This window comes from Panthera tigris, chromosome A1, assembly GCF_018350195.1.
Source record: "Panthera tigris isolate Pti1 chromosome A1, P.tigris_Pti1_mat1.1, whole genome shotgun sequence".
NCBI classification, from domain to species: Eukaryota; Metazoa; Chordata; class Mammalia; order Carnivora; family Felidae; genus Panthera; species Panthera tigris.
The window spans coordinates 98,292,914-98,581,271 of NC_056660.1; the positions used below are offsets into that span (position 1 = coordinate 98,292,914).

A 288,358-nucleotide genomic window follows, 5' to 3' on the forward strand; every position below is an offset into this window, starting at 1 on the left:
CTAAGACTTGAGTGAAGCTCGCTTTGGGAAGCAAGAACAATTTAAAAATGTCAGTCTTTAGGAGGGGCCTGGGTGGCTCAGTTGGTTGAGTGTCCGACTTCAGCTTAGGTCACGATTTCACCTTTTGTGAGTTCGAGCCCTGCACCAGGCTCGCTGCTGTCAGCCCTGAACCCTCTTCTGATCCTCTGTCTCTCTCTTTCTGTCCCTTCCCCACTTGTACACACGTTCTCTCTCTCTCTCATTGTCAAAAATGAATGCACATTAAAAAATGTTTAAAGATAAAATATCAACCTCTAAGTGTGAGAAAAAAATCAAGGTATGTGATCCAATTAAAGTGTGTATGGTGGATACCTATTTTTCCCCCCAGGGGCACACCTCCTCTTTTGGAGGAGAAATAGGGCATAGGTACAGACGACTTGATTGAAGTTGGGCCAGTCACTGTACTTTTTTGTCATCAGTTTCTCCCCAAACAGTGCTGATTCATATGGGGTCTTTCTTTGTGTGAATCTGAAAATGATTTTACTTCCTGAAAACACTTTACTTCCATATAAGAAAATTATCATAATATACAGATTTTGTTAGAATAACTTGTTTTAGTGCCACCTGCTGGAAAATCATGGTAATAAGTATAAAAATGTAAGTCTTTTCTATAAAAATGGCACAACTCTGGTAGCAGCTTTGCACCAAACTCAGTCGCAGTGATTGGCTCATGTGTCCATAGCCTAAGCTAGACCTATCAAAGTCGTCTCCTGGGCACTTGCCGTGATGATCTTTTTCTTTTCTAGCTGCAAAAGTTGTGAAAATGTGAGCCTTGACTTACCGGTGACCATGTTTTAACTTTATGTAGGAATGAGCTTAAGAGAAAGAACGCACGAAAAGAGGGTGGGATACAGGGACAGAAAGACATAGTCTCAGTGGTCTCAGAACTTCTGACTCCAGTCCTACTCGAAGATATTTCTATCCATACTTTGCTTTGGCTATGAAATAATTTCCTTTGTTGAGTTAAGCAAAAGTTCAGTTTCTGTCACATGGATAAAAAAAAAAAAGCCAAGTATATATTGACTTTGGATGTCAAGTAAAATAAACTGACTACAGTTGGGAAAGAGGGCAAGATTAGATACTTTGAGTTAATCTCGGTTTTTATATTAGAGTCATGTGTGGAGTTAATCTAAAGTTGTTCCTGCTGGGACTGTGTCGTGCTAAACCTAGTCGTACATATCCTCCATAGTGTAGAGTCGTGCCTAAAGTAGCCATTTAAAAAAAATTTGTTGAATCAAAGTCCATTGACTTTAAAGACTTCCACTGAAACTTCCAGATCACGTTTGTTAAACCAGTATGCATTTATCTATAGTAGGTAGACATCATGCCAAAAGCAGTTGATAAAAAGGAGACATTTCTCCAGACAAATGGAGACCACTCCACAAGATGTATGAGTCAACACAGAGTTCTAGCTCTTAATTTGTATTCCCTAGATATGAAACATTGATGTACCATTTAACTGCCCAAGGCCTTGGTTTTCTCACCTATAACATAAAGAGATAGAACTAGATGACCTTTAAGGCTTACTCTGGAAAAAAACAAAACAAAACAAAACAAAACTCAAGTTTTCTTTTAATCTCTCCAACCAATGATTTTCAGAATGTGGTCCCTTTCCAGCTGCCCAGAAACATGTTAAAGGCAAATTTCAGACCCCACCCCAGACCTACTGGATCAGACACCCTGGAGGTAGGATCTAGTAATCAGTGCTTTAACCAGTTAGAGAACCTCTGCCCGGACATATGCAATATACTTATTTAATAGTCAACATATATATGGAGAACTTTCCTAATTTCTCTCAGCTGTGTTTCAGTGACAACATTTTGTCCTTTAGACATCCGTGTCCTTCTCCACCACACTCCTCCTCAGTCCCCCAGTGAAAACTGTTTTGGTCAGAGCAGTGTCGCCTTCTTTTTTTTTTTACATTTTCAAATATCTCTAATAACTTTATTAGATTTTCCAAACAAAAAATAATTTCCTGCAAAAGAAAAAGAAAATCAAAGTCAAAGCATTAAAAGCGATGTTATATTATGCATATCATCCTTTTTTGAGAATCGATAAGCATTGTTAAGGTAATGAGAATCCATAAGAGCTACTGCCAACAAAATGGAACACGGTATTTTGGAATATTCTTGAACTCTTTGTGACTTAAAAATTATGTCAGTGTCATAACATTTCCTACAGGTTAATTATCAGGGACCCTTCGCGATAGATTACACACACACACACGCACACACGCGTGCGCTCAAGAAAACTGATAACTGCTTGTAACTAAAAAAACAACCACTAGATGATCTCCTATAATTATCCAATCCTTCTTGCTGCAAATCCCAGAAAATATAGATAAAGAGACAGAAAGAATAAAATGCTGGGTACACGACCACTTCTGTGAATAAGGCTTTCTTTTTTTGTGTGTGTATCTAAGTGATGAGGTTTGAGTTATGTACGCATTTGCAGTACATAGTGCTAGTACATAAACAAATTTATGGACAGATTGATGGTAAATTTTACTATGTGTCACTTTGCGGTGTGGTCCCCATAATTTGGCTTTAAAACTTCATATATGAACCTCTGAGAGAGTCCAGGGTAAGCCAAAGGAATAAATTATGTTTTTTCCATAAGTGTAAAAAAAAAAAAAAGTAAATAGACTTTATGTGTCCTTTTCATTCTTCTTCCTTCTCTTCAATATTTTTAACTCTCTTTGTAAGAATTTCTTCTTTAGGCATATTTTACCCATACCTGTTTAATAACTGGAAGATCGTGGTAGCCACCCCTGGTGGGTCCTACCAGCCTTCTAGTTTGGATTTGGAAGTCCCCTTTCACTTGACTCTGTATTATATTCAAATACAGATCTAGACAGGTGACAGCCATTATTTAAGAATAAGTTGTGCTATGGATATGGATGTTATGTTTTAGAGTGATAATTATGATTTGATTTTGAGCCAGAATAGTTTAGTTCATTAATACTAATGGATATCTTAGGACAACAGATTTATTTTTTTTTATCTTTAGTGAAGGAGATTCAGAGTAGCATGGATATATTCTTAAGTTGTAAGAGTATTCTTTTGTCAGTGGAAAGGAAAACATCCCTTCTTTTCCTCCTCTCCAATGTTCTTGACACTTTGAGTTTTGTGGGCTTCTGTATCTACCTGCCTATAACTGAGAGTCAACAATTCAAAGCTAGAGAAAAAGCATTTTTCCTTTTTTTTTTTCCTTATGCTCTCCTGCCATTTCTGACCATTTATCTTTATTCACATATAAAATAAAGCTATCATTAAAGATCAGAAATTTCCAGTAGGAGAGTTTGTAAACCTGATAAAATTATTTTTACTGTTACATCTTTATAAAATAAAGAACCTGCAGAGATAAAGGAACTTAGAAAAAAAAAATCTGTTCTCCCTACCTCAGAGACGTTGAGCATATTGCTTATTGAACACTTCTAATTATTTCTTCCTTTTTCTCCTCTCCAATTTTCTTACTGCACACTGCTTCTTTTATTCTTTCCTTATTTTAATTGTCTCCCAGCAGCTCCTGCTGAGGCATCCTATCTAAATGTCTATTTTTTTCTTCCGGTGCGTCTTTTTTCCATATTCATATATGACTTCCAATGATTTTGTCAAGGGAAGGTGTTCAGAATTAAGACAGTGATTGATTATGGAGGGCTTAAGGAACTCAGAAGGGGAGAAGTGCCAAGATTTTTTTCATCTAAAGAGGCTTGTTGGGACAACCTAGGGTGTGAGAAGCAAAAAACAAGGGCCCTGCTAAGGCATGGCCAAAATGGGAAGCCTATTAAAATAATGATTTGGAGTAGTGTGCACTGAAGACAATAAAGTAAAACCATCCTGCGAGGTCAGTAGCTAATAGCCCATGGGTTTGTTACTAAGGAAATTAAAACTTTAGCTAATGAGAATGGGAGCCACCTACTGAGAATGAGACTGAAGGCTTCCTATTAGCTCTCCTCCCTGGATCCTTTGGCAGAACAGTCAGAAAGTTATTTCCTATTTAGTAGCGAAAGGCTTGAAATGGAGATTAAAAAAAAAAATGATGGGGGAAAAAAAAAGTTGGAGGCAAACTCTTCTTATTCAGCTCTTTCAAGAGGAGATCTAGACAGCGTATCTACCCAAACATACATCAGCATAGGTCATGAAAACAGAAAGAATAGTTAGAGAGAGAGAGAGAGAGAGAGAGAGAGAGAGAGAGGACCTGTCCCAGATAAGTACAGCCAAGATGACTCAGTCTCCCTGAGGGATTTTTGGTGTGGGGACGTGAAATTAATACATCCGCTATTAGTTTTGTGGAATCAGCAGGATTAGGCAACCTCGTTCAAGAACTGTGGCTGCATTTCATTATTCCACGGGTGAGGGGTCTTTGTGCACATTTCTCTCTCTCTCTCTCTCTCTCTCTCTCTCTCTCTCTCTCTCTCTTTTTCCTGCAGAAGTAGGAACACCTCTGTGTAACTCCTAGATCAACTAGGAGAATGATTGGAGGCCTTCTGAACATACTTGGGTCCTCGATAAACACTTAGGGTCGCTTTACTGCCCCTAAACGCAACTCCTGGCCCTACCGGGGGGGGGGGGGGGTTCTTTCCATTTTGTCCTAAAGTGTGGTGGGGAACCAGGGCTCTGCTAGCGGGGGAGAAGGAAGGAAGCCGGCTAGGTGTGAGAAGACCCCCCAGCCGGCTGCGGAGACGAGGGCATTTCAGGATGAAGGCCAGGGCCGGGCAGGGCGCGGACTTGTGTCCCTGCTCGCGGACGCCCGCGTGCCGGGCGAGAGCTCCCGGAGCGCCGGGCCGCGGGGACTGCAGCTGACGGCCCGGGGCGCGGCGGCCGGGCGGCCGTCTCCGCGGGCGGGGAGCGAGCGCGTGTGTGCGCGAGAGCGGCGGGCGGCGGCGGGAGGAGGCGCAGGCGCGCTGCTCGCCCGTCTGCAGCCCCGAGCCCAGCGCCGCGTCTCGGGGAGTTGATGGCAGCACCACGGTGCGGCCGCCCTGCCGAGCGCCGAGCGCAGCCTCCCGCCGCTGCCCGGGGAGCGTCCAAGATGCGGGGGGCTCGTGGCGGCAGCGGCCGCAGCAGCGCCAGGGACGGGGGCGCGCAGCAGCCTCCGCTCGCCCGCCTGTGCTGACCTGCCTCGCCTGCCCCCAGAGAATGTCAGCCAAGTCCAAGGGGACCCCCTCCTCGTCCTGTCCAGCCGAGGGACCGCCGGCAGCCTCCAAAACCAAGGTGAAGGAACAGATCAAGATCATCGTGGAGGATCTGGAATTAGTACTGGGCGACCTGAAGGACGTGGCCAAGGAACTTAAGGAGGTGAGAGGCGCGGGGGTGGGGAAGGAGTTCGTCACCTTTCGCCCCCTCGGGGTTCCGGTCCGGTTCTCAGTGGGGACCGCCAGATTTCTTAACTCCTAGCAAACTATAGAAGGACGCCTGCAGACGGACTTTCCTTGCTCCGGCGACTCCTGAAAAGAGTTGCTGCACTTTTTTTTTTTTTCCTTTTTAATCAGGAAGAAATCAACTAGTGTTTTAATCGATGGACCTGGGATCGTGGGAAGGGCGAACGCGTGCGTGTCTCTGTATCTGTGCGTGTATTGTCGGGGAAGGGGGGCTCACTGGGGGTGTGTCGACAGAGGAAGAAATGAGCAGCCCGGCCGGAGCGTGCAAAATGCTCCTGTCCTGCCCTCTTGCTCCCCCAGAGTCCTTTGGCAAGTCGCTCCTTGCCTGGCAGCCTCCCCAAGCCGGGGCTGGAGGGGGGCCGGGTTCCGGGCCCTGGGCCAGGCCGGGGAGGGCAGCCTGGGGGAAGCTCGGCTCTGGCTCCCCTCCCCGCCTCCCGAGCTGCGCTGGGTGGAAGGCGACCGGGGCTGCAGGCAGGGCAGCCCAGACTTGGGGATGGAGACGGGGGTCTGGGACTTTCTCACTTTCGCAGTTCCTGAAGCATCCCCTGCCCTCCTAACGTCGCTCCCCGTAACTCCGGGCCTTCCCGCCACCCCACCTCCTGCGTTGCTCCCATCTTGTAGCCGCTTGGCTTTGAACCGGGGGAGCGGGGCGCGTGGGTGAGCGTGTGCGCGTGTGTGGTGTGTGTGTACCGGGGTCCTGCCACTTGGCGTCCTGGCTCTTGCGAACCCGACTGTTTGGGTTCTTTCCCGCTGCCCCTTCACCCTCACCCTCTGTTCCACTTCTGGCCTCCCACCCCTATCCCCTGTGATCAGGAATGAAAGCAGCCGGGGAGGTGTCGGGGCTGAGGCTGCGTAACTCAGGCGGCTGCTCCAGGCGAGGGGGGTGGGGGAGGGGTGGGGTCGCCCGCGAGCCCGGCCGGGCGGCAGCTGGTGGCTTCGCGGAGCTGGTGGCCGAGTCCCAGCCCGCTGTTCATCTCCCTAAGGACGGCTGGTGCAGTTCTCGGTCCGGGCGTCCGCACCCGCAGTTGTGCGAGAGCTCAGACTGTAACTTCTAAGGTGGTGGCCGCGGCGGGAAGGGAAGGAGTGGGGCAGACGCGAGGTCCAAAATTGTATTCCTGTTCATGAGGCCAAGTGGGAGGAGACTGAGGGTTGTTTGGATGTCTGGCCTCCAGAGATTAACCTCCTGAATCCAATTTCCAATCCAAACGTGAGGAAAGAGACCCTCCCCTCTCCCCCACAGCCCAACTCCCTTTCTCCTCCGATTTCCCATTACCTCTAGGAACTGAACTCCGCGCGTTACCGAATGAAAATCTGTTAAAATGGCCCATTCATTGGCAGGGTTCGGTTTGCCGGTGGCACATGCCATTTCTGTAGATTGTTCCATAGAGCATAATTGCCACTGAGGTCCTGAGAGTGGAGATTGATACAGATGATCGGTGCAAGGATCTAACTTGTTCGTGTTTGCAGGGCTTTTCTGGGATCATTGCTTCACAACTGGTTGACAGATGGCGAGGTTATGCATTGACATTCAAGTCTAAAGATGCTGTTCGTTTCTTTGTTATTCTTTTATTTGACGTCTTTGGCAGGCTGTGTTTTCATCTGAAACATTATGGCGTTTTAAAAAATGAACAAATTTGGGCATGTTCCTTTTGGCAAAATTTTGTAGTAGTTGAGGTTTCTACGGTGGGAAGTGTGGGAAACCTTTGTCAGCAAAGTCATGTGTTTACTGTCAAGGCAGGAGGCTGGAATTAAGAAAAAAGGCAGTCAAAAGTCTGCATTTATGGGCACATGCTTCCTTATGTTACGATGTGTCACTCCACTGTCTATTTTAGACAGAATAAATAAAGAGGAACTGCACATGGGCCTGGTTCTGCTTTGCCTCATTATTCTATAGGCTTTTGGAGACCAGATAGATCTACATTGAAACTTTTAACCTCCCTGAGACTCTTGATTAGAATCCCAAAGAAGGAAATCAGAAAATTTGTGGGTCTCTCTTTCTCTCTTTCTGTGTCTTCATTTATTTGAGGCTTTATAAGGGAAAAAAAAACAAAAACCGGTCGTTTATTAAGAGTATGGGAAAACATAAATAATGTACAACCAAGTAAATGAAAGGATCTATCTTCCAGACAGATCCAGAAATAAAATTTTGACTTAATGCTTTGGAATCTTTGATTGGCTGCCAGGGCCTTTTGTGTAAAAATCTTACCCTGAGAGTGAAATTTATGAATGATAAATGATGTCGTGGGATTGTTAATTACTTCTGTGAGGCTGTCATCATCCTAGGTTTACGCAGGGAGTTGTATATGCTAAGGCTGAATCTCAGAGCATTGGTCATTTATGTAATGTGAATGATAGTTATTTTGAGAACAAATATTTATAGGGCATGTTTAACCTATGACATCTTGCAGTTGTCCAGCATTTATCTTTTGAAGATAACACTGCACATGTGACTGAACGTATCTTTGATGTAGTTTTGTATGGAGGAGTAACTTAAAACTGTAAAATTGCAAACCTTGTTGGTCTCTAGATCTGTGACTTGTAAACATGAATTTCACTGTTCATCATTGGTTAGATTCAGTATTCTGGCAGTTTATCATTGGTATATATTGAACATAAACTGTTATATTTAGAATCTAATTCTTTTATTGTCAATGGTATGCCTTTAGGCCATACTCTATCTTGATATAAATTAGCCAAGAGTTCTTATTAACTTGGAACAGAAATTAGAAATAAAAAAAGTGATTATGACTAGATCACTTTATCAGTCACCATATGGTATTTTTCTTTTCTGCTTTTTCTATTCTAAAAGGCAATATTCTTTTTTGAATATTCCATTTTTATTTTTACATAAACTCTGCACCAACAATACTGGACCTGTGTTGGAGGTTATTTTGAAATTGCTTTTCTTTTCAGAAGTTTTCTGGACTTGAGTCATTTGAAAATTCAGGTATTGGAGTAGGTTCGAACATAGTAGTGACTGCTTGAAACACGTTACTAATTAGGACAAAACTATGATGAGTGTCTTCTATGATTAGTTATTTACTGATCATTGCTTCATCATTTATAATTGGATTATATCTTGGAAGAAAAGGAACAGGATTTCTGGAAACTCTAAGGTCCGTTTTATTCTACCCTCGGTATTCAGTAAAATCTTAAATGATTTTCAGAAATAATGAGGGTCTTTTGATCTTCTATAGTATAATGGAAAAGCCTTACACATAATTCAGTGTATTTACTGAGTACCTACTATGTGCCAAGTACTGTATTATCTTTTCATGGCTACCAAGAAGAAGAATTTATAGTTTCTGGTCTCAGTGACCTCAAAACATCAGTTTGGGATGCATTTTAACTGTCTTTGAACATCACTAGTGTAAAAAGGCATTATTACTGCTTTTAGTGGCCACTCTCACTCTGATCTAATGGGCTTGAGAATAAAAAGCAGAATTGAGAATAAGAATTAGTGTGTGTAGATTTATACAATGATATTTGCTGTGTACTTAGTAATGTAGCAAGACTTTGGTGAAGAATGTCAAAGCTTAAAAAGGATGGTAAGACAGAATTTTAAGGACCTTACAATTTATTCAGATTGTCATGATTGACACAAATGGATCAATGCCACATACAGGAGATCACCTATCCAAGTCTTAAAACTGGATGTATTGAGTTTTTCATGAGGGATTAATCCTTTGGGTGGATGAAGAGTCAAAACAGAAGATTTTAGATCTTTGAGATGTGGTTACAATTTGAATAAGTAGAGAGGAGAAGAAATTAACAGGAAATAGCATTAGGATACAATATTAATCCATGATGCTTTTTTCTACACATTGGAAAAAAGAAGAAAATAGTGGTGAAACTGGAGTTTTAGGGATAAAATTAGCCATCATTGGTTTATTAGGTGTGGGCATATACTTTTTTTTTATATTAAGAAAAATAGAAAAAACTACTTTTTAAAAATAGTTGTCAAATAATCTGACATCTTTGGGTATTGCTTTGCCTCTTATTTTATGAAGATCTCACTGGTAAATTGTTTTGCATCAAATACTGTTGTTAATATGGTATCACAGATCTTATTAGAAAGACACTGAAATATGTAGTAAAGAACCTTTTGATTTAGAAACAAAATTCGTTGCTGCTTTAGCTAATTCTCATTTAGTTTAGACTCATTATAGTTTTGAACTTTTTTGCCATGTTTCACTTTATAATGTGAAGTAATAAGACTGCTAATAGGTTGAATATATGCATATGTTACATATTTGTTTAATAAGTATAATTTATTAAATTTAAATATTTGATAAATATGATTATATATGTGTATTTAGATACACACATTATATATATACATATATATACATATATATATGTGTATATATATATATATAATTTATCTATTTATCTATTTATTTATTGCTAAGCCTTTTAAGTAGATATGTCTCTCATAGAGAACCCAGTTAAGATGAGTTATTCTTTCTGCACCCTGGAATCACTTAGTGACTGGACTACTTAGGTGGGAAGCTATGTCAGTAGTGTGACTGTAGACTGGAAAGCACTCATGATTTTTCTTATGAGGTCATAAAGAGAAATAAATTAAACTTAAGTTTAATTTTGAAAAGTTTGGAACCCCACTGGAAACGGTCCATTTGGACACTGAGGGAAACAGAATTGACAGAATTAACAATTACCTGCAAAATATTTTTGTTCTTTGGGGTACCTGGGTGGTTCAGTCGGTTAAGCACCCGATTTCAGTTCAGGTCATGATCTCCTGGTCTGTGGGTTTGAGCCCAGCGTCGGGCTCTGTGCTGACAGCTAGGAGCATGGAGCCTACTTCAGATTCTGTCTCCCTCTCTCTTTCCTCTCCACCCCTGCTCGTGCTCTGTCTCTCTGTGTCTCTCAAAAATAAACACTAAAAAAAAAATTTTAATATTTTAGTTTTTAAATGTTTTCCTCTTTTCAGATGGCTTATTCACATCAAGTTCTGTAGTTTATTGCTCTAGGAAATCCTACCAAATATTTTTTGGTTAATAAGCCCATGCATGTAAAATTCATTACTAGAACAAATTATAGAGAATGATCTCTGGAATATTTTCCAAGTTCTAAAGTTGTGAATGAATGAAATTTCACAGTTCAATCAATTGTACCAATAAGTATACTTTTACGACACTATGCAACAGTCTGCCTCCTTAAACTCAAGTATATTTACAAAATGCTAAAATGGTTTTTTATTTTTCTTGTGTTAAGCATGATGGCTTAGCATGTTACTGGAAGAACGAATGGTTCTGAGAAAATAAAGATAACCAATAACCATGTTTCACTGTCTCTATTTTCTATGCATTAAAGCCATTCAACACTCAAGGAATTAGCTGATAAGAAACTCAAGCAACCTTAAACCAATAAATAGATAATGTGCTTCAGGCAATAGTGAACTAAATAGATAATAAAACCAATGCGATAGGTTTCATGTTTACCTGGATTATGTTTTTTCTACCTTTGCTGTTTTGAGGATCTCAGGTATTTAAATCAAAATATAGCAAAAGAGATAGAATTGCAAGTTTGAGTAAAACATATTTTATCAAACAAATTAAACTACAGATCCTTCTATGGAACTAGTTCATGAAAAATTTCATGGGCAATTTTTGGGAATTAGAGGGCTCGAATTCTAATAGGCGCTAATTCAGTGCTGTTTGAAATGTGTGTAACCTCATGCCGAAAATAGATTAGTAAACAACAAACAGTACTTTTTTTCTTTTAAAAAAGCTTAAAATTTATTTATGTATTTTATTAAGACTTTCTGGGTTTTTTTTAATCCAGCTTAGGCTCACAGCAAAGTTGAGGTGAAGGCACAGATTTCTGGATACCTCCTGCCTCCACACAATGCATTGTGTCCCCTATTATCAACATCCCCCACTGGAGTGGTGAATTTCTTAACAACTGATGAATCTCTACTGACACATCATAATCACCCAAAGTCCACAGTTCATAACATGGCTCCCTCTTGGTGGTGTGCATTCTTTGGGTTTGGAAAAATGCATAATGACACGTATCCATCTTATGGTACCATACAGAGTATTTTTATGGCCCTAAAAATGTTCCGTGCTCTACTTATGCATCCCTCCCCTAAGCCCAGCCCCATGGGTACTTTGTTTTAAGGAACTAATTTCATTTGTTTTTCTCATTTCAGAAGCAATAGTGTATATGAGTATCATAGAAAGTTTGGAAAAAACTAAAAATTACACAGAAAATTAAAATTATCTTTAATGTCAAATAGAAATAGATATGTTAAACATTTTGCTATATTTCCTTTCAGTCGTTTTGTATGCATATTTTTAACATAGATGAAGTCATAAAATTATGAAATTTTATGCAGTGATATTTTTTGCTTTCTTAAGGAGTATTAGATCATAATGATTATATAGATCTGCTGTAAGTTACTGTATAAATACTCTAATGTTGGACATTCTATCAATTTACGAATTTTTGTGATTGTTAAATATCACTAAAAATTTTTAAACTGCTTTGGCAATGAAAACTGCTAAGAGCTAGATTTTTACTCTCCGCCTTAGTACTCTTTAAGTATATTTAGTTATATTAAATCTTCTAATACTCAAAACAGGCATATGAGAAAGGTACTACTGTTATGCCATTTTACAGATGAGAAAACAGAGGCCAGAGGTAAGTCACTTGCCCAAGGTCACTTGGGAGACTTCAATGCCAGGCATTTTAGTGCTAGAGCCCCGACATTTAACCACTTAGCTCTATGACTTTTCCTAATTTGTTGTTGCTGTTGTTTACATTTTCTTAGAAGTCAAGAGTGTAAAAGTGTTTGAGCATTTGATCCATATTAACAGTTTTCCGGGGAATTTTTACAAATTTTTACTCCCAACAGCACTATATATAGACATTGTTTCTTTTCTTCTTTCTTTAGGTAAAATTAACATACTATGTTATATTAGTGCCAGATATACAATGTAATGATTCAACAGTTCTGTAAGTTTCTCAGTGCTCATCAAGATAAATTTACTCTTAATCCCCTTCATCTATCTCACCTATCCCCTCACCCCTCTCCCCTCTGGCAACCACTGTGTATTTAAAGAGCGTGTTCTTTTGTTTGTCTTATTTGCTTTCTTTGTTTTTTGTTCTGTTTCTTAAATTCCACCTATGTGCAAAATCATATGGTATTTGTCTTTCTCTGACTTTTCACTTAGCATTATGGACCTCCAGGTCCGTCCATGTTGCAAATCACAAGATTTCATTCTTTTTATGGCTGAATAGTATTCCACAGCATATGTATCCCACATCTTCTTTATCCACTCATCTATCGGACACTGCTTTTTAAATTTTATGTGAAGCTAATAAATCTTTTTATTTTTGTTTTGTAGTTAATTATTAATTTGTGGTAACAGTCATTGGTTTTGTGACTTGGCACTCAATTTTGGGCACCAGTCTCAAGTCAGAATTAACAGTGAGTTGATTAGACCTTGAAATTTGCATTATCCAAATAAATATGTGCTGCAGAATTAATCTTGGCCTATTTAGTATTAAAAAATGTTAATAAAATACTACTTCGTTTTTTTTTATATTATGACAGCAAATAAAGGAGCAACTAATATGGGAGCTTACTGATAAATAGTATTGTGTGCTGCTGTTTCAAATTAATTGGAAAACTTTTATTTTCTTTTGATGCTATCGAATGGTCTCAGAAGGGATGCAGTATCCTTAAGTTTTCTGAGATGTTTGGAGTTTCATAGCATTCTGCTATGACTGATGAAGAGAAAAGCTTGTTTAACTCTCTACCAGACACAAACTTATTGACCCGACTAAAAGGTCACGTGTATTTTTATAATTAGATTTCTCATGTTATTTTTGGTGATGTCGATTGTAAGCCACCCCTCTTCCCATGTACATAAGGGATACAAGAAATAACCTTATTCTAAAATCTTGGTTTTTACCAATATAGTATTAATAGAAATGTTTTCATTTTATGCAAAGTTAGTTCATTAGGAAGAACTGCTTTAAACTAAAATTTCCTGTAAGATCTGGGAACCTAGAGTAAGTGCTTCTTTGGCACTAAGTGCTAGAAAGTAACATTAATTAAAAGGAGGAAATAGACATATCTAGGTAATGTCCCAGCAAAGCACACTCACAAGGTGGCCTGTCAACTCAGGACAGATGTAGCCTTACATGGCATTTTTATTTTTGAGAATGAAAGAAGATGCAGATTCTAAAGGAAATGAGCTTCTAGACCCCGCTATAGGTAAAAACATTGCCAATTTGAAGACAAAACTTATATTTATGATTTTTGTCTTCTCTCTTGCTGCTTTGCAAATGCTACTTCAAATTGGCATTTGGGATAAATGCTTACTTGTAGAATAATTGAAGTGAGCCAAATAACATACCTGTGCCCAATGAGTCAGTTATTATCGTGTTTGGCACACTATAAACAGATTCTCAGCTACAGATAATGTGCGCCATACTTGCTTAGAGAAAACAAATTTAATGATTTCCAACAGGTTCCCTTCTCTAGTACTACACAAAAGCTAACAGGTATGTTGGCCTTTATTTGCCTCTTGCCTAGTATCAAATCTTATCCTAAGATTTCCAACTGTATTCATGCTGTGGAAAAATAACAAGTTAATATCTATATCTATCTATCTATCTATCTATCTATCTATAGATATAGATATATATCAAACTAATTACCTTGTATCAGTGATTCTTAATTTTTCCTCCCATATAACAGAGCCCTTTGAAAGTTTGGCAAAATCATGGATATTTCTCCTGGAACAAAAGCTTACAAGAAAATAAGGTTTCACAGATACTGAGGGAATCTTGGGTAGGTGAGAACAACTCGGTGATGAGACAAAACAAATGATTGCTTGTGTGTTTTGTTTTCATTTTTAATTTTCAGGTAGTTACTTGAAACCCAGCTCCGTAATTTTCAAGATCAAAAGTCCTGGGTATATAAAAAGAAAACAAAAGAAATACTGATGGCTGTAATCTGATGGTTTTTGTGCCAGGGAGCAAATGGGTAGTTTTCCACAATTTACTTCAGATACACACACACACACACACACACACACACACACACACACACACACACACACTTCACTACTCTCCCCAGAGTATAGAAAGCTTATGTGTCTAAAGGTTATGTGACAGATATATCATACGCAGGACAAAATGTTTCCAGAACTTATTGTAAATTAAGCATATTCTCTTAAAACTGGTCCCAAAAAAGTATTTTTCCTTTCCTGCATGACATTATTTCATGAAGTAAGAAAGATTTATTGAATACTTGGTTTATGTAAGACACTATGCTGTAGACGATGAAGCATACAATCATGAATAAGCTTAAGGGACTGCACCATAGAAGGTCATCTATCATGGGGAACCACCTCTTCCAGTGTGAAAGAAGGCTCTCTAAAGCAATGTGGAATGTGTAAAGGGCCATAGTGTTAATTCTAGAATGAAGAATGATGGGAGAAACATTCATGTCACTTACCATTTTAATTGATTTCTTTCTGCTTAGGACACTGCTTAGTAAAATGTGTGGTAACTCCTGTAATGATACCTAATAATTTGGGGATATGAGCACAAGCCTTTCCAATTCATACATTTGTCGCTTGGTTATTCCACGTTAGAACAGTATTCTTGGATATGATGTTAATATATTATAACATCTCAATTCACATTACAAACACCAGAAATCTCTGTGAGACAAATCTCTCCCAGTGTTCTCCATTGCCAAGTAAACATATATGTGGTTAGAAACAATCAGCAGCCAGTTACTGTTCTCTGTAAAATTTGTTAAAATAAATCATTAATATTTTACATACATTGGGGCAACCAAACTTATGTTAGTATGTAATTTAAACATTTTAATTAAATTTCAGTAAAACAGCTAAAAACTGTGACCATGGCTGAAAAAACTATCTGGGTAACCATTTCTTTTTTACTTTTGATGATAGTGATAAAACAATAATTGAAAACAACTTGTGATTTTTTTTATTAAAAAAATTGTTAATGTTTATTTTTGAGAGAGGGAAAGAGAGAGAGAGAGAGAGAGAGAGGGAGAGAGGGAGAGAGAGAGAGAGAGAGAGGGAGAGAGGGAGAGAGAGAGAGAGAGCTAGCGAATGGGGGAGGGACAGACAGAGACAGAGACACAGAATCTAAAGCAGGCTCCAGGCTCTGAGCTGTCAGCACAGAGCCCAATGCAGGCCTTGAAGTCACGAACCATGAGATGATGACCTAAGCCGAAGTTGGGCACTCAACTGATGGAGCCACCCAGGTGTCCCAGAAAATAACTTGTGATCTTAAAACTTAAGTATCAGCAATAAGTTTATTCCATTATATAGAATAAAGTTTAAATTTTATTATCCTTTGATTGGATAGCTGGATGTTTTTGACAAATATTTGGAATTACGTTTTTTTTTTTAATAATAGAAAAATTCTGAGGCTCTGTCATACAGGGAGGGTAACATCATGTAGACAGGGAAGTTCTCAGCCAGACCAGTTGATTTCATATTGCTCTGCTGTGCAGTATTGGACATGTTTCTTAATGTCACTCTGACTTAATTTCCTCCTTAAAACAGCAATGGTAATGATAATATTACCTACATTAAAGACTCGGTATAGAGATTGAAAGACTAATTATATATAAATCACTTTATTAAAACAGTTCTCATGAATAGAGTGAGCACTGTATATGTATCTATAATTATTGTTACTATTCCTTGAATTTGAGCCTCTTTATCCATTTACTCAACAAACACTTGTTTGGAACCTACTGTATGCCATGCACTTTTCTTGTTGCTGGGGATATAGTGACCTAGAAAAGAGACAAAATTCCTTCATGGAGCATACACAGAGGTTGGGGAGGGCATGAGGAAGACAGAGCAACATAATTGTCAAGCCACGTCAAATACTCAAAATCCACAAGTCCTGTAAAACAAGAGAAGATTATAATGGGAAGAGTGGTCACAGAGACGAGGTACAGTTTTAAATAGGATGGTCCAGAATAAGCCTGGCTTAGAAACACACATGACGATGTCAGAGGAAAAGCTTGAAGGTGAAGGAATATCCTGTGTGTATATGTAGGGGAGCCCTTCTCCAGGTGGAGGGAACTGCAGTCCCAGGGCCTCACGGGAAGCATGTGTGCCAGGTATTTGCAGAAGAACAAGGACGCCACTGTGTCAGGAGCGTATGTGCAGGTCAGAGGGACACAGGGCAACATGTCTAAGGATTAATACTCTTGGAGTCAGATGGGGGCTTTGTAGTTTTGATCAGAAGAGTGACTGGATCCGATCTATTTCCATGTTTTCCTCTTTACCTTTAATCTTTAGTTCAGGCTTCCTCAAACAAGGCTTTATTGACATTTGGGGCAGAAAATTCTCTGGTGTTGAAGGCTGTCCTGTGCATCGTAGGATATTTAGTAGCACCTCTGGCCTCTACTAACTAGATGCAACCAAACATGTCCGTGTGAGAACTAAAGATGTTCCTAGACTTTCCAAATGTCTCTTGAGGCGGTGGAGGAGGAGTCACTGTGGTTGAGAATGATTGCTTTAGCTCTGCCTTCTTATTCCCTGTTACTTAATATTGCTTTTTATTTATTTATGCTCTTACTTGGTGTTTATCCTTCAAGCATTGGGACTTTGTGTTTCTTTCCTATCTTGTATTCTCTTTCTCACCTTTTTAATGAACCATTATCTCTGGGTCTTTTTTTTCCCCCTAAATTTGCCTGATTCTTTTTTCCTTCCCTGACCTTACTTTTATTTATTTATTTATTTTTATAAAGTTTATTTATTTTGAGAGAGAGGGTATGAACAGGGGAGGGACAGAGAGAGAATCTCAAGCAGGCTCCACACCGTCAGCATGGAGCCTGATGTGGGGCTCAAACCAATGAACTGTAAGATCATGACCTGAGCTGAAACCAAGAGTCAGACGCTTAACCGACTGAACCACCCAGGTGCCCCTCACTAAACCTACTTTTAAAAGGCGCATTTTCATTTCCATTCATCACTTCCCCCTATCTCATTTTCCATTCTTCACAAAGATAAATTAACCTGATGAATTTGAAACAATTGAACGGCATGTCTATTTTACAATTTGGGGAAAGGAAGAGAGACTCAGAAGGGACAATGGCAGTGGCCAAGGCTAAGTGCTCCTATTCTTGCCACTTATAGTTCCCGAGTGAGGTCAATAGCAACCTTGACTGGAAGGAGGGGCTCTTCACCTCAACTGTCAATGTGTTTAGACTTCTGCTGCCTGTTCCACTTCTATAGAAATAGGAGAGGTTTGAATGGTGTCTCAGCTCTGGGGTATAGCACAGATTACAGAATAAATATGGTGATGGTGATGATGATGATGGTGATGATGGTGAAGGAGGAGAAGGAAGAGAAGGAGGAGAATGAGAAGAACAAGAACAAGAACGTGACTGGCATCTGTTCAGGTACCAGGAGCTGTTCTGAGTTAATTCATTGAATCACCCTCATTAGTTAACCTGTGAGGCTATTACAAGGTTACTATGAGGTTGCTCTATGTATGGAGAAGCTGAGACAGAGAGGTTCACTCATGGAGAGCAAATGGTGGAGTTGGACTTTGAATATTTCTCCCTTTAAACCATCGTCCATCATCAGCTCCTCACTTTCCAGCAGGAACACAATTTCTCTTCCGTGATCAGGTTTTTAAGTTCAGTATCATCTCTTTTTCCTTTCCTTCCTCCTCTCCCTTCTCTACTTCATCTCTCGCTTTCCACTTTCTTGTTCTTCCCTTCTGTCTCCTCCTCTTCTCTTCCACATTTTTTTGTTCCCTTCTTTTTCCTTTGGTTTCTGATCAACTTCTTTGCTATAGCCCAAGGTCTTACTCATTTATTCATCAGTTTTCTTTGAATGCCTACTCTAAGCCAGGCAATGGAAATAACATAGTAAGCAACGTATGCATGACCCCTCCCATGTGGAACTTACATGTTAGTAGGGGCCTCATTTCAAATGAAGACATTTCAAATGAAGACAGAACTAATATTTATTAAGGAGCATCAAGGGCACAGAGAGAAAAGTGCATGATGCAACAAGAGCATAACATCACTGATGAGTCTTGTATATTTTTGCTAAACAGGGGATTTCACATTGGCTGCTGCCTTCCTTCCCACGGCCACCTCTCTAATCCCTTTGTGGTAAACTTCATGGATGATGTTTTAATAGCCCTACCACTAATCTCTCTCCTTTGTTCTCTGCCAATTCATCCTCTAAACACAGGCGAGATTAATCTTCTTAATGTGCTGCTTTCTTCGGGCCACTCCCCTGCATAAAAGATCGTACACTATCCTCCTGATACTTAAAATGTAAAATGAACAAACCCAGCCTCCCAGCTTGACATCAGGGTCCCATGTTTCCTATTTGGCTTTATCTCTGGCTTCCCTTCAGTGAGTAACTGGGAGACCATCCCTGACAATCATGACACCATCTCAATTTTTTACCTGACTTGCATTCTATAGTCCTCATGTTTCAAGTCACTGTGTCACTGCTCTGCATCTGCTGGTGTTGTTAACGACTCTTCCTTATTTGTGCCTTTTTCAAAAGATCTAGTAATTTTTTTCTCTTTTAATTACTAACCATGTCATCTTCAGTAAAGCATTTTTAGGGGCATCTGGGTGGCTCAGTCAGTTAAGTGTCTGATTTCAGCCCAGGTCATGATCTCACGTTGTGGGTTTGAGCCCTGCATTGGACTCTGTGCTGACAGCTCAGAGCCTGGAGCCTGCTTCAGATTCTGTCTCTCTCTCTCTCTCTCTCTCTCTCTCTCTCTCTGCCGTTCCCCCTCATCTCAAAAATAAATAAAAATTAAAAATATTTTTAAATTAAAAAAAAAACATTTTTAAAGTCTCACTCTTGTTGTCTGTTGAGGAATTTGAACTTGAGGGTCCATTTCCCAGTAATACTTATTAAAGGTGTTAAGGGTTGAAAGCCAGTCATTCCACATATGCAGGAGAGCCTGCTTCTGATTATCTACTCAAGAGAATCATTAAGAATCTTCCACATATCTTCTATACCTTCACTTTTTCACTCTGGTCCAGAGGATTCCCCTCGGCATACAAATGAAAATAAAGATGATAGTACAATCCTTTCCTGACCTGACTCACCCTGAAAATTACCATCCTAATTCCTAGTTCCCCTTTACGAAACCTGAAGAGTCTTCTCTTCTTACTATCACCTCTTTGTCTAAACTCAGGCTGTTATTGTCTAAATTCAGGCTGATCAGACATATGCTGTAACCACTGGACCACACCTGCCTCTATCTAGGTTGTCAGTGAATCCTCATTTAATCATACTTGATTTCGAATCCTCACTTTATTTAATCTATTGGCAGCATTTGACAGTCTCCTTAATATTCTGTCTTCACTTGGCTTGAAGAATGCTATGCTTTTCTCACCTGATTTTCCTTTTTCTGTTACCTTTACTTATTCCTCCTCTCAGATATCTGAATACAAATTTTGATCCTCTTGAAAAACAACAACAACAAAAAAACTATTTACACTCTTCTTCTTGGTGTTTGTATTCACTCTTGTGGTTAAATTCCATGTACAGGTCCATGATTTCCAAATTCGTATTCCAAATTCCTGAAGCAATAGCTGTCATGTGAGCTGTGCTCATTTAGCAAATTAATGAATAACTGGATCCCTTCAGACTCTTTTTCCATCAAAGTTCTCACAGATCCAACCATTCCCTTTACTTTCCACTGCATATATACTAGTTCCAAAGAAGTGAGTTTATAGTAGATGCTTATTAAACAACTTCTGCATGGATTTTTTCATCTTCCAATTACATGTGCTTATAGTTTGTAGGTTGGCTGGAGGGAGCTTTTGTTTCCCCTCCTTTGATTTCAGAATCTACTTAACCACACTAAATGCATCTCATTCAACTCAACCCACATTCTTAACTTTTGAAATGAACAAAGGACCTCCCAGTAATAGCACATACAGTGAATGCTTACTTTGTGTTAGGCAGGCTATTAAAAAAAATGTTTTTTAAGTTTATTTATTTAGAGGGGGGTAGGGAGGGACAGAGAAGAGAGAGAATCCCAAGAAGGTTCCACACTGTCAGTGCAGAGCCTGACATGGGGCTCAATCCCACAAACCGTGACATCATGACCTGAGCCAAAATCAAGAGTTGGGTGCTTAGCTCACTGAACCACCCAGGCACCCCGAGTGTTTAAAAAATATTAATTCCTCAAGTCTTCATGCTTCTAACCACCCAACCTTTGGTTCCATGTTATCTCTCCCAAACGGAAACTCTGGAAACACCTTGTCTCTATAAAACCCTAAATGAAGTGTAACCTCTGGGCTTCACCACCAGATAAAAAGTCTGGCTCTGATTTGAAAGTGCCCATTATTCCCTTAGGCTCAGAGATGTCATTTTAAACTCTTTGAAGTGATTCAGATATAATTCTGCTCTTTTCTAAAAGAATATGTAGATTAAAATGAGGAGAAAGTATGTCTACTTTTTACAGCATTCACTTTGTTTTGCTGCTTTTTGAATACTGTGTACCTTTCTTCCCAAGAGGCATTTATAAATTTTAAATTAACTGGAAAATGACATAGGAAAAGGGATAATTGATACTGTTTAAAAACATTTTAATCATTCCACCATGTCCATAAGAAATAAGCCAGCAGTTTGTTGCAAAGACCCAATATTATGTAAAACACCCAAGAACTAGGTAATATCAGTGTTTGGCTTCTTCTTCTTCTTTTTCTTTTATGTACTCCCTCTAGTGTTCAAAAGTATGAGTACTTAAAATTAGCCTTTTGAGATACTGAAGGATACACATTAATGTAGAAATAGGGCCTTCTTAACGTTGTTATTGTTGTTGTTGTTGTTGTTATTATTTTGTGCAGGAGGTTATATTGTCCAGTTACTGAACTTTCAATGTATTATATAAAAAACATATTCCCTCTTCCACTTTCCTGTGGCGATCTGGTCTTGTCTGTTTTTTCACGTGTGTATTTTCAGTCCGTCTGCTTCAGTGAAGGGAGAATATTGAACTTCTTGGATTCCATCTTTAAAGACAAGACCATATTGAAAAATTGTCTTCAATTTTAAAACTAAACTCTAGGTTTCAGTTGGGCAATTTGGGTATGAACAGAAACCTTTACACATGCTAAATACAAAGTTAAAAAGAAAACCTATATGAACTAGAGAAATGTGTTTGTACATAGAAATTAAAATACTTAAATAGTTGACATCAGATTTCTTTAATATATTGAAATATTATGTAAATGCAATGGTTTTACACTACCTTAAGAAATAACCACAATATCCCTAGGAGTAACAAATGAATGAAAAGAAGTGATATGTATTATTGTCATTTACTATAAAATATTAATGATTTCTTAACACATATAGAAAATAAGATAAATTATTACTATTTGTCAAGTTTTAAAAATCAGAGACTCTTGTTTGAAGTTAATTTTTTTTTAATTTTTATTTTAATGTTTTTATTTATTTTTGAGACAGAGAGAGACAGAGCATGAGCAGGGGAGGGGCAAAAAGAGAGGGAGACACAGAATCCGAAGCAGGCTTCAGACACTGAGCTGTCAGCACAGAGCCCAACACGGGGCTCAAACCCACGGACTGTGAGATCATGACCTGAGCTGAAGTCGGACGCTCAACTGACTGAGCCACCCAGGTGCCTCTGAAGTTAATCTTTCTAAATTACATATAATTATGTCACTTATATTTGGTTAATGCCCTCCAGTCATTAAAGTACTTTGATACCTACTATTTCAGTTACTTATCATCATATGATATAAAAAAATAGACTAAGTTACTTTTAGTGACTCTAGAGATACTGTTTTCTGTCTACTCTGTGGAATTTATGTTCAATACCTGAGCCTTGTTCATACCAGGCTATCTTGTATGCCCTCGAGGACTTAACTTTTTTTTTTTTTTTAATATGTAGAATAACATGGCACAACATACCTCTTTGGAGTTGTTTCATTACAGACAGTGTGCACCATGTTGAGAGCTTAACATCTCCTTCCTGAATTCACAAATACTCATAATGTCTAATGAATTCCATTGCTCACCAGTAAGTAGCCTTTTAGGTTACCTGGGTTCTCATAGTCTCCGTATTGAATACTGGGTTGGCCAATAACACTTCTAGGGTATTTTTTCGTAGGGGTTGGGGGGAGGGATAGTTATCAAAAAACTGTCCAAATTCTTATCTATAATGCCTTTATTTTTGTCATTTCACTAAAAAGTGGTCATATCTTGTATAGTGATAATTTATTTATTACCAAACACAGTAAACTCCTATGTTGTCATATTTAGCTCTTTCTTAGATTTGAAATGTTTCTGGGGTGCCTGGGTGGCTCAGTTGGTTAAGTGTCCTACTTCATCTCAGGTCATGATCTCATGGTTTGTGAGTTCAAGCCCTGTGTCCGGCTTTGTGCTGACAGCTCAGAGCCTGGAGCCTGCTTGGGAGTCTGTGCCTCCCTCTTTCTCTGTCTATCCCCTGCTCGTGCTCTGTCGCTCTCTGTCTCTCAAAATTAAATAAAAATGTTAAAATTAAAAAACAATTTGAAATGTTTCTAACAATATGATATTATTATTAGTTCTTGATCTTGTGACTTCTTTCCTCAAGAAAATTAATAAAGAAAAAGAAATTTAATGAAGAAGAATTGATACCTGAACATAGTTGCGTAGTTGCATAGAGAAAAGAAAAACAGAGCAAGGGCTATCATTCAATGGAAAATAAAACAAAAAACTTGTGATGTTTAGAGTTACGTAATTATTGTTATAATATTCAGTGAACTTGAAGGTAGACTGTTAATACTAAGTTGACACAGAATGATGATTGTTTTAAATTATGAAGAAATCTAAACCAGTTGGGTATTTTTCAGTCATAAAATTGGATCTCATTTGCAATTATAATACGAAATTGTCTTATTTCATGCTATTACTAACAGTAAAGATATGAGGGCTGATTGAATTCATTTCTTCAAATTCCTCCTCTAAGCCACCCTGTATAGTACTCCTCAACTTCACATTGATCTCAAGTATTTTTTAGCCATAAAGTACATGGCAGACACCACTTTAGCTGACTTACTTCCCTTTGTTATTTGTTAATTTTCAAGATACTTTAAACACACTTTACCAGCCTTTTAAAATATATCATTATAGGGGCGCCTGGGTGGCTCAGTCGGTTGAGCGTCCAACTTCGGCTCAGGTCATGATCTCACGGTCCGTGAGTTCCAGCCCCGCGTCGGGCTCTGTGCTGATGGCTCAGAGCCTGGAGCCTGTTTCAGATTCTGTGTCTCCCTCTCTCTCTGACCCTCCCCCGTTCATGCTCTGTCTTTCTCTGTCTCAAAAATAAATAAACGTTAAAAATAAATAAATAAATAAATAAATAAATAAATAAATAAAATATATCATTATAGATACTTTCCATTATTAGTATAGGAGAAGTATTTAGTACATATGTATGCATGATAACATTGTGTAGGAAGTCTTTGGGAGATTGTTTTTTGAAAGTAGAGTTAAAAATGTTAGTACATTAATATTTTCCCTATAAATTATAGAAAGCATATTAATTTTATAATGTAGGTGGGAAGTGATGCATTAACATTGCTGGGTATATAGTTAAAAAATAAGATGGTTCTGTAAATTTAAGAAAAGCTTCTTAATAGAAGTGTTACTTCCATGCACAGAATTTGGCTGGGGAAAAAAGGAGTTAAAATTTTGTATTCTTACGCAATTAAGTGAAATTTATACCAGTTTGCCTCGAATATTTCTTTTCCAAAATAAATTTTGAAATAGTCTAATGATTATTCAAATAGGTTTTCCTACTCAAATAGGTTTTCATTACTAAAGAGAACCAAGAAATATCCACATTTGATTTAATATCTGATCTGTCATTCTAACAAAAAAGTGAGTAATGGCTCATTTTTTTGTGTATTGCTGTAACTGCCATAATTTTAGTATATTTTAAAATGAAATTTAGCAAGGGAACAGAAATTAGATATAATTATCTAATAAGAAAATTGCCATCCTTTTTTTAATGAGCAGATTCTCCACCAGACATTTTCTTCTTTACAATACAGATGTATGCTCTATGAGAGTAAGGGCCTTGTATGGATTTTATATTACTTTACTTTATTGGTTTAAAAGAGCAGCTCCTATCAGGTAGTAGCCTAGCAAAGTATATTTAATGAATACCTATAAAAGTAAAGTGTAATAACATTTGTTTCTTGATAAGTATATAGAGCTATAAAGAGTGAATAAGGAATTTTCAGTATCTGAACATCTATAATTTAAGTCTAATATCAAGTCTCTTTGCATTGCTGTATTTCAGAATCCAGCTATTGTATTGGCTAAGGTAGGCCAGATTATACTGCAATAATAAATGAACCCTGAAATATAGGTGTAACTCAACAAAAGTTTATTTGTCCAATACACTGTGCTCTCCTATGCAAGTTTAGTTTGGAATCTGATCCAAAGAGTCGCTCAGGGACCCAGGATCTTGTGTTCCTGCTATCTCAGCGCATGGTTCCCAGGAAAAAAATAACGCAAGGAGAATATATTGCATTTAATCTGCAAGTGACACAGATTGCCTATGCGTACAGAATCATAGTAACAACCTAAATCAAAGGAAGTGAACTCTTCTCATAAACCCATGATGAAGAAAATCAGTTGGGATTTGATGAACCCATTGTTGTCTTGGCCACTAGACTCTTTCCAGATTCTTGTGTTTCAGAATAAGGTTTATGGAATGCTCATTTCATTGGATAGGTTTTACACAAACACACACACACACACACACACACACACACACACTCACACACTCTTACATACACGGAGCAGTTGTCAAACTCAATAAATTTGGCATTATTTCCTAAATTTATTGGAGTGAAGATTCTGCTTTTTGGGAGACCATCTGTCAGAATTAGTATTCCATGGCACAGTTTGAGAAAACCCTCTTCTTGATCAAATAGGTTGAATAAATCACAAAATATGTCATAAAATAAGAAAGCTCATTTAATGGATCTTTAGCCTACAGTAAATTTGTGGACACATCACTTGTGAGTGTATCTGTCAATAAAACCTAAATAGAAAAATAATGCACCATTTAGCTTATTGTGAAAGCAACTTTCTGACCATCTCAAGTGTCAGAGCACAACCACGGATCTGAAAATAAGAGAGAAAAGAAATATAGGTCATGGACTTACGTGATTCTTAATTACTTTGTGTAGAGACCATGCACTGAAACAAATTTTTTTTTTTTATTTCAGTCAATGCCAGCTTCCTCTTGGTTGGCACAAAATATTAACATGAGATTGTTTTCAGTCCATAGCAAGTTATAGCTACCAAATTAGAAAGTTTCAGGTTTTCTTTTTCCTCCAGAGACTTGTAAACTGGCAGTAGTGTGAAACAAAAGCATCACAACCAACAATTAGGAAAAACCCAGAAGGCCCATTAAAAAGCAAGCAAACGCACAACGATGACTAACCATATTTTTAGTAGGAGAGGATATCTCTCTATTCCACAATTATTCAAGTTCTCCAAATAAAGTTAAATTACCAGTAGCATGCTCTGTTTTGAAAAGACAGGCAAATACATAAAACATTATAAATGATTGTCATTTCAAGTACTGAAAATAAAAAATAAGTAAGTTTCATTCCTTAAAACTGTAAGCTTCAGAAATAAGAGATGTTCAGAATGTATCTTTGCTTCTGTCAATGTAAATTAGAAGGCAGTGCTATAATGCTGTTTTGAATTTATAGAATAAAATGTGTCATATAGATTTTTATTTCTCATTTTCTCTCTTAATAACATGGCAGTTATGCACTTCTAATTTGCAGTTACAGTGAAATCTTAATTAACTTGCTAAACTGTTACATTTTAGGATAATTTTTAGCCCATTTAGAAGAGTAGATTTTAAAATGTTTCTCTATATCTTGTGTAATAATTGCACTTTTGTATCAATTTGCATCACATTTTTCCTTAAATTGTTTTCCCATAGTTCCCGAAAAAGTATTAAGATAAATAGTGATTATCCTCACTTTGAGACATTTTCTTTGTAAAAAAATTAGAAAAGGACTGTACATATAATTAGGTATACTTTTCATCATATGTTTGTTGGAAATGCATTTTGGATGATGGCAAATGCCATCATAAAGCAGGCATTAATAGGATTATTTACAAGCTTGTAACATCTGCTGTTTGTACCTGCTGTGGATTTCCTGAAGTACTATTAAATGAAAGCAATGATGTATCATGCAAAGTATAGACCAACTGCAGTGAATTGTTCACCATGAGTTACTAGTGAATCTTTTGCATACGTTGGTGTAAACTATGTCTGGATTTAGTATTTAATGTTTTCTACTGTCATATTGAATTTAGCATGATAAGTGACTTGAAAAGAGTGGAAAATGACTAGGTCCAATGATTAATTTTCTTGGAAATCTCTTAGTTTGAAAATGCCTTAGAAATACTTTACCTTAGGAGTGCCTAGGTGGCTCAGTTGGTTAAATGTCTGACTCTTGATTTCAGCTCAGGTCATGATCTCATGGGTTCCTGAGTTTGAGTCCCTTGTTGGATTCTCTGCTGACATCATGGAGCCTGCTTGGGATTCTCTGTCTCCTTCCCTCTCTGCTCTTCCCCCACTTATGTTCTCTCTCTCTCTCTCTCTCTCTCTCTCTCTCTCTCTCTCTCTCTCTCTCAAAAATAAATAAGTGAACACTAAAAAAAGAAATATTGTACCTTAATCATTTTTTTCTTTTCTATATATTTTTTAAGTTTATTATTTATTTTGAGAGAGAGAGAGAGAGAGAGAGAGAGCGAGCGCATTTGGCAAGCCAGCACGAGTAGGGAAGGGCCAGAGAGAGAGGGAGAGAGAGGGAATCCCAAGTGAGCTCCACACTGATAGTGCAGAGCCCGACTCGGGGCTCGAACCCCTGAACTATGACTTGATTGCTCAACAAACTGAGCCATCCAGGTGACACTCTTCTTGCATATTCTATATTAGAAACAAGATCTAAGGGCACACACTTTTTATTTTTATTTTTATTCATTTTCTTTCTTTAGACTATCTACTGTATAAGGTAATGGTGTTTCTTTCAAGATCAGAAAGCCTTGATAGCAAAATCCCTTAGGAACATCCGATTCCAATCAGTGCGTTGGAAAGACAAATTACCAGAGTACATGGTACTACAAAAAATGAAAATGGAGTTAACAAATAGTAGCATTCAGTCTCTTTATTCGGCTTTATTTTTAATTCCTATGTGGAAAACACACAGTGTTCAGTTTTCAAACTTTAAGTTTTGGAACCATTGCTGGTTTTGGTTTGTTGGGTTTTTAGTTGAAATAAACACACAAAAACCTACTGATCATGTGAAGACCACTTGGTACCTTAACTGTTACACTTTTTCCTTATGTCTTGTTCTTCCAAAGTCTTAGGTAAGTGACATTTTTAAAAATCTAAAATGCGTTTACTGTGATGATTTCCCACTCTTGATTCAGGGTGCTTGTAGTGCCCCTTCTGAAGGAGCATCCTTCTGTGAGCCTTGCTTTGCCTCCTGTAAGTTGGCAGAGAACAGCGGAGCAGTGAATACACAAAACTACACATCGCTAGTGACAGTTGTGACTTTATAGCATCCTGGGCATTTCATACCGTGATGTAGGAATTGATGCTCCACTAGGTGCTGCTTCTTGTGTTTCTTCTTTCTTTCTTTCTTTCTTTCTTTCTTTCTTTCTTTCTTTCTTTCTTTCTTTCTTACTATTTTTAAAATTTTAAAAATTGTTTTAATTTTTATTTTTTTAATATGAAATTTATTGTCACATTGGTTTCCATATAACACCCAGTGCTCATCCCAACAGGTGCCCTCCTCAGTGCCCATCACCTACCCTCCCCGCCCTCCCACTCCCCATCAACCCTCAGTTTATTCTCAGTTTTTAAGAGTCTCTTATGGTTTGGCTCTCTCTATATATAATGTTTTTTGCCTTCCCCTCCTGCATGGTCTTCTGTTAAGTTTCTCAGGATCCACATTAAGAGTGAAAACATATGGTATCTGTCTTTCTCTCTATGACTTATTTCACTTAGCATAACACTCTCTTTTTTTGAAAAAAAAGTTTTTTAATGTTTATTTATTCTTGAGACAGAGACAGCATACGAGCAGGGGAGGGGCAGAGACAGAGGAAGACACAGAAACTGAAGCAGGCTCCAGGCTCTGAGCTGTCAACACGGAGCCTGAAGCAGGGCTCCAACTCACAAACCATGTCATCATGACCTGAGCCAAAGTTGGATACTTAACCCACTGAGCCAGGCGCCCCTTGTGTTTCCTCTTATCCTCTTTTAGAGAAGAATGGAGGAAGTCCTTCTCAAGAGTGTATTCTTTTTTAAAAATGTTTATTTATTTTTGAGAGAGAATGTACACAAGCAGGAGAGGGGCAGAGAGAGGGACACCACAGAGGCCAATGTGGGGCTCGAACTCATGAAACATGAGATCATGACCTGAGCCAGCCGGATGCTTAACCAACTGAGCCACCCAGGCTCCCCTTGAGAGAATATTCTTGTGGGGAGGTTGTCACCACCACAAAGCCATTTCAGATAATTTTAGGTTTGAATGCAATGTAAGAAATCATACAGAGATATCCCATGTACTTTTACCCAGTTTGCTCCAGTGGTAGTATCTTGAAAATCTGTAATGCAATATCATGACCAATATATTGACATTGATATAGTCAAAATACAGAATACTTCTCTTACCACAAAGATCTCTCATGTTGCCTTTTTATAGCTCTGCCTACTTCCCTCCTGCTCCCACCTGCCCTCTAACTCCTGCCAGTCACTATTCTGTCCTCCCGTTTCTCCTATTTACCATTTCACAGTTGTTATATAAATGGAATCGCACAAAATACGACCTTTTGGGAATGGCATTTTTCCCTGTTCATCCTCATCCTCTGGAGACCATTCAAGTTTTTTATCAATACAGTTGATCCTTAACAACTAGTAGGTTAGGGATGCTGATCTTCCCCCAAGCCCCATGAACTCAAAAATCTGTATATAACTTCTGGATTCACAAAAACTTAACTCGTAATAGCCTACTATTGACCTGAAGTCTTACTGATAAGATAAACAGTTGACTAACACAAATTTTGTATGTTATATGTATTCTATACTGTATTCTTACAACAAAGTAGCTAGAGAAAATAAAGTCACAAGGAAGAACACATACATTTGTAGTACTGTACTATAAGAAATCTGTGTATAAGGGGACCCACACACTTCAAACCCTTATTTTTCAAGGGTCAACTGTAGTTTGTTTCTTTTTATTGCCCACTAGTATTCCATGGTGTAGATGTATCCACCTCATTTATACCTTAGATGTATACTTAGATGTATACTTTATACTTAGATGTATACCTTATTTAAACACTCACCCATTGAAGGACATCTGGGTTGTTCCCAGTTTGAGCTATTGTAAAGAAAAAAAAGCTGCTATAAATATGCATGTACAAGTTTTTGCATGAACATAAATTTTTACTGCTCTTAGATAAATGTTTGAGAGTGCAATTATTGCTGGACTATTTGGCAGTAACATGTTTAATTTTATAGGACCCATCAGTCTTCCTAAGTTGCTTTACCATTCATGGTTCCACCAGCAATGCATGAGTGATCCTGTTTCTCTGTGTCTTCACCAACATTTGATGTTGTCACAACTTTTATCTTTGCCATTCTGATAGGCGTTTAGTGACATTTATTGTAGTTTTAATCTGCATTTTCTCTGATGGCTTATTATGTTGAACATCTTTGCATTTGCTTTTTTGCTAGGCATATATTATCTTTGGTAAAATGTTATCTCCATATCTTTTGTCTCTCTTTGAATTGGATTGCTTATTTCTTAGTTTTAAGGTCTTTATATATTCTAGATACTTGTCCTTTGTCAGACATAAGATTTGCTACTACATTTTCCCAGTTTGTAGCTTGCCTTTTCATCCTCTTCACAGGGCCTTTCTTAAGGCAAAAGTTTTAAAGTTTGATCAAGTTCACTTGAGCAGTTTTTCATTTTAGAGATCATGTTACTGATCTCTTTTCCTAGGGGTGCCCCTGCGTGGCTCAGTTGGTTAAGTGTCAGACTCTTGATTTTGGCTCAAATCATGATTTCAACATTCCTAAGATCGAGCCTCACATCAAGCCTTGCATAGAGCTCCATGCTGACAGCATGGAGCCTGCTTGGGATTCTCTATCTCTCTGCCCCACCCTCCCCTCGCTCGCTCTCAAAAATAAGTAAACATTAAAAACAAACAAACAAACAAACAAACAAACCTCTTTTCCTAGACCCAAATCCTAAAGGTTTCTCTTATTTTTTCTTAATATTTTATGTTTTTGCATTTTACATTTGTCTGTGATACATTTTGATTTAACTCTTGTATAAGAGGTAAGAGTTAAGTTGAGGTTCATTGCTTTATCTATGGATATCTACTTGATCCAGCCCAATTTGGAAAGAAAGGCTAGCTTTCTCCCATTGAATTGCTTTTGCATATTTCCAGGAGATCATTTGAGCATATTCCTCTGGTACTATCTCTAGATTCTGTATTCTGTTCCAGTGGCCTGTGTGTCTCTTCCTCCAGTGATACACAATATTGATTATTTGAACTATAATAATCCTTGAAGTTGGGTACACGGATTCCTCCCACTTTGTTCTTTTTCCAAATTGTCTTAGAATAGCCAAATCATTCTAATTTATTTGATTTCTATATAAATTTTAGAGTATCTTGTCAATATTTTTAAAAGAGCTTTGCTGGGACTTTGATAGGAATTGTATTAAACTTGAATATCAGCTTGTGAAGAATTGACAACCTTTTAATGTGGAGTCTTCTAGTCAATGAACATGATATGTGTATTTATTTAAATCTACTTAATTTTTTTCTACTAGCTTTTTGTGGCTTTCTTGATGTATTCATATACATGTTTGGTTAGATTGCTACCTATTTTTGAGCGATTATAAATGATATCTATCATGTTTTAAGGGTTTTTTAAAATGTTTATTTATTTTTGAGAGAGACAGAGACAGAGACAGAGTGTGAGTAGGGGAGGGGCAGAGAGAGAGGGAGGCACAGAATCTGAAGCAGGTTCCAGGCTCTGAGCTGTCAGCACAGAGCCCGATGTGGGACTCACACTCATGGACCATGAAATCATGACCTGAGCCAAAGTCAGACGCCCAACTGACTGACCCACCCAAGCGCCCCTATCATGTTTTAAATTTCAGTGTCCACCTGCTTATTGCTAGTATATAAAGATACAGTTGGCTTTTGTATGTGTATCTTAAATCCTATGATTTGATGAACACATTTTTTATTTCTAGGAGATTTAGTTTTTAGTTTATTTTTAGGTTCTCTGGGATTTTCTGACAATTATGTTTCTTGCAAATAAAGACAGTCATATTTTTGCCTTTTTTTTAATTTTTATACCTTTTCTTTCCTTTTATTGCCTTATTATACTGACTAGATCCTCCAATGTGTGCTACAAAAAAGTAGAGAGAGTGGCTGTCTTTTTTTGTGCCCAGTGTTAGGGAGAATATATTCATTTTTTCACCAGCCAGTAAAATATTAGCTGTAGGATTTTGTAGGTGTCCTTTATCAACATAAGGAAATTTCCTTCTATTCCTATTTTTTTTTCTGAGAACTTATGTCATGAATGGATGTTGAATTTGTTTAAATTCTTTTTCTGCATTGATGGATATGATCATAAATGATAATTTTTTTTTCTTTAGCTTTTTAATATGGTGGTTAAACCAGCCATGCATTCCTGAAATAAACATCATTTGGTTATGGTGTATAACTTACATATACATGAATTTTATTTGCTAATAAACTGTTGAGGATTTTTGTTTCTGTAGTCATGAGGGATGTTGGTATGTAGTTTTTTCTTCTTGTACTGTCTTTGATTGATTTTTGCATCAGGGTGACACTAGCTTTATAAAATGAATTGTGAAGTGTTCCCACACCTTATATTTTCTGGAAGAGATTGTGTTGCATTTATGTTAATTCTCTGAATGTTTGATAGAATTCTCCATCTGAGCTTGGAGATTTTTCTTTTTAGGAACTTTAAAATTATTATTTCAGTTTCTTTAATGGTTATAGGATTAGTCAAGTTATCTGTTTTATATTGAACAAGGTTAGGTAGTTCATGTTTTTCAAAGATGTGATCAATTTCATGTCATCTCTCAGCTGTTATGTCTATAGAGCTATTTATGGTATTTTTTATTTTATTGTTTTGGTATCAGCAGGAGCTATGTTGATATCCCCATTCCATTCCTGATACAGGTAATTTGTACTCTCTGTCTTGTTTTCTTGGTTACTCTTTAGAGGTTTGTCAGTTTTGTTGTTCTTTTGAAAGATCAGTTCATTATTTCATTGTTTTTTTTTCTGTTTTTAATTTCATTGGTTTCTGCTCTTGTGTTTATTATTAACTTCTTTTACCTTGTTTGTTTGTTTGTTTGTTTTGTTTGTTTCTCTTTTTTTTTTAGTTTCTTGAGGTAGGAATTTGGATTTATTGTTAGGCTTTTCATCTTCCCTAATGTAAGTTTGTAATAATATATACTTCCCTTTTAGCTCTGCAATAGCTGTGTCCCACATATATTAATATTTTATATTTTTATTTTCATTCAGTTCAGTTTACTTTTTAATTTCTCTTGAAACCTCTTCTTTGACCCATGGGTTATTTAGAAGTGTGCTGTTTAGTTGCTAAGTATTTGGAGATTTTCATGTTCTCTTTTTGTGACTGATTTCTAGTTTGATTTCCATTGAGGTCAGAGAATACACTCTGTATGATTTCAATTATGCTAATTAGTTGAACCTTTTTTATGGCCCAAAATATGATATAGTATGGCATATATTCCACATATAATTGAAAATAAATGTGCATTCTGCCATTTTGTAGAGTGTTCCATGAATGCTGGTTAAATCTTATTGGTTGATGGTATTGTTGAGTTCTATTATATCTTTTTGATTTTCTTTCTGTTTGTACTCTCAATTTCAAAAGAAAGGTTTTAAAGACTCCATCTGCAGCTGTGGTTTTGTCTACTAGGTTTTGCTTAACTTGTTTATAGCTCTGTTTTGGGTGCATACTCAGGGTTGCTATGTCTTTTTGATGAATTGATCCTTTTATTATTGTATAGTATTTCTCTTTCTTTAATGTATACATTTTGCTTTGAGTTCTATTTGATCTGATATTAACATAACTACTCTTGCATTTTTTAAAATTAATGCCTGCATGCTTCATGTTTTTCCATGTTTTTCACGTGTCTGTATCATGTTAAAAGTGAGTTTCTGGTAGACAGTATATAATTGGGTCATTCACATTACTAATCTCTTTCTTTTAATTGATGTTTTTAGACCATTTACATTTAACATGATTATTGGCATGTTAAGGCTTAAGTCTGTCATTTTAGTTTTGTTTTCTGTTTGTTTTCTTTCATTTTCATTTCTCTCTTTTTTCCTAACTTCTTGCATGTTACTTGAATGTATTTAGAATTTAATTTTGATTTATCTATAGTATTTTATGTTTATCTCTTTGCATAGCTTTTTTAGTGGTGGTTCTAGGTATTAAATTATATATGCATAGTTTATCACAGTCTACTGATTTTATCATTTTACAAATTTGAGTGCAGTGTAGACACCTTACCTCCCTTTATGTCTTCACTCTTCCTCATATATAGTACTTGGCTTAAATATATTCTCTACATATATTTAGAATTTTATCAGTCTTATACTTTATTATTTTGCCACCAAACATGAGGCACCTGGGTGGCTCAGTCACTTGAGCATCCGATCTCAGCTCGGGTCATGGTCTCGCGGTCTGTGAGTTCAAGCCCGGCGTTGGGCTCTGTGCTGACAGCTCAGAGCCTGGAGCCTGCTTCGGATTCTGTGTCTCCCTCTCTCTCTGCCCCTCCCCCACTCATGCTCTGTCTCTCTCTGTCAAAAATAAATAAACATTAAAAAAAATTAAAAAAAGAAAAGAAAACTTAAGACCAAAGCAGTATCTGTTGTATTTACCCATGTTTTTGTTTTACTGTGTTTTTTCCTTCCAGATGTTTTAATTATCTTTTTAAATTACTTCCTTTTTATTTATAGAACATCCTTTAGTCCTTTCAGAAGAGGTCTGCTCATGACTAATTCTCTTCACTTTCCTTCATCTGAGAATGTCTTGATTCACCTTTCATTCTGTAAGGGTATTTTCACTGGTTAAAGGATTCTGGGTAAACAGTTCTTTCCTTTCAGCCCTTAAAAGGTGTTATTCTATTGTTTTTTATATCCATGGTTTCTGACATGAAATTTGTTGTAATTCAAATTACTTTTTTGCTATAGACAAGATGTTATTTCTCTCTTACTAATTTCATTATTTTTCTTTGTTTTCAGAGAGTTGCCTGTGATGTATCTTGGTTCGTATTTCTTACTGGATTTATGTTGTTTTGAATTTGCTCATTTTCCTGAACCCAAAGGTATATGTCTTGAAAAATAAGGGAAATGTTCAGCTGTTATTTCTTTGGGTATGTTTTTTGTAACCCTATCCTTTTCCTCTCCTTCTGTGACTTCAAGTGTAATGAATGTTAGATCTTTGGGTAAGGTCTTATGGATCCCTGCAGGTCTTATTGTTGTTGTTGTTGCTGTTTTCAGTCTATTTTCCTCTGTTTTTCAGATTGGATTATATCTATTCTGTCTAGTCCATAATATTCAAATAAATTCACTGATTCTTTCTTCTGTCCCCTCCATTCTGTCATGGAGCCCATTCCATGAGTTTTAAATTTTGATTATTGTATTTTTCACTACTAAAACCTACATGTGGCTCTTCTTTATGTCTCTGATTTCTTTACTGAATATATTTCTACATTTTTTCAATGTTTTTGTTTGTTTCAGCATATTCACAATTTATTTAAGCTATTGTTTTGTGATTTTCTTTAAAATCTTTATCTGATATTTTTTGTCATCAAGGTGTTCATATCTATTGATTATCTTTCTTTTTTTCATCCTCTTTGGAAATTTCTGGTTATTGGAATGATGAGTGATTCCCAACTGAAACCTGGACATTTTGGATATTATGTTATGAGTGTTTGTGAAGAGAATGCTATACATCATTACTGCCAGAGTGGGTACAAGTCCAGTTTCCATACTCAGCTCTGTTGATACCCAAGGGCATGAAAGAAGGGTGTAGGAAGGGGAGGTAGATTTTACTATCCTTTGGGAATGAAAGTTCAGGTCCTCTCCAAACCTAAACTTTTCCAGCATGCCTCTTTATATCCTCTCCAGGGTAGAAGTCTAGGCTCACCACTTGGCCTCTGCTTCTGCAGGTGGGAGTGGGTCCACAGTTTTTTCTGTGGTTGTTGGTTAGAGTAGAGCAGCTATTGTCCAAATTCTCTTGTCCTGTCAGGCTGTTCTTTTCCTAGTGATTTGGCTAGAGGAGAAAACTTTTTGTTGGGCCTTCTTAGTTTGTTTCCCTTTATAGTTCCAGCTTGCTGGTTCCTTCACCAAGAAGTCAAGGATATGTAATACAAAAGGAAAATTCAGGGGACTTACCACCTTTATTCCCCCTTGGGTTTTGAGGTCCCTAGCTATTCTTCCTTCTCTCTTTCTTTTAGAGTCCTATTATGTTCATTTTGTATATAATATCCAGGGATTTTATTTTATTTTTTTATTAAAAAAATTAATGTTTATTTCTGAGAGAAAGACAGAGTGTGAGTCGGGGAGGGGCAGAGAGAGAGAGAGGGAGACGTAGAATCCTAAATAGGTTCGAAGTTCCCACCTGTCAGCACAGAGCCCAATGCGGGGCTTGAACCCACAAACCATGAGACCATGAACAGAGCCAAAGTCAGACGCTTAACTGACTGAGCCACCCAGGTGTCCCTGTAATGTCCAGGATTTTAGTTGTACTTCATGGGAGTAATAAAGTACATCTACTCCATGTTTTTGGAAGCTGAAGTCCTTGATACCATTTGCTTTTCAATGGGAACAGTAAACAAATTCTATATTTGATGATGTAGACATATTGTAAAATTAAAACTTTTTGGCTAAAATGTTAAAATTTCAATCATGAATCTTAAAAAACATGTCATTCACCAAAGAAAAGCATTAATTCTTGATGTCTTGCCTGTTTGTAATTAGATAATAGAAATACCACATGGAGAACTGATTGCCTCTGAAGAAGTTTGTATTTTCTGTCAATCTCATTAAAGAAAATACAAATATAGAAATAAAGTAAAGGCCATGACTTATTCCTATTTTTTTTTATTAAAATAAATGGTCTTTCAGAAGTGGTCTTACAATGCGCTATGCCAGATAAAATAAATCCATGACAAGAGAGTCTACATTATTTAAGTTAGGCTAGATTCTATACATTTTCTGTCCTTTTTGTTGTTTACCTTATAGGTTGATTAGAAATTAATGTTTGGATACCACTCTTTTGTATTTATATTTGATCTTACTATTTTGATCTTACGATCTTAGTACTACATAATAACCAAGAAGTCTTAAAAATAAAGTGAGTGGGGCATCTGGGTGGCTCATTCTGTTAAGTGTCCAACTCTTGATTTCGGCTCAGGTCATGATTTCACAGTTCATGAGTTTGAGCCCTGCATGAAGCTCTGCACTGATAGTGCACTATCCCTTTCTCTTTCTTCCTCTCTCTATGCCCCTCTCCACTCACCCACTTTGGGATTGGGATTCTCTTTCTTCCTCTCTCTATGCCCCTCTCCACTCACCCACTCTTTCTTGGTCTCTCTCTCTCAAAATAAATAAATAAACTTTAAAATAAAAAGGCTATCTTTTAAAATAAATAAAGTGAGTAACTATAATATGAAAGTCAATGGAAATGCAAAACGAAAAGGTAAATTCCTTTCCTCAAGAATCCAGGGAAGAGGCGTTTAACTTCAAATGACAGAAGTCTTAAACTTGTTAATTTGAAATAATATGAAAGGTTCTGCATGAGTCGATAGGGTGAATGTGAAAGACCTTAGGACAGTAAAAATGTGTAGGATAAATTAATAAAGAAACCTTCAGAATTGGTTTTATTATTTGTGGGTGACACACTTCGTTTAATGGCATGAATGAAATTAAATGCACTTTGCTTTTGAATTCTACTGCTTCTCAGTGGAGATGGGTTTAAACATATATTGTGACAGAATTGAAGAGGGATATTATATCCATCATAAGTTTAACTAGATGCCAGATATTTCTTTTGTCTAGAAAAAACGGATGGCTTGGAGATATTAAATCCACACCCACGTGTGCTCACACACACCAAACTGGATCTTGATAAGCAAAGATTAACTTCTAAAAGTAAGTCTAGTTCATGACTGTATGATGAAAAACTAGTTATTTGCTACTCCCTGTTTTTTTGCACTTACTCTTTTAAGGGGACGTCATTAGTAAACAATATCTTCTCTGTGACTGAAAGGACTTTTATATTCAGATGGTGTTTTTTATGTTGGTTCGGGTCTCATTCATAGAAATGAGTGGAAATCTCCAAATAAAAATATGTCAGAGAATCTGATCTAGTAGTTCATAAAATAAAAGAAAAAGAAAAGGCTAGTATACATATGAAAAATTGCTGTAGATAGCGGGAGGTAGTCAGACATTTTCAAAACAAAGCTAATGAAGATATAAATTGAAATAATAGTTCTAGAGGGCAGTTTGTCAGGATATGTGAGGAACCATGCAAACCCTTTGTCCCAGTAATTTCACTCCAAAGAATCTGTTCCAAGAAAAATAATCAGAGAAGCACAGAAAAAATTAAATAAGTATGCATCAAAATATCTCTATCAGTTTTCTGTTGTTTTCACTGTTTATTATTTTTCTTCCTAATCCTGGTACTATTTATCTTTTACATTTGACAGTTGTTTCATAGTATCAATTTCCAAATTGGTAAAGAAATATAATAAATACTATTTTCAAAAGCATATATTAAAATTGTCATAGTTAACCCGTTTCAATCCCATACCGTGGTAGCTAGTTAAGAATTGAATATTCTTCTTATGGTCTTTGTTACTCTTTAGGCACAAAATCCCTTTAATTCTTTCTTGTGTCTGTGACCGAAATGTTTTAAATGGTAGACACCAGAAACTGTAATAAAAAGCCAACCAATAAGTAAGAGGCTCTGTGCTTAAAATGCAGGGCCACCTGGTGTGGAATCCACAGATCTTGTGTTAGATTCCAGCTCTGTTACTAACCTTTGGCAAGTCTGTTAATCCCTCTGGAGGCAATTTTCTTTTTATTACTTGAAACATATGATGTTGTTGTTTTTGTTGGTTGAAACATTTCTATAGTGGCAATTTCTTGTTCAACACAATAAAGTGAATAATAGATTTTCTCCTAGCACCAGTGATCTGTAAGTGTATTGTAGAGTTAAGGCTGAATTGTCTTAAACAAATAGTTTCATCTTCAAAAAGTCTGCTTCAAGAGGCAAAGGAGACTCTGGCCATTCACAAACCTTCACATATTAACTAGTGAAATGGTTAGGTTATTCTTTCATTTAAAAAGTATTTTCCTGGTTCCCAATCCTGTGTTATGTTGAAGCACAAAAATAAAATACTAGGGGCCCACTAGGTTGAAAAGAGTTAATTGGTACATGTTCAATCTTGAAGACACCAAATTTCAATAGTCTAAGAAAGTTTAAGTATAAGTTAGAAAATATCAGAATTGAGAATTTTTTAAAATGTCATAAAAATAATAGGTCAGACTCTAGGTACTAAAGTATTTTGTGTTTGATGAAATGAGGGAAAAGGAGAGAAAATGTAAATTAAAGAAAAATATTTACTTTAAAATGATGTAACTTATAAGAGTATAAAGGTTTTTAAAGAAATTATACAATTCTATTCTTTTACAGTTTCCATGAAGTGACGCAATCTTACATGGTCTCATTTTAAGGGGATGGAAAATGAGTTTGTTGATACAGTATGTATGCTCTAATAGAAATAACAATAGACATGGAGTCATTGCAGGGAAAATCTGGAATCTGATTGCTGTACTCCTAAGAGGGCAGAGAGATTCAGATAACCTCATGAGCTAAAGATATTTATTATCATTCTAGTAAGATTCATGCTTCTTTGGGAAAAGAAACTGTAAAATAATCCACCTGTTGGAAGCAGTGATACTTGGCAGAGGTTCAGGACCCCCCTCTCCCCACCCCCCCCCACCAACACACTCTCTTCTTCCCTCTGCCCTGGCCGTGGTGCTGATTCTGCTGGAAGTAAGCAGCCAATCATGGTGCATTATCTCACACTGGAAAAATGTCACCGGCAACACACCAGAATCAGAACCAGTAGACATGCATTCGGGGTCTTGCAACATATCATATTCTAGTGGAAACAAACCAAAAGGGATGGAGAGAATTTCTTTGAGTTCCTACCAGACGTTTCTTATATACAAAGCTGTTGAGTTAGTAGAGAAATCATGTGGACATGTGCAGTCTTTTTCAGCTACTCCTTTGAGACTTCCTGTTTTGAAGAAGTCTGTCATGTCCTGGCTGACATTTTGAAAAGAAACTCTTTGCTCCAGTCTTTGCGAAGTACTTCAAATTAACAAAGAGAGCAGTGAGTCACTCCTCATAGGGTTCACATGGGCAATGAATATTTGGTCCAAGAAGGGCAGTCTCTGGAAGAAAATGGTGATGTGGTCAGTAGGGAGGCACTCATGCAGGAATTCAGAAGAGGGCACTGAGCCAGTTCCTTGCTGCACAGCCGTACAGTCCCCATTAGCCACAGGGAACCGCTCTGAAGCCAGGACTCTGAAGGGGATGACAGTGGCTGTGGCCTTTCCATGCTGCTTCTTAGGCATATCAGATGAGAATGCCAGAGAGTCACACACTCTGGAATTACCTGCACCTTCACGTGAAATCCCTCAGGGCCGATCATCACAAATCTTAGGCAAAGAAATGTTCTGCATTTTCAAGGGTTTAACCCTACTGACTAATAGAACTGGAAGACATTGTTGATGGTAGAGGGCAGGAGCACGTGTGCTTGATATTGGCAGCTTTCAATATAGCATGTCTCCAGGTTCTTAGAAATTCTCTCAGTTTGGTATTATTTTTTTTTCTCTACACATTTGCAATGTCATCTGGAGAATCAAGCTGTGTTTCTGTAGTGTCAAGAATAAAGCGAAAAAGAATTCCACCTGGTTAATTTAATCCTCTCTCTTTTCTCTTCTCCTGCTCTTTCTCTTCTGCCTTTCCAAATACTTTTCTGACTACTAGAGATGAGTTGCAGGATAATAGAAACTTAATGAGGCTTCTCATAAGTGTTTGAATCGAAAACTTGAATGTCTAAAGAAATACTGATGGGCTCCTTAATAAAGGAACAATTTCTAATCCATTTGGTTATTAAGTGCTCCCAAGCAAGTGTAATAAAAACATCCCAAGTCCTGGATAAGAACTCTAACAGGGGATTCGTTGCTTTCAGTGTATCTGAATACAGCCTCTGCTTCCTGTTTGGGCAGGTGTCCAGTCACAAATGGATTTCTCAAATGGGCTCCTTTGCACCTCGCTTACCAGATGGAGAGGGTTTGAGTAGGTGAAACTGAAATTCCAAATGTGGTTCTCGAATTTTACTTTGAGATTGTTCATCCTAAAAATTATTAGTCTCCCCATCACTGGAGGATAAAGGTTACATGCATTTGGCAGTTGTATTAAGTGTCAATTATTTAAATGGAAAAAGTGGCATGGAATTTTCCATTTTTCTTTTACAACAGATCGCTATGGAGTAAGTTTTAAACAGGTTGAAACCTTCTGTTGTCTTTTCTCTTTTAATAAATCTCAGAAGCTGTATGACATCAAAATTGCTCATGAATTATTTGCACATCTACCTGAAGCTAATATCTACTTTTTAAATTTACTACCTCTCTTCTGAAAGTGTGTATATTTGTGTTTTATGAATCTATGTATACATATATATGTATATATATATACCTGTATATATATATATATATATATATATATATATATATATATATATAAATCAAAATACACTTCCATTTTTGTTAAGTCACACATAAGCTCATATTACATCCTGACAGAGTCATATCATGTAAAAAGAATAAAACTTTGCTTGCCTTGAAAACTTAAAAATACTGGTTTCCCAGTAATGACACTTTAAAAACAGATGAAGAAACAGGCAAACATATACTATGAGACCATACAGTATTTTCATATGAATTACCTATGAGTCATCCCCTGTGTGTCTCTGTTTCCATTTAGAATTTTGATAAAAATTACCTTTTAGGTTTATTTACAATTCTATTTTTTATTCCCTTTTATAAAGAAAGGACAAATATGATCTTATTTTATAAGAAATCCCTGCAAATAAAAAAGGAAACATTAGAATATATATTTTGTTTAGATATTTCTAAATAATGTTTGAAAGTTTCTCCCAGAGATATGGCTTCATGTTCACTGAACACATACGTGCTGTAAGCTGACCTGGTTTGTGTAAATTAGGACTCTGTTAAAAATGCAGATTATAGAAAACCTGATTAAGAGTGGCTTAAGTTTATTGTGGTGATTTTTCTTATGTAACAATTCTGAGGCAGGCAATCCAAGTCTAAAGCAACATATTCATAGTATCATGATGCACTTAGACATTTTCTGTTTTTCTGTTTCTCCACCCATGTCATGTGATTTTTTTTTTTTTTCCTGATGGTGATAAAATGACTGCTGCATGTCCAGCATCACATCAGTTTTCAGGCAGAAAGAAGCGAGGAGAGCAAGAGGCTAATGAGGGCTCAGAAAAGCTTGCCAGCTGTCTATCCTTTAAAAAAGTTTCCTATCTGTTCCATCTCATTGAACATAGTGGGTCCCATGACAGGAAAGGGGGCGAGAAAGGGGAGTAGTTTAGCTTTCTGGCCTCAGAAGAAGAAGGCAACTACAGTGGCTTTGGAGATGTCTGCCAGCCCATTCATTGCAACTGTCAGTGGTCACACCAGGCAAAGCAGTCTAGCTAAGCAGCTACTTCTTTTCATTCTGATCATTGAATGATTTGACTTATAAGTCAGTTTTTATTTTTGAGAGTGTATCCAGAAGCTCTGCAGAAATTAGATACCTAAAGATACCGTCTTTCTGAAGCCTGTCACAACTGCACTTCTATGAGATAATACTCCACATTTAGTCATAGAGATTTACACTCTCTGAGGCATTTTTATGTTATGTGTATATATATATATATATATATATATATATACACACACACACACACACACACACACACACACACACACACACATTTGTCAAAGCTAAAATGGGCATTAAGATTTATTTCTGTTTTTGATGACATTATGTCTAGAGAATATTTACTTCAATTACAAAACAACCTTTTTATTGATTATCATTCCAAATTTATGGGTAGTGGTTTTCAATTTGAAAAATCTTGCAGTTAGCAAAAATGGCAATTGTATGCCTGCATGCAGACAGATGGCATACCTCAGCAATTTAGTTTGTTCATCTTACAGAAAAGTATGAATTCCCTCAGGACCAACATGCCTAGTTCATATCAGCTATGGAGGCAGCAAGAGTAAAATGTGGGACTGACACAATGTGGACATAGTCTGTCTGTAAAGCCTGAAGAATGAAATTCAATATTTTGGTGATTTTTATGATTGTGTTTTGCTTTGTTTTATATATTTTAATTAAAAACATCTTTTTTTCCATTAATAACTACACGCTCAAGTCTATTATTATGATATAACTTGAACTTTGTCAGAGAACACAGATTCAGAATATTTAAGATGTCCGACCTCGGTCAAGTTCCTGAGTGGGGAGTGTGAGCTTCTGTTTTCTTCTTTGCAAATGGGGACATTACCACATGAATCACAGTCATGTTTCCGTGAGATAAAACATGGGATGTGCCTAGCACAGAGCCTGGGCAGAGCAAAGACTTAGTTTCTTTTCCTTCCTTCCTCTTTATTTCTAGCTTTTTACCTTCATACCTGAAAGTGCCTGGCTCTTTTATAATCTTTATTTCAGATTGGGGCGGGGGCAGGTGTGTGCTGGGGGAAAGAGAAAGGTACAATAGTGAACAGAGTTGCAGAGTCATTCTGGAGTGTCCCAGGAGCTTAGAGATTCAGAGGACAGCAGTCACTGCCAGAGAAATCTTTTCCAGAACTTTTAAAACTATGTCCTGTTGGGTTTGTATGGAGACAACTGGGCATCAAAGCTGTGCATTCCTATCAGCAGCGGATACCGCTGGTTGCCTGCCCCCTGCAGATTCCCTCTTCCTCCCTTCATGTCACAATCTTGCTTTGGTTTGAGGTGCTCACGTGTCCACGACATACATATAATTTTCAGCCTCTTTTGCTAAATTGTGATGCAGTCAGGTAGTGACATCTAAATGTAAGGCATTGGTAGCGCTTCTGGGAAACCTTTTAAAAGGGAGTAGACGGTGGCACATACAATTTCTCCTTTTCCTTCCTTTCCTCCCTTCCCATTGCCTGGCATAGGGAGACACAGTTGCCCTTCTAAACCATGAGGATGAAAGCCACACACAAAGATGGGTGATATCTGGAGTATTCTTTCTAGACTTCTTTTGGTTGTGGTATATTCCCTGGAGGGCTTAAAATTGGGCTTTCTATCGCGTAAACCCCTATGTGCTAAGAGCCATGTTATTTATTTATATTTTTTACATGCAGCTGTATCCAGTTTTCAACTGTTGAAATAACTTAAAAGAGAATGTGTGGAGACTAATGACAATTTACCCTCCTAATAGCCCTCTGCTGCCATATGATAAAATCTGCTTCCTTCACTTGATAGTCCAGGAAGCCCCAACTGCTTTAGAAATCACAGTAGAAAGGAAGGGCTTTAGAACAATGGTATTCTCTTTCCGTTCATCATTAAATTCCCATACTCATAGGCTCACACTTCTCTACTGTGTGCAGAATACACCTACGTTATAAAACCTGTTTTTACTTAGCAGCGCCTTAGTGGGTAACATCCTTCCGCAAACATTCTTTTCCTATATACAAGGATCATAGGTTTTATCTATCTATCTATCTATCTATCTATCTATCTATCTATCTATCTACCTACCTACCTACCTACCTACCTATCTAGAGAGATAGCTTGAGCAGGGGAGAGGGGAAGGAGGAAAGAGAATCTCTGCATGGAGCCTGATGCAGGGCTCAATCACATGACCTTCAGATCATGACTTGAGCCGAAATCAAGAGTTGGATGCTCAACCAACTGAGCTACTCAGGCACCCCTCCTCTTAGGTTTTAAAGCATGAATTTGGGGACAGAGCTGCTGTATGATTATGATATGCTTTATCAAACAGTGAAAATGTTAAATATGTAAATGCTGCATATGAGTACATTAAACCATAATGTCATAAGAAGTACTAGGGTTGTCATTGTCTGAATTTAAACATTCATTACTAAATGCTTTTATTCTGTATAACTTGTAAATTCTGTTGGGTGAGGTTGGATGGTGATGATAATTTGCTTAGTAAGATAAAATTTGTCAAACTGGAAATATATAGTGATGGGCCTAGCTTCCTCATAAATGGGCTGTCGATTATATAGCCCTATCTTCTGTTTACGTTACCTGTGAATCTAGATAGTGAATTTCTAATTAGCTGACAAAACGCAGTAGTGTAGTAAATCCTTGTCCTATACATTCACGCGTGTTTTGTGTTTCTTGTATTCATCTTGTAAATACTTTAACTCACATGGTTTATGAGCAGCACAGGCCCACTATGGTGTAATCATACATCTGTGGGCCAGATTTTCCCCTTGGCTTCTGTTGGAGTTTTCTGCCTCCATCTGTAGGACTGTTTACAACCATATGCTTTGGGGATCATGTGAGAGAAAAAAGGGCTGGTTAAGAACACCAGAAGATGGATGGCAAGCCATTCTGGGCTACTGAAATTTTTCAGTTGATGCAGCCGGGAAAAGTATGCCGCTTGCCAAGGCTCTGTTTTCTCAGCGTGGGGGTATAGGGAATAATGGCTGAGAAGCACCCTACCCCCAGGGTTTCTCTATCTATTGACAGTTCCTTTTGCCATTCTTCATAGTTAAATGCAGTAGTATTTAGACATTACTTGGGAGAGAGGGGGAGGATTGAAATTTGAGAAGGAGAGCTATCAATTTTATGCTACTGGTGGCTGTTGAATTTTTGTCATGTTTCAGTGTTAATGGAACTGCAGTTTTCCCCTAGAGTATTGAATTGGAGTGGGAGGAAATTCTTGTGAATTTCAGGCAAATGATAGGTGACTATCAGGGCAGTTCACTTTTCCTTGTGTCTGTTCAATCAGAAGTGTGGACTAACAGGAAATGAATAACCTGAATGTGCTGCTGAATTTTGTGTCAGCATTGAGTCATATTTACTCCATAATAGATCATCAAGACTTTAAGTGCTTTTATCAGGATATTTCTCCAGCTTGACATGTTGGGCTTCTGGTGTATGGGGATTACTGACTCCCTGTTCAGTATACTGCCCTCTACAAGGGGGTGTTTGTACTAGTGTGTCAATAAGGCTTCTTTAACCAAAAAGAGTTTCCAGAAGAGCCAGTGCATGAAAGGTTAAAAGATCCTTATGGTAAAATGTCCCAAACTGGATAAATACCTGTTTTATCCTAGCCAGGCTTACTAAAGTGTATTGTCATTAACTTACTCTGACTTAGTGCTCGTTTCTCAACTGTTGAAGTGGGAGAATGATTTATGCCTGCTTCCCAAGAGATGGAGTTACAAGCAAAGTACTCATGATTGGCACAACACTTGGGGTTCTCAGAAGGCTACTTAAATACTAAATGATAGCATTCAATACGTTACATAGGAGCTTGTTAATGTATGTTAGAATACAGTTCATAATGGGAATATGAGAAATGGATAGGTCTTGACAGTCAAAACCGCTCCTCAGTTGAAACCGCTAAGATGTAAAATTACTCTCTGGCATTGCTTATCATTGTGCAACAGAGCCTGCTATCTTTGAGGGATTATTTTGAACTTCCTATCATTTGTAGAAAAGGATCATGTCCCATGAAATGCCATCTGTGCCCACATATTGGATGTCAGACATGGTATGATACCACTATTTATTTATTTATTTATTTATTTATTTATTTATTTATTTATTTTTAACTATCATAAGCAACCTTATAACATGGCTGATAAAGGGGATAGGATGCACTGGGTGATAGTGAGGGGGAATTTGAAAATCACCTTATTAGATAAATGAATTCTACTTAGTGTGGTCCCCAAATTGGAATACCTAGAGGATTCCTATGTATCCCAAACCCTAGAATTTAGACAGATTTAATAGACAATTAACGTGTCGTATATATCTCTGATGCAGCGTGGACAAGGAATCAGGAGACCCAAATTGCACTCCTAGCCCTGCCTGGTATTGTGCCATGGGCCTTTAGTTATCTCATCAGCGAAATATGTGGGGTGCCTCTTTTTACTTACTTGGAAACACTAATGTCATGTGTTTAAGAGTACAGTACGATATTATGAGATATGGTCTGGTGTTCAGCCTTATGGTTTCAGAAACCTGATTTATTGGCATACTGAATGTGAATCTGTCTCTTAGGATCCCCCACACAAGCTCCCATAAACTAATGAATAAAAGCAGAATGCCAATGTATTAATATATAATGAGAAATAACATTACCAGAGGGGCCATCAGCTTTTGGCTAGCTGATTTTCTTCCTAAAGGCAGGCTACTTGGGAAACCAGAATATAATTAAAAGCCTATACAGGTTGAATGAAATCAGTTTAGATTAAATGGCATCAATCTAAAGTAACTTAATTCGTGCATATAAGGCTTTATTTATCCCTGGGACCAGAGAGAATATATCTTTGGGCCAAAGCATTCCCTCCCTGGGACCATGCCTCTGAGAATGTTCCCTTTCTACATCTTTCTAAATTTCCATTGCCAGCTCTTCTGACTGGTTCATTATTATTGATGATTGCCAGGTTTCCATGTCTGGGAGCCATTTCTGTCTCTTCAAAATGACTTACCTTATCTCTCTCTAACCCATTATGTACTAATTTTATAATTCAATTTTCAGAAGGAAACCTTATCTCTCTTATTTCTAAGTTCTTGGTGGAATTTCTCTCCATAGCCCTGGCCCTCTCCTCACTGCCTATGTTAGGTTAATTCAATATTGAGAGAAGTCAGGTCTAGGGCAACTTTCTACTCACTTAATGCATTTATTTGGGAAGTTCTTGGTGTTTAAGAGGCAGTTAGACTTTTCAGATTTACTCTTATCCTATAGAAAAGAATCAAATTCCTTCGATTTTGACAACAGAGAAGAAAGAATATTACATTTTGGTCCCAGTTTAGTGTCCAATAAAAAGACAAGCACACAAACAAAAACCTAGAAGAACCCCTGTGGATGTGTCATTTCCACTGATTTATCTTAGGAAAGTAAAGGATAGGGGAGCCTGGGTGGCTCAGTTGGCTGAGTCTCTGACTTTGGCTCAGGTCATGATCTCACAGTTCATAGGTTCGAGCCTTGTGTCGGGCTCTGTGCTTACAGCTCAAAGCCTGGAGCCTACTTTGGATTCTGTGTCTCCTTCTCACTTTGCCCCTCCCCCGCTTGTGCACACTCGCTCTCTCGCTCTCTCTATAACATAAACATTAAAGAAAAGAAAGTAAAAGAAAAAAAACCCTGCCCTTACTGGAGGTCTTCTAGGAAAATGAACAACCATTGTTTTTGGAAGCTTTAGTGTAAGAGAAATCTGTTTGAAGTCCCTAAGACCCACAGTTAAATTATTCAGTTTTATTCACCGCACCAATTAGGTCACGCTTTATTAGTGTGGTTAAGGAACCCTGAGAGGAAAGATGCTAATGGAGTTTCAAAAATTTTCCCCCTCACAGCTGTGCTGAATTTCAGCCCTGCCCCAGATTCAGGCACCTACCTGCTTTGTATGCTACCAGCACGACCCAGAACTCTTGATATTGCTGGACTCCCCTTGTGTTGACTTGTTCTCCCTGCTCCCCATGCAGGGGCTAGTGTTTAGGGTACAAGTCTCCTTCCCTCATGCAACTGCTGTCTTTTGCTTTTCCAGGAGGCATAACTTCCTGTTTCTGGCAGGTTTCTGAGCAGCCGGCTTGTGAGGGCTCCAGGGGATCAAATCCATAAAAGATCCCAATTTTTTCAAACTCCATTAGTATCTTTCCTGTCAGGGTTCCTGGCTGTGGCTTCTATACTTAGTTAACAAAATGAGCAGTCATGAGGATGGGGTGGAGGAGTGCCAGGAAGGCTGGAGTACCTCTGGTGAAACTTGGTATATGGAAATCCCTTCCTCGGGGACTCTTGTTCCTGGCCATTCTTCCCACACATTTGGAAGGGATGCATGAATGTTATCTTATAGGAGGTTGGATTATGGCAGCAGAGAAAAATGAGGATGACACTGAGGAGGTATTGCCTATAGGCACTCTCTAAAGAGCCTTTAAGACTTAAATCAGGGACACCTGGGTGGCTCAGTCAGTGAAACATCAAACTCTTGATTTCGGCTCTGGTCATGAGTTCACACCCCCAATATGGTTCTGCACTGACAGCGGTGTGGAGCCTGCTTGGGATTCTCTCTCTTCCCCTTCCCTGCTCTCTCTGACCCCCACCCCCATCCCCTCTCTCAAAATAAATAAATAAACTTTTTTTTTTTTTTAAAGACTTAGGTCATTCTGCTTATATCTTTTCTGTGACTTCCTGGTAAATTTAAATTTTGACATCTCATCATGGCCATCTGTCATAGCCTACCTTTCCAGGCTTACCTCAGACCTCATTCTCCTTTGCTCTTTATACCGTAGCCACACTGCTCCCCCTTCTGGGTCTCAAAACCTCATACTCTATGGGCTCAAAGGCCATAGGTCTTGAGACCTGACCCTGACCCTCCTCTTCTTCAGCTGATTCCTTCTCATTCATGGTGAGATCCTGATTGCTGGCCCTGTCCTGTGTTCCCATTTTTCATAGAACTTCTCATAGGACTTGTCACAGTTTGGACTTTTATATTTATGTGTGTGTGTGTGTGTGTGTGTGTGTGTGTGTGTGTGTTTAATTGACAGGCTTACAAGGCTAGCAAGAACATCCGTCTCATATGTTATCATATGCTTAGCCTTTAGCACCACCTCTAGCATATAGTAGGCGCTCAATAAGTATTTTATAAGTGAATGGTGAATAGATGAATCTTAAGGTTCCAGTCTAATGATGTGCAAGTGGCATCCACAATGCTGGCACAGTCGCTAAATCCAAGGATTCAAAATTAGTTCTGTATAGAACTAATATTAAGATTTGTGATAAAGGAATATTGATGCATTTTCTTTAACTTCCACAGATATGTATACGGAGTGTATCATCTGTCCCCTAATATCTTCCAGGGACTCCTTAATTCTTACTTTTTTTTAATGTTTATTTAAAACATTAGAGAATAAACATTTAATGTTTATTTAAAACATTATTTAAAACATTATTGAAATGAGAGAGAGAGAGAGAGAGAGAGAGAGAGAGAGAGAATGAGAGGGGGGAGGGGCAGAGAGAGAGGGAGACACAGAATCCGAAGCAGGCTCCAGGCTCCCAGCTGTCAACACAGAGCCTGACGCGGGGCTCAAAGCCACGGGTCCTGAGATCATGACCTGATCCGAAGTCGGACGCTTAACCCACTGAGCCACCCAGGCACCCCTCCTTTTTTTTTTTTTTTAATAGAGAGATAAATGTTAAATGTCCTGTTCGGATGAAGTGCCATTCTAACATGATCTCTTTGGTAAATTAATGAAAGAGTGATACGTGATTGATAATACCGGGGATGTAATACCGATGATGATCTGGATGGCAGGAACTTTGTGTAATGTAGCTGATCTTGGCACCTGTCTTTGGAAATTGCTTGGCTTAAACAGCATCAGGGATGCCCTCCCTATGGATCATTGTTCTTTTAAAATCTTTATCTACTCAGTCACTCTAAAAAAACAAACAAACAGGTTAATAGTATGTTGTACTCACACATGTATGTGCATATTCATTTGCACGGTAAACATGTGTTTCTCACAAAAAGCAATGTGTTACAGAACGTTCACCCCTGGGAAGAGAAATATACAGTGTACCTTGTGTGGATTGGGATTATGCAAAGATCCCACATCCATTTCCTTTATAGCATCTATATATTCTGATATTATTTTGATTTTATTCAGTTGGAAGTGCAGTAGTCTACCTTATCCATGGAGAGTACGCTCCAGGACCTCCAGTGGAGGCTCGAAACCATGCATAGTACCAAACACATATACTATGCGTTTTTCTATATGTACATACTTTACGATGAAGTTTATTAATTGGACACAGTGAGAGATTAATAATAATAATAAAATAGAACAATTATAGTGATATACTATAGTAAAAGTTATGTGAATGTGGTCTCTCTCAATTACCGTAGTGTACTGTACTCACCCTTCTCCTGGTGATGATGTGAGATGATAAAATGCCTGTGTGATGAGACAGCGAGGTGAATGTCGCAAGCATTGTGACGTAGCTAATGTAGTCTTAGGCTGCTGTTGACCTTCAGATCATATGTCAGGAGGCTCATCTTCTTCAGACCACAGCTCACTGCAGGTAACTGAACTCTGGGAAGTAAAACTACGGCTCATGGGGAACTTCAGCATTTTCCACATATTATGTTGATACAACTTCTTTCTTCAGTGCCCTCTTGAGACACCCTGACCTAAAACACCTGTCAAATTTAAATTGATGCTGTTTTTGTCCTTATTGAGGATATTCTGGTAGGTGATTTTTACTTTTCTGATTGGCCTCTCTTATTAAGACAGCTGTTTCACTACATTGTCTCCACATTTTGAATTTGAAAATTTTTATGTTAGAAAGTAAAAAAAAAAAAAAGTCTCTTGATGTTATCTCTCAGAAGGGAAGTAGTACACATACTCTGGCAATTAGAAGACATTTACATTGCACTTCAAAATTATCCTATCACAATGTCTGTAGGCCATCACTTGTGCTGAGCCAAGTATGGCCTACATAGGTTCTTGTCTTTTTATACTTTCTTCTTTCAAAATTTGGTTGTTTCAGGCACCAATCAAAGAAGCAAAAAGGAAATCGGCAGAATATATTGAGATGCCATTTGGTGTGTGGCCATGGATTGGTGATACCCCATGGATAGGGGGCATTTCAGAGGCAGGAATGCTTTGCATCATAGACTGATGCTAATTCTACCATGGCAAGGGAAGCTGGTGACTTCAGAGCCTGCTGCTTTATTTCCCATTTTAGCAATTACCATATGGCTCATATGGTACCTACCAGCAGGCTTTGCCAAGCAGGGCCACTGAGTAGCCTGTGGCATTTTGAACATCCCGCTGGGTCTGTATCATAACCAAGAATGATTTCTATTGTTAGCAAAATCTGTGAGCAATCCTCCTGAGGTGAATAGAACCCAGAGAGATGGCTTCTTTGGGGTTTCCCTGAGTCAGAGTCAAAAATTTGTGGAAAGAAATCTTTGGCAGCAGATATTTTTACATCACTGTACTGGAAAAGTCTTGGAGAAAACTGGTATGATGGAGAACATAGGCTGATTTGCTTAACCTAAATCCTTTTAGAAAGTCTACTTTGTTTGTTTCAAAACATCAATTTTGGTGTTTTATTTTTCTTATTATAGTTATACAAACAATGGATGAATTTAATTAATTCCCCTTTAAGAGAAATTGGAACATTATAGATGAAGCAGAAATCTGCCCCACCATCCACCAGCGTGGGCCCCCCCACTTCTCCCTCTGCTCCCCACCCCCACAGACTTTTCTGCATAACTCCTTTTTTTCAGTAATCAATACTTTATTTTTTTTTAATTTATTTTTTTATTTTTTTAAATTTACATCCAAGTTAGCATATAGTGCAACAATGATTTCAGGAGCAGATTACTAAATGCCCCTTACCCATTTAGCCCATCCCCCCTCCCACAACCCCTCCAGTAGCCCTCTGTTTGTTCTCTATATTTAAGAGTCTCTTGTATTTTATCCCCTCCCTGTTTTTATATTATTTTTGCTTCCCTTCCCTTGCGTTCATCTGTTTTGTGTTTTAAAGTGCTCACATGAGTGAAGTAATATATTTGTCTTTCTCTGACTAATTTCGCTTAGCATAATACCCTCTAGTTTATCCATGTAGTTGCAAATGGCAAGATTTCATTCTTTTTGATTGCTGAGTAATACTTCATTGTGTATATATATACATCTTCTTTATTCATTCATCCATTGATGGACATTTGGGCTCTTTCCATACTTTGGCTATTGTTGATAGTGCTGCTGTAAACATGGGTGTGTGTGTGTCCCTTTGAAACAGCACACCTGTATCCCACGGATAAATGCCTAGTAGTGCAATTGCTGGGTCGTAGGGTAGTTGTATTTTTAGTTTCTTGAGGAGCTTCCATAATGTTTTCCAGAGTGGCTGTGGCAGTTTGCATTCCCACCAGCAGTACAAAAGAGGATCTCCATAACCCTTAAGACTTAAGATTCTTAAGACTTTTGGGGTGCCTTTGGTGGCTCAGTTGGTTAAGTGTCTGACTCCTTGTTTTGGCCCAGGTCATGGTGTCATGGTTCATGGGTTCGAGCCCTGTATTGGGCTCTGTGCTGACAGCGTGGAGCCTGCTTAGGATTCTCTCTCTCCGCGCCCCCCTCCCCTTCCTCCCCCCCAACTCTCTCACTCACTCTCTCTCAAAATAAATAAATAAACTTAAAAAATGACTTACAACTGTTGTTTATACTTTCATACACTTCTTTAAAAATCTTCCATATATATATGTGTATATATATATATATATATATATATACACACACATACATATATATATATGCACACACATACATATATATATGCGCTCCCATAGACAAATACAGCTTTCTTTCTTTATAATACATAAATGAAGGGGGAAAAACTTTCTATGTTGAAAATATACCTTAAAAAACCTCCAGGGTCTTTAAAAATATTGCAATTTCACAATTTGCCTTTCCTTTAAAAAGTAGCTAAATTTTTTTTAAGATTGCTCTTTTTTTTTTAAGAGAAGTACTATAGAGTATAGATAATGAGTGTTTGTAGTTTAAACTTGGTTTTCTGTCTGTCTCCCTTATTTCCAAAGAGAAGGGCCAGTGTGCAGTGTTTGACTTTTGTTTTGAGGACCAGGAGAACTGAATTCTAGCGTCTTATCTGCAACTGTTCTCTCTGTGACCTTTCTGGGTGTGATCTCTCTGAGATCTGCAAGGGCTTAACTCTGAAGTTCTAAGATTCCCCATAATGGAGCAGTGTGGTTGCAAATGGATCAGTATGCTTGAATTGAGTACCTTGGCTGGGGAAAATGTTGTATGTCCATACAGTGAAAGATGGGTAGTTTTGTTGAGTTATTGGATCTTGAGTCAAATTGCCTGGATTTGAATTTTTCTTGTCTTGTTTGTGGGTGTGCATGATCCAGGAATGTGGTAATAAAAAGCCTAGTTATCTTTTCTGATATTAACTTTAGCAAAAGTTAAAGATGATGTTTTCATTTATATACTTAAATCTCTTAGTACCTGTTGGATTTCTCACCTAAACCATCTCTTGTACCAACAGTGAAATAGCAGCTGTTTGATTGCTTGTTCTAGGTCCTATTTATTTTATTTTTTTAATTTTAATGTTTATTTTTGAGAAAGAGAGAGACAGAGTGTGAACAGGGGAGGGGCAGAGAGAGAGAGAGGGAGACACAGAATCTGAAGCAGGCTCCAGTCTACATGCTCTGAGCTGTTAGCACAGAGCCCAATGTGGGGCTCGAACTCACAAACCGCAAGATCATGACCTGAGCCAAAGTCAGATGCTTAACCAACTGAGCCACCCAGGCACCCTGGTCCTGTTTATTTCAAAGAGAAAACTGTGCCAGCTATTTTATTGGGCTTTAAGATCTGGGAAGATGCCATAATAAACAGGATTCTTAACTTCCCGGAGCCCTCGACAAACAAACACACACAGCAGCTTCGTAATTACAGATTACAGTTATTATGGAAGGAAAGAATTGGATGCAGTGGAGGAAGAGGACATACCCATTGGGATAGGAATCCTGTCTCAGGGTGAGTTTCTGAGGAACTGACATGGCAGCTGTTTTAGGGATGGGCTAGCTGGGGCAAACCTAAGAGGAGGGAGGAATGCAGATGAACGCATTGAGATAGGAAGACCTCCTCATAATCTAAGAAGTGGAGACAAGGTACCTGCAGCAACATAGTGATACTGGGAAAGAATCGTGCAAGGTAACCTAGAGAGCGTGTAATGGACTCTGTGAGAGTAGGGGCTACATCTGGTATCGCTCACTGTTGTATCTCCAGCCTCCATTCTGCCGAATGAATGAGCAAACGAACGAAGAAAAGTGTGCCTGAGGTGACTGAAAGGAGCTGCCAACAGGTTAGCAAGAAAGACATTTGGTGTGACAGAAGCACGACATTTTTCAGGAAGAAAGGGATACTCCTCCATTGCCACTGAGAAGTGAAGTGAGGTGGCATGAAAGGACCCCAGGTTCTAGTAGCCCTGAGGGGACAGGTAACTCGTGGGAGAGGTTTCATTTGGGCAGTAGACTTAGCAGTCAAACTTGATTGGATTGTTAGGGATAGTGGAGAATGGAGGTGGGATGTATTATAATTCTCTTTTAGAAGCTGAAGGAAATCGTTTCAGATGAAAGAAGAGAGACACCAGAGCCTTTTAGTGCTCTAGGATAGGATCCAACTGAAAACAAAATGCAGATGTAAGAGGTTGTAACATAGTAGGGGAATTGGTATCTTGAGGAATTGCTGAGAAGCAACACATTTTAGATTTTGGGTTTTTATTTTTTAATACCTGGTGACCTCATATCCAGCTTCCCCTTTTTATAGGAAGATATCTAAACTTTTTTTTTTTTTTTAGAGAGAGAACATGAGTGGGAGAGGGGTAGAGGGAAAGAGAGAGAGTGTCAAGCAGGCTCCACACTCAGCAAAGAGCCCACTGTGGGGCTTAATCTCATGGCCCCGGGATCATGACCTGAGCCAAAACCAAGAACTGGGGACTCAACTGACCGAGCCACCCAGGCACCCCAATACTTCATCTTTTTGATTCACTCTTCTATATCTATATCCCTGAACTAATATTTTCTATTGTTCTTTTCTAAACCTTTTCTAGATACAGTTAATCCTGGACATTATTATTAAAAAGCTTATGAAAGGGTGGAATCAAATTTTCTATTTTTATATGATGATGTCCAATATCTTATTAGAATATTTACCCACAGAATTTGATCCTGTTCCTGAACTTACAGTAAACTCAGAATAAAACAGAAGCAAGGCAGAGGGCCTCTACAGACTGATAACCTCTTCCCTTGGAAAGAACTTAGGTTGAACCTGAACTCAGTTCATGTTGGTCCCCTATTCTAACAATAACTGAAACATTCAGTATTTTACTGTCTGTGGTGCCTTAACACTGGGTTTCCTTTGATATGGGTAAATATTTCATCATTTCAGTTTATTGTTCTCCTCAACTGAACATCTTTTGTGAGTTGTCATGTATGTGTTACATTTGAAAAGCAGTCATAAACTAAAAACATGTCTAAGTGAAAATGGTAATCCTTTGTTTAAAACCTTGAAGGTCTTGGGACACTTGTGTGGCTCGGTTGGTTAACCATCAGACTCCTGATTTCGGCTCAGGTCTTGACCTTAAGGTTTGTGAGATCAAGCGCCAAGTCAGGCTCTGTGCTGACAGCATGGAGCCTGCTTGGATTCTCTCTCTGCCCCTCCCGCACTTGCGCACATACACATGTACTCTCTCTCTGAAAATAAATAAATATTTTTTTTTAAAATGAAACTTTGATGGTCTTATTTCTCCACTCGAAATTGTGTGTCTTCCTCCCCTTCCTCCATCTCACATTCTTACAGATTTTATTACACTTTTGTTAATTTCTTTGTTTTCTTTTATTTTTTGTCTCTTTTTTAAAAAAATAATGTTTATTTATTTTTGAAAGAGAGAGAGAGAGAGCACAAGTTGGGGAGATGGACACAGAATCTGAAGCAGCCTCCAGATTCTGAGCTGTCAGCACAGAGCCTGACATAGGGCTTGAACCCAGGAGCCATGAGATCATGACTTGAGCTAAAGTCGGACACTTAGCTGACTGAGCCACCTAGGTGCCCCTCTTTTCTTTTCTCTTTTTTTTATTTTTTATTTTTTATTTTAGAGAGAGAGAGCACCAGAGAAAGGGGCAGTGGGAGAGAGAGAATCTCAAGCAGGCTCCACCCTCAGTGTGGAGCCCAATGTGGAGCTTGATCCCATGACCTTGGGGTCATGACCTGAGCCAAAATCAAGACTCAGACACTCAACTGACTGAGCCACCCAGGCACCCCTTATCTAATTTTTCTTAAAGTGAGCTATAGCAATTTTTCTTTTTTTTCAGCGCAGTTTCATAGATCACATTCCTTGGGAGATGGAGGTTTGTCTTCAAGGGGCTTATTTGGAAGTGCCTCTGGAAACGCCTCTAAGGGAAGAGCAGAAACAGGGTTAGGCCAAGGGAGAAGTTAAAACGTGCTGTCATTGCAGTAGTGGGTTCACCTAGTTCCAGAGGAAGCGCTGAACTCACCATGGTTCTTCAGAGAGGTCCGATGTGAAGCCAGGGCCTTTGTTATCTCCCCTTCAACCAGACCTTGAGTAGGCGGTGCTTCCCGAATGGAATGTCACCTTGGATGGGAGAGCTCCCTTGGTTCAGGGCGATTCCTGGAAAGGACTCAGTTATAAATTGTCAGCAGGCATCTGGTGGTATTATTCTTCTGTTCTGAATGGAGAAAGTAGGCAGCATCCAGAATTGAATTTACAACAATTGTAGTGAGGGAAAGAAGGAAAAACCTGCAATAAATCAGAAATGAGTTTAAGGACAGAGGAAACAAATAATAGGTTTTCAAAGAGTCTTCATTTTCTGTCTTCAAAGTATGTTCAGATCTATACTATATAAAATGTGTGTGGCCTGGGATCATTCACTTTTCTTAGAATAATCAGAGAGAACATATCTTTAGGTTTCAATATTCTATAGATTTCTGGATTTGTTGTTGTTATCGCAATAGCTGTAATGGAATGTGCACACTGTGTTTCTGCATGTTACATGTGCACACTCACACACCCTAGATCATAATCACAAATTACAGTCTGCCTGTCTTTATGAGACTCATTTTTCTGGTGGAACGTTGAGCCTGTTATCTGCCTTTTGACTTAATTTAGAATCAGAAAGCATGAATCCCAACCTCTCTTATTCTAAATTAACTTCAAAGGAGTGACTTGAATGATTTACTTTTTAAGTCTTTTCATTTATTTGTTTCTATTTTAAAGGGGTGGACTTCATAACTTGTGCGTTTCTAGAAAATAATGCATCTGATCATTTCACTTATTTATGACTCTGGTCTAATTAACCATTAGCTCTGTGTTGGGGTGATAAAAACATATGGAACTTTTTTAAGTGCATTTGCCTCTATGATAGATAGATTTCAATAGAATAACTCAGTTATAGCCTGTAATACTGAATGTGTTATTTAATAGCCAACATTATTTTAATATTTATTTACTAATGGGGCAAATGCTGCTTTGAATTTCATATATTAACTTTGCCGTAGCACAGATCCATATAATAAATTCATTTGTATTTGGGAATATTATAGTTAAACACCATTTAGTATGGACATCAGTGAATATGGTTTATTCACTTCATACTGTTTAATTTCTTTTCATTTGTAGCAGTGTTTTTTGAATATAAAAATTATTAATATTTTATGATTTAATGTTTATTTTCAATTGGATTTTTTCTTAGAGCTTTGTAATTTACTGTAGTTATAACCCTCTACAGTGAGTGCTTTATCATGCTTGAATTTATATGCCTTTCAAATTAACAAACATATATTTCCTGGTGGAAATCACACTCTGTCAACGTTTTCAGAGTGAGAGTGTATTCTTCCTGTGACTCATTTATTGATTATTTTGTAACCCAACTGATACCACAAAGATTTGAGATACTATTAAAAAAGCTATCTCCTAAAAGTGGAATAAAGAAGAAATAGATGATTAAAATCAAGAGAAATATAAACAAGTAATAACTGAAGACCAGACAAGAGAATATTCATATGTAGACCACAGGGATCAAAGTGGTTCCTGAAGTTAAGCTTCCAACTTGTCTCTGTGTTTTTCAGAAGTCAAAATAGAAAGGATACAATTTCTCAGTTATGTAGATTCACCAATAGAGAAAGCGATGACATTATTTTCAACTTACAGAGAAGGAAATTGAGACACAGACATTTATGTAATCTGCCTAATATAGCCTGTCCAGTGTGAATCAGGATTCCAGGAGTTAAGCTGAGTTCTGTGCCGCATTCTTTCTTTACCTTTCTCTATGGAATAGTTTTCAACAGCCACCCCTAAAAAAATCTGTACATAACACATAGTACCAGAATCTAGAGTTTCTTGTTGCTGAATTATTGTTCTGAGATCTTACAAGGATAGTGTGTCTTTGTTTATACATCTTCCTTAGTAAAGACATGGCATGTCTCATGTGCAAGCTACAAAATTAAGTGAGGGTGAAAAAATTTGGATACTTGAGAAGATACCACACTTGATTTTCATTGACATCCAAACTATGAGGTTGAACATCTGGAACGGCTGACGTTTAACCAATTTTTAACCCACAAAATGGCAATTCCATTATGGTTTAACTTAATATCAAAAGTGATATCTTAAAGATATGATAGTATAGAAATGTGTTGTCAGTAGGGTACTGTGGAGACTTCCTTTAAAAGATTCTATAATTCTGCTTTTCCAGTCTGTAAGTATCCTTGAAAATATTCCATATTATTGTCTGTATAAGGCAACTTGTCATGGCGACACAGTTTCTTGTGAGACTTAATTTCCTCATTTCTAATGTGGACTTACAGAGATAAGGAAATAAATATGTTTGATGGTCTTTGTTTACTGCAAAGTGATCGGTAAATGTGAGAGGGCTCTATTATATATTTAAATACACTATATGATGTTGCCTTCAAGTTCACGCACTTAATAACTCAAGCTATACCACAAGGCCCTATTATAGCTCCTTATTCCTGACACTTCTTGAACTGTATCTAGACTTAACCTTAATAAATTAAATACAAATTGTAACTCCACCACTGTTTTTCTTTTTTCTTCCCCACTTTTAATGTATGCTGCCTTGCTACACTTTAAGAATCTTTCTTTTTTTTTTATTTTTTTTATTTTTTTAACATTTATTCATTTTTGAGAGACAGAGACAGAGTGTGAGTAGGGGAGGAGCAGAGAGAGAGGGAGACACAGAATCCAAAGCAGGCTGCAGGCTCTGAGCTGTCAGCACAGAGCCTGACAGGGGGGTGGGCTCGAACCCACGAACTGTGAGATCATGACAGGAACTGAAGTCGGATGCTTAACTGACTGAGCCACCCGGGCGCCCCTTTAAGAATCTTTCTAAGCCATCTCAGTTTCTTTCCAGAACATGACTGATTATAAATAAATACATTATTAAGTAGATGTGCCACTTCAAACCATTCATTTGGATGCTCCACTCCGGATATGCAGTAGTGACTTAATTTAAGATCACATGATTTTCCTTAGCGGCAACAGCAATAATGCATTATTTTATTTTATTCTTTTTTATTATTTTTTAAAGATTTATTTATTTATTTTGAGAGAGGAGGAAGTGAAGGGGCAGAGAGAGAGAGAATCCCAAGCAGGCTCTGCACTGTCAGTGAACCCGTGAACCACGAGATCATGACCGGAGTTGAAATCAAAAGTCGGATACTTGACCGACTGAGCCACCCAGGCGCCCCAGTACTGCATTATTTTAGTAACTACCAGGTAGGAAATTCTGCTAGGTATCGTGAGGGCCATTGTCTTGCTAAATCTGCACCCACAAATAAGTAATATAGACAAAATGGATGGACACAGAACAGTTACATGTCAGTGTTTATAAGTTATTAGTGCATTTTGAGAAACAAGCCTTGGCAAAGACTCAATGTGCAGTTCAAAGGGTCAAATTGGTGTAATAGATGTTAGGCATAAACTTTTTTTTTTTTTTTAATGAGGCAATGGATGAATTACTGGGTAATGATAAGTTTTCTCCCTTTTCTGAGAATTTCAAGTGTTTAAGAAGAAGAAACAACCTTTTTGGAAAAGTGTTTCCCCACGCAATCATAAGATCTGAAGAGAATTCTGATTTAATTCATTCTTCTATGGATGGAGCCAGAGGACAGTCAGGTCTGCACTTCTGGACCTAGTCTTTCTGTTCAGAGGGGCAAGGCATCCAGGGAATGACCTGTGAAGAAAGTGTTAAATGTTTCCCAGAGCCTTTGTGGGCCTGGGCAATAAAGTTTCATCCTGTGGCCACCTTCTCATCATTACTGTGAGCCTTGCAGTCTTTCTTCCCTTCATACACTAGGTCCTGCCCAGACCCACTGTTCCCAAGGAGAACACAGATCAGCCCACCCAGTCCCTTGTTATCCCTCAATCCATTTTACAGCTGCTTTCAGATCTGCATGTCTTCCAAAAGCATGCTATTTAAATATAATTACATACCTTTCATTCCATTTTTGACTTCTGGAATATATTTCTGTGCCTTATATATTTTCTCGAAAGGCAACAAATCCGGGAAATAACATGAATCATTGCAGGTGTCCTTCATTTATTCATCTCATAGTCTACACCTTGAGCTCCATTGTGTATTAAACCCTGGGTTGGAGCACATCTTTGGAAATATGGCCAGTGCTGTATATACTAGTTCAGCTCTCTCCCAGAGATTAGTAGTCAGAAAATAATATTGCCTGTAAATGCAATAATTGCTTAAATCACATCTTTAAAGACTTAGAACCATCTGATCTCAGGAAACTCACAGCAAAGTAGCCAATGAAAGAATATGTAGTAATTATTTTTCAGGAATTTACAAACATTTCCAGACTATATCTAGGTTTTTAGTAAAATCGTTATAGCATAAGTGTCCCAACTATTCCAGATGAGCCTTTGAAGAAAATCATTAACGTGTGATCTGATCAGCCAGTATCAGAATCATTTGATCATCTTGGGCCACCATTCAGACAGCATTCTTCTCTAGATTGTGTCACTGTGTAAATGTATTTTAGAACTTTGAAATCATGGAAACATAGAATTGGAAGAAACTTGAGTAATCATCAGAGTAAAAATCGTCACCAACTCGTAAACTCCTGGTTATGTAAAATGAAACCAGTGTCACTCAGCGAGTTAATGGTTGAAGTGGGTTGATAATCTAGGTTTCCCTACTGCTAACACATTGCCTTTCCTGATCAATTAATGTGTACTTCCTGTGATTCTGGATAGGTCTTCACTTTGATGGGAAATGGCTCCCAGGGTTAAAGCCTACTTAGGTTAGTCCCCAAGTGGAAGATGCAGTAAATAAGCTCCCCAGCTCCCTTGATCAGAGCTCCTCACTTCAGGAAAGCACGTCAAGCCTTTGACCCTGGCAGCACCAGCTCATGTGCGTGGTTCTCACTTGGATGTTTGCCTTTGTCCAGAGTTGCATTCTGGACTTTGTGATTTAAAGAAGGTCAGGGTGCCAGAAGTTCAAATTAGCATTGGGACATAGCTGTTGCTACACTTCTAAATCTCCCTGCCAGTGTGAGTGCTTCTGAATGGGGGGTGGGATGGTAGAGGTTCAACAGCATTGACTTGCTACCTGTAGCACCAATGGAAACTGGAGATAGTGAAAGGAAATTCCCCAAAGGAGAGGGTAAACAACAGGAGAAACGCTCTCTGTGACTAAGAATGGGGGTCAGGAGTCAAAGTCAGCTGTGCCTCATACTAGCTCTATGTCTTATGTAAGCTGGTGAGCCTTTCAGGGCCTCCATTTCGTCATCTTTAAACAGGAGCAATGCTTACTTCATGTGGTTGGTGAAGCTCTTCAAGTCTAATAATTAGTAGGTATTCAGTCAGTTCCAGTAATGAGTACTGATTTGAAAATAGTAATACTGTACTTGTTTTAGCAAGAAAGTGCAGGTAGAGGAGTTACCACTTAGAACTTTTACTTAATATGCATTGCAACAAGCAGAAAAACAAATACACATATAAATATACAAATACATATTTGAAAACATACACACACACACACACACACACATATACACACACACACACACACAAACAAAATATATATAGTAACTTGTTCTGCAACTGTTCCACAAGATGAGCAAACATTTCTAATAAATTCTAACTGGATAAACGAGTGATGTCTTGCAATGTGGGTAGTACGTGATGCCAAATGTCACATGATCGAAACTGAGTCAATGGTTCTTGAAATTTGCTTTGATATAAGGTGCTTTGGATTTCAAGCATGTCTCTGGATTGAATTATGCTTACAAAACAAAGTTTAATTGTAGACTGAAACTTCCAGAGTTCTTGCATTAATTAACTACTGTGGAGGTTTTCCTTTGCATTCCATGGAACGTCTCCAGCTGTGTTCCCTTAAAGCGGGATCAGCAAACCTTTTCTGTAAAGGGCCAGATAGCAACTATTTTAGGTTCTGTGGGCTCAGAGTCCAAATCAAGAGCATAATATGGATGCTTATATAACAAACACATTTCCACAAATTTTATTGATGAAATTCAAAATAGAATCATAATTGAGTACAAGTTTTTGCAACAAATCTACTGATAAGAAGTTGAACTCTTTTTTGGGAGGAAACAACGTTTTCCTTAATCATAGTTCAAAGTTATTACCCCTTATCATCAAAGTGATTGCTAACATTCATTGGTAAAAACCATTCTTAGCTAATGGGCTGTACAAACAGGCGGTGGGCTGGATTTGGCTCATAGGTTGCAATTTGCTGACCCCCATCTTAAAGGATTAAAGAAGCAGAAGATCCATGAGAGATTCTGATCAAATCAACGTATTAGCAAGTAACAGTTTGAGTCACCTCTGGCTAATTTTGGGTCATGAAGTGAAAAGTAAAGCTATAATAGTGTCTGAACTTACTTAGATGTAGAGTGCATTTGGAAACAAAACTTGGGACTATGCCATGGGTTCTCTGGTTTCTGGAAGGCTCTAGAATCTACAACTGAGTACTCTTTCTTTTTTTTTATGTTTTCTTGAACTTTCTGCTCAGAGGGTAGGACAGAGTTGACACATACCTTCTTATGTGCATGTTCTCAGATGTTGGGGCCATTTTAGAAGAAGAAGAGAGAAAAAAGACATCGAAGTCAGTGCTGAGGGATGTTTGTTTTATTTTCTGTATTAGAGCAACACGTAGCCTGGAAGTGAAAACAGACAAGAATAAAAATTACCTTTCCCCTTTATGCCTACTGGAGAAACAGTATGAAGAAATGAAGGGAAATCCACAGCTATTTCATAGAACTCTTTGTTAAATGATTTTTTAAAAATGCCAAGTTAAGTTAATGAATATTATTTTAGATAAAAATCAGACAGGAAAGGCATGCAGAAGCCCTAATAGTGATAGAAACCTAGCTGTTCCTGCTGTGCCTTGATGAGTATCTTGTGCACCTGGACTGGTATCTCTTACCTGCTGCTGCTGCTGTAGAAAATTCTAGAATTTAGTTATAATGGTGACGTGATATCAGAAGAAAGAATCCAAATATGACACCAATAGGGACAAAAATACCCAAAGCTTTTTGCACTAAGTCAGCACTGTAGAGAGCCACAAGGGTGATTTCAGAGAACAGTGGTTGAGGAGAGCCAGTTGGAGTATAGTAGGGTTGATGCTGCTCTGAACTGGCCCTCATTTGAGTGCAGCTGAATGGTGACTGCTGGACACATTGCTTTCTAGGAATCAGGACATCAACCCTCTGTGGCAACTTTGCCATATTCTGGGGATGGAGTAGAGAAAAGAGCCTGGAGTGTCAGAGAGCCTGTGGAAAAGCAGACAGCGGGAAAACTGTGGTACCTCAGAGGAAATACAGAGTCCCTCAGTCAGTTAGGGATTTGGGCTCAGTGAAGGCATCTGGGGTTATAGCTCAGCCTTAGAGATCTAATGCAGAATGGGATCCCCTTCAATGCAGAGATGGATGCAGACTGAGAAGGACGGAGGTACAAAGAGGATGGGGTAGAGATGCCGGATCCAGAGGTGACTTACAAAGAATTCACTCGAGCAGGGTAGGGGACACCGTTCTTTCCTCAGAAGTTTGAGAGTGGCAGGAAAATAATGGAGGCAGGTGGAGGCTGCTGTCTGGCGAGAGTTGACAAGTCTCCCCACCAACTGCCCACGTGCTGGATGACAATGGGAATGTCCACGAGGAATCCAGGAAAGTGAAGAGTAGGAGTATGGGTTTCCCCAAATTCCTGAAGAGTTGTGATGTTCTTCAAAGGCTGGCAAAAACAATGAGGCCTTGTGGAAAGAGGTAGGGTTGACCCTGTGACTCATTTACCTGGAGGATGCTGTGGCTTGAACAGAAAATCATTTTTTTACTATTTTGCTAACATATTTTTTTTTATTATTTAAGTGTTCTCTCCTCCCTGAAATTCAATTTAATCTCAAACCAGCAGATATTAGTTCTTACTGTGTATTAGGCCAGTACACTTGATTTCTGAAAAAAAGAGTTGGTGTTTACTGTAATAACTTTCCTCATATCAGCATTTATTGACAGCCTACTAAGTGTCTGGTGCTGTGCTAGTATTATAAAGATGAATTTGATATGCTTTCTGGAGAGGATAGTTTAACAATTATATTATTTCTAACATCACAGTCACTGTTAATGAAGAGAAACATAAAATGGCTGCAGAAACATGGAGGAGGTGGTAAGTTTGTAAATTGCTCACAGTGTTTACCTTTAACAGTGGCTTATTGACCACCCAAATCATCTCTAAGGTTATATATGCACTGAAATAATGTATAGTGAGGCTGTATCATATGCTGCCTTGAATTTAAAATTATCTGTCTCTAAGACAAAAATCCACAGATTTTTCTCTCTTAAATTGGCAAGCACACTAAAATAACCTTCTGGGTTATGTAACAAACTCTTGGCGATATTTATCCATTTGAATTAAGTGGAGAAATTCCTGTTGGGAGTTTACTATCACAAAGTGCCTCAGCTTTCGTGGTTTAAGAACTACTCCTGTTCACATCATTCTGATGTGAGGGGAAATAGGATGGAGAGAAATTCTTAAGCATTCTCTTGAAAATGAAAAGGGAGGAAAGGATAAACTTTACGAGTGAATGCAAATCTCAGGATTCAAGACTGAGGTATTTTTAACCCCTTTGTATTGGTTTGCACTAAAATAGAATAATTGTCAAAGGATCTAGTTACCATGGTGATACATCTTTTAAGAGCATGTAACTAGATAAAATCACTCAATTATAATCCCAGAAAATATTGCACATGGTATTATAGGCTTTCTTTCTTTTTAATATTAACCTTTTTAACTAAATGAAACTAATACAAAATTGGGTTTTGTGTGCTTGAATGAAATGAGAAGAAAAGAATACATTACGCATCATGATATATTTATTTCATTTTTTAGGAAGCTTACTTTTCTTAAAATATTTTTTTCCTGCCATATATCAAGCTAACAGGAACTGACCATCTGAAGACCAAATACAAGCAATTTTTAAGCCTTAAGCAAAAAAAAAATGTTATCTCTGTGAATATGCCATATATATATATCATATATATACATATATATGTCATATATACCGTATATATGACATATATATATACATATATATGTCATATATACGGTATATATGACATATATATATCATCATATGGCCATCATATATGGCATATATATATTGTGTGTATATATATATATATCATATATATATGGCATAAACATTATATATATATGATATATATATATATATATATATATATATATATATATATATATAAACTTAAATACTGCATGGAAAGCAATTAGCACAATGTCTGCTCCAGCCCTAGGTATTTTTGAACCATGGAAATTATTTGCTGGCTGTGTTTCCTTTTTCCTCTGGTTTCTCCTGTCTGCATTTTTTCTTTCCTTTACTTTCATTGTGTCTTTGGCACTTTTTCTTTTGTAACTCCTCTCATTTTCTTAATTCCTTCTTCCTTTACATTCCTGTTTTTTTCTTTCCATTTTTTTAAACTAATAATATTAAAAAAAAAATAAGTATGTGAGAGTAGCGTAAGACTAGTTCCAGGATAACCCCATAGTAGTGAAACGGTGTATTGTTGCAAGGTTGAGTAGCATTGGATTTGGATGCAGTAAAGCGCAGGGGGTATGGGAGAGGTGGGTTTGAGAAATGGACGGCGGGGTGGAATTTGAAGGAACGGGAAAGGAGCAACCTTAGTAGAAGAGGGAGTTGAAAAATGAGTGAGTCTCCTTGGTAGGACTCAGGGTGAAAGCTCTTGTTTTCCCATCTGTGCCAGAGAACTTCATAGAATCTATATAATAAAATTGTAGAAGATTTCAGCAAACATTCTGCACATTGAAATCCCAGTTGTGGGGGTAGGGCCCCTAGGTGTCTCAGTCACATAAGCGACCAACTCTTGGTTTTGGCTCAGGTCATGATCTCGTGGTTTTGTGAGTTCAAGCCCTGGGGTGGGCCTCAGTGCTGACAGTGCAGAGCCTGTTTGGGATTCTCTCTCTTTCCCTCTCTCTCTGCCCCTTCCCCACTTGCACTGTCTCTGTCTCTCTCAAAATAATTACAACTAAAAAAATAATAATAAAAAGAATAAAAAGAAATCCCAGTTAGAATTTTACCTACCTAATTCCATGCATTGCATAGGTTAGTGCAACAGAAGATAGAAACAGAAATAGACATACATTTGGTGAAAAATAATTAAAGATGAACAGAAATGCACAGACAGCCTCCTCCTTCTCCTCCATCAGACATTCTCAGTGCTTGGCTCCCTTTTCTCTGTATCCCCAGTATATTGGCTAGAATAACTAGGAGGTTTGAAAACTCAGAGTCCAAGTTTTCTTTTCTCATTTAAAGGAAGGAAAACTGTCAGGTAAGAACCTTCCTTGAATATAAAGTATCTTTTCATCTTGAGCAGTGGTAGTTTGGTAGCAAATGCTAGGTTGCCATATTTGATCTCAGTTTCACCGTGGAAGCAGTTGTTCGGAGGGAGTGATTTGAACCTTTAGGGTTTTTTTTTAATGTTTATTTTTGAGAGAGGGAGACAGAGCGTGAGCACAGGAAGGGCAGAGAGAGAGCGGGAGACACAGAATCTGAAGCAGGCTCCAGGCTCTGAGCTGTCGGCACAGAGCCCGACTCGGGGCTTGAACTCCTGAACTGAGAGATCATGACCTGAGATGAAGTAGGATGCTAACTGACTGAGCCACGCAGGCGCCCCTTGGACCTTTAAAAGAATACTTCTGGGAGGCTCCTTGACTTCTCCCTCCCTCTACAGTGCTCTAGGGGGCTTGTGCCATTATGACCAGATTGTAGTATGGAGAATGGGTTGTAGTGAGTAAAGTAGACAGAGGTCTAGAATATGCCTGGTGTCCACCTTTCATCCATAATACCAGTAAGCCAATCATTGAATACATGCACTCACTAGCAGCTCATTCCCATATAAGCTTCACTTGGAGTATTTTCCTCTGTGAAGAAGTTTGAATCTTTTGATTTCTGCCTTCTTGTTCATATCTTTATTTACTTAGGCACCTTGCTTGGTGCCACTGTCTAATTACTGCTTTAGAACTCTCTAAACTGACACTCATTTGGTAAAGACCCCAAGAGAAAACACAAAAACAGAAGTAGTATCTTCTGAGCATAGTGCTAAATTATTAATTTTTAATTTATACGTACGTACTAAATATGTAAATATGGTGCAAAGCATAATTAATTTACTGAAATGACTGCTGAGCTATTGTACAATAAGTTGACAAGTCAATGGTGGAAGTTGTTAACAGCATCTAATGAGTTGAAGACATCCACAGTCAACTTGTTAACAGGGAGCTAATTGAAGAGATAAAATAATCTATTAAAACTTTCCTTTTTGAATACCTTGTGTTCTCTCATGTTTCGAAAAATAAGAATGGAGTGAATTTTATATCAACAGAGAAGATGAGAATAAAATGTATTTGATGATTGTATAATGTGGTCTCCAAATCATAAAACCCTATTGGTTGGGATCCAGAGACCCCGTCTTACCCAGTCCCCTCACTCTGGGCAAGATTACACGTAAATCTCATTATAATTATCCAGATATGTCATTTTGGGCAAAGGCAATACACCATTGTTCAGAAATATTTACTATATTTATTACTTATATACAAGTTCTTCAGAAAATCTATTCATAGTTCCTTTGAAGTACATTTCTGGCTTTCTTTAATAGATACAATAAAAATGGATTTGAATATTCTTTGTTCATTCTTATACGAGATCAGATTTCAGAGGAATGGCTAATAATGCTGGTTTGCTCTGGTATTGAGAGTTTTTATACATTCATCATCCAAGTTATTGTGCCTGAAAGGTTAAAAACTTTATAATATGTAATGTTGTATTCAAGGAACTTAGAAAAAATATATGCAACTTTATATTTCAAGAATGTTGACTTATTTTTTATAAGGAAATGTATATAGGATTTTGGAAGAACTCTTATTTTCTGTAGGAATTAACTTTTAATTTTATAAGAATTTTTAGGATGAAAATCCACATACTAGAGAAATGACAGGCAAAAACCCATTCCAGAGCCTGTTCTCCAGGAAAAAAGTTATTGTTACATTCTGCAAAGGTCATTCCCAAAAACTTTCCTGTGTAAAAATAAAATCTGTAGAATGAGTGGGCTGGGGCAATGTCTCCCCAACATTTTTGGTGTTTCCAGGTCACTATAACTCAGAGCAATGTCCCTTATGTCTCAGGTACATGGTTGCATTCCTGATCTTCTACTTCCTTTCCTCTCTGCTGTCTACCTCAGGCGTCTGCTGTTGCTGGAACTTAGGGGCCTGGATAATAGTCACTAGACTAATTTGACCAAGAGTTTACTACTCCTGTGCATGTGGATTAATCTACTGGATTTCTCTGCAGTGATCTTACATATATGCCTTTCATCCACCTGGATACAATGCCAAGGCATCAAATTCAGTAATTCCAAAAACAACCTAATCATCTATACCCCTACTAAGTTTTCTTTTCAATTTGATTTAATTCAACAACTATTTATCAAGCACCTATGATGTGTAGGGCATTGTTGCAGGGACTTGGTGATATATTAGTAAATGAAGCAAAGATCTTTGCTCTTTTGGAGCTCAATTTTTAAAAAGGGAGATAGATATTAAACAGTAAGACGTAATAAATTAGTAAGTTTCATAATATGTTAGAAAGTGATAAGTTCTGTGGAAAAAGAAAAGGTCACCTGTTATAAAGGGATTCTGAAGTATCAGGTTGGAGGTGGGGATAGGTCGCTATTTTGAATAGGATGGTTATTGTGAGAGTGGCATTTGAACCAAGACTTCTAGGGGGTGGAGGAATTGGCCATGTGAATATATTTGTGGAAAAACATTTCAGTTGGTATATACATAAGCCAGGGAAATTTCCCAGCCAGAACCATGCTTGCCTGGTACATTCAAGGAAGCATTTGTGGCTGGAACAGAGGGAGCAAAAGAAAGGGCACCAGGAAGTGAAATTGGAAAGGCGTTTAAAACCTGGCCATTGAGTGTTGTCATTCTTGTCTCTGAGTGAAATAGGAGATTAGTGTGGACTGTTGAGCAAAGAAGCACATGATCTGTGAGCTATGTTTTTTAAAGGATTGTCCTAATGTGTGTGTTGAGAATAGTCTATAGAGTAGAATTGGGCAGAAAGAAAAAATTAGGCTGTCACAGCAGTGTGGGTGACAGATGATGTGATGGCATGGACCAGAAAGGTAGCCGTGGAGATAGTAGCAAGTGGATGGATGTTGGGTATGTTTTGAAAGTAAAACTAACAAGGTATTCTGGCAGATCAGACGTGGGTTATCATAGCAAGAGAGTAGTCATGAATGAATTCAGGCTGTTTTTTTCTTCGTTTTGTTTTTGTTTTTGTTTCTGGTCGGGGGGCAGTGCTAATTATTTGGGGTTATCTCCACTGAGATTTGGAAGGCTTTGAGAGACACAAGTGTAGGCAGATATCAGGAGTTAAGTTTTTGACAAGTGGAGCTCAATGTGATTTTTAGAAATCCAGACAGATTTTTAATAAGCAATTTTGTAAATCATTTGTGAGTTTGTGCCAGGAGACCACCCTGAAGATACAAATTTGGTTGCTTTTGGGCCATAGGTGGTATTTAAAGCCATCAGACTGATTAACTCAATCAGTAAGTGATACGGAGAAGAGGTTCAAGGACTGTGTCCAGGGGCACTCAGTGTTAGAAGAAGGAATCCCGCACACCACATATGTCTGCTGGCTCATGTTTCTGAATTTTTTTCTTATATTTTATGCTTTTTTACATTAAACTCTAATATTCCTTCTTTGAGAACATATACATAGAAGGCATTTTTATGTGTTTTTCACAGCCCCTAATAGAGATGGGCAATTACAACTTAAGCCCAGCTGTCATTGACTATTTTGCCCTTAAAATAATTTGTTGTATCTTTTTTTGGTATCTATCATTTTATTGATGAAATTATGTATCAGCCTCTTTGTACTTAAAAATATATTGTATCTCACCTCTTTCTATGTATCATTTTTTCCCCTTTCCCTAAAGACTGCATACAAAAGGGTCCATAATTCTGTGTGTTTCAGTGTGTTTCCAAAGATTATCTTAAAATAAATCTTTTTAATCCTAGCATGTTTGTTGCTTTTATTTAATTAGATGTGAGCCCCAACTGGTCAAGTTAGAAAGGCGAGAGATATAGTTTTTTAAACAAGCTAGTATGAGCATGTGTATTATGAAAGATTCTTGCATGAACAATTTTTATTTTATTGGTAGTTGAACTCCTTTGCAGTTCTGTAATAACCTTGTAAATGAACCAACATTTTTATCAGAACTTGGTAGTGCCTAATTATTTTCAAAGGTTTCTATTGTGATGAGTAACAGACATGGATCTAGATAATGTAACGAAGCAGACTGTACTGAATTTGGGATTCAAAGTGATTGTGTCTATTTATTTTACATTGTCTGTGTTTCATTTGTGTGGCACACACATACATACACTTCATATACACATGTATATAATGAACATAGATAAAAGCTACAATAGAGTGCCATATCTGTTAGTTTGCTTCTCTTTTCACAGTCGAGAGTAACATTGCAGATCTCTGCATTAAGTCCTTTGAGTATCCTCATGAAAGAAAATATGCTTTGTAAGATGGTTGTAAAACATTGTTTTGTTTTGAAAGAATTTCAGTCACAGAGAGTGTGCACAAATGGTACTCGGAATTCTTCTGTACCCAGATTCCCCAGCTCTTAACATTTTACCACGCTTGGTTTATTATTCCTTCTCTTACCTTACAATTGTTTCCTGAAATCATTGAAAGTAATTTGCATACATGGTGCCCCCTTATTTCTCAATACCTGGTGTTTATTTCCTATAAAACAAGAATGATCACTTAGGTAAACACAGTACAGGTATCAAGACTAAGAAATTTATACTCATAAAGGGCTGTTATCTAGCCTGTAGACTTTGTCACATTTCATCAATTGTCCCATGCTTAGTTGCTCATGTTAGGTCATTTACTTTCATTAAGTGATGTACCTTCATTTATAAAATATCACATCAACCGCTGCCAGTGTTTCCGCTATAAAGTTGTGACAGTTGGCAGAAACAAATGACTTTATGTGTGTGACCTTCCTGTGATCAGAAGAGAATTCTGTTTGAATCTCCTTAGTGGCCTTTTGGTTTAATGGCAGTGATACACTCATTCCCATAATACTGCCTGTGGTCATCTCTTTTCTAGTGGCATAGTATTACACTTTGTACTTTACAAAGTAACTTTTTTTTTTCCACTTAAATATGTGACTATCTTATCCAAAGGGTTCTGCAAATGACAGGTCCCAAAATGTGTCCTTTTTGGAAAAAATGTGGCTAAATTAGTATACGTATACACTGTTTCACTTAAGCAAAACACACCTGAATCAATAGAAAGAAAGATGCCCATGTAAAAGGTTGCAATTTTAAAGTGTGTGCAAGGTTTTTATGTTTACATTTTAGAGGATCTACCTCCGTCCGTATTGGCCACTGATTAAATAAGTTATAATGTTCGGACTAGCTGTTGTCTGCCTCAACCAAATATCAGCCAACATACTTCCCTTATCTCTTAAGATTTATTTAGACTATTGGTTTTTTTGACTATGTTCCTAGCACCATAGTATTCTTTAAGAAGAAATAATTACTTGATTCAAATTTAATTTTATGAAATTAATCACTTAAAAGCTCTAGGATAACACGCATTGATTCATTAACATACTTAAATGTGCTGAAGTTCACCAAGATAGTTAATTTGTTTTACCAAATTGACTCTCAAAATAAAGATTTCCCCACCATCTCTGGACATCTCTGGCGTTTTTGGAAAATGTATTAGTGCCTAGAAGGATATAGTGCTGTATGTGGTTCACTTGCAGTCATATCAGATTTCTCAATTCCTGCAGCATATGCATTGCATATCAGGTGAAACTCAGTGGCTGCTCTGGCAACTATTACACAAACATCACCCATCCCATCATAAATGCAATTTTATCCACAATACTAGTGGATATTGTTAAATTGGAAGGTCCCCTTGCCTCACCCCTACCGTTATAAACAACATGAGCTGAATTTGGCCAAGCAAGATCATATTTTAGTTTCTTTACTGACTCTTTAACTGTAGTTACATGCAAGTGACTGCACTTAAAAAAAAAAAATCAGTAATGGAACTGAAATAAAATGTGGAGTCAGCCTGAAATGAATTGGTTTTGAAATTTTGTATGATTTTTTAACCATAAACAGTTGCCTCTAGATCTTGGATTTTTTTAATGATATTTTTAACATGATAATTTTAAAATATACTTTAAAGTGTACTTTTTGCTAAACAAAGGACATTAAGATGGATTGGGTTGTCTGTTGGCATCCATGTTGAATATTTACTGTTTAGGAAATGGAAGAAAGCTATTAGTAATGTTCCATTTCTAATCTGAACGAAGAAACTTCTACTACCCCTCTTTCAAGCTACCAAATTGGTTTAATTGATAAATAGTCTGAGATTTTAAGAGGCGCTCTTGAGAAAACATGGCAATTTCAGCTCTATTTCTACGTGAATTAGGGTTTTTTCATTGCTCTGCGACTAAAATGAAATCCCCAAGTAATGTGTTTACAAAAGCAGCAGTTGTATATCAACCTCACCTGCAAGATTTTGTGTTGTTAAATATACATCAGTTCGGTTTATGGGGTATACATATGACAATTTTGAACTCGTAAACATTAATATATACTATTAAAATGCCACTTTTAGTGGAGATTTAATGGATTGAATAAAGTCTTCCACTACTAAAAGTTTGATAACCCCATGGTGGTTTGAATTTTGTAGGAAAAAAAAAAAAGAAAGAAGTACAGATCCATAGGGTGCTTTTGAAAGCAGAAAGGATCTTCAGCCTTGGCATTAATACAAAAGAACATTGTCCTTGCTTCTCAGACTTTACTCAAAGCTCCCAAATAAGCTGGTTCCTCTGAAACCTCCATCCTCTGAGTGAGCTCACCATTCTTTTCCAAGAGATTTTAGCCTTGCTTGGAGCCTGGCGAATTTGTACCACCTGCTTAGGACCACTGCTGGGAGAAAGCGTTGGCTGCTGACTTAGCAATTGTAATGTGAGTTTGTTCCCTGGAGGAAGATTGAGAAAAAGTGAGGGAAGTGGAATAAAGAGAAGGAAAATTGGTATGCAGGAAAATGACTAAATCAGGAGCAGTTGACCCCAAAGGCAGGGAAGGCTTTCCCCCCACCCCACAATACCTGCGCTCCTGAGAAAACAGGAAAGAACAGCTCAATATGCCTTTTAGAATCTTGTGCAATTTCTGGCAGGCAGCTCCAAGGCCATTTCTACAACACGAAGAGAAGAATGGATGCAGGTTCTCATGAATATTTCCTAATGACAGAAAAAACGTTTTAAAAAATCATGATTTTGGTAAAACAAAGCAACTATATGTGTTTTTACACAGTATTTTTTTTCCTGGTAGTTTCAAAATTTCTAAGTCAGGACCAGATATTTAAGATTACAATAATAACAGAAGAACTAAGAAATAAGAAACAATGACCATATGTTACTCGAAATGATTTTAATTTAGGTTTTATTCTGAAATTTATAAGATTAATACTAAATAATATTGTGAATAACTGTCTAAGAATCTTACAGCTTTAAATGTTTTTCTGTCACAAAACTTAAATATTTGTTGGCAAAAAGTGTATAGAATAGCATTATGAAGGGGCACCTGGGTGGCTCAGTCAGTTGAACATCTGACTTCAGCTCGGGTCATGATCTCACTGTTCGTGAGTTCGAGCCCTGCGTGCGGCTCTGTGCTGACGGCTCAGAGCCTGGAGCCTGTTTCAGATTCAGATTCTGTTTCAGATTCTCTCCCTCTCTCTGCCCCTGTCCTATTCATACTCTGTCTCTCTCCCTCTCTCGAAAATAAATAAACATTAAAAATTTTTTCCAAAAAAATATAAAAAAGAATAGCATTATGAGGCATAAGATTCTTGTATCATTCATTGATTGAGTGTTTAAGTGATCAGTTCAATATAATGTAATTAGATGATTAATTTTTTAAGAACAATTAATATATCAGCCTCAAGCAGATAAAGTATCTAGATTATTTTGTTTTTGCTGTTGCTTGCAAAGATTGTTATGAAAAGTTTTTACATGTATTAAGTTTTATTTTCATTTTTATGTTTTGTTGATGAGTGGTTAGCATATATAGTGGTAGGAGAGATGACTGGATCATTTGTAGAGTTCATTGTCTTTATATTTTAGGTTCTTTGTTGTTTCAAAATGTCTCTTTGGTCGATATTTGTGCCTGTCACTCGTAAAGCCTGAGAACGTAGCTATTTCTACAGAAACTCATACTTGTGTATACCTGGCCATGGTTTTTGTTTTTTGTTTGTTTTCTGTTTTGTTTTTGTTTTTGTTTTTGTTTTTGTTTTCCATTTTGGTGAACCTTAACAGGGTTGCATATTGTGATGGTTCATTAGGCAAAGAAGACATTAATTAAAAGTGTTGCCTTCTTGAATGAGCCAAGTGTATTCACCCACTATTTCTCCTTTGAGAACTTTTCTTTAGGTCAGGACAGGAAGTCTTAGTAGGGCCACAACAGAGCCCTCTAAGGAGCCACTTTTATCTGCTTGCACACGCCAGCCAGTTTGATCTTTTTTGAACACAAATATGAAACTGGAAAGAGACACAGAGAGAGAGAGAGAGAGAGAGAGAGAGAGAGAGAGAGAAAGAGCGAGAGAGAGAGAGAGAGAGAGAGAGAGAGAGAGAGAGAATCCTAAGTAGTTTCCATGCTCAGCTGGACAAGAGGCTAAATCCACCAACCCTAGGATCATGACCTGAGCCAAAATTGAGTCAGATGCTCAACTGACTGAGCCACCCAGGTGCCCCTGTTGCTTTCCTTGTTAACATACTTTTTATAGGCATGGACTTGCCTTTACCAGAAAATTCAGGGCTCTTAGGATCACAGCCAGATTTCTGTTTCAGTCCTGTGAGACCCTGTGTGACCTGGCCCACCTCTTTCTCTGGGTTCACTGCACACCTTGTGCCCCTGAACAGCCAGTGTTCAGGTCACATAGGCCTCTTTTCTGCCACTTGAAAATGTCATGCCCCTTCTTGGACCTTGGACATACTGCAACCCCCACTCCCTTCCACTGTCCTCTGGTGTTCCCTAACCAATCCTTTTCTGTCCTTCAGAACTCTGCTTATAGGCTTTAGTCATTTGCTGACCCCAGGATAGATTAACACCCTTTGTTTGTTGTTTTCCAACACCGTGTACTATTCTTTTGTAGCATTTATCAACTCTAAATTATTAATTTTGTTATTGGTGCTAAGTTGTCTCCAAGCCCAGATAGAATGTACCTTCCACGTAGGCATGTGGTACAGAGCCATGAATACAGGGCGTGTGTCATAAATATTATTCAGACAAATATAAATGTAATATATAGTTATGTTTTTGTGAATTTATAAAGGGAATCATTTGACATCTTCTAAGTTGCTTTAGTATTTGAGGTAGAGCAGAAGTAGCACAATTTAGACACAAAGACACAGCAATAGGTAACTATTTTTTGAAAGCCTGAATGTTTTCATCTACTTCCCAGCTCGCCATTATTTCTCCTCACAAGCACAGGGTTTTGTTGAGCAGTGTAGATCAAAATGCATGTAGGACTGCATTCTTCTCCTAAGAATTGATGGTAAGAAATTAAATAGTGTCTTCCACCAAAGCAGATATGGGACTTTAAAATGACTCCTTGACGACAATTTGAAGAATTGCCTGTTTCCTAGGATTCTAGTGCCGAGATACCCTCATATCCACATCATTTTTTTTTTTATAACCAACATCTGTCTTTGGTAATAATTGATCTAGACATAGGAGAGTTCCTCCCAGGATAATTGGGGTCACGTAACTTTCAGGGCCCAGATGGGCTATTTTGGAAATGAACATTGTCCATCAACTGAAAAGACATTTCCCCCAGGATGTCTCAACCTCTTCATATTCTCCTGATTGTTCTCTGAATCAGCTAGCAAATTTTTGTCACCCTTTGCTGTTTTTTTTTTAATACTCTTAAGTATTCATTGAAGCCATGCATTAAAAATAAGCAAATACATCTTCTCAGGTGTACCCCTTTAAAAGCAAACCTCGTATTTCTTCTCTCTGGGCTGTTACAAAGAATGTCTGGAAAGGACATGTCTTTATTAGTTAAAACTGTGTGTGTGTGTGTGTGTGTGTGTGTGTGTGTGTGTGTGTGTGTGTTGTATGTCTTAGAGGAACACCATAGTTCAGCATTGGGGCAACTTCTGGGCCTCGTTGGAGACATGACCTTGTTATAAGCCTTGAGTCAGTCTGTTACGAGGTTTTGAGTGGTGACAGTTACGCCGATGTAGTTTTTGTTTTGTTTTGTTTTTGATAAAGGAATGTTTTCTTCAAGAAAAATGTATCCTTTTCTGATTTTACTGCTAAGGAATATGGAAGCCCCATCACATCTTTATTCATGGTTTCTCAATATTTTTAAACAAAGCCTTTATTTTGGAAATGATTTTTGATGTACAGAAAAGTTGCAAGAGATTGTGTGAAGAGTTCCACATACCTTTCAACTCATTTCCTCCAATGTTAACATCTTTGATTATAACCCTGATACATTTGTCCAAATTAAGAAATTAACCTGCCTGGGTTGTTCATATTTTAGAATGTACGTGGTATGCAGTGTTTGACCAACCCCAGCTGTGTGTCTTCAGGTGATATACACTTGGATGCTATAGGTAAGAAAGGCAATGGATGTGAACAGAACCTGATGGCAGTGTGACTCCATTGTCAATCGCCAGTACTTTATTTCCACCGGCAATGTCTTTGTTACTGATAGACCATTTCCACATCACATCTGTATGCCTCCCTGGCATCAAAACTGCCTTTCATTCCTGCAAATTATGCAACTGAAGGCAGCCATGGGTAGTTGAAAGGGCATCAAGATAGAAGTGAGAACTTGGGGCACCTGGGTGGCTCAGTTGGTTAATTGTCCACCTTTGGCTCAGGTCATGATCTCGTGATTCATGAGTTTGAGCCCCGTGTCAGGCTCTGTGCGGACAGCTCAGAGCCTGGAGCCTGCTTTGGATTGTGGCTCTTTCTGTCTCTCTTCCCCTCATAGCTCGTCATGCTCAGTCTCTCTGTCTCTCAAAAATAAATTAAAAAGAGATGTTAAAGAATTTAAAAAAAAAATAGGAGAACTTATTTCTGACCATGGAGCTATTAACTCTGTGACGTTTGGCATTTCACTTGCTGTCTTTGGGTCTCAGTCTTCTCATCTGTGAAATGAAAGGGTTAGAACTCTGTTGGTCTTTACTGTTGGTCTTTTGGCCTAGAGGTAGATAATTTTAGACTTATTCCTTTCATGATCCTGTACGTTCTAGACTCCGTGTCTTTAACATGAGTTTCCTTAACAGTCCCTGGACCTCTGTGATCATTGCCAGAGCACAAGTGTAGACAATTAGGGACACATTAAAATACCTGAAGTTATCAAGCAAGTATATAACACAGAGTGCAAAAGGAAAATGAGGGTTCCTGATGACCGGAGAGCTCCTGCCCTTTCTAGTGATACAGATACTTCTCAGCTCCTGGGGCCTGTGTGTCAGATGGATGCTAGATCTTCTGACCTTCCGAAAGAACCCACATAAACAGCTTTTTATGTGAGCTCTTGCAATCTTTATATATTAGCAACTAATTCAGTGTCAAGGAAGCCACTCTGTGGGCTAAATTAAATATTCAGCTTACTGGAACTTAGCTGTTGCATGCCAGTTTGTGATTTCTGCTTCATTTCAGTGGCTTTCGAACACTGCCCATTGAAACAGTAAGAAGTGACTTTTTCATCACAACATAGTATATACACCTATGTGTGTGATGTATGCAGGTGCATGTGTGTGTATATGAAACTGAAGCAAAATATAATGAAATACAACGTATGATACAATTATGTTTTCCATTTTATTCTATGTAGCATCTTTACTGTTCTGTAATTTCATATTTCATTTCTTGAAAACAGCAGTCCCATTCAAATTAGATCATTTTTATGACCCATCAGTGGACTGACTTCCTAGTTACTGCTCCTCTGAAAAGTTTGGAGGGCAGTACTCTTGATGCCTACATGTGATTTTTCCACCTACATCTCTGAGATCTGAAATATCTTAGACATGGTTTCCTCAATTTGATATCTTCAGAATCATTCCAAGCTAATGTGGAAGATGTGTTGCCTGTTGAGAATGTAGACTTTCTATGGCTCAAATTATCAGCGTAATAGGAGATAATAGTGCCTCTAAGAAAAAAAGGACAAGTAGAGAGGGTAGAAGAGAAGGGACAGAGGTAGGCTATTCAATTTGAACATCGCAACTCTTTTTGGGAAAAGAGATCATTTTCTTCCTTTCAGTTGCCTACAGAGGGCATGTCTTCATGATTATCCACATGCACATAGCTGTGTCCATAAGCATCCTTGCCTCTTTTAAATGTTTTAGTTGTTTCCTGGCAAATAAAAATCTATTCCTAATGAAAAATAAAATGTTCTAATGAAGGGGCACTTGGGTGGCTCAGTTGGTTAAGTGTCTGACTCTTGATTTTAGCTCAAGTCATGATCTCATGGTTTGTAAGTTAGAGCCCCACATCTCTGTCAGCACAGCCTACTTGTGATTTTCTCTCCCTCTCTCTGATCCTCCCCTACTCATGCTCTCTTTCTCTCAAAAATAAATGAATACACATTTAAGAAATATGAAATGTTCTGATGATAATTAGAAATTATTCATGATTATTATAGGTAGTTTTATATATTGGATTCTCTCTATGAGGTTGATATTTTTATTAGACATTATATTTGAAATTAATCAGTGCTCTCCACTTAATGTCAAGCTCATTGACAAGGTTTCTTTCAAATCTAGTAACTTATAGTTTTACAATAGGCAAGTCGTATATGGCAATGACTTTCATGATGTCATAAAGAAGCCTGAGAAGTATTACCATATGCTTTTTTATCCTTTAAGTCATTGGGGCTTATTTTTAGTTATTGGCAAGGAAATTATTAAAACTTCCTTATAAAAATAAGATGTCATATAGTGCTTCCCAAATGAAATTCTTTTAAAAAGTGCCACATGACGTATAAAAAGTTTTTATTCATATATGTGGAGAAATATCCTAAAACCATATATTTTGTCAATGAATCATGGAATATCACAGCCATATCGCACCACTCATAATAAATAATTTCCCTCATTAAAAATAAAATGAAAAGACGTTGGGTACCACTTTTTTGAACTCTTTAAAGTTTAGACCTCACAAAAATACATTTGTCCCTCAATTCCCAAACTTAATCTGAAGGAATACATCATACCCCAACAGCTTGAAAAGGAAGATATATTCATGCCAATTTCTTTTTAGGTAACCTAAAATAGCCTGGAGTCTCTATTTTCTACTGATCGTGACAGTGTAGTTAGATGAAGATACGTTCCGCTATTGAGGTAGACATATACCAGCATTTATTGAGCACCTGCCATGCAAAGTCCTTTTTATACATCACTCCATTAATTCTCAAAGCACTACAAGGAATATTTTTATCATTTCCATTTTATGAATGAGGAAGCTTGAGTTAGTAACAGTGTTGTACAGTTAGTGGCACAGCCCTGCTCTTCACCCGCTGTGTTACATTGTCTCCATATTTAACTAAAAAAGATTTACTTGCAAGCCTGCCAACAATTAATTTTCCACACTCCCTAGAATATAGAGGAGATGCTTATGCATGTAATTATGGCTAATTTCAGTACACAGTGGTAAAGATGGATCAGTAGGACTGAAAATACTGAAATATTTTTGTGTTGTTTGAAAGATAGTTACTGACCCGACCTGGCCTCTCTTGCCTCTCCTCACGTAGCACCCAGGTTTTCTCCCAGAGCATCAATAGATCTTCCATAATTTAGAAATGACCAGACTATTGCTTGGCACAGCAGAAACCTGTTGAGGGCTGCCTCAGTGCTCAGGCCCCTGCTCTTTCTGCTTGGTTGGTATGACTGCTGATTGTGTAATACTTTAGAATCATCCCTACATATCAATACTTAACCTGAGGAAACTGGTGAGGTGCTGTGACTAGTCAATGACCACAGCCTGATCTGTTTAACTGAAAGTCCTCAGTGGGGAAGTGACTAAGGGTTTGGCTACAGATTTCTTCTCTCCTCTCAGGTGTCTTGAAGGTGAACATATAATCCAGTCATCCAAGTGAAGGGGTCTGGTGGTGTCTAAGGAGTTCACACTATAGTCATTTTCCAAGACTGGCAAAAAATTTCCAGATCCTTGGATATTTCTTTATTCCTGGGAAAACAGGCAAGACAAAGAAAGGTAGGGGCAATATGGAAGTTCTTGGGAAGTAATAGTTACTAACTGAGGCAGTAAATGGGATAGCCCATCAAATCCCATCCCCTGTAGCCTACCTAGGCAGGTGGCTGCGTCTGTCTGAGCTCAGAGGCTCCGTTGGCCTGTCCTGAGAGGAAAAATAAAATATCTGGTGACTCTTCTTTCTATGGCTTTCCTCTGTAAACCTTTGATATTCTTAGATGTATTTCGGAGGAAGGCAAATCATCCTCATTATGATGCAATTTTCATTTTTTGTAATATTAATTATCTCTTGGCGTTATCTACAAGAACATAATGGATAAAAACAAAATTTAATCTTTGTTATCTGGCACAGTATTTTAAAGAGGAGAATGTAAGTCACAAGCAAAGCGCTCATCTATTTGAAGCTATTTAAAAATTTCTGCAACAAGTGTTTATTCCCTTCATGCTGTGAGACTTGCAAACATTCACAGAAGGGTAAAACGGGTCTCAGTGTCTAGATGGATATAATAATGTATTCTCTTTCTTTAAAAATCAATTAAAATTCACAGTGAGTGAATCTACCAATTTTTACAAAAGCATGCGTGCATACAGACAATAGATGAGAAATTTTATTTCGTTTAATTTTCATAGGACCTTATTTCAGTGATATGGGAAAAAAAAATACCAGCTAATGAGGATAAAAACACCAGAGCTTTGGATGAGTGAATATGATAAATCACTGATTTGTCCTGGGTCTCCTTCACTTCTGTGTGCTGATTATGATGGCAATAAGTGTAAAGAGATACTGAGGAAAGGTAGAGGGTGTTTGTCAAGTTGCAAATCTTGATTTCAGAAAAGGAAGCTAGGATTGTGTTTCCACATTTCGCAGATACACATGCATGATTGATGTTCCTATTCACTTTCTTTCCTAAATTGCACCTGTTTCTTTTTCTTTTCTTTTTTAATGTTTATTTTTGAAGGAGAGAGAAACAGAGCATGATCCCATAAGGGGGAGAGAGAGAGAGAGGGAGACACAGAATCTGAAGCAGGCTCCAGGATCCAAGCTGTCAGCACAGAGCCTGATGTGGGGCTTGAACTCACGAACCTTAAGATCATGACCTGAGCCAAAGTCAGAAGCTTAACTGACTGAGCCGCCCAGGTGCCCCTAAACTGCACCTGTAAACACATGAGCTTTCTTTGTATTCAGCAATGCTTACCTGAGCCAGATGTAGCCATTATTTCACAGATATAGATACAAGGAGAGAGAGAGGGAGACCGAGAATCCCAAGGGGGCTCCAGGCTGCCAGCACAGAGCCTCAGAAGGGGCTTGATCTCTCACAAAATGCAAGATCATGACTTGAGCCCAAACCAAGAGTTGCATGCTTCACCAACTGAGCCACCCAGGTGCCCTGATAAATGATTGTTTTCCATTCACTTTTTTTATATTAAGTTACTAGTCTTTTATATTTTTTCCCTAAAGCTTAGCTAGCCCTCAGTTATAGCTTTTTATGCAAATTCAATGAAGAAGGCTTGGAAATTCAGGCAGTTAATAAATAGGAAAAAGTCTTTAGTCAATAATAAAGAGAAAATATTTAAAGTATTGTACACTTTTCATTGCTGGTCAAAGGAGAATGTGTCATTTGAATCAGAGTTGCTTTAAATTCTTTTTAACATTTCATTATTTTTGAGAGGCAGAGACAGAGTGCAGGTGGGGGAGGGTCAGAGTTAGAGGGAGACACAGAATCTGAAGCAGGCTCCAGGCTCTGAGCTGTCAGCACAGAGCCCGATGCGGGGTTCAAACCCATGAACTGTGAGGTCATGACCTGAGCTGAAGTCAGACATCCAAACAGCTGAGCCCCCGGGTGCCCCGAATCAGAGTTGTTTTAAAGAAAAATTGTGAAGTTTATAGAAAAATAATGGGTCATTCATTTCAGGCTGTCTGTGCTGGTTGACAGAGTAACTTCAATTTAAAGGGTCAAATGTTATAACTGACCTTCAGGCCTTATGCTTTTTCTTTTCCTGTTGTCCTGGAATTATCTTTTATTGATAGAGCTGGAAATAAGCAAGGACTTGACACATGTTATCTTTTCGTAGACTGACTGCAATGTCACATTGTGTGGCATCTGACTTGCCATTGGCCAAGAGGTGACTAAAGAATTAGGAAACAGACAGTGATATGAACTGTTGCCCGACTGCCATGCTTTCTGCTTTTGGTTAGATTCCACAAATTAGATTTCGATGCACTCAACTGAGTTTAAATGTGTTGATATCTGACTGCTGAAAACATTGAGATTTGATGTTAAAAAAAAAATAAAACAAAATGAACAAGAAACAAAACAAAACTAGGCCCTTTCTCCATCTGTACACACACACACACATACACATGCACATGCACATACCAACCCCCTGTATACATATCTGCTTCTTCTTCCGTAATAAAGCCAAGTTACCATTCTAGAAGAGTGTGTTGACTATTTTCCTTATACCTCCAAGTTTCCTATCCTTGCATGGTTTTCTACTTTTATTCCTTAAAAGATAAACTTGTTAGAATAATTTCCTGAAACATGAATTCCAGCATGTCCTTTGACTGTTAAGAATTGGAAGAGGCTGGGGTTCCTGGATGGTTCAGTTGGTTAAGCGTCTGACTCTTGATTTTGGCTCAGGTCATGTCCCAGGGTCGTGGGATCGAGCCCCATGTCGGGTTCTGTGCTGAGCTTGGAGCCTGCTTAAGATTCTCTGTCTCTGTCTCTATCTCTGTCTCTCTCTCTCTCTCTCTCACTCTCCCTCTACTCCTTTGCCCCACTCACACTTGCGCGCTCTCTCTCTCTCTCTCTCTCAAATTAAAGAAGAAGAAAAAAGGCAAAACATAAAAGGATTAGAAGCAGTACTTTGTGGTCTACCCCATCACCTGAAGTCTTAGGCCTGGTCTGAAGACATTCTTTATTCTCTGGTCTTTCTGCATATGAAAACATTCTCACTGTTTTTCCACCCTCTGCAGGAGTCAAGCAGGCTTCCTTCCCTCCCTTCAGAATAGCTAATGTTTTCCCATTTCTCTAGTCTGGAAGCATCTCCTCTTCTGTTTCAATCTACATTCTGTGTGTTTCAGGCTGAGCACAAGACTCTGAGCCCCTGGTCTGCCATGGGTCCTCTCTGACTCTGGTGGCCTTCAGTGATCTCCCTCTTGGTTACTCTTATTTCATGCTGTCACTTTTTCACTTCCTCAAATTCCTCACAACATATTAGTCAGATACATTATAAATTTTTTGAGAGGAAGAACCACAATCTAGATTTCTTTGTACTTCTGTAGCATGTGTTGGAAGATTCTGAATATATACCTATTGATTCTTTAAAATATACCTTTGTAGTCTTCGTATTGGGAAAAAATGACATACTGCTAAGGACTTAGGAGCCAAGGCAGGCCCCGGCTAACAGAGCTGTGGATGGGACATTGTCCCAATTAACTGTTTCGAATCTGGTAGGCTTTATTGTGTTCCATGGCTACAGATCTGCCTAACCTTAAACTTAGGCAGTTAACCTGCAAATGAGTCAACTCAACAAATACTTATAGAGCACCTACTACTCATAGGAATGTGACAAGCCATTTAGTGATATAGTGTTGATTAAAAGCAGATAAATCCCCATCCTCTGTGTAGTTTATGTTCTTCCCCTAGGACTAGATTTATCTAATCTCTCATCAAAATGTACAAATGCAACATTCATTTTGGGGCACCTGGGTGGCTCATTAGGTTAAGTGTCTGACTTCGCCTCAGGTCATGATCTCGTGTTTATGAGTTCAAGCCCTGCATCAGGCTCTGTGCTGACAGCTCAGAGCCTGGAGCCTGCCTGGGATTCTGTGTCTCCCTCTCTCTCTGCCCCCCCCCTTGCTCTCTCTCTCTTTCTCTCTCTCTCTCTCAAAAATAAATAAACATTAAAGAAAACACACAAAAAACAAATGTAGCACTCATCAGCCCTGTAAAGGACCCAAAAGGGGGATTTGGCAAAAGTCAGGAAAATCAGACAAATTTTCCTATGAGAAGAAACTGAAAAATGAATCCCAATTAACCACCCGATGAGAGGAAGTGTATCAGCACTGGACAGATGGAATGCCCTTCAAATGTTATCAGGAAAACAAAGTATTGCACAGAATGTTCCCCAGCACCTGCTTGTCATGATCACTAGAAGAGCATCTTCAAGAATATAGTCTTCTTTCACTGCGTGATGCCAACTTCAAAAATGAAGCTTAACGGATTCCAGAATTTCTTGAGAAATAATAGACTTGGTCATTAGGTTTGAACAGCTCACCGCATAGGTTTTCTAAGAGGTCCCTTAGTACCGATATGATTTGGCTGCTCTGAAAATGGGAAAGAAAAACGAAGACAAAGGAAAAGTAAGTGGCACATGGTGGGTTTGATTCTTTTCCTGGCACCAGATAGAGGAAGGCTCTGGCTTTGGTGGTGAATAAATGTGAAATAAAGAAATTTTAGAAAGCAGTAATGCTTCCCTTCCACTCTGATCCGAAGTGCTCCTGTGTCCCTTATGCTGGTTGGTGTGACAGAAGGTGTGAGCGGATCTCACTGTATGCAGCAAACAAAACTGAAGATGCGTCGTGTTTGAATCTAACAGCTGTGGATTTATATTCTGGTGCTGCTATTCAGAGACTGATTTCTGCACCTGTGGAAATAGGAACACTATTAGGAGAATTAATTGAGTTAATATTTGTGGATGTACCCAACAAAATATCTTGCGCATAGATGTTTCCTCCATTATTTTTCCTCTTTCTTCATGACACTTACTCCTTTTCTTCCATGCTGTTCACATTACATTTGACCTTGAAACACATAGGTTTGAACTGTTCAGGTCCACATATGGGCTTTTTTTTTTATATGTACACTATAGTACTGTGTTTTTTTCTTATGATTTTCTTAGAAACTTTCTCTTTTCCTTGGCTTACTTTATTGTAAGAATATGTAGTGCATGTAACATACAAAATATATGTTAATCGACTGTTTATGTTATCAGTAAGACTTCTTGTCAACAATAAGCTATTAGTAGTTAAGTTTTTGGGGGGAGTCAAAAGTAATATGTATATTTTTGGCTGCTTAGGGGTGACAGCCCTGACTTCCCCATTGTTCAAAAGTCAACTGTATGTTTTATGTGGTATAGCTTTAAGAAGGGAAGGACGGAACTTGGCAGGTGCTCTGATTATTTCAGTATCTTCATTATTCCTTACCAGCCCTCCATACTGTGTTTCCTCTTTATAAAGGAAGGTGAATTAGCACATGACTTTTAGAGTCAGGATATCTTGGGTTAAAGTGCTGGCTCTTTGACTACCTAAGCTGTGTGAGTGTTAACTCATTCTTAAATTTTGCTTTAGATTCAGATTCAGATTCATTGCCTCTTAAATGTGGATATTAGGAACTCCCTCATCAAGCTGTTGTTGGTTTAGCATATACCTGGTATATAATCAATATACAACAAACGCATGTTAGTTTCTTCTGTATGCCAGAAACAAGTCCTACTTAAGTTTAAACTCTATAAAACATCACTGTATGTTAAGTCCAAGAGTTTTCTGCCAACTTCCAATGCTTTCTTTGGTCAACAAGCAAGACCTGTGCATTCATGTAAAGGTGGGCTATGATAAATATATGAGAAATTATTTTTGATGTGGAAATAATGCCAGTGGGGGGTACAGAAAAAGACATCAGCCATAATGGAAGGGCTGGTCGGCTCACTGGAGGGAAAGTACTAGTGCCTTCTCTGACTTGGTAGAACACATTCTCTTGTGGTAGCGTCATGCCTTATGTACATAATAAATATTCAAATGTATTTGGTTAGATTAGTGGCTATGTCCAACAGGAGTTCAGTGAAGGATGTGTAGAATATCTGCTGGAAGTGAGTCTCAGGCATCCTCTTAGATCCTAATTCATAGTCACCTATGGCATTTGGGGACCAAAAGTGACACGTAGCTTTCACAGTAGCAGTAGGCTATAATGCACTAAGTAGACCATTTCAGTAAGACCTCAGGAGCTTCTAAAGATTATACTGACTTGAAATTCAGTTTGTGTCTTTCACAAACTTCCAGTGGCTTCTGTCATTGTACGACGGAAGATGTTGTCAGTAGGGACTAATGGTAAACACTTCTTTCCTCCATGCCATTCTTCCTTCAAGTGACTGCATTGAGAACTAGATGCTTTATTCTTTCTTATAGATAGTCACTGGTTGTAATATTAATATGACCTATTAAATGCCAAATAATTATAAAGAGAACCAAAACAGTATGGCATATGTATTATTTTGGGCAGTGCTATTGACGCTTGAAATATAGCTGAGGTCAAATGGAAATTGTAAGACACGTACTTAAACACAAACACAGAATTAATTTATCTTTTTACCACTCAGAACCCATGCCATTTATATCTCTTAAAATGAACTTGCAAATAAGAAATATATTTTCCAATTGCATGTGGATTCAAAATAGCTAGCAATAGCCTGTTCTGCAAAATTGGAGTTGGTGTTTTGTTTTGTTTTGTTTTAAGTTAGAAATAGTTTTGGGAAACTCTTGTCATTCAAGAACTATTATTCTGGGGCACCTGGATGGCTCAGTTGGTTGAGTGCCTGACTTTGGCTCAGGTTATGATCTCACTGTTTATGAGTTTGAGCCCCACATCGGGCTTTGTGCTGACAGCTAAGAGCCTGCAGCCTGCTTCAGATTCTCTGTCTCCCTGTCTCTCTGCCCCTCCCCCGCTTGCGCTCTATCTCTCAAAAGTAAATAAAAATGTAAAAAAAAAATTTTTAGGGGTGCCTGGGTGGCTCAGTTGGTTAAGCGTCCGACTTCAGCTCAGGTCATGATTTCACGGTCTGTGAGTTCGAGCCCTGCGTCGGGCTCTGTGCTGACAGTGCAGAGCCTGGAGCCTGTTTCAGATTCTGTGTCTCCCTCTCTCTCTCTGACCCTCCCCCACTCATGCTCTGTCTCTCTCTGTCTCAAAAATAAATAAACGTTAAAAAAAAACTTAAATTTTTTAAAGAACTATTATTTTTTATATGCAAACTAAACCATGTTTCTTGATCTTGGACCATCCTTGTAGAAATAAATTGTGTGCGAATCTCTTCTGCAGCTTTCTCTGTCTAGGCAAATTGGATCTTAGGGCCATGTCAATTTTGCAGAAGAATCTTAAAGAAATTATTGTTGTAAGTATAGCTCTTATTTGCATCAGATGTCATGCCTTAGGCAGTTCTTTAGCACTTATTTCTTATTGATTTTTATAGTCTTCTATTGCATGTTGATGATGAATAAAAGATTATAATTCAGATAAGGAAATCTGAGTTCTCAGTCTGCCTCCTCAACTAACCAGTTTCATCACCTTGACTTCATATGTTCAACCTTCTAGGATCGCACAGTTGAATGGGCCAGGTTAATGCTGCACTCAGACTACTTCTCTCACTTTATAGTGTAGAGATTTCAGCTGGTTGGTCCAAGACAAATTTGTTCAGTTAATGTAACTAAAAAATATAATGCAGTCCCTCTACTCATTTTTGTGCTTTTTCCACAACATCTTGAGATTCCATGAAGAATGAAGAAGATAACAGATTCCAAAGTGGTAAATCATTGTCTTTCATTTAGCAGACAAATAAAATATCACATGAAATGCTTACATAGATTTTTATTCTTGCACAATTCTGTGTAGACTTACTATGAAGCTATGATCTGAGGCCATTAAAAAAGAGCAGTGATAACCAAAGTGTAGTGTATATGCCCTAAAAACCAATTTCATCACACTTGTGTAAAATCTGGTAGACTTACTAAATGGTAAATTCATTGCTCCTTCCTCTGTACCATAGCTTGATTTTAGTAAGGCATCATCTAAACCTGTTTCTGAAAGGTTCCAGTCCAAATACCATCACTTTGGAAGTTAAGGCCTCAATATATGAATTCGATGGAGAGTCGAACCTTCAGCCCACAAACATTCATAGCAGGGCTTATCTATAAAATGAATAACTTTCTGGGTTTCCCAAATTATAGATGTAATTGGGTAGATAACCTGTTAAGGTTTTATCAGTTTCACTTTCTCAGTCCCTTTTTTTTCCTATGTGGGGCGGTAAAATTTTAGCTTCTGAAACGTAATTCTGACCATTGTCACAATTATTTTCCCATCTAGAAAATTGATTTTTTTTTTTTTAATGATGAGCTCTTACTTCCCTGGGCAGGAATTGTATGTCAGCCAAGTCGTATTCTTTGAATATTATCACCAGACTTTTCACCAGTACCACTCTAAGACTAAAATGGAAAATCCATTTTAAATGGCATAAAATAGAAATGTGTCTTAATTTCCATTTTTGTGTGTCTCCTCCTATAGCATACAGAAAAGCATGTGTTTTGAAGGCCCAAGAGAAAATTGAGTATCTGGCTCACCTACAGTCAGTAGAGTTTTAGAGCTACATATGTACATGCATGTATCTATATAAGACATACATACTTTCCAAACCTTCCTTACACTGCTTTATTCTACTTATATGATATTTGATTTTATTGTATCTGCACTTTTTTTTATTTTTTGCATATTGCTTTACGTGATCATTATTGTTATACTGATAATGATGAGAAGAGATACCAACTGCGTTTCAGGAGACCTGGCTGCAAATAATTGACCCTGTTGTTTGTTAGCTTTTTTTCCCACCAGCTTCACTGAGGTATTATTGACAAATAAAAATGCATGTATCTAAGGTGTACAGTGTAATGATTGGATACGTATATTCGTTGTGAAATGGCTACCACAGTTAAGCTGATTACATATCCATCATCTCACATAGTTACCCCTTTGTGTATTTGGTGAGGACATTTGAGATTGATGTCAGCAAAGTTTATGTATACAGGACATTTTTAAAACTAATGGTCATGATGCTATACTTTCAGTTTCTAGAACTTCTTTATATGGTAACTAGAAGTTTATACCATCTGACCAATATCTCTCTTTTTCCCAACCCCACCAACCACCAGCCCTTGTCAACTACCCTTCTATTCTCTGATTCTATTTTTATTTATTTATGTATTTATGTATGTATGTATGTATGTATTTGGATCCGTATGTAAGTGAAATTATGTAGTATTTGTCTTTCTGTGTCTGGTTTATTTTACTTAGCCTAACATCCTCCAGATTCATCTATATTGTCACACATGGCAGGATCTCCTTTTTAGAGGGTAATATTTCAGTGTGTGTGTGTGTGTGTGTGTGTGTGTGTGTGTGTGTGTCACATTTTCTTTATCAATTCATTTGTTGATGGACACTTACCATGTTTACATATTTTGGCTACTACAAATAAGGCTGCAGTACACATGGGAGTGCAAATATCTGTTCAAAATGCTGATTTTATTTCCTTTCATAGACCCAGAAATGACATTGCTCAATCAAATGGTAGTTCTATTTTTAATTTGCTTAGGAATCATGATACTGTTTTCCATAACTGTTGCACCAGTTTATGTTCTGACTAACAAGTACATGGATTGCCTTTTTTCCACAGTTTTGCCAACACTTGTTAGTTTTAGACTTTTTGATACTGGTCATCCTAATAAGTGTGAGGGAGTACTTTATTATGGTTTTGATTTGCTTTTACCTGATGATTAGTCATGTTCAGCATTTTTTCGTATACCTATTGACCATTTTTGTCTTTTTGAGGGAATGTCTAGCCAGGTTTTTGGCCCGTTTTCTAATACAGTTATTTGTTTATTTGTTATTGAATTGTATAAGTTCTGTGTATATTGTAGGTGTTAGCACCTTATCAGAAACAGGGTTTGCAAATATTTTCTCCTGTTTCACATATCGCTTTTACATTTTGTTCACTGTTTTCTTTGCAGAAACATTTTAGTTTGATATAGTTCCACTAGCTCATTTTTTTGCTTTTGTTGCCTGTGCTTTTTTAAAAAAATTTTTATTTAAATTGTTTTTTTTATTTAATTTTTTATTTTTTAAAATTTACATCCAAATTAGCATATAGTGCAACAGTGATTTCAGGAGTAAATTCCTTAGTGCCACTTACTCAGCCCATCCCCCCTCCCACAACCCCTCTAGTAACCCTCAGTTTGTTCTCCATATTTATGAGTCTCTTCTGTTTTGTCCCCCTCCCTGTTTTTATATTATTTTTGTTTCCCTTCCCTTATGTTCATCTGTTTTGTCTCTTAAAGTCCTCATATGAATGAAGTCATATGATTTTTGTCTTCTCTGACTAATTTCACTTAGCATAATACCCTCCTGTTCCATCCACGTAGCTGCAAATAGCAGGATTTCATTCTTTTTGATTGCCAAGTAATACTCCAGTGTGTGTGTGTGTGTGTGTGTGTGTGTGTGTGTATACACACACACACACACACACACACACACACACATATATATATATATATGCACACCACATCTTCTTTATCCATTCATCCATCGGTGGACATTTGGGCTCTTTCCATACTTTGGCTATTGTTGATAGTGCTGCTATAAACACGGGGGTGCATGTGTCCCTTTGAAACAGCATCCCTGTATCCCTTGGATAAATGCCTAGTAGTGCAGTTGATGGGTCGTAGGGTAGTTCTATTTTTAGTTTTTTGAAGAACCTCCATACTGTTTTCCAGAGTGGCTGCACCAGCTTGCATTCCCATGTTGCCTGTGCTTTTGATGTCAAATCCAAAAGAAAAAAAAATCACTTTCAAAACTAATACTTTGGGTAAATCTCTGGCAGTCCTGGATATTCATTTTCTTATGCGAAATAAAGGGTTTGATTATGTATCATTAAATTCTTGTGGTTTCTCTTGGATTCTTGAATGGGATTGTAATATATAATTATATTTAAATTCATTCGATATTTAGTAGAAGAAATATGAACCATATCTGATAATTAGGTTATTGACAATTTGAAATTATTTAGTAGCCCTTGAAATACGTAACATGGTTTTCAAACTTAGAATCCTTACATACAGGTACCTCAGAAGAATCATTTTGGAATTCATTCTATGTGAAACCTGTTAATATTAGAAAATATTTCAAATTTGAAAGGATCAGGGCTATGGTCATTGATTAAAATAAACTACAAAGTATGGGAGATTTTTGTTAGAAATGAGGCATTTTATCATATTCAAGTTTTTAAACTATTTAAGCATTTCCATGTAAACTGTTGTTTAAAATAATCCATTTTCTATGTTAATTAACTCAATTGTGTAAGTCTTTTCACAGTGTGTACTTATATCAAACTATCATGTTGTACACTTAAATATGTTACAATTTTATTTGTCAATTACACTTCAGTAAAGCTGAAAATAAAATAACATAAAATCATCCACTCTTCCCACAAAACAGAATAAGGCCCTGAGATTTTGCCAACTAAAAGGCTGAAAGACCATTAAGAAGTAAGTTGGTATAATGACTTGGAGGTAAATTCTTTATTTATATACATGATATGTAGTATAGAAAGATAACAGATATTTGGAAGGATTATAAATAGGTTATTAACTCTACTTCTCTGTGCTTGATGTAGGAAATTTTGAAACAAAATCAGTATCTTGTCACTAGGCTCTAATGTCAGTTATATACATAACTTTGAATATGATCTTATGTATTTATTATTTTAGGTAACGATTAGTCATATCATTCTGGGAAACATTGAGTGATGATGTTATTTTTAAAACTCCTATATAAATTCCTTTAACAAATAATACTATCTTCATTTCACTATCTTCCAACTATTTTTATACACTTTCTGTAAGGCACTTTACTGGTTACTCTTTATGAATGAGATACAGCTTGTATACTCTATTATGACATCAATAAAATATGAAGGCTTCATTTGATACTTTAGTAATTTTGGTTTTGGTTATTTTTGGATTACAGCACACAACAGTACAAATTAAAGTAAAAATTGTATTGTCATGTATTAGTAATCCACAATGCCCAGATATATCTAATAGCATAATGGGTTGTAACAGTTTCTAGAAAGTATACCAGTGATCCTTTATATGCATGTATTTTGTACTTGTGCTAGAATGCTGGCTCTTTTTTAATTTCTTCATATGTGATATATTAGAAGTTAACTAGAGGCAAAAGAATTTTCAAAATAATATTAAAAGGAGGTATAACCTTGAAATACAAAGTGATACCTTGGTATAATTATACATGTCCTTGAGATGAAATGACACTTTGACGTTCTATACTCTTAAATGTGGAAACTAGCCTATTCAGACTAGATAATCAGATGAACCTTGCCTAAATGCAGAGAAACATTTCAAAACCAGTGGTTTCAAGAAGAACTTGTTCTGCTCTGTTTGATTGGATATCTAATTCATCAACCTGTGATCTGGAAAGATAATAGGTGTTTGAAGTAAAGCTGCATTGTGACCCCTTTCTCTCCCCTTTCCTTCTTGTAAGATCCCTAGCCACTTTCTGGCCTTACACATAAAATAAAAAGCAGTGCTCTCCACTTAAGGGTTTGTGGGATGGAAGAGTGCTGGATAAGAAATATTTTTAATTTTAGCATGCATTATTTTTCTAAATGTTTCTTTACTTTTGAGAGAGAGAGAGAGAGAGACAGACAGAGCACTATCCTGAGAGGGGCAGAGAGAAAGGGAGATGCAGAATCTGAAGCAAGCTCCAGGCTCCGAGCTGTCAGCACAGAGCCCAATGTGGGGCTCGAACTCATGAACTGTGAGATCATGACCTGAGCTGAAGTTGGATGCTTAACCAACTGAGCCACCCTGGCACCCCTAATTTTATATTGCATTGTAATAAGCCTTATGCGTTAGCCTCTTAAAACCCGATACCTGTAAAATATCTTTCTATTTCCTTGTTTTGAGTACTGAGCTTATTATAAGTGCAATTAACTTTGCAATTGCATCACAAATGGATTTCTTTCACAGTATTTTGACATTTCAATTTATCCTGAATCGTTTTTCCCCCGAATTTTGACAGGGCTGATTTAGCTTCTTCACACATGGATCATGGCATATTCTGTGTTAAATGTATAAACAGGTCATGGTTGGCTGTGTGGGTGACTTTACCCTGCCCCTTCCAGTGGATGTCACCAAAACAATACCTTGACTGGCATGTACTGCTTTTGTATCCTACTGAGTTTTACGTATTTTTCTTTTTTTGGTGTTTGTTTTCACTAACAATCTAGGCTTTCTTCACCCTGCAACCATTTGGAAAAATGACTTTTGCTGAGGTATGCTGTCTTCTGAGGGAAGGGTTTTTCCTTTTTTTTTTTTTTTTTTTTTTTGATCACCAATGTCAAAATATGGTTCTATCCATGTATATGAAAAACAAAGGGAGAAATTGAAACACTCATCTCTGGTTGTAAAGTTCATTAACCATTAAATAGTTTCTGGCTCCACATTCTATAAAATTTAAGTTTCAAAAGGGCATTCACTTTACAGCGAGTCTCTTCTCTGTCTCCCTGCCTCTCGCTTCCTTCTCCCAGGAAGCAAAGGCTGTTAACAGTTCCTTGAACTGCTTCCCATACATATTCCAGAAGTAATTCTCTATGAATTCAATCACAAAAGCACTTTTACCCTAACTTAGCCAGCATCATGCTGTGCTTGGGCTTGACTCTAGTCTTTGATATATTACTCTTAAACTGTAAAAAAAATAAAAAATAAAAAATAAGTGATTTTCTTACATGTGTGGTGAAGTTCTATCATTATTTTTTGTTTCTGTTCCTAAGGCAAACTCAGCTTCTGCAAAATTTTTAAGTAAACTGCTTTTCTGTGGTTTGTATTTTGTCTTCTATACTTATCAGATCAGTGTATGTTATGTTTTTATGGTTCTCGTATCTTATAAATTGGTGTAGAGAAATAAATCTGCTATCCTAAGCCAGATATCTCATGCATGCCATTACACCTATAATGGCTCTCTTGTGTCTACCCATGGGCCATATACGCTCTTAATTTCAAAATTCATACTCATTCTGTGTTGCTGGCTTACTGGACTAATTTCTTTTTTTCTGAGATATAATGTACTTGCCTAGGGCCCTGTTATGGATTAAATGTCTGTATAACTCCAAATTCTTTTTTTTTTTATGTTTGTTTACTATTTTGAGAGAGAGACAGAGTGTAAACAGGGGAGGGGCAGAGAGACAGGGAGACACAGAATCTGAAGCAGGCTCCAGGCTCTGAGCTGTCAGCACAGAGCCCAACACAGGTCTCGAACACACAGACTCTAAGATCATGACCTGAGCTGAAGTTGGCCGCTTAATAACCAACTGAGCCAGCCAGGTGCCCCCTATATACCTCCAAATTCTTATGTCGAAGCCCTAACTCCCAATGTAACAGTATCAGGAGATGGGGCCTTTGAAAGGGAGTTTGGTTTAGATGAGGTCATGAGGGGGTAGGGTCCTCATGATGGGATTAGTGCCCCTAGAACGAGGGACCAGAGAGCCTATTGTTCCTCCCCAACAACAGGCCTTGTGCCTTGTAGAAGGTAGAAGGTCGAAGACCATCTACAAAGCAGAAAGAGAGCTCTCAACACACATTAGATCTGCTGGCCCTGATCTGGGCTGGCCATCTGAGCTTCCGGGACTGTGAGATATAAATGTTTTTTGCTGTTTAAGTTACCCAAGCTGTGGTATTTTGTAATAGCAGTCCAAACTGTCTAAGATAGGCCCAGGCAACCTGTTCAGTAGAGCCTCTTACCTGAGGGACTAGACCTTACTTTGCTTTTTCAGTTAACCTTCTTACCACTTTGCTTTTCCCATCCCATTTGCCTGGAGTAGACAGTGTTCATAGAGTCCGGTGGGAAATTACCCTTAAGATAAGTGACTACCTTCTAGAGGACAGTCCTGTGTAACAAATGATCTGTCTTGTTGGACAAGGCCCTATCTAGTCCAAGCCCTGTCTCCTTTCCACCCATCTCCCCTGTGATTCAGAATGTCTTTTGGATGAGGCTACAGACTGTATGACATCTGTATGGATTTCATGTGGTTGCAAGGTAGATTTCTAACATGATATGACACAAGCTTTAGTGTACGTGAATTTACTAGAGCCTTGCATGTTTCCTGTGGTTCTTTGTACGTCACCAGTACTGCTGGACAAGTGATTATGAACTTTGTGCTGTGAGATAATTTCTTCTTTGAGTATTAGTCATTTTTTTAGGAGACCTGGGGAATCCAGAAAAATGGATGTGCATGGAGCCAGGCAGTGTGCAGGCGTCACAGGAACTGCAGAGGGCGACACATTACCCTAATCGGCCTGGCTTCCCAGAAGTCTAGATCTCCAGGTCCACGCAGGGAGATTCTGCATCAATGGGGCTGAGCTAAAACCCAGACAGTATGTACTTTTTAATGCTCCTTAGGTGGCCCAGCTGTGCAGCTAGTGGGGAATCACAGCCCCCAAGAGCCAGAGATGAACTTTATAAGAAAGATCTTTTTTTTTAAGTTAAATCTTTTTTATAATTTTTTAAAAATTTATTTTGAGAGTGAGAGAGAGAGAGAGAGAGAGCACACAAGCAGGGGAGGGGAAGAGTGAGAGCGGGAGAGAGAGAATTCTAAGCAGTCTCTGTATTGTCAGCACAGCGGTTTGTGAGTTCCAGCCCCGTGTCAGACTCTGTGCTGACAGTTTGGAGCCTGAAGCCTGCTTCTGATTCTGTGTCTCCTTCTCTCTCTGCCCCTCTCCTGCTAGTACTCTGTCTCTCTCTCTCTCAAAAGTAAATAAACATTTTTTTAAAATAATGCATATTAAACTTAATATGTGCAGAGCCTGATGCAGGGCTCGAACCCATGCACCGTGAGATTGTGACCTGAGCCAAAACCAAGAGTCAGATGCTTAACTGATTGATCCACCCAGGTGCCCCGAGAAAGACCTTTCTAAAAAAAACAAAAAAAAAAAAAACAAAAAAAAAACCAACCAGAGTCAAATCATCTGGAGGGGGCGGGGGGGGGGGAATGACTTTTTAAGGTTTATATTAAAAAAGAAAAAAAGAATATAAAGAAACTCATTGTTTCCCTCCATCTCCTCACTTTCTCTACCACCTAATCCTAATCCAGGGAACCAATTTAAAACAGAAATTCCTGTTTAATATTTGTGGATTTATTGTCTGTGTTGTATAGCATGGCATACAGGCTACAGCACTTTTCATGTTCATAGCGTACAGGGTAATATAAAAGTGAGAACACATTGTTCGGTAGTGATCGATCCTATAATACCACCAGCTTTTTCTTTGTAAAGTGATTTTGATACTTTTTTGGCACACAGGATTTACACACTAACTGTCTTGATACACTGGGTTAAGTTGTCAGAACCATCTGAGTAGAAGTTTTGTGAAATGAATTTAGCTAATTTTATAACAACTGTGAAATGTTTCTGTAACGCTGTCATCACCGGCTCCTGACAAACACACTATAGAATCACCAGCCACTTCTCAGAGCTTCGATACCAGCTCGCCTGTCTGGTTTCTCAACTCGTGGGGTTTCTTTGTGTTTTTTTTTTTTTTTTCCTTTTTTTTTTATATCTTCCCCTCACTCAAGTGAGAGTATTTCATTTCACTCATGTTTTGACAGCACTGTTCCATACATCCTTCTCATCACTGTCCTGCTTTAGAGGTTGTTTTTCTTTCCATTTATAAATGTTTATAAACATGTTTTAGATGGTCTCAGATTTTCTGTTGTATACTCGTGAAAGACTTTTTAAAATTGTTTACTGTATCCTCCATGAGCATTGGGATGCTTTATTTAAAAACAAACAAACAAAGAAACAAACAAACAAAAAAAAAACATGTGCTCTCAGGGCACACGTCATAATCTCATGGTTCATGAATTCAAGCCCCGCATTGGGCTGTCTGTTGTCAACATGGCGCCCTCTTCAGATGCTCTGTCCCCCTTGCTTTCTGCGTCTCCCCTGCTCGTGTATGCACGCACGCTCTCTCTCTCTCAAAAATAAACATTTAAACATTTTTTAAAAAACAAAATATAAAAAAGGTATTCTCTTATGTGCTTGAAAATACGTGTAAAAACTCTTAAGTGTGCAGAGACTGTTAGAGCATCCCATGTAATGCTCTGGGGAGAGACATTTGGTAGGCAAGGGTTAAGGCAAATTCATTGCTTCAGTTTGAAGAGTGATGAGTTTTGGGGGTTTTCCATTCAACCTGGAATCTTGTGTCTTGGAAACAGAGCAGCTCCAGTAAGAATTTGGCTACCACCCTGAGACAGCATGGACATGCTTTACAGAGTGTGTTCGCTTAATAAGGATTTACTGTCTTGGAAGAGATAGTAAAGTACAAATCATGGTTCCTGAACGCAGCAAGCTTATGAGTTGAGCAAGGCAAGAAGCATCCCACAGCACAGCAGAAGACATCCGTCAGAACAGAAAACGCTCAAAGAGATGCCGAAAACAGAACATTACCCCACGAAGGACAGCAGAAAAGTGCCACAGTGTCCTGTGAAGTCCCAGCATGATCAGGGAAGTGTTCATAAAGACATGGCACTGAAGTATGGGCAGGAATTTGCTAGATGGAAGGTGGACATAATAAATACCAGGAGGGGGCGGGGGGAGGCGGTGTTTGGAAGCAAGGGACGTGGCTGGCAAGAGCTGGGTGAAAGGTTCATAGTGTAAGGAACTCTTGGAGATAAAATGAGGGATGTTTTACAACTTTTATGGGACATGTAACAGAAACTCTAGTTAAAGAAACAAGGAAGTAGTAGGGATTATTGGATCAGACAGCATAAAATTCCAGGGATAGGATTCAGTTTAGATATGGCTGATTGGGGTCTGAAGGTGTGACCAGGACCTGGATTCTCTGTTGTTATTTCTTGACCTTGTGTTCCTAGGGTTTATTCCTTTTTAAGTTTACAAGGATTATATTGTTCATCCAGATGAGTACACCCCAGTCATTTCCATGGACGAGAAATAAAAGCTCCAGCAAACCTCTCTCAATGGTTTCCCTGGCTCCCTTTGAAGGCATTACTGTGGGTTGAGAGGATGGGGTGTATTGAATGGTTCCTGCCAGTCACTTTCATTCCTAGAGCTGACTTTGTCCCACCCGCCTGAACTGCTGAAAATGGAAAAATGCATTCATCAAGGGAACTGTTGGTGGAAGAAAAGGAGTGTAGATGTTGAAAAGGCAAACACTAGCTGTGCTGCTTAGTCAAATATATGGGTCCAGATGTGTAATGTAGGGAGTGAAGAGGCTCAGGTGGTTCATGTTCATGTTCAGTAGAAACATGAAACATGGCCTGGTACAAAGAATAATGGGAAAGCCCAACATTCGAATAACCTACCGCCTGGGCTTTATACTGCTAGGTATTTTACCAATGGAAACACTTGCACATGTGCATAGAGACATGTACAGGCATATTCATAGTAGCTCTATGCAAAGTAGCAGATTTGAAAACCACCTAAATGTGAATCATTACAAGAGTGGAGGAGTCTTTTGTTGTGTATTCATAAAATAACACCATAGGCAAAATGAATAACCAGTAGCAAAATGCGTTGACATGGATTAATCTTAGTAATAAGTCTTTCAGTGAAAAAAAAAAAGGATTCCCAAAGATTACACACATGATCATCTTTTTGCAAGTTTAAAACCAACTGAGTTTTAAAAATATGTAGTTTTTAAGAATCATGCAAATGCAATAGAATTATACACAAAGGGAGGAGACAGAAAAGAAATAAACAAGTGAATGGGTAATATACATGGCGGTGTCACGTGGCTCGGGAAAACAATCCATGTAAGATAATAGAGGATGCTGAAGGGGAAATGTTGGGATGTTATTTAATATGTGATGGTCATCGACGTCTTCTCTTAGAAGATAGCGTTGAAGCAGGGAATGGATGGAAGTGAAGGAGGGGGCCGTGTGGTTGACCCAGGAAGAAACCTCTTCTGCGAAGCGGGGGGAGTAAGTGCAAATGCAGTAGTTACTGTAGTGGAAGTGTGCTTAGGGTGTCCCAGCAGCTTCAGAGAAGCCAGTCCGGATGAAGAACAGCGGTATGGGGTAACATGGTAGGTGCAAAGTCAGGATGGCAGAGGGGATTCGGATCACGTAGGGTTCTCAAAGCCATTATAAAGACCTGGCAATTGACCTCCGTTAGATAGGAATCCCTTGGAGGGTATTGAGGAAGGGAGTGATACAGTAATTTTAAAAGAGTTACTATGGCTTCTTTGTAAAGAAAAAAAAAATTGGGAAGGCCAAGCTTGAAATTGGGGAGATCAGAGATCACTTAAAAGGCTTTGAAGTCATCCAAGAGAAGGGTGATGGTTCCTTGGGAAAACATGATTATTCTGGTTATCTATTACTTTGGAATAAATGACCCTGAACTTAGTGGCTTGTAACAACAGCCAGTGTATAATATGTCACATTTTTGTGGGTCGCACATTGAAAATAACGCCCTCAACTGGAAGTTGTGCTTCATGAGGAGTAAACAAGGATCACTTTGAGGTGTATGGCTGGTGGCTTATCTGGAGGATCCAAGACCACTTCAGACACATACTTGATGCCTTGCAAGGGAGATCAAGAAGGCTGGGCTTCCTTGAATCCCTCTCTCCTTCCATGCAGTTTCAGAACCTCTCCACACGGTCTTTTCCAGTGTGTTATTCAGACTACTTACATAGTGCTTTACAGCTCCAAGAGGAAGTATCGTAGTAGACCAGAAGTGAAAGCTGCCAGTGTCTTAAGGCCTGGATCTAGAAAGTGGGGCAACATCACTGGTGCCATATTCTATTTGTCATAGCTGCCACAGGACCCACCAAAATTCCAGGGACTGGGATTTAAGCTTTATGTCTTGATGGGAGGACTCTCAAAGAATTTGTGGGCATATATAACCTGCCATAGTGCAAGAGGTGCAGATTGTGAGAAAAGGTTGAATTCTAGTTAAGTTTTAAGGGCTTAGCCTGTAGGTTTGGCTAATGGATTAGATGTGCCTTTGAAAGAAAAAAGAAGAATCATGTTTGGCAGTATGATTTTATTTTTATCTAGACACCTGGAGGAATGCGGTTGCCGTTTACTGATACAGGGAAAATTGTGGAAAGCAAAAGCAGAAGTTCCATTTTGCACATGGTAAATTTGAGTTGCCTGGTAGACATCTGAATGGACATATCAAGTAGGTTGCCAGATATATGACTGTGGAGTTCAAGAGAGAGGTTTGAGCAGAGGCTATTTGCATATAGATGGTATTTAAATTAATGGGACTGGATGAGCTTCATTTAGGGAGGAGAGTAGGTGGAGAAGAGGAGAAATCTAATTACGGAGCCTAAGGGAATTTTAAATATTAGCAATTACTGAAAGGAGGAAGAACTAGCAAAGAAGCCAAGAGAGAGTGGGTCATGAAGAACTAAGGGAAAATGATGTCTTAGAAGCCTAGTGAAACTTTCTGAAGGACTAGGAATGATCAAATTAGTTACACATGGCTGATTACGTAGGTGAGGACTACAACTTGAATATTATCTTGGCACCTAGAATCCATTGGTGAACCTTATGGGAGCTATTTGAGTCCTAGCAACAAAAACCTATCTGAGTGGCCCCAGAAAACAGGTAGAGAAAGCGAGCATGGACAAAATCCATATATTATATGGATCCATATATTATATTCCTCTTGTTGGCCCACATGAAATGTCTCTATTCTCAGTCTTGGCCTCTGTGTCTGAACAGAGGGGACACCAAGGGCTCCAGGGATTTGTCTCAGCTTAAGAGCACTTGCTAAATTAGCACCTATGACTTTAAGTTTGTGACTTAAAGAATGTTGGCTAGAATTGTTTTTGGCCATTGAGTATGTTTCTATCTGTCTCCCTCTCACACTGTTAAATATCCAGAAGTCTTCTCCACGTTGAGTTTAAATGCTTGTTTGGAAATGCCTTGTTACTACTATGTCAAAATGGCAAGAGGAATAAATTCTGATTTCAAATCTGTGAGGAAAAAAATGGAATTTGAAAGCCTTTGGGCTTATACTTCTCAGCTGGCCACAGGTCACACCATTATATGCTGTCTTCTTCTTATTTCCCTCTTTGTCTCTGAAGGCATTGGTATGTGAACCGGTGTTTTCACTGTGGCAAGGCTACAACCTGCTTTTGGATTAATTTGGTAAAAGTTTAGGAGCACAGTGAGCCTGGAGGACATTGACCCCACTGGTAGGAACTACTGCTACTCATTGGATGATTTTGACAGCAGTGATGTTAATGATGGCACCATCGCCTCTGCAAAACTACTGCAAGAGAAAGAGGTGCTGTGGTAATTATGTTATACATCCTGTCCCATAGAATCGTTCCTATACATTGGGGTAGGAATTACTATTGTTGCCATTTACAGATGAGAAGTTGAGATTTAATAAGGTTCAATAACTTGTTTAGTGTCATATATCCAGTCTGTGCTGTCAACACACAAAGGTAGGGAGAATGGAAAGCTTTTAAGGTTTGAGTGCTATTTCCCCTTTGCCAGCTTTAATTCAAATTAGTGAAATAAGCTAGCAACTAACCTACTTATGCTTTATTGCGAGAAACAATCAGAATATATATATATATATATATATATATATATATATATATATGAATACTTTTAATCGATAAAACACTATATGATTTTGAGATACATTTCTACAATAAAAGTTGGAACACATTGTTTTAACCCTTTGGCTGACGCCTTTTACCTTGGTCTTTTCTTTAAGTTTTCTGGATTGCTAATTTCAATGAAATAGAGTTTTGTGTTAAATGATTGCCTTTCATATTTTTCTACCTGAAGCCAAATGATTTATATGTGCCTTTTTCTGCAAAAATAAGTCATATATTAATAGTAAATATATTTGTTTTTTGGGTGTGGAATTTTGTGGGTTCTTTATAGATATTGGATACCAACGCTTTATCCAATACGTCATTGTGTGTGTGTGTGTGTGTGTGTGTGTATAGTAACATACATAATATATAATAATATATATAATGAAATACTCCTCAGCAATGAAAAAATATGAAATCTTGCCATTTGCAGCAATGCAAATGGAATTAGAAGATATTATGCTAAGTGAAATAAGTCAGAGAATGAGATATCTTACGATTTCAGTCATATGTGGAATTTTAGAAACTTAGATAGATGAACATAGGGGAAGGGAAGGAAAAATAAGATAAAAATAGGCATGGAGGTAAACCATAAGAGACTCTTAAATACAGAGAACAAACCAAGGGTTGCTGGGGGCGGTAGAGGGGTGGGTGGGGGGTGTATTAAAATGTTGACAGGCATTAAGGAGGGCACTTTTCAGGATGAGCACTGGATGTCATATATAAGAGATGAATCACTGGGTTCTACTACAGTGTATGTTAACTAAATTAAAAATAAAATTTAAAAATAGCAAATATAACTTTTATAGCATTTTTAACAGTATTGATTTACCTAGTTTTTGTCATTATTCTCAATTCAAATAAAAGTCTTTGTTTTTAAGCTGAAAACAGCAAAGCTTAGAGAAGCATAAATAGGACTTAAAGAAATAAAAAGTGTTACCTGATTTTTAAAACATATTTGTATTTATGTTAAACTTATAGGTAAATTACAAGAAGAGAAATCCTGAAACTTTTTAAAAAATAAAATGTTAAGTTCTCTCTTCTTTCTCTGTTAAGTTATGAAAGACAATTTTCTTTCCATTTATTTTCATTTTGATATTATTTCACCCAGGGGAATACAAGTAGAAAGCTATTTATACTTAGTATCTACCAATTTATAAATTCCATGAATCTAATTAATTCATATATCAAAAGGTATGCTGAAACAATACTGCAAAGCATGTTGTCTATTTTCTCTTCTTTTCAAATAATTATAAATATAAGCTTAACATTGGGATTGTTTAGTTTGAAAAATTCAGAAAGGACTGGATTTAAGACAGTTATTCAGTGACCCAGATTATTCCAGATTAATCTAGAGGGAAAACATGACACAGAATTTGATTTAGGCAATCTTGAGATACTCCAAATTCAGGATTTAGTCAGTTCTGAAATGTCTCCCAAACTGCCAAGATCCTAGCATTCCATGGAGTGGAATCCATCATACCATCCTCTCTGTCGCCATCTCTGTCTAGTCACGGTACTGCATCTGTATGGTCACCACATTTGCCAAGAGAAAGCATTTACTTTTCTGGCCAAGTGAATGTATATTCACAAAAAAATTAAGAAATTTATGGAAGGAATTAAATTGAGAGAAGTTTGGGATTTTTTTTTTGTTTTTCTACTTTTCTAATTCTAGCTTTATAATTAACAACAGATAGAAGAGAGCATCCAGCTTTTGCCCCTACAGAGTATTCAAAATGTCTTCTTTTTGAAAACTCTGATAGAAACACTTCTCTTGGAAAACCAGAGGTTTTGATACAAGTTAGACCTTTTGAAAATAACATTTTTTTCCCTATGTGTAAAAACACCATAGACTCGTTGTCATAAGTTCAGCTAATATACTGAAATGTAAAGAAGAAAGTATGGCATACCACAAAATACTGCATATTCAGTTCCAGACCATGACAATAAAGCTAGTCAAATGAATTTTTTTGTTTCCCACTGTCTATGAAAATCATGCTTACAGATACTGTATCTGTTAAGTGTGCAGTAGTTATTATGTCTAAAAAACAACATGCATACCTTAATTAAAAAACACTTTATTGCCAGGGTGCCTAGGTGGCTCAGTTGGTTAAGCATCTGACTTCAGCTCAGGTCTTGACCTCATGGTTCAGGAATTCAAGCCCCACATCTGGCTGTCTGCTGTCAGCACAGAGCCATCTTTGGATCCTCTGTCTCCCCCCCCCCCCGCCCCCCGCCCGCCACTGCTCCTCTGTTCACGCGGACACTTTGTCGTTTTCTCTCAGAAATGAATAAACATTAAAAAAATAGAGATTTTAAAAAAGCACTTGATTGTTTAAAAATGCTAATCATCATCTGAGCTTTCAACAAGTCATAATCACTAATCAAAGACCACAACAAATATAGTAATAATCAAAACGTTTGAAATATTGGGAGACTTACCAAAATGTGACACAGGAAAACAAAGTGAGCCCTGTGGGAAAAATGGCACTGGTAGACTTGCTCGACACAGGGTTGCTACAAACCTTCAATCTATAAAAAACACAAGAGCTGCAAAGTTCAATAAAGTGAAGTATAAAAAAACAAGGTATGCCTTAAAACATAATTCCAGGACAAAAATTGGTGCTCTCACATAGAAATTCTTGTAGTTAATTTCTTCCATGGGACCAGTTTAAAAAATTTTTTTTAATGTTTATTTATTTTTGAGAGAGACAGAGCGTGAACGGGGGAGGGGCAGAGAGAAAGGGAGACACAGAACTCGAAGCTGGCTCCAGGCTCTGAGCCATCAGCACAGAACCCAATGTGGGGCTGGAACTCATGAGCCGTGAGATCATGACCTGAGCTGAAGTCGGATGCTTAACCAACTGAGTCACCCAGGCACCCTGTATGGGACCAGTTTTAAATGTTAAAGTTGTAAGGTAAAGAAAATTTGTTAGTGTTATGGAATTATTTTGGAATTCTTCTTTCATGAAGATACTATGTGTATCTTTTTAAGTTAAAGCACATTGATATTCATAGCTATTTTGAATATGGGTATATATTATGAAAAGCCATACTTACTGGATTTTTTTTTAATAAATGAAGCATCCTGTACTGTTAGGAAAATGTGAAGCGACTTCACTCAACAAACATTTACTGAGCACCTACATGCCAGTTACTATTGTTGATGCTATAAGATCTCCAACTCCTCGTTCTCTAAGAAACTAGTAAAGTCGTAGAATTAGGAATATGATGAGATTATAAGCATTAATTTTTATTTTGTTCCCAGACCACTTTTAAAAAGCAACTGAGTTATCTATAATACTTGCTGATTCATGCTTGTGTATTAACAAAGCTAAATTTAGTACTCAAAATGTCTGTAGCTTGGGGCACCTGGGTGCCTCAGTCTGTTGAGCATCCAAGTCTTGGGTTTTGGCTCAAGTCATGATTTCATGGCTTAAGTCATGATTTCATGGTTCATGAGTTTGAGCCCTGCATTGGGCTCTGTGCTGGCAGCCAGCACAGAACCTGCTCTCTCTCTTTCTTTCTGCCCCTCCCCTGCGCTCTCTGTCTCTCTCTTTCTCAAAATAAATAAAGAAGCATTAAAAAAAAATGTCTGCAGCTGTGGAGAAAGAATTTTTTTTTTGCAGTAAATAATGCTATTTTAATTGAATATATAGACTGGAAATAATAAATGAATTTTGAACCTTCCTGTCATTAAGAAAATCACTGTTAGCATGACTGTAGCTCTAACAGTGAAAGAGAAAACAATATAACTTTTGTGAAAAAATAGAATATCTTTATTACCTTTTAGTAAGCAAAGAATTTTTTAAGAAACACAGGAAGTTCTATCTGTAATGGAAAAATATCAATAGACTGGGCTAAATGCAGTTGAGCTACTATTTATGAAAAAATCACAAAGAGAGTGAAAGGGGAAAACACAAGGAGGAGAATTTTAATACGTATATTTGATAAAGAACTTAATTCCAGAATATACAACTCATTCCAACAAATCAGCAGCAGTAAGAAAAGACAACCCCATGCAAAAAAAAAAAAAAAAAATGCACAAATGGTGGGAATGTCCATTTTACAAAAGCATTTATGTAAATGACCGAAAAACATATGAGAATCTACCCAATTTCTTTAATCAAAGAGAAATGCAAATAAAACCCACTCTATGATATTTATAAACATGCATCACAATGATTAAAATGAAAAAAAATAGTATGAAAAGCTGATGAGGACAAGGAACAACTGGAACTCTTATGTCATTATGTCATTGGTAGACACATAAATTGGTTTGACTGCTTTGAAAACCATGTCTGGAGTCTTCTGAAGCTGAACAGAACATATACAGTAAAAGACAGAAATTCTATTTCTAGGTATATACCAAAGGAACTTGTTCATATGTTTACTGAAAGACATGTAAAATAATGGTATAGCAGGAATATTTAAAATAGCTCCAAAGTAGAAGTAACCCAATTGCACATCAATAATGAAATGGACAGTGTGATATTTTCATACGATGAAAACTACATAGCAAACAGAGTGAAGTTTATGCAACACCATGGATTAATTGTATGAGTTCATAGCATTTCACTTATTATGTTGAGCAAAAGAATCCTGACACAGGGGCACCTGGGTGGCTCCATCGGTGAAGCATTCGAGTATTGAGCTCGGATAAGGTCATGATCTCTCAGTTTGTGAGTTGGAGCCCCACACTGTGCTCTGTCTGCACTGGAGGCGTGGAGCCTACTTGGAATTTTCTCTCTGTCCCTCCCCCGCTCTCTCTCAAAATAAATAAATAAACTTAAAAAAAGAAGCCTGACACAAAAGATTATTTATGCAAAATTAAAAACCAGTAAAATGAATCTGTGGAATTAGAAATAAGGATTGTTTTTCTGGGGAGCTCGTTCATAGTCTGTTTCTTGAGTTATCTGTTGATGTCGTAGGTGTGTTCTCTTGTGAATTCTTTTTTTTTAAATGTTTATTTTTGAGAGAGGCAGAGACAGAATGTGAGTGGCTGAGGGGCAGAGAGAGAGGGAGACAGAATCCGAAGGAGGCTCCAGGCTCCAAGCTCTCAGCACAGAGCCCGACGTGGGGCTCGAACTCATGAGCTGTGAGATTATGACCTGAACCGAAGTCGGACGCTCAACCAACTGAGCCACCCAGGCACCCCAATTCTCTTGTGAATTCTAAATAGTCTCAGTATGCATGCTACACTACAATGAAATGTATTCATAAACACTAGAGAATTGATGAAGGGAAATCTATTTGAAGCTAGTATATTGCTTGGGGTTGACTGCTCCAAGACAAAAACCTTAACCTTGTTAAAAAATCACTTCTGGTAGTAAGGAAAAGTTCACCCCTCTACATGAGAGTTATCATGCTAAATTGAGCTATAATTCCTTATTCATGCTACTGTTCTTGTATTTTTGCCTGGGAAAATCAGAAAATTATCACTAAATTTAAAAAATAGTGACTGTAGCTGGGATATTGTTTTTTTTTTTTCTTCCTGCCTTCAAACTTCAACTGAAATACTGACTTTCCTTGGGTCTTGACCCCACCAGCTTTTGAACTTGAGTCTCTGCCGTTGGTTCTCCTGGTTCTCAGGCCTTTGGACTGGGAATAGACGAACCCTGTCGGATTTCGTGGATCACCAGCTTGCTGACCAAAGCTCTTAGGACTTTTTGGCTTCCATCAACTCCTAAGCAAACCCCTTATAATCTATCTCTTTGTTTCTGTCTTTCTATGCATCCATTTGTTCCATTTCCCTAGAGAACCCTGACTAATACAGAAATGAATTTTTAAAATATTTGGTTTTCTCATACTGACAGCTTTTTTTAAAGCATGCGTGAATTCCAGGAAATGATTCAGAACAGGTGAATAATTGCATATCCTTGTGGGTTCACACTAATATGATTCATGTATAACTATATATAGCAATGTGTACAGACAAAAGCAATATGTGTTCCAAGAATGTACTTTGAAATTTTAACAAAGAAATCCAAACCAGAACATTCTTATATTTTCATCTCGAATGTCCTGTTTAAAGCCCTGCAGTGTTCATATTGAGAAGGCAGCAGCATATTAAACCTCAGTAAGCAAAGGCTATAAACTCTGAAAAATGTAGAAGCTTAAGAGGCACTGTTTTATTGAGGTCTAGAGGATGACCTTAGCCCATCCATCCTCCCTGTGGACAGTAACTTGATTAGCACATTAGTTCAGTTTTGAGGAAATAAAATGGGAGCAAAGAAATAACACCAATGTGTTCTCCAAGATAATTTTTAGTTGTGTGTGTTTCTTCTGTTTTGCAACATTGACATCTTTCTGGAATTTTTGGGAAATACCATTGCATGATCATTGCTTTCTGGGACTTTTGCAAACCTTGCACAAGCCAGTGCAACATTAAACAACACACAGATGTTTAGTTTGGTAATGTTTGCTGTTTTTCTTCCTCTGTTAACAATGCTGGATTTCTGTTAAGGGGGTAAAGAAGGACACACAAAGGGGAATGGCAGGCCATACAGTACAAAGTAGCAACCCTCATTTATTGAGTAATGGCCACGTGGCAGGAACAATGCTGAGAGCTATATTTCTCTTATTTAATTCTCCAGCAGCAGTGGAGATGCTATTATTATACAAATTTTTACAGATGCAGAAACTTAAGGACTTACTAACTCACAGAAATTCACACTATTCTAAAGTGGCTGGGATGTAACTTTTAAAAAAATTTTTTTTAATGTTTTTATGTATTTTTAAGACCGAGAGACAGAGCATGAGTGGGGAGGGGCAGAGAGAGAGAGGGGGACACAGAATCTGAAGCAGGCTCCAGGCTCTGAGCTGTCAGCACAGAGCCTGACGTGGGGCTCGAACTCACGAGTTGTGAGATTGTGACCTGAGCTGAAGTTGGGCTCTTAACCAACTGAGCCACCCAAGTGCCCCTGGGATGTAACTTAAAGCCGGTTCTTTTGGAATCTGGAGCCAAACTCTTAAATGGTATGCTAATTTGTGAATGAAAAAAAGAAAGAATGAGGAGAAAGGAAGAAGACAGGATAATAAAGACCAGCTTAATTTAACAATATTTCATTATTGGGGTGCCTGGGTGTCGTAGTCAGTGAAGTGTCTGAGTCTTAATTTCGGCTCAGGTCCTGATCCCATGGTTGTGGGATCATGCCCCGTGTCATGCTCCCTGCTGGGCAAGGAGCCCACTTAATTCTCTCTGTCTCTTCCCCTGTCTGTCTCCCCCACTCACACACTCCTTCTCTTTAGAATAAAAATGAATAAATAAAATATTCTATTATGAAAGATATTATCTTCCATTATCATATATTAGGTAAAATAACAGGAAATGTGAAAGAAAAAAGTCAGCTAGACACCCACATCTAAGGAACCTCTTCTGTTGCCCATACCAGTTATTATGCTGTGCATACATTTGCTTGATTGTGGTCCTTTGATATATGTGCTTTCATTATTTTCTCACTAAACATTATGCTTTCAGTATTTCCTGTGGTGCTATAAATCTTTGTAAACAATTTAGTGTTGTATAATACCACATTAAGAAAATGAGCCATAATTTAATTAACTGTATTTCTATCTGGGGACATTCATTTGTTTGCTGTGATACATAATACAAGTATGAACATCAGTATTCATAGACCTTTTTCCCAATTTGGGATTAATAGCCTCCTCTGAATATCCATTTTATAGGAAACTTTTTAAATAGTTGGTCCTTGACAGAACATTTATTTTAGAGATGGTGTATTATACCCTTTTCCGCCTGACACTGTGACTTTCCTTGCAATAAATTGTATATCATTGTTTTAATTTAAGTATAATTGACATACAGTATTATATTAGCTTCAGGCATACAACATAATGATTCAGTATTTGTATATATTGCTAAATGATTACCGAAATAAGTCTAGTTAACATCCATCACCACACAGAGTTACAGAATTTTTTTTTTTCTCGTGATGAAAACTTTTAACATCTGTCTTGGTAACTTTTAAATATGTGATACGGTATTATTAACTATTGCTGCTGTGCTGTGTATCACTGATTTTTAAGATAAAGCACCTCAGTGTTATTTTTTTCCTAAAATCTTAGAAAGCTAATGAGCTTCTTTTCCACAACTCTAATACCTGTTTTATTTTTTTTAAACTCTTCCTTAGCCTTCCTTTTAACAATACAAATCAGAAATATTCAAATGGAGATTTACTTTTTCCACAAAGGGTGTGCTGTGTTCATCACCTTTTTATTTTAAGTTATCCCTTATCACCTTCAGGCTACTTAGGCTTCTGTCATAGCATTTATTACTCTATTCTAAATCCCAAGTTGGACCTGATTATCAAAATTATTCATTGACATCAGTCCTTTTGCATGGAGAAAGAGAGATGGCCAAAGCTTTCTGGGGGTGGGGTAGGGGAGGGGCGGGGAGGTGCCTTGTACCTCTTTAAACTGAGAGAAAGGGCCACAACTTTTTTGGGAAAGAGACTGTTCAATGAAATTCTGTCTTAGCAGATGAAGTTCTGGCCATAACTTGGCTTCCTGAATTTGCATGTGTTTTGTCAAAATTAGTAAATTCTACATGAAATATTAGAAGAGGATCATTTTTCTACTTTTATGTCTATGTTGTAAATTGTGGGCACCCCTAAAATTTGAATACGATTAATGTCAGTAAGAAATTTCAAGGTTTAATATCCTGACCTACTCCAAGTACAGATTATCGCATACAATGAATATGATGTAATTGGCTGGACACAGTGACAGTGTGAAACAAAGAACCTGCTGTAAATGTCTTGAATACCATTGTGAAAAGAAGATGTATATATCATAATAATTATGTGTAAACCTGGACCTAGTAAACACTTATATTTTTAATGAATTCTCACAGCAACCTTAGGAGCTAGATGAAACTTTTAGCCTCATTTCAATGGATAGGAACACTGCATTATCTATGAAAAGGCACATGATAATCCAGGAAGGAGATGGGCTTATTTTTATGTGAGCAGTATGTTATTTAGCAGATTGGAGTGAGATCTTCCAAGGGGGGGTGTTCTGTGAACACCTGTAGAATATCTGTAGATGGTGGGTGACTGGGTTGCAAAGGGCTTAAGATGAGCCATAGGTTTAAGGAGAAGTGGGAGAGAATTCTAAGAACAAAAACTGAGTGAATGAAAGCTTGTTTCAGAGGAGTATTTTTATGACTCAATTTTAATAGAGGCAAGGGTTTATATAGATAAACGTAAATTCAGACAAATGCATGAAGACTTCATCGTGAGACACTATGGAGTAGAGGTGTCTGGAGTTTACAGTGTTGTGCATTTTCTGCCAAAGAGAATTCACATGTCATTTCACACAAAAAGAAATAAGTTTACAAAAAAACAACAGTAACAAAACTATGCTCTTCGGGGCACCTGGGTGGCTCAGTCAGTTAAGCATCTGACTTCGGCTCAGGTCATGGTCTCGTGGTTCATGAGTTCAAGCCCCGCATCGGGCTCTGTGCTGATGGCTCAGAGCCTGGAGCCTGCTTCAGATTCTGTATCTCCCTCTCTCTCTGCTCCTCCCCTGTCCCCACGCTCACTCGCTCCCTTTCTCTTGCTCTCTCTCTCTCTGCCTCTCTCTCAAAGATAAATATTAATAAAATTTAAAAAAACAAACAAAAAACCTGTACTCTGCAAACCTTGTTGGAGAAATAGAGTTAAAAACATAGGGAAAGATTGTAGATGGATTTAGAAATCAATCTGGAATCTTCTATCACTTAAGTTAGCATTTTCTGAATGATTTTCTTATGTCTTCCATAATGGTAATATCTGTTACAGGAATGTGAAACTCAGAATGGTTATTTGCAGATAGTCTTTCAATAAAAAAAGAAAAAAAGAAAAGAAAAATTGCCCAAAGAGTATGAGGTCTCAGACTGACTTAAATCTAGTTTGCAAATTGATATTCCAAAGACTAGGCAGCCTGCCAAGTCTATTTTGATTATTCATTGCCTCATAACAAATCATTCCGAAACTTGGTGGCTTCAAACAGCAATAATCATCCATTATCTGTCATGGTTTCTGTGGGTCTCAGCTAGAAGACTCAAATGCTGGAGGTTGGGATTATGTTTACATTCAGTCACAGATCTGGTGGTAGCTTTTGCTATGGCTATTGATTGGAATGTCCACATGGGGCCTCTTCATCTAGCCAGGGATTCCTCACAACATAGTGGCTGTGTTCCAGGAGCAAGTGTCTCAAGTTAGAAGGTGGGCCAATCTGAGGTCATTTTGCTTTTTAATACTCAGGCTCCAAAGTCACATAGTCTTGCTTCTTCTAAAAAATTATTGATTGAGGCAGTTATAAAGGTCCACCCAGAGTTTAGGAGGAGAGAACATAGACCTCACCTCATTTCATTGGAGGATTGCCATCACATTTTAATGGAAGTGTGTGGGAAGGTGTGTGTGTGTGTGTGTGTGTGTGTGTGTGTGTGTGTGTGTGTGTCTGCCTTTGCAGAAAATACAATCTGCCACTCCATCTGAGGGTTCTAAAAATTGCCACAGCCTGGCAAACCAGGTAGGAAGCAATGAGTCACGTTTGTCTCCTGGAGGTATTTTATGAAACATGGCACGGGTTAGGGCAACTCACAAGAAGAGACTTTTATACTGTCCCTCTTAAGTGCATACATTTTGGTATTTGTATTGAGGAATTGGGAATTTTCCTTGTGGAATATGACCAGAAACAGAGCTAAAAATAAAACAACCAGCTCCAGGATGAAGTAACTGTGTCAAGAATGGCATTGAAATTGTTTGTAAACCTCATGAGATTTGGTCCTGTTGTTCTGCCAAAGCTAAGATGAGCTGCCTGACACAAAGGAAACCCCAGACATTGGTAGATGCTTCAGAATTATGCGGTTTGTTGCTTGAATGGTGACTGCCTCCTAAACGCCAGGCACCCTGACTCTAGGCCTACCCTCTGGTCGTCAGTGTTAGGGCACGTTCTCAGCTGCCCTGACGCAGCAGTTGTAAACACGTAGGCATTTGACTCAGGATGTCCCAGGTATTTGAGGGATTTGTTGGAAGTTTCAGAAATTGTCTTGACTCTTTTTTATTGGCCAAGTGTAACACATTAAATATCTGTTGTGGGTCAAGCACTGTTTGCTACAATGGAGATGCTAAAATGTACGAGGTCCTCCCTGTTCAGTAACATACCTAAGAGAAAGAAGGCATGCAAATAGGCCATTTCACCACAGTAAGTGCAGTGCCCTGATACAAGGTCATAGAAAGGGAGGTCTTCTAGGCAGAGGGAAAAGCCCTTGAATAGAGACACAATGTCCCAAGCAATTAATTATAAATTATAGGGTAACGTAGAATGTGATAGGAGTTGAGGCTAGCGAATTAAGGAGCATCTAGGACATAGAGTTTATTCATTTTTTTTTTCTTTTTGAGAGAGAGAGAGAGAGAGAGAGAGAGAGAGAATCCTTAAGCAGGCTTCATGCTCACTGAAGAGCCCGATGTGGTGCTCAATTCTATGAACCTGGGATCATGACCTGAGCCAAATCAAGAGTCAGACACTCAACCGATTGAGCCATCCAGGTGCCCAAGATTTTATTTTTGAGGGGCATTGCCTGAATTCCACACATACAATGTCTTCACTTTTTTGAGTTCTGATTTAGAGTCTGGGTAAGCAGTTTTTACAGGATGATATCAAAAATTATAAAATTCAAGAATCAGAAAGAATCTTAGAGGTCATGCAATAGCTTTATAATTCTAATTAAATGCACAGTAATAATTTGCTCCTTGAAATGTATCATAGTTGATTAATAGAAAAGTTAATTGCTGAATTTTTTTTTCTTACTCTTACTCTTGAATTTTTAAAAAGTATTTTATGAATGCTATTTGGAATTTGTTTTACTGTGTTTATATTGCTTTTTCTACTTAACATGTAGTGTCTGATTTGATGCTCGTGCAATTTTTTTTAGACAGTCACATAATAAATTCTCTGCATTTTACAATGGAGTAAAATGTATTTTTGATGAGTAATGAATAGCCTATGATCAAAATTTAGCAATTACACAACCAGGAGTAATAGTTCTGACTTCTGATTCAAATCACATGTTTAAAATGAAGCTACTTTTGGGGCACCTGGGTGGCTCAGTCACCTAAGTGTCCCACTTCAAGCTCAGGCCATGATCTGACGGTTCATAGGTTTGAGCTCTGCGTCAGGCTCTGTGCTGACAGCTCAGAGCCTGGAGCCTGCTTTGGATTCTGTGTCTCCCTTTCTCTCTGCCCCTCCCCTGCTTTCAGTCTGTGTGTGTGTCTCTCCCTCAAAAAATAATAATAATAAAATGAAGGTACTTTCTTCCAAAATAGCAGCCATCAGTGTTTGTTAAGAGCATACTTTTTAGAAGGTCCTCTGGAAGCAGCTTTCATGTTATCTTATTTAATCCTCCCAGTGATCCTGTGAGACAGACAGTATGCTACAGGAACCAAGACTCAGAGACATGAGGTCGTTTCCATCATGATCAGGACAGGGTGGGACTGAAACAGGTCTCCTTGGAATCCATGTTCCTAGCTTTTCCACCTCACCAGATTGGCTCCCCTGTTGTCCTCAGTCTTTCAAAAGTATTTTGTAAAATAAAACAGCCATGTATTTACCTTCCCCCCCATGGGAAATGAAAGGTTCAACTGTTAAAACAGTCTAAAAATCAATTGACTTCCAAAAGCTAAATAAGAACAAGGGAGGCATGTCAATTTTACTTCTGGACTTGAGGGAAGTACATTTTCTCAGTGAAGTGAGCCTAATTTCTTATTAATCAAATTTTAAGTCAATAAAAAAAGCACCACACATCACTACACAATAGTGTAAGAAAATTGTGCTGATTTAGGAGAATGAAGGGAGAGGATTTTTCTGTTCAGTTAAAAATAAAGCTTAATTTTTGTTTCTCTCCCCTAATATTTACATTCCATTAAGAATGTCAGCTGTGTTATTCAACACATCAAGGTAGTGTTTCCAGCTGAGCATATGTGTTTCAGGTACTTGTTAACAGATTACCTTCAGTTCTGGGATCCCTATTATCCTGGGATTTACTCTCTACATAGAGAAATAAAATACAGAAGTAGATTTTCTTTTTTATTTGTATTTATTATTTTAAATATAAAATTTATTGTCAAATTGGTTTCCATACAGCACCCAGTGCTCATCCCAACAGGTGCCCTTCTCAATCCCCATCACCCACTTTCCCCTCCCTCCCACCCCCATCAACCCTCAGTTTATTCTCAGTCTTTAAGAGTCTCTTAAGGTTTGCCACCCTTCCTCTCTGTAACTTTTTCCCCCCTTCCCCTCCCCCATGGTCTTCTGTTAAGTTTCTCAGGATTCACATTAAGAGTGAAAACATATGGTATGTGTCTTTCTCTGTATGACTTATTTCACTTAGCATAACACTCTCCAGTTCCATCCACGTTGCTACAAAAGGCCATATTTCATTCTTTCTCATTGCCACGTAGTATTCCATTGCTAATACGCCAGAACCCATTGAAGCAGCACCACAAACCTGGCAGTGTGTTATTTATTTATTTATTTATTTATTTATTTATTTATTTATTTATATAATTTATTGTCAAATTGGTTTCCATAAAACACCCAGTGCTCATCCCCACAGGTGCCCCCCTCAGTGCCCATCACCCGGTTTCCCCTCTCCCCTGCCCCCCATCACCCCTCAGATTGTTCTCATTATTTAAGAGTATCTTATGGTTTGCCTTCTTCCCTCTCTGTAACTTTATTTTCCCCCTTTCCCTCCCCCATGGTCTTCTGTTAAGTTTCTCAGGGTTCACATATGAGTGAAAACATATGGTGTCTGTCCTTCTCTGCCTGACTTAATTCACTCGGCATAATACCCTCCAGTTCCATCCACGTTGCTGCCAATGGCAACATTTCATTCTTTCTTGTTGCCAAGTAGTATTCCATTGTATGTATAAACCACATCTTTATCCATTCGTCAGTTGATGGACATTTAGGCTCATTCCATAATTTGACACATCTCCAAAGGTAAGGGAATTAAAAACAAAAATGAACTTTTGGGACCTCATCAAGATAAAAAGCTTCTGCACCACTGTAATCTTGAACTATAATACGTGTAATGACTCTTGATCTGGGATTAAGATATCCATCTCTCATTCTCCCTTATTTCTTTGTTTTAACTATGTTTTTTAATATTTATTTACATTTGGGAGCCAAAGAGACAGAGTGCAAGCAGGGGAGGGGCAAAGAGAGAGGGAGGCACAGAATCTGAAGCAGGCTCCAGGCTCTGAGCTGTCAGCATAGAGCCTGACGTGGGGCTTGAACCCATAAAGTGCGGGATCATGAACTGGGACACAGTCTGACACCTAACCGACTGAACCACTCAGGCACCCCTTTATTTCTTTGTTTTAAAAAATAATAGGAGAAAAGTCCTAGTAAACTTCCTAGATTAGATTCCTGCCTCTACCATTTTCTAGCAATGTGACCTTAGATTACTTAGCCTCTCTGGGCTTCAGCTTTATCTTCAGTAAAATAGGGATGATAATAATAAAACCCACTTTAGACGAGTATTATAAGGATTACATGAGTAACCTTTTTATTTTAATAAAGAATAAAAATTAAGCTCATTAGCCTGGTTTTTAAGGGTTTTTTTCTATTTAATTTAAAGACACTTCATGAAATATATATTAAAAATGTGTATTCCTCTTAACCTGGACAAAGCCTAATTTTCTGAGTGTTTCTTATTGGCTCCTACTTTAACACCTTTCCAGAAGTGACTGTCTTTAACCAGAACACCTCCACCTACTTCCCCCTGATTAGGATCTAATAATTTTTGGTATAACCTAGCCCAGCACAACAATCGTACCTATAAATTCTCAATGTATAGAAATGTCCAACTCGATGCACACTTTGTTGCCTTTTCTCACAGGCTTAATCTGAGGCTGTGGATTTTGGCCAGTGATCTTAGACTATCTGGTCAAAAGGCCACAACCCAAAAGAGACTGGGCTTTGAATTTGCCTGCCAAGAAAGGAACTTAGAACAGAGAATAGCTTCGCTTTATATGTATGATGGTCACCCTGCCTTCCTTTTCTACTGAAAGCATTTCTGTGGTTCACAGTTGATTTATTTAATTTTTTTTAATCCTTTTATCTAGAATCTTCAGCTCATATGTGGTTTTTTTTTTTAACATTTCATGGAGATATGATTGGCATACAGAAAGCTGCACATGTTTATTTTATCCTCCTTGTTGATTTGGGGTTTTCTCCACACCTCTGAGGTGATCACCACAAGCAGTGCCGTAAACATATCCATCACCTCTGAAAGTTGTCTCCTGCCCTCTTTTTATACCATCATTTTTTTTTTGTGATAAGAACACTTAATAGAATATCTACACTTGTCGCAAAATTTTAAGAGATACCTGCACTCCCATTTCAGCTTGTGTTTTGTTCCCCATCTAAGACATGATTTTCAGAAAGCACTGTAAGAATATGTACCCCCCTCAGCAGAAAAGAAACAAAAGATAAGTGATACTGTCAGATGCTCTCTTACCAGGGCCTCATTCCTCAACCTCTTCTCAGCTGGATCCCTCCAGATCCAGCTCAGATTCTTGATTCTTTCTCTTTTACTCCTCTGCCTCTAAGAGCCTGTGGCAAGTTGTGCCCAGCTGCATCCTTGGAGACTTGTGTACTGAAGTCACTTGTGCGCTTCACTTGTCCCCCTAAGAAATAGCCTCTTGAGAGCGGTTTGCCTTGTTACCTGTTTTCTGTAAGGCTTTTTGCCAGTAAGAGTTTCTTAATAAAGATTTCAATTTATACTTAATCTCTAATTACTGTTAGTATTTTTCAGTGTTTATTTTTGAGAGGGGAGGGGCAGAAGGGGAGAGAGAGAGAGAGAGAATGAGAGAGAGAATCTTAAGCAGGCTCTGTGCTCAGCACAGAGCCCCACGCGGGGCTCTGTCTTACAACCCTGGGATCATGACCTAAGATGAAGTCAAAAGTCGGACCCTTAACTGACCGAGCCATCCAGGAGCCCCTTATGGATATTTTATGTTCATTTTGTAAAGACTGGTTCTACATTAAAGTTTTAGAAAATGTTGCTTTCTTCAGAAAGCTGCTGACTTATAAGAAGTAGCTACATGTATAGAATCCTTAGCAACTAACGATACTAGAACTGTGATGGGAACTTGAGATCAGATCGATCTGGGTTTATACCACTGTGAGGCTGCTTCTAGATATGTGACCTCCCCAAGTTCCAGTTTATGTAAGTGTGAAATGGAGAAGGAAAAAATTTTAAATAGTTTAGTGAAGGTCAAAGGAGACCTTGACTGTGAATTCAAGTGCCTGACTCACCAGGAACATCCAATAAAGATTAGGCATTATTATTATTACTGTGAACAAATATGAATATAAATAAATGCATATTCATAATTATTCATCACCATTCTGGTTTATAGTAGTGCACCACAAAGAAAGCTTCTCTGGGGTACCTGGGTGGGTCAGTCATTTGAGCATCTGACTTCAGCGCAGGTCATGATCTCACAGTTCATGGGTTTAAGGCCCACACTGGGGCTTTGCACAGACTGCACGGAACCTGCTTCAGATTCTGTGTCTCCCTCTCTCTCTGCCCCTTCCTTCCCCACTCACACTTTCTCTCTCAAAAATAAAAACTTAAAAAATATATTAAAAAAAGGAAAAAGCTTCTCTGATCTGCATCTGTTACCTATTTTGTATTCTTTAGATTTAATCTGATAGTATTTCAAACTATGCTCACTTATAGTATTTATAGTATTATATTTTTTTATAGTAAGTCCTTCATTAGCAGAGAATATATCTCTTCTTCTCCTGCCACAATCATTGTATTAAAGGCTGTATAAATATTTTTATAAATCGTTATAGCCCAGGATTGATTTATAACAAATAGACAATATATCTCTTTTTTACAGTATTCTGAGAATTTTCTGCACATTATAGAGTAAAATATGAATTTCATTTAGTTAATTTAATAAATACAGTAATTGTTTTGGGAGGTATAGTGAAGTAGTTTGTGTATGCATTTGTTTTCTTTTGTTTTTTAATTATCTGTACAATGACTCCCTCTCTCCCTTTTGTGCTATAATCCCATGGATGGTCTAAGTGCCTTGGGTTTATAAGTTATGTTGGATGCTTTTAATTTTCAGGATTATAGAAATTGCCATATAATATCAGGGTAAAAGTGATTTTAAAATAGTAAAGTTGGGGCACCTGGGTGCCTCAGTAAATTAAGCATCCAATTCCTGATTTCGACTCAGGTCATGATCTCCTGACTGTAAGACCAAGCCCTGCAACAGGCTCCATGCTGGGTGTGGAGCCTGCCTAAGAGTCTCTCTCTCTCTCTCTGTCCCTCTGCCCCTCCCCCTGTTTACACCCTCTCCCTCCCTCTCTCTCTCTCTAACTAAAATAAAATAAAGTAAAAATAGTAAAGCCATAGAGATGAATAGTGTGGTAAATATACTTGCATGGAAGGATTTGGAATTTCTTACCTTGAATCTTTAAAAGGAAAAAATAAAGTGTGAGTTTTAGAATGGTGTATTTCCCAAACGACACTGTAAAACAGCTTTGCAAGTACAGCTTATGTCCCCATTTGATGTGTAAAAGAGAAAAATCCCAGGATTGCCATCAGAGCCTTTGTTTCTTATGCAGTACCATAGCTTAAATCTTTATATGGTATTTTGGACAACTCTCACTTTCATCATCATAGTGTCTAAGAAGATACACCAGCATCATCCAAGCATTATACTTTGTTATCATTTTGTCATATGTAATGATGATGTCATAAATTTTGGTAGCATTCACTTTCCTTGGTTGAAGTTTATATGCTGCTTCCAAAGCACTCTCTTTCAAACATAAATTTTGTATAAAAATAGTCTACTTATTAATGTGAAAAATATATTTGTAGGCCCGGGGAATGGAATGCAGAATAACTCTTAGAGCAGTATTCTGTGTGGTGAATGCTTGGTAAATAGTCTTGACTAAATTGACAGTTGATGTGACCAAGTTGTAAAATGCTATATTCAGGACCAGCCAATTTGTTTCTGTTTTGTTTTGACATATATTGCATCCACTGATATATTACATCTATATGAAGCATATGAATCAGAATAAAGAAGATTTTTTTTTTTTTTTTTTTACTATTTGTGACATTAAGAAGACAGGCTTTTGTGAATAATGGAACTATGATCTTTTGCAGTGGTTTATTTCAGAAGCAATTTGACATAAAACAGGTCTACAAATTATTTCTTTCCTTTTTCTTTGCTGCCCACTCTCTACGTGATTCATCCTTAGAGGAGCATATTTTTTTTTTTTAATGACACTGTAAATTGTCTATCTCAGCCAATAATTAACTTTGGATTTTCACAATAATGGTTATTATTTTATGACACATGAAAATATTTTGTTACACTCAAAATATTAGTATTTTATTAACATATCTCCCATGTAACTTCTAGATGTCTGTATTTTCTGGAATAGCATGAAGTAATTAACGATAACCTCTTTGACACAAAAACCTTAAGATACATCCTTGGGAATTTCCTTCTTTAATTACTAACTTGAGAAATCACTTTATTCTCAGAGTCTTCACATGAACTTGGGATTCTCCTTTAAGCATTTTTTTCCCATCAATTAATGTTTTTCTTTCATATGAATACTTAAAAAGGTTCTGGGTCCCTAATATTGCTTTATCTTAATGGTAGTCCTAATTAGAAGAATTTAGCTTTGTAACTTAAATCAACTCTTACTGTTTCCATCTTTAAAAACCACCCAATGTATTTCCTGTCAAAATGTTATCTTTTGTAAGCACTTTTTCTGGTTGAGAGCCCCATTGCAGGGCACTGGTAGCTACTGTGAAAATTTAAGAGGTGTCTCATCACAGTTAAGGATGGATTTGTTCTCAAGTGTCCACAATTACTTGGCTTGGCTTTGACTCCTTAGAACTGGCCATTGAAATACAGAAAAGCCTTCTCATGACTTGTACTTTTATTTATCTGTCTATCCATCATAAAACATTCCTAACAGATCCCACTTCTTCATCCCTTGTCTTTTTTTTTTTTTTTTCCAACCCATTGTCCATTGTGATTGGTTAATGCACACGGTCTGGCTTGTGCTCATGAGACCTGAGAAAGCATATGCTGAAGCCTGTGGGAAAGTCTCTTCTCTCTGCCTGCATAATGCACCTGAACTTTATCCGGATGTGGTGAAGAGTGTGAGCCCTCCCTTTAACTTTTCCTTCTTGTGACCTAATGGAATATTCCAATCATACTCAAATTGCAGACAGTGAGATAACTCACACCTTTCTATCCCTTGCCTGACTTTAACAAAGCAAATATTTTACTGTATCTGATCTAAAATTTTTATAAAAGTTTTGCTAATAGAATGTCACAAATACAATTTACAACCGCTGTCCAAATCTGCCTAGTCCCACTCTCCTTTGTCTCGTCCTCGGTACCTGGACATAAACAAAATCGTTAATTTGATGTTTATTTTTGTAATGTATTTTCTATATTTTCTGCATATGTATACATTTGTACATAATGGGCATAATTGATTTGAATTCTGCCTGATTAGAGTCATACGCATTGATTGTGCAAAATAGATTTTCTTACAACATTATGCATTATAAAACTTCTGGTTAAAGTTCATACATTTTTACTGCTGGAAAGTATTCCATTATAGAATATAAAGGGCATCCCATTATAAAGATATAGAACAACTTATTTGTATATTCACTCATTGGTGGTTACGGTTTTTCTAGTATTGTTGCTAAGGATATTAAAGTGGTATGTAAGTAATGGTTTTTCTTTTTAATTTTTTAAAAATGTTTATTTACTTTTGAGAGAAAAAGGGAGAGAGACAGAGACAGAGGCTTGAGCAGGGGAGGGGCAGAGAGAGACACAGAGTCTGAAGCAGGCTCCAGGCTCTGAGCTGTCAGCACAGAGCCAGAAAGATGCATGGTTCCAACATACAGACTGCAAAATTGTGACCTGAGCTTAACCAGCTGAGTCAACGAGGCACCCCAGTAGTGTTTTTTGTTTTTAATGTTTATTTATTTTTGAGAGAGAGAGTGTGTGTGCGAGAGCAGAGAAAGGGCAGAGAGAGAGAAGGAGACAGAGAATCTTAAGCTGGCTCAGCACTGACAGCAGAGAGCCTGATGCCTGATGTGGGGCTTGAATTTAGGAACCATGAGATCATGACCTGAGCTAAAGCAGGGCATTTAACTGACTGATCCACTCAGACGCCTCTCTAAGTAATGTTATAATCACTATTTCCATGATTACAAATACTCATTGGCCTTTAGGCTTTCTAATTAACTAAACTTATTTACATAACTTACATTTCTCTACTGGATTATTAGTCTCTTATATATTGATTTATATTAGGTTTTGTTTATTATATTTGAATACTTGTATTTTATAAGATATAAACTTTGAAAATATTTGTTCTTTTGGTTGTTTTGAACATTGTTCATGTAATAAATCTTGTAACTTTTAGTAGAATTTATCAGCATTTTACTTTAGGCTTTGTGTTTTTGAGTCTTGTTATAGAATTTCACTTATATTGCAAAGTCATAAAATGATACCATGTTCTTCTAAAATTGCTCAAGTTTTGCTGTTTGTGTTTAACATATGTTTTCCACCCCAGTATATTTTACCCTATTTTTTTCTAGAAGTGTTAAGGACTTTCACATTTAAAATTTTAATTAGTAAAAATTTACTTTTGTCTGTCATACAAAGTAAGGATTAACTATTCTGATTTTTCCATATTGATAGCAAATTATCAAAAAACATTCATTCTTTGCCCTTACTGATTTATCATGTCAAATCCCCAGAAGTATATTTCTGGACATTTGTTCTTTCACTTAGTCTATGTGACATTATCACAGACCATGTAGCAGTATTGCATTTCTGAGTTGCTATAACTTTATAATAGCCTAAAAACAGGAGGAGGATCCTCCCAAAAGTGTGAAGCTCATTGCTCTTTCTTCTTTTCTTCCTCCATATTCACCTTCTATTTTTTGTAGCGAATATTCTTGGCAAAGCAAAAAAGCAAAAAATAAGTAAGACTATATCAAACTAAAAAGCTTCTGCATACCAAAGGAAACCATCAACAAGATGAAAAAGCAACTTATGGAATGGAAGAAAATATTTTCCAATTACATAACCAGTGAAGTATATTCAAAATATACAAGGAACTCATACAGCTTAATAACAAAAATAAAATAACCAAATTAAAAAATGATCAAAGGAGGGACACCTGGGTGGCTCAGTTGGTTAAGTGTTCAACTCTTGATTTTGGCTCAGGTCATGATCTCACGGTTCATGGGTACAAGCCCTACTTTGGGCTCTGTGTTGAGCCTTTGGGCTCTGTGTACGGAGCCTGCTTGGGATTCTCTATCCCCACTTCTCTCTCTGCCCCTCCCTCCACTTGTGTGTTCTCTCTCTCTCTCTCTCAAAATAAACTTAAAATTTTTTTTCTAAAAAAAAATGAGCAAAGGACCCAATTAAACTGTTCTGTGGAGAAGACATACCAATGGCCAACAAGCCTATGAAAAGATGCTCAACATCACTAATTATCAGGAAAATGCAAATCAAAACCACAAAGAGATGTCATCTCACACCTGTTAGAATTATCAAAAAGACAAGAATTAACAAGTGTTGGTGAGGATGTGGAGAAAAGGACCCCTTGCATGCTGTTGGTGGGAATGTAAATTGGTGCAGCCACTGTGAAAAACAGTATGAAGGTTCCTCAAGAAATTAAAAATAGAACTACCATTTGAACCTACAATCCCAACTCTGGGTGTATGTCCAAAGTAAACTAAATCATTAGATCAAGGAGATATCTGTATTCCCATGTTCTTTGCAGCATTGTTCATCATAGCCCTGAAAGTAAACTTCCAACAGGAGATGAATGTATAAAGAAGATGTAATGTTTTCTAAAATGTAAAAGTACATATTCTCCTTGTATTTATATTAATAATGAAATCTTCAGCCTTAAAAAAAAAGATGAAATCTTGTCATTTGCTCCCTATGGGTAAAACGAGGCACATTATGCTAAGTGAAATAAACCAGGCAAAGACAAATACAGTGTGGTATTAATTCCATGTGGAATTAAAACAAACAAACAAGGAACAAAGAAAAGTCAGACTTATAGAAAAATAGAGTAGAATGGTGGTTGCCAGTGGGCTGAGGGAGTGGGGGAAATTCAAAGAGGCAAGTAAAAGGATTCAGTTTTTTAGTTACAGGATGAATAAGGTCAGAAGATCTCATGTAAAATGTTGGGTGAGAGTTGATAACACTGCATTGTATAATTGAAATTGGTTGTGAGACTAGAACTTCAGTATTCACAAGGAAAAGAAAGAAAGAAAGAAAGAAAGAAAGAAAGAAAGAAGAAAGGAAAAGAAAAAGGTAAATATGTGAAATGACAGATATGTTAATTAACTTGGTAGAAATCCTTTCACAGTGTGTATGTAGATTAAATCATCATGTTGTATACTTTAATTGTATTACAATTTTACTTATCAGTTATACCTCAATAAAAGTGAAGCAGCATACTTTATTTTTTTTAAGTTTATTTATTTTGAGAGAGAGAGAAAGAGAGAGAAGAAACACATGCGTGTGAGCAGGAGAGGGCAGAGAGGAAAAGAGAGAATTCCAAGCAGGTTCTGCACTGTCAGCACAGAGTCCAATATGGGGCTTAAACTCATGAGCTGTAAAATCATGACCTGAGTCAAATTCAAGAGTCAGACGCTTTACCAACCAAGTCACACAAGCTCTCTGAATTGCATTGACTATTGACTTTAATTTTTTTTTTATTTATCACCTGCAATCACTTTATTGACCACCAGTGTGATTCTCTTAGGATAAAGTGTTGTAAACCATATCACATTCTTTACCTAAGATCATGTATCATTGGCCCTAAGAATTTAGTCAAGGAAATATACAAAGCTCTATTAAATAATTTCAAAAATGGAGGAAATGCATTGGAGGATTCCATCAGAAGGGAAAGCCTTTTTATTCCATTTTTCAGTATAGGAATTTCAGATATTAATAAATTATATTTTATTGCTGCCTCATTAAAACCTGAAAATAGTGGTGCTTGGTTCAGTTGTTTAAAAAATGTATTTGCAGCAGCACAACCTTCCCATGATTTATAACAAATTTGTTCCTGGGGCCAGTCGTGAAATGTAGATCTTAGCTTATTCACTTTGCAAAGACAGACCTCTCTTCTCACCTTCAAACAAAAAGTGAAAAGTTCTGGGGTGCCTGGTTGGTTAAGCATTCAATTTCAGTTCAGGTCATGACCTCACAGTTTGTGGGTTTGAGCCCCACACCGTATGCTCTCTGCTGTCAGCACAGAGCCTGCTTCGGATCTTCTGTCTCCCTCTCTCTCTGCCCCTCCCCTGGTCTCTCTCTCTCTTTCTCAGAAATAAATTAAAAAAATTTTTTTTAATCTGAAAAGTTCTCATTTTTTTTTAACATAGTATATCCCAGACCCAATGATGTATGAAATGTGATAATTATTACACTATAATAATATAATAAATATATTAATATATAATATACTATAATAATCAGAACAATCACAATTAATAAAAATAAATTATTACACAAGATAATAATAAATATTTTTATCTTGAGGCACCTGGCTGGCTCAGTTGGTTAAGGATCTGGCTTAGGCTCAGGTCATGATCTCTCAATGCAGGAGTTCACTCTCTACTGTCAGCTCAGAGCCTGCTTTGGATCCTGTCTCCCTGTCACTCTGCCCCACCCCCGCTCGAGCACACTTGCGCTCTCTCTCTCTCTCTTTCTCTCAAAAAGAAATAAAACATTAAAAAATACTAAAAAAAATAAATATTATCTTGTTAACACTGCAAGGAAGAAACTAAAACAAACCTCAGATTCTTTTCACTTTTAGAGATCAATGGGTCGTTTCTTCTACAAAGATATTTTCTACAAAGAGATATCTCTTCTACAAAGAGATATTTTCTTCTACAAAGGAATTTTCATTGGGGATTTACAGAGATTTGTCCACATAGGTGAGCTGGGGACAGTAACTGTGCCCCCACTGTGGATGCTGCTCTAGGGACCCTTGCCCTGTGATTCCTCAGAGTCTAGTACTGTGTTCACTACCTGTGTTAGTTTCAGAGGTCTTTTTTAGTCTGTTTCACAAAGATAGCAGTTTTTCCCTGCACTTCCCCACTTCCCAAGGCATATTAAAGAAGATTTTCACTAACCCCTTTAAATCGTGCCAACAGGGAATTTTCTTTCGGTGTTTGTTTTGTTTCCTTCCGTTTGCCTTGTTTTCCTGGAGCTTATTACCATATCTGTATTTCCCCCCCCCCCCCCCGCCCTGGAAAATTCACTTTAGAAAAAAACAAGGAAAATCTTGTAAGTTTCACACATTCTGATATTTTCCTAATCAGTCTTCTCATGAAAATAAAGACATAAGTAAATAGTAACACACCTTACAGGTAGAGACCTACCTTTTAACGTCTTTGAATCACTCATTCTTTTCCTTCCTTGGAAGGAACTCATCCTTCCATTGGGTAGCACATCTTGGAGCACCTTGGGCAGCATCACTGACATGCCGGCCTGCTTTGGTTGAAGCTCTTCCCTTATGTTTCCTTGAAACATGTCTACTTGTTTCCTTTTGAACCTAAATGGATCAGATGTAATGACTAGAGGCTTTTGCTAGCACAGGATGGAGTAAGATTTAGCCTTCCTTCTATAATCTCCATGTCACCTTACCCTCACCCCCTGGGATGGAACCTATGTTTAAATAAAAATAGTGTTCTTGGGGTGCCTGCGTGCCTCAGTTGGTTAAGTGTCCTGACTCTGGGTCGGACGGACATGATCTCAGTGTGTGAGTTTGATCCCCATGTTGATCCTCTGTGCTGACAGCTTGGAGACAGGTTGGAATCTTCTCTCTCCCTGTCTCTCTGCCCCTACCCTACTCTCTCTCTTTCTCTCCAACTAAATAAGCCTAAAGAATTTTTTTTTTTAAATAGTAGTTTTGGTATGCCAAACAAATTTCTTAGCCCAAGTAGCTTCGACCCTGGCTACAGTTTCCAATTAGATTGCTGCCTCTGAGCCCTTTTCATGCAGAAATATTGAAACCAGTACTGATACTCAGAATTGGAGGGAAGGGTAGATGGTGGCGTAGGAGGACACTGGGCTCACCTCGTCCTGCTGATAGCTTAGATTCCACCCACATTGGCCTAGAAAACCGCCGGAAGACTAGCAGAACGGACTCTCTGGAGCCAAGCATAGACGAGAGGCCCATGGAAGAGGGCAGGAAGGGCGGAGAGGTGGTGCACCTACACGGACTGGTGGGAGGGAGCCTGGGCGGTGAAGGGGCAGCCCACCCAGCAAGGCAGAGCCCCTGAGTCTGGCTTGCAAAAGTGGAGGGGCCGGACTGCGTGAGTTCTGAGGCCAATGGGACTTAATATCTGGAATGTTATAGGTCCACAGCTCTGCTCCAAGAGCAGGACGGTGAGAGGACACCAGGAGAGAGAGATGTTGAGCCCTGGAAGACAGAGCTCAGCTCGGCAGGGAACAAAGGCACTGGGAAGCGCCATTTCCCTCTCCCATCCCCCAGCTGAAACCCCAAAGGGAACCAGTTCACCGAACTTGCTTGCACCACGCAAACACCCAATGCTTCCTCTGACCCGCCTGCCTCCCTCCCTTCCTCCCTCCCAGTGCTGCAGAGCCCCTCCCGCAGGGGACCACCAAGGGCAAAGTGAGCTAAGTCTGCCCCTCCCACCCCTGTGCACCTTGAGGATCCACCCCCGCTAATATGTCAGATCCCATAGAAGCAGCACCACAAGCCTGGCGTATGCAAGCAACCCAGACAGGGGCCACACCACTCCACACTGAGTCCTGCCCCTGGGAGGGGGGAAGATAAGGTACACACCAGTCTGACTGTGGCCCCGCCCACCAACACAAATTTCTCTGGACAGCACAGGGGAAGTGCCCTGCAGTTTGGAGCTACCGCAGGGACTAGCCAAAATGATGAAATGGAAGAATTCTCCTCAAAAGAAACTCCAGGAAGTAGCAACAGCTAAGGAATTGATCAAAACAGATTTAAGCAATATAATGGAACAAGAATTTAGAATAATAGTCATAAAATTAATCGCTCGGCTTGAAAAAAGCATAGAGGACAGCAGAGAATCTATTGCTACAGAGATCAAGGGACTATAAAATAGTCATGAGGAACTAAAAAATGCTATAAATGAGGTGCAAAATAAAATGGAGGTAGCCATAGCACAGATTGAAGAGGCAGAGGAGAGAATAGGTGAATTAGAAGATAAAATTATGGAAAAAGAGGAAGCTGAGAAAAAGAGAGATAAAAAAATCCAGGAGTTTGAGAGGAGAATTAGAGAACTAAGTGATGCAATCAAACGGAACAATATCCATATCATAGGAATCCAGAAGAGGAAGAGAGAGAGAAAGGGGCTGAAGGGGTACTTGAACAAATCATAGCAGAGAACTTCCCTGATCTGGGGGAGGCAACAGGCATTTAAATCCAAGAGCACAGAGAACTCACTTCAGACGTAACTTGAATCAATCTTCTGCATGACATATCATAGGGAAACTAGCAAAATACAAGGATAAAGAGAGAATTCTGAAAGCAGCTAGGGATAAACGGACCCTAACATACACAGGTAGACACATAAGGGTAGGAGCAGACCTATCTACTGAAACTTGGCAGGCCAGAAGGGAATAGCAGGAAATCTTCAAAGTGATGAACAGAAAAAATATGCAGCCAAGAATCCTTTATCCAGCAAGTCTGTCATTCAGAACAGAAGGAGAGATAAACGTTTTCCTAAAACACAGTAACTGAAGGAATTCATCACCACTAAACCAGCCCTACAAGAGGTCCTAAGGGGGACTCTGTGAGTGAAATGTTGCAAGGACATCACTTGCACCAGAGACATCACTTCAAGCATGAAACCAACAGACATCACAATGACTCTAAACCCATATCTTGCAATAATAACAATGAATGTAAATGGAATAAATGCTCCAACCAAAAGACATAGGGTATCAGAATGGATTAAAAAAAAATGAGACCCATCTATTTGCTGTCTACAAGAGACTCATTTTAAACCTGAGGATACCTTCAGATTGAAAGTGAGGGGATGGAGAACTATCTATCATGCTACTGGAAGTTAAAAGAAAGCTGGAGTAGCCATACTTATATCAGACAAACTAGACTTTAAATTAAAGGCTGTAACAAGAGATGAAGAAGGGCATTATATAATAATTACAGGGTCTATCCATCAGGAAGAGCTAACAATTATAAATGTCTATGCGCCAAATACAGGAGTCCCAAATATATAAAACAATTAATCACAAACATAAGCAACTTTATTGATAAGAATGTGGTAATTGCAGAGGACTTTTATACCCCACTTACAACAATGGATGGATCATCTAGACACAGGATCAATAAAGAAACAAGGGCCCTGAATGATACATTGGATCAGATGGACTTGACAGATATATTTAGAACTCTGCATCCCAAAGAAACAGAATATTCTTTCTTCTTTAGTGCACATGGGACATTCTCCAATTTAGATCACATACTGAATCATAAAACAGCCCTTCATAAGTATGAAAGAAGTGGGATCATAACATGCACACTTTCATACCACAATGCTATGAAACGTGAAATCAACCACAGGGAAAAGTCTGGAAAACCTCCAAAAGCGTGGAGGTTAAAGAACACCCTACTAAAGAATGAATGGGTCAACCAGGCAATTAGAGAAGAAATTTAAAAATATATGGAAATAAATGAAAATGACAATACAATAATCCAAATGCTTTGGGATGCAGCGAAGGCAGTCCTGAGAAGAAAATACATTGCAATCCAGGCCTATCTCAAGAAACAAGAAAAATCCCAAATACAAAATCTAACAGCACACCTAAAGGAAATAGAAGCAGAACAGCTAAGACACCCCAAACCCAGCAGAAGAAGAGAAATAATAAATATCAGAGCAGAAATAAACAATGTAGCATCTAAAAAAGCAGTAGAGAAGATCAATGAAACCAAGAGTTGGTTTTTTGAAAAAATAAACAAAATTGATAAACCTCTAGCCAGGCTTCTCAAAAAGAAAAGAGAGAGGAACCAAAAGAGATAAAATCATGAATTAAAATGGAATTATTACAACCAATCCCTCAGAAATGCAAGCAATTATCAGGGAATACTGTGAAAAATTATATGCCAACAAACTGGACAACCTGGAAGAAATGGACAAATTCCTAAGCCCTCACACACTTCCAAAACTCAAACAGGAAAAAATAGAAAACTTGAACAGACCCATAACCAGTGAAGACATTGAATCAGTTATCAAAAATCTCCCAACAAATAAGAGTCCAGAACAAGACGGCTGCCCTGGGGAATTTTACCAGACATTTAAAGAAGAGATAATACCTATCCTTCTCAAGCTGTTCCAAAAAAAAGAAAGGGAAGGAAAACTTCCAGACTCATTCTATGAAGCCAGCATTACTTTGATTGCCAAACCAGAGAGCCAGCCAAAAAACAGAACTACAGTCCAATGTATCTGATGAATATGGATGCAAAAATTCTCAACAAGATACTAGCAAATCGAATTCAACAGCATATAAAAAGAATTATTCACCCTGATAAAGTGGGATTCATTCCGGGGTTGCAGGGCTGGTTCAACATTCGCAAATCAGTCAACATGATACATCACATTAATAAAAGAAAAGATAAGAATCATATGATCCTGTCAATCAATGCAGAAAAAGCATTTGACAAAATTTAGCATCCTTTCTTAATGAAAACCCTTGAGAAAGTCAGGATAGAAGGAACATACTTAAACATCATAAAAGCCATTTATGAAAAGCCCACAGCTAATAACATCCTTAATGGGGAAAAACTGAGAGTTTTCCCCCTAAGATCAGGAACACGACAGGGATGTCCACTCTCACTGCTGTTGTTTAACATAGTGTTGGAGGTTCTAGCATCAGCAATCAGACAACAAAAGGAAATCAAAGGCATCAAAATTGGCAGATGACATATTATACATGGAAAACCCAACATACTGAAGCTTTCACTTTTTGCAGATGACATATTATACATGGAAAACCCGACAGACTCCACCAAAAGTCTGCTACAACTGATACATGAATTCAGCAAAGTTGCCGGATACAAAATTAATGTACAGAAATCAGTTGCATTCTTATACACTAATAGTGAAGCAACAGAAAGACAGAAAAAGAAACTGATCCCATTCACAATTGCACCAAGAAGCATAAAATAGCTAGGAATAAATCTAACCAAAGATGTACAAGATCTGTATGTTGAAAACTATGGAAAGCTTATGAAGGAAATTGAAGAAGATACGAAGAAATGGAAAAATATTCTGTGCTCATGGATTGGAAGAATAAATATTGTTTAAATGTCAATACTACCCAGAGCAACCTACACATTCAATGCGATCACAATCAAAATGGCACCAGCATTCTTCTCAAAGCTAGAACAAGCAATCCTAAAATTTGTATGGAACCACAAAAGACCCCGAATAGCCAAAGTAATATTGAAGAGGAAGACCAAAGCAGGAGGCATCACAATCCTAGACTTTAGCCTCTACTACAAAGCTGTCGTCATGAAGACAGCATGGTATTGGCACAAAAACAGACACCAATGGAATAGAATAGACCAATGGAATAGAATAGAGACTCTAGATTGGACCCACAAAAGTGTGGCCAACTAATCTTTGACTAAGCAAGAAAGAATATCCAATGGAGCAAAAGACAGTCTGTTTAACAAATGGTGCTGGGAGAACTGGACAGCAACATGCAGAAGGATGAAACCAGAGCACCTTCTTACACCATTCACAAAAATAAACTCAAAATGGATAAAAGACCTGAATGTGAGACAGGAAACCATCAAAACCCTAGAGGAGAAAGCAGGAAAAACCTCTGACCTCAGCTGCAGCAGTTTCTTACTCAACAGATCTCTGAAGGCAAGGGAATTAAAAGCAAAAGTGAACTATTGGGACCTCATGAAGATAAAAAGCTTTTTCACTGCAAAGGAAACAATAAACAAAACTAAAAGGCAACCGATGGAATGGGAAAAGATATTTGCAAATGACATATCGGACAAAGGACTAGTATCCAAAATCTATAAAGAACTCACCAAACTCCACACCCGAAAAACAAATAATCCAGTGAAGAAATGGGCAGAAGACATGAGTAGACACTTCTCTAAAGAAGACATCCAGGGGGCACCGGGGTGGCTCAGTCAGTTAAGCGTCCGACTTCGTCTCAGGTCATGATCTCGCGGGCCATGAGTTCGAGCCCTGCGTCGGGCTCTGTGCTGACAGCTCAGAGCCTGGAGGCTGTTTGGGATTCTGTGTCTCCCTCTCTCTCTGACCCTCCCCAGTTCATGCTCTGTCTCTATCTCAAAAATAAATAAACGTAAAAATTTTTTTTTTTTAATAAAGAAGACATCATGATGGCCAACAGGCACATGAAAATATGCTCAACGTTGCTCCTCATCAGGGAAATACAAATCAAAACCACACTCAGATATCACCTCACTCCAGTCAGAGTAGCTCAAATGAACAAATCCGGAGACTATAGATGCTGGAGAGGATGTGGAGAAATGGGAACCCTCTTCCACTTTTGGTGGGAATGCAAACTGGTGCAGCCACTCTGGAAAACAGTGTGGAGGTTCCTCAAAAAATTAAAAATAGACCTACCCTATGACCCAGCAATAGCACTGCTAGGGATTTACCCAAGGGATACAGGAGTACTGATGCATAGGGGCACTTGTACCCCAATGTTTATAGCAGCACTCTCAACAATAGCCAAATTATGGAAAAATCCTAAATGTCCATCAACTGATGAATGGACATAGAAATTGTGGCTTATATACACAATGGAATACTACGTGGCAATGAGAAAGAATGAAATATGGCCTTTTGTATCAACGTGGATGGAAGTGGAGTGTTATGCTATGTGAAATAAGTCATACAGAGAAATATAGATACCTTATGTTTTCACTCTTATGTGGATCCTGAGAAACTTAACAGAAGACCATGGGGGGAGGGGAAGAGGGGAAAAAAGTTACAGAGATGGAAGGAGGCAAATCATAAGAGACTGTTAAAAACTGAGAATAAACTGAGGGTTCATGGGGGGGAGGAGGTAGGGGAAAGTGGGTGATGGGCATTGAGTAGGGCACCCGTTGGAATGAGCACTGGGTGTTGTATGGAAACCAATTTGACAGTAAATTTCATATTAAAAAAAAAGAATTGATGATGATTACATTAGCATTCAAAATAGGAGGCAGAAGTGAACAGTAGTTGGTGCAAAGCTGTCCAACAAGTAGAAACACAAAACTGTAGACATGTCTTCAAGGTGAAGATTTGTTTACTGCTTGAACAGTTCAAATTTTATACACAGTTTAGTAGTTAGAAAAAAATGGCTAGCATACTAATTCATGGTTTTATATCCTGAAAAAAGGCATTTTAATCTATTAATTATAGGGCTGTTTCTATTAGGCTAGAGTTTTCTAATCTATTTTTAATGATAAAACTACAATTCTTGGGGTGCCTGAGTGGCTCAATTGGTTAAGCGTACAACTCTTGATTTTGGCTCAGGTCATGATCTCACAGTTTGTGGGATCAAACCCTCCATCAGGCTCTGCACTGACAACGTGAACCCTGCTTGAGATTCTCTCTCTCCCTATCTGCCTCTCCCCTGCTTCTGTGCTCTCTCTCTCTCTCTTTGTGTCTCTTTCTCTCAAAATGAATAAACTTAAAAAAATTACATTTCTTGGGGCGCCTGGGTAACTCAGTCGGTTAAGCGTCCAATTTTGGCTCAGGTCAGGATCTCACAGTTCATGGGTTCAAGCCCTGCGCCGGGCTCTGTGCTGACAGCTCAGAGCCTGGAGCCTGCTTTGGGTTCTGTGCCTCCCTCTCTCTCTGCCCCTTCTGCCCTCACTCTCTGTCTCTGTCTCTCAAATATCAATAAACATTAAAAAAATTATATTTCTTTCAAAAGTATATTGTGATAATTATTAAGCTTTCCTAAACTTCTAAATGGTATTTCATCTGTTTTTTGTTAATTTTAATTTAATTCAATTTATTTTTTTATTTTTAATTCTGCTGTGATCCAAGGTTCTGTGGTTGTGTTTGACCCATACAAAATAAAATGAGATTAACCCATTTTTGGTTGGAGTTTTGGAGTGTAAACTGAGATCTTCATTCTCATTATCGTCCTGGAATCAGAAAGTTGTCAAAAAGAAGATGTCTGCTGCTGGTCTCGGTATTCTGTGAGGCAAATTAATCCTCAAAACTGCTTATATTCAGAATAGAGCTGACTCTTCATCTTGGGAAGATCATATCTCGCAAAAATATGTGCTTTCCTTTTATAAGAATGGATATTCTTCATCAATTTACATCCCTTGGCTTCCCTTTTCAAACTGTTCAGGGATATTTGTCAAATCATGTGGAAACTGATAATGATAATCTCAGGATGAGGAGTCATTCATCCAGGCTTTTAGACCATGAAAAGTTTCAAGATTAAAATAATAAGAATACAGGCATGAAAGTAGACTGGAAGCAATATAAATTTTGTCAAATCATTCCTGTGTTTCTCTTAGAAAAGCAGTTCCTTACCATTTAGTGTATAGATTTGTAGCCGAGAAGGTTATGGGTTGTGTCCATCATTTTCCATATGTCTGCTAGCCAGGTCAATAAATTCCCTTGCACAACAAAGGTAACTGGTTCAAAATTCACCTGCCTTGAAATACTCTATTTCAATGCTGAACTCTTATTTAAACTCTGAATATCTGATGTGGCAACATGAGTTCTTAATTTTGAGATCAATATTAACTACAGTCAAATATACTTTAAAGCTAAAAAAGCTTCCATACATACATTATTTAATTTGATAATCTTAAAAATATGTTATTTTGGGTTCTAAAATGCTAATACATGCAATTCTTTTATTGCATTATTCAGTGAAGCATGTATATATTACTCACATCCTCCTTCCACAAAACCTTAAAGTCCTTTTCAGCATGGGTATTAATGCCTGTGTTTGTTTGTTTGTTTGTTTGTTTGTTTGTTTTTTTAATTGAGCACTTAGGTGTTTTGATCATACTTTGATTCTGAAAAGTCACATTTTCATTTTACTGAAGTGAGGGATTAGTGATTATATCGCTTTCCTTTCTGCAACTGAGATTCTTACTGGATAAAAACATGAGCGTTGTGCATACCTCATGAAGATTTTAGGCAAAAGCATCCAGTTAGGAGTTCAGCAGTAATTAAAGGACACATAATGCTGTTATTTACCCATGAATTTATACATGGATCATGGATATAGTGCATCTTGCACGAATCTAAATACAGTGAGAGAAACCTGGTAATTAAGCTTGAATTTTAAAATAAGGATCGCATCTTGTGTAATTGCTGGATTTCTGAATAATCATAGAATGTGCAATCATAGCTCGTGTTGGTATACTATAAATGAGGTATGCTAGATTTTATAGTCAGATTTCACCATTGTCTTTTTGGTAGCACTTAAGTTGCAATTGGTTTCAATTTGAAGTTTGTAAACTTTTTTGCTACTTTCTTCTTTCTCTTAAATCTTGAGAAAAAAATCTTCAATCTCCAATTGCCCTATGGAAGATCATGCTCTATATTTTTTCAATAATTCTATAAGCCTTTTATTACTAAAATTCATGACTTAAATCCCCTAAAGGTATTTCCATATCATTTACATGAAATCCAAACCATCATTTTACCTTCCATTTGGATAAAGTAACTAACACATTATCCAAAATTTGAATATTGCTATTATATTTATAATAATCCTGTTATAAATAGGATTGCTTTACACATATGATCTATCACATAATTAAATTCAGTTTTTAAAATGTATTTTTACTGAAGGCTTTTCTGGGTTTCTTGTTGCAATTTCAACAGCATAGTGATATGCTGATATGCTGAAAAATTACTTTTTTCTTTAAGGCAGTCATAGATCCTATAGATGATGGCCACTAAAATGAAACTGAACCCCTGCCACCCCATTTTAATTCTTTGTATCCAGACACATGATTCACTTAAGAAATCTGGACCAAAAGTCCAATAGCGCCCTGAAGCTTAGCCTAAGAGCTGAGTATTAATTATGTTTGTTTGGCCATAAACAAATCTCCTTTGATCCTCAGATGCTAATGTTCTAAACATGAGTAAGAGGTTATCACTTTCCCTCAGGAACTTTCATTGCAGCCAGTTGGATACTGATTAGAATTTGAATGGAGCTTTCCTTAGCAAAGCACACTAGCACACATGGATTCCATTGATGGTTTTTGGGGCTTGTGGGTATGGGTGTGTGTTTGATTCCTAGAGAAACGTGATAGCTTAAGACAGAGACATCTTTTTCTTCGATTACCAGACCATGACCCGGTGCATGTGACACATTTTACAAATGTGTGTGGTTGATCAGAAGGAGACTAGATAATGGGGCCTGCTCAGTGTAAAACCTATCATGCTTTTTGAAAAACCTCTTCGACATTCACTTTTTATCCTGTGGGCTTTTGTCTGCCCCTTGTTGTTGGAAAAATAAGCAAATCCTCAGGACGGAGTTATTAAAACAGATTGTGGATGTTGATTAGTTCTGCAAAAGCCAAAAATGTAAATGCACATTTGTCAAGAATTCAGGTTTGCTGCTTTCCCCCTCTAACAAACCCAGATCATATTCTGTTGTTTCACAGTAGCTGCTTCCAAGCATAGAGTTCAGATGTTTTCCTTCTAGAATGGGAACTGATACTCCGGATAATTGAAACGCGATTTCATGATCTCCTTCGAATGTTTACCAGATAATTTTGAAACCTTTTTCCATTTTGGTTTTAGCCTAGTCTGAGACTCTTTCAGAAATACATGGTGGGGGTTGGGAATGAAGGAAGATATTGTTTAGCTTGTAGTTGGCCAAAAAGTTCTGTTGCTGAATAAGATCACAAATTATGGCTAGAATGGTTTGGTAAGTTTTTTGGGTTTTTTTTGTTTTTTGTTTTTTTTTCTACTGTGCAAAGCCAGACAGTCTCTGCCAGACAGAAGAACGGAATCTATACTGTCAGAATGGAAAACATGAATAAAAGTGGTAGCCTTTATGAAGCTGGTGAGTTCTGGCAGTGAACTTAGAGGCTGGCACTTGTACTTTGCTGTGAGGGGGAACATATGGAGACTCAACTATGGCGGCATGGTCTGCTGCTAGATTGCCCAGAGAATATTTGACACTGAGATTAATGACAAGGCTAAAGTGTCAAGTTCCAAATTGTTTATTTGAAGTGTTCTGGCAACTTCTGTCGGTGAAGATTCTGATGTGTATTGTTTCTGCCGTGCTCTTCGGATTTAATAACAGAAGTGAGGGCAAACACTAATGTGCTTCAAAGAGTATTAAATCCTGTCCATGTATTAGCTCATTTAATTCTTACATTGATCATCTGATGCATGTGTGGTTTGTTTTTTGTTTGTTTGTTTTTTGTGGGGTTTTTTTTGTTTTCTAGGGTTTTTTGTTTTGTTTTGTTTTTGTTTTTGTTTTTAATACCTCCCTCTCAGAGATAAGAAAAGAGAAGCAAATTAGTATCTTCACTGGGCCACATAGTTTAGAGAGTCTGGCCATGGATGCCTTACTTCTACAACCCATCTCCCGTGTGTCTTAATGTGCAGAATGAAACAGTAGTGTTCCATGGGAAAAATCGACATTCCCTGCCTTAGGCCTTTGTTTTAGTGGCCTTTTCATATAAAAGATTTTGGGCACGGGACACCTGGGTGGCTCAGTCTGTTAAATATCCTACTCTTGATTTCTGCTCAAGTCATGATCTCTGGGTTCCTGAGTTTGAGCCCCACGTTGGGCTCCGCACTGACAGTGCACAGCCTGGTTGGGATTCTCTCTCCCTCTCTCTCTCTGCCCCTCCCCTGCTTGCAATGTCTCTGTTTCCCTCTCAAAATAAATAAATAAACTTAAAAACGATTTTGGGGGAAAGGAGGGGAAAACAAAAGTGCATAAATTCCATCAGAGGTATTAATATAGATAGCCTAATTTTTGACCCTTTCTTTGCTTTTCTATTTCAGCGTTATAAGTTTATGAATCTCTGATTATTTTTTAAATTAGTAATTTTTACATTCAAATTTTATAATTATAATTCATTATTAACAGAAATGTTTCCTGTAATCCACATGTATATAATAAAAGTGTGGTCAGGGATTCTGGGTGTTTTATTCCCCAGAATTAGAAGGGCTCCTGGCACATAATTGGTGTTCAGTGAGTATTTCATGAATGAGTGAGTATTCATCATAAGCAGACAAGTGATAAAGTTAACTGCCTTGAGCTTATTCCAAAGTATGATTTTGCATTTCCTCTACTATTAAATATTCAAAGTTATTTTGTAGATAAAGAAAATCAAGACTTGAACAGGAAGAAGCTAGATAATGAGAACATTGTGCCCTTTCTCTTTACCAGTACTGACAAAGCACGGGGCTCTGTAGGTAGTGACAGAATGAGTGAATGATTGGGCAGACTGACATAGTTCATGTCCTTTTGTGGATACCTTTTGTGGATACCTAGTTTGAACAAGGTACAAGTATAGCAACTTCAGTGTTTGAAGAACCTGCTACTGGAGGTTTAAGGCAGGGACTGAGGACTCCATATTTGGGGAGCAGTGATCTAGCATCTCTGGGTTGGGTGCAACCTTATGGACCATCAACTCTGTATTTAGACCTCACAGGCCGTGGGCTCTGTATTCACTACCCTCTGGTACTTAGAGATTTTACAATAGCACTGCCAAACTTAGCCTCTGCTCTAAGTTCATCTGTCGCTCAGATTTAGTGTAGTCTTTTGTTAACAGGCTCTAGGGGATGTTTCTCTGAGGTTGGTTCAGTCCATTAGCCCTTCACACAGCCAGTCTTGGTTTCCTAAGAAAAGGCATCCTTTCAAATATTTGAGGATTGCTCTCTGGTTTCCAGATGCTACTCAACACCACCACACTGCTTGTGGGGTATTTATATTGGTTTCTGGCACTTGACCGAATGCCCCTTCTGTTCCTGATCACTGTCTCTAGAGCTGGTCCTTATTTTTGTACATTAATGACTCATTGGGCAGCAATACAAAAACAGCATCGATTAATGTGTGCAGAACAAAACCGGTTATGTGTTAGTCTCAGGAAAATTTCCAGTGACTTGCTATATAGCAAGCTTTTGTTAGACCAGGTAGTCAGTGAAAAGTTCCTGGACATTTTATTGATTGATCTCTATACCACCATTCTTATGTTTTCAGCCACATGATGTAGCCCCCTGCATGTGCATTTGCTCCTTGCACACACTTCATATGTGAACTTCTCCTCTCTCCCATCTGTGTGCGCATCTCCATTGCTACAGCCAGTTCCTTCATCCTGACTCATGCTTCCCCCTCCCCCCTACATAGTCTCCTGCACCTGTTCAGTTCAGTGTGTTTGGAAAAGTCTAAAGTCAATACGCTATTTTTAAAAGTTCTCTAATTTTTTTAACAGAAGCTCCATAACCTACTCCCACCTCCCCACATGATGAAACAGGGAAACAGTGCAGCAGGCAGACAACAGGATATCAGGAAATGCCCGAGAAGGTCAGCCCCACCCTGACATGACGCTCGCAGGGAATTGGACAACACATACCAGCATTTCTAAGAAACTTGCAAGTCCAGTATATCATTTGTTATTCTAAATGTATACAGAAATGATAATTAACAATTAGATATTTGGATATTCAAGTTATTAAATAATGACCTTGAAAACAGGTAACAATCACAACACTAGTTATCGCCATATAAGTTGTCATATGTCATTTTCACAACATAGAAGTTATGTTTTATGTTTAAATTCCATAGAGGAAAATATCTATAATAATACCATGAAATTAAGCATTGTTTGCTCTGTGGAGCTCCAAAGGTATTTTAAGGAATACTTATACTGTTTATTTAATTGTAGGATTTAACTTTCAAGGTGCCAGGATTAATGGGTTCATGTTAGCATACCTATGCTTTTTATGAACAAAACTAGTTTACATTTCCATAACTTCCCTTTATAATATTGACTACAGACAACTAGTCATTTGGGCCATTAAAAAAACAAAAATCACATACAATGTATGATTATTTAGAACCAATATTGAATTATGCTCATTTTTTCCCCTTAAAAGTTGATTTGTGTTGTTTAGAACTCATTCATAATTCAGGGATAGTCGACCACACCATATGTGACCATAAGAAGGATCATTACCTTTAACAGCTGTGAATCCTTAATGAAGTGAAAACATGTACAGTCAAGGTCAGCAATGTTCGTTTGTTGCAAATTTTTATTTTCCCACGATCAAAGGGTAACAATAAATATTTCATTGGTATCAGTACTTTTCTATATATGAAAGAATACGGGCTTATTACTTATTAAGCTGTGATGCTTCTGGAGTAATAATTTTATTTCAGTGTTCCTATCTATACAGGACTCCAGTTATCCTTTGTGTTAAATATGAATACTAAATTTTTCCACACTAGATAAAATCTGAAAGATGCCATGGTCAGTTAACTATTGAATTTGAAGAGAAAATTTATTATATGTAAAACCAAAAGTAAAAGATGTCTGGATAATGTCAAATATTGGGAATATTTTGACCTGTTTTCAAACAGGTCTATTCAGGTCTAATTCAGACCTATATTCAGGTCTAATATTTTTCTATTTTTCTTTAATCAGTTACATCCTTTGGTTGTGTGTTTGGAAATACCCTATTTGAAATGAATTCCTCTGAGTAGTATCAATTTTGTAGTTGAGAGCCTGTTAATTCGCCTGTACAGCGAATTCAATTAAATAATGTAATTAGTAAACATTTTTTTCAGATATGGAGTTGTAATAATCACACGGTTTTTAACAGTTAGGACTCACACCACGAATTGTCTTCATTTTAATATGTCCTACTTGTAAAACAAGAAGGAATGCTAGTTGGGATTTAGCTATACCTATCTTCTAAAATTCCACTTTTCAGATAAATAAAATACAAGTTATTGAGGTCTATGTAAATATAAAAATACACCCAATGGAAAGTAAAGTTAAGTTTTTGACTAAATCAGGAGAAAGAGATTAGAAAACCTGTCTATATTTATATTGATAGGCAATACTCATGGAGAGATATTTAGAATTGCTTTTTATTTTACTTTTCTTTTTAATAAATAATGTGATTTCACCATAAAACTAAATGACACAACCAAGATCAAATCACATGGTGAAGATAAGGCTAGAAATGAAGATTTCTTAAATTTATATTCTAGCTCTTATATTAACTGATGATTAATATTTTGCAAGTCACTTATTCAATATGAGTTCCTAAGACCTTCAGCTGACCTAGTGAGCCAGAGAATTCAGGGCCTCATTTCCATGTATTCTGTTTGATATGACTTTTACAGAAAAAGCAGAGCACTGCAGGCTTAGCATTTTCCATCAGAATGAAGTCTTGGTAATCTCCAACCAGACAGTGTATCTGCTCTCCAGTGAAGTATTTTGTACCTTTAAGATTTCTGTTGTACTTAACAGACAGTGATAGAACCTCTCCAACTCATTTATAATTTTTCTAGGAAAAACATTCAGGTCTAATATTTAACTCTTTTAGCTGAGGATAGTTCATTGAAAACAGAGAATTCACTGTTGAAATAATTATAAAGTTGACTAGTAGAAATAGTGATATAGAATTTACGGTAACTTTTCATAATGCTTATAAGAACTATAAATTTTACTTTATTTTACTTTAAGGTTTTTATTTTATTTTTGAGAGAGAGAGAGAATGGAGTAAGGGCAGAGAGAGAGGGGGATAGAGGATCTGAAGCAGACTCTTTGCTGACAGCAGAGAGCCCAATGTGGGGCTAGAACTCATGAACCATGAGATCATGACCTGAGCCAAAGTCAGATGCTTAACTGACTGAGCCATCCAGGCACCCCAGGACTCTAAATTTTAAAATACTTCTTCAGAAGTATTTGCCACACTGAACAAAAGAGAAAATCCAACATTTAATGATGCTATTGAGTTCAACCACATTGCTAGTTCCTAAGGCTAAGAAAAAAAAAAATCTAATGTCAATTGAATAGCAGTTGTCACTCAAAATGGTTTATTATACCAGCACACTGATGAAAATTACATATCCAAATTAAAGAAAGTTGGGACAGTTTGGAAGACTGATAAATCTCAGCAATATGAAAATTGAAAATTTCTCTTAAGTGTGTTAATTTAAATATAATAAAGCAGTCCTTTGATAGCTTTATCATTTTTGTCAAACTAAAAAAGAACAGTTTGAACTAATTTAGTAGATTACTTAATTCACGCATTCACTCAACACTTGGTGAAAATGTGCTTTGTACTGGGCACTTTGTTAGAAGTGAGAGATGTGAAGATTACCAAAACATGGTTTTGCCCTTGATAGGTTCAGAGTATGGCAATGTGTGTGTGTGTGTGTGTGTGTGTGTGTGTGTGTGTGTATACATATACATATATACATGTATATATACGTATATATGTATATATGTATATACATGTATATACGTATATATGTATATGCACATATCTACATATATATACGTATATATATGTATGTATGTATATGTATATACATGTGTGTGTGTATATATATATATATTTGTATAAAAGCAATGTAAGTGAAGGGAGTTGGAAGTAAATCAGAGAGAAGATACGAAGTAATAATTCGAGTACAGGAAATAAGGATGAATAGTGATGGTAGAGAGGAACTAAAACAAGTGTGGCTCAAAACATAACATAAGTATTGTTCAGTAGTCCTCAGAATTTTTAAACATGGGATGTGCAACGAACTTGCCAGCCACGGTGGAGTCTCCTTTTTCAGTTAGTGAAGTGAAAAGAAGAATATGAGGACTATGTAGCAGAACTTTTGCAGTATTGTGCAGTTCCATAACAAAACAGTGAATGAAATTGATCTTAAATTTATTCATCCACGCGAATGACCTTGAACATGGTAAGAGCGAAACCTTGTAGAGCATAATGGCAGCAACGTCTCTAGGTGCAATGATGAAGCAGCTCCGTGGCCATGTTGCATTTCTTCACACTTGTGTGCAGTGATTGATAACCTGCAGGAAAGTGTGCTTCTGAGACGGGCTTGTTTGATTTTATTGTTAAATCAAAACACCGTGGAAGTTATTCTGGACAAGTATTGTGTACATTCAACCTTAGGCGGCACACAAGTACTTCTAATGATGTCGGTCAGTGAACTTGCTATAAACGCAAAGCTGTAGGTGAAATAAAGCCAGAATGCTCTCCTCTTTGGTTATTGTTGTGGTACCTGCCAAGGTTCTGGGTGCTGAACTGGTCAATTCATGTTTCCCCTCTGACTGGCCACCCCTCCGTAGTGCTGTTGGCTGAATCCTTCTGGCTTCCTCCACCACTGGATGTTGCTGGGCCCACATATTCAATCTGAGAGCTCTCTTCCTTCCTCCCCTCCATGCTAACCTCATCTAGTCCTTCAAAGCTCCATCAGCAGCTGTATGTGAGTAACTCCCAGATTCACAGCCCTGACCCTCACCTCTCCCCAGAGCCCACGCATCATCTCTGTTGGACGTTTGATTGGTGTTGCAAAATAAACATGTCAAAAGCAGAACTTAAGAATCAATGCCTAGATCTGCCACTCTTCTTTCTCTTTCTTCAGTTTCCTCACTGTCAGTAAATCACTCCATAATCGCACCAGCTGCCAGGGCCCAGAGTCTTGGGATTGTTCTTGCTTCCTCCTTTGGACTCACCGTGCGTGTCTTATCCACTAGGAAGTTTTGTCAAATCTGACTGAAGAACATATCCTGACTCCTGTTTACCATCTTCACTCCCCTCATTCTTTAATTAGACCATCCTTACATGAATTCCTAAGCAGACCTTGCTTCCTCCCTTGCCATCCTACAATCCATTTTCCTCAGAGCACGCAAAGTAGGGGTTGAAGCAGAAAAGAACGACGGGGTGCCTGAGCGGCTCAGTCGGTTAAGCATCCATCTTTGGCTCAGGTCATGATTTCACGGTTCGTGAGTTCGAGACCCGCGTAGGGCTCTGTGCAGACAGCTCGGAGCCTGGAGCCTGCTTTGGATTCTGTGTCTCCCTCTCTCTCTGCCCCTCCCCTGCTCTCTCTGTCTCTCTCAAAAATAAACATTAAAAAAAGAGAGAGAAGGAGTGTCAGCCCATTTTGAAAACTGTGGCCTCCTATTGTCACCAGGGCTCCTTCAGTTTCCTTACCGTGTTTGTGTACCTTGTGGTCAGTCTGCTGTGGCCCCATTGACCCTAGAACTCACCTATCAGTCAGATGCCTCTACCTTCTTCTCTACCAACGCAAACTATTCTTTGGGTTCTTTGGGCTTCCCAGACTCATTCGTGCTTCCAGGCCTTTGCTACTAGTATGCACATGACTGGCCCCTTCCACTCTTTTAGCCCCCAGTGGCTATGGTACCTCTTTCAGACCATCAGCCTGAGCTGTCACTGTCCATATGTGTCTCTGTCACTCCCTATCACACACTCAGCCACTTGGCACACAGTTGTCTCTCTGTAGCTTTTCTCTCTGTAGTTACCAACCACTCTGTGATTTCTCATTTATGCATTTGTTTTTTTTTTTTTTTAATTTCTTGACCGTCTCCTCCCTGCCAAATGGAAGTTCCTTCAGGGTACGGACATTATCATTTCTTTTCACTACAGAATCCTCAACATCTAGGAAAGTAATGGCTCAAGAAGTATGTATGGAGTGAAAGAAAAAGATTCTTTCTACAGATAGGTTTTTTGTCCCCCCCCCCCCATTTTCAGATGCTCTAAAGAGGTCACCAGGGAATGAAGACGCTACGGAGAGCTGCAGAAGTGCCTTACTCATTACTTGTATATTGTCTTCTGAGAACAAAACATGAAAAGTGTGCATTTTTTAGAAGTTGGCATTCCATATTTTAGTAACTTTTTCCGGTCTTTAAATCAAGTGCTTTTTGCATGACTTTCTTTTTGCTTCTTAAAAGTCTATATGTCAAAATAGAATTTGATTTGCAGAAACTTAATGTTAGCACTTTGAAAAGTATGCAGTAGGGAGAAAATGATAAAAAAATTCACACTATTCACTCACAAACACAACATATTTTGTATTTTGGAATTAGGGATTAATGTATGAATAATCCTTCCAAAGAAAAATGAAAAGTAATATGAAATAATTCTTTGACTGCAGAGACATTTTTTTTTATTTTCAGCTCTGTGTAGAATATACCACCATTTGAAAATATGCTGTCACTGCAGTTATTTTTGGATAGGGAAGAAGAAAATAAAAATGTTCCAATCATCGGGCTCCTTCGTAAAGTGAAAGGAGACACACACAAATGGAAAGGTTTTATGGTAACAAAGGTATCCAGACTTGACATAAATTATGGTGAATAAACCCTATTATTTTTCCTAGATTTCCCTGGGTAGTTCTGCATAACAATTACCTATTCCCGAGTTTATTCCTATGACTTGGGATTCTGCATGTGTAAGTGATAGGATTGCCTAGGACACAGTGGAAGGCAGTTCGCTTTAATTACTGGAAGATGAATTCTGGGTTTAAAATGCATGTATCTAAAGTCCAGCTTTGCCTCTTTCTAAGTGCATGCCTTGAGCATATTACTCAGTTTCTTCTGTATGAAACAAGAATCAATAAATAAATGCTTGCCTTTTATGGTTGTTTTGAACATTAAATGAGGTAATCCACGTAGAACATTCAGTGTCTGGAGCACGATAAGCCTCTAATGATGTTAGCGAATATTACTCTCTTTATTTTCATCTTGACAGTTAACTCATGTTGCCATATATTATTAACTGTCATCTGTCTCATGCAGGCTTCAAAGATTGCATTCGATTAACTTTTCATTATGGGGCGCCTGAGTGGCTCAGTCTGTTAAGCATCCGACTCTTGATGTCAACTCAGGTCATGATCTCATGGTTTGTGGGTTCAAGCCTCACATCAGGCTTTGTGCTGACAGTGCAGAGCCTGCTTCGGATTCTCTCTCTCTCTCTCTCTCCCTCTCTCCCTCTCTCCCTCTCTCCCTCTCTCCCTCTCTCTCTCTCCTTTCTGCCCCTCCCCTGTGCTTTCTCTCTCTCTCTTTCTCTCAAAAATAAATAAATAAGCCTAAAAAATGAAGAAGAAATAATTGCATCGATCTGTTATAGACTGGTTAGCCACCTAGGGCATTGTTTTCCAATATAGATCAATAGGTGTTTCATAGGAGAAATGCAAACTGCATTATCTTAACATTTTGGGAAATGCTGCACTAAACAAATTTAGTCAGGTTTCTACATATCAAGACTTTTCAGAGCCTTTATCATGTTAATTAATGTAGGGCTGCATTTCGTTTTTCTGTAGGTTTTAAATTTTACACATATGTACTTAATGCTTATGTAATTAAAAAGTCAAAAGTGTTAATATGCACCATGATCTTCCAGGGAGGGCATAAATTGTGCAACATTTTTCAAAATTGGGAATGTTTTTCCTCAGAGGGTCTATTGCTGTCTCAATTCACAGATAGTGAAAAAGTGATTGGTAAGAGGGAGAATGTTCTTATGGTCAGGATTGGGATCCTTTCTGGCATGTGAAGAATCACATCTTTGAACTTGCAAAGCTTGACTTTTTCAGTATTACATTTATACAGAATGGATAACAGAATTTAAGATGAAACTGAAAGTAGGGTATAATTTAGACCTTTCTTATTTCACTCATCTTTGAAAGAAGCCTTTTCCTGTGGCTTAAAGTAAATCAGATAGTATGATGAAAGGAAATTGGTCTGTGTGCAGAACAAACTGATGATGCTTCTACTTGTCTTTTCTGGGAATATGTCTTGCTTCAGTCACACCTGTCTGTCTCCCAGTAAAATAGATAGCAAAGTAGAATGGTGTGAACTCCACCCTGGAGCTCTGTTTTCTGGTCTGTTACTGGCTTGCAGTGTGACACTGGTCAAATTACTCTACCTCTCTGTGCCTTACTGATCTCATCTGAAATTGGAGGTAATAAATAGATACGCTTTATAGGGTTGTGATGAAGATTAAATTACTATGTTTGAAGGATTAAGAATTATTCCCAGCCCATAGTATGCACTCTATATTTGTTAAACTAATTAAGCTGAGAAAGCTATGTCATTGCCTTTTCTGTTTATTGTCATTCATTCTCTTCTGTGGCGTGTCTAGTGTCCTATTCAACAGGACTGACGTGTTAGCAGGAAGCATGTTCACGGTAGAAATCTAGTTCTGCTACATTGTCTCTGCATCCAGGATGTTCTGGGTTGGTTTTTGGTGTTGTAGTTTTGTTTTGTTTTGTTGTTGTTTTGGGGTTTTTTTTTGAGTATAGTTGACATACAATGTCACATTAGTTTCAGGTGTACAACGTAGTGATTTGACAGGGTTCTGTTTTCTGCTGTATACACCACAAGTGTAGTTACCATCTGTCCTGTTACACTGAAATCCCAATATCATTAGCAGTATTCCTTATGCTGTGCCTTTTTTCCCCCTGTTTCATCCTGCACCCAGAAGCCTGTATCTCCCTCTCTCTTACCCATTTTGCACATCCCGCAACCCTCCCCCCACTGGCACCCATGAGTTTGTTCTCTATATTTCTAGGTCTGATTCTGCTTTTCGTTTGTTTGCTTATTCATTTGTTTTGTTCGTTTGTTTTAATTCCACTTATGAGCTGAATCCTATGGTTTTTGTGTTTCTCAGTCTGAATTATTTCACTTAGCATAATACGCTCTAGGTCCATCCGTGTTGTTGCACATGCACAATCTCATCCCTTTAATGAGTGTGGAATATGGAACATCTATAGAATATCCCCCCCACACACACACACATATATATATGTTTATGTTTCATTTTCCTCATCCATTCATCTGTTGAAAGATACTTAGGTTGTTTCCAAATCTTAGCTGTTGTAAATAATGCTGCAATAAACATAGCGATACATGTATCTTTTCAAAACAGTGTTTTCGTTTTCTTTGGGTAAACACCCAGTGGTGCAATTACTGGATCTTATGGTAGTTCCGTTTTTAATTTTCTGAGAAGCCTCCATACCGTTTTCTACAGTGGCCGCACCAGTTTGCATTCCCACCAGCACTGCACGAGGGACTGTTTTCCTCCACATCCTTGCGAGCCTTTGTTATTTCTTGTCATTGTGATTTTAGCCATTCCAACTGGTGTTTGATGATATCTCACTGTGGTTTTGATTTGCATTTCCCTGATGATTAGTAGTGTTGAACGTCTTCTCATGTGTCTGTTGGCCATCTGTATTTCTTTTTTGAAAAATTATCTCTTCAGGTCTTCTGCCCATTTTTTAATCAGATTTTTTTTTTTTGGTGTTCTGTTGTATTCTTCATATATTTTGGATATTCACCCCTTATCAGATATATCAGTTGCAAATACCTCCAGTAGATTGTCCTTTTGTTTTATTGATCATTTCCTTTGCTGTGCAAAAGCTTTTTTATTTTGATGTAATCCCAATAGTTTATTTGCCTAGTGGTTACTAGAGATTCTTCCCCAGGCCATCACTGTGGGGGTGGCCAGACAGGAAAATAGTTATTTGGCTGCTCTCTGTATGAAAACATACGGTGTTCATGCTTGATAGTGTATTCTATTAAGCAAAGGCGATAGTTGCGTCTCTTAGTGTGAAAATAGATTGAGAAATCTTCTAAACATCTTATTTACTAGCAGTACTAACCTCTTAAAAATTATTTCCATGATGATTTGGTGCACAGCAGTAATGATAATAGTTAATATCTAGTGAGCACTGCGCAAAGCCTGTTCATCATCTAACCTTCACTATAAGCTTATAAAAGAGACATCGTCAGGGACGCCTGGGTGGTTCAGCTGGTTAAGCGTCTGACTCTTGATTTTAGCTCAGGTCACAATCTCTTGGTTTGTGAGTTTGAGCCTCACATCAGGCTCTGCCAACTGTGCAAAGCCTGCTTGGGATTCTCTCTCTCCCTCTCTCTCTCAGCCCCTCCCCTCCTCGTGTTCTCTCTCTCTCTCTCTCTCTCTCTCAAAATAAGTAAATAAACTTAAACAAAGAAATAAAAAAAATAAAAGAGGCATTGTCATTATCCCCATTCTGCAGTCAAGAAAATCAAAGACACTAATGACTTGTCTAACATAGAATTAATACAATGTTAAACTGGTTTACAAACCTAAGAAGTCCACCTCCAGACTCTGTACTCCTAACCACTTTACACTCCTGTTTCTCTTCACCTCAAAACTTTAAAACACTCACAGAGCACTTAGAAAGTCTAAATCAATGGTTTATATATCTCAACACCAACTTCCCCAAGGCTGAGTAAACACTATGGGTATTTGGAACCGTGCACGTGAGCATGGGCATATGATGAGTATAATTCAGTACATACCATGGACTATGATATCCATAGAAGTTAATAATAGCCCAAAACTGGAAACAATCCAAATATCTATCATATGAAATATGATAGATAAATATAGATATTAAATATCCATGCAAGAGACTGTTATTCAGCAATAAAAAGTAACCAACTCCTGATACATGCTACAACAATCAAGAACCTCAAAAACATTCTGCGAAGTGAAAGAAGCCAGATATAAAAGACCACATAGTATAGGTTTCGGTTTATATGAAATATCCATAAAAAAACAGTCTCTAGAGTTGGAAAGTAGAGTATTGGTGGCCTGGGACTAGGGGTTGACTGCACATAACCTTGAGACGTCTTTTTAAGGGGTGATGCAAATCTGAAAGCTAGATTACATCAAAAGTTGCACACATCTGTCAATTTACTGAAAATGATTTACCAGAAAAGAATTGTACACTGAAGTGGGTGAATTTATCATTCATGTTCTTCTGTGATGTGTCTAATGTCCTATTCAAGAGGACTGACGTGTTAGCAGCAAGAGTGTTGATGGTAGTAATCTAGTTCTGCTACTTTGTCTCTGCATCCAGGATGTTCTGGGTTGATTTTTGTTGTTGTTTTGTTTTGTTTTGTTTCGTTGGTGTTTGTTTGTTTGAGTATAGTTGACACACAATGTCACATCAGTTTCAGGTGTACAATGTAGTGATTTGACAGGGTTCTGTTTTCTGCTGTATACACCACAAGTGTAGTTACCATCTATCCTGTTACACTGCTCTTCCAATATCATTAACCGTATTCTGTCAATTTACTGAAAATCATTTACCAGAAAAGAATTGTACACTTAAGTGGGTGAATTTTGTCACATGCAAATTATTCCTCAATAAAGATGTTAAAAAAAAAAAGATACACAAACCTAATGATAGCCCAGAGATTGAGTATTTTGGTCCATAGTAAGTGATAAAGATAAGGCAGACTGAAAATCAAGTTCAACAGTTGATAATACATTGTAATTTTTGTATTCATCTGGCCTCTCTCCATAATTTGTAGAGTAAAAGCTAAAAAAGTCATTTTTTTACAGTTAGCATCAAAATAAGTTGGCAATGAAATAGGAAGTTTTATTTATTTAGAATTCAGTCATACATAATTTCCCTTTGATGTGATAATCTGAGTATCTGACTTTGGAAATAAATTAGGTTTCTGTACCTCATTTAAAGCTCATCACTTGAAATAAAAATGTTTAAATGGAAGTTGCATTATGGTATTAAATTTATGTCTGAAGGAATTTCTGCAAAGTGTAGAAGAAACTCTCTATTTTAGCCTGGATGGCTAATTAATATACTTCTTCAGTCAGTGGCCCAATTTCATTATAGTCTGTCCTTTTATTTTCACTCATTTCTACTTTGTGAGATATGCAGGGTGTTCATTTATCATTTCCCCTATTGTGCACATTAGGCAACAGAGGCATATAGGGATTTAACTTGGCCTCGTACTCAGTGGCCCTGAATACTAGTCGCATATAATCCATATATGATCCCAATACTGTGAACTCATTGTTTCAAATAGCAGATACTTAATAAGTGCCATTTGATGAATTTGGTAGAGCCATGTAGATATCATAACTAGGTTCTTTTTTTTTAAAGTTTCCTTAATTTATTTAAGTACACCCAGCGTGGGGCTCAAACTCACAACCCTGAGATCAATAGTCACATGCTGGGATGCAGGGGTGGCTCAGTCAATTAAGCATCCAACTTCAGCTCAGGCCATGGTCTCATGGTTCATGAGTTAGAGCCCCGCGTCGGGCTCTGAGCTGACAGCTCGGAGCCGGGACCCTGCTTTGGCTTCTGCGTCTCCCTCTTTCTCGCTCTTCCCTCCCCCTCTCAAAAATAAATAAAACGTTAAAAAAATGTAAAAAAAAAAGTCACATGCTTTTCCTACTGAGTCAGCCAGATGCCCCTTATAGCTAGGTTCTTAAGCAAGTTCATGACTGTCATCTTAAAGGATTCTCTGAACATCTTGTAGTAAGTTGGAACTGCAAGCAGTAAGGATTTAAAATATGACTCAGTACCGATGCATTACAATAGTCTTTGTTGTGCATTATCAGGCATCTTACATGGGCAGATGGAGAAAAGTATGATCCCACACAAACTCTGCCCATTTAAAAATAATTTTCCTGAGTGCATCATTTCTCATTCCTGGGCTTCAGGCTTTGTGAAAAAAAATTAGGGAGGTACTATAGATTATTTAACTATTGTACTGGCTCTCCATGCATCAAAACAAAAGAAGAGCGACAGACTACTGGTTTTACAAGTTATTCTTCCCCCAGAAGCATCTTGAATGGCATATTCCCTGACGCTTAAAAGCCTCTGATCTCAGTCTATTTCTTATGAACTCAAGAATTTACTGTTAGAGACAGATTTGTCAAAAGCTCACACATCATTCTCCCCCTCCTTAGGCCCTTTCTTAAAGAAATAAAAGAACCCTTAGTGTGTTTTCTTGTTTTGTTTTAAACAATATCTCTTGACCTGTTCTTAGTTACAATTACATTTCTTAATTGCATTATCTTTCTGTTGTCTTTATCCCGCTGAGTGCATTTCTTCTAGCAGCAACGTGGATCCTATAACCATTTCTTCAATTGTTCTGTTATCTCGTGAATTTATACTCCTTACATGCGAAGGTGGATTGTTCCCTGGAAGGCTGAACGTCAAGCCTGGATGCTTTGTTTGGTATTTGTGGCCCTCCTGTTTTCACTTGATGGTTTTTGTATTCAGAAACTCAGGTGCTAACAGCAAGGGAACAAAGATGGGTATCTTTTTCAGAGAGCAGTAAGCATGGGAGCTATGTAAACGTTTTTCTGGTTACACTCACTTTGTTTTTAAGACACTTGTCTTTTAGATATAAGTGAGTCTGAGTGGGGTGGCCATAACCTAAAGCACATGTATTGGCAAGTTTGCAGACATTTGTTCGAGCTCTCTGAGCACATGTTGAATAATAGATTCTGTTTTTGTTTATATGTTTTTGGCAGCACCCAGCACTGTGCTTTCTAAAGTTTAGGAAACATGTAAGTTTATGGGAACTCTTTGCCTCTACTAAGGCTATAAAGGGGAGAAGATACAAAACGTAGGACAGAGAGGATGAAGCAGATTTTTGTTTCTTTTTTGTTGTAGGAAATTGTAGCTATGTCTTTCCCATGCAAAATTCAGCATCTTAAAGGTGGGAGTCTCTGTTTTTCCTTGTGGAATCCCCTTACCTTGTTTGAAACACACACATTTTTCTACTTTTTAGAGACTACAACTGAAGTTGTTAACACGCCTGCTTGATTTCTCCCAGTGCATGTTTCTAAAATGCAGGTTTTACATGCATACACAGTATTCCTAGATGTCTCTTGACCAATAAAAGGATCTTAGCATGTTTTAACTCTGTTCAATACCTAACTGTCCAATATTTTAGACTCGTCTTGGCTTATATGCCTTACAGTAGTCATTTCTATACTGTTTTATGCTAACGACGCTTATTTAGATTAACTGATAACATGTTCCATTTTTTGCTCACCATTACTTCCCACTCCTTTCTGCCTACATTTCCATATTCCCAAAGTACATCCTTGAGTTTTTTAGGTAAGAACAGCTAGTAGAAGCCTCTCTTTGTTTTTGCTTTGAAAAATATGTATTTGATTCTCCATTTTCGATTTACTGGGCAGAGGATTCTAAGCAGTTATTTCCTCTCAGCCTTTTAATAATATCATCCCATGATCTTCTGGTGTCTGCTGTAGCACTGAGTCCTCTAAATTCAGCTGTTGGCATAAGTATTATTATTTAGCAGCTCATGTGCTCTTCATCCTGCTTGCTTTCAGGAGCTTCTCTCTTCTTTGGTCATTAGCTGTTCCATTATGATGGCCCCCAGCTGTGGATTTTTCCTTGTTAATCACACTCACCTCGCCTTTTATCTGAGGACTCCTGTTTTTCATCAATTCTGGGAAATTCTCGGCCGTTCTTTTTTTAAAATATTAACATATTCCCATTGTCCTTACTTTCATTCTCTCCCCCCTCCCCCCTCCCTCCCTCTCTCTCTGTCTCAGAACTTATGTTTGATTTTTGTTGTTGTTGTTGTTTTTAAGTTTATTTATTTATTTATTTTGAGAGGGTGTGTGCGTGTGAGTGGAGGGGCAGAAAGAGAGAATCTGAAGCAGACTCTGCACTGTCAGCACAGAGCCAGATGTGGGGCTCCCTCTCACGAACTCTGTGATCATGACTGATGAGGGAGCATAAGGTAAGCTGACACTCACAAACACACCACCCCCCCCCCCCCGCCCCAGCCAGGTGGGATATGTGTGACATTCCTCAGGCACTCCTGGCTGCCCAAGAACACAGGAAAGGGGAAAACAAATGGTTAACTGATAAGAAATCACAGTCATGCAGGACATGAGTCTCCATCAGTTTACAAACGTCTTAGTAAGTTACAAGAAAAAGGCAATCTTATCAACCTAATCTCCAGAAACCTACTGACTTAGTTTCCTGGAGCCCCAACATCATCCTTCCCTCCATTGTAATGTGGGAACAAAGGCAAGAAGGAAATGGCAGGTAAAATTAAATTCCTTTATAAGCTGCAGCCCATTGACAAATACTGGAGGCAAATACAGAGTAGAACATTTCTCCAGGAACCCCCTACTGTCCTCACTATAGGAAAAATAACCTTAGCTTGACAATAGCAAGGCCTCCTATCTTGTGAGTCCTCTTTAGCATATCAAAGTCCTTCTGGAGGCCTCCTTTTGTCTTTACCTCCCCCAACTCCATATAATATCATCAGTCACTCTTCACAACCCCAGTGCAGCTCCTGCTCATGGGTCCTGTCCCCCTGCTTTAATAAAATCACCTTTTTGCACCAAAGACATCTCAAGAATTCTTTCTCAGCATGAGCTCCGGACCCCCACTACTCCAAAAACCATCAGTGACCTGACTTGGAATTAAAAGTTGGACACTTAACCGCCTGAGCCACTCAGGTGCTCCCTCAGAACTTCTGTTAACTGTTGTTCCTTCTTATTGTATCATCTACATCACCTAGCCACTTGCTAGTATTTTCAAAATCTTTCTATTACTCCATTCTGTTTCCTTGTCTGTTTTCTAGTTCACTGGTTTTCTCTTCAACTGTGTCTAATTTGAATTTAGCTTGCTTATATGTTTACTTACACGTATATGCAGTATCTTATTCAGTGTTTATTTTTTAATTTATGTCTTTCGTCACTTTAAACCTACTTATTTTACAATTTATCTTTTTTTTTATTATTATTATTTTTAAGCTCTTGGGTTTCTATTCCTGTTGTGTGTTTTCTGTGTTGACACTCAGTCATAGTGGGTTGCTTTCTTATACATTTTGTCATTGCTTATTATAAGGTTATCTAAATCTTCAAAATATTCTAAGAGTGACCTGCCTCTACTTCTTCCAGATGCTTCTGTGCTATTACTAGCCTGCCGCTAGATACGTTTTCATAATTTCCTGGCTTGGGACTGCCACAGTGTGCAGATTCTGACATTTGAATCCCAAATCAGGTAAAGATTTTTAAAAGTTACCAAAAACAAACAAACAAACAAACAGAACACCATTTTCCTCGAACCCACAGTGAACAATGTCCTTAATGCTCTATGTTAAGTGGATATATTTATTTGTTTTCTTGGTTGACCCTTCACAGAGGGTGGAGCTCTTCTAGAGCTCTTTTCTGTTACAGGTATTGCTACCTTATTGTCTGTGGTCCACGCTGAATGTCAAACCTCAAGCTCCTTGATCCCCTAGACCGGCAGTCACCTTCCTCTTCACAAGTTTTGTCTCTGTACTAGCTCGTTGGCTTCCATGTCTGTTCCTGGAACCTGGATGGCCCCTTTCCTTTTTGAGCAAATCTAAATAGGCATTTTAGAGAAATTTCAGGCTCTCTGGTCTGTCTAATCTAGTCTGTTGTGGGACACAGAAGTTTCCAAAATTTCTTAGTGGTATATCTGTTCTCTCTAAAAGTTGACAACTCGCCCATAAATAAACAGATTTTTTAATGTTTGGACTCGACTCTAATCATAAGGAAACAAATGATGATAGGATAAGCTAATAGTGAAGATTTATTTAAAACCTAAAACTTAAGAGGGAATCCAAGGAACTTAAAATAGACATGACCTCCTCTTTGTACATCACCAAAGTAAAATAAGAGCTGATATTTTAACATTCATGATTCTAGGGCAGATTAAGAGCCCTAATTTTATATGCACATGCATAATAGGAACCTGGAACCCTCCTTTTCTGCTGAGCCTGGAAAGAAATAGATTGGAAGGAAAATAATTTACCATTTGAGTATTACTCTTTCTTGATTTTTTTTTCCATTAGATGGATCTCTTTCCTGTCTTTATTTTTCCTATTTTTTGCTGCTTGCAGCTCATTCTCTCCCACACACTTTAAAAAAAGATCTCTCTTGAAAGGAACCCTGATTTAGCAGTTTTGTTGTTGGTTTGCTTTGAAACTCATGCAAAGTAACACATAAAGGCAAAGAAATATTAAGGTACCATAATATTACTATGTCATCCTCCTTGTTAGAAACTTGAGCCAGATTCATTCATTCCTTGTGATCTCCTCCTCCAGTGTTGGCAGGCATCATAGCCACCTTTTTTAAAATGTAGAAGTGACTTCACACATAGCTTATTTCCCCAAGGTCATTCATGGAGGCATTAGTAATTATGATATTTTTAAGCAGAAATAGATCCAAAAGCTCTCTAAACAATGTATTTGACCCAGTATTTTTAGGATAATTTATGACAGGTAGAGGCTAGAAGAACTTCGATAATGGTAATCAATAAGGTAATAAGGCTGTGAACTAGGCACTGTTTCAAGGCTTTCCATTTATTTATTCATTGAATTCTAACAGTCCATGAAATTCTTTTCTGATCCTGTTTAAAGGCCAGGCTTTCTGAGAAGTGAAGCCCCTCCTTAAAGTTATGTAGCCAGGATTTAGTGAAGCTAGGATTTACAATCAGGTCATCTGCAGTGTGGCTCCCACAGTCTATCTGTCTCTTGCTTCACACACACACACACACACACACACACACACACACACACACACATACACACACACACACACACACCCTAGTATATACATACAGGAACACACACATACACACATTCTAACACACACACTCCAACACATACAGCCTGTGGTGTGGTAATTATCTCAGAAATATCTCTACCTTCGTCTGTCTTTTTCTCTCTCTGTTTATCTGTGTAGGAAGAAACAGGAAAAGAAAAAACCTTTCACTATTCAGTTTATATTATGACCCTAATATACTGGATTGTCTGATCACTGGCAAATGCTCCAATCCTATTGGAAAGATGTTATTTTAAAGGCACATATTTCATAGGATTTAGGCTAAGATCTTGTCCTGTGCACTTAATTTAAACGAGCTCTGAAATCATTAGAACTCTTATTTTCTTATTATTGAAAAACAAAAGGTTTTCTTTTGAATTTTGGTATCTAGTGACTTAATTCAGAATATGTGCCTTCTACTAACTCAGAACAAGCAAATGAGTGACACTTATCATTAGTAGGTAACTTATTTTTTGATGTTTATCTATATTATACATAATGATAAACCATTAACTAAGATTAGATATTTAAATGTGATGTTGGATTCAATTAATATATTTTTATTATTTTAATATTATTTAAGGATTTTCTATACTATTGTTTAAATAATATAATTGTTTAGAAAGAAATAAACCTTAATATTATCAGTTTTACAGCACAAAGATTAATAAAATGGAAATAAAGTTCTGATTAATTGGAAGAGCATTTTACTTCCTTGCATGATTTATCAGTGTAGATTACATTCTGTTTACTTCTCTAGTTTGACAGACTGGGCTAAACTTAGTGAAAAATGCTATAGAAATGCTTTGTGTGGCCTCAGAATTCAAAGCCCCAAAAGGGTGGTCGCTTTCCCGATTCTCCTTCTTCTTCACCTAAAAAGAGTCTCACTGTCATTTTAAATCAATATCACTGAATTAAAATGTATGATATGTGAAAGCTACAAGGATTTTTACATTGATGGTACTAACATATTTGATGCCCTGCAGAAAGAAAACATGAGACAGGCACACATAAAGGTTTCATGATGAAAGTCATTGTCATGCTGCGCTAAGACCTTCTAATTCACTGTCAGCACAGTATCAGCTTTGAAGGCAGTCTGTTCTTCGAGACATGGTGTTTTCTTTATACACTAGCCATTCCTACATGAATAGAGAACAGGGATTAAATTTAAAAGGTTGCATGTGCCTGTCAGTGGAGCATTACGTATGGGCCAGAGGTAGAGCATAATTTCCTGCTCTTTTCTTCACAGGATAACTTTTGGCCAACTCTCTCATCTTTATTAAAAAGTAGATGGATAATACTGTCAAATGACCTTACTACTCTCAAAAACAAAACAAAACAAAACAAGACAAAACAAGACAAAACAGAATAAAACCCAGCTCTTCTCTGCTTCTGTGTCTGAGTGTCTGACCCACAGGACTACGACGAAGGCTTTAACCCTTAGGCTGAGCTAGCTTACTCTTTAGGCAGTTTTTGCTTTGCCCTTCTGTGAATTGGCAGTCCTGAACTGGCCGTCAGTGATTTGGCTGACTTGCTGCAGAGCCTGGAGGCAGCGAGTGAGAGAAGTATGCATTGCCTACAATTTAAAAAAAAGAGACCCTTGTAGGGCTAGAGGAGTAGAACAAGTAGGGGTGGAGCTGGACAAGAAATACGAGCAGAGAAACAAACAAGCCAACAAGGCAAGCATCAAGGATTTAAACAAAACGTGCACCCAGTTTAAAATTATCCTGAGGCCGAGCAGATTATGACCACTCTTCTCTAAGATGCAAGGAAAAAAACAAACCTTCTTCCTGATAGATCCATCTAGCAAGTGTCTACTGCAAACTCTGTGCCATGTAGAGTGTAACACGTGGAGAAGTCAACCCTTAAAAATCCCCATACCTGGTCTAGCAGAGCTAACAGAATAATGGCTGAGGCAGACAAGACCAGTAAGTGTAATGCAATTTAATAAGCAGCAACAGAATATGTAAGTACTATGTAGATTTAAAGAAAGGCATAGGATAGAAAGCAAACGGTTTTTTTTTTTCCCTCCTTTTCTTTCACTAGCTCTCCAGCCTTTTATGATGAAGGAGAACTCCACTTTCAGATAGCATGGTCACACTTTCACACTGTTTGCATGAAGTCTGGAATGGTCCTCAGGCAGTGTTCCTGCCCGTAAGCACACCCTTCATGCTCACAGAGAGGAAATAGAATACTACCTACACCTCTAGATGGCCATCCATTTGCCCTTCCTATGTAGGACTACGTCAGGCTTTCTTCTGTTCAAGCTGACCTTCATTCCTTCAAATGAAAACAGCAATTGAGAGAAAATAGTACTGTTCTCTCTGAAACACATGTCAGGGACAAATCATCCATATGTAGCTTCACTCTCCATTACTAAACTGAGCAGAGCATTCACCTGAATCTGCAAGGATGACATCCTTTTGCCTGTTGATTATATTTATCTGCTTGTCCCCAGAACCTTAAACCCAGTATGTGAACACTGACCTCATATGGTTCTCCCTCTCCCTGCCACCTGCCTTGTCAGTTCTTCCCTTGTTAGGTATGCCTTGTATTGTCCATCCATATTCTCCAGCCAGAAATGTTGGTGCCATTCTAAACTTTCCTTTTCTGGGGGCACCTGGGTGGCCCAGTCAGTTGAGTGTCTGACTTCGACTCAGGTCATGATCTCACAGTTTGTGAGTTCAAGCCCCGCGTCAGGCTCTGTGCTGACAGCTCGGAGCCTAGATAGAGCCTGCTTCACATTCTGTGTCTCCCCATCTCTCGGCCCCTCCCCTCCTCATGCTCTGTTTCTCTGTCTCTCAATAATAAATAAATGTAAAAAAAAAATTAAATTTTCCTTTTCCTCTTTACCCTTCACGTATAATCAACCACCAAGTCCCGACTGTCCTACCTCCCAATGTCTCTACTGTTTATCCCTTACTTTGTTCCTTAATTTCTTCATACCATCGCCATGTCTCACCCAGGCGTTTGGGACCACATCCTTACTAATTAACCTCAGCCTTGTCTGCTACCAAATGGTCCTTCCGGTTTTTTTACCTGCAAATCTGAACTTGCAATTTCCCTGTTAAAAGTTCTTCAGCGTTTGCTTACTTCCCATAACGGCAGTTTTCAAACCTGTTTTTACTGGGCAAACAGGACCATCTCAACTCCATGGAGCTGATTCGATGTGAAGTATAATGTGGGGGACAGAGACAGAATAGAGCATTGATCCCAGAAAGGTCCCTACTATCATGGCTTGCTGAGTGGCCTCAGGTACCTAGGTGTGTCTGCAGGGCAGAACAGCGGCTTGAAAATCATCAACCTATAGAAAAAAAATAGAAGCTCCCTTTGGGTTACCTGTAGACCCTGAATGATCTTCCTGTCTAGGCTCATTTCCTGCACTCTGTGTCTTCAGGCTACATCCCCAGTGAACGATTGCTACTTCACAGAAGCGCTGAACACCCGTCTCTCTGTCCAGAGCGTGAGCTCCTGATGAGAACTCCAAACTGGCGACTCTGTTACTTAGCCCACATCATCCGTTCTTTGTCATGTTCCCCCTTGCCAGTCACACTAAACTTTCCCTTTTCTGTAGTTTCCTGCTGCATTACACTTTCACCTCTATAGCGTATTACTTTGTGACTCGTGTCTTACCATCTCTTTCTCCAAGATACTTGTGGTCCATAACCAGGCCTCCATTCTTGATTTCCTAATACCTGGCATAGTCTTTAAGCCTGTACTGGGTCACTAAGAAATACTGGCAACGCGAAGAAGTGGATAACTTGCTTCTTGTATTATTATAATTGGAATTGAAATAATTTCAAAGGTAAATAAACATACTCTTGAAACATTTGCTATGGGGATATGTACCTTTATTTTTTTTTAATGGAATAAAAATTCAGATGTCATTTTGTTGATAAATGTTTGAAAGCAAGAATAGATATATAGGTAAATAATAATGATAATAGTAGTAGTAGTAGTAATAATAAACAAGAAAGAACTTATATTGTCCTATATTGGATGTAAAAATCTCTCTTTTGGCTTCTTTAATTTATTAGTAGTAAATTTAAGGCATTTGAACAGACCTTGCCAAATCCCCAGCCCATTCACAGTTTCTCTTCTCTATATGATTGTACTGGAAACAATACTGGCAGTCAGAAGTCACCGCTCCGGATTGTGTTCTGTCCAGGTTACATTCAGGTAACATGCTGGAAAATGGAAACATGGTTAAAAAAACATCACTCGTTCTTTTGTTTTGGTCAAAATACTAGAAAAATATCTAGGAAAGTGAATTGTAAAGTATACCTTATCATGGTTTATCTTTTTTTTTACCTTAAATTATTAAAATTCATTTTAAATATTCATTTTGAGAACCTGATGAATATTGCATGGTATGTCCTAAAAATGTAAAACCGACCAGTGAAACCTCACTGTGAGCTGAGCAGGTGATCTCTCTTCCAGGTGTGCCTTTGGTAAACCTGGATGAAGTGTGGGGAGGGGGAGTAGCCTTGGGACTAAAGCATTTAGCTGAGGCCATGGAAAGCTCTGGAAGAACTCAGAGATCTGGGTTCCAAATCTGTACATTCTCTTATGAGCTGTTCAGATACTAGAACCAGTCACCTAACTTCTCTCTCGTTTCCACTTCTGAGAAGTAAGAATGAGGACTACCTTATAGTGAATGTCCGCTGCAATAATATACTTAAAGTGCCTAATTTAAGTCCAGGCATACAGTAGGCATCCAATAAATGCTGGCTATTATTTTTATTTGACTCCAATATGTGGAACATTGGTCCTCTGAAAAGCTCTAATGTTTGTAGCAGGGCTACTGAGAGAAAAAGGCAAAAGGAAATGTCCAAGTTTGCCAAGTACAAAGAGCTTAGCAAATGTCAAGCACTGATATTTTAACAAATAATGTTTAATTTTGTTCATTTTCTTAATACAAGGGCCCAGTGGGAGTTAACGACGTATAGGGCAGGTAGATGTGCAGGTTAACGTCGACAGGGAGTGCAAACAGGGATTCCCAGTATGTCTGACAGCAAGCCATTGCATTTACACCTAAGTCAACAGAAAATTGAATCACATTTATATTTTCATTTAATATTGCCTCTTGGGTCAGAATATTTCATACACTTTTGAGCTGAGGGCCAGGCCTACCTCATTTTTTATGATACCTAGTCAAATTCTTCATTTGACCTGGCATTTTGAAAGGCATTCCAGTCCCTTTCTTCCAGTAATGGATGATGCCTGTTTTCTTACATAGAACATTGTCATTGAGGGTATTTCATACAGTGAAATAACATTTCTGGTTTATATACTTCAGTTGGTTCATATTGTGAGTTCATAAACCATAATGGGAATTTAAATAACTTGAAATGAGACCTTTGATAGAGAGCCTTCTTACCTGACTTTCATTTACAGTTAAAAGATCCATCTCGACAACCTATTCATCTAAAGCCAGCTGTTGACTAAAATAAAATATTTATTCCTGTGGCTCTCTCCTGACTAGATGCCTTGCCAACATTTGTACGTCTTGTCATCTCTGGAGAGTGTTCGGTATTTTCAACTTTTCTGACAGCTGTACCTTTTCTATGCTTTTTAAAATTGTAGATAACCTGGCTGTGTTTATGACCTTATTATGTAGGCAAGACATGAATCCTTTATTTAGTAAAGGAAAGATTAATGAAATTGAATACTCTTTGTCTTTTTCTATCATCGTAAGTATCAACCTGTGTATTACAGAACCATAGCAAGCACATTCTAATGGGGCTTGGAATTTAAGGCCAGTAATGTTGAAAAGCATGAATACACACACATACACACACAGTGAGAAAAAGGGAGGGAAGAGGAAGGGGGGGGGGAATATAAGTGAAAAATACTTTAGTTGAAATGCAACTTTAATTGTCCCTACTATTTTTGACCAGTTAATATGAGCAAAAGTCATGCCAGATACTATAGGAAAAATGGAGAGAAAAAGACATACACGCCATCATGAGTGTTTGCAATCTAGTAGTGAAATATATCAGTATTTGCTGCTAATAATTGGCTTAAACAGAAAGGAAAATTCTTGTCAACTTAATAAGGGGTGTACAGATAGGTATGTCTGTGGGTACCACAGGATTGGTGAAATCAGTAGCCCAGTGATCTCATCAAGAACTGGGTTTCTATTATTGCCCCCATTGTGTCATCCTTGGATTTGGTATTATGCTCCCTCTGATGGCTAATTATCTGCAATACTTCCAGGCATTACATCTTGAATATCAATGACCAGAAGAGGAGGAAAAAAACCATACCATGTAATCTTGTGGTTATCTTTCTTAAGACAGAGGAATTTTTTTTTTTCCTGGAAATAGTTCATCAATCTCTCCTCTTACGTCTTTCCGTCCAGTATGGGGACCATGAATGATATAAACTGGTCATCTGAGAGGAATAGGTCTTCAGGAGTTACATCCCCCCAAATAGGAAGATAAGTTAAGATTTCAAATAAGTATTTTACAGGCCAGAGAGTGATACATACTACAGAAATCTTACTGAGATATTACTGAAAGGTGGTAATTATATGGGGGTTAGCCACATGGGAAAAATGAGCACGATCTCTTTGTGGTTGTCAGGTACAGATGAAGAAAGTGGCAAAAATATTCAGTCACATTATTTAAAGATGTTACTACTAACTCTCCCATCATGGCACCTATCACAGTTGCAAGCAATAATTTATAAGATTATTTGTTTATTTTCTGTTGTTGCTTCTGTACTGAAACTTCATGAGGACAGAAAAAATGACCATCGTACTCATCAACGTGTCCCTCTCTATTGAATGAAGCAAAGAATGAATGCATAGCCATGGGGAATACATAGAATTTTTAGCTGGTGCAAGGAGGCCATTCCAGATCAGGGGAACATCATTAGCAAAGTCCTCAGTCTGGAAAGCTCAGCCACCAGCCTGAAACTTAGGGTGAGTGTTGTAGAAAAGTGAGACACTCTCCAGGGATGATAATCAGAGGATGAAATCCATGGATTCTTCTTAGCAGTCATGAAGAAGAACGGAATGTTTCAGAGTTGGCTGATGGTATCATAAGAGGTCTGCTTTTGGAAGAGACACTTGGCAATGGTATGTTATAGATTGACCATAAGAGGACAGAGTGGGCACGGGCCTGACCAGAGGCTGTACTGGGTGGTCAGGAAGCTATTGAGATCCTGATTTGGGCTTAGCAGAGGAACAAAAAAGTAGCAAATGCATTTCTAGCAACATTAAAGATGAGAACTGAGATGACTTATTAACATGTAAGAGAAAAATGAATTAACAAAGGGAAAACCAAGAGAAAGATAACACCACAATTATAGACATCAGACCAGGCATTACATTTTGTTCTGTTTCTGTTTGTAGGGATATGAGGTACCGAGGCAGAATGTGTGGTAAGAACAGGCAGTCACTCCACTAGGGGGATGACTCAGTTACAGACCCCTGAGGCTGCCATGTAGGAGATGTTCAATACCGGACATTGTATAGAATGACAATAACAATAAAAAAGATGCCATGAAATGCTTTCTGAAATAAATTAGAAATAATCCACTGGAATCTCCAGAGAAATTTCAAGGTAAGCGTTAGAATTAGACTATGACAGAAAAGGCCTAGGATGAGAAATTTTAGAAAGAAATATTGACTGTGTTGACAAGCTTTGCCTGAGTCGTTCAGCTATTGACTAATATGTGTCTTGGCTTTAACCATGTATTTGTAGAACAGAAAAGAACTTTGTGGTATCTTCCAGTCTTCCTTCTTGCTTTCAAGTAGATGACAATTAAACATTCCAGATACATGGAAATCTTAATTTTTGAAGAGAGTTCACCCCCAAAAAAGAGGTTTTTAGAAACTGAGTCACTTTATATTTGGGTGATAAATGTCAGTGTCTGCCAGGAGATTTTTCTTGGTGTAATTATCCTTTGATATAATCAATCACTTCTACCAAATGCCTTTTGTTGTTTGGTTTGGGTTGGTTTTTTTGTTCTGTGGATTCATAGACTGCATTTGACCCCGTCATATTGAAGTCTATTATAATTTCAGCCCTTCAGCTTATTTCTTTAATAATTCCAGTCTCTTAGGGCACCGGGGTGGCTCAGTCAGCTAAGCCTCCAACTTTGGCTCAGGTCATGATCTCACACTCCGTGAGTTCGAGCCCCGCGTCAGGCTCTGTGCTGTCAGTTCAGAGCCTGGAGCCTGCTTCAAATTCTGTGTCTCCCTCTCTCTTTGCCCCTCCCTACTCGTGCTGTCTCTCTCTGTCTCTCTCTGAGAAATAAACATTTTAAAACATTAAAAAAATTCCAATCTCTTAAGAGTTATTAACAAGTACAGTTTTTAAAATCTGTAATTGCTTTTGGATGACCTCTGAACCTTTTTTAAAATTTCTTTTATTATTATTATTTTTCTTATTTTTAGAACGAGTGAGTGTGAGCAGAGCAAAGGTGCAGGGTGGGAAGGGAGAGAGAATCTTAAGCAGGCTCCACACTGAGCGTGGATCCCACCATCTTGGGGTCATGACCTGAGCCAAAACCAAGAGTCAGATGCTCAATTGACTGAGCCACCCAGGTTTCCCATCTGAACCTGCTTTGAAAGCTTATATAATCCTTCTAAATTCTGTACAGCCTAGAATAGGTCTTTGTCAAATTATCTGAAAGTCAGACTTTGTTTTAATTTTATTTTCTCAAGCACTTTGCAGACAACTAGTGTTTATAGGTAATATGAGGAAATTACCAGGTTACATACTTTTATTTGTAGGGGAGCAGTGTGGGTTTCCTGATTTAGGGGCTACCAGAGGAATGAAACAGCAGTAAATGCATATTTAGATGTCCTACGGAAGTAGAAGCAAGAGGACTTATTACATTATTAGATCTAGCATTTTGGAGAGGCATGGCTTGCCAAGTCACTGAAATGGGAAGCTCGGGTAAAATATGAAAAGGTTTAGGAACACTGCGAAATGTATTTATTCACGTTCCTTATATGCAGTTCTTTTCTGAGCTTTACAATGCTCATACTCAGTGTATCTATACAAGCAGGGTTTAGAAAAGGCTCATCTACATTGTATTTGTTGGGCATTTATGAATCAAAGCTTCACAGCCAGGGGCGCCTGAGTGGCTCATTCAGTTAAGTATCTGTCTTTGGCATCAGGTCATGATCTCACCATTGGATTCTTGGGTTTGAGCCCCACATGGGACTGTGTGCGGACAGCTCAGAGCCGGGAACCCGCTTCAACTTCTGTGTCTCCCTCTCTCTCTCTGCCCCTCCCCCACTCGCACTCTGTCTCTCTCTCTCTCTCTCTCTCAAAAATAAATAAACGTTAAAAAAATTACATAAAAAAAGCATCATATCGGGGATGCCTTGCTGAACGTAAATGTATGCCATGAAAACAGCTAGAATTTACAGAGAATCTGTGGTAACTTCACATTTATTATCTAACTTTACTCTTCGAAACAAGTCTGTAACATAGGACATTACATTAAAACAACAACAACAACAACAACAACAACAACAACGAGGGGCAACTAGGTGGCTCAGTTGGTTGAGCGTATGACTTAATTTCAGCTCAGGTCATGATCCCAGGGTCATGGGATTGAGCCCCCATGGGCTCTGTGCTGAGTGTGGAGCCTTTTTAAGACTATCTCAAAACGGGAACCCTCTTGCACTGTTGGTGGGAATGCAAATTGGTGCAGCCACTCTGGAAAACAGTGTGGAGGTTCCTCAGAAAATTAAAAATAGACCTACCCTATGACCCAGCAGTAGCACTGCTAAGAATTTACCCAAGGGATACAGGAGCACTGATGCATAGGGGCACTTGTACCCCAATGTTTATAGCAGCACTCTCAACAATAGCCAAATTATGGAAAGAGCCTAAATGTCCATCAACTGATGAATGGATAAAGAAATTGTGGTTTATATACACAATGGAGTACTACAGGGCAATGAGAAAGAACGAAATATGGCCCTTTGTAGCAACGTGGATGGAACTGGAGAGTGTGATGCTAAGTGAAATAAGCCATACAGAGGAAGACAGATACCATATGGTTTCATTCTTATGTGGATCCTGAGAAACTTAACAGAAACCCATGGGGGAGGGGAAGGAAAAAAAAAAAAAAAAAGAGGTTAGAGTGGGAGAGAGCCAAAGCATAAGAGACTGTTAAAAACTGAGAACAAACTGAGGGTTGATGGGGGGTGGGAGGGAGGGGAGGGTGGGTGATGGGTATTGAGGAGGGCGCCTTTTGGGATGAGCACTGGGTGTTGTATGGAAACCAATTTGACAATAAATTTCATATATTGAAAAAAAAATAAAAAATAAAAAAATAAAAAAAAAGACTCTGTCTCTCTCTCCTTCCCTCTGCCCCTCTCCCCTGCTCACTCTGTCTTTCTTCCTCTCTCTCTCTCTCTCTCTCTCTCTCTCTCTCTCTCTCTCAAAAAGTAAATAAAGACTTTGAAAGAAATTCAAAAATTGAAAAAAATGATTCAAGTCTTAGAGATATTAAGTAGGTTTCTAGTGTAATAAATGGTGATGTCAAGATTAAACCCATTTCTGTCTATCACCAGTAGGTTCTACTACCTTCTCTGACATTTAGAACTTAGAAAAGTTGCATAGAAGCTTCAGAATTTGTTAAATTCACATGGTAGTTTTCTCCCTGCAAGAGGGTTTCTTGGTCACACTGACTTTGCTTTTCAATTTTTCTCTCCAAATAATTAAAATCTTCATTATTTTTAAGTGAATTAGTGTTATAGGTACAGCTGAAAGTTTCCCCAGAACAAGTATCCTTAAAGAGAACCAATACTTGGGTACCTCGGTGTCTTAGTCCGTTACTCATCCAACTTTGGCTCAGGTCATGATCTCACGGTTCGTGAGTTCAGGTCCCTCATCAGGCTGTGTGCTGACAGCCCAGAGTCTGAAGCCTGCTTTGGATTCTGTTTCTCCCCGACTCTCTGTGCCCCGCCCCTCTCCCACACTTATCACATTCTGTCTCTTTCTATCTCTCAAAACTGAATAAATGTTAAAAAAATATTTTAAAAAATTAAACACCAAAATGCATTTTATGGGAATGATTTAAAAGGGCATCACGGGTCACCTGGGTGGCTCAGTGAGTTCAGTGTTCAACTTCAGCTCAGGTCATGATCTCATGGTTCATGAGCTTGAGCCCTGCATGGGGCTCTGTGCTGACAGCTCAGAGCCTGGAGCCTGCTTTGGATTCTGTGTCTCCCTCTCTTTGTCCTTCCCCCATTTTCACTCTGTCTCTCTCTCTCAGGAAAAAAAATAAACATTAAAAAAACTACAGTGTTAACCCAAAAATGTAGCATGTAAGTATTGTGTTGTAAAATTCCAAATCGGGTCTAGACTGGATTAGTTATCCCTCCTGTACTCTTACCCAGCTCTTAGAAACTTTTAGTGTTGTCCTTAATGTCATTTTATTGTAATTACCATTTTATATGGCTGTTTGCTTCGATCGAATAAGGTCATGGAGAGCAGAAACATCTTACTGATCTTTTGGTCACTAGCAGGTGACATATGTTCTGACAGGTAGCATGTAGTTAGTAGTTATGACTGGTATACAACGAGTGACAGAATGAATACAGACATACTTAGGTAAGTTCGTCATGAGTATCATCTACTGTTTTGAGATGTGTTCGTGGGTAATGTCTCTGATAATTCTCCTCATTCCTTTCTCCTCTCTGAAATCCACTTTCCTGGAAGCGGATTACAGAATGTCTCAGGTTGATGGCACGATATTTTTTATATTTTCTTACTTATTTTCCACTTCAGTCATTTTGTCCTGCTTTCTGGGACTTTCTCTTCTGTCCCTTTTACTGGATTTTTAAGTAAGGTAATAAAATGTTAAATATGTGGGAGCTCTTTCTTATTTTTATTGCATATTTTCATAGGACAATATCCTTTTTTAGGGGATGCAGTATATTCTGTCTCCCTCTGAAGATATTTATATTTAAGGTTCACTTTTTCTCTCCATTCTGTTTTTTTCTAGATCCTTTTATCTCTGTTTTTCCCTTCCTTTGAGCCAGTGGGGGTAGGCGTAGGCTAAGAAGATTTTCTTCAGCTCTAAACTTTTTCTGAACTTTTCTGCAGCAACTATCACGTGTCGAACAACGTGTTAGGTACTAGGGGGATACAAAGACTATCTTTGTCTTCTAATGAGTCCATTGTCCAGTTTTCCTTGCAGAGGAGTAGAGGGTCGAGTAGAGGTGGGAGCAGAATATTTCAGACTGATGAGCCATCTTTGAGTAATACATAGAAGTAAGAAACAACGTGTGAGGTTGCTCAGGGAAGTGCCAGTTAGATAGAGCTGCCATGTAGAGGGCAACTGTGGGAGTGGAAAAAAAAATGAACTTAAAAGGATAGGCAGAGAGATCAGATCCTATAGCATGTTTTGTGTTCTTTCAGATTAGGATTAACTCTGAGGAAATAACTCTCAAAATAACAGGAGTTTAAATGAGTTGGAAGTCTATTTTTCTTTCGTATAAAATGGGTAGTTCAGGGGTGCCAGGGTGGCTCAGTCAGTTAAGCATTCAACTTTGACCTAGGTCATGATCTCACGGTTCGTGAGTTCAAGCCCTGTATAGGGCTGTGTGCTGATAGCTCAGAGCCTCCTTCAGATTCTGTGTCTCCCCCTCTCTCTCTCTCTCTCTCTCTCTCTCTCTCTCTCTCTGCCCCTCACCTGCTTGCTCTCTGTCTCCCTCTCAAAAGTAAATAAACATTGAAAAAAATTTTTAATTAAAAATAATAAATAAAGGAGGTAGTCCAGTGCCTTTGCCATACTGTGATCCAAAATGGCTGTTCTGGCCATCATGTCACCATTACAGGCAGGAGACAGGAAAGAACATCAAAATCTCCTCCCTTAGGGATGTTTCCCGGAAGTTGTACACATTACCTTCCATCAGTTAAGCCTACATAGTACCTCACATCTACTAGTTACACAAGAGCCCAGGAAGTGTAGACTTTTGGCAGAGGGTGGTCATTTGCCCTGTTAACATTCTTTTAGCTAGGTATTCTTTGGCTGAGGAAGAAAAGGGAATCTGTTAGGGGACAATGCACAGTCTTGTTTAAGAGTTTAGATTTTACCTAGACAGTGGGGAGGGGCACTGAAGAGGTTTTAGGTCAAGGAAATCTCACTTTAGAAAGGTCACTCTGGCTGGGGACGCCTGGGTAGCTCAGTTGGATGAGCATCAGACTTCAGCTCAGGTCATGATCTCGGGGTTGGTAAGTGAGTTCCACCCCACATCGGACTCATTACTGTCACCTTTGAGCCTGCTTCAGATCCTCTGTCCCATTGTCTTGCTCTGCCCCTCCGCCCCCTCATAAATAAATAAACATTTAAGAACAAAAAAGAAAGGTCACTCTGGCTGTGACATCAAGGATAAAGTGACATGAAATTAGTGGCTCTCTGAGCAATTAGGCAACCATGAGAAGTATGAGAAGTCTAACATGTCACAGCTGTCCTTAGGGACTGGAGAGAGAACATCAGTGCTAGTGACATTAAATGACTGAATTGATTTTGTTTTTTTTATCCTCAGGGTTGCACATTTGATTCATAATCATTTATGGCAGTACGGTCACCGTAAACCTAAGCCTAAGTTAAACAGAGGGTGAGAAATACTCTTAACTCCAGATGCCCCTTCTGAATCTTAGAGGATTGTTGTCTTATTTGTAGAGAAGCTTTGTTTGTCTAACACTGTGTACTTTGATTTTTTTTTTCATGGCATATACAATATGGTAAAAATTTAAATACAAAAAGATATGCCAATAAATTATATTTTTATTTACATTCCAAAATCTGAGAACATTATACGTCCTACTGTGTCACAGGTATTTTTTATTCTTCTAGGAAACCTCCGTGTACACACACACATACACATAGACACCCCTTCTTTCTTTAAAATCTATGAGTATTATATGTAGAGGATTTCCAGCATAAATTGGAAGTTCTTCAACTTACAGGATTTAGCTAGGTGTGAAGATTCAGCATAATAAAGGATACTGGGAGGTGGGTTTGACTATGCAATCTGTTCAAAGTCCACATGTTTAAGAATGGGGACATAAATATTCTTCTCTAAACCAAGTCTCGGTGACCCCTAATGCCAACATTGTATAATATAAACATCCCTTTGAATTGAGTGTGATTCTAGTATTTATAAATGTACACATGTGCATTATTATTCTCATTACATATATGATGTGGACTTTAAATGCAAGCTAATTACTTCATCTGGTGCGGAATCAAGTGGTGAATCTGTCCAAAGGCTGGAGGAAAACCTCGCTGTGTTAGAATTATGGAAAAAAGTGTATATCAGTCTCCAACTTAGAATCTTCCTAAGGGCTTTTCAGAAGAACCTTGACCTCACTGTGTGCATTGCACCATATTTTTGCTATTTTTTAAAAATACAACTTCTCAGAGCACCTGCTTGGCTCGTTTGGTTAAGCGTCTGACTCTTGTTTTTGGCTCAGGTCACGATCTCCTGGTTCATGAGATGGAGTCCTGTGTCGGACTCCATGCTGAGAGCACAGAGCCTGCTTGGGATTCTCTCTCTCCCTTTCTCTCTGCCCCTCTCTTTCTCTATCTCAAAATAAATAAATAAACTTAAAAAAAGATATATCCTCTTAATCTTTCCATGTCAGCCATGTCAGCCCCTGCAGAGCTTTGTACATTAGTTTTTGAAGGAGCTGCACTGTGTCAGTTCCTTACTGACAAAATTTTGTTTTGAACTTTTGTTTTTATTTGTGAGAATTTGCTTTTGTTCTTGCTTTTTTTTTACATATAGCTCTTTAACAAATGGTATCAAAATTAGCATTCTTATATTCATGATGACAGTGTAACTCTGTTTATACACATGTCCCTATATAACAAATACTACTTTAGTGAATATGAGAAAAAAATACATATGTATAAATACATACATGCAGATAATGTGAATTCCTAGGTATAGAATTGAGGGCCAAATGGTATGATTATTTTTCATTTTGATTAATTTAAAATTATCCATCAGGACTAGTATGCCATGTGCTCCCGCACAAAGATTTTCATAATGCCCCAGCTAGGTAACATAAATGCACTGAGCAGCCTGTCTTTAAGTTATTTGTACTGACACCAAGTACCCTCTTTATATGCTCTCCTTTTTTAAAAATGTTGTTTATTTTTGAGAGAGTGCAAGCAGGGGAGGGGCAGGGAGAGGGGGATAGAGGATCTGAAGCTGGCTCTGTGCTGAAAGCAGAGCCTGATGTGCGACTCGAACTCACAAACCTCAAGATCATGACCTGAGCCAAAGTTGGACATTCCGCCGACTGAGCCACTCAGATGCCCCTCTTTATATTCTCATTTAAAACGTTGCCCACCAGACTTTCTAAATCAAATAGCCCATTTAGGTTACATGCTTGCCAGGGCTATTATATTGTAAAAATTTTCACTATTGCTATTTTCTCATTGAAAGATGATACTTATTAATGATAAGGTTGAGCAGTATTTATATTTATAAACAATATGCCTGGCTTTGTGAACTTTTATTTTATTCCCTTTGTGAGCCATGACAGTAATAGTGATGAGGCCATAGCTGTTAACTGTTAGGAAAAGAATTGTGGTGAAAATTATACCAAGATATACTGAGTTATCAGTGGAACCTGAGTGTAGACAAAAAGCCGGTACAAGGACAGAAAGCTTCAGAAGCTTCATAAGGAAAAAGAGATGTGCTCCTCTCATTGTTCACGTTTCCCCGATTCTTCATTAATATCCAACCCTCCAGCCTTTCCCCATAACATGCTTATATATTGCTCATGTTAACTGGCCCGTGGCAATGATGAGTGCTTAATAATGTGATACTTAATGACATAAATGCTCAGTTTCCACTGGTGATTGTGTATGTTGTTTTGTTGATGTTAAGTCCATAAAATTGAATGGTACGTAATCAAGTGGTTAGAAATGTATTGTGTTGACAGGAATTTTCAATGGATAGTTTTTCTTGAGTTTAATCACTGAACTTTTTAAAAAGAGATTTTTATGGTACTTAATAGTTTAGTGTATAAAGGAAAGTATAGAAGGAGATGGACATATATGGAAGGTTTCATATAAATAAGCAAAAAGACAGGAAAGAGGAGTAGAAGTAGTAATTTAGTAATACTTGAGGGTCCAATTTATTGCTTCATATTTTCCTCTAACGTCACTTAATTTATAATCTAAAAACTCGGGGAAATGGTCTGTGGGATTATCCATTAAAATATCCTAGGGGGCGCCTGGGTGGCTCAGTCAGTTGAGTGTCCGACTTTGGCTCAGGTCATGATCTTAAAGCTCCTGAGTGCGTGCCCTGCGTCGGGCACTGTGCTGATAGCTCAGTGCCTGGAGCCTGCTTCGGACTCTGTGTCTCCCTCTCTCTCTCTGCCCCTAACCCACTCGCATTCTGTCTCTGTCTCTCTCAAAAAAAAATAAAATAAAATAAACATTAAACAAAATTAGAAAAAATACCCTAGAATCAAACATAATACAATAAAGGCATGCAATTACATGCACCATCATAATGCGCATTTGGGTGGTAGTGATTGAAGGTTGGTTTTCATCCTTAGCCCAACTGATATATTTAAGTGAAGGTGATCAAATGAGAAGGCTGGATATGGAAGGAAGAATGAAACCCCCCCTTGGGGAGGCAGGCAAGTTGAGGAAAGTCCTCATCGTCTTGGTATTCATCCTTCCCAACTCCCTGGATGCGGGATAGGACAGGTGCCAGCTAATTTTAGATGGTACCTCATAGATTTGGATTACACATCCAGACCCATAGCATCCCAACTCCGCTAACTAGTAAGACTTGTCCAGTTTGTTTCATTATCCTTACAGTGTCATTACCGCCTTTTACATGAATGAATCTCTTGGACCCTACATACCACATCATTACAGTTTTATTGTCCTTTAATTTCTGCTGACTGGATGTCTGCTATTATACTACCTCAGCATCATGGAGGAAGAAGTCAACTGAGGAAACTTAATTGTGTAACCAATTTAAAGTTATGTGTTTGCTTCTCTTTGGCTCCATTGTCTGTTCACATCCTATAGCTGTGAAGTTGAAGGGTGGTAGTGATTACGTGAAAAAAAATGTGTTTTTTTTTCATAATCTCTTATCACATTGAGCTCCAAAGAAAGTAGAAAGACTTTCTAATGGTAGTAATGATTCTGAAAAAAAAAAAAGTTTAGATACATATCAAACATACCAGAATAGGGGAAAAATAATTGTGAGTACAGAAGTCAACATCTAAAATCCAGTAATTAACTATAACTGCAAATAAGCTCTGAAAGGCACATATTTAAGTTGACATAGTTATACACCTTGCCAAAGCAGCTTTGTACCGTTTTTTAAGAGAGTCATTTATATAATTTTTGTGTCTAATATAAATAAATAGAATCAATTTAAATAGTCACTCACTTGACTTACATCCTACATTTGTGATATTTTTGTGCTTAATGTTTCAATACTAAACTATTTAGGAATTTATTTCATTCAGTCTGCATTTATTATGGGATTACCATATGTTTGTGAAGAAAGCACATGTAAATGCTTTCAGTAGAAATATTTGAGTTAATAATAAAAGGACCTAATATTTTTATTCCCCAGGGCTTTAGAATGAGCATCATCTACATTGACCTTTGTAGTAGCCAAATGATTTTTTTAATATGAGAGTCTAGATTATTTGCATAAAGGTTGCATAACATGCTATTTTGTATATATGGCAATATCTCTGTACCCTCATAAAATCAAATGTATTCATTCATTTTCATTTTCGAAGTGTTTCATAGGGTTCAGTTACCCTTTTCCTCATGGAGCTATAAGGGTAAATTAGAAATGGTCTCTGTATTGGATCTCTGTATATTTTGGTTGAGGGAGACAAATAATTAGCAGTCCTCTTGCCGACCCAGGCTTTAAACCAATTGAGAAATTCAGCATAAGCAGTTTGAAGCTAAAATATCACCTAAGTTACTGATAAAAGGCAGCTTGAAGACTGTTACTGACATACCTGGTGGCTGGAGCCAGCTTATAGGGGCCATGAGAGCCCAGTGTTCACACACCTTCCCGGCTCGGTGTTCAGTGACACCATGTTGACATAAAGGAGTGACTTTTTTCCTCCTGGAGATCTGGTTGTTAACCCTTTAACAGCATACTACTGTCTGAAAGCATAAATTAGTGTAAGTACTGAATCCCAGGGTGACTCACGCAACACCATGCAGGGGAGGCCAGGAGGTGCCCTCCTGGCAGCTAGAGCTGAATACGTGTCTTGGGTACATATAGCTAACTCACCAGGGGAAGTGAAGAGGAACAATGTTACGTTTGGTCTTTGTAAACCATTCATTCCACATTCCCAAGGGCAGAAGCAGTGAGGATATGAACATCCAGGACTCTACTCGGAAGGAAACATTAGAGGTATTAATGTTCCTCCACCCTCAATAAGTTGCTCCCAATCCTCTGCTTTTTGCTCTTTTGCCTGTTGAATTTAACTATTAAGAATTAACTATTAAGGAATACTGCTGTTCTCTGTGGGGAAGAAATTTCCATTCCATGAGGAGAGTTTTCTTCCTATCTTTATGAGCCTGCTACCTCAATAACCAACCATTGTTTCTTGAGTACCCTCTGGGAAATCCTGGTCCTCAGTTATCTTTTGTTTCCAGAAAGGCCTACCTATCGACCCACATATGAAAATGAAGTATTAATAGATTTAAATTCCATTCTTCTGACTACAGATTGAACTACAGAATTTTCTTGCGCAGTTTTTGTTTTCTGGAACAATACGTGATTTCACAACAGAAGGCATTCCTCACACTATGCTGTAAAGGCTGTGGCATTTTCTGGCGTAATACATCCCTATGTAGTATGTCAACTTTAGCCATGCTTAGGTTTGTAGGATTTGGGCATTTCTGCAGCTGTTGTAGCTGCATGTTGTAGTTTTCCATGGGAGGCCAAGGACCTGCTCTGAGGTTCATTTCTCCCTGAGGCCCACAACCTGTGCCAAGCCAAGATGGAACCAGGTAGAAGATGAGAAGAAGAAATACCTATGTCCATCACTCCAGTGTCTCCAGAAAGTAGTGAGATTGCTCACATAGGTACAACGATTACATCAATTTCTGAAGCTTTCCTACTCAGTCTGAAGATTTATTTGCTTGTCTCTTTCTCCCCCCACAGTATGTCCAAGCACAATGTGTAGCAGAAGCTTTGCAGTTTGGTTAACAGAGAGATCATTCGATGTTAAGGATATGACAGATTTCAGAGCCAGAGCGTCTTCACAGGCTGTTGAGTTGGTCAGTGAAGGAGCTGAGATAACATGCCTATAATCCAGTCACTGTGTCTGTGTTATCACACACATGTTCTCAAGTCAGATTCTTCTTACTCACGTTTTAGATTGCCTCCTCAGCGATCTTGAGTATAAAGTTTGGGTCACAGATGAACACTCCATTACTGAACTTCAAATTACGAAACTAGCATAAAGACAGTACAAATACATCCATTGCTTTAGCAAAACAAACATTTTAGAGTAAATGTATCAACTTTCTTCTGATCCTCAAACATAAATATTATAGTTATTTTTAAATTTGAAATCATAGATCGATCTTCTTAACAGTTTTTGTTGTTTGCAACACATTTTACGCAACATTATGTTAGCAGCAAGATATTTTGTAACTTTTTTTCATTGACAGACATCACTGCAAAAGAAGCTTGCCATGATGCTCTGTTTGTTTTCTTAACATATAATCTACATTTTGATAACTTCACATACTATAGATTAAAAATATTCAGAGCTTCTACATGGTAAAACAAACTAATATACTTCACAGCATTTGCATTTTTAAACATTTTTTTTGAGAGAGGAAGAGAGAGAGAATGAGTGGGGGAGGAGCAGAGAGAAAGGGAGAGAGAGAATCTCAAGCAGGCTCTACACTGTCAGTGCAGAGACCAACGTGGGGCTCGAACTCTCGGACAGTGAGATAATTACCTGAGCCAAAATCAAGAGTTGGATGCTCAACCGACCGAGCCACCCAGGCCCCCCTGTATGTTTACTTTTAAAGATGTGTTTAAGACATCTTGTAGTCTTTTGTGTTCCTATATACTTGAGATTTTCTGTCAGTTCTCTCTGTACTTGAAGGATCATTTTTTAAATGCTGTGGTAATGAATTTTCTCCTTCAGGATGTGTAGACATGGCCAATGAATATTGATCTATTCCTTTCTTCACAGCTATTCCTGTGATCTTTCAGGGTGGGGAATTTTGGTGTTTGGTAGTTTGTTACTGGAGATTTGAGACTACTATGTTGGTTGTCCTTATATTGCACAGCAGTTTTTCTGGGGAGGACATTCTTGGATCACACTTTCTTCCTCCCAGAACTTTATACACATTGCCATTCCATCTTCTGTGATTTGATATTGCTCTGGGAAAGTTCTTTTTTAAATTTTATTTCTTTTGAGAGAGAGAGAGAGAGAGAACACATGCTCAAGCAGGGGAATTACAGAGAGAGAGAGAGAGAGAGAGAGAGAGAGAGAGAGAGAATCCCAAGTAGACTCCGTGCCATGAGCACAGAGCCCACTGTGGAGCTGGATCACGAGCCATAGGTCATGACCTGAGCCAAGAGCAGGAGTTGGACACTTAACCAGCTGAGCCACCCAGGTGCCCCTGCTCTGGGGAAGTTCTGATACTAATTTGATTTGTCTCCCTTGAACTTGCCCTTTCTGCTTGGATGCCTATCCTTACATTGTTGTTTATTTCTTAGAGGCGATTGTGTAGTTTTAATAATCAAGTTAACTAGTTCCTTCCTTTCAGATAAATTAACCTTTTGAATATATTATTTATTTTATTTTACAATAATGGAGTCTATTTACTAAGAAAACCAACATTTCTTATGATGGATATCCTCTATGATTTCCTCTATAATTTCTGCAATCATTAATGCCTTGAGGGGTGCCTGGATGGCTCAGTCAGTTGAGCACCTGACTTAGGCTCAGGTCATGATTTTGCAGTTGGTGAGTTTGAGCCCTGCATCTGGCTCTTTGCTGTCACTGCAGGACCCACTTCAGAGCCTCTGTCCTCCTCTCTCTCTGTCCCTCCCCTGCTCATGCTCTCTCTCTCTCAAAAAAAGAAAATTTTGCCTTGAGATGTAATCAGGATAGACCTTTGCCCTAGACACTGTATTTGAGAGCACCGCACTCTGCCTCCTCTTTCTAACATAGGGGACACAGCACACATGTCCACCTGGAGTCTGTATTTCCCATCTAGATTGCAGTCCAATATCCTAGATCCTGGAATTCCCCAAGTGTCAGCTCCAAACACAGTTCAAGGACTTGTAGTAGCTCCCTGTCATGATCTTTCTTTCTGAGAGCCGACCAAATTCCTGGTATGTTGAGACCCGAGGAGTGCCCAAAAGATGACTGTTAGCAGAGACTATGGATGGAGCTTGGAAGTATGGGCTGGGGTATACACATGTGTCCTTTGAGGCCCCTCGTGGGGGAAGAGGACCAGGTTGGGAAAAGGAGAATGATGTGTTGTGGTTGGGGCTGGGAGGCCAGGAGCTTGTCCTTTTTTTTTCTTTTTAAAAATTTTAATGATTATTTATTTTTGAGAGAGACAGAGCATGAGAGGGGGAGGTACAGAGAGAGAGGGAGACACAGAATCGGAAGCAGGCTCCAGGCTCCGAGCTGTCAGCACAGAGCCCGGCGTGGGGCTCGAACTCATGGACTGTGAGATCATGACCTGAGCCGAAGTCGGACGCTCAACTGACTGAGCCACCCGGGCACCCCACTTGTCCTACTCACTGCCACATCCTGACACAGAATCCTGAGTTGTCAAAGAATTCTGCATTCACACCTGGACTCCAAGTCTTTTTATCAAGGTCCATAATTCAGTTTTGGTAATGTCTCTTCTCTGCCTTGCCGTTTGCATTGTATTGATTAGTTGAGTTAATGATGGTACGTTAGAGCTCAGTTTGTTTCTTTGGCTCTTCAGTTTCTCTTTTACTCTGTGTGTGTGAATATATTTATACACACACAAGATGTCTATATATCATGTGTCTGTGTATCTATAGATACAGACGTAGATATTCTTAAGATAATGGGATAAGTGTATCATATTAAGTATTTCTCGAGCACGGAGCCTTCAGGGCACATTTTCTTCTGTTTCCCCCAAATGGAATCCATCACCTTTTTGGCATGTGTTCCACGTGTCTGTTTTTCTTCCCCCTGCCCTTGCCACAATAGTGTTTATAGAGTCTCTGTGCCAGTTCTTTTCATCTTGCCTAGCTTGAACACGCTCTGCTTGGAACTTGCCCTGGGCGTCAGGCAGTGTGGGTGACTTTTCTCTACCGTGTTCCTATCGTGTTCCAGTCTGATTTATTTTCCCAGGCAAGCCCCGAGGTGAAGACAGAATTCTTTCATGTCCTAGCCACAGTCCCATAGCTTGAAGGCGTGGGGGAAATGGAGCGGAGCGAGGAGAGGCAGGGACGGAGAGGTATCATGAATTACTGCTCTCGTCGTGTAGAATAGACAAATGTCGCGTTCCAATTCATTCTCCGACCGCATTCGGGGGTTTGTCACGGGCGTGCGGGGAAAGGCCTTCTGGGTTGTATTGTTGCTTGAGTTCAGCCTGGCCCCAAGGCTTCTGCTACCAACTCCCTGCCCCTTTTGCTCACTTCCCTTGTTTTACCTTCCACTCCTCTGCAGTCCTGCCCCAACACAGTCACGGTCCACATGTTGTTTTCCTATTTGGTGTTATTTGTGAGAATGTGAGGACTTACATTACTTCACTCGTATCATACCGAGGCATTAAGGCAAATCTGAGGGTCTGTACTGAATCAAGCTAAAACCCTCTTTTTCTTTAGCTGAATGTATTTAAAATTCACCACTTAAAAAAAAAAAGTTTAGTTATTTATCTTGAGACAGAGCACAAGCAGGGTAGGGGCAGAGATAGAGTGAGAGAGAGAATCTCATGCAAGCTCCACACCATCAACACAGAGCCCGATGGCAGGGCTCAAACTCATGAGCTGTGGGATCATTGATCCTGAGCTGAAACCAAGAGTCAGACACTTAACCGACTGAGCCACCCAGGTGGCCCTAGCTGATAGTATTTCAAATTTAAGACCATGAATTGCACCTCTTTTGTTCTGCAGTGTCTGCTCTCAAGAGTTTTTCTTATTTGTTGTTTTATTTGTTACTGCAGAAGGGGATTCTACTTTGGTAAGTTTTCCCTGCGACTTCCCTTTGTATGAGTAAAAGTAATGCATGCATGTGCTAAAAAAGGTTGAAAAGGTTGAACAGGGTTTACAAAGTAAAACAATGAATGGTCTTTTCATTTACATTTTCATTCAGTGCACACCTCCTACCCCCATTTGTTATCACCCAGAAACTTTTCCTTTGTATTGCTTCCGGGAAATGCTGTCTATCTGTCTTGCTGTCTTAAGTAAGTAGATTTTGTTCTTTACCTAGCTCTCATACAGGGGCATTTGAAGGTTAGGAAAAGAAGCATTCTGAGGAGTTTAGAAAGATACACATTAATTAGAAAATCGTATATTATGACGTTTCAAGTTAAACCTTCACTCTTTCCTATCTTGAAAACTCTGCTTTTTTTTTTTTTAATATTTATTTACTTTTGAGAGAGACAGAGTGTGAGTGGGCAAGGGGCAGAGAGAGGGAGACACAGAATCTGAATCAGGCTCCAGGCTCTGAGCTGTCAGCACAGAGTCTGATGTGGGGCTCGAACCCATGAACTATGAGACCATGACCTGAGCTGACATTATATACTGTTCTGAGATGGACTGAAGGTAACTTTTGTTTACCAGTTGCAAATATGGAAGTTGGAAAGTTGACTTACTTTAAACAGTAATGGTATTCAGTAATATATCTATTAGAACAGCGAATGTATGAAGAAGACAAATCCTTGTGTCATAAAATATTCCTGCAACAGTCCTGGTAAGAAAGCCTATATGTGCACATCTTTCTACATGTGATAAGGCCATGACAAGGTTGAATACAAATGTTTTAAGAGATATGCCCTATGTTAATTTATTGTTTGAGAAAGGCTAATTTGGGTATTTTAAATTTTTTAATGTTTTTCTTTGTTTTTGAGAGAGAGAGAGAGAGAGAGAGAGTGCGAGCAGGGGAGGGGCAGAAAGAGAGGGAGGCAGAGGATCTGACGCAGGCTTTACACTGAGAGTGGAGAGCTTGATGTAGGGGTCGAAGTCACAAACTGCAAGATGGTGATCTAAGCCAAAACTAAGAGTCAGCTGCATAACCGACTTAGCCGCTCAGGCACTCCTCGGGTATTTCAATTTTGAGAAAGGTTTGTCCAAAATATTTTTTTCAATTGTGTAGAAAGAGACTAATTCTGGGGTATATCCATGTAATGACACTGAGTCTGTTAAGCCAGAGGTCCCCAAATGATGATGTGTCCGCCGGATAATGCCTGAATATGGGGGATTGGCCTGCACAATTATTTTTTAATTGCACCATTGCTTGAAAAATCTGTAAATTGCACATAAAAATCAATCTTTCTAGCTTCTCTTGAAATCTTTCGGGGCGCCTAGGTGGCGCAGTCGGTTAAGCGTCCGACTTCAGCCAGGTCACGATCTCGCGGTCCGTGAGTTCGAGCCCCGCGTCGGGCTCTGGGCTGATGGCTCGGAGCCTGGAGCCTGTTTCCGATTCTGTGTCTCCCTCTCTCTCTGCCCCTCCCCCGTTCATGCTCTGTCTCTCTCTGTCCCAAAAATAAAAAAAATAAATTAAAAAAAAGAAATCTTTCAAAAAGGGCAAGACAGGGCTGTCTTTCTCTGTTCCCTTTCCACAGTGGTATTCGCTGCTACTCACTATATTTATTGCAGTGTATGCATATGCCTTCCTCCTGTAGGATCTGACCACTCGACTTTGTGGGATGCTTGAAAATGCTGTATTACTTTCTGAACATTCCTCATATATTTCTCATGTTAATGTTTAACCCTAGTCTTCTGCAAAAGAAAATAAAAGTTGAATGGCTAGATCTTTTTTTGTTGCTGTTGTTATTGTTGTTAACTTTCTTAGTGTTTATTTTTGAGAAAGAGAGACAGAGAGAGAAAGAGAGAGAGAGAGAGAGAGACTGGACACCAGTGGGGGAGGGGCAGAGAGACGGAGACACAGAATTTGAAACAGGCTCCAGGCTCTGACCTGTCAGCACAGAGCCCGACGCGGGGCTCCAACTCACAAACTGTGAAATCATGACCTGAGTCGAAGTCTGACAGTTAATCGACTGAGTCATCCAGGCACCCCTGAATGGCTAGATCTTACAAATTACCGGGAATATTTAGTCATCATTCCCTACCTATTGGTTAACATACATGAAAATAGTATGTTCTAAAATCCATATACATAACTATGATTAATTCAAGATCCATGTATTAGATCTTGAAATTACAGAACATATGGTTTACACTCTCATAATTTCATACTACATGGAACGTTCTTAAAAATCCCTTTCTTAATGAAATTAACTTACATAGCACAATTGTTCCATCTTTTCATTAAATTAGACCTCAGGAGAAGAGAGAATCTTACTTTGACAAAACTGCATTTTATAATAACAATGTAACAAATAAGCTAATTAATTTTTTTAATAGTAATAGGGAATTTGGTGATTTACAGAACTACAGTAAAGCCTTGGATTGTGTGTAACTTGTTCTGCCAGCGTTCCACAAGAAGGGCAAACATTTCAAATACATGTCCTGCATGTATTCAAATACATGTCCTTCAAAGAGATGTCCTGCAATATGAGACACCGAATGTGACATGATCACAACTGAGCTAATGGTTCCTGAGATTCGCTTTGATTACAAGCATGTTTTTTGAACAAGTTAATGCTCCCAAACCAAGGTTTTACTATAAATATAATTTTGGCCACTAGGGGGCTTTGCTTTTTTTTTTTTTTTTTAAACCAATGATACTATAATTGTGAAGATAAACAAGGTTTTATGGCTTCCAAAAGTTTAACTGTGTAATTGCAAAGTTTTAAATGTAGTTATATAAAGAATGTAAGAATCTTATCCTAACTGTAAGCAAAATATGTAATATTTGAAACTGGATGTGGGGAAGGCAAGGTTATTGTGAGAAGTAAAAAGTAGTCAGTAATGCAAATTCACACTAATGCAAATTCACAGTAATGCAAATTTCATGTATTCATTGTCTTAATATTTTAAAAGTGTTAGAAAAATAGTCTACATTTTGCTTATCCAAATACCATATGCAGAACATGTAGATGTATAGTACCTTCGCCAACAGTGTTGTTAGAACTAACCCATAGGAATAGCTTTTGCCATGAAAACTATGAAATCTCTGTTTTTGTGAAGAAAAAAATTCACATTGAAGTCTTTCAGGGAATTTTCAACAGAACGGGAACCCTGAAAGATAACTTTCCAAAGTCCTAGCACGTTTAAGTGGCTGCTGGTTCTCTTTGGTGAAAATTTTCATTGTTTTTCAAATTATGTGTAATTTATTCTTATAAAGTATCTCCAGAGCCCTGTGACAATGAAGACAGATGCTCAGAAAGCTAATTCTAAAAGAATTCCAAATTTTAAATTCCTTCTTTCTCTTCCATCTCGTGTATTCTGGTTCATTACATTAGACATGCAGGTGTTATATTTCCAAATACAACTCACCTTATTCCATTAAGAGTGCTCAGGCTCAGGCACAGAGGGGACTCTCAGAATGCTCGCACACCTTTATTAAACCACAGATAATGTCCCTGTGTACGTTCATGCTACGCATGCTCTCATCATAATTGAGTTAGACCGGGTAGTTTCTAGTTAGGAAAGATTTTTTCAGAGATGAGATTTTCACATGTTTTCACTAAGGCAAAAATAATGTAATATAACCTTCCCATTTGCATCATTTTCTGTAATTATCCCTAGGTTTGCTTATGACGAGAGTAATCTTTTTTAATGACTTACTTTATAGCAACGTCTTTCTACTTCCTCAGGGGTCTGTGAAATCATAGATGCTCGCATCAGTTTTCTATTCAAATCTTGCTTTTTTTTTTCCAGATAAAAGCCAAACTCATGGTATTTAGCATGGTATTGAAGGCACTTTAACACATTTTACCACTTCTTCACCTCCGTCATCTTCCCTTTCTGTCTTTACCCATGTTCTTCCTTCCTGTGTTGACCCTTCATGTGTCCCCAGTGCATGCACCCCCCCCCGCCACACACACACACACACACACACACACACACACACACACACACACACCAACACCCACACCCAGCCTCTCACACTTCCAGGACCTTCCCTGACATGTTTTCTCCCACTCTGGTAGAATTCCTTGTTCTTCCCTCTCTCCTCTCAAATTATTTTATCCCTACTTATATTACAGCACTTACCACAGATGGCACAGACACGTCTCCTTCTTTCTTTCTTCTTCTCTCTTTTTTTTTTTTTAATTGACAAAGTTGGGAACTAACATCAGAAAGGAAAGACTCACTTTCACCATTGCATTAATTAGTGAGTCTGCATTAAAATCACATCCAAATGACCTCCCTTCAAATCAAATAGTGGTATCAACATCAACATTTCTAGTACCATTATTTTGAGTGTTTGATACATGCTATTATTTCTATAGTGTAATTATGTGCTTGAGATACCATGGAAAGGAGTACCAGGGTTTTCCTGATGTTTTTGACAAATAATTTCATATTCCACATGGATTCTAGGGGAATTGAGACAAAAAATGATCTAATTTGCTAACTTCTTATTCCTCTGTGTTATATACTAAACATCTAGCTTAGTATCTGAGATGTGCAAACTGAAAACATATGTCAAAATGTCACTTTAATGTATATGTAGATATTTCTTTAGAAGTATCAATAAATGAATTGTTTCAGTAATCTTACAAGTTTATTAATTTGTTTAAATGTTTATTTATTTTGAGGGAGAGAGAGACAGACAGAGCAGGAGCAGGGGAGGGGCAGAGAGAGAAGGAGACACAGACTCCAGGCTCTGAGTTGTCAGCACAGATGCAGCGGTTGAATTCACCAGCCATGAAATCATGACCTGAGCCGCAGTTGGACACTTAACCGACTGAGCCATCCAGGCACCCCACAAGTTTATTTTAATGTGTTCTCTTAGTGTCCTCTCTCCAAGAGAGCTGTGTCTGAAAGTATCATATTTTTAAGATATGCATATATATGTGTATGTGCTTTTATTATTTTTTATGTTTAAATATATATTTATTTTTTATCGTTTTATTATTATTTTTAAATTATTTTAAATATATATTTTATTTTTTATTAATTTTATTATTATTTTATTTTATTTATGTCAGTTTTAGTTTTTATTTTATTTTAAAATATATTTATTATTTTAAATATTTTATTTTTATTATTTTTAAATTTTTATCTTTTTAATATATTATTTTTAATTTTTAAAAACTTTAAAATTATTGTTTTATTATATATATATATAATATATAATATATTAGAAGGAGAGGTAAATGAGAAATCTCATGAATATCATTTTTTTTTACAGTCCAAGTTCATCACCCCAAAACTTTATAAATATGCACCAAACTGCAAGCAGTACCTATGTAAAAATGTTTTGTTCTGGTATTTTTCATTTGATTTTTAAAGTATTTGTTATTTATTCATTCAATAAATATGTCTGTTCCAGACAAAGGCATAGGATGCCCTGCCCTCTGGGAGCTTATATTCTCACCAAGGAGACAGGCATTAAACAGCTAAATGCACAGTTAATCACTATATTAGTGTGTGGTATGTGCTGGGAAGCACAGATATCGGAGCTCTAGGACTGTGGTATAAAACTTGAGAACATTCTGGAAGGGCTCCTTGAAGAGGAGAAATGTGGGCTAATGTTTTAAGGGTAGGCAAAGTGTGTGAGACTGTGTGTGTGTATTTGGTGTGTGTTTTGTGGAAGGAAACAATGGGGAATGCCTCTGTCTTGGTAGACTTCTATGCCGATTCCTAGATTCTCCCTCAATGACTTCTGCAAAGATCCAGAGATGGGAGCTTAACATCTTTGAAGCACTGGATGAAATTAAAAGAGAAAAGAGTGAGGAAAGTAGCATAGGGGCATGCTGGTGTGGAAGACAGGACCCTGATCTGAGGGATATTATGACCTTACTAAGTATTTGTCCTGCATCTTAACAATAGGATACCACGTAAGGTTTATTTATGTTGTATAAATGTATGTAAGAAATATATATACATTTTTAAAAGCTCTGCCTGACTGCAGTGCAGGGAATAGATTAAATGGAAGGGTGAATTGGGTAGACAGGGGATTTTGCTCATATAACCTTATGATGTTTACAGAATATTTTTATTGAGCTAGTTTAACATCAGTAGGTAGCATAATGCACAACCTGAGGTTTATTTCATTCACACTTTTACAAATGCAAAAAGATAGATTTAGAGCTGTATGCTTGTGTTAACATGTACACTTCCATTAACATGAGTTACAACCTCATCTTGAATATTGTTAACATAATGGAATCTTATCGAAGTGTATACTCACAAAGTGCAAGGAGATGAGTCTTTTACATCTATTAAGTTGCTAAAGCAATTATGATGAGGAATGTTTCCTTTTCCACACTTTACAAGCAGCCTCTGTGGAAGCATGTTGCCTGTTAAAATAACATGATACCTTATGAAAGTTAGTAAAGGCATTTCAGCCATTATAATCTGTGGATAATGTTTGTTACAGGGGAAAGAAAAGTCATAAATACCTCGCTTGCTGAAACTGATAGACAAGTAAATGTGGGACTTACATCATGTGTAGTACATTTTAATTATAGGAAACTAAGCTATGCTTTAATGGCACTTTGTCTCCCCTAATTGTTTTACATTTATTCTAAAGAGCAAGCATTTAGCTGGCATGTGACCATGAGAAATTGTGTATAGGCATACCTCAGAGATATTGTGGGGTCAGTTCCAGAACACTGCAATCAAGTAAATATCCCAATAAAGCAAGTCAAATGAGTTGTTTTTTTTTTTCTTTTTGGTTTCCCAGTGCATATAAAAGTTATGTTTACACTATACTGTAGTCTATGAAGTGTGCAATAGCATTATGTCTTAAAAAAACAATGTCCATACCTTAATTTAAAAAATTTTATTGCTAAAAAATGCTAGCCATCATCTGAGCTTTCAGCTGGTTATCATGTCTTTGCTGATGGAATATCTTGCCTTGATATTGATGGCTGCTGATGGGTCAGGGTGGTCACAGGGGTGGTTGCTAAAGGGAGGGGTGGCTGTGGCAGTTTCTTAAAGTGAGGCCACAGTGTCATTTGCCACATTGACTTTTCCTTTCATGAATGATTTCTCTGTAGCATGTGATGTTGTTTGATAGCATTTTACCTACACTATTGACTTTGGAGTCAATCTTCTCAAACCCTGCCCTGCCGTATCAATTAAGTGTACGTCATGTTCTCAATCCTTTGTTGTATTTCAGTAACCTTCACAGCATCTTCCTGAGGAATAGATTCCATCTCAAGAAACCACTTTCTTTGTTCATCCATCAAAAGTGGCTCATAATCCATTCAAGTTTTATCATGAGGGGTGCCTGGGTGGCTCAGTCGGTTGAGCATCCAACTCTTGATTTTGGCTCAGGTCATGATCTCATGGCTCAGGAGTTCAACCCCCATGTTGGGATCTGCACTGACAGTGTAGAGCCTGCTTGGGATTCTCTTTCTCCCTCTCTCTCTGCCCTTCGCTCACTTGCATGCTCACTCGTGTGCGCGCGCGCTCTCTCTCTCTCTCAAAAGTTTTGTTAAAAAGTTTTATCATGAGACTGCACCAGTTCAGTTACATCTTCAGGCTCCACTTGTAATGCTAGTTCTCTTGCTGTTTCTACCATAATGTGGTGATTTCCTCCACTGAAGCCTTGAACCCCTCACAGTTTCCCATGAGAGTAGAAATCAACTTCTTCCAGACTCCTGTGAATGTTGATATTTTGACTTTTTCCCAGTGAATCACAGATGTTCTTCGTGGCATCTAGAATGATGAATCCTTTCCAGAAGATTTTTTATTTACTTTGCCCAGATATGTCAGAGGAATCATTGTCTATGGCAGCTATAGCCTTGTGCAGTGTGTTTCTTCAATAATGAAGACTTGATCCATGGGCTGAAGAATGGTTTTGTGTTAGCAGGAATGAAAACAGTGTCAGTCTCATTGTATCTTTCCATCAGAGCTTTTAGGTGACCAGGTGCAGTCATATTTTGAAAGGGATCCTGAGTTTTTTTGTTGTTATTTTTGTTTTGTCTTTTCCTGGGCAGTAGTTCTCAACAGTGGGCTTAAAATATTCAGTAAATCATGTTGTAAACAAATGTGCTGTCATCCTGTCTTTGTTGTTCCATTTATAGAGCACAGGCATTTAGCATAATTCTTAAAGGCCCTAGGATTTTTGAAAATGGTAAATGAGCCTGGCTTCAACTTAAAGTCACCAGCTGCATTAGCCCCTAACAAGACAGTTAGCCTGTCGTTTGATGCTTTGAAGCCAGGTACCAACTTCTCTTCTCTGTGAAAGTCCTAGATGGCGTCTTCTTACAAAATCAGGGCTGTTTCATCTACAGTGAAAATATGTTGTTGAGTGTGGCCAACTTCATGAATGATTTTAGCTAGATCTTCTGGATAACTTGCTCCGGCTTCTACACCAGCCCTTCCTGCTTCTTGTTGCTGTTTTATGTTGGAGAGCTGGCTTCTTTGCTTAAACCTCATGAGCCTACACCTGCTAGCTTCAGACTTTTCTTCTGTAACTTCTTCACCTCTGTCAGCCTTCATAGACTTGATGAGAGTTTTGGCTTAAGGGAATGTCGTGGCTGGTTTGATCTCCTATCCAGACCAGTAAGACTTTCCCCATATCAGCAGTAAGACTGTTTTGCTTTCTTATCATTCATGTATTTAGCGGAGTAGCACGTTTAGTTTCCTTCAAGAACTTTCCCTTTGTGTTCACAATTGGCTGTTCCATGCAAGAGGCCTAGGTTTCAGCCTTTCTCAGCATATGACGTGCCTTCCTCACCGAGCTTGATCATCTCTAGCTTTTGATTTCAAGTGACATGTGTGTGGCTTTCTGTTTCACTTACACACTTCCAGGCCATTGTTGGGTTATTACTTGGCCTAATTTCAATATTGTTGTGTCTCAGGGAATAGGGGGGCCCAAGGAGAGGGAGAGAGATGGGGGAACAGCAGGTCAGTAGAGCCATCAGAACACACACACTATTTATTGATTAATTTTATAATCTTTTATGAGCATGGTTTATGGTGCCCAAAACAATTACAATAGAAATATCAAAGATACTTTGTCACAGATCAACCTAACAAATATAACAGCAATGAAACTGTAATACAGTGAAAATTACCAAAATGTACACCAGAAGCATGACGTGAGCAAATGCTGCTGGAATAATGATGCCAGCAGGGGCACCTGGGTGGCTCACTTAGTTGAGTATCTGAGTTTGGCTCAGGTCATGATCTCGCAGTTCATAAGTTAGAGCCCCTCATTGGGCTCTCTGCTCTCAACACACAGCCTACTTCAGATCCTCTGTCTCCCTCTCTCTGTGTCCCTCCCCTGCTTGCGCTCTCTCTCTCAAAATAAATAAATAAACTTAAAAAAAAATGATGCCAACAGACTTGCTCGATTCAGGTTGCCACAGACCTTCAATTTGTACAAATTGCAATATCTGCAAAGTGCAGTAAAGCCAATCACAATAATAAAATGAAGTATGCCCGTATAATCATCTGAAAGATTTCTACTTCCTTCGGGAGCATCTCAGAAATGCTTACAGTTCTATGCGGAAGTGATTTAAATGAAATCAGGTACTTTTGTGTTACGGGCTTAAAAAAAAATCAAACTTCTTGGTATTGCAAATTGTAGAGTTAAAAATTTTGGATGATTTAATGGTTCGAGTAACATGACCTGTTGAAATGTGTGATTTTCCAAGGCTGCCAGGGTCCATTAACATTTTTGGACAAATAATGTATGGAATTAAATTTTGTAGTTAGATACAGGCTCTCTACATACTATCAATACTCTGGCTGTAAAGTAAGTTATGACTTAAAGGAAATGAACCTACTGAAACATGTGTGTCTGTCTGTATTGCTCCATCAAAGCACTAACTTCATGCTTTTTTGTTTTGTTTTGTTTTGTTTTTGACGGTGCCATAAACCTCAACCTTCTGAGGACTCACCTTTACCGTTGCAATTTATGGCATTTAAACTCTTTAATGTGGCCTACCTCCCCACCCCCACCCAACCTGGCCTTTATCTGTTTCACCCTTGTGTCATGTTCTCTTGCCATTTCCTACTTCATTCTTTAGGAACACATGAAAACTTGTACTTCACAGGTGCCTGGGTACCTCCGTTGGTTAAGCATCCGACTCTTGATTTGGTCTCAGGTCATGATCTCATGGTTCACGAGTTTGACCCCCATACTGAGAGTACAGAGGCTGCTTGGGATTCTCTCTGTCTGCCTCTCTGACCCCCCTCTCTCAAAATAAATAAATTAACTTAAAAAAAAAAACATGTACTTCATACCTTCATGCTGTTGCCTCTGCCAAGAAATTCCTTTTCCTCCAAATTTTATTTTATCATTCAAGTCTTCTCCCAGGTGTCATCTGACTTGAAACTATCTCTGACCAATGCTGCCAATTGACCTGCTTGGAAAGAGTAAATCACTCCTGCTTTTCTATACTTGCAAATCCTGTTAATGTGCAATGTATCATAAAGATTAGCCTCCATGGGGAAGAAGTAGGACTCGTTCATCCTTTATCTTAGATTTTCTTGGGTCTGATTTTAACCATTATCAAGCTAGTTACATGCACTCATATCCTCATCTCCAAATCAGGTTCTTCATAAGGATGTACCTTTACCCAAGGCATTTTATCATCTTTACCCAATATCTAGTCCTTTTCCCCAGACATAACCCCTTTTAGCTATTTGTCTTTATTTTCTACCTAGGTAATATGCTCAAGCACTTTAAAAAAAATTTTTTTTTTACATTTATTTATTTTTTGAGAGTCAGAGAGAGACAGAGCATGAACGGGGGAAGAGTAGAGAGAGAAGGAGACGCAGAATTGGAAGCAGGCTTCAGGCTCCGAGCTGTCAGCACAGAGCCCCAAGCGGGGCTCAAACCCACAAATGGGGAGATCATGACCTGAGCTGACGTCAGACGTCCAACCGACTGAGACACCCAGGCGCCCCCAGACACTTTTTTTTTAACCTCAACTCATATCAGTTGGCTTATTTTTATGGAATATGAAGAATTGATCCTTTGTTTTTTCCATACGTTGGAGAGATCAATCAATAACCAATAATCTTAATAGTAAAAATAGAATGAAGCAGTGTTAATGAACTTGTAAGAAATGATTTTAAACATATGTTTCTAAACTGAAGCCTCCCAGAAGGAAATTCAATTCACGATTCAAATGAATTCTCTTCTTACACAATTGTAACCAACCACACTGCCCCATATCACTGCTGTGTTACCAATTTCCAGTTATGTGACCTGTTGAATGTAATCCATTATTATTTTTTCTTGGAGCTTTCTGATTCCCTGTTTTCGTTTAAAATGGTTTTTAGGTCTGTGGCACAGGTCATTCTTAAGTTGTTTGCTTTCACGTTTCTGTGTTATAATGTTTCTTGGTTCTAATGAGGTGTTCCTTTCTTGGATTCCATTTTACTGTGTTACTGTAGGTTATTCATGTCTGAAGAGCAGACAGAAGGGATGTAAACTGGCCTTGTTCCTAATATCTAAAAATATTTTAATTTTCACTTACAGTGAGTTATTAATTTAACCAGTTGTGGAATTGGGGCTGAAATCGCTCTAACCAGAACCTTTGAAGTTACTGGTAAAAATATTTTTCATCATTCGTGCATCCTAAGGAACTGTGGTGATCTCATTTTCTTTTTTTTTTTTCTAATGTTTATTATTTATTGAGAGACAGAGCACAAGTGAGGCAGAAGTGTTAGAGGGAGACATGGAATCTGAAGCAGGCTCCAGGCTCCGAGCTCTCAGCACAGAGCCTGATGGGGGGTTCGAACTTGTGAAATGTGACAGGCTTCAGGCTCCGAGCTCTCAGCACAGAGCCTGATGGGGGGTTCAAACTTGTGAAATGTGAGATCATAACATGAGCTGAAGTTGGATGCTTAACTGACTGAACCACACAGGCGCCCTGGTTATCTCACTTTCGTTTCTTTCTGCATGTCCTGGGTTAGTTTGGTAGATGATCGAATTTGTTTTCTTTTTCATTTATCCTGATGAGCCCTCAGTTGATGCTTTCCTACTGAAGGTCCAGTTGTATAATCAACTATGAATTTCTTTTCTGTTATTAATACTTTGACCATTGCCATATCACATATCCCTCACCCCCGCCTTTTTCTGGAACTTCCCAACCAGTTGGAGCCCCAGGGTAGATTTTTTTGCTCTCCATGTCTTTTAACTTTTTTCTTGTATTTTCCTTTCATTAAAAAAAAAAAAAAAAAAAAATTCTTGTTTTATGGTTGCGAATATTTCTTAGATTGTATCTATCAGGCTTTCTATGCATCTTTTTCAATTTAGCATTTATGTTTTATATTCCCAGTATTTCTCTTATGTCTGCTGTATTCTTTTATAACTGTGTGTTCTTATTTTATAGCTGCAAGACATTCTCAAATCTCTGTAGCCCATTAATTAGAGTGACTGTAAAGTACCCTTTGGCTCATTAATAATGGCAGTTTTATCTTCAGTATTGATCTATACATTCATCCTGATTTTTCTCTTTTGTGCTATTGTTTACCCCAAATTATCTTACGATCCTCAGGCGTATATTTACAGTATATAGATGTCCTGTAGTCTTTCCCATAATAGGATGGCGCAGTGCTGATTGAATGTTCTGAATATGTCACATGGGTGTCCACTACTTCAGAGTATGGGGATAGAGAGAAACTAGCTGTCCTTACCTCAGTTCCAGCACATTCCCATCTAAAACATAACGGAGAAGAGTTCTGCTCTGAGTTACCAACTACACTCAGCCTACTTATCCAGAGACATTGTTCAATTTCCTTATAGCTAGAATCTCAGGTTTTCTTTGGGGTATGGACTATTACCATGTTGCTAACCTTGCTGCCCTTAAAAGAGCATGAGGCCATTCGACACAGTGTTTTCCACTGTGAATTACAGTCACTCAATAGCTTCACACTCTACTTTTTACGTTACTTCTCACTCTCGCTCTGTCTATATCCCACTTGCAGATCTGAAATTCTTCTGAGGCTCCATCAGTGCTTTTTCCACCTTTTTATTAATTCATCCATGTATTTATAAAAATCTCTGATCCATATATATACCCCACTTTGAGAAAATTTTCTGAATTTATTGCTTTTTTCCCCCTGTACTCTCATTTAAATATGATTCGGAGAGGAAGATACTAAGTACAGAATATCAGTCCCTATTAAACAAAAATCCTTTTTTTTTTAGTCCTCAGTGCCTCATGTAATAACAGATGAATAGTATTTGCCTAAGAAATATTTGTTGAACCCAACTGAACACACAGAAAATAAGACAAATTGCATTACAGCTTTATCTTGCTTTTCTATTGATCAGGCTTGACAGGAATGATGGTGTTGTTTTTGTTTTCAATCTTGTTTACTTCTTTACTTCTGCTTGCAACTTATTTTTCCTTTCCTTCCCCTACGGTCTTCTGTTCAGTTTCTCAAATTCCACCATTGAGCATGGTCTATAGCTATGCGGAGGGAATGTTTTCATCTCTCTTTTTCTCTTGGTAGAAATTCCTGTGACTCCCATTCATTTCTCTTTTTAGATCTTTGCTTCTGATGCCACATATTTAAAATGTGGTTGTTTTGACAAATCAACATCAAAGACCTTAGAAGAATGCATAAATTTTCTTGTATAGACTCAAGTTGGGGTTAAATTCTTTCTTTTCTCTCATTAAGTTTGTAATTGAAATGCTTATAGTTGAGAGTTGTTACCGAAGAGACCCTAGAGAAAGATTCACTCAAATTTAAAGATCATTTTCTTTGTTTTTGAGGCAATTGAACTATGTATTATGTGGTTTTTACTTAAACAAGATAAGTAGGATTTAGAAAAGTTCTAAATACATCTAGAGCAATATAGACAGATATTTAAAGACACACATAACACTTAAAGTATCTTCATTGTTTGGGAGAGTGACTGAAATGTTCTCTGTGCCAAACTGTGGAGCTAGGCTTGAAGAGTCAACAACATAGGAGGAGAGGTTGTCACGTGTCACCAATGCTTTATTTCTGCCTTCCTTTTTCTCTTCCTAATCCACTCCTTTGTGCCTTTCTGAAACCATCTGAAATTGGTGAGTTTGAAGACCTTGAAAACCAGACCCCAGTTGGGAAAGCTAGGAAGGAGGGATGGAAAGGAGGTCAAGACATGACTTTTCTCCCAGAGACTACTTTTGTCCAGTTCTCTCGCCCAGCATATTACCTATTCTGTGCAATCAGTGCTCTCTGCCAGGGAAGCAGATGGAAATCCATGCTTACATGGTCTGAGTGGAACACATATAAATAGATAATTCCAATCCGTTAATAAAATAATGAAAGGATATAATAAAAAGGAATTAACAAAAGGATAAAGCCACGTGAGAACATAGGTAAAGGATCTCCTAATTCCTTTTTTCATTCTGGGTAAATCTGTTTGTCCCAAATTTCACTCTAATGATGACTCTACATCGTCTTTATTTTTATTCTTCGTAGTTTAGTATTTATAGAATTAATAGAAATGACTTTTGGATTTCCACAAATAACTTAGATCACATGATCACTTCATTTCTGCCAAATCTGCTTCTCTTTTACGAAGATATTTAGGGCTATTCCCCAGACGTGAAAACCTTGAGCTTATGCGATTCCTAAATCACAGTTACCATTATTCTTAATTATTCTACAATCAAACCATAGCTTCTTTGTATGTGATGTTAACCAGAACCTGCTAGAATCATCAAGCACTTCACCTGCCCTTGTCCTTTCTTTAAATCTCTCCGCCAATGCCATTAGCAGAGTCCTCTATCGACCTGAGTAGCCACAATTAGACAGATGGCTCAGTTTCATATTTGAGGCACACGTTTGTCCTTTGCGTCTAACGGTTAGGTGTGCCTGTTCTTCGACTGATGACCAATGTCTTGTTTCTTCTCACCTCCCAATATCTGCCAATAATCTGTCCCTCTAGTCCTACTTTCTCTCATTTTCTTTTCTCTTTAATTCCATCGTGCCTGTGATTATGATTCCTTTCGTCGCAATATGATACTTTAAAAGAGTTTCGGGAAACACTGAAGCGTAATTATAAGGACACAGTGTATTCCTTGTCTAGCTAATTTATTCCTCTCTCGCTTGGCTGCCATAGAATCTAACCAGCCAAGCAAATAAACCTCAGCACCTTTCAATATGTTCTCCACATGGCAGCTCTAAGAATTACTTATATTCTTTCTTTCTAACTTTATTTAACCAGTGTTATTTATTTTATTTTCAAGTTATAAAATGTTTCACACATGACAGAAAATAAATAATGTAATGAATGTAACCAAGGCTTAACAAATGTTAACCCTTTATCAAAATTACTTGGCATCAAGTTTTAAATTATATTTTTCACGTTTATTCATTTTTGGGGGGGACAGAGAGCGAGCGGGGGAAGGACAGAGAAAGAGACACAAACACAGAATACCAAGCAGGCTGCAGGCTCTGAGCTGTCAGTTCAGAGCTGGGTGCGGGGCTTGAGCTCACAAGTGGTGAGATTAGGACCTGAGCCGAAGTTGGAGGCTTTACCAAGTGAGCCACCCAGGCGCCTTGACTTTACATCAAGTTTTAAAAGAAATAAAGTGTTTTAGCTGTAGGGCTGCTGCCTCTTGATAATCCATTCCCGTTTATCTTTGCCTAAACTTGGCGTGTATTATTTTCACATTATAGAAATGAAACCACCCTTCTCTATATAAACAACACAGACACACTGAGTATGTATATTTTAACTTTTTTACATTCAACATTAGTTTTTTGGGATTTACCCCTGCTGATACATATAGTTCTAGTTACTTCCTTTGAACCACTTTAAGTTTTCATACCCAGTCACTCGCTAACAGATATTTAGACTGTTTCCCGTCTTATGCTATGAGAAAACAAACAGCCTGCAAGGAACTATGCTTCTTCAACCCTATGCACATCTCTTCAAGTTCCTCTGGAGTAGTGTAGGCTTTGTTCATAAAAGACCTATATTGTAGGATGTGGACCTTACCCACTTTATAGGATGTTGTCAAACATTTTCCCAACAGACTGAATTGATATAGACGTTAGCAATGTATGAAGTTCCCGTTTATCCACCACATCATCATCATCGGTTGGAATTATCAGATTATTTTGTTTTCACAAATATTGAGTAAGAAAGCCTATTGCATCTGTCTCAGTTTGTCCTCCCTTGATTTCTTGTGAGGTCGTTGGCATTTTCATTATTTTTGGAAATTTGGCATTTGCGTTGTGTCAGTTACTTTTTCATATCATTTTTTTCCAGTTTTCATGTGTATATGTGTACATAAACTCTAAAGTTTGCTTCATTCTTTTTTTTTTTCGCCTAAATTAGTACTGATACAATAGCGTTTTAAGAAAAATTTAGATTGTTTTGGCTTAGTGTTTGTAGAGCTGTATCAGGTTTCATGAGACTATTTGCCTGATGTATCTTATGGGTGTCACTTTATGTCAATCCATGTCCCTTTTTGAATAAATTATTGTAATCTACTTATATCTATTATGATTACTAATATATTTGAAGTTTTTCTATCTTATGCAGATTTTTGTTTGCTGTGTTCTTTTTTTTCTGCCTTTTTAGAATTTGCTAATTTTTTCTTATTTGCGTTTTCATTATTTTATTATTTCATTATTTATTTCATTATTTCATTGTTTTAGAAAGTATACATTTGTCTATTAATTCAGTAGTGTCCCTAAAATTTTTTCATATGCGTTCTTGAGTCAATGAATCATAATCAGTATCAGATAGCTAGTGATTCCTTATGCACACACAAATACTGTGAGCTGAAAATGCTTTCACTCTTGATTGTTCTCCAATCAGATGTCACTTTCCCTAGTATTTTACCTACACATTTTTCTCCTCTCTCAAACTAGTCATTAGTATATTATTGTTTTGTAATAAATGAACACTTTTATTATTTTACAATGTCTCTGCTCATCTATGCTGCTTGTATTCCAGCCCTTTCTCCTGGTTTTTTACTTCTTTCTGAATTGTCCTTTATCAGTACTTTCAACACTGAGCTGTGGAAGGCACACTCTCTTAGTCTTCATTGTCTAACAATGTCGATTTCACCCTCACTTTTACAAAAGAGTTCAGCTATATTTCCGATGGCTTTCTTTCATTATGAAACATATTCCTAAATTTTCTTTGACTTCTCTTGCTTGTTTCAAAATCAGTCAGCCTGATTTTTGTTACTCAATACATATTTGGTGCCTCTTGTTTTATTGTTGTAAAATTTTTTATCATTACTTTCTTAGGAGAAGGAGACATTTCCTCCTTTCCTCGCAGGGTTTTTCTAGCTGATTGAGGAATTTAATTGATGTGGGATAGATTAACAAGAAAACAAAAAATGTTTATTATGTGTACATGGAAGTCCAGTAATGAAATATACCCAAATAGATGACTAAGGCCGGCAGTTTTATACATTTTAGACAAAGAGAAATGAATTCTTTAAGAATCGACAGGATAAAAAAAAAGCAGATGTTTGAGAACTTTAATTAGTTAAGGAATTCTAAGCAGAATTTGGGCTCAGGTGATAAACTGGTAAAAAAGTAACAAGATTTTTTTTTCTTCCAAGATTTTATTTAAATTCAGGTTAGTTAACATGTAGTGTAGTCTTGGTTGTAGGAGTAGAATTTAGTGATTCAGGTTTGTTTCTACAGTTTTCTTGTCTTTGAAGTTCCTATCTATGGGGATAAGGTTGCCTTTTTACTTCTTAGTACAGGGAAGGTGCTTTTGATACAAAAGATTTATTTTCTGCTTTCATGGGACATAGAAGGGTTTGAGTGTCCTTGTGGCCTGGTTCCCAAGTAACCACTGGGCTAGTTCCCAAGTAGCTTCGATGCAAAATAATTAATATGCCATTGTGGTTCATTTTGGGCAGCCTGTCCTTGACTCCTCCACTCTTCTGTGTTCTGTGTTTTCATTATGGTATGTCTGACTGTAGATTTGTTTCTATTGTCCTGTTGAAACTCTTTCAGTTTGTGTACTTCTTGAATCAGGTGATGCTTCCATTCTTGAAAAGTAGCCATTCATTGTCTCTTGGAACATCGCTTCTCTCACTTCTGGAACCCTTGAAAAATATGATACTTGATCAGCACTTGGCAAGGACTCTCCCACCTGACTGCTAGCTAGCTCTCAGGCCTCACACGGTGCTCTTCAGCCTAGAGTATTCTTTTTTTGCTCACCCTCAGGCGCTGTCTTCTGTCGAAGGACCTCTGTCAGGCTCTTTCCTGAGTGGACTTCTGGAATCACGCCTCTCCTACTAGTTAACAGCCACTCATCCTTCAGGAGGCCTTGCTGACTTTTCTGATGAGGTGTTTTTATTCTTCTCTTATAGTATCTTGATTTGTCATTCAGAACTCCTGGGGCATTTGTACTGTGACTGTTGTTTGTTTGAGTATCTAATTAAAGCCAGGCCCTTGCACTAGATTCCCTGCTCCCTGAGAGCGGTAAGGGTGACGCTTGAACCACACAGGTTTGAATAATGTGGGTCCACTTATATGCTGATTTTTTTTCAATAAGTACAGTACAATAGTGTAAATGTATTTCCTTTTCCTTAGGATTTCCTTAATAAACTCTTTTCTTCAGCTTACTTTGTTCTAAGAATACAGTATATAGTGTATATACCATACAGACTGTATGTTAATCAACTGTTAATGTCATCAGTAAGGCTTCCAGTCAATGGTGGGCCATTCGTAGTTAAGTTTTGGGGACTCAACTGATGCAACTGATGCAAATCTTTGGCTACACAAAGAAGCACCCCTAAGACCTGTGTTGTTCAAGGGTCAACTACATTTTGTCGGTTTTAGTTTTTTATTCTGTTGGCATTTTGTAGGCACTCAGGAAATAACAATGTAGAGACTAAAACCAGGCAGGAGCTATGAAACTATAGTAAAATCTTGGTTTGTGAGCATTATTTGTTCCGGAAACAAGCTTGTAACCCAAAGCACTCGTCTATCAAAGCGAATTTCAAAAACCATTGGCTCAGCTGTGATCATGTGACATTCGGCATCACATACTGCTTGTATTGCAAGGCATCACTCGTTTACCAAGTTAAAATTTGTTAGAAATGTTTGCTCGTCTTGAGGAACATTCACAGAACAGGTTACTCTCAATCAAGGTTTCACTTGTATCAGAGACCCGGGAAGTACTAATTCATCTTTGACTATGAGCTTCACTTCCTTCAGAGTAGACCAGCTTTCCCTCCTTCTCTGCAGATATTTAATGCGATAAAAGCCTCAGGGTCAGTAGTCTCCCCATGTTAAATAGCATACAGTGCCTGTGAGCCGAAACTGTCCCTCTATCTCTCACATTGTTTAGGTGCCCTGCCACTTGAATTTCCAGGGTGTCTGGGCTAGAGCTGCAGAATGTGGAACCAGCTCTGGATCATTTCTGGATAGATCCCTTGTCCCCTCTTTTATTCTAGAATAACTGAGCAGATGTGTCTTTTAAAAATAACAACTTCAGGAATCAAATAAGATATAACATGTTTTCATTCACTGTTAAACTGAAGAAATAACCCTCGATGCATTTATTTAACGAGTATTTATTGAGCCCCTTTTGAGTGCCATTCACTACGTTAGGCCTTTAGGTTACAAGAGTAAAAACGAACAAGGTCTCTGATCTCACTGAGATTAGAGTCTAGAGAGGGAAGACTATTCCAATACTCTTACTACTAAACAATCAAAAAGTATGTGAATGCTTTGAATGAAAGAAATAGGGTTTCCTGGGAATATTTAACAAATTAACATGACCTCTATGGGAGAGTGCAGTCAGATGGTAGTAGTAGGAGGAGGAAATTGCAGTAGTATTGTTACAAAGACTTATTGTGACTTGACACAGCATCTCAAGAAGAAAAATTAGTATGTGCAAATGTCCTGTGGCAGGAAGCAGACTGGCAATGATGAGGGTCTAAAAGAAGACCTGAGAGGTTTGAGAACAGAAAGGAAAGGGGAAATTTAGGGGCACCTGGGTGGCTCAGTTGATTAAGTGTCCAATTTTTGATTTTGGCTCAAGTCATGATTTCATGGTTCATGAGATCAAGCCCCTCACACTGGGCTCTGCATTGACTGCACAGAGCCTGCTTGGGGTTCTCACTCTCCTCTCTCTGTCTGCCCCTCCCCCTGCTCGTGCATGCGCATACTCTCTCTCTCTCTCCCAAAATAAATATTTTTTTTTAAAAAAGGGAGATTTATTAGAGTTGAGGTAGTCATTTGAAGAGGAGAGATGGTGGTGATGTGTTATCTCTGTACAGTACAATTGCGACTTGTACTGGCTAAAAAGGACCAAGTGTTATATTTTCAGAAATTTTGTGTGAGCCACCTGCTGAATACCCATTATTAAAAATAGAAGTATATAAACTCATATTAAATAAATTACATTAAAAATAAAGGTTGTCTAATTATCCCAAGTCATTCGTAATTATTTTACTATATTTTACTGTTATTTGTGTTCCTGGGGTTATCTATTCTTTTTTTAATTATTTTTTTAATGTTTATTTATTTTTTGAGAGAGAGATTGACAGAGCATGAGCAGGGGAGGGGCAGAGAGAGAGGGAGACACAGAATCCGAAGCAGGCTCCAGGCTCTGAGCTGTCAGCACAGAGCCTGACATGGGGCTCACACCTACGAACCGTGAGATCATGACCTGAGCCAAAGTCGGACGCTCAACTGACTGAACCACCCAGGCGCCCCTCTCCTGAGTTTATTTTTGCCTATTCTGTCCGCATGGTAGAAACATCTTATAATGATGTGCAACTGTGCATTACTTTCCAACCTCACACACAGTGATGTCACATTTACTGACTTGAAATTGACCACAGTGGGAGTTTACACCAAGGAAATTGGCACACTTTTCAAATCAGAACTCCCTTATACCTGTAAAAACCAGCTGTTAAACATTGGCCAGCACAACACCGAGTGAGACTATACAAGACCTTGGAGACAGTGTTAAGAATTGATCTTTCTCACAGGAGAAATAAAGAGGCACTGAAAGGTTTTAAGCAGGGAGTCGACAAGAGCACATTTCTATTTTTAAAAAATCCACTGACGCTACAGAAATGAAAAGGGGAAGCAAGGTGACTTTGGAGAGCCCATATGGTAAATAATGGTGGCTCAGACTAGGACCAAAGAAATGAAAATGCAGAGAAGTGGATTTAATATATACAGTATTTAGGAGCTAAAATAGAAGGCTGAGCTCTGGCAGCAGTAGCAAGAAGCAGTCACTTAAGACCCTCATGAGGAAGAAGTGAAATCTCTACCTCTTCCCTAAATTCTGGATGCTTCGGATGTTTTCATTTTGAGCCCAATTCTGCCACCATGTGTCAAAGAGCCAACTTCACAGTTGAACAAACCTAGGCCCGAATTAGGAGAGAAAAATCTGCATATGGAGATGTGAGATAAAAAAGACTATCTCCCTACAAAAATGAATTATTTAAAAAGTAATCTGGGGGCACCTGGGTGGCTCAGTCGGTTAAGCGTCCGACTTCGGCTCGGGTCATGATCTCGCGGTCTGTGAGTTCGAGCCCCGCATCGGGCTCTGTGCTGACAGCTCAGAGCCTGGAGCCTGTTTCGGATTCTGTGTCTCCCTCTCTCTGACCGTCCCCCGTTCATGCTCTGTCTCTCTCTGTCTCAAAAATAAATAAACGTTAAAAAAAAAAATTTAAAAAGTAATCTGTAACCTTTCCGTCTTCATTGATGGCAACCCTGAGAATGGACTCGGAGATCTCTGACCCAGGGAGTGTAAATGACTGTGTTCTGATACCCAGCATTTGAGCACATGCTTTGCTTCCCACGAGCTGCCCCCCAGACAATGACTGGACAGGACTGAGACCCTAAGGCAAGCCTGTTATGGGTGATGCTAGATACCTTCCATGAGTGGCTTTAACACTGTGACCCCCTGGTGACCTTGCCAAACATCCTTAGAAGTGCATTGCCTTAGGTGCTCCCTCCGACTTCTCTGTCTTCACATCAATTCTCCTTCACTAGGTAGGGGCATGCATCATGGTCTGATGGTTCTGCAAGACTCATTGATGCCCCTGACTCTGCCTTGTGTCTAGGGCAGGTCTTGAGATTCTGTAACTTGAGTCCCTCCTCCAAGTGATAGCACACATCTGTAGCATAAGTTCCCGGGTCCAAGAGAAGTCCCTGCCCCCTTCCCCAGAGTCAAACAGCTGAGGTTCCTACCCCTTCTCAGAAGCAGGAGACTGTTGCCTGTGTCTTAGATGTTACAGGTGTTTTTTTGTTTTTTAACCTCTTCCTTTAATGCTTAAGTGATCTGTTTTATAAGGGACAGAGATCTGGGAAATACCTGGGGTTTTATGCCTGTGTGCCCAAGAGGGACTCATTCATTCTATTCTCACCCTCATCACCCCATGTGAGAGGCCCATGGAATGAGTGAAGACAGACTGTTTTGTGTCTGAGCTCCTGGGAATTCTAAATTGTCATGATAGCACATACACCACCTTTAATTATTCATTCAAGTTCCAGCTGTTTCCGCACTTTCACGGAGGCTGCCTGTTCCCTGTGATTTGCAAAAGGTGAAGCAGTCGTTGTGTCCTTTCTCTCCATAGAGGGCTGGGGACTCTTTCCGGATCAGTTCATTGGGAATCCTTGTGATCTCAGTTCTGTGATGGTCTCAAGAAAAGTGATGATTTTGCAGAGTATCTGGCTTTTCTCATTTTTAGCACGAGATTAGTGTTTGTCCCATAGGTTTCTACATGCTGAGCTGGGAGAAAGTCCCCACCCCTTGATATTAAAAATAAGTTATGTTTGTGCATCAGGGTTTTTATCTTTGGTGGGTTCAGCAGAGTCGGGAATAGAATGTGTACGTAAGTCATATATTATATGGCGGGCATATGAAATCCTTAGGTTATCAAACAGTCGACGCTCCTATGGTAACCATTCTATAAATTTCTTTAATGGTAACATTGAGCAACAGTGGACTCCAGTATTCATTAAGACTCACATAGCCGATTACAGCTAGACAGGGAGACATCGTTTCTAGGATGTTTTGCTTCGGGTCATTCTTCACCACAGTTACCTTGTCCTTTCCACCAGGTGGTTGACCAGATTGACACCCTGACCTCTGACCTACAGCTGGAGGATGAGATGACCGACAGCTCCAAGACGGACACCCTGAATAGTAGCTCCAGCGGCACGACAGCCTCGAGCATAGAGAAGATCAAAGTGCAGGCCAATGCCCCTCTCATTAAACCCCCCGCACACCCCTCTGCTATCCTCACCGTCCTGAGAAAGCCAAACCCTCCGCCGCCTCCCCCACGGTTGACACCTGTGAAGTGTGACGACCCCCAAAGAGTGGTGCCAGCCGCCAATCCTCTAAAGACCAATGGAACCCTTCTGCGAAACGGAGGCTTGCCAGGGCCGCCGAACAAAATTCCCAACGGAGATGTCTGCTGCATCCCCCCCGGTACCTTGGGCAAGGCTCCAGCACAGCCTCTGATGCACAGACCTGAAAAAGACAGGTGTCTCCAGGCAGGACCTCGGGAGCGAGTTCGGTTTAATGAGAAAGTGCAGTACCATGGCTACTGTCCGGACTGCGACCCCCGGTATAACGTAAAAAACAGGGAGGTCCACTTACACAGCGAACCTGTCCACCCACCGGGAAAGCTTCCTCACCCAGGCCCCCCGCTTCCTCCTCCACCCCATCTCCCTCCTTTCCCCCTAGAGAATGGGGGACTGGGAATAAGCCACAGTCACAGCTTCCCCCCTCTCAGACCTGCAACTGTGCCTCCTTCCACTGCACCAAAACCACAGAAGACGATCTTGAGGAAATCAACCACTACCACAGTGTGATGTATGCCATTTCAAAAACTTTTTGTGTTTTTTTTTTTAATTTCTATATTATAAACATAAAATAATAAATAAGGAGCACTTTCTACTCAAGCAATAAAAAGCCCAAATATATTAATTCTGCATTCAGCAAAGTGGCATAAAAAAACCACCTGGTAAGTATGCCGTGTGTTGTTTCTATCCCAGGTTTACGTTATTTAAAAAGTTGCATCACCAGAAACCACAGAACCATGAAAAGGCTGAATATGGTGTGTGTGTGTGTGTGTGTGTGTGTGTTTAACTGACCTGTGATAAACAGTGACCTGCAGGTTTCAAATAGTTTGGTTTACTATAAGAGATGGAATTAGATTCATTTTATTCATGCCTAACTCATCTATGCATTAATAACATATCACCCCCCCCCCAACTTCGACCCAATGCTTTTTAGGAAGAAATTTTAATACTGAAGGACTATTTTGTTATTTTTTTTCTAAAGATGTTTGTCACTAGTTTTACATTATTAAATGCTGAGAACAATACCAAAAAGTTTATTTTCTATACTATACAATTATATGTTCAAGCTATCTATGTAATGAAAGATTTTGTCTGTGGAAATGTCATGTGTCAATAAACAACAGTACATAATGGCAAAATCAGATGTTCCTCAGAATTAAAATGCAGCAGTGGTTCATTTCATCCTTACTCATTTCACCGAAATGGGTAGCTATTCTGACAGAGTGTGGAGAAGATTACAGTGAGCATATGCCAGAATTTTCCAAGTTCACTCTCATAGTCAGGTCATAAGTAGTACTTCATGCATTTTCATAGGATGTATTGTGGTCCCCCCAAGACCGTATGTGGAGTGTCCCGTTGACCCAGTACATGGCCAAGCCCTTTAAGGCCCTCCTCACACTGAGCATTCCTCCAGGACACACCATAAACCAGTATGTTGAAGCAGTGGGATGGTTTGCCTCCTGCATCAGCAAGCTCTCTGCCTTCCAAGGAAATCCCTATTTATCAGAACTACAGCGGAAAATAAAGACGCTTCTGGAATAGGTTGTTTTTAGTATCAGCCTTAACGCTGTTTCCCCTCAGAGTTGAAATATGTCAGGGGTCTTTGTCATATTTTAGGAGGAAGAGAAGAAATCCTTCCCTCCTAACATCTTACAAAAGCCCTCTCTTAAGTCTAACTTGCCAGCTTACGTCACTTACCCATCCATGGACCAAGTTAACTTCCCAACTACTGTGATGTGGACTGATCGGATATTTTGTGAACTAGAAATGAGCTTATCTGTCCTAGAATTATGAAAACAGGTGCATACCTGAACAAAAGTTGTCCATGACGTGGCAAGAGTAGAGGGATTCATCTTTGGTAGAAATTCGTTTATTGCGCAGCTTAATAAAGAATGCTTTAATCTTTTAGACTATCTGGCTTTTGATCTCAAAACTTTAATTTTTTGTTGCTACAGGGAGATAGTCATATTTCTTTGTCGCCGTTTTCAAGCTGTATTATGGTAATTTGGAATCCTGTTTTTCACAACTTCCTTTTAAAAGATGATAGCATACCTTAGGCAGATTAACAGAAAAAAATAGGCATTACTTTTTGAAGGAAAAATTTCATGAGTAAAAAAATAGAGGATGTCATGTTGCAAATTTACTCAGCATGATTTTCTTTCCTGTGTGTGTTGGCAATGAAGATAATGCAAGCAGAATAAATCCAGTGTTGTTGTTTTTTTTTTTCCAGAAAGTTACAGAACATAAGACCAATTATAAAGACAGGCCATCATCTAAAATTTATTAATTGTTTGATAAGTATATTTAATAAACCTGACCCAAGTAAATAAAGAATTGACTCACCAAATACCAAAATATTATATTGTTAACATTTTCATGCATTCATTGAGGCTTGATATAAATAAATCCAAGATTTCATCATCTTTCTAGGTTTTAATAATTACTCTCTTTCCAATGTGTATCCATTGTTAGACCATGTAGTGTTATAAACAGTCTTTGAATACATGCAGCTTTCTCCCTTCAGCCCATCTTCCTTCCACAGCCAGTTATGTGTGACCTAATAATTAGCTTTTAGTTCAAAACACTGACACATGTCAATGTCTGGGAGCCAATATGGATCTCAACGTAGAGCTTCTTAACAGCCACAAATCATGCACAGAGTAGACAACTCCATTGCAATAAAGCAGATTGAATAAGCTGAATAATTCATGCTGATCTAGTAAGGACATTGAGCCAGATGCTTAGATACAACCAGTAAGGTTCAAATTCACATCTCTTCTTCCAAGTATAGACCAAAGGTACCCCATGGGAAATCATCTTTTTAAGTGTGATTGGTGACATATGCCAAAACGACAATACCTGCTTTTGTTCAACACATTTACAAGTAAATTTTGGCCTGGAAAGCTGAATTAAATCCCAACCTAAAAAAGATAAGAGGTATTGACCTTCTTCTCTTATTACACTTTATTATATAATTAGCATTAATGTTAGATCATATGAGTGTTGGGACTTTCTTTTGAGTTTATTCCATATGTTATTTCATTTTTTTCATTAAGGTATGGAATATATTGGGGGTGCTCAGTCGGTTAAGTGTCCGACTTCAGCTCAGGTCATGATCTCTTGGTTCATGTGTTCGAGCCTTGGGTGATGCTGTGCTGACAGCTTGGAGCCTGGAGCCTGATTTGGATTCTGTGTCTCCCTCTCTCCCTGCTCCTCCCCAACTTATGCTCACTCTCTTTCTCTCTCTCAAAAATAAATAAACATTTTTTTAAAAAGTTATGGAGTATATTGGGCCAATGTATTTTTTCCCAACTGGTAATTTTGAAACATTCCCTGGAACTTAGGTCTTTAAATATATATAAACTTCTAAAACATGAAAAGCAATGAACATAGGGCATCATAATATTTGCCTGGAAACTTCTAATTAAAGTGTCATAAGTGGCAATGCCATTTCTATCATCAGAAAACATTGCTTTCCAAATTTAAATTCTGCCCATCATACATTAAATCATCATAAAACAGGGCAAATAGTTGCTTTTCCTGAAGATTCCAAAGCAAAAATTCCAATTTCATACCCCTCAGGACAGTTCTTTTTCCCAGTGTGCATTCGGAGCCTTTCATTTTCCTGAGGAGTATATACCCCCAAGTTAGCCTCCAACCTCTTTTGAAGGGGATGTTCCTACAAAAGGTATGAGGGGATTGCTGCTTATGGCAACACTCATTCAGAGTGAAACATATGTTTTTGTTTGTTTGTTTGTTTGTTGTTTTTAAAGTAGTATCTAGGGGCACCTGGGTAGCTCAGTCTGTTAAGCTTCCGAATTTGGCTCAGGTCATGATCTCATGGTTCATGAGTTCTAGCCCCGCATTGGGCTCTGTGCTGAAAGAGGTTGGTGCCTGCTTCGGATTCTGTGTCTCCCTCTCACTCTGCCCGTCCCCTGCTGGCACTCTGTCTCTGTCTCTCTCAGAAATAAATAAACATTAAAAAAAATGTTTTTGAAAGTACTATCTTTTAATTAAATTGGCCTAGGCAAGGGTTTGTCTTGCTAGTTTAAACGATTTTCCCAATTTGGACTTAGGAGGTTATTGTATCTTATCTGAGAAAGGCAAAGAGAACGTAAAAAATTGACCAGAGTTCCCTTCCGTCTCTAAGTAGTTACAGCAGTTATAAAAGGAGATAAAACTGATTGTTTTTTTTTTAAGGTCGTCCTTAAGCTAAATTTAAAATATCTGCTCAAAAATACAGGGCATGCCAAAAGAGAAATGTGCCACTCTTCCAGTTTGTTATTATATTCCTACCTTCCCTCATTAGCTTAACATTATTCTAGAAAAAAAGAAAATGAGCCTGGTATTAACTGAAGTGGTTTAATTAACCTAAAAAGTCTTGCATTTGAATTTTGCCTGCATCTAATTATTTAATGAATAAAGGTCTAAGGCATGGTATTATTTGACTTTCTTTGGACAGATCAGTAGTTGCCTGCTTTTGGCATTACCGGGAGCAGCGGCTATATACTGTCTATGCAAAACCTTTTATCTACAGATTCTAATTATATCAAATTAGAATTAATATTTATTAATATTAATAAATTCTACAAAATCTAATTTTTGGATGCTCCATGAAGAAAAGCCTGAGTAGTCCATGTTTAATCGCACTGGGAATGATGTAATCAAGTCACGAATTGGTGCCTTCCTTGACCAAACTTTTTTCCATGGAAAATACGCAGTAATGCAATGTCAAGTGTGGCAGTTGTCCTGATTCAGTTTCTTTCCCCTGATTCTCTATTGGTAGCACATTTTGCTGCCCTTGAATTTGTAGCAGATTGCAGTGCGATGTACTTTGGTACATACTGATGATTTCTAAGTGAGGGAATGATTTATGAGCAATAAAGCTCTGTGAAAAGCCTGCATCTCATAATTAGATAAAATGCACAGAATCTCACAGTTACTAGACGCTGTCACCAAATCACACGACATTTTCCAGGTCGATTTGCTTTTTAGGTCGATTTAAGTTTTCAGACTAAACATTTTGGAGTTTTAGAATCGTTCAAGTTGCCTGATTCTGAAATAATGACAGAGGGGTTACTTCCATGAGGGCACACAGTGGTGGTGAACATGAAACTGCAGGTAGGCACGTCTCGTGGGGCAGCAATTATGTAGGGTGTCATTATGTTGGAAGCCCTTGGATTTATCATTCTGGTCTTTTTGAGGAAAAAACTGAAGTGGAACGTAAAGACGCTCTGCCAATAACCCTCTCTCAAATATTGCTTATAATTCTGACTTCTTAATCAAGGATAGGTAAGCTAATATTAACTGTTTTCTCAAACTTTACATACATGAGAGTTTCTCTAAGTTCTCATAGGAATGTATAAGACAGATGATATTACTCTGATTTTACAAGTGAAGAAATCCAGGACCTCAGTTTCAGTATTTTGCCAAAATCAACCCCTTAGTCAGTGACTGAGCTGGCATTTTATGCCAGCTTGACTCCCCATAATTTCTCCCCCATCACATCACCATTTAATTATGTTCTTCATTGCCCTGAACTTTGCAAATCTTTCCTTTATTCTGCGCAGCTATTTTGACGCTTGGAAGGGGTTACCTAATGCTATTTTGACATTCTTAATATGTTTGATCTTTGCAGAATATAAAAGGGATTTCAGGCAATTTAGCAACCGTCTAAAATGAATGAGCTGCTGAATAATGCCAGCCTCATTTTCTCGTGTATTATATCAGCAGCCTCACCTTTCAGGTTTTTTTTTTTTTCCCTAAGTTCAAAGACTGTCTATTATTTTGGTTTCTTTCCCTAAGAAGTTTTGATTTCTTAGTATGAATGCCTTTTGACCATGAACATGTCACTTCCATTACCTGTATTTCATTTGTAAATTTCATCTATTTGACATTGACCCGGGCACTAAAAATAGCAACTGATCCATTCCATGGAACCACTAAAGAACGAGCGCAATAGAGCTCTCTTTACTAAAAACTTTCCATCCTTTTGCTACTAGACTATAGATGTGATTTTCTATTGTTTGATAATGTAGTTACCAATTCTCCCAACCACCAAAGGGAAATTTGGACCAACTAAATAAAACAGTGGTGTGCCCTGGAGTAGGTTTGGGTTGATATTGACAAAACATGTGATATCTAACCCTCATCAAGGACTTCCTGTATGCCAAACATTCTTCTACGTGTTTTTATGTTGTATTTTCCCCTTGTAACACCATTTTCCCTCATAGCAACCCAATGTATTAGACACTATCATTATCTACATTTTACAAATGAGGAAATTATGGCACCAGCATCAGGCTGCCCAAGATTATAGAGCCAAGAAGTGGCCAAGCCACAATTGCAAGACTGCCTAAAGCCTAGCCCCTGCATTGTGCACAGGTGACCTGTGCAGCTGAAGGTCCCTATTTCACTGGAACTTGTCTGAAGCTGTCAAAAGACATACCATGAGAGGAGAACAGTCTCTCTTTATAAGTCAAGATAGTCTAGGTGTGGTAGCAAACAACCATAATATCTCAGGAGGATCTGAGTTATTTCTTGTTCACTCAAAGTTCATCTTAAGTCCAGGAGGCTCTCCAGGCAGCCATTCAGCAGTCCGGGCTCTACAGGTTTTGTAGGGACACCATCTGGTCAAGTGTCCGCTTCCAGGACCACCACAACAGAGGATGGAGCTACTTAACTTGTGCACTCATCTCAGCCTCTGTACATGTCACTGGCCAAAGCTAGTCACTGTAGTCCCCATATGCTCAAGAAAGGAGATCTGCACATCCATGAGTACAAGTCGTACCTACCACTGTTCCTAAAGGGGTAATTTTTTGGTGTGTGTGTAATTCGAGTATATTATAGACTATTATAGACCCCTTCCCGTCCTTTCCTTTTCATATTACTTGATATTCATTTAATCTCATCATAAATTAGGATGACATCTTATTTTAAACAAAGAGAGGAAAGAAATGGACTTAACAGCAGCCCTGCTAAAAACTTAGTGGAGGGAATTGACAGCATTTACTAAGATGAGGGATAAGTTGTATTACAGCCTTTAGCTACCATATTTACATTCTTTCTGAGGATACTCACCAACCTACATGTGATAGTTCATTTTAGAATCGCGTACTAAATTTTCAGTAGTCGGGGTGCCTGAGTGGCTCAGTTAGTTGTCCATCAGACTTTGGCTTAGGTCATGATCTCACTGTTAGTGCATTAGAGCCCTACAGCAGGCTCACCGCTGTCAGCACGGAGCCCACTTGGGATCCTCCTCCGTCTCCCTCTCTCTCTCTGCCCCTACCCCGGTGGCACTATCTCAAAAATAAATAAACATTAAAATAAATAAAAATAAATAAATTTTCAGTAGTCAAATCTCTAGAGATCCTTTTACAGGACGTTAGGTGACTATATGAATAATTACCTTTAGAAGAATAGATAAACCTAATTTGAAGACACTTATTTATCCAGAATAGTCCAAAGAAGTATGAAACTCCACTATAGAAATTTAGGTCATTGATGATATAAATTATGGCGTGTGTTTATAATATTCACTTAGGCAGCAGTGTGCTATGATAAAAATGTAAATTTGAAAACAGAATGCTTGGATTTGAGTCTCAATTTTTCCAACTCCCACATGTTCCTGGTCAAATTGCTAAACCAAGTCTAGGGCTTGCTTTAAAATGAAGATAAAAGTACCCCTCTTTTCTACCTAATAAGGCTCTTGAATCATTATCCTCCCCTGTTGTATATTCTGGGATCACCCAACCCTTTTTATTTTTACATGTCAGGGGCGAGGACAGTAATATCAACAGGAGGATGTTGCAATTTCTGCACAAACCCTAAATGAACTTCTAAGGCATCAGGACCATACAAAGAAGCTCTTTGGTAGGCAGAAAGGCTGGAAGGGAAATCAGACAAAGTCACATGAATAGGCAACTTCAGGATTCAACAAGTCTGCAGAGCTACCGAATAGGCAGGATCACCAATGCATTCCACCTCATTCTTTCCAGATGTCATTTATTGGTTCCAACTCCAACTTCTTTTCAGTTGGTGTCTCTCTTGTGGTCACAAAATTAGAGATGATCTGCATTTCCCTTAATTTTGTCTCTTACTTTGCAAAGTCTTAGATCTGTACTTGTTGCCCACACTGCCCCTTTCACACATCTTAGTTCTACTCTAGTCACCTTGACACACTTAACCATCCCCCACTGCTACCCAATTCGCTATTTTTCTGTTACTCCTTAAAGTATACCACCTTCCAACATATTGTCATAAGGCCTTAATCATTTAATGAATGTGAAGTACCTTACGAACCTCAAACTTCAAACAAATGCCAATCATTGCTGTGATTTTGCCATGTTTTTTGTCAAATTACCCTGCTCCTTGTTAATCTGGTGGATTAATTTGTATTTGCCTAAATTCATGCAAATGGTATTTTATTCATGTCATTTATAAAGCAATTATTTTACTTGGATGTTTTTATACTTATACAATCAAGTAAACATGATTTTCTTAGAACTTTCCAGTTCATATGTAGAAGTCTCATTTTTGGTTTATTAAATTTTACTAATAAATTTTATTAAATTTTATTAATAATTAATTTTATAAATTAGCTAATTTTATGAATTAGTAAGTCAGAAAAGGCACATGAGAGAAATCCTAGGTGACTACAACAGAAAGCACAGCTCATTAAACTGTTTTGACAAGTGTAACTTAGTTTTAATCTTTTATGATAATATTTAATAGTACATGAATAAATTCATTTAGAATTTAATTTGTCAAACTAATTAAAGTCTAATACCATTAGGCCTTTATAAATCTTTGAAAAGTGTTTGTTTGAATAAGAGATTAAGTCATCAGGCTTTTGTTTAAAAAGAAAATGTCTATGTTTGTGATTAAAAACATCATTTATCAATGATATTATTAAAATCTGACAAAGCATTAACCATCGTTTTGCTTTAAGCAAAGTCTGTCATGTATTTGATTACATGTTTCAGTGAGGTATCTTTCACAAGGACTAAGAACTAAAATTTTTGATCATACTAATTTATGGATTAAGTATAAATAAATATATAAATAAATATGGCTAATAACAGTCCAGAGTTATCATCCAGAACTTTTTCTACCAATTCCAACACTTCAAGACAAAAACAAGATATTTGGATTTACTTTACCTCCTTTTTAAAACTTCACAATTGTACCAATTGACAACTGTATTTTCCTTGCTATTTGAGATACACTACTGACATTCTGATTTTTTAATAGATTTCTAAGTGGATTTAATTATCATTACAGAGAATTAATATTAAAAATAGCTCCTCCAGGGGTACGTGGAGGTCCATTAAGTGTTGGACTCTTGATCTCAGTTCAGGTCTTGATCTCAGGGACTTGAGTTAGAACCCAGTGTTGGGCTTCGTGCCCAACTTAAAAAAAAAATAGTTCCTCCATATGACATTCTAATAAATCTGATCATCAAAAATCCAATTTGCAGCTGTATTTAATTTCTGCCTCTCCCTGGTGCCTTTTACCCAAGTAATTTGGATTTTTTCCCAACTGTCTTTCCTTTTTGTAATTTATTCCCAGTGACACTCTACTCAGAGAGGCTTTTAGCTCCTCATTTTCAATGTTTCATTTGCTACCTTCCTGGTCACTTGACCTCTTGCCTGAATTTCCACTTGATTCTGCAGATATCCAACAAAGAAATTTTTCTTTCATCATTTCATCTCAGTCCAGAAATTTCGAAGGCTCAGGTCAATCTATTTAAAATTCTTAACTGGGTCTGGCAGTTCTAGCAAAAACCCTCCCAAGGCTGCTTTTACAACCTCCCCATCTAGGGAGCCCAACACTGGTAAGACTGTTCCGGCCACATGGTCTCAGTCACTGACCCCCTGACCTGAATTACTTCCATTACTGCACCTTCTCTTGGACATGGGCCACGGGCCTGAAATAACTTCTCCTTCCTGTTGTGGTTTTGTAAATCTTGCTGTGCAGATTCCCACCATTTATTCAAATCCTTTCCTAATCAATCAGTCAACCAATCAATGAAGTAAAACATTTTTAAGAATGTAAAAACACCACAGTGGTAAAATGGTTACAACATAGGTAAAAATTTTAAAAACAGGAAACATAAAGATGTATGTGGAAAACATAGTAATTAAATTAGTAATAAACTAGTAATTAAATAAATGCAAATTACTGTTTGTCTTCTCTTCACAAAATTATGTAAAGGGACATTTGCTTTCACTGGGAAACAAAACATACAGTATTAAATTAGAAGAGACTTATAGACCCATCACTTACTAGGTTAGAAAATTGACCTCCTACTAGGACAAATAAACTCATGCAAATGCATGTGCAGAAATGTAAGTTTCTTTGATGTAAAATGTATTCCTATTCACTTAAGACAAACGGTCCCTAGGAGAAGACAGATTGCTACATATCGGTGTGTGAGAATCAGAATCTGGGCGGAGAAGAAATAAGCTAGAAAATTTGAGCTAACAATGTAAAGTACTGTCCCATATGCAGAAAGTGCTAGGCGAAAGGAAGGAAGGGAAGTGAAAAGGAAACTGAAAGGAAGAGCAATTGAAATCTTATACTTAAAGATTAACCTGAATACAATGGAAGAAAATGAAGGTTACACACTTAACATATGAAAGTTTAGTTGTATTTTGGACCATTTAAGCCAAGGTTATTATAACGCACCACTCGTATTTCACATTTTTATTTTATTTTTTTTTATTTGAAGATATACTCTACTTTGTCTAACAGCATGGGGAAAAGCCCCTTTTTCCTCTCCAGATGTATACAGCTGATAAGAAGGATTTCAAAGAGACAATTCTGCCTATAAATGTTCCCATGAGAGTAAGACTTTCAGTTTTATATTTAGTCTTTCTATTGCATGTGCTTAAGATCCGTCTCACCCTGGGGTGCCCGGGTGGCTCAGTCAGTTGAGCATCCAACTTTGACTCAGATCATGAATGTGCGGTTCGTGACTTTGAGCCCCAGGTGGGTTCTGTGCTGACAGTTCAGAGCCTGGAGCCTGCTTCAGATTCTGTGTCTCCCTCTTTCTCTGCCCCTCCCCTGCTCACACTCTGTCTCTCTGTCTTTCAAAAATAAATAAAGATTTAAAAAAATTAAAAAGAAAGATCAATCTCACGCCAAGCTCTGTCCAAGTCACTAGGATGACGTAATGGGGACAGGAATGAGTGCTCCCCGCATTTTGGCAAGGACTGCAGTGCCAGATTCAAAGACAAAAGAGGTAAGTAACAATTTGCAACTGAAATTGTGTCTGGGACATTTTCCTTACACTACCCTAAACCTGTCTCCACTTACTGGAATCAATATGCAAAGTTATATGAGTCTTCTTCCCGTTGAGAACATTCAAACTGTCCTTTTTTGCTGTGTTTAGGAAACACACCAAATGTGTTTCCTAAAACTAGTGAAACAAATCCTTATGTTTTATTTCCGGGAGAGTACCTATCATGTGAGTAAGAGTGTGCAATATTCTTTCTATAGAGCGTGATAAAATTGCTTTGATAAAGACACAGCAGCCATCTCGATGTGTGTCTGTGGACTGAATCCATAGAATGAACAACAAGGTGTAGAGTGTTTTATTGGTTATTTTCTATTTTCTCATAGGTTTTTCTATGGCTTTTATTTAATGTGTTATTCCTTATAATGTTTGGGCAAATGGCAGAGATATCTGAAAAGACTCTTTTTATATATTTGGTTCAGTTGTGAGTTTTCTCGTTGATAGTTTTGAAGAGTGACATTTACTTAGCTTACATTTATAAAGGTTAGTCGTAATAAGTTTCCTAATCCAAGAAATGAGGGCAGATACTCTGGATTTCTTATAACATATGGGCTGATATAAAAAGCAGCTGATAGTACACTCATCTTTTAGAAAACAGGGCAATGGGGTTGGATTTGAAAGTATATATTACCTCAAGGTGTCTTAGAAACTGTCTTCTTCTCTTTCAAAATATTCTGTATTCCCTCAGAGGTTTTGTTTTGTTTTGTTTTTTAATTATACTGTTATGGTTACCATGTTATAGTAACAATTAGTTTTTAGATGGCTGTTTCCTCTACTAGAGGTGAGCCTCTCTAGGATGTGGACAGTAACTTAATCCTTCCTTCCCTCCTTTTTCTTTTCTTCCTTTCCTTTCCCTTTTCTTTCTCTTCCTTCATTCCTTCCTTCCTTCCTTCCTTTTTCCTTCCTTCCTTCACTTCTTTCTTTCTTTTTCTTTATTTAAAAATTATTTATTTATTTATTTATTTATTTATTTATTTATTTTACCTTTTGACCCCCTTCACCTCTTTCTCAACAGCCCCTGCCTCTAGCAGCCACCCATCTGTTCTCTGTATCCCTGAGCTTGGGTGTTTGTTTATTTTTTAATATTCCACATAGATACTACCTCAAGATGTCCTAGAAATTTTTTTAAATAATGAATTAGATACTAACAATGCATCAAAGTTTATCTAAGCAAAGAATTAATTTTTTCTATCAAAATTTAAACACAGTGTTATAAGAACACAAGCTCTTACAGTCCTCTCTAAAATTCCTAGGAAAAAAAGGTCCTTTGAAAAAAAATTAAGTTTATTTACTTATTTTGAGAGAGACAGAGACAGCAAGTGGGCAGGTGGAGGGGCAGAGAGAGGCAAGGGAGCGGGGGAGAATCTCAAGCAGGCTCCACACTGTCAGCACAGAGCCCATTGTGGGTCTGGAACTCATGAACCATGAGATCACGACCTGAGCTGAAATCAAGAGTGAGACACTTAACCAACTGAGCCACCCAGGCACCCCAGAAAAAAAGCTTCTTAAAGAAGGAGGAGAGGTAGCAAACCCCTATGAAGGTGGTGGCACTTGTAGGTTCTGGGGGGATTGTGCTGTGGAAAACAGAATTTTCATCTGACCTTGGATCTTGGAAATGGGTCGTGATGGGGGGCAAGGTTTCTATGAGCATAGGCAATGGACTTTGTTGGCATGAGTTCCTTTTTTTCACCTTTTTGGCCTAGGGGTGGGTTGCAAGTCTGAAAGAGTACAGGGTTCCTATAAAAGAGTGGTACTGATTGCACCCAAGAGAACCTGTCTTTCTTTTCCAGATGGAGAGATGAAGAAATCTGAGAATATATGTTCTAAAAATTCTTAGCATTTTATGGTATAGAAACTAGAGCACCACTGTGCTGAGGAATATTTTAGATCTCAGGATACTCATTTGCTTGGCCGGATATGCCAGTGTGGATGTCAGTGCTGACTAGACATCATAATCACCCGGGAAGTTTTACTCCCTGAGCCCCATCCTGGACCAATTAAATCAGAATCTCCTCCTGGTGGGCCCAAACATCAGTGGATTTTAAGATTTTAAAATTACCCATGTGATTCCAGGACGTCATCATGATTAAAAATCTCTGAATAATAGTGAACAATAAAAAGGTACATCTGGTATTAATTATTGTATCCTAATGGCAATAGTATGAAATCAGTACTTAGGGAGCCTATTTGCATCTTTATTTTGCATAAGAGGAAGAGACAGGAATATATTTAGAAATCTACATTTTAAAAAGTTTAAGTGGAGCATTAAAATCTCGTTTCAGTGAATGCAGTGTTAAAAAAAGGTAATTAATCCCTCAGCTAGAGATCCCTTTAAGGTAAATTTAAAGTGGCCAATATATGGTTTCTGTGAATTCTCTTACCGCTCAAAGTTTCTGTGATTCCCTGGGTTCACATCTATTTCAAGAAGTTAAAAGTAAAATTTAACATTAAATTGTGACAAAAACCAAAAGTTTAGTTGTGTAAGTTTTAAGAATACTGCTTAAGTATTAGTAATATACTTAGGTATCAGAAATTCTAAACCTATTATGACTATAGACCATTTCTCTAATTTTATGACAATAATTCATTATCAGTCAGCTGTTATTCATATTGTTAATGGTAACTTTAATGTAAAGTATCCAATATAATGTTCTGACATTGTCATAAATCTTATATTCTTATGACCTCCCTCAGGTTCTACTTTTCCACAACTCATGTCCATTGTAATAAATTATCTTGGTATTTTCCACACGTGCTTTAAACAAATTTCAAGTGTCTATCACTTTCATTGATTTATTGTTTATTTTGAGGGAGAGCACATGCGAGTAGGGGAGGGACAGAGAGGGAGAGAGAGAATCCCAAGCAGGCTCCGTGCTGTCCAAGCTCGACATGGGGCTGGAACTCACAAACTTTGAGATCATGATCTGGGCCAAGATCAAGAGTTGGACACTCAATTACCCAGGCACCCCTCTTTCATTTTTATGTAAAGAAAGTAGAAGTCAATTTTCAAAGTTTAGAAAACATTCTTCATAACCTCCCCCAAATTATATATTCTAGTAATTGTGTTTATCTTTTACAATCAGCTTATATTTTTCACACTAGCTTTAACAAACTTGAAATTTGTCTTTATTCCTGTGTGTGTGTGTGTGTGTGTGTGTGGTGCTCTTTGGCTAAGGAAGTAAGTCTCCTTTTTTGACACTCAGGACATAAGTAAGAACACATAATCATTACACATATTCAAATTCTGTATTAAGTATCAAAGATAGCAACGACTATAAATAATTTGCAATGCCCTTTTCTGACCCTGTGATAATTAATTACTCTTAGATATAAATATTGCCAGGTAATAAATTTGAACTGAAGCCTGTCATAAGATGTTGTGGATAGAAAAAAGGAGTAAAGCATCTCAATCTAAAAAAATCATTAAATATTCCAACAGAGAAGATCTCAGTATGTCATTGATTGCTTATTGCCTAACAGAAGAGGCATCTTTGAAAAAGCACTTTGATTTTAAAATTCTCATTGTATCTTTCATCATTCCCCTTTAATAGTCACGTGGCAAAGTTCAGAGAAAAGCAACTAATTGAAGTGGAGATAGAAATGGCTCTAAACAGGCTTAGGGGGTGATCCCACTAGAGAATAAAAAGAGAGGAGACCGTTTTTAAATTTATGAAAACTGAACCGCAAGTGACTTGGACTTTATTCTTTTCTAACTCAGAGAGCAACTGGGAAGAAGGGTTTCTTTGGTTTAACTCTGGAGCGCGTCTAGAATAGTGAACGGTACTTGGAGATTTTACATTTAATGTTGGTGAGCGTGTCAGCCACAAGCCTTCGAGGTGTGAGGGCACTCCAGTGTTCTTGCTTTGTGATCTTAGTTCCTGAAGATGAAACTTGGTGTTTGGCTTTGGGAACATAGGTGTCCTCTCTACTTGGATTCTGGTATTGGTGGCAGTGCACTGAGGCTGGAGACCTTTCGGGTCCTCTGATCAGTATGCACCTGTCAAAGCCCAATCATCGTTACTGGTGCTAATGTGTGGGCCCTCCAAGCCCGCTGAGCAGATACTGCAAGTGGAACTTGCTTGTTTGATTCCTTGAATCTGTTCTTCCATAAACACACACACACACTCAGGACTTTTTTTTTTTCCTTCAGTTGTTTAACTGCACTATCATAACACTATACCTGATCTTTGAAAAGAGCTATTTGGGATTTTCAGGGACCTCTAGTCAGAGAAGAATGGTGTGCTTTGAAAGAGAGGAAGACAGAGGAAGGTAACGTTTAATAAGCAACCACATTGGGGATCTTACATATGCTGTTTTAATTCATCTTTATAACAACTCTTGGCAAAGAAAAAATTGCACTGTATAGGTTTAATAGACAGGGAGGACTTTGTTCAAGACAACCGCAGTAGGGGTCAAGACTCTAACAGAGGAAAAGTCTGAAATGTATGAACTGAAAAGGCAGATGAGTTTTCAGCACGCTGATGAGCTAGTGGAGGACCTTCACCTGGGAACACTGGTCAGTGTGGTGAGACCTCGTGTTTTTGCTATTTGGTGCTTATTGAAACTAGGTTCCCCCCTCACCACCCCCCTCCACGTCCAGAGAGCGAAAGATAGGGGCACAGGTGGTTTCTTTCTTGATGGTTATTGTTCAGAAGGATGCCTCTAGGTTGAGAAAGATATGCCTGAGTTGTAAAACCAGCAAGAGACTGAGAGAAGTTTTGCACCTCAAAGGGTTTGTAACTGCAAGTTGTTGTGGAAAGTAAATGCTCTTCTAAAAGGGAGGTCTGTATCCTGTGGTCAGGAAGAAACCTGTGAAAAGTTGAGGGGAAGTTGAGCCTATCTTGATCGTCTTTCAGGTAAATGTTTATTACTCTTGATACAAAGACACTGGGGCTTGCAGGTGTTTATTTACCCTCAGTCTCCCAGCTGTTAAGCTGTGAAGTTTTGACTTGACCATAATCCTGATCTGCTCCCAAACCGGTGTTATTTCCCAACATAATTTTTTTTAACGTTTATTTATTTTTGAGACAGAGAGAGACAGAACATGATTGGGGGAGGGGCAGAGAGGGAGGGAGACACAGTATCCGAAGCAGGCTCCAGGCTCTGACCTGTCAGCACAGATCCCCACGTGGGGCTTGAGCTCAAGAACTGCGACATGATGCCCTTCTCTGAAGTTGGATGCTCAACTGACTGAGCCACCCAGACACCCTTTCCCAATATACTCTTCAGCCTTGTCAAAATCCCAGCAAAGGGAGGACCCTGGGCACACGGGAATTGTCAAAGCTTGCATTCTTAAATCATTTCCTGAAGCTCTCCAGCCCCTTAAGGGAAACAATCATGTCTAAAGAAGTTTTGTTCATCTAAAACTATCATTTGCTCCACATTCTCTAGATTTCACCAATCTGAGTATTTCATGGACTTAAAAGCAGATGCAACTATAAGGCAAGAGCCATGTCATGTGCCTGCCTGTCGTGTTCTACATTTCTAATAAAGACTTCTTACGGGCTGCACATGATTCTCTTGGAGTGTTTGTGAAACAGCTTGAAGAGTTTTCCCTTGTTGCCTCTTACATGACAAGCATGTGTGGTACTTAGGAGTTAGGCACCATTTGTGATAAGGGGAAGAAGAAAAGAAGGAAAGTTCAGGAAAACAACTATTAATAAAGGGAGATTACTTCACTCAAATCTGGAAAGCAACAAGGTTGTCAGGGGCCCACAAGGGTAAGGGGCCATTCTGTTGCAGATCCTAATAAGGCTTTGCAGCTGGAAAAGCATCATCTGAGCCCGAAAATTCACATTCCTGTGGCAGGTTGTAAGCCAACAGCCCAGGGAGACTCAAGTCTTCTTCCCAATTGGCTACTGATTACATTTTTCCTTCTTAAAAAAAAAATAATGTTTATTTATTTTTGAGAGAGAGAGAGAATGAGCTCGGGAAGGGCAGAGAGAGAGGGAGACAGAATCCGAAGCAGGCTGTGAGTTGTCAGCACACAGCCAGACGCAGGGCTCGAACTCAAAAACCGTGAGATCGTGACCTGAGCCAAAGTTGGATGCTTAACTGAGGCACAGCTTGCTTTTCACTTCTAAGAATGGAAGGAAACATTGAAGTTTGTCGGCACAGGATTAGCATCCCTGAAAATATTTAACGGTTTTCACTTTAATAACATTACTCTTGATTTATAGTTTGTCAAAAGACAACCATGTTTCTTTCAGGGTTTTTGATGACAGGGAAAGACACCTCTTACCCCCTCAGTGAAATCTCTTTTTGAATTAAGTGCCAGGGCTATTGACACCTTCATCTTTCCCAGTCTATAAGAAAAGTTTTCCCAGTACTGTAAGAAAAGTTGCTCATTCTTCCTAGGTTTTAATCTTAGGATAGATGAAAGACAAAACAATCCCCCCCACACACTTTTTTTGGACAATAAATGCATCAAAAGCATAGAAAATTACAGCCAAGTGCTCTAATCATGGCTATCAGTTATTTATCTCAACTTTTCCAGAGAATTGGGATTATCAGCTTTTTTTCTGTGAAAAAAGGGTCATTTTCTTTTATAATAGTAGTTATGAACTCCTGGTTGGATTTTAAGTGTCAGGCAATGGTTTCCTTAGGATTAGCTTCAGAATATTTTTGCTTGAATATGCCAAGATTCTGGTAATCCTCAGGAGAAATTAAAAATGCTATTATTTAAGAATTATTATTATTATTATTGAGCAGGTAGAGTGGAAAATGGAAAGGAAACACTTGGAATTTTATGAGCTACAAGCAGCCATTTTCAAGGACTTTGAACCCAAGGAGGAAGATTATTGTGGGTGTGTAGGAAACATGTCTATTTCAAAAGGATACCAGAATTAGGCAACATGTACAAGCACCGCTTCAATTTTTTAAGAGTTTGGGGGAAATAGCAGAGTTAAAGAAGGTACATGGGCCTATCAAACACATTTAGTGTGAATTAACCTTTAGTTATTGGAATCCACAGGCCCTTCTTAATTGATCATCTGCAAATGATGCTCCTACTTTGCAGTGAGATTCTTCAGGGGAGAATTGGATGATTGGTCCAAATATCTTCTGCTTTTATTTTCAGTCTTTGGCATTCCTTGTAAAGATGCTCATAATTGTATCTAATATTACATATGATCATCTCTTTCTGGAAAAGTGTTTACTCAAAAGAAACAACTTTTATAAACACCAACTATCCACATAGAACCCTTTGATTATAACCCTTTGATCTCACAAGCAGAGTGGCCTGATTTAAACAACATTAGTTTTGGTGATAGTATGTTTTCAATTTCACAATGGTGTGCTACAAATTGATACATTGAAAGGTTTTGAACCTGTAGTATTTTTGTCCTTCTAGAAGCAAACAGAAATTAAGAAATACCACGGTTGTCTTAATGTAAGGATACTTTTTCTCTGGTGATAGTAGAGGGTGAATTACAGGTTCTTCCAGAGATCATAATATAAATAACAAGATCTTTGCAATGAAGTTTTCTAGTGCGTGTTTTGGAAGGAAGATTTATAGTTTACATTTCCTTGTACAGCTTTGTTCTTGGAGGTGATTGCTTCAAATGAGCTACAGAATTTGAGTTTTTGAGAAAAATAAACTTATTTATTTATTTTTATTTTTAAAATATAATTTATTATCAAATTGTAGAAGAATAAACTTTTAAAAGTAAACAGACTACAGAGGGATGGGATATCACTTACTTGGATACATAGCTCAATTCCTTGAACCTTGATTAGTTCTCCCCAATGTCTTCGTAATCATATAAACATCATAATGACAGGCAGTGCATGATAGCTCGCCCATCTTCTCCCAGGTATGCTCAGTCTCATTAAGAGTACACATGTCTCACGGTGCCGGAGTGGCTCTGTCGGTTGGGTGTCTGACTCCAGCTCAGGTCATGATCTTACAGTCAGTGGGTTTGAACCCTGCACCGGGCTCTATGCTGACAGCTTGGAGCCTGGAGCCTGCTTCAGATTCTGTGTCTCCCTCTCTCTCTGCTCCTCCCCCGCTTGCGCTCTGCCTCACTCTGTCTCCCAAAAATGAATAAAGTTTAAAAAAAAAGAAAAAAAGGTACAGATGTCTCCAGAGCACTTAGTACGAGTATATTTATTTCCATGCTGCCACAGCACGTGACCCTAAACTTAATGGCTTAAAACAGCACACATGTATTCTATCTCTAGTAATCACAAATCTGAAATGGGCTTCATTGGTCTAAAATCAAGGAGTCAGCAGCGCTGTGTTCCTTTGTGGAGGCTCTAGAGGCAGATTCCTTTGCCTTTCTCAGCTTGTAGAAGCAGCCTACATTCCTTGGCTCATGACTCATTCATCCGCAAAGCGAGCCATGGCCAGGTATGTCTGTCCTACATGCTGTGACCATGCCCATGGCCACATGAACATTGGCTTTTCTGTCTCCTATTTCCCCATTTAATAGACTCTCATGAGTACAGGGAGCCCATCTGGACAATGCGAAGTGATTTCCCATCTCAAGGTTGGTTGATGAGCAATTTGTTTTTCGTCTGCAATCTTAATTCCCCTTTTCTGTGTAACCTAACCTATTCATAGATTCCTGCAATCGGGATGTGGACATTTTTGGAAGGCTGTTATTTCAGCCCACCACAACTACAATCATTTTATGTACTTGTTTACCTGTTTTTAGCTGTTTCCTCCCACTGGAATATTAACTCAGTGAGAATAGTAATCATGTCTGTCTTTTTCACTTGCTCGTGCTCAAATACTGGTTGAGTGAAGACTGAATACATGAATGGAAAAGTATAACATATCAAACATGCTGTTGGTCAGGGTTTAGGGCACACAACACATATTTCTCCTCTTTGCCCCTGTGTTAGGGACCATTTGAGATTTCCACACAGGTTCAACTTAAGGATATCGACAGGTCACCATGATTAGTGCTCCAAAGGGAGGTTGGGGGTCTGGGCCTGTGGTCCTGCAGGTATATCTCTTTTGCATTCAAAAGACTCCGCTCCCAAGTCTGAAGCAGTGCCAGACAAAGACTGGCTTGTGTTTCAGGTGCAAACCCTGAAGTGCTCAGGAGAGAATCTGAGAATCCTGTCTACAGCAGAAACACCTGCAAAGAGGACTGGGCTGAGCCAAGTGCGATCCATGCTTACAAATTCACCTCAAGATCATTGAAGTTTCTCCGGGGAGAATGAGGGGCCAGCAGACAGGGGCCAGCACTGTCACTCCATGGAGTCCCTCCTGGGGCTGAAGCGAGAGAAAAGGGTGCTGAGTGGTGAACTTTCATTCAACCACATGTATGGTCTTACACTTTTGCTTTTGCTTTTTTTTCTTATTGATGAGCTTCTTACTCTGTATCAGTGCTCCGTGGATAAGTCCTGGCTGGGATACTTTCAGGCTCTTGAAAATATATTCTTGGGGCACCTGGGTGGCTCACTTGGTTAAGCATCTGACTCTTGGTTTTGGCTCATATCATGATCTCGTGGTTGTGAGATAGAGCCCCAAGGCAGGCTCTGCGCTAAGTGTGGAACTTGTTTAAAATTCTCTCTCTTCCTCTCCTTCTTCCCCTTCTTCGCTCGTGCTCTCTCAAAAAGGAAGCAATTGAAAGAAAATATATTCTTTAACCCAGTTACAAAAATATACCTACAATCTATGAATACTCCATACTTTATAACTTGCCTTTCATGGGCCAGAAAACAAATGTCCTGACCAATCTAGAAATGCTTGCAGGTATATAGGGTAATTATGTTTTTGTAGCATAAACAAGAAATGCTAAATACAAAAAGATTCAGCATTAATAGGGTGCCAGGGTGGCTCAGTTGGTTAAGCGTCTGACTCTTGATTCTGGTTCAGGTCATGATGTCACGGTTTGTGGGATGGAGTCCTGGGTCTGGCTCCTTTCTGGGCATGAAGACTGCTTAAGATTCTTTCTCTCTTTTATCTCTGCCCCTCTCCAATGGTGCACACATTTACGTGATCTCTCTCTCTCTCTCAAAAAAAAAAAAAAATGACTCAGCATTAATTTCATGATGTTTCTAGCTCCCCATTTAAAAATTATAAAATCAATACATAAAATAATTATAATATGATACTGTAATAATATATTCCTGGAATTAGAATATGGACATCTTTATGGAGACCTTATTCTACCTGCCACAATTACAATTCTTTTAATTACTTGTTTACTTGTTTTAATCTATTTCCTCCCACTGTGGTATCAACTCAGAAATAGTATGTATTTCTGAGTTGGGAAATGGAAATTCAGAATCTTTAATCTTGGAATATCTGAATTTAAAGCCCATGTAATTAAACCATTGATATTATGGATGAAAAATCTGAATGCAAAAGATATTGATTCCGTGGCTTACCCACATTCTCACAGCCCCACAGTGGGTCATACCTATAAGTTGGGCTTTCTATTGAGTATTTTTTTTTTCCCTCAACTGTGTTGGTAGTGTGTGTTCTTTCTGTCTTGCTTCCTTCCTTTTTTCCAGTTTTCCTTTCATTTTCTTCCTTTCCTTCCTTTGTTCCCTTTATTTCCTTCTTCCTTCTTTCTTTCTGGCATGTGTTAAAATTTTGAGATAAATAGTTGGTTGAATTCATAGAATATGGAAAGTATGAAAACTGTAACACTTAAGTATATAACTCTACAATAAATAAGAACACATTTAGAAAAATATAAAACTACTCAAACACACCTTGACTATAGCAACTAATCTTTTTCTACACAGTTTTCCTATATTAAAGCCCAGATTACATGAGAAAACTGTCCTTTGGCCAAAAATGTGATACATTTTCACGACCTATGGTCTTTCTAGTGCCCGCATGAATTGGCTTTACATACATTATGATTAGAACACAATTATAAAAGTACCTTTCTGACTGAATATCTTGTTTCTTCAGGCAATCAATTTTTTTCTTTATGCTAAATATGCATAATATTACATGAAATACCAATATTAAGTCCACTAAAGTAAATTCCCAAATAAATAAATGGCATGTGTTATTATATTTGATGATAAATGTTGAACAACTTGTTAGAATTTTTTTTAATTAATTTTATTTTAGAGACAGCGTGAGTGGGAGAAAGGGGTAGAGGGAGAGAAAGAGAAAATCTTTAAAAAAATTTTGTTTAATGTTTGTTTATTTTTGAGAGACAGAGAGAGACAGCATGACTGGGGAAGGGGCAGAGAGAGAGAGAGAGAGAGCGCAAGAGAAAGAATCTGAAGCAGGATCCAGGCTCTGAGCTGTCAGCACAGAGCCTGACTTGGGGCTCGAACCCACCAACAACAAGATCATGACCTGAGCCAAAGTCGGTTGCTTATCCAACTGAACCACTCAGGCACCCCAAGAGAGAGAAAATCTTAGGTGGCAGCCTGAAGCCCGACATGGGACTCAATCCCATGATCCTGGGATCATGACCTGAGCTCAAATCAAGAGTCAGGTGACTGAGCCACCCAGGTGTCCCTAGAAGTTTTATTAAAATCAAACATAGAAGTACAGAGTATAACATATGTAACTGGAACTGATTTAGTCTCTGAGGAGGCAAATGTTTTAATAAAAATACTTAGTTTTGCCTGAATTGGCCTGTGCTGTGGGATAGAGCAGTTGGTTTCCTGTGTCTAATCTGAAAGCACCAGCCTTGTTAAACTATTGAACGTTGAATGCCTTGCCTTTAAAATAAATTATAGGGCTTTATTATGAGTAAACGAAATACTAAGGAAGAGCCCATGGAAGCTGCTTTGATTTCACTCTTTGATATTTATATCTTTTGTGACTCACTGTAAAATACATAAACATCCACCTGCATATATTCTATTTATGACATAATTGAGTAATAAGTAAGCTATAAGTGAGTGTTTATCAAAGGCATTCATAAGTGAAAATTAAATGAATATATTCATATTTATGATAATACTTCATAGAATATTTAATATGATTTCCATTGAGGAATGTTGTATGTTAATATGTTCTAAATTCTACACTTTCAATTTCTACATGGTATGTAGACATGTTCTACGATTTCATTTCTGAGCCAGTACCAGATCGTCTTGTACTATCCTATTCTTCTTATGTTAAAAACAAAACAAAGCAAAAAAAATGTGAAAGCAGAGGTGATGTATGAAAATCAAAGTACATGAAACTGTTTGGTTTTTTCTTTATTATTCTTTACCTGTGAACGTTCCAGAAAATGCACTATTTTTTTTTAATTGACTCCTGTTGCCCCTTTCCAACCCCCTTTCAGATGAAGAGTAAAGAGAATAGCAGGGGAGTGTTTCTATAATACTGCTTTACTCATATAGACCTTCTTTCCTTCTGGAGTGTAGACCCCGAAGCCATCTTGCTTCCCTCCAACCTGCCATGCCCCTGGCATGTTTCTTAACAGTGAACTGGCTCTAGGTGTTAGCAGCAGCAGCTATCAGCCAGCCCAGAAGACGGTTCATCTGCATCTCTATCACAAACTAAAAAGAAAAAGCAGGAGAGGGGCGCCTGAGTGACTGAGTAGATGGAGCGTCCAACTTCAGCTCAGGTCACGGTCTCGCAGTTTGTGGATTCGAGTCCCATGTCGGGCTCTGTGCCCACAGTTTGGAGACTAGAGCCTGCTTCAGATTCTCTGTCTCTGTCTCACTCTGCCCCTCTCAGCTCATGCTCTCTCTCTCTCTCTCTCTCAAAAATAAATAAACATTAAAAAAATTTAAAGAAGAAGAAAAAGCAGGAGTACCTAGTAACAAGCATATCAGGAAGTATTCCGACGGGAGGAAATGGCAATGCCAAATGGGCCGCTCTAGAAGCCTCTTCTCCATCACCATCCTCTCCCACGTTCTTGCTCCACTTATTCAACGAGTATTTGTTGGGCTCCTTTTTCATCCAACTCCTCAAATCCCTCAACTTTGCTGACTTTGTGACCAGCAGGGATCTGTCTTCTCACCTATGTGGCCCGTCTTCTCAGGCAGCATCAGTGACTTCCTTTTTTTCTTTGAAGTTAAATGAATTCTACCCGTTTTTTTTTTTTACTTTAACTTTTAATACTTTTCTGTTTATTTCCATTGGTAAAACTAAACAAAAAACATGTTTTTCACTACTCCATAAACAACCAGCAGACACCTGCAGAGCAGGAGCATTCAATCTCAGCATTTACGTGTCCTGTTTTTCTTCCCCAACTCCATCACCAACAATAATCCCTTGAAGACACAATTGCTTCTTCCTTGTATCCCCAGTGGCTGGTGTGATTCATGGAAGGAATGGAAGGCTTGATACCTGGTTGTTGGATGAGTAAGTAGAATGTACAAGTGAGTGAATGGATCATGATTCCTGAGAATTTTCTCCGTACCAGGCAATGTGCTAAGAATGGGAGGTGGGGAATATGGAAATGGTTCTTGTACTCAGCAAATTTACAGTCTCACAAGAATTTCTGGGCCCTATCACTCACCATTTGACAAGTATTTTGATGGTAAAGTGTTTTTATTATAATGTAGTAATGAACATCTTACTAAAAATGGTTTTTCTGCACTAATAATTTTGAATTGCTTTCCTGTCATAGAATCCATGGGTCAAAATATATGAACACTTGAAGCTTTAATTATTCATTAGCTCCTTCCTTTTCATGCAAAATAAGAGAGTTATAAGTATTGACAGATTTTTGTTTATATCTTTAGCCAGAGGAAAATGTTGTCTTTAGGGGAATATTGTAGTCCTATATATTTTATTTCTGGTCAAATCATTCTACCTGACTTTTTTTCTGGTTATCTTTGATCATTTGTTTTTGAAAACTTCGAGGGAACTCATGGGGGACCTGACAAAAATAATGATTTGATTAGTAAACTCATGTGGGATAGACAGATTTGCATAGAAATCACAAAGCTGTTTCTTACACCTGTGTATTGTCAATTTCCTACTTAGCCTCTGGCTGCAAACATTTCAATGCTGTCTGTCACATCAACAGGCTCTTTTTGCTTGGTAATAATCTAGAAAGATGATGACATTTGACAGGAAAAAAAAGCTGATATGAGCAGTGTGCAATATTTCCTTTGTGAAGAACTTGGTGTAATATCCTTCCTCACCTGGTGCTCTCTATGACTCCGGGTTCTTTATTTGAAAAATGAACCACACTATTAAGAATCAAGAGAGTATTCATTAAATCTGAATGTCAAGAAGGGAACTTTATAAGGAACTTTTAATGTTTTATACTTTTGTATCTAAATCAAGATAGAAATAGTAAGTTAGATTTCTTTTTACATTTAACTTGTGCCTTACATTCAGTACTGCAAATATGAAGGAACATAAATTGAATATTCTGCTATTTTCTTTCCCTACTCTAGAAATATATTGTTAATAAGGCAAAATCCTTGGAGATTCAACCCATCATCTTTGTCATACATTAGACCTGCTAGACCCTTGAATATTGAAAGTTGATATGGCAGTTGCTTTTTCAGAAATCCTACAAAGTGGTTGTATTATGCATCAGATGATACTTTTATAAATTTTTTCTGTTTGGTATTTACCTTCTGCATTGAAACCAGAGTTAATTATTCATTTAAAATATTTGAGGGGCACTTCAGTGGTTCAGTTGATTCAGCATCTGACTTCAACTCAGGTCATGATCTCACAGTTGACGAGTTTAAGCCCCGCATCGGGCTCTGTTCCAACAGTGCAGAGCCTGCTTCGGATCCTCTCTCTCTCTCTCTCTCTGTACTCCTCCCTTGCTCACTCTCTCTCTTTCAAAAATAAATAAACATTTAAAAAGTTTTTAAAAAGTTTTTAAAAAGTTTTTAAAAAGAGGAGACCTTGGATTGCAAATGTCAGAAAACTCCAACCAATCAGGCTTTAACAACCAAAAAACATCAATTATCTTACATGCCAAGAAGACATGTAACTCCAGAAATGGTGGTTCAACAGATATAATTAATATCATAATGAATATAAGCAAGAAACCAGTTTTTTTCCTGTCCTTAGCATCTCTAGGAAACTCTCTTTACGGTTACAAAATCATTTCCGCAGTTAGAGACATGACATGTAGTCTCCAAAGTTCCCGAAAAAGGACAGTGGTCACCTCCTCCTTGATTCTTTTTTAAAAGTTTAATAAACCTTTTCCAGAAGCCACCCAAAAGGTTTCCCCTCACTTCTCTTTGGCCAGTGCTGTGTCTAACACCTATGCCTAAAGCAATCACTGGAAACACAAGGGAATTAAAATGTTTAGCTATAATCCATGGTTCACCCTCAACCAGGAGAACTATTACCCTTCCCTAGATAACACAGCATATGATGTCACACCTGAAATATAATCAGGACTCTGGAATTAAGTAGTTACAGGGATTCAGCTTTTGGTGGGCAACACAGAGGATGTCACGAATTTAACTAGGTTCTGGCCCTGAAAGATTTGACAGTCTAGTGTAGGAAACGGATAAGACAATAAAGGATTGTTAACAGCACTACTTAACATCTATTGTGTGTAGCCCCAATAGATGCATGTAAGTGATGTCGCGAAGGTGATGAAGAGAAGCATCTAAGCAGGGATAGCTTATAATTTTACTCATTTTTTAGTTTATTTGTTCGAGAAAGAGAGAGAAAGAGAGAGAGCTAGTGGAGGAGAGGTAGAGAAAAAGGGAGAGAGAGAATCTGAAGCAGGCTCCACACTGCCAACACTGAACCCGACATGGGGCTCAAACCCACAAACCGTGAAATTATGACCTGAGCTGAAATCAACAGTCGGATATTTAACTGACTGAGCCACTCAGGCGTCCCTGGAGAGTTTATGATTTCAGAATGAGGGGAGAAAATGAAGATAGCACAGCTGAGAAGACCCGAAGACAAATATTACTTCCGTGTTATTATGCTTGACAGATTGTGAAAGGTATCTTTCAAAATTATTTTTCATCACTTCAGTCATGTTATCATTCAGATTTTCAAATAACTTACCATTATACTTTTTCTTGGACTATATATATCGACAAGTAAGGTAAATTGAAAGCTTTCTTATAGGGGTAGACTTTGTTATTTCAGACCTGGTGAATTTGATTGACTGGAGTCATGATGACAGTAATGATAGATGATCGTGATGTTGATGTGATGGCACTGCTAGTCTGACTGTACGTGACGTCAGAGGAGTTGTAGAAACTTTTTGTTCTGGATTTTGAATTGGTACACTGAACATCATTAAGCCTTATGCAGTAAATTAACTCCATTAACATAATTGTCAATTATGTGTCATATGAATACCAGAAAATTTGTTGCCTGTTTCGTTTTTCTGTTAAAGTTATCATAAAAGGAGAAAGGGTAGATACGATGACATTTTGAATATGTAGCTGATGGGAATAGTTCTTACGCTCATTAAATGCAAGTGCAAGTAGTATTATGATTTGAGACGTATTATGCAACAACAGCCAAAAAAGCCAATTGCTGTCTCATGCGATGCATCTTCTCAGTTCCAGGTGAGGCTAGGAAAACAGCATGACAGTTCGAAGAGAAGAAATTTACATAGTTTCAATTAATCACACAGCTTCAGTAAGATGGTTTAAAAAACTATTTTATCTTTATCTTCCATGTGAATTTATGTTAGGTGAGGATCACCTACCCACTTTCTAATTGATTTGAAATCCTTAGAAACTATATACAATTCATGTACAATGAAGTATTGATCAAGTCTGATATTGATTTGGAAGAAGTCATGGTGTGTGGTGACTAAAATGTAAAGAACTCTATACAGAGCCTTGTATTTGGTAGAGGGGATATGGGCCCCAAAGGAATATTTGTTTATTTACCTCCTTCCTTATTGATTTTTTAAATGTTTATTTTTTGAAAGGTAGAGGGTAGGGACAGAAAGAGGCAGAGAGTGAGCTGGAGAGGGGCTGAGAGAGAGGGAGACAGAGGATCCAAAGAGGGCTCTGCACTGACAGCAGAGAGCCTGATATGGGGCCCAAACCCATGAACTATGAGATCATGACCTGAGCCGAAACCAAAAGTCAGACTCTTAACTGACTGAGTCACCCAGTGCCCCAAAAGGAATATTTACTATATATTATTGGTATTTCATTTTGCCATAAGGGGGTGAGAATAAAGTAGAGATTTATAGCTATAAATCTCTATAAATGCCTCTATCTCCGCATCTGTGAACTGGGGCCTCTATCTCTATGAATGTGTGACATCAGAGTCAGGACATGAACCCTAGATTTATCTCGTTGTTTTTTATTTCCCTCTTCTCTCTCTGTTGTATTTGCACCATTCTTCCTTTTCTTTTCTTCACCTTTATTCTGCCATTTTCTTAGCCCAAATTAGCAAATTTCCTTTTGATCTTTTACCATCTTCTTTATCTCTTCCAAATGAAAAGGCATTAAATTCTCCCAAGCCTCTCAGATGCTTCAATTCATGAATCAATACATGAATCATGTAGTCCTCACATTCAGATAATAGCAATGGTTCTAATATCATATAACTATCTCATTGTGCCTGGTTTTATCAATTTCTAGGAGAAACACTATTTGGTGGGAAGGAAGGAAATCCGCTCTCATTTCTCTTTTTGACTTTTTGATCAAGAGTTAGCAAATAATAGGCATTTGAAGAATAAGAAAGGAGGTTCCTGAATAATTGATTCCATCTCTCTTTCTCTCTCTCTCTCTCTCTCTCTCACACACACACACACACACACACACACACACTGAACATAGTGGCTGACACAGTATTTTCCATATCTATCAGCTATAAAGTTGTACTAAAAATAACATTGAAAGAAATGTTTAATATGTACAATCTGGTTATATCATGGGGCATACAGTTTCAGATTCTACAGAAAACACATTTGAATTGTCACTTTTTTTTTTTTTTTTTTTTTTGCAACACTATCCTTCCTTGTACTTCACCCTTCAAAAGAGTTTTTACTGAGGAACATAATAATCTCAGGACACAGAATCTAAACCTAATCTGTAATTTTGAATGTTCTACTGAAGGTAGGGCTCAGGGTAAATTATTAGATGGCAGTGCCTACCACTGAGCTCAGTACCTGGCAGGTTGTAAGCCCTCAAGTTTTATTTGTTGATGCTGTAAGTCACCTCAGAGCAATTTGATTTGTGCTGTGTTCTTTTTTTCCTTCTTTCTTTCTTTCTTTCTTTCTTTCTTAATGTTGATTAATTTTTGAGGGTCACAGAGAGTGTGAGCATGGGAGGGACAGGGAGACACACAATTGACATGGGGCTCGAACCCACAAACGCGAGATCATGACCTGAGCCAAAGTCAGATGCTTAACCGACTGAGCCACCCAGGCGCCCCTGAAATCCGCTTTTGTGGAACATAATATTGGATTAATTTCTATGCCTCTGATAAGTAATTCTACACAGGGGTAGATGGAGTAAACCCTTGTATTCTTTATGAGAAGTAGTTATCGTTAGTAAATTAATAATGTAAACAAGCTTTAAAGAGGTTAATCACGAAAGAAACAGTTACTTGAAACTCGTTAATTTCTCTCTGCTTTTTATTTCCATAATTTTTCAGGTTACATGATTCTTCATTTAATTTTCCCCTGTGCTGTATATAGCTGAACCTTGGATGTCATGGGTTTAATGTGCACAGATCCATTTCTACATGCTTTATATTTTTTGAGAAATACAGTGCAATACTGCAAATGCATTTTTTCTTAGTATTTTCTTAATAACATTTTCTTTTCTCTACTTTATTTTCAGAATACAGTATACAATACATAAAAGAAACAAAATATGTGTTAACTGAATGTTATGTTATCAGTAGGCTATCTTGTCAACAGCACGCTTTTAGTAGTTAAGTTTTTGGGGTGTCAAAGTTCTATACAGGTTTTCAATCGCCCTTCACTGTGGTATTGTCAAGGGTCATCTCTACATTTATCTGGCTAGAACTTTGTCTTTTTATTAAGTTGTCGTTTGTAAATGTTCAAAATAGTCCCTTTTTCAAAGTGGAATTATTTCAAGCTGTTAATTTTACTGTTTCTTTGAGAGTGTACATTGATGATATTAATTCATTCATTGATTTTTACATCTTTTTTGAGTGTAAAATAAGATAATTGGGAAATATCTAAAAGTGTGATATAAAGAAGGGCAGGAGCTGGGTTCCTGCTAAGGTCATGACTATAGGATGAATGTCACTATTGGCTTCAAGATGGTGAGCTCCTTGACTGTTGCAGTGTTGCACTTGCAGTGCAAGTGATTTGTGTTTTTGTTTGTTTGTTTGTTTGTTTTGTTTTATTTCCAAGACTTATCCCAGAATCTGGCACGTACTAGGTCTTCAGTAAATATTTGTTGGATAATGATAATGACAATGACAATAATAATAAAAGGAATGACCCCAAAGCAGGGGTTAATGCCATTTAAATAGCTGGTCAGTCAAAGCAGAATGAACAAAGCAGCCATAATGTTCAGAAACCTCAGGCATGTTGATGTGGCTGAAAGGGGGCGGGGGAGGGAGTTGGGCAGGAAGTACTAGGAGAAAGAAGCAAGAGAACTGAGTGGCACCAGACCATGAGGGCTCTTGGTACCAATGGGAAGAGCTAAGATTGTATTCCATAGGTAAGTGCAGACTTACTGGCAGGACATAATAGAATCACGATTTAATTTGGGGGGTAAAAAAAAATCAGTCTCCTGGTAAGGTAAATGATGAAAAAAGGATGTAAGTGGAAGGAGGAGTCAGATATAAAAGGTATACCAACATGGTAGAAACTATAGGATTTCCAATGCATCATATACTTGGGTTAAGGAAACGAAGCCAACTTTGCAGCACCCAATACTCTGATTTAGGACCTGATATGAAAGGCCATTCATTGCCCTGGCATCAGAGCAGGAAGATCAGAGTCTGTGGATAGGAAATAATATTATCCTTTATTGTTTGAATGGTTACTTGTGTGTCTGGCCAACCAAATTTAACCAAGTAAGAAAAGGACTGTGTATGATATCACTCTGCCATCATTTCCTCTGGCATTATGGCTTATACCTATAGTTCTTCATTAAATATTTGTTTAGGATTTTACGTATCAGCACATTTTATTAGATGTGCATTAGAATCTTGAGGAAAGGAGAAAAAACTGTGTGACTGAAGTGGTATATAATTTCCTCTCAGTTTTCTCTGGGAGTAAACAGATGATTACAGCCAAGAGTCTGAGCAGAGAGAAATAAATGGAGTTAAGTGTTATCTTTGCCATATTGTCTGTGAAACAAGATGATACAAAAATCCCCAAGTTCACTCAAGGGTTTATGGCACCAACAGATGGAAATATCTTGAAAAAAAAAATGAATTAAGACATGTTGCATTAATTATAATAGAAACCAAAACCCCAGTGCAGTGTTTTAAACTTTTCAAAGTATTAAAAAGAATCAAATAATTTTATTTTGTTAAAGAGGGTGATTTTTATCAGCAACCTCTTTGGAAACATCACTTGATTCCCTAGGCTTGTCTAAAATCATATAATGAGCATTTAGTTGCAATTTTTATGACTGGTTTGTTAAATAAGTCCCTTGTACTCATGCCAAATATCTCCCTTCTGGGAAATTTGTCTTGACGTCTAGGTTATTTCTCCACACTCATGTTGTTATTGTGCTCTATTTCACATAGCTGTGAAATGAAAACAGAGAATCAGGAAATTAAAATGGCCACTATTATGCTTTTTTAATGTCATCGTGTAGCTAATGCATAGATATAACAACTCTTATACCAAAAAGCACTGTATTCTTCCATCATGCAGTTGAGGGAAATATATACTAACCTGAAATTTTATGAGATACACAAAATCCTGGACGTTTAGTTGCCTGAGAACTCCCAGCACTTTCTCAGCCTTCAACAAACTTGAACCAGAGAAGTTTACAGCCTGACCTCCGTATCAGGCAATATGCACGCCCTAGAGAAAGCAAAACAAATTATTATGTGGTTGCATGGTTGCTGCCCTTCAGAGGCTATGTTAAAAAAGTATTTTAATATTTGGGGCACCTGGTTGGCTCAGTCTAGCGTCTGAGTCTTGATTGGCTCAAGTCTCGATCTCACTGTTTGTGAGTTCAACGTCTGTGTTGAGCTCTGTGCTGACAGTATGGAGCCTGCTTGGTATTCTCTCTCTCAGTCTGTCTGTCTGTCTGTCTCTCTCTCTCTCTCTGCTCCTCCCCCCATGCTCATGCTCTCTCTCCCTCTCTCAAAATAAACATTAAAAATTTATTTTAATATTTAAAACTTAATTACATTTCAAAATTGTCAATATTTTTTTAAAGCTAGGGATTTATACATTCACTTTAAAATTTACATTAATTGAGGGGCGACTGGGTGGCTCAGTTGGTTAAGTGTCCGACTTCAGCTCAGGTCATGATATCACAGTTCATGAGTTACAAGCCCCACATCGGTGTCCATGCTGATAGCTCAGAGCCTGGAGCCTACTTCAAATTCTGCATCTCCCTCTCTGCCCCTCCCCTGACCACATTCTGTCTCTCTCTCTCTCAAAAATAAATAAACATTAAAAAAAATAAAATTTATATTAATTGAGAGTTCATCCTCTGGTAAAAGAAAACACATTTGTCATATTTTTATTAATATTTTTCAGTATCAATTTATTTGATATCACCATTAATTTTATACATCTAAATATAGGTCTAGATACACATATAGAGGTTATCTTTCCTCATCGATCTGTGTGGGTTTGGTTAGTGACTTTTGCACCTTTAAGAGGAAATGTTCCTTTTTTATTTTCCCCTGTGATCAGACTTGTGTCTTGTGGGCAAAAAGTTATACGGAATAAGTTTATAATCAGAAATATCTCAAGACGCAAGCTACAGCAAACTCCAGCCCCAGCCCCCCCATCAGTCTTCTGGGAGCACACAGGAATGCTGCCATGTACCCATCACCTGCAGCCTGCATGGCAAAAGTAGCTTCTGTCCAGACTGTGGAATTCTCAAGCTGCTGTGATCACCTTCTCCCACTGGACTGTGATCTCCTTCATGGCAGGAATTATTTTCACTCTTCTGAATGTTCAAGGTCTTAACACAATGGGCAAAACTGGTGTTCAGTTATTTATTTCTAGAATGGAGGCATGACTGGATACTACAGTAAACAGGCAGAGGAGCTCCTGTCATCCAAGGAAGGGATTCAACTAACTCTGCCTGTAGGGTATCCATCCTGCAGCCTCTTGGAGAGTCCAAAATTAGGGATGCCATCTAGTAATCCAACATTCTGGATTGTCTTGGGAAGGAGGGGTGGTTTATTATGCTAAACACATGTCCTTGTACTTGGTACTAAATTTGTTCATTCCATGGAATTAAAAGTGTTTTTAGTCAGTGCAGTATTGAAGACAGTGTATAAGAAAATGCCACGGGTTTCCCATGATCTTGGTAGTTCTGATAACGCTTTGAATATAAAACATAAGGGAAGTTGAGATACAAATAGTTCTTTTTTGTCAAACAAAAGAAAGTCGGAACAAAGAGTTATCTCCTTCAGATTCCGAGAGCAGTAGTAATTATCTGTGGGTGTCAAGAAATCACAGTTGCATTTTTCCTTTGAAAGCCTTAGGTGGTGGCACAGCTGGAGGTGAACAATGAGGCCTTAGCTATTTAAAGGTCATGGGATGGGGGGCAGTCACGTGTGCACAATGTTCCTTAATACTCGACAATTTGTGGATTTTTTTTTAAGTTTGTTCATTTTGAGAGAGACAGAGATAGCACAACTTGGGGAGGAAGCAGAGAGAGGGAGAGGGAGAGAATCCCAAGCAGGATCTGCACTGCCAGCACAGAGCCCGGTGCAGGGTTCTGAGAACCCATGAAGCCCTGAGATCGTGACCTGAGCTGAAACTAAGAGTCGGATGCTTAACTGACTGAGCCACCCAGGTGCCCCATATGGATATTTTTTTTAAAAAGGTATATAAAAATGATGTAAGCTAACAATTGTAAAATGCTCAGAACCAGAATCCTACCATTTTCTCTTGACTCTTGGCAAATAGAAATGGCGTGCCAAGGGAACTCAGGCCTCTGTCATTATCATGAGTTCTTACTGTGTTGCTTGTATTCCTTAACCATTCTTATTTTAGTATGTTTAACATTTTACAGTATAGTATGTTTTAATAGTTAATAATGGCTTGGACAGGATAGAAAGTATGGGAGCCCTTGCTGTTGGTTTTAGTCTTTGGGAGGAGGGTAATGGAGAGGTCGTATCTGTTGCCCTTCCTGACTGACATATCCGCTCTGCAGGACGGAAACTATCTGTGCCAAGTTCCCATACAGCAGAGCTAAATCCAGGGCTCTACATAGTCCGAGGGCTCCTTTGAGAATGTCCATGACAAGCTACCTAGTCCTCCTGCCCACCTGTGCAGGAACTTTACCACCATGGTTTATAGGAGAGCAGCAAAATGTCTTTTCCATTTTCCACGTTTGTCCCCTAGATTGTTCCTGTTAGTTAGGACAGCAGCTAATCAACCCACTAAAAGCCCTCTTTGGTCCCAGAACACCAGTGAAATTTCTCTTAGCCAAGATCACCAGTGGCATCTTTATCACTATATGATCAATGTCCTATCTTGAAATTGACTCCTTCCTTGATTTCTAAAATGTCACCCACCATTCTTTGAGTCCTTTCTTTCTTCACTTTGCTTTGTTCTTGCCAAATATATCTGCAACTCCAAGATTCTCCACTTGCCCCCTATGCCATACACTGAGGACTTCAAAACTGGTGTCTTCAGAAGAATACTGTCTTCAAAGCTCCACATCTGTGTTCACCTTCCTACCATATAACTGCATCTGGGTATCCTGCAGGCAACGCAAAATCCCAATGTGTCTAAGAAAGGAATTCAGTCTCCTCTCCACAAACCTGTACTGTCCCTCTTCTTTGTTAGCTGTCATTCATACCACCTTGTAGACACCCTTTGTACTCTTTTTAAAAAAAATTTTAATGTTTATTTTTGAGAGAGAGAGAGAGAGAGAGAGAGAGAGAGAGAGAGAAAGAGAATGAGTGGAGGAGGGGCAGAGGGAAAGGGAGGCACAGAATCCAAAGCAGGCTTCAGGCTCTGAGTTGTCAGCACAGAGCCCAACACAGAGCTCGAACTCACGAACCGTGAGATCATGACCTGAACCAAAGTCTAACTGACTGAGCCATCCAGTCACCCTTGCAGACACCCTTTGTAACAAGATGGGAGAGTATCGCTTAAGTGCTTGAAATAGTTTATCTGTAAAACGAGAACAATGTTTGCCTTGCAGAATCGCTGTGAAGATAGGTAGTCGACTTGACAAATGCCGTTGTTTTAAAAATATTTATTGCTCTATGTTTAATGGATTCAGATTAAATGAAGATTTTATAGAGACAAATAACTGAATAAGTTGACTAGTAGACTCTGCTATAAGTTTATTTTTAGAACCATTAAGAAAACTTGTAACTATGTAAAATGCAGGAAGTCTCTGATTAAAGATTAGACTAAAAGGTAAGAATAATACAAAAAAAAAAAACCCTCTAGAAACTATCTAAATGTCCCAAAACAAGTTCAAGTAAACAGTAGAATATCATTTCAGTGGACTATTAGGCATATATTAAATATGGTACAAATACACTTATAATTTAAAATCACATGAAGAAATTATGGTATAAAAGTACATGTATTGTTTGGTCAAATTATGCATAAAAAGAGCATTGCATAAAAAATAAATTTCAAAATGCATATTGTAACTATATATGATAGCTGAGCTAACTTTTAAAAGTCTTTTTATTGTTCCTCACTTTTATAATTTAGAAAATCAAATCAAACTGCTAAAGCAGCAGTCTCTGATCTAGAAACAAAATAAGTATAAATATTTAAACAGGTTACAATATTTTGAGATAGTAACAGTGAAAATCTTATTTTTTTTCAAAATGACTTTTTTACACAGTTGCCCAGAAACATTTTCATATATATATATATATATATATATATATATGAATGTGTATATATATATGTATATATATATATACACATTCATATATATATATATATATACACATACATACATACATATATACATATATATATAAACACAAAAACAGCAAATGACGTTTCCTCTATTGTCCTACAAAGAGGCAGTTTTTAAGTTATTACATTTTAATGAAACAATTAGGAAGTGATCTTAGAGGATAGTTTTCCAGTGATGGCAAATCATACCTGTCGGATTATGCTAAATTCCCAGATGGTCTCCCTCTTTAAACAATAAATGAAAGGGGATAGTTTGGAATCATCTGTGATCTTGAGCTTTTCTGGTTTTGTTTACTCTTGGGAATTCATGTTGGCAGGTTCATGAAGAGCATGTATTCAGACTCTGCAGGGAAACACTTTATCTGTCTGTCAAACTGAACAGAGTATTTCTCCACATCTGGGCAAAGTAACCTATCCATATGTTCAAATACCTCGTGTTAACATGTTTATTTATTCTCACCAAATTCTTACCGCAACCGTATATTACTATTGAATCATTTGTTAGTGATTATGTTTGCAGCCCACATGTATTTGATGATCTTTACTGCAAAGCTATAAGCATTTTCAGAATGAATAACCCAGGCTTTAATTTGGTGCTTATATAGCCAAGAATGCCTTGACTACCAGGTGTTCAGTGCATTTATGCTTTTCCTCTACCTCCTCAAAGTCATTTCATTTTAACAGATGCTGCGGGAGACCATTCTCTCCTATGGCTCGAATCGGTGGGGCTCCAAGAGCATATTTTGCAGATGCACTGCTCATGATTAAATCCTTTTGAATTCTAAATTGCCACAGTGTAAAGCTTCCTCTAAGTTTCCTAGACTATGGAGAAATCCATCTAGGACTGGGAGATTTGAACATGTAAATTGACTTCGGGCAAGGATGCACCCTTTCGTTTGCTGGTATAGCACCAGAAAACAAATGTTATCATGAACATAAATGGTTTCTGAAATGAGATATTTGTGGGTTTGTGTTTAGATTTTGACACACTCTGGCTATGTGGCTACATAGGTAAATTGGTATATCTCTCTGAGCCCTTGTCTCCCCATCTTCTGAAGTGGCAGAATAACATTTATTTTTTAACATAATTTTGATAATTAAAATGAGCAGACACATGAAGACATTTAGCACTGTGGACAACAATTTTAAGATCCTCCCTAATGTTTTTTTGTGTGTCTAGTACAAGACTAATATGGCACCAGTAGGTGATTCAAGCAGTTCTCCATTCACTGGGTTTGCGTGTCTGTTTGCTTATTGTCTGTCTCCCCTCCGTAAAATTACGAGTTTCACAAGACCAAATATTTTGCTCAAACATTGATGTTTGACTGAATAAATAAATGAATGAAATGTCCTCTGATTTAAGTCTTACAGCTGCTTAGTAAGTGGCTACATGATATGAGTGGAGAGGCTCAAGGGGCGTCCTTTGTGACGGGGTAGCATAAGCAAAGGCAGGAAATGAGAAACAGCATGATTTCTGGAGAAACCGCCATGGGTTTCATATGCCTGGGTTGTGAACAGTAAGGTGGGGAGGAGCAATGTGTTATGGACGCTGCCAAGAAATGAACTTTATTCTGTAGTTCAGCGGCTTTCAGTATCTGCTGTGCTGACCCACATGAGTTCCTCAGAGTACCTCACAACTGGCAAGGAAGTGAAGAGGAACCCATGTGGACAGGGCTTTATCCTAGAAGATTCATTTTCCCCCCAAATCCCAGGATACGGTGCCAACCAGAACTGTTTTTATTTCTTTAACATATTTTGAGTAATATTTTTAGGGTTTTGAGTTATGGTTTATTTTTATGAATAATTCTACTACATTATAATAGGTAGAAAAATACGATTTTAATGGCAACTCTGGAGTGTTTGATGCAGAGGAATGGTATGGAAACCTCTGTATTTTTGTTAGCTCACCGTAGCAGCTCTCTGAAGGGTACATTTTCAGGCTTCTAAAGTAGGTATCATAGTGAGTCAGTACAATCATAGGTGGAAAACACCAGAGGCACCCGTAGATTTTAGTACGAAGATATGGAACATTTAAGGTCCTACAAACTTGGAACAGCTTGTGGAATGTTCTGTGGTGGGTGTTCAACTAAAAGTTGGGTAGATGAATCCAAAGCTCAGGGAAACTTCTGGGCTGAATTTCAAATTTCATAGATGTGAGTGTGTTTTACATAAAGGCAAAATTACAAGAGTAACTAAAAATAACCAATAAGGTTCACTTAGAAGACAGCAGTGGACCAAGGGTGGATCCTTGAAAGTAATTGCCTTTTCAGAGATCAGGGTAGGATAAAGAGCCCAGCAAGGAGGTACAGAAGTAATAGTAACTGACATACAAAGGAAACTATGACAGTTTCATCAACATCAATGGAAGCCAAGGGCATGTGGAGTTTAAGAAAAGATGAGTGAGTGTGAAATGTTAAATGTCTGGTGGATTTATCAAACAGGGAGTCAAAATTATAAATCACACATATGAGAAATAAAATTATTGTTTACCCTGAGATGTTTTTCTACTGCTCCTGTATCCTCTGAATTTGACTTTTCCTTATGCTTAGCAGAGAATCTTTTGTTCTTTTATTGGCTCCGGACTCATTCATGCCCTTACCCAGACTGAAAAGTGTACATATGGTGATCAGAATTAATCCTTTTCTCTTCTGTGAAGGGTGAATGTATCACTAAAACATAAATTATGCACCAGAACAAAGTAGCGTTAAGCGTGAGCCCTTTAGGCAAATGTTTAGAGCATGGTGTTTGGATTTCATAACGTTGGTGGAAAAGTTGAGATAAAAGGCATACTTCATAATTCACCAGATCTGAGGAGTGAGCAAGAATTCCTTGTGCTTGGATCTGATAGAATGTTCCCCTTGAAAAGATAGAGACCTGTGTTGACATCAGACATTTGTATCTACGAGTGTACAGTAGGTTAAAATGTGTTATATTTTCTGGGTCCATAGTGAAGAATTATGCAATCTATCAGCAATCTTCAGAAATGTTCTTCAGTCATACCAGAAGCTCTGAGAATAATGATTTGGGCTGCCCATGTTATGGAGTTGGGGAGGATGCTGTTTCAGTGGTGTGTCTGATCTGGCTCACACCTACTCGTAAAAGCCGATGATTCACACACACCTTTTCTCAGCTCCCCATCCAGTGATGTCATGTTGATAGCTTGAAATCAACCATGGTGGGAGTGTTTACCCCGTCGAAGTTGGCAAAGACCACACATCTTTCTTTTTCTTTTTTTCTTTTTTTTCCTTTTTTCTGGAGAGCTAGTTGTTACAATGTCACTGGTATTTCTCTGACAGTAGAGACAGGTCGATGTGATTGGCATTTATCTGCTCCTTTTATAGGGTTCTCTTCACACTCTGCTGCACCGAAACACAGTTGCTCAAGGCAAGTGTGTCCCTTCTTAATTCCAATGAGATGGAAATGAAAGCACATTATGCAGTGAGTAGGTAGACCCAATTCTGCAGAATGCCCACCCATTCATTACTGTACCATATTGATGTGTGCAGGCTCATAATCACCTTTGATTTCATTGTTCCACTCAACTTGTTCTTTCCATTATAGAGTTTGTGCCAAATTTTTTGCCTGTATTACTAAAAATTATTGACATTTTTCTTGCAGTGGCTCGAGCAGGTCTGTAATCATGAACAGCATTGGACCTATGCTCAGCTTTGTAAGAAGTGATCTCCTCCAGTAGCTTTGTACACAACTGGGAAGCATCTATGACTTTCGTAGCGTAATGACTCCAAAACCTTTTGCATACAGATTACACAGCTTTCCCATAGTTTTCCCGAACTGGTAAAAGGGCTCTGACAATGTGTCCTTTAGCTTGGAAAAAAAAAATGAAGACATTACCAAGTAAAATGTTTTTATTCTAGCTTGAATGTTAAAGTGTACTTATAAGTTACATGTATTTCATGTCAACTTATATCATCCTTTAATTAAAATTGTAAGTGTGTGTAGCAGGGATAGATCCTATTAATCCATTATAAAGTTGTCTGACTGATTTCCTTTCATCTTCCAATCTTTTCTTGATTTATTGAATTTCAAAATTACTTATTTATACTTAAGACTCTTTGTGTGAACTTCTAAGTAATGTGTTAGCTACTCAGGGACTTTACTCCTACATTTTGAATTCAAAGGATTTAATTTTCCTTTTTCAGCCACCCCTGCCTCAGTTTCCCCTTTTATAAAAGTACTCTCCTTTAAACAATGTTAAGTGTTTGAGTCGAGAATCTTCTATGCACATGTATACCGATTTTTAGAATACAAATTAAGGACTTAATTGGGAAAATTAGAATTAAAAAAAATTAGTTATTTGAGAAAATGAAGAATGTTTTCTCAAAGTAGCTTGGCAAATTTCTTGGCAATTCGTTTGTAACTAACTCATAGAAATCTCCAAATTTTAAATGTTAGAAACTTCAGAAAAGTAATTATTCAGTGATAAGGCATGGGTTTATAACCTTCACTCTTCTCTCCCATCATCTCAAATCTACTAGTTCTTTAAGAATTTTGTGTTTTGGGGCATCTGAGTGGCTCAGTCTGTTGAGTACCTGACTCTTGATTTCGGCTCAGGTCATGATCCCAGGGTCATGAGATCACGTTTGGTTCCGTGCTGAGTGTGAGCCTGCTTGGAATTCTCTCCCTCTCCTCTTCTCCCCCTCTCTCCCACTCATGGTCTCTCTCATGAATGAATGAATGAATGAATGAATGAATTTTGTGTTTGTTTAGATTCTGAGACACACAGAAGAGGAAAAAAAAAAGAAAAAATGGCTTCTTTTACACTTGAAAGATAGAATGATTAACATGCATTGAATTTTAATATTGGTCTGTCTTTGTGCTTTAAAAATAAACCTCTTACGCTTCCAGCTACCCTTGTCTGCTTGAGCCTGGTTCCACAGGCTGTAGCACAGAACATCATAATTTTAAGGAGTTTAGAAGGAGAAGGGTAGGCACAAGTAAAGACATTGGTTTTGTTTTATTTCTTTTGCAAACCAGAATTTTAAAATGATTAAAATACATCCAACCAAATGTCTGAATCACATTGTTTGGGGCAATTTGAGAAAGAAAGCACTCAAGGGCTGTGTTTTTGTCTGGCTCCTGATGGTTACACGCTTACATCTGAAAGGATAAAATATGCTTTAGAAAGTCTGTAGTTGAAGCAGTTTTGAATACCCAGGATAATTCTCATGTGTGTTTTTAAAAGTTTCACCTTCAGAATATCTAGACAAATAATGATATTATACACACATATACTAACTTAATACTGATGTCGGGCATTATATTCTAAAAAATTTTTAAAAACCTGTTGGCAAATGATTCAGGAATTAGGAAATATATGAAAGGGGAAAAAAAGCCAGGGAAAATGCCTTTGGGAGCAAAAGGTGTAGGAATTGGATATTAGGGAAGTAGAGAGAATCCCTGAGAGGGGAAAAAAAATGACTGGACAGAAATAAAACATTTTCTATATAGAAAATACAATATTTATAGTAATTACAATGAAGAATGATTGACATTACTTTTTAAAGCTTTGGGATATCAGTCATGCATCTACAGGAGCTCCTGGATATAACTGTGTGCTGATCTTTCATTCAATAAACCAGTTAACTCTGCCATTAAGTTGGAGGGTGGATGTAGAAATGAGGTTGAACTTGCCATCCTGGTCTTTAGATTCTTTCAACCCAGATAGTATATCCTCGTAATACTTAAAGATCTATTCTCTTTATAAATGGGTTTAATATTGTGTTTTTACACATTCTTTTCTTTAATTATCTGAGGTTTGCTGTTGACTTTTCAGGTCATAATACCGACATGATTGTCCCCCACCTTTGTCCACCTGCCAAGCTTGACAACATCATCATTGTGACTAAAAGCAAAGGAATGATTTTACATAGGTTAAAAGATCCTTTCAAACTGATTTTTAGGTCTACACCTAAGCCAAACCATTTTCAAACACGTGGGCTTGCAGCTTCTCCTAGATCTTACTTCTTTAGCACAAAGCTCAGAATTCGGCATACAATCTCGGTGGCTGCATTGGGGTACCAATTTGATTTGACTTTATCAGAGGGTGACTGACTGACTTGTGTTCAGTGTCAGTAATTACTGCTTTTAGCAGATACTTCCCTCCTGTAAAAGGCTATTTAGCAAACAACACAGAGCAGAGAGACAGGGCCACCTACTTAAGACCAGCTAAGATAAAGTAAAAGGCACAGAATTGATTAAATACTGACCTTTGCAGAGGAGATCCACTTCCCTGAATCTTTGTGCAACTTCATTAATACCTGCATATAAAAATGGTATTTCCATATTACAAGAACACTCTTCTGGGTGCTTGGCAAAAATAGACTAATAAGGCATCTTTCATGTTCTCAGGGAACATAAATAGAAATAAATAGTGGTAAGCAGTAGCAAGTGGTATAATTAGGCAGGTAAAATTTTGGTAAGCCATTCTTACAGAAGGTAGCAAAAGACATTGAAAACTGAAGTTTCTCTTTGAAGGGTTAGGCTAAGTATGCATCACAGAGAGCAATACTTTAGTAAGATGCTTATAAAAAAACATGCTTTGTTTATTATGAGTTGTTAGATACTTTATAAAAATTTGTAGTGTTGAAATTTTGCTCTCCTAAAATCATGCACATCCAAATTTGGATCATCAAGGCGTGTGCTGCCCTTAAAAGGCAGGACTGGGGTGCTTGGGTCACTCAGCCAGTTAAGCGTCTGACTGTTGGTTTTGACACAGCTCATGATTTCACCGTTTGTGAGTTTGAGCCCTGCATCCAGCTCTGAGCTGACAGAGTGGAGCCTGCTTGAGACTCTTCCTCTCCTTCTCTATCTGCCCCTCCCCCTTCTCCCTCTCTATCTCTCTCTCTCTCAACAATAAATAAATAACATTTAAAAAAAAAAGGCAGGGCTGAAATTGCAAATCTCAAGCCCTTATCCAGTTAGAAGAGAAAAGAATGGGTTACTTTTCTTTGTCCAACTCAACTCTGAGACTAAGTTGAAAAAAATACAGCTGTCAGGTCTGAGTTTTATATATAAAAATCAACTTCTTTGAACACTTAAGTATGAAGTTGGGACCAAAACCAAGTTTACAAGTAACTGAGAGTCTGTTTAGATTATCTTTACAGACGGATCTATTTCACATCATATGTACAATATCATACAGTGAGTTTAAGTGTGTCCTTGGAATACTTGCTAAAAAATCTTTTCTGCATTCTATTTTGGCCATAGGATACAGAGATCTTTGTCCTCTCATTAGGAAAAAAAAAAACATTCTAAAAGTAGATAATTTTATAAGACAGTAGCATCTTAATTATGTTTTAAAATATTGGGATGTTTCATGTTGGTCAACCTTCCAGAAAGTTTGAAATTCCTGTGAGTTTTGAGAAAACAGTATTCTGCAAGTAGTTTTTCAGTAAGCCTCAAATGAATTACTGGAAAATCTAAAACATATTTTGAAATCTGTGTAATAAATTAATCAAATTGGAAGGGGAAAACTCTTGATGTACTAAACTGTTCTATGGCAAATATACGCACATGCTTAAATGGCCATATTATACTTCATAGGATTCTAGAATAATATCAATCTTGGGTGCTTTCATCCTAAACCTTGTTAACCCATTGGTGCAAACTCAGGGAATTCTTAAACTTATTCCCCACACTGCCTTCTGACCAAGCACGTGAGTCTGTTTTTGGCCTATCTTGTGCATTTGTCCTATTTTGTAACCCTGTACCAGTACCACAGTATCTTAATTACAATGGATCCGTAAAATGGGTTTATATATGGTAGCATAAGTCCTTGGTTCCCTTCTTATCTTGACTTAGACATTCTTAATCTTTTTCATTTCTATATAAATATTATAACCAGGTATTTACTTATTTATTTATTTATTTCCTCAAAAAAAAGACTCAGGATTTTGAAGCAATTTTTTCAATATATAGAATGATTTTAGGAAAAGTGACATTTTTAATATGTAGTATTCTAATCCAAAGCACCATAACCCCTCCATTTATTTAGTTGTTCTTTAATTTCTTTTATAATAGCGTGTAGTTTTCTATGTAGAAGCCTTGAAAGTGTTTCTATACATAGATTCCTCCACATTGGATATACTCTGCTGGTATTAGAAATTACTTATTTTGTTATTATTTTTATTTCTCATTTGTTATTTCTTATATAGAGAATTATACTCATTTTACATGTTGACAAATTGTCTTCTTGCTAAATTCACTTATTTTTAATAATTTTTATGTAGATATTTTCATTTTTCTAAAGTCATGAAAGTTTCATTTCTTCACTCCCCATCCCTACAACTTTTATTTCTTCTTCAGTTATTGCAAAAGTTTGGCCCTTCAGGATAATGAGAATAGCAGTGGTGATAGTAAATACTTTTGTCTTCTTCCAGATTCCAGAGGGAACGTTTTCAGTATCTCACCATTAAGTGTGATGTTTCCTTGTTTTTTTTTGTTTTTGATTTTATTTTGCTAAGAGTTTATGTTTGTAATCATCAATGAGTGTTATTTGTTTTTTTCAAGTGAACTTTCTTTATCTATTGAGATGGTCCCCCTTCCTATGATAGCATTGGTCTGTTTTGTCTACATTCATTTACATTTATGCTTTCTCAATTACTGCATTTTTAAAGATTTTTTAAAGATGTTTTATATTTATTTTGAGAGAGAGAGAGACATCATGAGTGGGGGAGGGGTGGAGAGAGAGGGAGAGAGAATCCGAAGAAGGCTCCACACTGTCAGTACAGAGCCTGATAAGGGGCTTGATCTCACAAACGGAGATCATGACCTGATCAGAAATCAAGAGTTGGATGCTCAACCAACTGAGCCACCCAGGAACCCCTCAATTACTACATTTTTAATGCATTGCTTTCAAAAAAATGTATCGAACTTGAATGTTTTTGATACAATGCATGTTTTTTTAACAATGAATAAACTAATTTACATTTATTGATTCAGTGTATATATTAGTTTGTGATTCTGTTGTCTTCTCTGTTTTTAATGCTTCTTATATTTTCAATGTTTTGTTATTTTTGTTTTATTTTCCCCATGAGTGCCTTTTTATAGTTTAGGGACTATACTGTCTGTTTTGCCTCGGGTAATTAATATTAAAAACTTTTTGTTTTATATTATACACAATATTCTTGTGTAAGTTCCTTTAATTTTTAATGCTGGCTACCACTTTGACCACTGGAGTTGCTAGTTTTAATTTTAAAGTTTTGGTAGTTGCTTTTTATAATTTGACGAAACAGATTGAAACCATATTTTTGTCATATATTCATGTAGTCAATACTTCTTGGTTTGTTTTAAAGGAAGATTAAAAAATGAATACATTCAAACTGTTTTCCATCTGTATTCATTTCCTATTGCTGTTTTCACAAATTATCACAAACTTACTAGCTTAAAACAGTGCAAAGTCATTTCAGAGCTCTGGAATCTGCAAGTCAAAAATCAGTCTCACTGAGCTAAAGTCAAGGTATGAACAGGGCTGGTTCCCTATGGTCTGTGAGAGAGATACCATTTCCTTACCTTTTTAAGCTTCACAAGAGTATCCATAGTCCTTAGGATATGAGCCCCTCCCAGCCAGCAATGGCATCTGTCCAGTCTCTGCTAACATCAAACCCGAGTGAATCCCCAGAATAATCTCATTGCAAGACCCTTAATTTAAACACACCTGCAAATCCTCTCTTCTAATTGTTGTCACGTAATGTAACAGATCTATAAGTTCCTCGGATTAGAACACAGATATTTTTTTGCCATTTATGTATTCTTTTTGAGAGAGAGAGAGAAAACAGGGGAGGGGCAGAGAGAGAGGGAGACAGAATCCCAAGCAGGCTCTGCAGTGTCCGTGCAGAGCCCAATGTGGGGCTCAATCCCATGAACCGTGAGATCATGACCTGAGCTGAGATCAACAGTTGGATACTTAACTGACTGAATCATCCAGGCACCCCAGAACATAGACATTTTGGGGAGAGAAGGCAGGATTATTATATCTACCACACCTACTTTCCTTTTTTCTTCCTTTAATATTTTCTTCTCAAATATTCTTATATGGTTTATTTTCAAACATTTATCTTTTGGAGAAAGTCATGGAGAGGGCTTGACCTAAGAGCTGGACTGGGCAATCAGAGGGACTCCTCACCCTATCCCCAGTCTTTGGAATGTACATTCTGCCACTATTCTGATAATGGGAGCCCTTTTGAAGGACACATACTCGAGAGAGCAGTATGTTGTTGATACCACATGGATATTACATGTGAGTGAACCCAGTTAAGGCTTCTGTATAAAATTTTAAGATTCTGGTTGGCAGGTGCAAAGAGTTACTTGTCTTGTGGCCTCTCAAGGTAAGCCTGCTAAGTAAGTTCCATTCCTTATTAAACCTGCTTTCTACCAGTCTGTAGTGGTTGGATTCTCTCTTCATTCTCTCCTTACCCTCTGTGCACAGAGGTTAGTTTCAGATTTCACCCGGAGAAACTCCCCAGGTTGTGAACCAACAATCTCCTGTAATCCTGTTTCCCAATTGTTCCATCTTATACTTCAGTTAAACAACAACGACGATGATGACAGTGTTTCTTTTATTTTGTAATTAGTGAAATTCAGTTTTGAGAAGTTTTTGTTGTTTCATCCAAGACTATCTCACTAGTGCTCTGTTTCCTAGGTGATTTGTTTTTTGGGGGGAATGTGGACTATAGCTTTTATTGTGATGGTCAGCTTGGTTGGTATAGTAGTATTGGGTCACATTTTCTTTCCTTCAGAATTTTAAAGTTTAATGTGTTCTGCATTTGAATTAGTGGAGAAGTCTGAAGATAGCCTCATCTTTTTACAGCTGTAAATGTCTTTGCAAAATTTCTTCCTCCTTGAACTTCAATTATTTAATCAAGTTATATTTCATTGTTAATGGTTCTGTATCACAGTTCTTCCCTAGACAATGTTACTTGGGCTGCCTGGGTGGCTCAGTTGGTTAAGTGTCTGACACTTGATCTCAGTTCAGGTCATGATCTCATGGTTCATTGGTTCAAGCCCCGCATTGGCTCTGGGTTGACAGCATGGAGCATACTTGGAATTCTCCCTCTCACTCTCTCTGTCCCTCCCCAGCTTATGCCCTCTCTCTCTCTCTCAAAATAAATAAATAAACTTATTTTTTTAAAAAGACAAGAACATTTATGTGCTTTCATTTTCATTTTCAACTTTTCTAAAATTTCAGGAAATTTTTCCTCAGTTTCTGAAAGCATTTACATTTTTTGAATGGATTTGCTTCTTCTGGAAGACCCATTATCCTTGGGTTGATCATGTTTGACAACTTTCCATACCTATAGGCTTTAATTACTTTTTCTTATCTTTTGCCGTCATTCTGAACATACTAATTTTTCCTATTTGTCAGTAAAGTGTTTTTCCCTTGTATGTTCTTTCCCTTTCTGCATCAAAGGCATTTACTAATTCGGTAATACTGAAACATTGGCCCTATATTTGTTCCCTGACTCCTCAAATTTCGTTTTCATCCCGTCCTTTTGTTTTATATTTTTATCTTTGAGATATTAAGTAGAATCATGCTTTCTATTACAATTTTACATGTAGATTGCCCATTCTTTTTCTTCTAAAATAAAGCTTATGATATTTTTCACCTGGCTCATTTTTAACATGAACAGTTTGGTCCACACTTTTTCATCCCACTGATGTTGTTTGTGTAACTTCATTACAAATGTTTGCTATCTCCTCTTACCTGACTTCTCCTTCTCTCCAAGCTGCAGATACCCTCAGTGCATGTTCTCTGAATGTTTGAGAGAAGGGGATTACAAATTGTGCTGAAACAGGAATCCGCTGGGATTAGGTAAAACCTAATCACATGCACTTACTTGTACCTTGTATATCATCTTCTATAACCCAAGTGACTAGGGGTCACTTGGGGTATGGGATATCCATGCCATAATGTATTCAGGCTTTTAATAGCACCTATGGATTTGGTCCAGAATTTAGAGTCTTGGCATTTGTCCAAGAGAGGCTGCCTAAGTAGCTTTAACCCTAATCCTCCCTGGCTTTTCTTTTCTCTTCTCTTCTTTTCTTTTCTTTTCTTTTCTTTTCTTTTCTTTTCTTTTCATTTCTTTTCTTCCTTCCTTCCTTCCTTCCTTTCTTTCTTTGATCTTCCTGTCTTTCTGTCTTTATTTCTTAATTTATTCTTTTTTTATTTTTTTAAAATTTATTTTATTTATTTTAAAATATTTATTTTAAAACATATTTATTTATTTATCTATCTATCTATCTATCTATCTATTTTGAGAGAGAGACCAAGAGAGCATGAGTGGGGAGGGGGAGAGAGAGAATCCCAAGCAGGCTCCACTCTGTTGGTGCAGAGCCTGACGTAGCGCTTGAACCCACAAATGGTGAGGTCATGACCTGAGCTGAATTCAAGATTCAGATGTTTAACTGGCTGTGCCACTGAGCCACCCCCACTCTGGCTTTTCCAGAAGTCTTTTCAAATCCTCCATAAGCATAAATGGATAATGAGATTGGCAATTTGATTCTAGCCCCAGGTGTTGAGTCTACAGTGGGTTGGAGATATTTTAGCAGGTTCCTCTCCTTACCACCACAGAAATCTCTTTCTTTTTCTCTTACAGTTAATTAAATTCTTATTTATGCATTGGATCTTACCTCTGGGTAAGATCTGTTTGGAATGTTTCTGCTTTTTCTCTCTGCTTTTCTCCTGGCAGGAAAACCAAAACCAGAATGTCAACCAGAATGTTTGCTTTTTTCTGAGGTTCTGGGTCCTCTTTGAGCTGGCTCTACACTTTCTCATTATGCTCTTGCCAACCGTGCATTTCTAGTTGGATTTTTTTTTAAGGATTTTGTGAAATCACATATCTCCCCCGTGTTTCTTACTGGTCTGTCAGAAGTAGCTAAACCAAGGTGTGCCTTGGAGAATATTTTTAAAAGCCTTCTCTTTCTCTATCACCTCTTGGCTTGATCGCATCTGTTGCTTTTGTGAAATTGTTTTTTGTTTGTCTGTTGGCTGGTAGGTTTCCTTTTGTGTTCAGCCTATTTGGGCTCATATGTTTAGGTTTGGAGGCAGTGATATGTTAAGGTTTATCATAACTGTATTATCTTGGAGATTTGTATTTAGTCTTGCTCAGTCTTTTCTAAAGTAGTTGTTCTTCCACTCAGTTATATTACTTTTTTGTTCTTTTGGATCATTTCCACATATATTTGGTCCAGAACGATGTTGGTGGTTGTGATTTGCATGGCCTGGGCAACCGTAACTATAATTGACTTTGGCATGAAGGTAATGTTAGTGAGGCGCCTGAGATCTGCTTCCAAGCCCTGGTGCTGTTCTAGTTGAGCATGATTTGAATCTGGGGAAGAGCTCTTCCGTGAAGTTAAAATTGCTTTTCTGAAATATACCCTCTTTCTTTGAGTCAATAAGAAATATGGAGCCACAACAAAAGTTCAGGAACATTGTTTGGTGAAGCATGTCTTTTTTTTTTTTTAAGTTTATGTATTTATTTTTGAGAGAGAGAGAGCTCAAACTGAGGAGGAACAGAGAGAGAAAGAGACAGAGAGAGAGAGAGAGAGAGAGAGAGAGAATCTGAAGCAGGCTCCAGGCTCTGAGCTGTCAGCACAGAGCCCGAAATGGGGCTTGAACTCCTGAGCTGTTGAGATCATGACCTGAGCTGAAGTTGGACACTTAACTGACTGAGCCACCCAGGTGCCCCAAGGTGCTTACCTTAAAAGGACTTCTGGAACCAGCTGAGAGCTACATCCAGAACCTCCCAATTTTGTCAACCATTTTTTCTTAACTCTTCAGCATTTGTCTTTGACTCACTTCTTTCAGATGTAATGTGGGATTCATGGTTGGCAGCCTGCACTGTAGACTGGAATCACCCGGGAAATTTTAAAAACAATAGGTGCCCAGATCCTAGCACCAGAAATGTGGTTTCAATTTGTCTGGGGTGGAACTCTGACAGTGGTATTTTTAAAAGCTCCTAGGGGTGTTTCATGTGCAGCCAGAGTTGAGAACCATTGTAACAGAAAATCAATCAGGAAGAATACCCATTTTTAAGGAGTGAAACTATGGGAATACCAGCTTAACACTATAACACTTCAGGATAAATGAAAGTAAATTATTTTTCCTTCACCTGGAGCCACATGAGACATTACATTGATCTAAACTATTGTCCAATGTAGTAATTGGATAAAAGCACCTACTTCTGGGGAAAGGAAAGCAAGCTGTCCTTTGAAATTTGAATGGAAAATATTAAAATCTTATTTTTACAGTCAGCTCTATTTAAAGTAATTTACTCTATCAGAATTCCTGAAAGGTAAAGTTCTTCACTGACTGTTGAACAGAAAGCTTGGTTTCAGATTTGCTTGAAATTCGCTATCACTATGAAGAAAGAGTTCAAAGTTAAATGCATATTTTAAATCCCTAACATTACATAAAAAAAAAAAAACAACAAAGACATTTAGATTTATGTTCAGAGATTATCCATTTGTGTGAGGCTAGAGAGAAGGATATAGTCTACATTTATCAGTTAACCTGATGTGCTACTAGAAAGTTACCTTGGGAATGCTTTATCCATTTGAGGTTTTGTTTGTTTGCTTGTTTGTTTTAATCTGGGCAGCAAATTAAGCATTCCAACTTTTGTTCTGCTGAGACCCATTGCCCTTTACCAGACTAGAACAAAAAGGATGGATTTTCAGTCAGGTTCTGTCTCACTCATGTGGAAAGCTTCATCTTTTAGAAATATTCCAGTGCCGGTAGACCTGATCAGATCGGTGACTCCCCACATGTTCTAAGACTTCCAAAGGGAGATATCCCATTAACTATGAAAGCTGTCCTATTAGCCACCTATACCCACCACAGATGCCTGGAGACAGACAATATCATGTTAAATTTATAGATATTACTTAGCCAAGAAATATAGCAAGATATAGACATGGCATCAGATGGTTTTGGGAACTTAGGAATTTACTCTGTTTTAAAGAAAGAGAGAGGAAGAAGGGGAGTAAGGAAGGAAGAAAAATAATTTAGTTTATCAAACTTTTTCTGAAGTCAGATTTGTAATTCATGTTGCTCCATGGATAATTAGGCTTAATAAATTATAAGCATTATAGGTACATCTAGTTTCAAGAAATTAAAAAGAAAAATGACATTTGAAACAATCTATCTCCACATTTTGCTATATATATTTTTAGTACTTACACAAAGTTAAGTGATTCATCATCAATTGACATCATATATTTTCTAGGTATCATCCATTAGTTTAAAAATGTGAGTAATCTCCACACTATCAAATCTCTCTGTGGGTTATTTTTGGTTTATATGTTATTGAATGGTTAAACTTTCAGGCAGGATAGAATCATCAAATACCTTTCAATAATGTTTGCCTTAAGAGAGTAAAATATTGAAATAGAAAAATAGGTTTGCTTCTGTCCATGTGTTTTTTAATCAATCATGTACATTTCACAACCTGTTGAGATGGGAGTGAAGCTAACACTTATAAAGCGGCCAAAATAGGATGACATTAACCTTCTTGGGCCAAATAGTTGTGATTCTCTCTCCGTATTTGTCTTAGTATTAGAGACCCAATGCCAAAATATAACATATTTCCTTTACGTCATTTTTCTTTCCATGCAAAATTCATTCTTTTTTGAATCATTCATTCTCTTTACATTTTATATACATCTAGTACATACCAGCTACTGTAGTGGAGAGCTAGGAAAGAATCTGTCAATGTGGAGAAGGTGGAATCGTGAGAGAAATGGGAATTAAACAAATAAAGACACAAATGTGTAATATAAAACTTGAATAATGCTGTGAGAGAAGATTACCAGTTTTTAGGAAGCATTTGGAAGACATTATCTCAAGTGGAAGTCTGGGAAAGCTTATAGGAGGAAGTGATATTTGAGCACAGATCTAAAAATCAAAGAAACATTCATTTAATCATTACCCTCTCAGACAGATAAATGAGATCTGACAAATTTTTGACATAAAAGAGGATCTGCATGGGGAATTAAAGGAGCTGAAAGAAAGCTCGTGTGGGTGGTGGGCAAAGAGCAAGAGAAAGAAGTATTAGGGACAATGAGAGCTTATGGAACAATCCAGAAATAGAATGAAAATTTACTTTTATTTAGGGGAGGTGACAGAGATGGATCAAAAAGTGATATTTTGTTGTTAGAATTGCTTAAATTTACTTTGAAAACTTCACAGCTTAATTTTTTTTGCCCCTATTTTTAAAAGATCTTGAACAGTTGACCCTTAAAACAATGCAGGGGGTTAAGGGTACTGACACCCACATGCAACCAAAAATTCATGAATAATGTTTATCTCCCCAAAATGTAACTTCTAATCTTCTGTTGACTGGAAGCCTTACCAATAGCATAAGGAGTTTATTCACACATATTTGGTATGTTATATGTATTATATAGTATATGTTCACAATAAAGTAAAAGGAAGCTAGAGAAAATAAAATTACTAAAAAATTACAAGGAAGAGAAAACACATTTACTCTACTGTATTTATTGAAACAAAATCCAAGTGTAAGTGGACCTGTGAATTTTGAACCCGTTTTGTTGAAGGACAAACTGGATTTCTCTTGTGTATCCCCTTACCAAGTGGTGGTAGTGTGGCAAAGCCTTTGCCACACAGGTCAAATAGTAAAATATAGAGATACGTGTAAGTACAGTTTTTTCTTTGAAAACATTATACATGTATCTATGCATTATTGCTAAATCAAGGTCAGACACATTTTCATTGAAAACATCAGAAAATGTGTAAGTATTTACATTTGAAGATCTCATATGATATCCTTTATATTATCGTAACCACATTCTAATTTACCTTTACAACACATACTGATTTAAATATTATACAACTCATCTTGTTTCTAGTAATTTGGAAACATAAGTTCTAAGAGTTTGTATTGGCTTTCTATTTATCTCTCCCTGCGCTTCATCGTAACACTAAACTGAAACATCTACTGACGTCTGTCTTATGTAATTTATCATCTCCAGGATAAACCATTTTTCAAAAAATTGTTGAAGTTGCCGAAGAAAAACTAATGTCTAGGAATGAAAATATGGTAGCATGGCTGCCCTCAGGTAGTATGCACTGCCCTCGGTGCAGAGTAGGGTTTGGAAAACAAAAGTCTTAAGTTTTTTTTTCTTTTTTAAATTCCCATAGTATTTTTCTATAAAGTTTCTAGAATGGTATACTCTCACGCTGAAGGTAATTTTAGGATTCCACCCTGTTTAAGTCTTGAAACTGTTGATGAAGAACTAACGAACACATACTTGCTGGGCACTTTCTTTTAGTCCATCACAGTGTTAAGTGGCTGGAAAGAAGTATGTTATGATTACTGTCCTCCGTCAACTTGCAATTTAAGTAGAAAAGTGCCCTCACAGATTTTTAGGATTAGACGTAATGAAAGGCCAAATGGAATGGAGATAAGAATGGGTACCTCCGTGGCTCAGTCGGTTAGGTGTTGGACTCTTGGTTTTAACTCAGGTCTTGATCTCACAGTTCATGAGTTCGATTCCCATATCAGGCTCTGTGCTGACAGTGTGAAGTCTACTTGGGATTCTTTATCTCCCTCTCTCTGCCCTATGCTCTCCCTCTCTTTCTCTCAAAAATAAATAAAAAACTTAAAAACAAAAAACAAAAAGAAAAAATGCAGTTGTGAGGTCTAGGTAAAAGCAAGTTGGGTTCATTAAGAAACATGTGTGGCTTTTTTATACTTGAAATAGACCTAGAGAATTGGGCAGACCTTGGCAGGCAGTGAGAAAGAGTGAGAACACAGCATATCTGTGAATCAATTCCTTGTACAAAGTTGAGGAAACAGAGTGTGTGGAACTCTGGGAGGAAGCACTGCCCAGACCAGAGGAAGATGCATACTGAAAAGTGATTAGGAACCAGGTTGGGTAAAGGAAGGGTCTGATGATAAGAATATGGTGATACTGTGAGTAAACCTGCAGAGCATGTTGTTATGTACATTGCAGATTCGGGGGCAAGACTAACGAGAAATGGAGACAGGAAGAGTATCATTTTAGAAAACGAAGTTTGTGTTGGATCACAAAAACCATAGTATATGCCAGTGCTGAAGAGTATGTGTATATAGACATAGGACATTGGTAGTCTATTATATACTTGGAGCAGCTCAGTGCTATGCTCACAGCTGAGCTTTGAGAGGCAGGATTTTGTGGTATTCATAAATGTAATATCTAAAGACCCCCTGGGTTTAAATTCTTGATCAACCAACCTTTGTGATATTAGCCAAGGCCATTTTAAACTCTGTGTTTGCTGTTGTGAGCATTAATGAGATATTATACGTAAACAGGTACAATGTTTGGAGCACGATAAAGTCTATACAAATATTACCTACTATTAAGCTAGCAGCAACATTTAAGTAAATAGATATGAATATATTTAATGAATAAAAAATCAGATCTGATAGTAGAGGCAAGAAAAGGTCAACATCTAAGATAATGACTTTGCACTTGGAAATACTATAGGTGGTAAAAGTAACATGATTGACAACTGAATTTTGCTCCAAATTGGTAAGTAACATAGACGAATGACTTTTGTTCCCTACTTCACCTATAAGAGATGTAGAACCGCTTTTTAAAGTTTCTTAAAATTCTAACTTATGAGGTTTGTTGATGCTGGAGATTTATAAGAGAGTGCCTGTCTCTAGGGCTTAAAAAAATACTACATTCTCAGAGTACTTAGAAAGCATTTAAAAGACAGATTGTGGGAAATGGAAGGGTTGTTGGAATCAGCATGACAGACAAGAGTTAGTCTTATAATCTCAGGAGAGAGTCAAACTCATAACCCGTGTGCTTGATGTCACTTGCATCAAAAGTCTAGAAAATATTAAAAGAGTAATTTATGGAAATAAAAAAGAGAAGAGAGTGCAGTGATCACTAGAGCCTAGAAAGCCTAGATTCTGTACAAAGTCAGGTTCATTTCAGCTGCTTTCTTTCACGCTATCAGGGAAAAACAGATTCAAGGCATTTTTACAATATTTGCCCCCATTCTTTGTAGACAAGGTACAAATAAATAATATAGGTACACATACTGGATATATGGACTACCAAATGGATCAGTAATTGGTTGAAATGGTTTGAAATTCCTTTCAAATACTTGATAGAGAAGAGTAGAAATTACTGGTTTGAAGAAGCGCTGGCATTCAAAGTAAAAGATGGAAGCTACAAGCAAAGGGAACTTTACTAAATTTAAGAGAAACATGTATAACTGAGTCATCTAACCGTGAGTGGATTCCCATTGCTGATTATGGTTTGTTTGGTTGGTTGGTTGGTTGTTTGGTTTTCCATTTGCTGATGATGTTTAAACAGAATGGACAGGGGCGCCTGGGTGGCTCAGTCGGTTGAGCTTCCGACTTCGCCTCAGGTCATGATCTCATGGTCTGTGAGTTCGAGCCCCGCGTTGGGCTCTGTGCTGACAGCTCAGAGCCTGGAGCCTGCTTCAGATTCTGTGTATCCCTCTCTCTCTGACCCTCCCCTGTTCATGCTCTGTCTCTCTCTGCCTCAAAAATAAATAAACGTTAAAAAAAATTTTTTTTAATAAAAATAAAAAAAAATAAACAGAATGGACAGCTGGGGATCTGGAAATCACAGAGAATGTGGCATGAACGTTTGCTGTTTTTGCCTGCCCAGTGTGCACAGTCCATATTCCTGCACAGTGATAAAGTTTTGCATTAAGAGACTAATCTACCTTTGTTGGAAAAGGTTTAGAGAGTCTGCTAATAGAATGTCTTCCTCTCCTGGCTAAGTGGGCAACTTGATGTAGATCTTTCAGAATTTCTTTACAAGTTGAGCTGTCACAGATGGGATCTTACTCTTCCCTTGAGACCAACACAATGGAAACTACCTGTGAGTTCCCCAAACTCTGTTGGGAGTTGCTCCAGTTTCACTTCTTCCAAGGAAGCGTCTTTTCACTGTCAATTCTCAGAGATCCTTCTCACTTTTATAATCACTTCATAATATTGCAAAACTCTCCAGATTTGCTTTCTGTTGTTTAAAACCAGAGAATCTTGGTGAATACACAAGTGTCAAGCTGTACATTCGTTATTGAACTAAATCACTGTTAAAAATATCTTTGCAGGGGCGCCTGGGTGGCGCAGTCGGTTAAGCGTCCGACTTCGGCCAGGTCACGATCTCGCGGTCCGTGAATTCGAGCCCCGCGTCAGGCTCTCAGCTGATGGCTCGGAGCCTGGAGCCTGTTGGCTCGGAGCCTGGAGCCTGTTTCCGATTCTGTGTCTCCCTCTCTCTCTGCCCCTCCCCCGTTCATGCTCTGTCTCTCTCTGTCCCAAAAATAAAAAAATAAAAAAAAAATAATAAATCTTTGCATCCAGAATGCCCATGATTCTCTGATTTAGAAAAATCTTTGTCCCTTTTTAATAGGAAAAAAAAATGATAGTGGAACAGAGGAACTAGAAAATTGTTGACAGGGTGAAAAATCACAGCTCTATTTTCTTCTGATTGTGAAATTTTAGGGAATTAGTCATAATGACCTGCTATCCAGGGTTTTGAGATTTTTATTTATGTAAAGCTTTCTCTTTGGTTCCAGTGTCCTGCACTTGTTCTGTATTCGATCTTGACATCTGATCTTTAGAAATGATCGAAAGGCCTAACCCAGTGATTTCATGAAATCTGACATTATCTCTATCAATGTCAGTTTCAACAAGCAGTCACATTTACCTCGAAGGCCAGGGGGACCTGTCACTCAGGAAAATAAATAGGATTTCCTACCTCAAGGAGATTGAATTAATCCCCTGGACCAAATAGTGAAGAATTCACTCAACAGGAGGCTGTCCTCTCTCCTTTTGTCAGATCCATAAGATTGTCTTCATGTATTTACATAAGTCATCTGGATGGTTATTGGACATAAGTCAATGGAGTAGACTGCGTCTAAGAAATAGAAAACAATCTTTGAAAGAATATGCCTTTGGTGTCTACTTTTTCTGTCCTCCACTTGGCTAAACCACGCTCTGTTACTGACTGTCGCTGGAAGTGTTAGGTCTTCAGTTATCTGACCTCGCCCATCTGTACCTCTCCTGTCTTCTGGGAATCATCTTAACTTCTGCCAATTCTCTCCTTAATCTCTTTTCTATGTTGGTGCCCGTCAGGGATAGATCTTTAATCATCTCTCTGATTTTTTGTGTATGTGAATTGGACAAATCAAGTGTTCTCACTTGGAAAAAAATATGGAATATATTCTATTTCTTCATGGTTTTCTTTTTCTTTATCTTTTTGTTTGTTTGTTTCCTTGCTTGCCAGAAAGTTATATGTCTTACTCTCCTGTAATTCTTGTAATCTCTCTTAAATCTTTAATTAATTTTTCTTTCTTATTTCAAGTATGAACTCTTCTCTTGCCTATGTTAAAATCTTAAGCTTCTGACTGTCTTTCTGGGTTGTTTCTTTTTTGACATTTTAAAAGAAGCACTATTTATTTTTTTAAATTTTTTAATGTTTATTCATTTTTGATAGAGAGAGTGCAAGTGGGGGAGGCGCACAGAGAGAGGGAGACACAAAATCTGAAGCAGGCTCCAGGATCCAAGCTGTCAGCACAGAGCCCAATGTGGGGCTCAAATTTACAGACAGCGAGATCATGACCTGCGCCAAAGTTGGATGCTTACCCAACTGAGCCATCCAGGTGCACTATGATTACTGTAACTTTGTAAAAAGTCTTGAAATAAGGCAGGGTTAGTCTGTAACTTTGTGCTTTTTCTTCCCAAAGTTATTTTGGCCATTCTAGGTCTTGTACATTTTCATGTGAATTATAGAAAAAGTTTTTAAATTTCTTCTCTAAAAACCCACTTTGATTTTGATTGGGTTGGCATTTAATGTATAGGTCACTTTGGGGAGAATTGGTATCTAGACAACTCTGAGTCCTTCCAGCTCATGAAAATGGTATGTTACTCTATTTATTTCTTTAAAATTGCTCTCAGGAATATTTTATAATTTTTAGCCTATATAAATCCTGCATATAATCTGTGTGATATACATCTAAGTGTAATCATTTTTTTTGGGTGCTGCTATAAAGGTTTTTTTTTTAAGACTTAATTTTTTAGAGTAAAGTAAAATTTTTAGAGTAAATAAAATTAAGGGGGAGATACACAGGGATGCCTGGGTGACTCAGTCAGTTAAGCATCTGACTTTGGCTTAGGTCATGATCTCACATTCTTGGGTCGAGTCTCGCGTTGGGCTCTGTGCTGACAGCTCAGAGCCTGGAGCCTGCTTCGGATTCTGTCTCTCTGTCTCTCTGTCCCTCCCCTGCTGGTTCTCTCTCTGTCTCTCTCTCTCTCACTCTTTCTCTCTCTGTCTCTCCCACTCTCTCTCAAAAATAAATAATAAACATTAAAAAAACAGAGGGAGATATACAGATTGCACCTACCTCAAATCATGCATAACTTCACCCACTATGAACATCACCCACTGAATGGTATATTTGTTATAGTTGATGAACCTACGTTGACATTATAATTACCCAAAGTCCATTGTTAACTTTAGAATTCAGTCTTGGTATTTTACATTCTGTGAGTTTGGAAAAATGTATAATGACATGTATCAATCATTATGATATCAGACAGAGAATTTTCACTCTCCAAAAATCCTCTGTGCTCTACCTTCCTCCTCTTCAACCCCTGGCAACCAGTACTCTATTGCCCTCTCCATAGTTCTGCCTTTTCCAGAATGTCACATAATTGGAATCATATAGTATGTACCCTTTTCAGATTGGCTTCTTTCACTTAGTAATATGCATTTAGGTTTCCTCAATATCTTTTTTTTATTAAAACAAATTTTTTAATGTATATTTATTTTTGAGCAGTAGAGAGACAGAGTGCAAGCACGGGAGGGGCCAAGAGAGAGGGAGACCCAGAATCCAAAGCAGGCTCCGGGCTCTAAGCTGTCAGCACAGAGTCTGACGTGGGGCTTGAACTCACGAACTGCGAGATCATGACCTGAGCTGAAGTCGGATGCCCAACCAACTGAGCCACCCAGGGACCCCTTCCTCCATGTCTTTACATGAGTCGATAGCTCATTTCTTTTTAGCAATGGATGATCTTCTGTTGTCTGGATATATCACTTACTGAAGGATGCCTAAGCAGCTTCCAAGCTTGGGCAATGATGAATAAAGCTGCTGTAAGCATCCTTGGGCATGCTTTTCTGTACACGTAAATTTTCAACTCCTTTGGGTAAATACCAAGGAGCACATTTGCCAGATCATATGATAAGAGTATATTTCATTTTGTAGGAAACTACCAAACCTGTCTTCCAAAGAGACTCTACCATTTTGCATTCCTACTACCAGTGAACTAGAGTTCCTTTTGTTCCACTTCCTCACCAGCGTTTGCTATTGTAAGTGGTCCAAATTTGGGCCGTTCTAGTAGGTGTGTGGTAGCATCTCATTGTTTTAATTTGCATTTATTCATTGATACGTAAAGTAGAGCATCTTCTTGTTTGTGTATTTGCCATGTGTGTATCTTCTTCGATGTTGTGTTTCTTAAGACTTTTGGCCCATTTTTTAATCCCGTTGGTTGTTCTCTTCTTGTTGAACTTTAAGAATTCTTTGTATATTTTAGCTAAGGGTCCTTTCTCAGATGTGTCTTTTAAAATCATTTCCTTCTAGTCTGTGGCTTGTTTTCTAATTCTCTTGACATTGTCCTTTGTAAAGCAGAAGTTTTTAATTTTAATAAAATCTAGCTTGTCAATTATTTCATTCATAGATTGTGCCTTTGGTGTCATATATGTGATTTCATTGCCAGTATTTTTTTTTAATTTCATATTCCACCAGTTCAATGCTGATATATTGGAACCTGATTGAGTTTTGTGTTTTGGCTTTGTATTCTGAAAACATGCTAGACTCATGAATTAATCCTGGCTGCTTTTGTATAGATTCTTTGAATTTTCTGCAAAGACTTTTGTGTCATCTTCAGAGATGGGTTTACATCTCTCTTTCCAATATGTATGATTTTTATTACTTTTTATTGCACTACCTGGGACTCTCAGTACAATGTGGAATAGGGGCAATAAAAGAAGATATTCTTATCTTGATCCCAATTTTAGAGGGGAAGTATTGAGTGTTTTACCACTAAGTGTAATGTTAGTTGTAGTTTTTTGTTTAATGCTGATTAAACCAAGACTTTTTTCCTATTTCTACTTTGCTGAACAATTTTTTCTTGTAAAAAGATGTTGAATTTTGTCATGTGCTTTTCTTTATCTATTGAGACTGTCATATAGCTTTTCTTTTTTAATATGGTAAATATTTATTGATTTTTGAATGTTGCTTCTAAGTTTGATTTGGTACTATTTTGTTGAGTAATTTCTATATCTTTGTTTATACTAGGTCGATAATCAAAAGCATTTATTGGGTTTTGGTATTAAGGTAAGTTGCCTTTATTGACTTTGGGAGAGTGTTTATTTCTTCTTTTGTTTGGAGAAGATTGTATAGAATTGGCATAATTTTTTTTTTCTTCAGTGTTCCATCAGTTTCAGCAGTGCAACGATTTGGGTCTTGAGTTGTCTTTGTAAACTTAGCCAGTGGCTGCCGTTCATCTCCCATAGTCATTATTGTGTGTAAACTGCCCATCTTCTTGAACTTCCCTGGTGCCATTTGGTAGGGAGATCCTCTTAAAGTATTGGAATGCCCTTTGTTAGCAGCCCTAGAGACTTCACCATCTCATGCTAGTCCACACTTAGTTTGGCAATATGTTTTTATTAAAAATGTTTAATGTTTATTTATTTTTGAGAGAGAGAGAGGAGAGAGAGAGTGCAAGCAGGGGTGGAACAGAGAGAGGGAGACACACAATCAGAAGCAGGCTCCAGGCTCTGAGCTGTTAGCACAGAGCCTGACGCAGGGCTCAAACCCACGGACCGTGAGATCATGACCTGAGCTGAAGTCAGAAGCTTAACCGACTGAGCCACCCAGGCACCCCTGGTTTGGCAAAATGTTTATTAAAAAAAAAAACCCTCAGTCTTCTTACTGGCTTATGTGTCACTTGGCAGCATCTATCTATTTCTAGGTGACACTTCATTTCTTCTGGCAGGTATCTGTCTCCCTGTCTCAGGATAGTCATTTTCTCTGTGATTTCATGTCTCTGGAGATTTCAAGAAAAGTATTTAACTTGCAATTTGTCAATTTTTCTCTCGTAGTGGTGGGAGCAATGCTCTTTGCAGGTCTAAACTGAAATTTTTTATATCTCTGAGATGAAACTGGTAACCTAGTACTCTGAATTGCTAATATTGTTTCATTACAAGATCACCAGAATGTCAAAAACATTTTTTGAGTCACATGCAGAAAAAACATTTTGGCTCAAATATATATTAATATAGAATATTTATCAGAAGCATTGTGTTCTACATTAAGAAACGTATCCGTATTCATGTTTGCTAATACAAGTTTTCAGAATTGTGTAGTGGCAAATCTGTGGATACTTGTATGTACACTACAGAAGCAACTAGAGAATTCCAATGATATAAAATACAAAACTTAACTTGAAATTAAATAGGACAAAATTTTTTATTAGAAGCTTGAATACTTTGATTATGTCACATAAATTATTTTCTACCTGTATGTGGGAAGAGTGTTGATGGTACCTGAGCTTTAAAATTTGTGTTTTGGAATAGTTCTAGAATGTTAGAGAAAAGACAAATGCAAGTCTTAATGTTTTATTTTTAAATCATTGATTGTTGTTCATAGTAAGGACTCTCTCATGGTGGATTTTTTTTGGGGGGGGGGGTCTGAAGCAATAGAAACACAGAATGTATAGATCTCTCACTTAATGGCAGAGTTATTCATGATGTTCTTATTCTGAATAGTGCAAAGAAATAACATAATGCCATTAACATTTAAATCACTTTGTAAACATAACTTTCTTTTATTTTAGAAAGAAAAGGCTAAAAAAAAGCCTATTTTTAATCATCTTGACCTGAGATTTGAAACTGAATTTGGATTACCTTAATTGAGATGTAGAAAATTGAGAAAACAATGACAATTCAGAAAATTACAGTCAGTGTAATCAAAGTGTTTATTTTAGATCCTCAAGCTATGTGTTAAAATTCTCATTAAGCTTTTCCTCTCCCATTGGAAAAGTTGATAAGAATACCACTGATTTCATCTATAATGCAAAATAATTAATACTAAAGAACATAATTATTTATGTTTAAATTAGAAAAATTTATTTTCAAACAGCAAGAGTAGGTGGAAGGAACTGTGTAACATCACCAAAAAGTATTTACAGAAAGGAAGCTGCATACACAATATCTCTCTTCTGAGTTTGTTGTTGTTGTTGTTGCTGTTGTTGTGAGAAGTAAGTGGTGGAAAAGTATGAGAGGGTATTTTCAAAGTTGAAATTTTCCAAAGGCTAATTTCAGATCAACTTTTCTCGTACAGTTTTAGATGGACTTATTGTTGAAAAAAGATCTCTGACAAATGCCTCCCCTAACCGCTTCCCCTCACCTCATGATGAAATGAAAATCAGAACATGCTTGAAGCCAGAGAAAATGTATACAAATCAACATAGTTCATACTCTGAATCATTTTTAATTCATTTTCATTGTAAAAAATTTGATACCTTTCTGTAGCAAAGCATTTAACAGCAAGGTTTTGTTTAGTTAATAAGAATTTTGTGGAAATTTGAAACAAATTAACTGTTAACTGAATGGTCAGAGAGCATCTTGGAAAAAAATGTATTCAGGCGTTAAGTTTTGATATCTTTAAAGCTTAATATAAGAGCCTGATAAGGCAAATTATTTTCAAAAAATTTTATTTTTATTTTTGAGAGGGAGAGAAAGAGAGAGAGAGAGAGAGACAGAGTACCGAGGGGAAGGAGTAGAGAGAGAGGGAGACACAGAATGGAAACAGACTACAGGCTCTGAGCTGTCAGCACAGAGCTTGACGCAGGGCTCAAACTCATGAACAGCGAGATCATGACCTGAGCCAAAGTTGGATGCTTAACTGACTGAGCCACCCAGCCACCCCCTGATAAGGCAAATTATTAATTCATCCTGATATAATTTAAGCCAAATTATATGCTCTATAGGTAAATGCAGATAGTAGTATGAAAAAGTTAGGACTTTTTAATTCTTTCATGAATAAGGAAACACTAATGATTTTTCAGCAGGTAAGTGATGTGATGAAAGAGCCATTTGTAAGAGTCAGCCTGGTGTGCAGGGTGGTTTGGGGGCTGTTTAAACATAAGAGGTTTGAGAAAAATTGGTTGACATGTTTCAAAAGTTCTAAAGAAGTTCAGGAGTATAGGGGTTAACAAATGACCTTTAAATCAGTCACTCACCTGTGAAAGTATAATTTCAGTAGAGTGATCTGTTTGGAGATAAGGACATATGGGGGTTAAAATTTCCCTTGTATCCTCCAAGTAATAAGTTAACATTAATGTGGGAGAAAGAACAGGTATATAACTAAAACAAGAATATAATGAAAGTGTTCTGTTGAGGCTGGCCAGAAGGGCATCAGCTTTGCTGGGATCAACTTAGATATTTTAAAGTAAACAATGGAGTCTTAGAGACTGAACAAGATGAAGACTGGTAGGTGATATATATATATACATACATACACACATATACACATGCATTCATGTGTACATACACACATATATACATATATAAATATACACATACATACACACATACATACATATATACACATACACAAATGTGCACATGCACAAATAAATACACACATGCATGCATACATATACACATATATACACATCTGTACATACACAAATGCACACATACACACTTGCATACACATGTGCATACATACACACACATGTATATATACATATATCCATGCACACCTGCACACACATTCATACACATGCATGGACATACAGACACATACATATAGCTGACCCTTGAACAACATGGGTTAAAATATCATGGGTCCACATTTACACTGATTTTTTTGAAATAAATACAGCACAATACTGTAAAAGTATTTTCTCCTTCTTATGATTTTAACACTTTATTCTAGCTTACTTAATTGTAAGATTCCAATATGTAGTACATATAACATACAGAGTATGTGTTAACTATTTATGTTATCAATAAAGCTTCTAGTCAGCAATAGGATGTTAGTAGTTCAGTTTGGGGGAGTCAAAAGTTATATGTGGATTTTTAGCTGTGGGGGTTCAGCATCCCTAACCCCTGCATTGTTCAAGGGTCAACTGTGTGTATTATATTGTGTATAGTAATTATACATATTAATATAGACATATTAAAAATGGAAATACTTGCTAAACATTCAGCTTGGGTCAGCCTTCAGACTAGCATGTTGATGGTGACGGTGAAGATCTAAGAGACATTCACATGGAACTACTCTGCGGCCATCACCGTGCGGAGTGAATTTATAGGCATGATCTCACTGAATTCGTACAACTACCGTATGAGGCAGAAACTATTAGTGTACCCGTGTGGGTAAAAAGGTTACTTAGTTACTTAATTATGTGCACTCTGACATGAAGCTTATGTTTATTTTTGTTTGCTTGTTTTTTCAAGTATTTGTTTAAATTCCAGTTAACACGCAACGTGTTACCAGTTTTAGGCGAGGTGTATGTTTTATTCACCAGAAAACCTGTAGAAATGATCTTAGATTTTCGTTTCCTGACATAAGTAAAACTCAAGCAAAAGACAAGAGTTTTTCTCCCTCAGCAGAGGAAGACCATATGTTTAATCTTATTACTAACTCCTGTACCACTGGCAATAAAAAGACTGAGGGTGACATTAAAATATACGAGCCGAAACTTTCTGCTTCAGTAATCAGACACCCTGAGGTGGAAAGGAGGGTGCAACTATTTTAGATGGAAATGCTAGAGGAAATGAGAAATGGAGAATAGAATGGCATAGAGGGTACTCTCTGGAGGGAAGCTGCGGGTTGCAATCCTGGCTTTGCCATTCCCTGGTTCAGTTAGGCAAGTTTCTGTACTTGTTTAACTTTTTGCATTTTCTCATCTGCAAAATGAAGTCATTGGGCTTGCCTCTAAGGCCTTCCATGTGGTATAATGTCAGGCAGATAGCACAGCACTTCTCTTCAGTATTGACTCTTCAATCTGCATTATTGGTATCATTGTCTTTATTTTAAAGCAGAAAGAAACAAAAATAGAGGAATTACGTCTTCATCTTAATGAGCTGTTGAGGGCTCTCTCTGCCTCTGTTACGGTAATTTCCTTATTTCCTTCTACAATTTAGGATAACCTACAGCCCCTAAAGCATTCTAAGCCTGTGTCTCTCACAACTAGAAGAGCTGAAGGCTGATTGTTAATAAGAAATAATGAGCCACGTTTAGGTAAAATCAGTTGACTTGCCATTACTCACAATTAAAAAATATCTTGGATAGGCAGGGTTGGCACTGGGTGGAAACTGGTCCCATTAGTGCTTGCCTTTTGCTGGGGAATACAAGAAAAATAGTAGTGTTTGGAGTCTAGAGCTTAATTAATTATTTAAACTTGTTGGTTATCATCATTGGAATGGTCATGAAAACCCTTTGGACCTGGTTATTGTCAAAATATAAGGTCAAGATATTTCTCATTTAAGGTTAAATAATAAAGTAATGATTATAAAATGATACCAGATAAATTTAGATCCTAGGTCTTGGGAGTTGATGGTGTCTAACTTACTATAAATATAATATAAATAGAAGCCTCTTATGGTTTTGATTTTAAGAATGTTCATGAATCACAGACACAGAGTGAAAGTAGTATTTCTAGTTTCTGGATTTCAGTAGGAAAAAAGGAACTATAATTTTCATCTTCATAATCATTTTGACACTGCTTTTGAGAAAAATTTATCAGGTAATCTAAGATTTACTAGTTAAATAGAGAGGGTGTGATTTCAAATGAACTTAGAATGTAAAACTGTATTTTAACTACTTTGTTGGTAAGTTCATTGTTAATAGCATTAACTTGTTGTTCTAGCAATTTTTTCTATGATGGTTATTTGTAATTATGCATTGAGGTAAGTAACTCTTGTTTAGAATCATATTTGATGCAAAAATAATGAAAATGTTTTCTATTTATTATGAAATGTGTTAAGCAAACTTTTCTATATCCTCAAATTATATTTTATATGAATATTGGTTTTCATAATAAGTGAAAATAATAAGAAAAATATTATTCAAGGCTTGCTATTGTTAGGCTCCATGGTACATGCCTCGTGTGTAATTGTTTTTTATTATTTATCAATTTTATTGTTTATCAGTTTTTGTCTACTGTCACTTGAAGGAATTGTGACATTTTTATTGTGTTGTAGAGCATAAGCAATGGCACAGAAAAATGGTAACCTTGTTTTTACTTAGTCAAAAGATACATTTTTCTATAGTGGTTTAGACTTCAACCTATTCTAAATTTTGAGCATATGTCCTTTCAAACATTTTTCTTAGCATAAAAAGAAATTGCAGTGATGGAGACGTTGTCCATTGATTTTTTATAGCATTATTTCATAAAATTTTCTTTATAACAAAATTAAAATTCATACTACCCTAATAATTTTAGAGCTACTTAAAAGTCTTATTAAAATATTTATCTTCTAAAAGATTTGTATCCAAAACATACTTACTACTCTTTTCTTTTTATATGAAATTTATTGTCAAATTGGTTTCCATACAACACCCAGTGCTCATCCCAACAGGTGCCCTCCTCAACGCCCATCACCCACCTTCCGCTCCCTCCCACCCCCCATCAACCCTCAGTGTATTCTCAGTGTTTAAGAGTCTCTTATGTTTTGGTTCCCTCTCTAACTTTTATTTTTTCCTTCCCCTCCCCCCATGGTCTTCTGTTAAGTTTCTCAGGATCCACTTAACTCAACAATGAGAAAGCAAAAGATCTAAAAAGCCTATGTGCTATATGATTCCAATTATACAATATTCTGGAAAATATAAAAACATAGATATTGTAAAAACAGAAGTGGTTGCCAGAGACTTAGAGGGAGAGATTGGGGTTGAATAGGTGAATCACAGTTTTGGGGTTTTTTTTATTTCTTAAGATGAGAAAATATTCAGTGTGGTATTATAATGGTCAACACGTGACATTATGCATTTGTCAAAACTCATAGAATTTTAAAACACAAAGAATGAACTTTAATATATACAAATTTATAAGATTATTTAAAAGGTGGGGTGGTCCCATGAAGCAATGCAGATCATGACAAGAGACTCTAACTGTATTAAAAATGGGTGAAACAAACTCTCCTATGGGGAAAGGTATAAAAGGTGCTGACCAAGTAACTGAGAATATGGGCAGAGTGTCTAAGACTAAAATCAAAAGGAATTGGCACATATATACTGAACTCTAGTTAATTAAGTTGTTTCATACCAAAGTACAAGTTAATTCTAATGCTATTATACATGTGTAATAGAATTGAACAATTAAGTAAGTGGATGGTGGATGTTAGGAGCCCGATTTCTCACTGTTGTAGTGGATGTACAGATTAGCAAGAGGAGGAGGCTTGAAATGTCCATGTGGTAGTGGATTGGAGTTGGAGAGATCAATAAGAGCTCATATTTAGGTTAACATATATAGAGATTGTTACATAACAAAATGATCATAAAAAGGTGTGTATGCATGGATTAGAATACACACACACATATATTGCTTTGTGCCATCAGCTGGGATACTGTAAAAGCAATGGCACCTCAGTAGCAATGGAGAAACACTTCTGGCCCAGACCTTGGTTTCTAAAAAAAGGAACCAGGGATCCTTGGAGAATGCCTGATTCTAACACTGGAATAGGGACTATACAAGATGATCTTTGAGCATCTTATAAGTGCCTGAAAATAAGGAAGTAAAACACACACACACACACACACACACGCACACACACTGCGTTGATACAGATCTGTTAAGGATAGAAGCCAATTGAAAGAACACCAATGGCCAAGGTAGAAAAATTTGCATCATAAAATAAATTATTATTGTATTATAGCCCAGAATGTAAAATAAATTTTCATGAGTCCTTACTGATATAAAGAAATATTTGAATAGGGACACCTCGGTGGCTCAGTCAGTTAAACGTCCAACTCTTGATTTCATCTCAGGTCATGATCTCACAGTTCGTGGGAATGAGCCCCATGTTGGGCTCTGTGCTGACAGTATGGAACCTGCTTGAGATCCTCCCTTTCTTTCTGTCCCTTCCCTCACTTTTGTGCATTGTTTCTCTCTCAAAATAAATAAATGAACATTTTTAAAAAAGAAAAATATATTTGAATAAGCAAATAAGGGGAGGAGAAGACGCAAATCTCCCATGCAGATAATTCCAAATATTTTTGCATAAATACTATGCTGTGAGGAGGGGAGTATAACTTAGAACTTGTGAAGTGTGAGTGATACAGATGGCTTCCTTCCAAAGAGTATAGTGTGAAAAGGGGAATAAACAAGAGTGATATTACATTGGAGACACCTGACAAAACAACTTCATCCAGCTGATCAAGGTCAACATCAGCAGTGATAAATCATGTTGATAATTTATAAAGCGCACGTGGGATGAAAAAGGCCCTTTACCCCTGTGGTCTTCTTCTCAAAATCCCTAACGACAGCCCAGTCACATGAAAAATACCAGACAAATGCCAATAGTGGAGCATCCTACCAAATACCCGGCCATTATTTCTCAAACCGTCAAGGTCAAAAAAAAAATAATAATAAGTAGAGTCTGTGACACTGTCACAGCCAAGAGCAACGTAAAGAGACATGATAATGAAATATAATGTGGAATCCTGGAACAGAAAAGAGGCATTATGCAAAACTATGGAAACTGAATAAAGTATGATTGTATGAGTCACGTAGAGCTTTTGTACAAAAGTACCACAACCTGGGGGTCTTAAACAGAAATGTTTTTTTTCATAGTTCTGGAGGCCAGAAGCCCAAGATCAAAGTGCTGGCAGAGTTGGTCCCTATTCAGGGCTATGAGGGGGATTCTCTACCATGACTCTGTTGGCTTGATGATAAACTTTGGGGTCCCTGGGCTTATTGAAACATCAATGTAATCTCTGCTTTCATTTCATACCATGTTTTCCTTAGGTACATGCTTGTTTCTTATTTTCCCCTTGTTTGTTAAGATACTAGTCATGTTGGATTAGGGTTCAACCTAACAACCTCATTTTACAACTTCATTGCCTCTGTAAAGATTCTATCTCTGCAACAGATCATAGATGGATGGATGGATAGATAGGTTGATTGATTGATTGACTGATTGATTGATTTGAGAAAGATAGACCCTAAAATAATGCAGTAATGCCTAAATTTCTAAGGACTTATCTAATATCCAATATAATTGAGAGATATGGTTATTTATTGAAATTTCAAGTGATTTTCTTCCATGTGTTCAATTTAATGACTGCCTTTTCTTTATGCATGGCTTTAAAAACAATATGCATATGACACTGAACATATCAATTATATGGTAGATTGGACATCACCCTCTCTGATGAGTAGGGCCCCTTAAGAAAAAATTTGGAGGTGTCAGTCTCATGACCAGCAATTTAGTAATGTAACCGAAATGGAAAATTTAAGCAAAAATGTTTTATGCTTTGTCTTTAGTAGAAAAATGAATCCTCTTGTGTTCCTTTCCCAGAGCCAAAACCAATTACTGAGTAGTTTTGAAACAACTTTCTAGAACAAAATGTAATTATCCCAGCTGGAGTTTCAGGTAATAAAGGCTTTACTGTATCAGCTTTATTTTCCAGAGAAATCTCAGTGGGATTTAGTGTATACAAATTCTTGCTAATTGAAAATACCTTTCTGGTTTGTATTAATAACTTCTTCAAATTTTAGCTCCTAGGCAGTTTACTCCAAGGCCCCCGGTTTACATGGTCTAAAGTCTATTTTTTTTATCCATTGGGTACAAAGAAAGGAACACAGAGGACACAACAAAATGAAGTACCAGTAAAAGCTAACTGCCTGTGGGCAACTTGTGGGTCAATACAGGCTGGGGGGTGATTTTCTGTGTGTGTGCATGTGCTTACAGTATGGTCTGCTTAACCTCTTTATACTTAGGATTTTTCCTCTCAGCTCTATGAGAAAATATAGAATAGAAATTCAAAACCATAAGAAAATCATACCTGGGTTGCTTTAACTGTTAGCACATAGACTCACTTTGGCTCAAGTAAACATTTCACATTTGGTTTGGGAAAAGATCATCAAAGAGAACTTTAACAATGCACTTAATATTTGAAATGACTACTGCATGTGGTTCATTGTGTTTATTTATTCTGATTTTGATCATCCAGGCTTAAGAAAGGAAAATTACTATTTGGGATACTGGCTTATGTTAATTCTTTAGCTATAATGTAACACTTATAAAGTGATCTGTGAGTTGTCTAGTAACTTCAGAAATAGAGATTTTAGACTTGATGTTCTTCAATATAATGTTTGTTGCTTAATTTTTGTGGGGAGGAAAAAAGAAACTGTATTGTAGATAATATTGAAAGGGTTGTGCTTTTCTCGTGTCATAATTTATATTTTCTTGATATTCCTTGATTGCTGTTTTAAATGTTTCACGATTTATCATGATGTATGTTCTTCTTCTGTTGTGAAGCGTATCACGGGAGAAAGTATGAGCTTCTGCCAAAATTTCTTTCCAGGAACTTGATTTTTATCAATGGGAACATTTTACTTCTGTTGTTATTGCTTTCCGTTTGTTTGCTTTGTTTTCTTCTCCCTGTGTTGGACAGACACTTAGTGATTTTTATATGCACTAAAAAGTGACTCAAGCAATGATACCCTGTAATGTCCTGTGTAGTTGATGAATTTTCTAATTTATGGAGAATAGCTATGATGGTGTAACTCCAGACTGTCATATGTAACGAATGTGAACCCAGACCCAAGTGTATGTCAAAAACTTCCACTCAGGGGAGCATACTCAAACCTTGACTCCCCAGCAAGCTTCTTGCTATGTTAGAATAGGGATGCTGGCCTTGAAGTCCAGTGAATTTTTAACTCACACTCATGTAGTGGCTCTGATGCCCATATCAGCATAATTGTTGGAATGCGTTTGCATATCAGTTGAATAGGGAAAGATAATAACTTATTTGCTTGGGTAGTGGGATAGAAATGAGAGAACATAGGACATATATATATATATATATATATATATATATATGTGCAATGTCCTGTGTTTTGGAGAGATAATATAGAGTAAATATTAACACTTTAAATGAGACCTGTTTTAAATTCGTTTTACTTTTCATTAACTGTTATTCTTTCAAGTTGCTTCACTTCCATGAATTTAAGTTTCCTATTTAGGATATGAGGGAAGGGTGAATGTATGAATACTCTGGATACAATGTTGTCTCTTGGACATCTGCTTTCCTTAGTCAAGTATTAATTGTGTTCAACAAATAGAAGATAGTTTGTTAGGCAAGTTTTAACACAGTTTGAAAAATGGGGTGCCTGGGTGGCTCAGGAGGGTAGGCGACTGACTCTTGGTTTCGGCTCAGGTCGTGATCTCAAGGATTGTGAGTTCAAGCCCTATCTTGGGCTCTGTGCTGATAGTGTGGAGACTGCTTGAGGCTCTCTTTCTTTTACTCTCTGCCCCTCCCCTGCTTGAGCTCTCTCTCTCTCTCTCTTAAAATGAATAAACTTTAAGAAAAACCAGCAGAAGAAATAAGAGATCTAGTATTTGTTTTAAATTTTCTATCATGAAGAGTTTTAATACAGCCACTGTGGAAAAAAGCATGGAGGTTCTTCGAATAATTAAAAATAGAATGAACTTATGATTCAGCAATCTCACTTCTGGGTACAAATCCAAGGAAAGACATTCATTGTCTCAAAAAGATAACTGTATTCCCATGTTCACAGCAGTATTATTTATAATAATCAAGATATGGAATCCAACAAAGTCTTGACAGATCAATGGATACAGAAATTGTGGTAGAACTTGTCTTTTGTTTTATCTCTTTTAAAGGATTTGGTGTCATATTGTTTTTATTTGCATTTTCTGTTGCATAGTGAACTTGAGCATTTAAAAAAAAACATGTCTTTTGGCCATGTGGATTTCCTCCTTAGTGCATTGTTTGTTCAACTTTTCCTACTTTACTACTGTCTTATCTGTGTTTTTAAATTGATGCATGGAAGTTTTAAGATACTCTGTGAGGAAGGGGCATGTATAATGATATATTCAGCGTGAAGAAAAGAAGGAAGACAGAATATAGAGGACAAAACCACACGGTTCTAAAATAAAGTAGCAAGTGTTTAAAATATAAATAATGGGCCACAGACCCTTGCATGACCATCTCCTTAAGCAAATAATCAGAAATATTTTCTCTTAGATATCACACATGGCCCTATGGATGTTCAAAGAGGGAAGATTTAAGCAAACAGACATAAATGAAATTGAACACATTTTTGTCTGTCTTTGATGATTCAAATGTCCCCTGGAATGACCTTACACATATAAATAAGAATTGTTGATTTTGGACTGTGATGGTGGTGAATGGCTGTGTAGGACACATCAGTTTAAGCAGATTGCATTATATAAACTGTGAAAAAATGCAGCCCTGGTGAAATTTTTTAGAGTGTTTAAAGCTCTTTCTTTTCATCTTTATTTTCATTTGAGAAAGCATTTCTTTCTGAAAATATTTGCCTGTGAAGAGTTATCTTTTAATAAAGAAATTAATCTTCTTACTTTTTCCTAAACCTCTTTCACCCATTTTAAAAAACTCTTACTGAGTTATAAAATGCATCTAGTAATGTTCATGTATCACCAGTTTACAGCTCAACGGATTTTCTCAAACCAAACATACTGTGTAACCAGCACTGAGTTCCAGAAATAGATAATTACCAGCACTTCCAAAGCCCCATATGCTCCTTTTCCGTCACTAGTCACTCTCTCACACTCCAGGTAACTGCTTCCTTGATTTCTAATGGCGCAGTTTAGTTTTCTCTTTTGTACTTTATATATATGGGAAGGTAAGTACACACTTTCATAACTTCTTTAAATTGACACTATGTCTGGAGTTTCGTTCGTGTTGTATGTAGCTTTTGATTGTATTCTGACTGCTATATACTGCTATTATGAAATATACCACAATTTATTTATCCATTTCAGTGTCAATTAGACATCCTTAATAGTACATTTTGCCATTTGGGGTATCATAAACCTTGACGCTATAAACATTCTATTCCCTGCACTTTGGTAAACCTGTCTGCATGTTAAGTACAGACCTAAGAATGGAACTGAAGAGGATATGTATCCATATGTTGAACTTTAGTCTGTCCAAATGTATGCTTACACCAGGGATATATGAGAGTTCTGATTGTACCACATCCTTCCAAAACCTTGTCATTGCCTGTCCTTTGTCGTATCTTTTCTGACAGAGGTGTATGGTATCTTGTTGTGTTTTTTAGTTGCATTGTCTGCTGCTTAATGAAGTTGGGCATTTTTAAAAACAAATCTCTTTCTACCATTTGGGTTTCCTCCTTTGTCAAGTACCTCCTCAACTCCTTTCCTACTTTTGTATTGTGTTATCTCACTTTTTTTTTCTGATACATAGAAGTTTTAATACATTCTGGATGAATCTTTCCTATGATATGCACATTGCAAATATCATCTACATCCTATATGAGCTACATTTTCATTATCTAAGTGGTGTCTTTTATTTTTACCCATTTTTTAAATATTCAACTCAATTCCCACCCCCTTTTTAAAATAAAATCTTCCTTGAACTAATATGATTAAACTTATCTTCCCTTTCACTGATGTCCTAACATCCTGAATCCTCAAAAAGCACAGAAGTCTTCTTTCCCCCCCAAGAAGATAAGCAGCTCAATTCTAGAGATGGGTATACAATAGATGCTAATGAAATGTTTGATGTAATGAATGACCTTGAAAGATGTTGCTGTGACAATTCACAAAATTGTGAATATCTGTTTTATATTAAAACAGATAATATCTGTGTAATATCTGTTTTATATTAATAAGATAAATAACAAGATTTTGATATTTTTCCAGTTAATGGCAAATTCTGATGTGTAGAATTTTTTTTATTTAAATGTGTCATTTCAAATCCTATAACTTTTCTTTTGCCCCCAAAATGGTGACTGTATGGAGACAAAATATCAGTGGTTACTTGATTCCAGAGATTCTCATACTAAGAGGGAGTATTTTAAAAGGTGTATTTTATTTTTTTTTCTTATTTTTTTTAAATTTTTTTTAACATTTATTTATTTTTGAGACAGAGAGAGACAGAGCATGAACAGGGGGAGGGCCAGAGAGAGAGGGAGACACAGAATCTGAAGCAGGCTCCAGGCTCTGAGGTGTCAGCACAGAGCCTGATGCGGGGCTCGAACTCACGGACCGTGAGATCGTGACCCGAGCGAAGTCGGACACTCAACCGACTGAGCCACCCAGGCGCCCCTAAAAGGTGTATTTTAAAAGGTGATGTGAAAGCCAGTGCTAAAACAGATCTGTCTATGTAACTGTTCTTGAACTTAATCACCTCACATTTGCTCAGATTTTGGAAATAGCTGATCAAAATTGGATAATAACATTTTGATGTGAACATAGCAAGAAATAACAGCAACTCATTTAAAAGGGTTAAAACCTAGCCTTCACTTATTTATGTTAGACTGCTGAAAGAAACCTCATACCCTTAGGTCCATGACCATGTGTTACCAAGGCAACACATCTCAGTCCAAATTGCAGGTTCTTAGGAGACGTGGTTGACTTGTGATGTCTCATGGCATCAGGGGACTGAGCAACATGTTTTCTCATGCCCGGCTCAAAGAGCAGACTCTCAAAAAATTCTGTGCTGATGATTCTTTTCGATAAGACAATGGATTTCACGACTTCTTCAAACACAGCTCTCGATGTCACCAAAACAATGTACATCCCATTCTTCAGGAAGAGTGGTATTGGGAGGGACATGAAGAAAGGGGTTGTAAGTGCGGCACAATCAACCCTCTTGCCCTCAAATTTGAAGATTTGAAGATGTTTGTCATCTGAGTTCTAAATTCAACAGCCTTAACTCCCTGAATATCTAGAAACTGGTTGAATTTCACAGGGTTTAAGAGTATTCTTTCACAACAGCCAAATCACAATGTTGGGGGGGGGGTTGAAAATGGCATAAAAATCTTTGGATGTCACCGGATGTAATTAGTCATCATTGAAAGGCACTATTCAAAGAAACAGAAGGAGAAGAAATAGTCAGTATGGCATCTTGAGCCCACTTCTCCCTCCTATATATATATAGCCTTGGCATTGGAAAAATTCACAACCTAGTTCTTGCTCCTCAACTTTTTAGAAAATAACTTTATTGAGATATGATTCACATACCATAAAAACCACCACTTTAAAGTACACAGCCAGTAGTTTTTAGTATATTCACCAAACTATGCATCTATCACTGTCTAAACTCTAAGTTTAGAACATTTTATGGCCCCCAAAGAAACCCCATATCCATTAAAAGTCACTTCCTACCACACCTTGCCACCATTTGTAGCCCTAAATGGCCACCAGTTTACTTTTTTATGGATCTGCTTTATTTGGACATTTCTTAGAAATGAAATCATATAGTGAATGATCTCCACTCTCTACGGTAAATTTTCGCTTTTTTTTTTGGTTTGTTTCCAATCAACACAGATGAGTCTCTGCAGAATGGTAGAATCACACAATACCATTCCAGGAAAGTTTTGAGGAACCAGGGCTAGATATTATAATTTATTAGATCTTTCCTTAATATTGCTTATTACTCACTTTACTCATTCACATTCTGCTCATACTGGAATTTCTCTAAAATATTTTAGGCACTCTCTTCTACTCTCACTCCTCAGAAATTATCAGTCATTTTGCAAAAGAATAAATTGAATTTAGTGACTTTCTGATTCTGTCTCTAATTGAACATTTGGAGAAGCTGAAGCAAAAACCTGACCCTCAAGAACTCATAATCCTGGCTTAATAGGTATGGAGAAAAGAATACATTTTATTCACCAAATCCACCTGGGATTTTATGAGCAGGAAATTACAAGAAATGAATGTTTGCAAAATGATTTGGAAGAAATGAAAGGATTGCAGTAAGAGTTGTTCGCAAGTTACATTTCTTAGGACTTCTATTAAATTCAAAGAATGTTTGAAAGAAACACATTATTTGGCAAATTCAACTTAAGAGTAACAGAACAGTTCAAGAACAAGCATTGTTCAGATGTTGCCTACCACTGTGGTCTTGAGTGGATATACTTCGCTTATATATTACTGTGAAACTAATTAAATAACGGATTTGAACTCCTTTCATATTATAGTATCTGAGGACAAAACTCGCATTAAGACATAATAGGATTGTTCGTTATGAGTAGTTACGCTCGACTGGACAGAGTTCAAGCTGTGATGACAAGATGTGTTAGTTGGAAACTCTGCAGAATTAATAAACTTGAAAAAGACTCATTGTATGATGGAATGGGGTCAGTCTTGCATCTCGGAGTTCATTAGAATCTCAAAACTGTGTACTGCGTTATCCCCTATTTATTTCTCTGAGTAAAACTCAAAGTGCTTAATGATCTTGCCCCATGTGGATCTATCCAAACCCACTTGTGTTCCTCCTACATGTACCCTTATTTTAGAAATAATACATGCTATGGGTGGCAGAATAAAGAGATTTTTATTTTTTTTTTTTAATGTTTATTTATTTTTGAGAGAGAGACAGAGTGTGAGCAGGGGAGGGGCAGAGAGAGAGGGCGATGCAGAATCAGAAGCAGGCTCTAGGCTCTGAGCCGTCATCACAGAGCCTGATGCAGGGCTCAAACCATGAACTGTGAGATCATGACCTGAGCTGAAGTTGGATGCTTAACTGACTGAGCCATCCAGGGGCCCCGAAAGCATTTTAAACATATATTCCTCCTTCAAAATCTGTTGATGGCCAGTGCTCACAATGATGCAAGTATCAGCAAGACTACCACTGTCAGGTGTGATCCAGAGAAAAGCCTATAAGATGAGGTGCCACAACATATCCATGAAAGGAGGAATCATGGTCATGGCGGCTTGTCTCACCATCCCTATGGTAAAATGAGGAGGTCTGAGCCCTAGCACAGGCCACTACTGCATCGGGGGACATCTGTGGGGAAATCTAATTCATTCTCACAACGTGGCATGGAATTCATGCTGCAGGAGAAACCAAAGGAAAGTCATTTTCCGTAACTGAAACTTCTCTGCAAAGGAGAGTCCTGGATGTCAAGAGGGATGACCAAAGGAGAGGAAACATCAATCACCAGGTCTCAACGTGAAGTGCTTTTATGTGAAGGAAATTCACAATGAGCTATACCAACCCACCACTGCTTAAATGCTGACACTTCGTGGTATGAGGATGGGGGGTGTTTTTGTACCAGAAGGAAATATCAAACTTGGTAAGAGAGTACTGGAAATGATATCATTCCAAGTTGGAGCTTATCCCCTTTTTTACTCCATTATCTGACCATTTGACAGTGTTTAGCATACAGGCTGTCTATCTCTTAATGACAACTCAAAAGCAGGCGATAAAACATACGGCTTTATGAACAGCAACTATAAACGAAGAAAAAAGATTCTTAAAGAACTTACATTTTGGAAGAATTACCTGGGGAGGGAAAACAAGATTTCAGATAGTTCTTCAAACTGCAATGAAATTACTCCCAAAAATGTGACTTCTCTTTTACAAAGAGAGTGACAAGATAATGATAGTATAAGAAACATAATAAAAACAATTGAAAACCCAACTGTAGAGACTGGAGGAGATTACTTAAAGAGCAAGCCATAAAGACATAAAAGTGACTTTGGAAATAGTCAAAGAAAATAAAGTGAAGTGTAATTGGAGTTTTGAAGAATATGGAGGACACAAATATATTCAGAGATGTGAGAGGAAATTTTCCCTGAAATAGTGTATCCCACACGCTCGAGTCTGGGTCTCAAGAAAAACTCATTCCAATACTTTTCAATCTAGTGGAAGTGGAAAGAAATCTAAATGAACTACTTTCTTTATCTTTGATTGCAATTTGTAAATGTCTATTTTTCAAATCTAATCCCTTAGTTTAAAAATGACTTGAACCTCTTACAATATATCAAAATTTTACCTTAAATTTACAGGGATTATTTATAAAATAATATTCTATCTCTTGAAAAAAAATGGACTTGAGCTTTACTAATTTGTTTAGGTCACGCTAAATTTACACTGCTTCTGTTAAATGTAAGGTAATATTAGAAATACTTCTTTTTTTAATGTTTTTATTTATTTTTGGGAGACAGAGTGCGGGTGAGTGGAGAAGGTGCAGAGAGCGGGGGGCCGCAGGGTGGGGGGGTGGGTGGTGGAAACAGAATCTGAAGCAGGCTCCAGGCTCCAGCTGTCAGCTGTCAGGGGCTCAAACTCACAGATCATGAGATCATGACCTGAGCCAATGTCAGATGCTTAACCAACTAATCCACCCAAGAGCCCTTTGAATACTTCTTAAATACAGAACACAGTATAATTCAAAATTTAAATGTCATCTATTTATCTATAAATATATTATTATCTATTTATCTACTTACCTGTCTGCCCTTATATCTGCATATGTGATTTGAGAAATGCCTGAAATAGTTCTCACATGTTCATCATGGTGATTTCTTAGGATAGAATTAGGATGTGGTGAAGAAATGAGATTTTAGTTGCTTGCCTTGTTTTCATTTTTTAATATTAGCATCTATTATTTCTTTTTATTTTTTTATTGTTCATTTATTCCAAGAGAGAGAGCAAGTGCGAGCATGGGAGGGGCAGAGACAGAGGGAGAGAGAGAAAGAATCCCAAGCAGGCTCTGCGCTGTGAGCACAGAGCCCAATTCCAGGCTCGAATTCATGAACCATGAGATCATGACCTGAGCTGAAATCAAGAGACAGATGCTTAACTGACTGAGCCACCCAGGTGCCCCTAACATGGGGCACCCCTAACATGGGGCACCCCTAACATGGGGCACCCCTAACATGGGATGCCTAGGGGCCCCTGGGTGGCTCAGTGGGCTGGGTATCTGAGTTCAGCTCAGGTCATGATCTCACAGTTTGTGGGTTTGAGCCCCACGTTGGGTTCTGTGCTGACAGCTCAGAGCCTGGAGCCTGTTTCAGATTCTATGTGTCTCCTTCTCTGTCCCTCCCCTGCTCGTGCTCTGTGATAAGTGAATAAAAGTGAATAAATGTTAAAAAAAAAATGGGGTGGCTCAGTTGGTTAAGTGTTGGACTTTGGCTCAGGTCGTGATCTGACAGCACAAAGCCTGCTTTGTATCCTGTCTCCCTCTATCTCTGACTCTCTCCCACTCTCTCTCTCTCAAAAGTAAATAAACATTTTTGAAAATCTTAGAAAAGAAGATTTAAAAAATACTTTAAGAAGTATTTAGAATATACTTTTATTAGGATATTTGAAATATACTAATTTATTTTGATCTCTAATTTGCTTTTTGTTTTTTGATTCTTTAATATAGTTTTCCTTAGAGTGTGTAACATATAAATAGAAAGTATGCAGAGTGTGTTTTGTCATAAAATAATGTGGGGAAATGTGAAGAAAATACAATTAGTTTTCTTTAAAGCATGATTATCAAAATGTCAATGGTACTGTGTTATAAGATTCTCCAATGGGGACAAAATTTTATGTGCATTATTTCACAAACTTACTTGTTTCGGGACCATTTCTTATGTTTTTTTTTTTTTTTTTTTTTCAAAGCATGTCCTGGGACTAATGTCAAAACAGCATACTTTGTGCAACTTCTAAGTGTATTTATTTCGGTGTAAAATCTAATGTGTCCAATATATTTATTCGTATTTTTTGTGTTAAGGAATTATGCACATTAATTTAAAAAAATGAGCAGGAACATAGCTTTACCTTAAAATATTATATAGCCATGGGGGCACCTGGGTGACTCATTCTGTTGAGCATCTGACTCTTGATTTCTATTCAGGTCATGATCCCAGGGTTGTGGGATGGAGCCCTGTGTCAGGCTCTGTGTTGAGCGTGGAGCCTGCTTGGGATTCTCTCTCTCTCTCTCTCTCTCTCTCTCTCTCTTTCTCTTTCTTCCCCTTCCCTGTTTGCACTCTCTCTCTCCCTCTCAAATAAAATATATATATATATATATATAGCCATTAAATAATGTTACAGTAATCTTTTGATATCATGTTACAAAAATATTTTATGTTGAAAATTAGTTCAACTTAGGACCAAATTTTAAGAATTGGAGTAAGATATGCCAAAGCTCTAATATTGGATACCTCTGTGTGTCAGAAAGTATATTTTACTATTCTTTTTGCTGTTTGTATTTTCCAAGGATTTTCATCAGTCATGTGTTCATTCAAAATTAAAGGATATGTTAATGTTGAAAACTAGCATAGAAACATCTTGTATTTTCCACATCTTATCTCTGAGATTTGGATAAATCTTTTCAGATTGAAACAAGATGGAACTCTCATTGTTGTCCGCCCTCTACCCCTTAGGCCCTTTTGGCCCTTCCTAATTGCGGACCTTAAGTTCCAGCCCTCCTGTGGGACATAATTTTGTTCAAAATGTAATACGCTCTCACCTTTTGAGGCATTGGAACACTGTTTTTTCTTCCTTCCCTTTAACAGGTCAAAATTACAGAGATTACTTTTCTTCTCTTGGGAGAAGTATGTCTCTGCTTCCTCCCCTGCTCATCTTTATGCCAAAGTGCCCTACAATCTGACTTAGCTCCTTTGTGCATATGGTTTCATCACTAAAATGTAAGCCCCATAAATGTAAAGACCTCTGTCTCTTTTGCTTGCTGCTCTTTCTGGAATATATACACTATTCCCTGATATAGGGCATGCACAATGCAATATTGGTCAAATATCTTTGTGCCTGATGATAGTAATTAATTTAACATACTACTAAGGCAAGACCTATGTATTTGAAGTAGTACTCCAAGTGCTCAATAAATTCTATTTGAATTGAATTGAATAACAGAATTGAAGACTGTTATTAATGAGACTAATATTTCCTGGCATTATTATTACTGTGTTACGTTTTTCTTTTGTTACACCTAGAGCTACTAACCAACCTCTTTATTGTCTTTCTCACACACTGGTCAGAAGACATGGTGATTGTGACATTTGTGCGAGGGACCCAGAAGGACTGGTTGGATGGATGAGTGAAGATTGTCTAACCTGATGGGTAATGTTTTGTCACAAAACGTATCGTGCAGCGAGGCATCAAATTCCATAGTTGTCTACAAGTGATGAATCCCAGAGCTTGTTAAACTCACATTAGACTCTCTTAGTTATAGCTTTTAGCACCTACAAAGTATGTTTGTGGCTGCCTGAATATTTGTTTTAATTGCATAACCCTGAAGTCATTCAGTGCCATCCCTTGAAACTGTATGCAGTCATCCCATGAAGGTTTTACTTGGGCCCAGGCTCATGTCGATTTTGATATTTAAATCAAAATACACTTGGAGCTTTTGTCAGAATGACAGCATCTTTGGAGTTCATTCATCAAACTTTTATGGCAAATCCAGGTTCTCGAGATACCTGGAAATATACCATTTTATATAAAATATTGGTAGAGTGTGTGGGTCCCTCTGATACAGAGGAATACAATCAGGTATTTGGCTCAGACTTGGGTTACATGCTCCATCTTGAGGTTAGAATGGATTCTTACCTGGATCCATTAAGATTCAATCCCTATGTGAAGTAGAGTCCCCAAATCACAGTGATGTTGAAAAGATAAATTACCAGTGTTTTTCTTACATGGAAGTCTTGAGGCAGATCAGGGCTGATAGGGCAGCTCTGGTTTACAAAGCTCTCAAGAACTGAGTTTCCTTTAAACATTCCTCTTAGCCATCTCTGACAAAGCTGTGTTCATACTAATTGTGTAAACTGGCAGCCAGAACTCCAGCCATCAAATCTATGTTCCTGGCAGGAGGTTGGAGGAAAGGAAGAAAAAATTTCAGCCAAGGGTATGGACCGGCTTTGTTTTAAGAAGTTTGCCAGGAGCTACTGCTCGATATTTTTACTTCCATCTTTTTCTGATTTTGTCACATGTTTATATATATCTTCAAGGTAGTATTTATTCTGCATGAGCAGTGGCTTAGCTAAAAATTAGATGTTCCATTTTGAGGGAAAGAAAGGCTACTTATTTTTTTTATTCAGTTAAATTTTTTTTTAATGTTTATTTATTTTTGAAAGAGAGAAAGAGAGACAGAGTGCAAACAGGGAAGGGACAGAGAGACAGGGAGATACAGAACCCAAAGCAGACTCCAGACTCTAAGCTGGCAGCACAGAGCCTGACGTGGAGCTCGAACCCATAAACCGTGAGATCGTGACCTGAGCTGAAGTCTGGCGCTTAACCGACTGAGCCACCCAGTTGCCCCAAGAAAGGTTATTTCTATCAGACTACCAAAAACCTGTTGAGAAGGAGTGGGATGGGGAATGTCTTTCCTCCACAATAAAAATGAAGAATATTATAAGGAGATAAGGTAATGGATATAGGGAGCAAACACAGCGAGCTAACATGTTCACAAATGAGAATAAAAAGAAATATAAATGGTGATAAATGTAGAGACAAAACGTTTTCCAGAGCAAGACTGGGTACAAAGAAATGGCAGAGAGGAGTAACATGGCACTTGTAGTGAAATTTCAGTATCTCTATATATGGGTATTAGCAGATTTTTGTATCTGTTGCCAATCTATTCCATAACTTGCAGATTTCCCATTATAGAGCTAAATAAAGGTAAGATCTACCATAAGAACACAGACTTGCTCATGCTACAGATGGTTATATATTCAATTACTAACTAGTTTTTATGATGATTGATTTATTTTTGAGTTGATGGATTCTTGTTGCTATGAAAATATCAGTTTCTTTATTGCTTAAGTTAAAGAATTTAATTTCTTAAAGAGGAAGTTTTTTATAAGGAGGGAGAGAGAAGCAGATAGATAAAAGACAGTGGCTATGCTGTGATTTTATTATGTAATTCTTAGCCATCTATGAAGAGGAGATAATTTTCTCTCTTACAATGAGAATAGGAATGTAGGGGAAAGATTAAGAGTTGTCCACCCACAGGCTCCTGGTGGCTCAGTCAGTTAAGTGTCCAACTCTTGATTTCAGCTCAGGTCATGATCTCACTGTTTGTGATATTGAGCCCCAAGCTCTATGCTGACAGCATGGAGCCTACTTGGGATTCTCTCTATCTCTTTCTACCCCTCCCTCACTCATGTATGCTCACATGTGTGCATGCACTCTCAAAACAAATAAACATTAAAAAAAAAAAAAAAAAGAGGGACACCTGGGTGGCTCCGTCAGTTAAGCATCTGACTTCGGCTCAGGTCATGATCTGGTGGTTCCTGACTTCGAGCCTCATGTCGGGCTCTGTGCTGACAGCTCAGAGCCTGGAGCCTGCTTCAGATTCTGTGTCTCCCTCTCTCTCTGCCCCTCCCCAGCTCACGCTCTGTCTCTCTGTCTCTCAAAAATAAATAAACATTTAAAAAAATTAAAAAAAAAAAAAAAGAGTTGTCCCAGGGGATCTAAACACTGGCCTTAGCTGCTTACCATCCTTGGGATCTGTTGTAGGGTTTCCCATGAAAATATTTTTCTTCAGAAACAGAATACCCAACTTTATTTTTTATGTGGGAGTTGTGTGAAGATAAAAGTCATTGCCTATGTCAACAGCTCTCAAATGGAGCAATTTGGCCTCCCCGGAGATATTTGACATTGTCTAGAGACATTTGTGGTTGTCACTACTGGGAATTGCTAATGGCATCTGGTGGGTAGAGGTTAATGATGCTGCTAACCATTCTATACTGCGCTGGCTAGTATCTCCTTCCCAGGCCCCAACAATTACCTGACCCAAGTGTCAACAGTATTGAGTCGTAAAACCCAGATTTGCATGAGTTTATTTGGAAAAGAGAATATTTTTTATGAACACTAAAGAGATACCTCTAAATATATATTTGACTTATTTATTTAACAATACTGATCTCTGATTAAAATTTATCCACCTCTAAACCAAAGACCCTGAAGTTAAGTTCCTTGTAGTATATGAGTACTTGTGACGAGTCATCTTGAAATCATAAGCAAAGTGTTCTCTGTACATAAATCCGCTCATTTTTAAGGGGCCAAGTCCATAGCTTTTATCTGATTCTCCAAGGGATTTATGACCCTATGAAGCCTGCCACTGAATTTATTTAGAATGCCACAGAATTCAAGTGAATTAATCAGCCATTATCTCCCCCTGAATGAGGCAAGCTACTCTTCGAGGCAGTTTCCTTGCAAATTCTTTAACCTTACTGTATTTAAGGCATGATACTTACAGAAGTA

The 288,358-nt window shown here is 37.9% G+C and overlaps 1 protein-coding gene across 2 annotated transcripts; it reads left to right on the forward strand.

Moving 5' to 3' along the window:
• Nucleotides 1–5,023: 5,023 nt before the first annotated feature.
• On the forward strand, nt 5,024–204,675 carry PRR16 (proline rich 16). 2 transcript variants are annotated; one of them, XM_007086845.3, is made up of 3 exons: nt 50,951–50,981; nt 140,387–140,478; nt 203,653–204,675. In XM_007086845.3, exons 2-3 carry the CDS (start codon nt 140,467–140,469, stop codon nt 204,406–204,408), a joined length of 768 nt encoding a protein of 255 aa, XP_007086907.1. In that variant the 5' UTR covers nt 50,951–50,981; nt 140,387–140,466; the 3' UTR covers nt 204,409–204,675. The 2 variants fall into 2 exon arrangements, with proteins under 2 accessions (XP_042838608.1, XP_007086907.1); XM_042982674.1 differs by lacking the exons at nt 50,951–50,981; nt 140,387–140,478 and adding an exon at nt 5,024–5,336.
• Nucleotides 204,676–288,358: the final 83,683 nt, after the last annotated feature.

Coding starts and splice junctions, on each gene's coding strand:
- PRR16 (XM_042982674.1), top strand. CDS start 5,178: ATGTCAGCCAAGTCCAAGGGGACCCCCTCCTCGTCCTGTCCAGCCGAG. Junction 5,337..203,652: donor TGGCCAAGGAACTTAAGGAG/GTGAGAGGCGCG, acceptor CCTTTCCACCAG/GTGGTTGACCAGATTGACAC.